The sequence below is a fragment of the Lynx canadensis genome, chromosome F1, assembly GCF_007474595.2.
Source record: "Lynx canadensis isolate LIC74 chromosome F1, mLynCan4.pri.v2, whole genome shotgun sequence".
Taxonomy (NCBI): Eukaryota; Metazoa; Chordata; class Mammalia; order Carnivora; family Felidae; genus Lynx; species Lynx canadensis.
The window spans coordinates 62135622-62390783 of NC_044319.2; the positions used below are offsets into that span (position 1 = coordinate 62135622).

Sequence of the window (255162 nt, forward strand, 5' to 3'; positions counted from 1 at the left end):
TCCAAGCCTTAGACAAGAGGAGGCTCTGCTGTGGGGCTGCTGAGGCCCTCGGTGGGGGCCACCCAGAAAACCCGGTGCTTACCTCCACAACCCTTTCTCCACGAACCTCCGGAGGACCCCATGCGGTGTCCAAAGGCTGATGGCCATTCAGAAGGTGGGACGCACAACAGCAAATCCCACCTTCCTCTGCTCAGGTGCCCTGATGCCCTAATGTGCCTCCCTTCCCCAGGATGGGTCAGGGTCCCCCCCTCAGCCCAAGTCAGCCTGATGTCCAAACTAGAAGACCAGAGCAGATGTCCTGAGAAGTCCTGAGAGCCCCAAGCCCCGGCCTCCCATGCCTGGTTGTGTCCCACCACAGCTAACTGGGCTTTTGTGAAGACCACCCCTTCCCCACCCTGTGTTCTCCTGCCTCCATGACCAGCACAGCCTGAGCTCTCTTTCTGGAATGTCGTCCTGCTCCACCCCACCTCTTTAACATACAGGAAGCAGAAGAGGGGGCAAGAACACCACCTCTGAGTGCCAGCTGTCCTGCGTTCAGAACGTAGCTGGGCCACCCTTGGTAGATGCCTCCCTGGTCTCTCTGTCCCTTACTTTCCTTTCCCGGAGCGTGAGGATGACGACTACCCAGTAGTTACTTCACATGGCTGCTTTGAGAATTAATCAAGCCAGGGCACCTGGCCGACTCAGTGGGTGGAGTGTGCGACTCGATCTCAGGGTTGTGAGTTCGAGTCCCACATTGGGTGTAGCGATTACTTAAAAAAATAAATCTTAAAAAAAAAACAGAATTAAATAAGCTAATACTTATAAAAGATTTTTTTAAGTTTATTTATTTTTGAGAGAGAGAGAGAGAGAGCACACACTAGCAGAGGAGTGGCAGAGAGAGAGAGAGAGAGAGAGAGAGCAGGCTCCACATTGTCAGTGCAGAGTGCAATGCAGGGCTCAATCTCAGGAACCGTGAGATCATGACCTGAGCTGAAATCAAGAGCCGGACGTTTAGCCAACAGAACCACCCAGGCGCCCCCTGGGAAAGGTTTAAAACAACACCTGCTCCATAGGAAACACAGGATGGCTGCTGGTCTTTTTCCAGGAACACCCTCCTGACTCTCCCCATCCTCTCTCACCGCTTTCCCCAACGATTCCTAAGTAGAGCGCTCACACTGTTTCTCCATTATTAGTTCGGATGCCTATCTGCTGCTCTAGGAGTTTCTCAAGGAAAGAGATGGGGACTTATTTGTATTCCCATCTCCAGGACGAAGTGATGGGCATCAGGCAGGGATTTGAAAGGACGTGTCTTGAGTTAAATTGGATGGGAAACTACTAGTAATGCCTTTCATTCAATGGGCGGAACCCACATGCAGGACGTGTTGCTAAAAGTTTATTTGTATTAATAAGTAGTTTCTTTCAATTCCATTTCTCAAGTTCTCAGAGCTCACAAGTTGGGCTTTAAGAAGCGTGACGACACATTGCTACTATAAACCAAAATTTGAGGACTTAAGGAAAAAGAACTGGAGAAGTAGAGTTAAAGACATGGGGCGCCCGGGTGGCTCAGTTGGTTAAGCAACTGACTTCAGCTCAGGTCATGATCTCCCAGTTTGTGAGTTCGAGTCCCGTGTCGGGCTCTGTGCTGACAGCTTGGAGACTGGAGCCTGCTTCAGATTCTGTGTCTCCCTCACTCTCTGCCCCTCCCCCACTCACACTTGGTCTCTGTCTCTGCCTCAAAAATAAACAATAAAAAAATTAAAAAAAAAAAAAAAAGACAGACACACAGTGACCTCTACGGAGAGAGATACAGCAGAACTGTCACCTTGGAGTCTTCAGCACAAATAAAGGAGATTCTCTGTGGCCAAATGAGCTCTCAGGAAAGCAGACTTAAGTCCAGAAAAGACAAATATATAATCAGACATATGTCTAAAAATATATAACAGAAAATTACATAGAAATAATTCAAAATAATAGAAAAATGGGGCGCCTGGGTGGCTCAGTTGGTTAAGCGTCCGACTTCAGCTCAGGTCGTGATCTTGTGGTCTATGAGTTTGAGTGTCACATCGGGCTCTGTGCTGGCTCAGAGCCTGGAACCTGCTTCGGATTCTGTGTCTCCCTCTCTTCCTGCCCCTCCCCTGCTCATGTTGTCTCTCTCTGTCCCCAAAATAAATAAAAACAAAAACAAAACAAATAATAGAAAAGTAAGTTCAGGGGATCCGCATAAAACAAACCAAAGTAGATGAATGGGAGGTTCTCTATGTTATACACACACACACACACACACACGTCCTTGTATATATTATATGCATGGCTATATATTATGTAATATACATTATATTAATTGTTGTAGTGCTACAGTAATATATATTATATAATCTTAATTATACCAATATGCTATGTACTAAATAGAAATAGAATGATATATTATACACACATAAAATAATAATATAAAACAAGGAGCCACAAAATGGAAGTAGCTCAGTCTGCACCCACTGAGGGTGGCCTGGGGCTGTGAGGACAGGTGTCAGAGAGGCAAACTTCTGGAGGGAACCGGGCAGGAGAAAAAGGCTTAGAGAACAAAGGAGATTCTTCTCTGAGGTGGAACAGGTGCTCAGCCAGTGTTCAGATGAACAGAAAAGAGCGAGCCGCCCCTTAGGAAGGGCGCTGTCTGGGTGGATGATGGGGACTGTGTGCATCCCTCTCCTGGGAGGACAAGCATCGGCCAGTTAGGAACTGGGGAAGAACTGATGACCAAAATAAGTGAAATGATAATAACAAAGTCCTCAGAGATGCAAAAGAACATAAACCTCTTGCCCAGGCAAAATTTTATAATGACAATCATCATTTTATGGTTTTTAAAAAGTCCTCTCTGCTATTTGATGAACTTAACTTCAAAATGGCTTAGGTGGTTCAGGATGAAGAGTTGATGTGGGTCTTTGGGCAGAGCCCTGCAGAAATAATTCTTGGACGCAGAAAAGTCTTAATTTCACTCACACCAGAGACGGAATCAACTCACGTGGCATAGTTTTACCATTTAAAAAAAGGTATTTTTGGGGCGCCTGGGTGGCTCAGTCGGTTGAGCATCCGACTTCAGCTCAGGTCATGAGCTCACCATTTTTGAGTTCGAGCCCCGCGTCAGGCTGTGTGCTGACAGCTCAGAGCCTGGAGCCTGCTTCAGATTCTGTGTCTCCCTCTCTCTCTTCGCCCTCCCTGCTCATACTCTGTCTCTGTCTCTCAAAAACGAGTAAACGTTAAAAAAAAAATTTTTAATAAATAATAAAAAAAGTATTTTTTAAATGTATTCCAAATTCTATCATGAAAAAAACATTGCCGCAGCATAAGTCCCATTAAAAGAATAATCCCCTTCCTGCCAAAAAAAAATGAAAACCCCATTTCACAAAACGGGATCTGGAGGACTGGAAGACCAGCAAACGTTCAATGTGAGGAAAAGGCCGAGGGAGGGTCCCCTTGTTGGTGGAAACCGGGCTCAGCCCCGCTCTCACCTCCACCCCCCTCCCGCCTGCATTTCCCGCTCCCAGTGCAGCGCAGAGGCCTGAACGCCAAGCAAGTGGTTTAGCAGCGCCATCCGGTGCCAGATTCACAAACCACAACAAGTTTTCACCTGAAAGGCTGTAACTGGAGGCCTCCTTCTGAAATTCGGCGCAGGCACAAACTTCTTGCCTGGGGTTATTTCTGGAGCCCAAGAAACCTAATTCCAGCACACTTTTAAGAGTTCTATACAGGAGAGGGGCCAAGATGGAGGAACAGCATGGAAGTTTTTTGTGTGTCTCCCGTCCGTGAAATGCAGCCAGACCGACACGAAACCATCCTACACACCTAGACAACTGATCGGAGGATGAACACAACAATCTGCACAACCTGAACCACAGCATTCAGCAGGTACGCGGCGCAGAGAGGTGAATTTGGGGAGCGAGAAGCTGCTGAGGATAGGGAACCGCTTTTGCGGGAGGAGAGAGGATGGAGACTGGGGGGGGGTGGAGAATATGGGAAAAGCACCCCTCCCCAAAAGCAGGTGGAGAGAAAGTGGAAAATTGCAAACGGCCGCAGGGACTAAACTGAAAAGGGAGAAAGGAGAGGGTTTCAATTCCATTAAGACTGTAAACAAGGGGAGCTCAAAGGCTGCAACTCCGCAGCTCCCTACCTGGCGGTGCTCTGGTGGGAAGGGCGAATCCCCAGGAACAGAGTGGAGGCCGGGAGGTTCTCGGGCCACAAGGGGAGAAGCGGTTCCACTGCCAGAGGGACATTTGGTGGAGACTGTCGAAGCCACCTGGTCCCGGCAGACCCCAGAAAACGGCCACATTCGCTGGTGCTGGAACAGGGTCGTTGGGGGTGGACCCTGGTGCCAGATGTGTTGTGATTTCCCATCATCCCTGAAACGCTGCTGCTGCACTAGCTCGTGAAGTTTTTCTGGGCCGGGCTGGCACCTCGGCACAGTCTCGGGCACCAGCAGCAGCAGGGTCCAGCGGGCGTCCCTGGGTGCAGCCGACATTCGGCCATTGCTCATTTGGCCATTGCTCGGGGAGACCCTCCCGCAGAGGGGCAGAGCGGGTCAAGGCCGCAGTCCTTCGGAAGTAAGGGGCCAGGGAAAACAGCCCCATCTGAGACAAAACTCGGGAGAGAGCTGCTGCCTGGGACCTGGTCACGGAGAGTGAAGAAGCGGGGAGTGGACGAGAGCTGAAGACGGAGGACGGGTGCGCAACTGCTGATCTGGGAGAACAGACCGGGTGACGCCATTTTTACCGCTCCCGCGCAGGCGCATACGCACCTATGAGCGCCGCAACACTCCGCCCCAGTAGGCTAGCAGCGCCATCTAGTGGAGACAGGAGCCATTACACTGAGCCCTGCCCAACTGGGTCAACCTCGCTCTTCAAGGACACAAATCTCACCGCCGGCTTAGTTTATGGACTATAAAGAGCTTCATGATCTGACTTCTAGGGGAAAACGAAGTAATTTCAGTCGTATTTCAGTCTGTTAGCAGGTCCATCTATTCAATTTTCTTTCTTTTTTTCTCTCTTTTACACTACTTTTTCTTGAATACAGAAAGAAAAAATTCATTTTTATTTTCAATTTTTATTAAAATATTTTTCATTAATTCTTTTTACCATATTTTTTACTTTTGTGTAAATTTTTTCAAACTCCATCCTACTTCCATCATTTTATTTTAGTCTACCTCACTGTACTCACCTTTTCAAATTTTCAAACGATTTCCTTTTTTTTCTTTTTTCTCTTTTTCATTTCTTTTCTTTTTCTTGAATGCAGAAAGAGAAAAACTTCATTTTTACTTTCAATTCCTATTAAAAATATTTTCTTTAATTTTTCTACTATATTTTTTGCTTTTGTATAAATTTTTTCAAATTCTATTTTACTTCCATCATTTTGTTAGTCTACTACAGTGTATTCACTTTTTCAAATTTTCAATTTCTTTTTTCTTTTTCCTCTTTTTTGTTTCTTTTCTTTTTCCTGAATACAGAAAGAGAAAAATTCATTTTTATTTTTAATTTTTATTAAAAATATTTTTCTTTAATTTTTTCTACTATATTCTTTACTTTTGTGTAAATTTTTTCAAATTCTATTTTACTCCCATCATCTCACTTTAGTCTACTTCAGTGTATTCATTTTTTCAAATTCTCAAACGATTTCCTTCCCCTCCTTTTGTCTAATCTGTCAAACCACTTTCAACACCCAGACCAAAACACACCTAGGATCTAGCATCATTTATTAGATTTTGTGTGTGTGTGTGTTTAATTTTTTAATTTTAATATTTTTTTAATTTTTTTTAATTTTAATATTTCTACCTCATTAATTCCTTTTCTACCTTCAAAATGACAAAATGAATGAATTCAGCCCAAAAGAAAGACCACAAAGAAACAACAGGGATTTAACCAACACAGATACAATCAAGATGTCTGAACCAGAATTTAGAATCACGATAATAAGAATACTAGCTGGATGGGGTGTCTGGGTGACTCAGTCGGTTGAGCGTCCAACTTCGGCTCAGGTCACAATCTCGCAGTCTGTGAGTTCAAGCCCTGCATCAGGCTCTGTGCTGACAGCTCACAGCCTGGAGCCTGCATCAGATTCTGTGTCTCCCTCTCTCTCTGCCCCTCCCCCACTCATGCTCGCTCGCTCTCTCTTTCTCTGTCAAAAATAAACATTAAAAAAAAAGAATACTAGCTGGAGTCGAAAATAGATGAGAATCCCTTTCTGCAGAGATACAATAAGTAAAAAATAGAATGAAATTAAAAATGCTATGACTGAGCTGCAATCACGGATGGATGCAGCAGTGGCAAGGATGGATGAGGCAGAACAGAGAATCAGTGATGTAGAGGACAAACTTATAGAGAATAGTGGAGCAGAAAAAAAGAGGGAGATTAAGGCAAAAGAGCACAATTTAAGAATTAGAGAAATCAGTGACTCATTAAAAAGGAACATCAGAATCATAGGGGTTCCAGAAGAGGAAGAGAGAGAAATAGGGGTAGAAGGGTTATGTGAGCAAAGCATAGCAGAAAACTTTCCTAACCTGGGGAAAGACACAGACATCAAAATCCAGGAAGCACAGAGGACCCCCATTAGATTCAACAAAAACCGACCATCAACAAGGCATGTCATAGTCAAATTCACAAAATACTCAGGCAAGGAGAGAATCATGAAAGCAGCAAGGGGGAAAAAAGTCCCTAACCTACAAGGGAAGACAGATCGGGTCTGCAGCAGACCTATCCACAGAAACTTGGCAGCCCAGAAAGGAGTGGCAGGATATATTCAGTGTGCTGAATCAGAAAAATATGCAGCCAAGAATTCTTTATCCAGCAAGGCTGTCATTCAAAATAGAAGGAGAGATAAAAAGTTTCCCAGACAAACAAAAATTAAAGGAGTTTGTGACCACTAAACCAGCCCTGCAAGAAATTTTAAGGGGACTCTCTGAGGGGAGAAAAGATGAAATATATATATATATATATATATATATATATATACCAAAAGCAACAACGATTAGAAAGGACCAGAAAACGCCACCAGAAACTCCAACTCTACAAGCATGATAATGGCAATAAATTCATCTTTCAGTACTCACTTTAAATGTCAGTGGACTCAATGCTCCAATCAAAAGACATAGGGGAACAGAATGGATGAGAGAACAAGCTCCATCGATATACTGTTTACAAGAGACCCACTTTAGTTGTAAACACAACTTCAGAGTGAAAATAAGAGGATGGAGAATCATCTGTCACGCTAATGGTCAACAAAAGAAAGCCGGAGTAGCCATACTTATATCAGACAATCTAGACTTTAAAATAAAGACTGTATCAAGAGATGCAGAAGGGCATTATATCATAATCAAAGGGTCTATCCACCAAGAAGACCTAACAATTGTAAACATTTATGTGCCAAATGTGGAACAGCCAAGTATATAAATCAATTAATCACAAACATAAAGAAACTCATCGATAGTAATACCATAATAGTAGGAGACTTCAACACCCTGCTCATAGCAATGGACAGATCATCTAATCAAAAAATCAACGAGGAAACAATGGCTTTGAATGACACACTGGACCAGATGGACTTAACAGATATATTCAGAACATTTCACCCTAAAGCAGCAGAATATACATTCTTCTCCAGTGCACTTGGAACGTTCTCCAGAATAGACCATATACTGGGACACAAATCAGCCCTAAGTAAATACAAAAAGATCGAGATCATACCGTGCATATTTTTAGATCACAACACTAGGAAACTCGAAATCAACCACAAGAAAAAAATTGGAAAAGTAACAAATACTTGGAGACTGAAGAACATCCTATTAAAGAATAAATGGGCTAACTAAGCAGTTAAAGAGGAAATTAAAAAGTATATGGAAGTCAATGAAAATGATAACACCACAACCCAAAACCTCTGGGACACAGCAAAGGCGGTCATAAGAGGAAAGAATATAGCAATCCAGGCCTTCCTAAAGAAGGAAGAAACATCTCAGATATACAACCTAACCTTGCGCCTTAAGGAACTGGAAAAAGAACAGCAAATAAAACCCAAAACCAGCAGAGGACAGGAAATAATAAAGATTAGAGCAGAAAGTAATGCTATCAAAACAAAACAAAACAAAACAGGAGAACAGATCAGTGAAATCAGAAGCTGGTTCTTTGAAAGCATTAACAAAATTGATAAACCACTAGCCAGTTTGATCAAAAAGAAAAAGCAAAGGACCCAAATAAATAAAATAAAAAATGGAAGAGAAGAGATCACAACCAACACAGCAGAAATAAAAACAATAATAGGAGAATATTATGAGCAATTATATGCCAATAAAATGGGCAATCTGGAAGAAATGGACAAACTCCTAGAAACATATACACTACCAAAACTGAAACAGGAAGAAATAGAAAATTTGAACAGACCCATAACCGGTAAGGAAATTGAATTAGTAATCAAAAATCTGCCAAAAAACAAGAGTCCAGGGCCAGATGGCTTTCCAGGGGAATTCTACCAAACATTTAAGGGAAGAGTTAACACCTATTCTCTTGAAGCTGTTCCAAAAAATAGAAATGGAAGGAAAACTTCCAAACTCTTTCCATAGAGCCAACATTACCCTGATTCCAAAACCAGACAGAGACCCCACTAAAAAGGAGAACTATAGACCAATTTCCCTGATGAACATGGATGCAAAAATCCTCAACAAGATATTAGCCAACTGGATCCAATAATACATTAAAAAAATATTCACAACGACCAAGTGGGATTTATACCTGGGATGCAGGGCTGGTTCAATATCTGCAAAACAATTAATGTGATTCATCACATCAATAAAAGAAAGGACAAGAACCATATGATCCTCTCAATAGATGCAGAGAAAGCATTGGACAAAATACAGCATCCTTTCTTGATAAAAACCCTCCAGAAAGTAGGGATAGAAGGAGCATACCTCGAGATCATAAAAGCCATATATGAACAACCCAAAGCTAATATCATCCTCAATGGGGAAAAATTGAGAGCTTTCCCCCTAAGGTCAGGAACAAGACAGGGATGTCCACTCTCGCCACTGTTAGTCAACACACTATTGGAAGTCTTAGCCTCTGCAATCAGACAACACAAAGAAATAAAAGGCATCCAAACCAGCCAGAAGGAGGTCACACTTTCACTCTTCGCAGATGACATGATACTCTATATGGAAAACCCAAAAGATTCCACCAAAAACCTGCTAGAATTGATTCATGCATTCAGCAAAGTTGCAGGATATAAAATCAATGCACAGAAATCAGTTGCATTCCTATACACCAACAATGAAGTGACAGAGAAATCAAGGAATCGATCCCATTTACAGTTGCACACACACACACACACACACACACACACAAACTGTAAAATACCCAGGAATAAATCTAACCAAAGAGGTGAAAAATCTATACACTGAAAACTATAGAAAGCTTATGAAAGAAATTGAAGAAGACACACAAAAAACAAACAAACAAACAAAAAAAACGGAAAAAGATTCCATGCCTCTGGATAGGAAGAACAAATATTGTTAAAATGTCGATACTACCCAAAGCAATCTACATATTCAATGCAATCCCTATCAAAGTAACACCAGCATTCTTCACAGAGCTATAACAAATAATCCTAAAATTTGTACGGAACCAGAAAAGACCCTGAATAGCCAAAGCGATCTTGAAAAAGAAAACCAAAGCAGGAGGCATCACAATCCCAGGCTTCAAGCTATACTACAAAGTTGTAATCATCAAGACAGTATGGTACTGGCACAAGAACAGACACTCAGATCAATGGAACAGAATAGAGAACCCAGAAATGGACCCACAGACGTATGGCCAACTCATCTTTGACAAAGCAGGAAAGAATATCCAGTGGAATAAAGACAGTCTCTTCAGCAAGTGGTGCTGGGAAAACTGGACAGCGACATGCAGAAGAATGAACCCGGACCACTTTCTTACACCAGACACAAAAGAAACTCAAAATGGATGAAAGACCTCAATGTAAGACAGGAAGCCATCAAAATCCTGGAGGAGAAAGCAGGCAAAAACCTCTTTGATCTTGGCCGCAGCAACTTCTTACTTAACACGTCTCCGGAGGCAAAAATGAATTACTGGGACCTCTTCAAAATAAAAAGCTTCTGCACAGCGAAGGAAACAATCAGCAAAACTAAAAGGCAACTGACAGAATGGGAGAAGATATTTGCAAATGACATATCAGATAAAGGGTTAGTATCCAATATCTATAAAGAACTTATCAAACACAACACCCAAAAACAATACAGTGAAGAAATGGGAAAAAGACATGAATAGACACTTCTCCAAAGAAGACATCCAGATGGCCAACCAACACATGAAAAAATGCTCCACATCACTCATCATCAGGGAAATACAAATCAAAACCACAAGGAGATACCACCTCACACCTGTCAGAATGGCTAACATTAACAACTCAGGCAACAACAGATGTTGGCGAGGATTCAGAGAAAGAGGATCTCTTTCGCATTGTTGGTGGGAATGCAAGCTGGTGCAGCCACTCTGGAAAACAGTATGGAGGTTCTTCAGAAAACTAAAAATAGAACTGCCCTATGACTCAGCAATTGCACTACTAGGCTTTTATACAAGGGATATAAGTGTGCTGTTTTGAAGGGGCACATGCACCCCAATGTTTATAGCAGCACTATCAACAATAGCCAAAGTATGGAAAGAGCCCAAATGATGTCCATCAATGGATTAATGGATAAAGAAAATGTGGTATATATATATATATATATATATATATATATATACACACACACACATACAATGGAGTATTACTGTGCAATCAAAAAGAATGAAATCTTGCCATTTGCAACTATGTGGATGGAACTGGAGGGTATTATGCTAAGTGAAATTAGTCAGAGAAAGACAAAAATCATATGACTTCACTCATATGAAGACTTTAAGAGACAAAACAGATGAACATAAGGGAAGGGAAACAAAAATAATATAAAAACAGGAAGGGGGACAAAACAGAAGAGACTCATAAATCTGGAGAACAAACTGAGGGTTATGGGAGGGGTTGTGGAAGGGGGGATGGGCTAAATGGGTAAGGGGCTCTAAGGAATCTACTCCTGAAATCATTGTTGCACTATATGCTAACTAATTTGGATGTAAATTTAAAACAAGTTTAAAAAAAAAAAAAAGAGTTCTATATAGGATGATTCACGCACTGTCTGAAGGCCAAGTAGGGACCAGATATATATCATCACCATCATCGTCACTGATCACTAAGTACTCCCTTGACCATGTGGGCACGTGCCCTAAAGATTCAGGTGTTTCCAAGTGGAAGCCCTCCCCTTTGCTGAGTGTGTTAATGCCCTTGAGTCTCTTCTACAAACCTCCCCACCTTTACACCCTACACCTGAGGGAATAACCAAGCCTCACCCCAAACCCTTCTTGTGTCTTGAAAATTCTGCCACCTCAGACATCAGTTCAATCTCCAAGACGTTCTTTTTGGTCCAAATTTTGCTGAATTTGGAATCAGGAAAGGATGTGCCTTGGTTTTAGGAATGGAAAAAGGAAGTAGAAAATGGATTAGGGCATGTGGGTGGGCAGGTGGGCCGGGGCACGGGGCAGGTGGGACAGAGCCTGGAGAGAAAAACAGGTGCTTCAGCTTCAAGGCACCCCTCCATCGTATTTCCCCCCTAATTCACCTAAAATGTTAACACACTTGGTGCCTCAGAACTTAATTTTCTCCCAATGATCATATAGATCAACCTATACATTCCTTGTAAAAACAAAAAATCCTTAGCTCTACTTGCAAAATAGTAACCCTGACCTCATTGTGTTAAAAGTAAATCTGACTTCTTCTTTTCTTGGTTTTAATTACAAATGCTCCCCACATTAACTCAGATGCTTCTGCTGATTCCAGAACAGATGGCCTTTTATTGAAGTCATTTCTCTCTGGTCATAATTTTCCCAAACATGTGACCTGTTTTTGTACAGACAATACCTTAAAAAGGGGAACAAACTCAATTTTGGAATCTCTTCATCTTTCTACCCACTAGTTCCCCTCAACCTGCTTTTCACTTCCTCGAAGCAAGAATTATTTTTACCTTCTCCACAGCTCTCCAACTACTGAGCACAGCGTAACTCTCAGTGCACGTGTGTGTTGAACTAACCCGCAAAGAATGACAGTTGATGTGGAGGAAACTTCTTGATAGTGGCAGTGACAGAATTTCAGAATGGGCGGCCATGGGCAGGAACAGAATCCCTGGCTCTGGGGCTCCTTAAGAAGGGAGTGGATGTGAGGGCAAGAAGCTCCAAATCTCAAGAAAGGACTCTAGCTTCTCAAACAGTAACCTCTTTGGATAAATAACTGAGCCTGTGAACCGCCATCCAGTGCAAAGATGGAGGAAATGAGGAGGGGATGGGAGTAGAGGGAGAGACGTACAGGGAAGAGCCTGAAAGGAATGTCCGTCTTCTGCATGTGAGGAGACACTGATACTCTTCCGTGGTCGTTTCCACTCTCCTCCGTGAGCTTCCAGTTCAATTGTTTGCATCCGCGAAGCCATTCCCAGGTTTCTCTTCTTAATGAAGGGGAAGTCGAATGGATCTCGGAAGCCAAGGATGTCTTTAATTTGTCCATTTTAGGGACGAGGTCAGATGGGATCATACAAAGAGGGACATCAGCCTCTCTGCACGGGTAGTTGAGTTCAAAGTTGAACTCGTCTTCCTAAAAGCAAGAAGGCAGGTCAGAATGCTCAGAGATGCCTGTGGGTCTCCAGGGAGAGTGGCCAGAACCGTCCTGTCTCGTGCTCTTGCCCCCCACTCTTGAAGATCTCCTCTGGGAAGGTTCCCCGGGTGCTGCTGGTTTGCAATCGCCTTACTTCCTTTCTCTCCAGCAGGTGGCGCAAGAAGATTCAAGATGCTTTGGAAAATCCTCAAGACCCCAATTCCTCTGAAGCTTAGTTTGGGGAGAAGAAGCCTCAACTCAGCTCCTAGACATAAGAAAAGAACGTGTGGAAAACATTGAACATGGAATAAGCATGTATTGGCTAAGTTAAAATAGTCCAAGACTGAAGAGGTAGGGATAATAAGAGGGGTAAGGAGGTCTGTGATGGCCTGGAGAGAGACTACACATTCATTAGACGTTCATTAAACCGCCCTCATTAGACACTTTTCCTCCTTAAACACTAGACAGAAGCATTTCAAAATGTTAATAGGTTGATGAGCCCACAGAACGTTTTCCACTATTTTACCGACAAAATTTTCCAAATTTTCTGCACAAAATAGATCTTCATTTCATACCTACCAAATATTAAATATTATTACAAAAATCTCTTTTATATCAATATTCAATATCTAAGTTATACTGGTTCTATTATCTCTGTTTGTAAGTAGTGAGTGACAAAATCTGACTTCTCTTGGATGATTGGGCATGTTGGAGATCATTGTGCTCGATGCTGTGGATATTATGTGTCCTGATGCCATATTGGTAAGACATACAGAACATGAACCCTTCTATCACCCACGCTATAGAGTTGTTTCCATGTCAAGCTTCCAGTTCTCCCAAGTTAAAGCATTTCTCTCATTCATCAAAGACGTATTCTAGAAAAGTTTTAAACAATGGGGTTACATGAGTACTAATCCAATGGTATGAGGAGAGACCAAGGTTGGGAAATCAGTTAGGAATCCGTTATCATGGTTTAGGAGTCAAAAGCATGATGGCAGTGAGTATTAAGGAAGAAATGGAAGCAAGAGGTATTCTAACGGATGGGTACAGAGGGTTTAGTAATGGATAAGCAGTTCAAGGGGAAAAGAGGAATCAGTAATGGGGACAAGGCCAAGCAGCTGGAAACATTCTAGTACTGGTGACAGAAATAAGTAAGTCAAATGGCGAAGATGGTGCATTAAGACGTGTCATGTTACTGGAAGTTTTGAAATAGACTGGGGCGCCTGGGTGGCTCAGTCGGTTAAGCGTCTGACTTCGGCTCAGGTTACGATCTCCTGGCTCAGGAGTTCGAGCCCCGCGTCGGACTCTGTGCTGACAGCTCAGAGCCTGGAGCCTGCTTAGGATTCTGTGTCTCCTCTCTCTGCCCCTCCCCTGCTTGCGCTCTGTCTCACTCTGTCTCTCAAAAATAAATAAATGTAAAAAAAAATTTTTAATAGATTAACAGGATATGTTGGGTCATTAAAATAGCGTAACACCTATTAGTGAATATAGTAAATGTTAATGTTACAGCAATTTTGGGGGGCGCCTTGGTGGCTCAGTCGGTTAAGCATCTGACTGGCTCAGGTCATGATCTCACGGCTCATGAGTTCAAGCCCTGCATCAGGCTCTGTGCTGACAGCTGGGAGGCTAGAGCCTGCTTTGGATTCTGTCGCCCTCTCTCTCTGCCCCTCCCTCGCTCACACTTTGTCTCTCTCTCCTTCAAAAATAAACATTAAACAAAAATTTTTTAATGACAGCAATGCCTTTATTTTAAAAAACATACAGGGCACCTGGATGGCTCAGTTGGTTAAGCGTCTGACTCTTGATTTCACCTCAGCTCATGATCTCACCATTCATGAGTTCGAGCCCTACATCAGGCTCTGCAGTGACAACACAGGTCCTGCTTGGGATTCTCTGTCTCTATCTCTCTGCCTCTCTATCTCTCTCTCAAAAATAAATAAATAAACATTTTAAAACTATACATATACAAATTATGTATTTGCAAAAACTCAAACTAAAAAATTAAGGGAACCCAAAAGAAAGGGTTCCATAGGATTTCCCTGGTCCCTATGAATGTGACCTTACTTCAAAATAGGGTCTCTGCAGACGTAATCAATTTAAAATGATGAGTTCATACAGAATCAGGTGGGCCCTAATTCATTGTGACCAGAGTCCTTTTAAGACAAGAAAAAACATCGGGGCACCGGGGTCGCTCAGTCAGTCAAGTGTCCGGCTTCAGCTCAGGTCGTGATCTCACACTCTGTGAGTTCAAGCCCCGGGTATAGGGCTCTGTGCTGACAGCTCAGAGCCTGGAGCCTGCTTCGGGTTCTGTGTCTCCCTCTCTCTCTGCCCCTGCCCTGCTCACGCTCTGTCTCTCTCTGTCTCAAAAATAAGTAGTCCTTTAAAAAATAATACAAAAAGACAAGAACAGACATAAAAACAGACACAGAAGGGAGACAGCCAGGAGAGGATGGAGGCGGAGAGCGGCAGCATAATGCCACAAGTCAAGTCCAGAGCTACCGGAAGCTGGGAGACTCCTCCTCCAGAAGCATAGGAGACAACACGTCCTGTCTACACCTTGATTTCAGACTTGTAGCCTCCAGAGCTACGAGGGAATACATTTCTGTTGTTTTAAACTGCCCACTTTGCTATGTCAGGACTGGAGACTAATACAGTCCCTCTTGAACGCTCAGCACGCGAGGAGAGGTAGCTGTTTAGTTTTGAAGGCGGGGTGGATATTACAGGATTATGTCACTATGGAGAGCCACACGCCATGTAAAGTTACGCGTGAAACAGATGGGGAGACTAGGAGCGTGTTGGTCCAATAACTCTGTGTCCTTTTTCCTTGATAAGGGTGGCTGCTGCCCTTATCACCGTGTGATGAAGGCTGAAGCCTCGTCACCAGAAACAAAGAGGTGTTTGGCCAGCCCACTCTCCTAGCACACCCCATCCCCACCAGAGAAACACGTCCTAGGCACCTCAGTGTACCCCTTCCTCCCTGGTGATGGCTGCTGGTGCTTGGAAGGCCAACAAGCTCACAGAATGTTCGAACATAACATGGGAAGACAAAAGACAAGAAGCTCATCTATAAATCGAGAATGAGCCAACTGTGGAGACAAAAGGGGAAAAGGAGTCAAGTTTCAATAATATGAGATAACCATGACAAGCACGGATGTGCCCCGTAGGCTACAGTCTTCCTCACTCGAAATGTTAGTAAGACATTTGGCATTCTCTTACAAAAAAAACACTCTCCCCTTTTCAGTGTGGTAAGAGAAGCCCCAACATCCTCTTGGTTATTAATTAACAGGAAAATTTGAAGGTTGAGTTGTGTAAGTTTCCAGGGGAGATTATTTAACTTGCTGAGTATTTTTTTCCTAAGGAAGTTTTAATTCAGCAAACACGCATTGAACACTTACCTGCTGAAGAGACCAAGAACTTTTTTCAAGTCTCTGCTCTCAAGGAGTATGCACACCAGTGGGAGAGACAAAGAAATAAATAGCTAGAGGATACTGACGTTTTAAAAAATTGCAGTGCAATAACGGTCCCTGTTGGGGGTTGTGATAATAATAACGATAGTGGTAATAATAATGTCGAATGTACTATATGTTTTACATACGTTAAGGGAGCAGAGAGAAAAGTGTGCCCAGCTCCCTCTGGGGTGATAAGGGTGCCCGTCTGTCCCATTGGCAAGCTCCTATTCCTCCAAAGAGCCAAGGGAGGGAGAAAAGGGCCAGCAAGAGACCCGGAGCCTTAGGAATTCATGTAGTCTTTGCAGAAATGCCAACAGCACAGGAGAGATGTGCGAGAGCGGGACACGAGGCCGGGGCCGTATCTTGAAAATCTGTGTGTGAGCCTCATTCCCTGACCCAGGTGTTTCCAGACTGGTGTCCATAAACACATGGGGGGATTTTGAACTTCTCTGTAAGAACGCATGCATGCATGTGATGGTGCCTTGTTTCAAATATCATCTAAAAAACATCATATTAACATATTCTGACCATCTGGATAAACCACCTTATAAGAGAGCACTGCCAGTGATTTTAGGCTTTGCATTTGCATTTAGAACAACGTTTGCCCCAAGCAGTGCTTATTTGATTGTAGCCTGTCACATACTAAGTGTGGTGAACATTCAGGAACTCTTAGCTGTCTGTGTCTGTGTACTAGTAGGATCTGGGGCAGAGACTACTGGTTGTCTCCTAATACAAGTTTCCCCTTTTTTCAAAGTCATGAAACCCCAAAGACTTAGGCAGGCACATAGCTGTCGAAAAAAAAAAAAAAAAAAAAAGACAAAAGCCACATTGCCCAGTCTTTTTTGAAGCTAGCTCAAGTTCAAGTCAACAAGTCAGGTATGAGCAGAAGTACCTTGTGACAGCTTCCAGGAAACTTTCTTTAAAAAAAAAAAAAAAGATGTCTTTATGTGTTTATTTATTTTGAGACAGAGAGCGCGAGCCACTGGGGGAGGGGCAAAGAGAGAAGGAGAGAGAGAATCCCAGGCAGGCTTTGCAGTGACAGCACAGAGCCTGACGTGGGGCTCAATCCCACGAACGAAGAGATCATGACCTGAGCCAAAATCAAGAGTCAGATGCTTTACTCACTGGTCCACCCAGGCACCCCAGGGAACCTTTCTTAACGGCAAGGTGATTTTCTCTATATGTTCATAAGGTGAAGTTTACCACTGTGTTGTTTAAATGCCCCATGTCCTTATTGATTCTTAACTGATTCTGTTAATTACTGATACAGGCGAATTAACCTTTTCCACTGTGATTCCGGGTGTCTGTTTTTTTCTTATACCTATTTCAATTTTCACCTTATAAGTATCAAGTTCATGTTCAGGGGAACAATATGAAAATATTTGGATCATCTCAGTAACCATCATTTAATAGAGAAATTTCACATGATTTCCTCATTTCCATTTGTAGATTTATAACCATTTTGGTGCCAGTAGTGTTCTGTAAAAAAAAAAAAACAAAAACAAAAACAAAACTCAGCCTTTTAATTAGAGCATTTAGTCATTTGTATACACAATTCCTGATATATGTTTGGACTTAAATTTCCACCTTATTTTATACATTCTTCTTTCCCCATCTTTCTCTCTCCCTTTTTAGACTGTTTTTTTCCACTGGCATTCTTATCCTGTACCAGTTTGTAAATCATACTCTCTTATTTAATCCTTTTAGTAGTTATCCCAGACATGGTAACATGAATCTTAGTTTACAGGTATGTAATGTTAATAAGTGTTTTTATTCTTCTCTTGGACGATGGAAGAAACTCAGGACATGTCACCACCCTCCTCCTTTGAAAGCCCCATACTTTACTACTGTGCATTACATATCTTATTTTCCAAATCTCAGGTTTATAGAGCCTGTATTCATTTAGATGTACCCACATATTCATACTCTGCCCTTCATTCCTTCCTGAATCTTGGCCCTACATCTAGGAACATTTCCTTCTGCCTCAAGTACATCCTTAAGAATCTTATTTAGTGCAGAACAAATTCTCTGTTTTGTTCGTCTGAAAATATCTTACTGTGTATAGAATTTTAGGCTGAGGGTGCCTGGGTGGCTCAGTCGTTAAGCATCCGACTTTGGCTCAGGTCATGATCTCACAGTTGGTGAGTTCGAGTCCCACATCGGGTGAGCACGATCCCCGCTTTGAGTAAAAACACGAGACCCAGGTGAGCCCCGCCTCTCTCTCTTTCTCTCTCTCTCTCTCTATCCCCAGCTCACTTGTGCCCTCTCTCTTAAAAAAAAAAAAAAAAAAGAACTTCAGGTTGATAATGTTCTCTCTCAGGATATTGAAGATATCCCATGGTTTTCTGATTTCCGTTATTGCTGTTTAAAACTCAGCTAAAAGTGTACCTATCACTCCTTTGAATATAGTAAGTCTTCCCCTCAATCTGGCTGCCTCAAAAAAAAAAAATTGTAACTACTTGTTATGGAAATTTTAAAACATGTTCATAATTAGAAAGACTCATCTAATAAACCCTTTCATGCCCACATCCCAGCTTCAATAATTATCAACATTTTTGCCACTTTTGTGTCAGCTCTTCCCACATATGCACACACTTAGGCACTAGTTTTAGGATTTTATTTTTACTGGTGTATTTTAGAACAGATACAAAATATTATCTCATGTCTTTTCATCTGTAAAGCCTTCAATATGCACCTCAAACTGATAAGGACTTTATTAACATAAGAGCCAAGCCATTATCACAACCAGTCAAATCAGCAAAACCCCTTAACTCTTCTAATACCCATTTTCTGTTCACATTTCCTGCTTGTCCCACAGGGGCTTTTCACAGCTGGTTGGTGGGAATCAGGATCTAAAGAAGTCCACATATCGCCTCGGTTGTTATTTCCCTTAAGATGATTTTGTTAGAAGAGGCCCTTTCTTGATTTTTTCTCCCCTTGCTATACGTTTGTCAGAAAAACAAAACAAAACAGATAATTCTTTAGAAAGACCCACATTCTAGAGATTTGGTTTTCTCTAATTGTTGGTTAATTTCTTCACATTGCTATGAATTGTCAGTCAGACCTAGAGGTTTGATTGGGTTTGAGTTCAGAATATTTGAGGCAAGTGAATTTTTTCAGCGTATTCATGATGAATAAAAGGTTTGCTTTTCCCTGTTTAGCGGCTCTAAGATTAAACAATGGTTTCAAAGTGTGTCAGCTGATGCCTCCATTATGAAGTCCCCCCTTGACCTTCCACCCAAGGTTTTAGAACCACTGAGGACTGTTGCCTAGATTTGTGACTTCAACAGAGACTTAAAAGCAATGGTTTTCTTACTGCTCCCGTTCCTTCTGAGCAAGTAGCTGCAAACCTTCTAGAAAACCTCTCCTCCATCTACTCTTTCAGTGTCCTAAAAATACAGTTTGTACAGGAAAGACAGCATAGATGCTGGATCCTTTCCCTCTTAATTTTCAGGACAGAAAATTAAGGTGCCTAAGCCACCTCCAAACACAGTTGGTCCGTAGAGCCTTTTCAGAAGGATTCTTGTGGCTTTCTTCTTCTTCTTCTTCTTCTTCTTCTTCTTCTTCTTCTTCTTCTTCTTCTTCTTCTTCTTCTTCTTTTTGGAAAAATCAGCTTTACTTGAATGTTCATCCAATAAAATTCACCTATGTTGAGTATACAGTTTGAGGAGTCCTGATGAATGAAATATTTATGCAAACACATCACAGTCAGGATTAGAACATCTCGGGACGCTGGCGGCTAAGCATCTGACTCTTGATTTTGACTCAGGTCATGGTCTCACGGTTCGTGGGATCGAGCCCCGTGTCAGGATCCATAGGGACAGCACAGAGGCTGCTTGGGATTCTCTTTCTCCCTCTCACTCTGCCCCTCCCCTGCTCTCTCTCTTTTTAAATCAATCAATCAATCAATCAATCAATATTTTTTAAAAGATTAGAACATCTCCAGGACCCCCCAAAAACTTTTCTCTTGTCCTTTCAAGTCAATCTGTGCTCCCCACCCTGGCTCCAAGCAGCTCTGTCTGCTTTCTATCACATGTCTACGTTTCCTAGAATGTTCTATAAGTGAAATCACCCAGATTTAGTCTTTTCTATGGGCATCTTTCTCTTAGCATAATGTTTTTGAGATTAATCTATGCTGTTTCATGTGTTGGTAGTTCTTTTTATATGAATATACCCCATTTTATTTATTAATCCACAGTTTTGTTGGACATTTTATCCTTGCATAAGTAGATCAATACTCTGCCAAAGACTCGAAGGGACCCCTCTGCAGATCTCTGGACCTCCTACCCCCTCCCGTGTATTTACGTCCTGTTTGGTACTCTGTTCTGTACCTTCACCCTCTGCAGCCTGCCCAAACCCCATTGTCCAGATGCTCAACTCAAAGGGACAGTTGGGCTCTGTCTTGGTTGCCCCTTCCTGCACCACAGCCTGAAAACTTCTTCTAGGCACTAATTTAGGGCAGGTACAGAGCTCACCTTGTTTGTATCTTATCTCAGGGGGATCACAAACATGCATTGTCTGTCCAATGTCTGAAAACAGTCACTTTATATATTTTGTTCAGTCTTCCAGGTTTTTAAGGGAGAAGGGCAATTCCCGTAGAATTCAATCCTTCATGGTGGAAGCAGAAGCCTCCTGAATCTTTTTGACAAGTTGAAATTCGTTATTTTTTCAATCAACTTTACTGAGGTATAATCTATATACTTTAAAATTCACAGTTGATGTCTCCAGGTTGTTGATTTTGACAAATGCATGCAACATATAATCACCTCTATCTCCCCCGGAAAGTTCCCTCATTCCTTTTTGCCATCAGTCTTCATCCACACCTCTCAACCTGGGCAACCACTTATCTACTCTCTGTCACTACAGAGTAATTGCATCTGTCCTGATATTTTAAATATATAGAATCATTTTGTCTTTTGTAACTAGCTTCCTTCACTAGTATCATGTCTGAAGATTTATTCACGTCATTGTATGTAACAATGTTTTGGCTTTTTTATTTCTGGGTACATGCTTTCATTCCTTTTGGTTAAATACCTAGGAGTAGAATTGCTGGGTCTTATGTAAGTATATGCTAAATTTTATGAGAAATTGCCAAACTCTTTTCCAAAATGGTTACACAATTTTACATTTCCAGCAGCAAGGCCTAAAAGTTTCAATTGCTCTGTATTATCACCAAGAATGGTTTTGCCGCTTTTTAAAACTTCAATTTAATCTAAATACTGTATAAGTGGTGAAGGTAGACATCTTTGCTTGGTCTGTGATCTTATGAGAAAGAATTCAATCTTTCACAATTAAGCACGATTGCTAGCTATCAGCTTTTCATAGCTATCCTTTATGAGACTGAATAAGTTCCCTCTCAGTCTTGGTTTGCTAACAGATTTTACCAAGAAGGAATTTTGGATTTTGTCATCCTTTTTCTTTATCGAGGGAGCTAATTATATACTTCTCTTTATTCGTCTGTTAATATGATGATTCACATTGATTTATTTTCCAATGTTAATCACCCTTCCATTCTTGGGATAACCACATTTGGTCATAATGAATTATCCTTTTTATATATTTGATATATTTGATAAGATAGACCTTTACATTTATGATCACGAAGAATGTTGGGGCACCTGGGTGGCTCAGTCAGTTAGGTGTCCAACTTCAGCTCAGGCCAGGATCTCACACTCCGTGAGTTCGAGCCCCACGTCAGGCTCTGTGCTGACAGCTTGGAGCCTGGAGCCTGCTTCGGATTCTGTGTCTCCCTCTCTCTCTGCCCCTCCCCTGCTCATGCTCTGTGCCTCTCTCTCTCTCAAAAAAGGAATAAACAATTTAAAAAAAAATTTTTAAAGAATGTTGTTCTATAGTATTCATTTTTCTTGTAATGTCTTTTTCTGGTTGTGGTATCCAGGTTAGGCTAACCTCATAAAAATAATGCCTCCTTTTCAATTTTCTGGGAGAGTTTCTGTAAAATTGGTATTAGTTGCTCCTCAAATGTTTGGTAGAATTGCCCAGTTTACTGTGCGGGAAGGTTTAAACTACAAATTCTGTTTGTTTCATCTGTATGAGGGTATTTAGTTGATCAATGTCTTTGAATGATCTTTGGCATTTTATGTCTTTCAAGGAATTTGTCTTTTTCATCTAGTTTGTCAGGTTGTTGGTGTAAACTTATTTATAATACCCTATTCGCTTTTTACTATCTATCGAGTCTGTAGTGATGTCCCCTCTGTTATTTCTGATATTGGTAAATGTTGTCTTCTCTCTTTCTTTATTAGTTTTTTTTTTTTTTAGCAGTTAGATTTTGTGTACTTTGGAGTCATTCTATTTGTGTTTCTTTTGCTTGGGATTCATTGAACTTCTTGAATTTGGTACTCCTCCCTGCTGATCCTAGCTGCCTTGCTTTACTGGACTTCTAGCTCTGTCTCCTCAACTCAGGGAATCCACTGCCTGTCTGCCCATTCCTATGATGTGGCCTGTAAACTCTTTCCAGCAGTAAGCTTGGCAATAAGAAAGATCCCTGGCTTGTTTCTGCTCTCTCAGGGACTGCCATCCTATCTGTCTGATGTCCAATGGAACAAAAAAATCATTTCATGAATTTTGTCTGATTTTTACATTGTTTCATATAGAAGAGTAAATCTAGTTCATGCTACTCCATCTTTGCTGGAAACCAGGAACTAACTTCTACTGAATATCTACTATGCACAAACACTTTTCATTTCTTCTTTCATTCAATTCTATTAGAAGTCCTATGATGGGGGCGCCTGGGTGGCGCAGTCGGTTAAGCGTCCGACTTCAGCCAGGTCACGATCTCGCGGTCCGTGAGTTCGAGCCCCGCGTCGGGCTCTGGGCTGATGGCTCAGAGCCTGGAGCCTGTTTCTGATTCTGTGTCTCCCTCTCTCTCTGCCCCTCCCCCGTTCATGCTCTGTCTCTCTCTGTCCCAAAAATAAATTAAAAACGTTGAAAAAAAAAATTAAAAAAAAAAAAAAAAAAAAAAAAAGAAGTCCTATGATGAACATACACTATTAATCCTTTTCACAGATGAGGAAACCAGGGAATACGACAAATTAATGAACAAAGTCATACATCGTATTAAATGACAGAACTAGGGGCAACTGGATGCCTTGGTAAGTTAAGCATCTGACTCTTAATTTCAGTTCAGGTCATGATCTCATGATTCGTGTGACTGAGCCCCGTGTCAGACTCTGAGCTGACAGCACAGAGCCTGCTTGGAATTCTCTCTCTCCTTCTCTCTTGGCACCTCCCCTGCTTGTGATTTCTCTCCCTCTCAAAATAAATCAATAAACTTAAATAAATAAATAACAGAATTCTTTGATCACAGATGTGTTTTACTACAAAAGGATGCTACCTCCACATAAAGCAGAGAGATAGAAAAGTGCATGAATGCAAATAAATAAATAAAATCCACTCTGTAAAATTTATTTTAATCATAACTATTTAAATGATCAGTTGAAACTGCCCCTTTTTCTAGTGGTGATAGCAAGATGTGATCTGGGAACGACAATTTTACATTTCCAATGACTATCTTTGTTGATTTTCCTTTCTTGCCCTTTAATGGTATCATGAGCAGATTCTCCACATTTCTGGCCACTTTGGCTATAAAAGGTCCAGTCCACTTTGAAGTTCCAATCTCATATGCAATCTAAACCCTTCCCTCACTAGACTCCAAGGGACTTGGAGAGAATTTACCAGTCTTCCTTCTCCAACCCCTGGGGTGGCACGAGGAACATGGTCTTGTTTTGTATACTTCCCCTCCCTGTCTTCTCAGTATCTGACCCCTCTGAGGTTGAGGGGTCAAAGGGGAACAGAAGAGGCAGAGCTCTTCCTGTATAACTGCTGCTTGGGTGGTGCTGAGGCACTACTAGTCTTTTTCTGACCTGTGAGGTTCCTATTTTCCTGCTGTGCTCTGCTCTTGAGATGTATTTTCATGAGGAAGCTCACCTTCAGTCAGCTCTCTCTGTCCCTGCTCCTTTGGCCCTGCGTGTGGTTCTATACCTGTTCTTGTGAAGTATTACCTTATTTAACCTAGAGTCTTCCATGGTTTCTGCCTCCTTCTATAACCCCTCTGCCCCTTCACGTGGAGCCAGGAAGCTGCCGAGGTCCTCTTTGGCACTCCCAAAGGACCAAGGGGAGCTAGGATGGGTTTGGCCACCATTCCCTTCCACACTCACCACACTAAGGCTCATTCCTGTCCTCCAGCCTTGGATTATCTCTCCGAGCCTCCCTTCTCAGCTCTCTCTCAAGATGACATGGAGTAACCAGCTTTTCTAAGAAATCCCTCACCATCATCAGCCCTGGCGGCAGCGAAGGGGAATATTTCTGAGGTTCTGTGGGTCCTCGAGTCCCTCTGGGGAGCGAGCTGCCAGTCTCTTCCCCTGTTGGCACTCTAAGCTCTAGGTTGGTATTCTTGGAACCCCCAGCGCCTTCATTTAAATTCTGGAGGTGAGAGAATTACCTCATGGGAAGGGATGGGAAGGGAATTACCTCCTGCTGAGAGAATAATGGCTTTCCCCTTTCCCTCCCCCGTCCCCACTAATCTCTTCATAATAGCTTGTTTGCTAGGTGATGACTGTGGGTAATAGGGCTGTTTTCGTTCCTCTCAGCAAGCTCTGGGGGGGTGGGGGGAAGGGGGGGATGGACAGGTCCTAGGACTGGCAGTCCTCTTTAGACTGACACAGGAGTGCCTCTTGTTTTCCAGCGAAGCCCCCCCTCCCCCCCGCAACAGTAAAAATCCCACTTAATATCCTGTTCTACAACCCGTAGTTCAACTGGCCTTCTGCCGCAGCTCTCCAAACTCTGCTGACAAAAGTCAACTTCGAGTTCAGTTTGCCTAATTCTGTGGTCACAGCTGAAAATCTCAAGAAGCTATGAAGTACACAAGACGGGTAGAAGCCCGAGAAAAGTCAGCAGGGTGTGCAAAACAATGCAGAAAGAAACAATTCGCGACTCTCGCCACAAAATGTGCCCAATCTGACCAAGGCAAAAGCCAAAACCAAAACCGGGTGCCTTCTCTGGGAGCGTGATTCCCAAGAGGCAGGAAGGAGTGTAGTGGGCGGGGGGGAGGGGGGGGTATGGCAAACCAGGAGGAAAAAGAGAGGGGGGGCGGGGAAGGAGAGAGACTGTGAGTACAGCAAGACACTCTCTGCTTTCATTCTTGGTTCCCATGGACACAACTCAGAAGGAGCGCTGTGGGCCCCGCTCTGGGAGGGCTGGAAGCTGGCAGGCTTCCTTAACTCACAGAGCTATTTAGAGCACTGGGATTGGTGCCCGTGTCCAGGGAGTTAGCATGCCTGTGTAGGGGAGGTGGCATGGGAGAGAGCTTAAAGCGTATTCACACATTCTGCCCCCCTCCCCCCCCCGCCCGGCCTCTCCCTCCTCGCTCCTCAACACCAAACTCCTAAATTTTCTGAAGGAAAACAAGTGCATCAATCCAGTCTCAGCCTGACGCCGCAAAAGAAACAAGCAGCATTCTCCCAGTGAGCAACCTGGCTTTGTAGGTAAGTGCCACTCACCTGTCCTTTGTTTAAAGTTCAGTCTACACTTAGACTATAAAGCGAGCTGTCTTAACGCGTCCTTCCTGGGCCCTGGCCTTATCCTCCCTTTCAACGCCAAGCTTTCTCCTGCATTATTACCACCAAAGCTCCATCGATAGCAATGCATTTATATCCTGGGCACATATTGTGCTCTTAGCACTGAATATGTATTGCAAAGGACTCCAAGTCCAGGAAGGTGTGTCCAGCCTGTGTGTGCGATAGAGTTCCCCAGAGGACGAAGCCAGCCTGGGCTTGGGGATCGGGGGACAAGAAGGGCAGAGACCACGGGGCTCTGAAAAGACGGGTGAGGGTGTCCCACCCAAGCTGTCTCACCAGTGCCGCCCAGACTGCTGGTCTGGGGTGCCTGCACCGTTTTGTGACCAGTGGGTCCCGACCCTTCCATATTCGAAATGTTGATTGTTCAGATTTGGTGTGGATCCTTGGATTCCACAGCCACAAGTCTGAAAGCCCCCTTGGGAGTAGGCACTGTGACTCAGTCACCACCACCCTCAGCACTTAGCATAGCACCTAGCACCTGGTAGGCTAACAGGCTGCATGGACCCATGCATGTGTGAATGAATGAACAGAAGGGGCCCCAGAATGTCTCCGCCTAAGTCCCAGATCCTCTCCAGACCCCCGAGCAGGCTTTTCGGGGAGGCTTCAAGGAATAGAAGGATCTCTTTTATTGGGTGCATCATGCCTTAGAGATGTAAAGTGTTTTCTATTTTTTTCCCAAAGAGTTATTCGTATGCTTGATCTTCACGGCAGTGTGACTGGGGCCCTGGGGGGCCCTATCATCTATCGCTATCTTATTGACAAGGACACTGAGCCTCAGAGCAATGATTTTGCCCTCAATCTGGGAATCCATTAGGATAGGGCAAAATTTCCCAATGGTGTGACTTCATCAAACGCTGAAACCTGATTGAAAGCCAGGGGTCTGGGTCCCCATCTTGCTCTATCGGGTGAATCGCGGGGCCTGGGAGAATCTTGTTTTACTGCCCCTAGATCGGGAAGAGGATGGAGAGGCACATGGTCGGGGGGCCTCTGTATAAGCACTTCGATTGGGAGAGGAAGAACGCCAGGCAGGCCGACGCCAGGCTCAGCCAAAGACTGCAGAGACTGGAGCGGGTCTGCCTCTACCACATGAAGTCGCTGACCCGCGAGCAGAGACAGCTCCAGAAGGAACTGCAGAGGCTGCGGGAAGGTGAGGCCTCCGGCTCTGGGGAAAGGCAGGGCGGCGAGCCATCGGGCTGAGGCCAGAGTGACACCGTCACCTCCTAGGAGGGCTCTCTCAGAGGCCTGAATCCCAAGGAAGCAAGACCCTGACCCGACCTGGATTTCAGGCTGCCCTCCCTTCCACAGCCCTCCTTCCTCATGTACACAGCTCGCCGGAGAGGCTCACACAACAAGCCTTTTTGAGCTAATACCTCTCAGGCTTCCAGTCACTTCTGTGTTTCAGATGAGCTCTGCCTCGCTTAAGTTCTTCATTTCCTTCTTTCTTATGTCTCCTTCTGCTGTCCTTTCACTACCTCTGGGTGGATTTGGTTTCACCTCTTTTTTTTTTTTTTTTTTTACACCTGGTCAACAACCATGGATTGAGCAACTGTTAATGCGCAAGCCGCCTTAGGAAAGGGAAGTGAAAACAGCCAAAAAAAGACCCCCGGGCTTAGCGACCACAGAGCAGTTATCCTCGAACTGATGGCCGCCCTCCGAGAGGGCTGAGGACAGAGCATTCCGCCATTTTCAACACTCTCCAATGTTGGAGACACGGAGGGCCTCCTTGCCTTCTGGGCAAAAGGAACTTCTCAACCACCCTTCTTGGGCTTTAACGTGTGTTCCCACTAGAGCCTGCAGATCTGGCTTCGATTAGAAAATTTCAAATAAGCCATCGTGGTGTATCGGTACTGTGTTTTCTTTGACTCCATAAGCCAAAGGGCAAATATTTCTGTCATTTTCCCAAAGAGGCCTCTTTACCTATAAGCTGTGTGCTCCCATTCTTGATAACATTGCTCTTCCAAAACACCCCCAGTCTCCACAGAATAACCCTTTCCAAATGTATACATCACTTAGAAGGCTATCTGGTTCCCAGAGACTATAGCGTTAAGTAGTGACAACAAAAATAATGTAACTAACTTCAAAAACTAGTTCCTAGTTCGTAGCTACTGGTCATCCCAGAACGAAGGACTACACAGTGGTGTCCAGAATCTCGGACTTTCCAAAGCTGTCTACACCATTCTGTAAAAATTGAGAAGGAGAACTCCCTTCTCAATGATCCCATTAAAACATGGTGGCTTGGGGCATCTGGGTGGCTCAGTCAGTTAAGCGTCTGACTCTTGATTTCGGCTCAGGTCACGATCTGACAGTTTGTGAGTTTGGGCCCCCCTTGGGCTCTGTGCTGACAGTACAGAGCCTGCTTGGGATTCTGTCTCCCTCTTTCTGCCCCTCCCCCTCTTGTTCTTTCTCTCTCTCTCAAAATAAATAAAAATAAACTTAAAAAAAAAACATGGTGGCTAAGAACATAGACTCTGGACCCAGACTGTCAGGGTTGAAACACTGACTCTGTCACTTACTAGCAGTGAGGCCTTGGGTGGCTTGCTGGACCTGTCGGTGCCTCAGTTTCCTCACACGTAAAATGGGAAAGACTTTCCCTACCTTGTGAAGTTATCTGAGGATTCAGCAAGCACTTGGAACAGCACCTAAACACCCAATCAGTGTCATATAAGTGTTTTCTCCTAGGCCTTAATCAATCAGTCAATAAAAGATGATTACAGGATTAAACCTTGCTACTGCTTTGTTGAAAATTGCCACCGTTGTGTAGTTTATAGAAACCGCATCCATCCTTGAAATAATTAGGTTGTGATATTACTTCAAAATTCAGCATGCATGGGGGAGGGGAAGGGAAAAAAAAGTTAGAGAGGGAGGGAGCCAAACCATAAGAGACTCTTAAAAAAAAACTGAGAATAAACTGAAGGTTGATGGGGGGTGGGAGGGAGGGGAAAGGGGGTGATGGGCATTGAGGAGGGCACCTGTGGGGATGAGCCCTGGGGGTTGTATGGAAACCAATTTGACAATAAATTTCATTAAAAAAAAAAATTCAGCACGGAAAGGATCCACCCCAGCTCGGCAAAACTACGGCCCTTCTCACTGAAGGCAGGTGCCGGAACTCAGAAGCTCTGAAAATGCTGCAGCATGTTCCAGAGGAAAACCAGGCATCGTGAATCAATGTAAACATGTTTAGGTCTACACAGCTAATATGTGGACACAGGAGTGAAGAGTCATGTCCAAACAGCTGGTCTGGGGATTATTTCTAACCCAGGTTGGGTCTGAAAGATGACTCAGAGCAAGTAGCTGAACTTCTCCGCTTTCCATTTCCCTGTCTTAAATGGTTACGACAAACTAGACTAAGAGCTCACACGCTGGCAAAGAATCTTCGAAGCCATCTGGCTGAATCCCACTTCCATTCTCAGAAAGGACACTGAAGCCATATACCTATTTTCAGGGAGGGGGCGCCGGTCATGCAAAAGGCCAGGCCCCGAGGTAGGCGGCTCTGCTGGCTGAGTAGAGAGTTTGCCCCAGCGGCAGGGGGTGTGGGGAAAATCTGGACCAGGAGGCAGAAAACTGATTCAGGGGCCTCCAACTCTACGTCCTTCAGAAAGTTATATCCTCTCTAACCCTCAGACTTTTAGACGGTAAAGTTAAGGGAAAGGGGAAGAAATAATATATATTAAGTCTCAGTATTTATCAGGCACTGTACTAGGCGGTGTTTTCCCATGATTCACTCACCAAAATTGTTACTGAGATTCAACTATATGCCAATTGATGGACTGTCTAAAGTGCATATTCCCAGCCCTCATCTGTAGAGATTTGGATCGGCAGGTTGGGAATCAGGCTCAAAAATCTACATTCGCAACTGAGGTGGTACTAAGGCAGATTATTCTGGGACAGGTATTTCGTGGACCGGACTTTACAAAGCACTGTGACAGCTACTCCCATAGATGAAGGAATGTAAACGTGAAAAAAACAAAACAAAACAAAAAACCATGGTCTGTGCCCCCTTCGATGCTCACATTTGATTTGGAAGGTAGCGGAGCTTGTGAAAAAATTATGATACAAGATACTAATTACTAAATTAGAGTTATTTGCATAGTAGGGCACGAGTGTAAGAAGATTCCTGTGTCTGTCAAAGGAACTGAGGTGAGATCTCCCCAAAGAGGCAGAGTGTAAGCAGAATCTTAGAGGAGGGGGAGAATGAAGGGGTGGGGGGGTGTGGTTTGTCATGAGCACATGTGGAGTGAGGCCGCTCCTGCGAGAAGGAAGAGCACGTACAAACGCGTGTGCATGCGTGCACAAGGCTTGCTACAAACAGCCCGGTACTGAGGAGGCTAAGGGGCGAGGAGATGAGGGAGGCGCTGTGTAGACGCAAAGCGGTGTAGACAGTGTCTCTGATCACGAAGAGGGTGATGGGTCTTCCAAAAGAGTTTAGATTTCACCCTATCGCGTCTGGGAGTGGGGAGATGACACATTCCCTCTGGCTGCAATGGTTAGGAGAATTCCAAAGCCCAGGCCTAAACTAGGGAATCGGCCAAGTGAGGAAAAGAAGTATTTTGTGATATCCAGAAAGTGGAATTGTCAGAGCTTTGTGATTAATTATGCGTCCAGGAGGAGCTAAAACCAGAGTCAAGAGTCTATTGCCTGGCACAGGGCAGGCATCCAAACAGCCTTGTGAGTTGGATAGCTGGATGCGTACAGGTGGCATGCCTCCACAGGAGAACCCTGGAGAAAGATCAAGTTTTGGAGAAAAGATACATTCATTTCTGAGCCTGTTGGCCCAACAGGGCTAAACTGCAGACGAATGGCCTGGGCGGGAGAAGTAGCTTAAAATCTCCTGGCTTATAGGAAACAGATGAAGTTCTTACATGGTTCAGACCTACACACATACAGGCAGGCACGCACACACTCAAGCAGGTGACGGAGGAAGAAGGGCTCACAAAAGACTGTCTCTTGTCTCGACTACCTTCCAAGGCAATGATCGGATGAAACAGTGTTAGGAGATGAATGTGAATTCTAGTCCCCTCATCTGGACGTGTTCCCTCTGCCCGGTGCCTGCTAACCCCAGTGCAGGTTCAGGGAACCCACTCCCATTAAAGCAAACCGGTGCAAGACTTTCAACCCCAACTGAGCGACTCATGAGGTGTCTTGAAAACTAACTGGGTCCTCCACAGCGACCATGACTACAAGGTGCTGAAACATTTACTCCAAGAGTGAAAAAACCCACTTAATCATAGCCAGCAGTTGCCGCTCGTGGTTTGGGCGAGAAGGAGGTCACATAATTGAGGTGAATGAAACAATAGGGCGCCATCTCTGGGTATCGCTCACACCTAGTTCTTTTGCCTTGAAAACACCAGGCTTGCCACATACAACATTCAAAAGCAAACCCTCCACGGGCCTCACAGCCGGTTTAAGCCTCTGATCTCAGTGTTTCTAAATCCCTATTAACATGTTGTAGGTCACGCCACACTGGGGAATAGCTGTAAGGTTTTCTGTCTTCATCCATCATGGCAGATCAGCCTTATGTGTTTGCGGTCAGAGGGTATTCACATGCTCCTTCTTTGCCCAGAGTCCAGCATCCTTTCCCTTCTTCTCTTACTAGATTAGTTTTTAGGGCTTCCATAAGAGAGAACCACTAACTGGGTGACTTATTTATTGTCACATGGTTCTGGAGGCTACAAGTCCAAGATCAAGGTGTCCGGAAGGTTGATTCCTTCTGAGGCTGTGTGGGAAGGACTTCTTCTAGGCCTCTCTCCTTACAGTATCGATGGCTGTCTTTCCCCTACATCTCTTCACACTGTGTTCCCTCTGTCTGTGTCTGTGTCCAAATTTCCCCTTTTTATAAGGCTACCAGTCCTATGGATTGGGGCTCCCCCTAATGACCTCATCTTAACTTGACTATCTCTGCAAAGGCCCTATTTCCAAATAAGATCACATTCTGAGGTGCTGTGGGGATTAGGACTTCAACATGTGACATTTGGGGAAGACACAATCAATCCATAACACTTATTCATTAACTCAAAGCAGATATTGTCAAGAAAAAGCTCTCCTCTGATCTGCGGAATGGAATTCAGAAGAGACCAGAAGACGTCCTTGTGTCCTCACCACCAAGAGGGAGGAAGCATGGAGGTTCACACACTAATAACGTTAGGTAAGAAAATGCTTGCTAAACTCATGGAGATGTCATTGAATCCCTCTTCCCAACTGACCTCCCAAAGTGATCCTCTCCCTGAGAAAATGCTGCCTTTTCTCCTTAAGCAACAAGACACTTCCCCATTCTGTGACCACCCCCTGCTCAGCCACTTCATTACCTCAGCCGATACCAACTGAAGGGGACCATGGTCTGACAACTGGAAAACTCAAAATATGGGCCTTCTTGTTGTTTCTCACAGACCTTTCTTCTTTTTACCTCCTTCCCCAGAGTGCTGGCCACCAACATGACCCAACATGACCCAATGTACAGAACTAAGTCCCGGATGCCTCTTTTCCATCACGCTGGCTTCAAAGACGCCACGAAAAGCAAAGAGCAGTCGCTATCTCAAAATTACAGAGCTTCTCACTTCACAGCCGAGAAGCCACAAGCCCAAGGAAAAGATTTTATGAGCCCACCAAAAGGCAAAGACTCCAACAAGGGCATCTCTATTCTGTGTCAACATCAAGACGTCTCCATCAACACCCTAGACCAAGGCCCTGGTTCCAGCCCAGTTTGTGAAAGTGGAACAACACACATGGATGAGACCAGACCAAAGGATGCCAGCCTAAAGCCAGACCCCAAGGCTGGGAAACAAAGTCCCTTGAATCCCATGGAATGTGCAAGAAACTTGAAAGGCGAGTCCATAACACCTACCTTCTTAGAGCTGTTTGCTAAGGTCAGAAATGCCCACTACCTCCGGCACAGGGTCCCCCCGGAGTCTGAGAGATTGCTTAGCATTGGGGAGATATTCGGGCACAAGGAATCCTTACAGCCCAGAACAGGACAGGAGTGTAAGAACAGGGTGAGCATCTAATTTCCTTCCTCTCTAACCACCTAGTGTAACCTCACAATAACTTGCTAAAAAGATGTATTCCTCAAGTAGTTGTGTATATACATACACGTATATAGGTACACACACACACACACACACACACACACACCCATATATACATATATGTCAATTTTATTTTAAACCCTCAGGTTTTTCTTTTTTTTCCTTTTACAGGGATATAATCTCTCACTGAATGAGCAATACAAGTATACAAAAAAGGAGGGGAGAGATGAATCTTCTGACAACACTTTAAGGGGTGCGCATATGTTGCGGATGTCATCAAAAATATGAATCTACATTGACGACTAGACTTTTTTCGAAAGGAAAAATATGAAGGGTCCTGCTTACGTTGGCCACCCTTTTCTTATAGGAAGTTCTTATGGTGCCACCTTCTGGCACAATGACATAGCTCTTCTCTTCGAGTTCACATCTAACATCCATGTGGGGAGAGGGACTCAGTTGGAAACCGTTACCATCATGCGGTCTATAATTAAAACCTGCTCTCTCCTGCCACAGCCCCAGGCTCATCGGGAAGTCCTTGCCTCACCTCTTTCCTTTCCACGTGGCTCCATTTTAGCTTTCTCATTCTCGTTTCCACCTGCTCATATCACACTTTCTGGATCCTAATAACAGAATAATACACAATTTACAACATTTCCTCTAACATCTGACGTTTCTCTCAAGAAGCGAAGCAACACAGGAAGGCGGGCCGGGGCGACAAAACCGATTCATGGATACTGAATGTATTCACACTGGCCCGTGACCAGGCTAGCAGGTACAGGGTCACATAGTTTACAGAACCCCTCTGCAAAGTGCCCCCAGCCCTTTCTTTTACGTCCTTCCTTCATTCTTCCTCCTTGTCTTCTGCTTAAACCCCATCTGTCTCCATTACAATCACCCTCCAAGGGTGAATTTCCAAAAATGATTTATCCTACTTCTACGTGAGCCTTTTCTCTGGCTCAGCCACCGGAGGACGGGCCATCACCAAGGCAGCTGGGAGGGTGGCCCCAGCCTGAGCCTCTGCTCCACACGCCATCAAATCCTCCACTCCAAGGACACTTCCGTCTTGTGAGCTCGAGAAATAAACATTCTGCTACATGCCTCCTCATAACTGTGCTTGTGTCTTCATAGACCTGACGGGCCCGGATCTGTCTGTGCTTCTAACGCCAGTATTTTGGACACGCTACTTTGAATGACATGTGATGCATTGCCACAAAATTGTGCATTTCCAGGGGCGCCTGGGTGGCTTGGTCGGTTAAGCGTCCCACTTCGGCTCAGGTCATGATCTCACGATTTGTGAGTTCCAGCCCCACGTCGGGCTCTGTGCTGATAGCTCAGAGCCTGGAGCCCACTTCGGATTCTGTGTCTCCCTCTCTCTCTCTGACCCTCCCCTGCTTGTACTCTGTCTCTCTCTCTCTCAAAAGCAAATAAAAAAACATTTTTTTAAAAAAAGAAGGAGGAGGAGGAAGAAAAGGAAAAGAGCAGTTGAAATCCCTGGGCTTCACAAGGCATATCAAGCCCCAGGATGGCTTGTACCCAGTCATCCTGAAGTCACTCATTCATACCCTGGTCTCAGCTGGGGATACACGTGCTCCCCAAAAGACATTCGGCAGTGTCCAGAGACAAGTCTAGTTGTCACAACCCAGGCAAGGGGTTTAAGAAACCCCAACCTATATACCGTTGCATTAAATCTTTGCAAAACCCTCTGAAGGGTAGGAAATCCGTGAGACGACTGCTTCTGTTTTACAGAAAAGAAAATCGAGCCTCATGATAAGCCAAGTGACTCTCTCCGTTCCAGAGTGTGACTGAGGCACAAAGGCCAGGATGCTGCTTTCCTGTCCTAACTTCTCTCTCAAAAAGGGGGTGGCGGGGGGGGGGTCGTGGCACAGTTGTCCAATGGCTTGTGTCCTCATTTTCACTTTGAAATACTTTCTCCCTATAAATAAAAATCTTAAACAATCAAATTAGAAAGAAATGGTGAAGAGGAAAACTGAGTACTTCAATTTTGAGGGAATATGACACTTTTTACTATATCCATTCATGTATTTAGAGATATATTGAGGAGAATGTCTTCTCCATTTAGCGCCCCCCCATGAGGAAAAGGGGGCTTTCACCTTGATACCTGAACCCATCCAATGGGCAGGGGATCCATGCTTCACCTGTAGGCAGAGGCACCTGGAAACCCTGAGGTGGTTGCTCAGCCTCTTACCCAGGGTCCCGAAGTTCTGGAGGCTGTTGAGAGGGACCCCAAAGGTTCCCACAACCCGCAGTGATTAGGTAAGTTGTTACCAGTAACTCTGGAACAGCAGCCCCCCTGAGGGTGAAAGCCCCAGAGGCAAGGCGAAGGGAGGAGAACTTGGAGGGCGTTGCCCCCACACCAAGAACCCCAGGACAGCAGAGGCTCAGTCCAACCAAACAGAAGTCAAGGGTCCCACATCACCAGCAACAGCCACCAGCATAGCAAGAACTGCTGAAAAACAAAGGAAAGCCAGGGCGCGTGGGTGGCTTAGTCGGTTGAGCGTCTGACTCTTGACTTCAGTTCAGGTCATGATCCCGGGGTCATTGGATCAAGCCCTGCCTCAGGCTCCACGCTGAGCGTGGAGCTTGCTTGAGATTCTCCCTCTCCCCCACTCATGAGCTCTCTCTCTCTCTAAAATACATTTTTTTAAAAAATTAAAAAACAAAGGGAAGCCAGGGATGTGTGAGCCAAGTCCTTCCCTCGCCCGACCCGACCCGACCCCAGCCCTGTGCAGGTGTTGGGACACTGAGGGCAGAAGGAGGGAGACAGGGGAGGTCCAACCTCACACTTGTGCTGAGCCCAAGCTGCACTGGGGTGGGGAAGAAAGACTTTAAACTGGACGAGGACCCAAAGTGATAATACCTAATGTGGTCGAAGAATGTCTACCAGAGATGAAACTTGTAAAACAGAAGTGACCGGAAGTTGTCGGATCAGACTGAGGTCGGATTAAGCCAAGCTGGTAGCAGTTACCGGGAGAAGACCCCCCACCCCACCCCATCCCATGGTTACACATCATCGAGCTGGGATTTCTCAGTCTACTTTACATGGAACAGCATCGTGCTGAGAAACATTCAACAAGGAACACACGTGCTTATTACACAACCTCATCTCAGATGGGGCTGGGGATGTGGCTCACCTGAGACTTAAAGGAGAAAATTTCCTTAATTAGATGTTGTATGAACTAGGCACCAGTCCTCCCATCTTCCTGCCAACGCTGCGAACATGCTCTGGGTCCCAATAGCTGCATCACTTAGAAACTGTGGATGAGATTTAATGTAATCAGTTCAATTACTTTGAATTGCTCAAGTTTAATTCCCTTCGAGTTGCACCACGAAGCTGGGCCAGGAAGAAACCTTCCCAGGAAAAGGAAAACACGTGCAACTATACATATAAAGACTCCAAACACACTTAACACACGTTGCTTGGAATCAAACCCAATGTTAGCATGGGGCTTCTCAACTCAAAACTATTTGTAATAAAATATTATTCCAAAAGTGTGTGACAAAGAGAAAATGTAGGCAAGCTATTGATAAAGATGTCTAATTCTGCAATTCACTGCTGGGAATCTTTTTTCATGTTTATTTAGTTTTGAGAGAGAGAGGAGGAGGAGGAGGAGGGGCAGAGAGCAAGGAGGACAGAGGATCCAAAGAGAGCTCTGTGCTGACAGCAGCGAGCCCGATGTGGGGCTCGAACTCACGAACCGTGAGATCATGACCTGAGCCAAAGTTGGAAACTCAACCGGATGGGCCACCCAGGCGCCCTACCACTCGGAAATTTTGAACACTCTTGCTGAGGACTATTTGTGCGTGTTGAGGCAAAAGAAATGAGACAACAGACAATATGTTCAAAAGCAAAGGATAAAAGCTAAGACTGCAGGAGGGGGTCTGACAGTGCGGGAGAAGCCACCGGAAGTGGGAAGTAGGCTCCTACATGGCCACCACTGGGGCCTCAGCCTATTCCCCACTTCGGGCTAAGCCCTAGCAAATAGGATGGTATGAGCAGAACAATGAGTGATTCCAACAGTTGTCTTAACATTATTACATAAAACGTTAGGTCGAATGTTGTAGAATATGTGCAAGCATTCATATTTGAAAGATAATTTCCCTAAAGACTTTTCCTTCATTTTCTTAGGGGGTACGCACTCACACAAACACTCACACACAACACTCTTCTAACCTGGCCGTGAAAGCCAGGTGCCCCATGGTCTCAGGGCACCTGGGCTGGTTCACTACAAATGCTCCCACTAACAACATGGCAGCTCTCAGCATGTGGGTGGGAGGTGGTGGTGTTTCAGGGGGCTTCATCCTCAGTTTCAGATATGAGATATGAACAGTCGACCTAATACGCGTTTCACATTCTAGCAAATTTGGTAAAAATTTTCAGCAGTGTCTTCATCCAGGTCCATCTGGAAGTGAAAGCAAAAATAGATATAATTTGGTCTTAAAATTAAAGGAAAACGAGACTAATAAAATTTGGAGTAAAATGGGTGGTATTTAACATGTATGGGAAGGGTGGAAAGCTATAAATTGGAAAGAGACCAGCGAGTTGGGCTCCTCTAGGAATTACTGGCAAACTGAAGACATGTGATCTCATGGTCCCAACCCTGTCCCTTACCAGGTCAGCTGGGACCCTCAGGAGCAGAAAAGCTGACAGATCTGAGCTTTGCTGCCCGTAATGCCCTTGTTTTGGGGCAGAAGCTAACTACTGGTGCCATGACCCAAGAAGAGACAAGCCCCTATATTAAAAACACAACAGGGACCTCAATTCTGAACTCAAGACTCATTCATAATTATCTGAGCAACTATAAGTATAAACTTTTTTCCTATTACAACTGATTCTCAACAGACATTCCTTCAGTATAGAAAATAAGCAGTAATCGTTGGGGTACCTGGGTGGCTCAGTTGGTTCCGTGTCTGACTTGATTTTGGCTCAGGTCATGATCTCACTCTTGGATCTCATGGTTTGTGAGTTTGAGCCCCATGTCGGGCTCTGGGCTGACAGGGAGGGACTTGCTTGGGATTCTCTCTCTCCCCCTCTCTCTGCCCCTCCCCCACTCATCCCCCCCTCCTCAAAACAAATAAATAAACATTAAAAAACAGAGAACAAGCAATAATTGTTCAGCCATATCTACTATACTTTTGCCCCAGAGGCAGCCCAGCAGAGGCTGTAAATGATCCACACTGAGGAAATAATTCACACTCTCTAAAATCCGACTTAGAGTCATCAGAACCCCTAGGGTGAAGGGTTCTACAGCTCACCCCCACGTTACTGTTTAAACCTAAATATCACTAAAAAAAAAAAAAAGAAAGAAAGAAAAGAAGCCTGTGTTTGATAAAATAGAAATAACCATCTTATTTATACTCATCTTGGAGTTTTTCATAGGATATTGGGGTTGGGAAAGGCTTTGGGCATGAAGCAGTTCAAGCTCAGTCCCAAGGCGTAAGATGACTTCTTCAAAACAAACAGAAAATGAAAATACTCGCCTTCAGTGACTCTCCCACCAATAACCTGGGTCTAGAGTTGTTCTAGAGTTTTGGCCTGGAGTCCGGTCTAGAGTCTAAAGAGTCTAGACTCCATGTACACCAATGACCTTCCCTCGTGAGGAAGATGGGAGGTCTGAGCACCTAACCTTGAGAACCAGGGGTTTAGTTATTAGACTGATACGATTCCCTAGAAGGCATTCCCAGAGATGTTGCTGAGTGCCAGAGGAAAAAAAAGGACGCTGGGCTAAAATAAGTTTGGGGGGACACGGGTTAAACAATAAAGACAAGAGTCTCTCTCCAAAGGGACCTAAGTCTCTAACGTGCTAACGTTATGATGAATGTCTGAGGGGAAATTGTGTTCCCCTAAATGATACAATCATGAAATTTTTTTGTGCATAAATCATCTTCGGGTGCTGTGTTAATTTGCTAGCCGCACTTTAGAAACATTGTCTTGGAATAAAAACTACATTAGGAGAGGTTTCTTTTTTCCTCAGGTCAGTCTAAGAGTCAACCAAGAGCTTACAAATTCCAGATGACGGTAGCACGAATGACACTTTTTGTAGAGACTATTTTCCTTTCAGGTGTCCCTGCTTGCGCGCGCGCACACACACACGCACACAAACATGACAATGGCCTCACTCAAAAAATGTCTTCGGGCAAAATGACAAAAATGGTAAGAAGGCGAGGCAATGTTTGTGGCTGTTTCGGCCACTTTATATAGGTTACGTGTGTTGGGCAGTAATCTTTGCTTCATTTCACAGGTGAGAAATCTGAATTCTGGATCCTGCATAGGCAGTAAATACAGAACCGGGATCAAGCCTCTTTCTGCCCACATTCCATAACCTTGCTTACTTCCACCCAAAAGCTCAACAGTAATAATCGCTAACTCCAAACACTGGGCTAAGGGCAACCAGCACAGGCGCTGGTCTCGCGGAGTTTGCCATTGAGGGGAATGAACAGACCCAAAGACAAATTCAGCTAAGATTGGCGTTGTAGTCACTATTGGGCTCTGTTCTCTAACATCTATTCTACCCCAAAGGATCAAACAAAACCAATCGTGGTGACTCTATTCTGTCTGCCAGGAACTCATTCAGGAAAGGGCATGTGACTCGATCCTTGCCAATCAGACATGAGGAGAAGTCAGCCAAGGGCTCTGGAACAGGTCTCCCCAGTCCCAAGAAAGCAACACGGAGAAGACAGTTGTGCTCGTCTTTTAGACGCTCTCGTACCTGCATGTGATTCCCTGAACGGCTGCAATCGTCCTGCTTGACACTGAGGAGGAAGCCCTGTCAGTGAGGAGTAGAAGGCAGAGCTGGACAAGTGGGTGGGAGGCAGATCATAAAAGGCTTTATGTGTTGGGTGACTATATAATTTACCACCCAACCCGGAGCACTTCTGAGAGTGAGCTCAGGGATGCTACTAATAAATATGCTGAGCTAACAGGCACAAAAGGGACAGATCTTCTTGCATCCGATGCCAAGGAGTGTGGGCTTTGCCTGGGTCTGGGCACTTCACAGCTTTTAAGGAAAGGAAGGCAGCTTAGTTACACCTTTCTGGCCACAGTGGGGAGAAGAGGTTCATGGAACAGGCCAAGAATTGGGATAAGGCTGGAGGCATGGTCCATAGTAGAGAGGTGGAAGGACTGACCGTGGGCATGTCGTCGAGATGAAAAGGATGAAAAGTGTTTAGAAGGAAAATAACCAGGAGAACCTGGAGGCTGAGTAGCTCTGAAGGAAGAAGATGGGATTCTGAGGATGGAATCCAGTTCCTGGCATGGACATCTACATGAAAGATGGTGTCACTTCCCAGGACTGGGGCCACATGAAGGCCACAGTCCTCACCTCACCCCAGGGAAGGCCTCGGTGACCAAACTCTGAAGACTGGGGTAGGCTGAGCTCCCCTGGACCCACTGAAGAGGCTTGTGTGTGAGATGGAATCTTGAGGGGATTCGTAGAAAGTAAATTAGGGGTGGGGGGAAATTGTTTGTTCTGACAAAGATTAAGAATGAGAGAAAAATGTGAGGGACAAGAATCAGTTAGTGGCTCATCTATCAGACTGTCAACAAGAAAAGACTGAGGGCAACATATCGTGACGTGTCTGAGGCCCAGGACACATCAAGGAGACAAACTCTCACTTCGTGCCTGGATTTTAGATCACATGCATGCTGTGACTCTGTTCAAATCATTCCCTTTCTCCCCCAGATCAATCTGTCTCTCCCTCATTTCCTCTCCTTGTTGTCTTATCAGTTTTACTACCACTAGGGGGCCCAACTTTTATTACGCATTCCAATGCCCGGCCGAGGCAATGTATGCAATGTGGTGTTACTGGCCGGGGGATAAAATGCCCACTGCCTTATTGCTTGGGAATTCATTAATTCATTCATTTAACAAATACCTCTACTGAACACCATTATGTGATAGGTCTGTCCTTTCATCACAGAGAACAGAAAACAAGGCATGATCAGTGCATGTCCGGCCAACTTCCAGGCTGTTTGTTCATGCCTGTAATCTAATCCAATAAGGACATCTGATAGGCTGGTGTTTGTCCAGAAAACACGCCGCTCTCTCTCCTCCCAATTTCCCTTCCAAATCGATGACCTTACGACGCACTCTACAAGAGCCACAGAGAAAAACATGAAGAGGCTAACTGAAGTTGGCCTTGAGTGTGGCCACGATCAAATAATACACAGTTTCTGTAGGCCAACGATGAGTTTTCTCTTTTCCTACTATAGCTCATCTTGCAAAAAGACCCTTCGGAGCCTAAGAAGACCTTCCCTCTTTCTGTATTCTGTCGTCAGTGCCTTCAAAACCACAGCGTCTAGGGGCGCCTGGGTGGCGCAGTCGGTTAAGCGTCCGACTTCAGCCAGGTCAGGATCTCGCGGTCCGTGAGTTCGAGCCCCGCGTCGGGCTCTGGGCTGATGGCTCAGAGCCTGGAGCCTGTTTCCGGTTCTGTGTCTCCCTCTCTCTCTGCCCCTCCCCCGTTCATGCTCTGTCTCTCTCTGTCCCAAAAATAAATAAACGTTGAAAAAAAAAATAAATTAAAAAAAAAAAAAAAAAAACCACAGCGTCTATCGCCAACTCTCATGGCTGGTGGTGCTCAAAGCGAGAGCGGCCTTAGGACGACTCAAAAATAGTTCACCTCTTAAGGGAAAACTCCTTTCAGTTAATGAGAGCTCTCCTATTTGGTCATTCATTCAACGTGTTTTCTATTGGCTACTCTCTATAAAGTCCCCGTCCCAGGTGTTGGGGACACAGAAAACACCCATAAATAACCCTCCCTCTTGGAGCTTTTACTCTGGCAGGGACATCAAACAGTAAGACAGTAATTATTCAATTAATGTTTTAATCACAATTATGATGAGCACTAGGAAGGAGTACAGGGGCTAAGAAAGCCTGGAACAGGGGACCTGACCTCATCCGGAGAGATAAGGAAGGCTTCCCGGAGGGAAAGGAGACGTCGCCAAGGGAAAAGGGGAGGTGAGTTTCTAGAAGGAAGATGAACCTGAGATAAGGGCCTTAGATGAGAAGAAGCATGGGGTTAGGGGATCCCGAAGGAAGAGCAGTGTGGCTGGCGCTTAGAGAGAAGAAGCAGAGAAAAGTCTGGAAAAGTTGTAGAGGAGGCAGTTTTCAGTTAAACAGTGTTCACGTAACTTACAGTTGACCCTCGAACCACACAGGTTTGAACCGCATAGGTCCACCTATAAGGGGATTTTCTGTGATAAATAAGGTACAGTACTGTACATGGATTTTCTCTTCCTTATGATTTTCTTAACGTTTCCTTTTCTCTAGCTTGCTTTATTGTAGGAAGACAGCATGTAATACATATAACATACCAAATGTGTGTTAATCTACTGTTTATTTTATGGGTAGGGCTTCCGGCCAACAGTAGGCTATTAGTGGTTAAGTTTTGGAGGGAGTCTAAAGTTAAATGTGGAATTTCAACTGCTTGAGGGGTCAATGCCCCAACCCCCACGTCATTGCTCAAGGGTCAACAGTACTTTGGGGGGATTCATACCACTGCTTCGAAGGCCTGCGATAATGGTGAGTGGACCAGGAGACTCAGACTTTTGCTGGAACGGGCACAACCAGAAAAGAAACAGGAATGTGTATGACTCATTCCTACCGAAGCCAAGGGAGGGAGTCTCTGGTGCTGCTCACCTAGTACCTGACAGTGAACAACCTTATAAGACCCTTATTCTTATATTTGTCATCTCTCTGGTGATTGCATGTACCTGGAAAAAAAGCCAGAGGAAGGAAGTAGGACCAACTGATGAGCAGTGTCCTCGCAAGTTACTTCAGGGAAAAAAAGTCCCATCACGGCTGTCTCCTGCCCTCGGGCTTATGGAATATAACTTAGCACAGCCTGTGTCAACACAAGACACAAATCCCTAATCTCCTGGGACTTGAAAATGGGCTGGGAAGACATGGATCTAAACAGACCCCTCAACCATAACTAATTCAACATGTGTTATAGACACCGCTTGGCATAGAATTATTATTCTGCTAGTTTTCCGAGTAAAAATGGAGACCAGTCACATCCAAAAGGCAGGTTAGACAGATAATAAAGGGCTAAGCCTTATGCCTACTAGAGCACCTCATCCTTTCCAAATTACCAGAGGACAGCAAACTACATCCCTAACACAAGCTCAAACGCCGATGTGAGTAGAGATATACATATGCACAAGCATGTACGTTTATACATATGGAAATAGGCACATAAATATTCATTGCCATATTTCATCTGACCCAGGATACCATATTTTATGACATGAACCATTATTTTCTAGTAAGAAAGAAAAAAAATGCTGCCAATTAAACTGACATCCTGTTGACTGGAAGACCCATCACAATTTCCAAGAAGTTAAAACGTGAAAATGTAAGTGTTAGAATTGAAGAAACGAGGTCTATCTGAGGGTGTATATTGGGTGCGTGGCACACACCTACTTTTTTTCATGTCTGTGAATCTGTCCACAACCAAACATCATGTTAGAACATAGTCTTGGGTGATTGTCTCCTGTTGCCCAAATCATAAGAGATCAGAAAAAGATCACATCGGCACATTTCGATTGTGCTGACATCCCTTTATTCCCGCTGAAGTCCCACCGGATGCATGAAGCCTTTCCCGACGGATGGCCCTTCCCATCACTGCTGGAAGACCTGCGTTCATGCTACGCGATCCCAAACTCGATATAGAAAGTCTGATTTTCACCTCTCACCATTTCTGTTTTCAATGGTGTTCCGGCATCAGGAATAAAGGTTCTTGCAAGTGTGTGTGTGTGTGTGTGTGTGTGTGTGTGTGTGTGTGTTGTGTGTACGAGGGGGAGGGATTACTGGGGACCACACTTTCTATCTATCCCAGGGAGTTTTAGCAAGTATATCCGTAAATACCCATGCTCTTAACTTGTTCTCCCCCCAGCGCTCTAAAATGCAAAGTGTGAACGCTCCCACTAGGTTGCTTATTAGCGTTACTGGCTCTTTTCAAAAAGAGAAAGCCTCATAAGAAAATCGATGCAAGATTTGTCACTCGGACGACAAATCTCCCCTTCGGTAAATCCTTTACTTGGTTTGAATCCAGCCACCAAGTATGTTTTTATTTATTTTTGAGACAGAGAGAGACAGAGCATGAGCAGGGGAGGGGCAGAGAGAGAGGGAGACAGAATCTGAAGCAGGCTCCGGGCTCCGAGCTGTCAGCCCAGAGCCCGACGTGGGGCTCGAACTCACGGACCGTGAGATGATGACCTGAGCCGAAGTCGGACGCTTAACCGACTGAGCCACCCGGGCGCCCCTCCAGCCACCAGCTATGAAGTATTAGTTAGGAGTAGGCACTACCGAGGTAGTGGCAGAGATGCAAAGAGAAGAGTGACACTGCTCTTGGACCCCCTCCCCGGGCCAGATGAGGGCTGGAGGCTGCTCACAGAGAGGCTGTGGGGGGCAGACACCCCAACGTGCAAGCATAATGCCCTGTGATACAAGACACATATGTCACAGTGCATGTGACCCAAGAAAGGTTTGGGCCATAATGGTAGCTGCTTCGGGGTGACGGTGTTGAAAAGGGTTCTGAGGCCCTAGAACTCACCCACCGATCTGTGCCACCGGAAGGCATGGCTGGGAAGGAATTCACAAGCAGCACAGCTGAGCAAAGAGTGACAGGTCACTCATTAACAACTTGCAACATTTTGGTCGTTGGGCCAGGGTCACGGAGAGGCAACACGGTTACTATGCTAGCATGTTTCTTGCCAGTTTGTTTGTAAGCATCCTCAAAAAGGAGAAACATTACGACAACAATAAATATACAGGAAGGACAGCAGTCTCCAGAGTGTATTCACAGGGCATTCTCGCCACAAGATGCTCTCAAAAAGGGGATCTGCGATCAAATGCATTTGGGGTGCACCACATCGTGGGGTGGGGGGAGGGACCGCCCTAACATGGGATTAGCATAACAAAGATCCTGGAGGTTTCGCGGTAAAGAATTCCCATGGAAATTTCCCTTTTTTTGTTACTGTCTACCTTCCCTCCTTCCTTCCTTCCTTCCTTCTTTCCTTCCTTCCTTCCTCCCTCCCTCCCTTCCTTCTTTCCTTCCTTCCTTCCTCCATTCCTTCCTTCCTTCCTTCTTTCCTTCCTTCCTTCTTTCCTTCCTTCCTTCCTCCCTCCCTCCCTTTTTCTTTCCTTCCTTCCTCCATTCCTCCCTTCCTTCCTTCCCTCCTTCCTTTCTTCCTTCCTTCTTTCCTTCCTCCTTCCTCCCTCCCTCCCTTCCTTCTTTCCTTCCTTCCTTCCTCCATCCCTTCCTCCCTCCCTCCCTCCCTCCCTTCCCTCCTTCCTTCCCTCCTTCCTTCTTCCCACCCTCTCCCTCTCCTCTCTCCTCTCCTTCCTTTCTTTCCGCCCTACTTGCTTTTATTACCAGCCAGCATTTTGCAGCAGAGTAACATTCCTACAGGACACGCCGGGGAAACAGTTTCTCCGTTGATGTTCCCCCATCCCCACATTTATATGTTCCCCCGAGCCAAGCAACCAACATGAGGGAAGCAGGCCGTTCTCCTAAGTGCTAAGTGCTCGCGATGGTAAATGCTAAGAGGCTCGCGCCGCGCCTGGAATGCTAGCTTGGAAAATCCTGCGTGGGCGGGACTAGACTGTCAGACAAAACCCTACTGGGCAGGACCCACTGGAATGGGTAGGAGAAAGGCAAAGTAAACTCTGAAAACTCTTAAAACTTTCAATTTACATAAATATCCGCTATCTTCATTTCCCAGACCTGAAATGCGTCTATGATCCACAGTGAATGCACTTTTATACGTAAAACATACTCCTTATTTGCCAACAGTATGATGGGCCCCAGCAGCAGCCGCATGAAAGGAAACAGGACTCCAAATGTGGACCCCTGCACCGCGGGAATAAAGGCCCTGAGGGCAGGGGGGCAGGCGCTGTGAGCATCTGGAGTCATCGGATACCCACTAAGTCATCAGTATCTGCAAGTTACCTCGGCCTTTCCGCTAAGATCAAGTGTAGGAAACGTTCTCTTAATTTTCTGTGAAACCAAACGTCGGGTTTGACCACCACGAACTGCGTGTCCACTCTGTGAAAGGAGGCTGCAATTTGAAAGAAAGGCTCTAATCCCCGGAATCTTCTAGTATGAAAACACTGGCAGCTATCCGGTGCCTTTACCTAGGAAATGGCTGCGGGATGGGCCGTGTCCCCAGAAGGGGGAACTTCTGGCCCCAGAGAAGCCTCAAAGTGAGACGCTTACCAAGGTCCCCTCACTCCAGAAAATTCTGCCCCTATAATGAACAGCATAGCATTTTGTGTGCATAGCCACTTACTGTATTTCATATAAAGGCTTGATCTTCAGTGATACCCACAGCCAAATTGCTCTACTGTTTTATCTAGTTTAATCGTGGGTGATTTATCTTCATTACTGATCATGTATCTTTGAAACTTATGTACTATTTGTCACCTTGGTTTCCATTCATTTTAAACCTAAATTTTGATCTATTTTTCATAAGCACGATAATAATCCTGTTACATAATTACAGACCATATGATTATACATAATTACGTGATATGATTATAACTATCATATATAACCTTACCGTAATTATTTTCAGTAACAAAGTATGCTAGTCTTCATCGTCTTAACCTTAATTCTTTTCCTTGAAGTGAGGAATAGAAAATGCTGACATTCGTGAGCTAGCCCGTGTTTGGCCTCCGCCCCGAATAAAAGAAGTCCGAGGCCTTTCTTCTTCCCTAGTCAGCGGGACAAAAGTCTGTGATCCCTTAAAGCACAACCCCTATTGAGTTCCTTGGGTTGTTTTGTTTTTTTTGTTTTTGGGGGTTTTTTTTGGCTTTCAGGCTATCACAATGTCCCCATCGGGGCAGAATTCATAAAGGAAATCTAGTTCCTTGTGTGGTTAAATGAGAAGCCCCTAATATCCTCTGGGGAAGGTCAGGTAAATAGCCTTGGACTCACCATCACGGCCCTTGGCAACTCATTATTTATTTTTTACTTATTTATTTTAATAAACACTAATATAGCAGTAGCTGCTGTATGCCAGATACTGTTCTAAGCATTTTATAAATACTGACCCAGAACTTCCCCCCAAAAGAGTAATGAGCCCCACCTCAAGGAGCGCTCAGAAGAGCTGAGAGAGCTATGTTGCCATCTTATTTTTAGAACATGCACTAAGTCCCTCGGCAAGGAAATCTCGGAACAAAAACTCAGAGTCCCCAACACATAAATCAATATTAGAAAAAGAACGAGAGCAGAAAGTCACAGCCTCGCGGGCCCCTCCCTCGTTATAATTTCATTGCACCCGCTGTTCTGACCCCTTCCAGAGCTTTCTGGGAGCAAAAGTTTACCTGATGAACCCAGGGGAAACACCAAGAAGCAGTAGTTGGTGCTGGAACAATGGTTCCTGAAGTGTGATCCAGGAAACTCGGGCAGAGGGCCCACGAGGTCAAAACTATTTCCACAGCAATACATTACTGCCTTTCCACTCTTTTCTCTCACAAGTATATATAGACCCAAAGTTTCCAAAAGCTCCATGACGTGTGGCTCCATGCATCGCCCAGAAGCTGCTGGACCTCCGGCCACCTCTGCCGGTCCGCCATGTGGGATGACGGGTGACTCACACATGACATGAAACAAAGGGAATGAGCGGACACACTGAGCTCACCCAGAGCTGGCCTGCCCCCAGGCCATGCAAATTCTCTTTCCTGTGCCCATAAGGCAGGCTCTGCCACCAGAGCGAAGGCTGAGGACATGCATCCGTGCAGGGTGATCTCAGTTCACAGAGAAAGGACTAGCAAAATCTACTTTGAGCCTCAGGCCCAGATTGCTGGAAATAAAGCCTATCCGGTAATCCCTGTGTGCACATGACTCAAATAGTGCCCACGTGGGAAGGGAAAGGGTAACAGTGGGTCATTTACTGACCTTAGGTAAGTAGAGTCTCCTCTGTACCTTAGTCACCCCCTCTGGAATATGGAGACATCCCAGGTGCCTCGCAGGCTTGTGAGCTAATACAGATAGTCTGGTACAGATACAGATAGCCGTTGCGTTATTACCATTCGTTAGATACATGAGAGGCCCCAGCGAGCTTCAGAGTATGCAAGAATGAGCTCCCTGTCAGTGGAAGGCCACGAACCCCCATTCACTGCTCTAGAATGTTCCCTCATGCCACCTAGCAACACTCGGGTTCTACCTCATCCTCCCGGCAATCTTGCTCAAGTGGCTGCAATGTACTTTGTGAAACGATGGTGGTTATCTGGTGGTCAGTCTCATCATCAGGAATTAAATGGTAATAAAGAGACTCTCTTGCTGCGATTTCCACATCACCGAAACAGGCCTCCCCTGCGGGCTGAAGCCACACTCAGAAAGTCAGCGGAGTCTATGGAAGAGCTGGAAGGTTCCTGGCCTATGCTGCGCTGCCTGTCCTCAAGACTGAAATGAGATTTCGAGGCACCGCAGGATGACGTCCAGATGAGCTGAGGTGGATGGTCAGAGTGAGAAAGGGCACACAAGAAACAAAACTTTTCTTTTAATGTTTATTTTTGAGAGAGAGAGACAGACAGACAGAGTGCAAGCAGGGGAAGGGCAGGGAGAGACGGGGACACAGATCTGAAGCAGGCTCCAGGCTGAGCTGTCAGCACAGAGCCCAATGCAGGACTCGAACTCACGAACCTGACCCGAAGGCAGATGCTTAACCTACTAAGCCATCCAGGCGCCCCCAGAACTGGACCTTGAAAACCAGCTCACTTTTGGACATGTTATGGTGATACTGTGATTAATAATAAGAAATCCACATTTGGTCTTCGTCCCCCATTCCTGGCACAGAGCTCCTAAAATCCTCAGAATTTCCTAAGTGAAGGGCAAAAAGAAACAACAGACGCCAGAATCCAAAGAGAGCTGTGGCTGTGGCTGTAGCTATAAGAGGGCACCTGCTGAGGCTGTGGCCTTCAGTAAAACATAGCCTCTTCCCAACTTTGGCCCAGCAGGGAGGGACCCAAGGAAGTAAATACTCCAATCCTCCTTTTCTCCCATCTTGCCATCTCACCTCCTCCTTCCAATGGCTAAAACCAACTGGAAGCCAGATGGCGGGGGGCTCTGGTAGATCGTTTATAATGACAGCAACTCTAGCCACACAGCAGCGTGGACCAAGGGGCCGGGTGGGTCTGGAGGTGTATACAAAGAACAAGGACGAAGAACTGCACCCCAGAGAACCCCAACATTTAGACGTCAAAGGGAAAAGGAACTTGCGAAGGAATCACTGGCAAGGTAGAAGGACCATCAGGAAAGCACCGAGTCCTGGAAGCTAAGTGAGAAAGGGTTTCGCCAAAGTAGAAGTGATCCACGGAGTCAAACGCTGCGGAAGGCTCCAGAAGATAGACTCCATGCCAAGAAGCAGTGAAGGTCATTGTTGAGGTGGTTAAGAGCTGTTTGGGTAGAGGGGTGAGAGTGAAAGTCTGAAGTGGATTTAAGAGAGGAAGGGAGGAGAGGCATTGGAGACAGACATTCAAGACAGGTCTTCTGAATGTTGCTACAAGAAGAGCAAAACACTGGAGTAGTAAGTTGCCTGGGTGAATGGAGTAAAGAGGTTTTGGTTTGACTGATTTTTGTAAAGAAGGAAAACGCTGACACATTGATTCATTCATTCTAAGTATTACTAATTGCCTATTCCAGCCTGAAAAAAATCCAATTTTTGTAGTATCCCGAGACTTTGAATCCTATTAAAACATCCATGCCCAGCAGCATTTCTCATCATAGAAATGTTCCTTTCATAATATGCAATACCCATTCCTCCCCCATTCGCCCTATTCCACCTCCCCTCGTGTTTTGCCACCACGATTTCGTACTTCAAGGACAAAACGAGGCAGAAAAGTGAAGACTTTCACTCCAAGGATACATCTAGACTATAGAAGTTACCTTGAAAAGAGGCCAGAGAAAAATGCTTTCCTGTCCAGCGGAGGATCAAGCGGGATTCCAGCATTTAGTTGCGCATAGTGTAATCTCCAAGTTGTAAACGGAGCACAAACGTGGTATTGTTAGCTGCAACTAGTAAGATTAGGCCCCTCCTCCCAAACAAGGGAAACGCACTATTCTTTTCCAAGGAAAAGAAGATAGAGGGCGTGGTGTCCAGTATCCCCAGGTTCAACTGTCTACCTTCTATGCAGATACATTTGCTCTATCTTGCGGAAGGGACCTCCCCTGAAGGGAAATTGCGTATAGCGTGCTGCCCTGAGAGATTTAATGTAGGAGTTAGAAGTACAGAATCTGGAAACTAGACTGGCCGGGGTGGAACCCTGACTCTATTGCTTCCTAGCTCTATACCTTGGGCAAGTTACCCTCTGCCTTGTGTGTAATACGTGAATAATGATGGTGCCTACCCCATAGCGTTAAAATCACCAGAAAAATACACATCGCATACTTAGAGCTGTACCCAGTACCTGGTTAATGTTATTTAATTGTTTAACATAGCTTTCTCCAAGACTCTGAGCTTATGGGCACCATTTAGGGGCCGCTGGGTAGAAGGCAGTGTTTCTTCCCGGAGGCTGGGGTGCCTGGAAGGCTGAGGATTCACTGGGTGTGGCCAAGGTGCTCTCAAGCACTAAAGAGCTGTTCTAGTTAATACAGAGTATAGGGAAATACAGTCAGTGCTGTGTAATTTTAATGAAACCCGTCAAATCTAGCACCAGCATAGACTGTAAGTGCCGGCTTCCAAAAGTAACAAAATGTATCGGTTAATGTCTAAAGCCTTGCCTCTTCGTGGGCCTGCGCTGGAAAGGCAAATGAGCCAAACATCCAGAAACAGAGTCAACAGGATGAGGCACTGGAGTTCTGGTGGTTTGATCCCGTCCACATACAAAAGGTAAATGATTCTTCCCTCCAATCGGTTAGTCGCCCGGCAAGAACTGACAGAAGCCAGCCAGTGCGCTCCACAAGCTCCCTCCCCCCAGTTCCTGTCCCACTTGATCATTAGATCTAAATAGAAGATAATCAGATCTTCTCTCCGCGGAGAGAAGGGTACACGGCACACAACTGGAAACCATCCCGGATCCCCGGGGTCAGGACCACCGGCTCCCGTTCTGAGCGGAGTCAGAGCTGGTCGTGCCCATCACGCCTGGATCACTGCTTGGATCTGCGTGGCGGCGGGACTCCGGTTGCTGCTGAATCTGGTTGATTCAACTGCACGTTCGCTGAGCCCTCTCCCCCCCACCCCCCGCGGGGCGCCATGGGGCGGGGGGGGGGGGGGGGGCGGCGAGCTCAGGGGATCGGGTCGCCACCGCCCCGGGTGGAGCCGGCAGGTGCCTCCGGTGGGGTCCGCGGGAGGGCGCTCACCCGCTCGCCCCTTGACCAAGACCACCCTCCTCCTCCGCGCGGCGGGCAGAAGAGCGAGCACCCAGCGGGGGGACCACTGATTCCCAGAGTTGATTTCCACCCGCGACGACCCCTGCGGCCCGGCTCACCGCGCAGCCCCGGGTCCCCGGCACGCTCGCCCTCCGTGCCCCGCGCCACTCCCGGCGGGAGGGCGACCCCTACTGGCCGAGACGCGCGGCGGGGCCCCTTGGGCCACCTGGCTCCCGGGCTGCACCTGTGCGTCCCCCCCCCACCCCCAGGCTCCAGCTGTTCCAGAGCTTCCCCCCCCCCACCCCGAGCTAACATTTTGAATCGTTGTTTCACTTGTTCTTTCGCTTCCTTTTGAATGTAAAAATCGAGCCTGTGTATCATTTTCGAGTTCACGTTCCAATCCCTCCATTGCCACGACACTCCTAATTTCAGTCGCCTTCCGGAAAACTCTCCATTTGTCTTTATTTCTTTGTTTCCAGGCGGAAGGGGCAAGTAATCTGGGTTTTGGTAAGGAATTATATGTACTATGACAGGATATGTCATTTCATGATGTAGAAGAGGTGATCCCCTTCTACCGCCTGTGGTTAAAACTGAACGTCTATAAAATATTTCAATTTCTTCCCGTCACTTTTTCTCTGCTACTCAGGGCCGTCTTCCCAAATATCCACCCTCAGAGAGGTGGCAAGGGCCGTGTTGGATACCTGGGGACAGAGAAATCTGAACCAACCATTTAATATCCTCGAGATTTTTTTTTCTTTTTGAGTAATACATGTTGGCAATTAAAGATAAAATATATAAACTACAAAGTCAGTGCAAGAGAAACGCAGAGAAAAGCCTGTCTAGTTCATCTTCCCAGAAAAACCAGTCACTGTCACAAAATCCTGGTTTCTTTCTGTCCTTCGAGATTCTGTGTGTGTGTGTGCATGTGTGTGTGTGTGCACGTGTAACACAAATGGAAGCAAAATATACACACTTCACAGCATCTCTTTATTCACTTAATAACATCAACCCATATATACCTCCTTACAGTCTTTTTACTTAAGGATTTTTAATAATTTTATTACTTTAAATATTTTCATTACATTTTTATGGCTATGACATCGTTCTTTACCAAGTACCCTCGTGGCTAGATAAAGATGTTTAAGTTGTTTCTCCTCTTTTGCTGTTACAGGACCAAAAAAAAATATGCTGCAATGAATGTTCTTGTCTAAAATCCTTGTCTGCAATTCCGAAGCCCGAACAGCTTTAAAAAATGCAAGTCTCTTCAAATTTTTGGCACACTCATTTGGCAGCTAAACTATAGCTTGAACCAATGTAAGGCTATTTATACTCTTTATACTACTTAATGTGAATTCATATATCTTTTTGCTGACATGTTACTGGGTTTCATTACAGGTTGTTATCCCAACTCCCACTGGAGTTGTTGCAAAAAAAATACTGTGTTGTATGCACAGACTTATCTTTCTAAAATGCAGGCAATTTTCAGTTCTAACGCACATTCAGCACTAACAGTTTTAGGGCGGTGATGGTAGCCCTGTATAGATATCTTGGTACATACTTATGAGTTTGTATCTTCAGGATACATTTGCAGAAGTCGACTTGCTAATGATATGTGCATCTGAAATTTTGACAGACTGTCACATTGTTCTTCAAAGGAGCAAACGATTTACATCACAAACAGGATTAAATAAAAATGCCTGTTCTTTCACCCCCATACAAAACCTTTCCGATATTTGCTAATGTGATCAGTGAAAAGATAGTAACTTGCATAGTTTTGAGTCCATTTTATTATGGGTGAGATTAAGCATCTTTAGAATTCACCCTGATTTTATGTACATTCTTTAAGCATTAGGTTAATTACACCATTGACTCTCAACATGTGTGCCAAATATTTTTTTTTCCCAGTTTGTGTTTTCGTTTGGTTTTATGATAACTTATTGTACAGATGTTATTTATTTTGTAATTGTATTTACTCATCACTGCTCCAACTGGAATTTAATTTGATGTAAGGAATTGTTTGCATGCCATAACAAATTGTCACAAAGTTAGCAGTTTAAAAAATGTATTGTCTCTCGATTGTGTAGACCAGAAGTCCAGCACGGCTGATATTAGAATCAGCACAGCCTGGGGGCACCTGGGTGGCTCAGTCGGTTAGGCAACCGACTTCAGCTCAGGTTATGATCTTGCAGTTCGTGAGTTCGAGCCCTGCATCGGGCTCTGTGCTGACAGCTCAAAGCCTGGAGCCTGCTTCAGATTCTGTGTCTCCCTCTCTCTCTCTCACAAATAAATGAATATTTTTTAAAAATTTAAAAAAAAAACCAGCACAGCCTGATTCAGAGTCTCACTGGGCTAAAATCAAGGTATTGGCCAGGCAGGATTCTAGCTCCTTGCACAGGAGGTCTGAAGTCCCTCTTTTCCTGGTGTTCGTCAGGTAGGGGACCAACCTCAGCTTCTACAGGACACCTATCCTCTCCGGTCACATGGCCCTTCTACAATACGATGGTTTGCTTCTTGAGCAGCCACAGACTCCCATCTACTCTAGCTTCGGTCTGACTTGAGCTCTATTTCTCTCCTGCTTATAAAGGCCCGTGTGTTTACACTGGGCCCACTTCAAAATTCTGGGATCATCTCCCTATCTGAAGGTCAACTGTGCCCAAAGACAACACAACCATGAGAGTCACTCCGGGCAAAGATCATGGGGCACATTTTGAATTCTGCCTACCACAAGCAATGCAGAACTCCAAAACAACGCCAACTTCTTTCGATTGTTAGGCAGTTGTCCCCAGATTATCTTGAAGAAACCACCGACACCAATTTGTTTGGTTGTTCGAAATTCGGAGGTCTGGACAATTCAGGAATTCGATGATCTGAGTGGAACTCAGCCCATACCTTTCGGCCACCTCAACTCCTCTAGGAGCAAGAGATCAGTATTTGTCAATTCTAAAACTCCCGGAAGTCAGAACAGTCCCATTCTGGGGCCAGCCCCGCAGACTCCAGACGAAAGGTCCAGGGCTCAGTGGTGCCACGTGAGGGAAGAAAGAGTGGAAACTCAGGTGTGTGGCTGTTCCATGAAGAGCTCACCCCTGTAGAGATGAGGGAAGGGTCTGGATCTTGTAGGTTCAGTGCTCATTAGACTCTGGGAGTGACAGCCAGAGAAAATTGAGCCCCGGGGGCTTCAAGGCATTGGAGCACTGCTGGCAGCCCCCCCCCTCCACCCCCTGCCATCTACCCCCCACCCCGCACCCTGCGGGAAAGACCTAGTTGCTTGTATTTCCAGAGACTTGGCTTCAACTTCAACTTGGCCTCCACTGAAAAAGTGACCTTCAAGCGGCTGCAGACTTTGAACGGCTGAGCAGTTAAAAATGACAGAGAAGCCAGGACAGCATTTGGGAGGATCGCAATGTCATTTACTCAAGCTGTTAAATTGTTGTATTTTGTGAAGGATAGTTGTCATCACATCGTCCTTCTGTCCACGTCTCCATGTGTGCTTCTAAGAACTCCAGTGCTCTAGTCTTGACTTTTGTTTTGTTGTTGTGGATAGTTTGGTTTCTGGACACTCGGCAGGACAGCCTGGTCGTGATAACCCTATTCCTGTACAGTCTTTGATCCAGTCCCTTACTAACAATCTGCCAGCTCTCTCCCTGGCTGGCTATTTGCTATTTTCCTCATCCATTTCTACTCTGAACTTTAAAATCCAGCTCTGATGCCCTCCTTGTGCCGGAATTGTCGTAGATGACCAAGAATGAAATGACTTGCCCTTAACTCGTTATAACAGATTTCTCTGTAAATCCCTCTGGAATGAGCTTGCCTCCAGTTGTAAGCAGGGAAAAAATAAGTACTGTCTTGAAATCAAATACTCCCTCCTTTCTTTTCCTTCCCTCCTATTCCTCGTAGCTATTCTTTTCAAATCCCCACGCGTCCAGCCAGGCTCAGAACTAAAGCATGTGATGGGATTTTTTTGTATTGTTTTTTATTTATTGCGTTTTTTAAAATATCTTATAATCTTACTCATAGGCCACAAATAAAAAACCATTTTCCCTTTCTAAAAGTCTCAGAAATGAGAAAATACATGCTTGTGAATATGCTTTTCAATTACAGAATGTAAATGTTGGTTACAAATGGAGATCATTTTGTAATCAAAGACATAGAGAATATAGCATCAGTCCACTTGTTAAATAGAATGGGATAGAGTTACTTCCTAGCCTAAGGAAGAAAGAAATCTGTGTATAGCCTATATCTAAAGTTGTACCTATGACACCTATCCACAGGTAAACTCATTTATGAATCATTAACAACAACAACAACAACAACAACAAATGTGGTTCTTAAACATCAAGAGTCTCTGGGACTTTTCTTTCCCACTACAAACCCTCTATAAAACTCCCCAGAATTCCTGTCCTTGAAGCAGGAGTCAAACTGGATAGCAAGGAATAACCCCCAGGGAGACTGAGATGGGCCCTCTCTAATCCAGTATTCTACCGTCCATCATCAACAGACCCTTGTCTGTATTTCATAGCGATAAAAAACATGATTTATCAGATAATGGAAAGAACTCAGATTTTCAGGTGCCAGATAAGAAACATGCATTTTGGGGGGTAGGGGAGGTGGGGTGGAGTTTCATTAGTAGGAATAGAGCTCACTCTGCACTCAAGTTGTTCTTACTACTTTTTAATTCTTTTCCACAAGAAGGAATCATATCGCACAAAGTGATTTTGAAGGTGGCAGTAACAGCAGAAAGAACCTCCATAAATTCTGGCTTGGTACTCCCAACACCATTCCACAGTAAGAGAGTGAAACCAAGGAGCGCCTGGGTGGCTCAGGCAGTTAAACGTCCGATTCTTGGTTTCGGCTCAGGTCCTGATCTCACGCCTGGTGGGATCGAGCCCCGTGTCAGGCTCCTTGCTGACAGCATGAAGCCCGCTTGGGATTCTCTCTCCCTCTCTCTGCCACTCCCCCACTCACGCTCTTTCACGCTCTCTCAAAATAAATAAAAAACATTTAAAAAATCTTTAAAGAAAAAAAGAGTGTGAAATTGTCATATAGTTCGTTTCTTTTTTAATAAGGCTACAATAAAACAGTTGATTAAGGCTATACCACAGAAATAGCAAGGAGCAGGATATTTTTATCCAAATAAATGTTTGTTTAATCAATTGTTTATATATTTACTTATGTGACAGGTACTTATCAAGAGCCCACTATGTGCCAGGCACTGATTTAGTGTTGGGGATACAACAAGGAACAAGAACAAAAAGTCCCCCAACCCTGCTGGAGCTTATACTTTGATAGGGTTAAAAGGCAACAAACAAGACAAGTAAAATACATATGATAGGTAGTAATGAGTGGTAAAGAAGAAAAAAGGGGAAGGTGAGAAAACTTGGCAGGCGTGATGAGATTTCAGACGAGGAGATCAGAAAGGAGTCCACTGAGAATCTGGGCAGAAAACAAAATGAGAAGCAAAACCCATGAACTAAGCACCCTAATTACCTCCCTCCCCCGCACAACCCCAAGGAAACAACTGCAGGAGAGGAGCACACACAATACACAACCTTGAACTATGTACATGTGCACACAATCTAGCTTAGGAAATATATAGACACCGATGCAAAACCCGTGCTGTGCTCGCTTTCAAAAGTAACCAGTATCCTTAACTTGACATAACGTTCGCTTTCTACATATGAACGTGTTCCTAAACTACGAGTGGAACCAAACTGTATACATCCTTCCGAAGTTTGTCTTTATTCAATATTACATATTTGTAGATGTATCCCTATTGACACAAATATCTGCAGGTCATTAGCTTTAAAGTGCTCTGCAGAATTTTATCGTCTAACTACTCTCTTGCTCATAGTCATGTAACTTTCTGACGAGCAGGAATGCAAGTGGCTTTTGAAAAAAATTAATTCGTACCCCTCTTTGGTTGATCCTTTTGATTTCTACATCGTCTGCAAAGATGTGGCTACTTTGTTTCTTGCCTTCTGATCCTTACACATTATTTCTTTGTCTTATTTTATACTCTGGCTCAAACTTCCAGTGCCGTGTTGAAAAGAAATGGGCAGAGTAGACATATGTACTTTGTGCCTGTCTTTTAAAAAAGTGCTCTCCATTATTTCATTGAATGTGGCATTATGGGTACTTGCCGTGTCCGGATATGAAAGTTCCTTTCTTATTACTGATCTCTTCAGATGTTTTTATTATGCGTGTTGACATATTAAATCTATTTCTGCATCTACCAAGAGGAGCATATTACTTTTCCTCCTTATTCTTTTAACATCATAAATTATTAACCCTTCTGGTGCTCAGCTATCCTGTATTTTCGTGTAAAGACAACTTGGTCACATTTAGTTTTGTTTATTAATATATTGCTGTATTCAGTCACAACATCTTTGTAACCATGTTAAATGAATTCAGCCTACGATTTTCCTTCAAAGTATTGCACTTGTCTGGGTTTAGTAAAGGTGTTCTGCTGGCTTCATAAAATGGTCTTGGAAACAAGAGTTAAAGTGAACCACAATCTCTTTCTTCTGAACGGTATCTTGAATATCTGTAATCGACTCTTGCAGCTCGCCAATCTCTACCTAGCCTTCTTTCCTCCTGAAACTAGCCAGTTTTATTATTGGTTGATAAAGTCGGTGTTTAAGGCTTTATCTACACGCTTGCAAATGTCTTCACTCATTATTCCTTGGTGTATCTCACTTTTGCCTTGTGGGATTCAATTTTCTGCCTCAAATACACCTTTTAGGAATCTTTTCCAAAAACGGGATGTTAGAGGTAAAGGCTTTCGTGAAGGGTTAGAGATCAACTTGCAACTTTTGTCTTCAAATTTTATTTCAGCCTCACTCCTGAGTTACAGTTCAGATGGGTCTAATGTCACTCAGTGCTTACTATTTTCCGGTCTTCCCGAACATAACCCTGGAAGAAATCTGCTGTCAGTCTCATGAACTCTCATTGGTAATCTCTTTTCTCTGATGGGCAAGCCAGCTTCTCGTGGTCTCTCCGGTTTACTGTGTCTAAGTTTGTTTGGGTTTGAGACTTGTCATTTCCCCCCAGTCTCCTGTGATCACGGCTGCCATCAATTCTGACGAATGCTCAGCTCTTCTCTCTTCAAATATTGCCTTTTTCCCATTTCTCAATTCCTTCCGTTGGGAACACCTATTAAATGCATTTGGGAATCCCCATTCTATCGCCCACATGCTCACTTTACATCCTCAAAACCCAACAGGGCCTGGGGCAGAGCCAGCGCCCCAAACATACCTGCACCATGAATGAACTACTCATATTGAACCCGTCGTGGAAATCGGAATAAATGCACCAGTCCACAGAAATCTGATCAGCCATTTAGAAGAGGAAGCTCAGGCATCTCCTGGAGCCCAACTTCCCAGTAGTTGAATCTTCTTCAATCTAGTAGCCACGTTCAGATACAGAGACAGTGAAATCTGAGACGATTTAATGACAAGAACCAATTGTTGAGGTATGCCACTTGGGGTATGTACTTGGTGGGGGCCAGGGGAGCTGTGATTTGTTCTCTATTTCAAAGAAACCTGATAAAATGGCTCAGAAAATATGCAGAGCCCCAACCCACTGACGCATCATAAATGGCAGGATACCAGGATTTAGTTCATGTTTCAAGTGTCCTCTGGGGCACTTCCTGTGGAACAGAAATAAATAATAGTTTGTGCTGACTGTGCATCTACTAGGATACAGTCTCACAATCCTTCGAGGTCGCACTGGTAGCAATATTAAATATTTTGTAGTTAAATCCAGGTATAAATTGAAGAGATTTGCCCTAAGTCATTAAGGTAGCTAATGACTGAACCCAAATTTGATCCAGTGTCCACCCAGCCCCAGAATCCACACTCTTCCCCTCCAACCAATTCTCAGTCAGATGGGACACGGACAGTCATCACCATTTGAACCAGCATGTTGCGGCCTGTTCATCTCTGAAAAAAACTGTATGGTCGGGGCGCCCGGGTGGCTCAGTCGGCTGAGCATCCGACTCTTGATTCTGGCTCAGGTCATGACCTCACAGTTTGTGAGTTCGAGCCCCACGTGGAGGCTGCCTGGGATTCTCTCTCCCCTCTCCCCTTCTCCTCCGCTCACACTCTTTCTCCGTCTCTCTCTCAAAATAAACATTAAAAAAAAAATACTGTCACCATTCTCAAAAAATGCTCTTTATTCATTCCCATGTGTTATTGCATTTAATGTCCCTCCACACCCGTGACCACAGGAAGCAGGACGCTAACTACTCCACTTCCCTGATGTGGAGCCCAAGATCCACAATAAAGTGCTTCCTGCAAACTTGCAGTGTGAGTGGCTGCGAGAGTTCAACCCAGCCTGCCCTCCACTCTCCAACCCCAAAGACACCGGGGGGTGGGCAGAACCATTCGGTCCTTCTCTTCACGCACAGAATGTTTAACATCATCAACAGCATCTCTAGCAACAAAATTAGAGAAACCATAACCAAAATCCGTACTGAGAATGTATAGAAATGACATTTCTAGAACCTGTTTTGCTTTTATTAAGTCATTCAAACTTTTGCTCGCTTTATTACAATCCAGGTAGGGTGCTGGTTGTATTTGGGGCAAAAACACCTAGGCGTCTCATAGCATTTTGTCTTCACATCACGCAAACTTGAGTCCTAACCACTTCCAGCTGCTGCTGACACCAGCAGATAGCTCACCGGCAATTATTCAATTGGAAAATTTGAAACAACGTGAGTAAATCACGTTTTGCTGCAAGTGTGCCAACATTAAAATATAATCACGAACACAGGTTGGTCAGTAATGAACCAATTTGCAAATGGTGCTAAGGGTCGGGCGCGGTATTGACACAGGCCACCTCAACATCAGTAAAAGACACTTTCAAAAGAAGACAGGATTCAAGTGGTGCAAACACAAAGACACTTCTGTTCCTGCGATGAACTACATGGGTATCTGTATTAGGACTGTTAGGATTCTAATGATGTCAGGAGTTTTAGAAGCAGCATGTGGAGGAAGAAATCGGGTACAAGACCTAAGAAAACTGTTCACAAGAAAAGGGACAGAGCTCAGATTACCGCTCAGAGGGCGACCGGTACTTTCTCCTGCTCGAGCAGGCCAAGTGGAAGACCAGCGAGTGCCTGTGTCACGGCTCCTCGGGTCACCTCATCCCACGCCGTGGGCCTTGGGCTCCAGTTGGCAGAACCAATGAGCACATACTTGGTTGGGTGACCCTCGCACAATTTTGCTGTGACACCATCCTGGAGACTATGTAACTGAGATTTTACTTACCCATCTTTTTCTCATGTCTACACACACACGTGCGCACACACGCGCGCGCACACACACACACACACACACACACACAGTCTTAGAATCCTGAAAGGAAGGAAAAGAGACCCTTCTAGTTCATGGTCTCCCAAAAGTGCACATCATCCAACTCAACAGAAGTCCAGAATGTGCAGAAGGCACACAGTGTTTCAGAGGGGATAATGGTCAGCTCTGATGATTTCTTTTTTGAATGGTGGCCCTAACGTGCTTTTCCAGTTCCAGTAAGTTTTGGTAAAATTTTTCAGCGGTGTCTTCATCTAGGTCCATCTAGAAAAGAAGCGAAGACAGCGATGACCAGAGAGGAAAAATGAAACAAATGGGCTCTGTGTAAAAGGAAGGCCTTCAACATACATTAGAGAACCGGAAACAAGAGAACAGGGCCGGGAGGACAGGGCCAGGGTTTCCGACTCTGAGATCCTGAGGACGTGTTAAGACCAAACTCCAACACTCACCAAACCTACCGACGCTGCCCTTGCCCAGCAAGACTGAAAGGTCTGGTTTTTCTCTCCCCGCTAACCCCTGTGTATCCAGTAACAGAAGACATCAACCGACTGTCATATAAGGACAAAACAGAAAGATCAAAAGATTTTTTTCGAACTCAAACCGCCATCTTCCTAATGTCCACCTTCTTTCATACGGAGCCTGAGTTTCAGCTGCGTGCACTGCCCTCCAGATAAAAGCCCACATGTCCAGGCTCCATTGAAGACGCCGGGTGCCACGCATTCACGCTTTGGCCAGCAAGGTCTGAGTGGAAGCATGTCGTACTGCCCAGGAGTCTCCTTTACAGGCATGGGCATCCCTTCCTTTCTCCCTGCTTCTGTACTGCTCTCTTGAGCCATAAGAATGAGCGTCACACCTTATGGACGGTAGAGGGGTGACGGAAGGACCCTGGGGACCTGACAATTTGGGGGGTGCCATACCGGCCCAACACTACCTCTCTCCAAAACTGCTTTTACGCGCAAGAAATCTAAACTTTCATCTTGTTTAACCTGCTGTTATTTCACACTCTTCTGTTTTAAGTGATACACTGTATGTAAAAGCCAGCTTTCACCCCCTATAAAATAAAGTGGGGTCTCTTTTCAGGTCAACACCGAGCCTAAACTTCGGAAAAAAAATAGTCTCTTTCTTCCCAGAGCTGAGAGGCTGAAAATCAAAGAAAACTTAACATTCTGGAAATAACATTTACATTCATTTTAAACCCTGTCAAGCATTTTTCAATATTGGAACTGTTAGAGGTGTTCGAGATCTCCTTCAACCCCACCTCTGAACAGAGGAGAAAGCTGACTTCTCTGAATTAATCAACATTTAAAACACTTTCTTCAATGCATTTCAATGAAATGCCAGTAAAATATTTTGGTGTATGGAATTAAACATTTTCTCCCCGTTCATAAACAAGGCATTCCCTCTAAGGGCCTTTTTATTATTTTTTTTTTTATTTTTTTTTCGACGTTTATTTATTTTTGGGACAGAGAGAGACAGAGCATGAATGGGGGAGGGGCAGAGAGAGAGGGAGACACAGAATCGGAAACAGGCTCCAGGCTCCGAGCCATCAGCCCAGAGCCCGACGCGGGGCTCGAACCCACGGACCGCGAGATCGTGACCTGGCTGAAGTCGGACGCCCAACCGACTGCGCCACCCAGGCGCCCCTAAGGGCCTTTTTAAAAGGAAGCTTATTGGAGCGCCTGGGTGGCTCAGTCGGTTAAGCATCCAACTTCGGCTCAGGTCATGATCTCGTGGCTCGTGGGTTCGAGCCCCGTGTGGGGCACTGAAGCTGACAACTCGGAGCCTGGAGCCTGCTTTGGACTCTGTGTCTCCCTCTCTCTCTCTGCTCCTCCCCTGCTCATGTTCTGCCTCTCAAAACTGAACAAATGTTAAAGAAAACAAAAATTTGTAAACAAGGAAGCTTACTAACTTACAATAGAATTCCCAAGGATTTCTTCTTCAGGATACTATGAAGTGTTACATAAAATTTGAAGGGAAAAACAAGTCATAGAGTCAGGAAACAGAAACAGCAGGATGAGACATCACACACACACACACACGAACTGCAGCAACTTCTCAGAGCCTGTCCTGGGCCAGTGTGCATCGTGGAGGCCTCAGAAAAGGGGGAATAAAATACGAGGCATTTCTCAAACTTGGCTGACAAACTGCTTTTTGCAAATCTTCTCAAGGAACCAGAATCCCACAGGGCATATTTTGGAAAACGCTGGAGGTTCAGAGGTTCATTGTTAGTAAACAGACACCATGGGAAGCGAGAGCACAGTCCCCTCAGGCCTCACGTTCCTCACACAGACAAGACCACCGCCGATTAAGCGACGTCGCTGGGGTAACTGGTCTGCCTCCGTCTCATTTTATTTTATGCCAATGCCTCCCACGTAAATGAGGCAGTGCAAAATGGGAGGCTGAAATAAACCTTGCTAACAGGGACAAAAATACAACAAAAATAGTTCTGTAAGTTCAGAAGAAATTTCCCTATTTTCTTATATGTCACTCCATGTGTGACTTCTTTCTGGAAGAATACGGAGTCTAAAAAACAGCACTCTGGGTTTTTTTCCCACAGTTCATCCCCTGCCTCCTGAAAATACCAATGCACAGAAGCCAGTAACTGTCGCGAGCAGAACTGAACACCCAAAGGGAAGTTAACTTCACTCAGACGCTTCATGTTTCACCCAAGTGCAGCACATCTATTGAGCACCTATCACATGCGAGGCAACATGCTCGAAAAGGGGGTATAATCCTCCTGCTCACAGAGCTTACAGTTGGCCAGAGAAGTCCGGCGTTGAATGAATCCTACACAGAAGAGGTATGAGATGTCAAGAGAGCCTACGACGGAGGCACCGGACCTGGTCTACCGGGTCACACAGGGCTGAGGCACAAGCCGAGGTCTCAAGCGTAAGCAGAAATTGTCCGTCAGTTGAAAGAAGAGGTAGACATTCAGGCAGAGGACATGCAAAGGCCCGGAGGCAGGAGGCAGGAGGGAGCAGATGGAAAGGAAAACAGGCCAGTGAGATGCCAGTGACCAGAACGGGAAACGAGGGAAGGGAAGCCGGGACGCCATGAGGGCCAGTTCAGCAGCCGAGCCACATGTAAACACATTTACCTTCTGGGTCATTACGTAATTGCTTCCAAAGCCAGTGGTGGCGCTCAGGTATTTGGTCAGGGGATTGAGAGACTCGGGCTTTTGGTGGAAAAGCCATACCTAGGAAGGAAGAGGGTGTCCATGATTCTTTTCTTCTTCTGCCCGACATGAGTGAGGCTGGTGGGGATTGATAATCAGCACTTTACCAAGCTCCAAACAAACTCTAAACCTTCTCTTGAATATCATCAGCTAACTGTAACGTCTTCATGAACCACTACTGTACCCTGAAGGAAGTAGGGCAATCTGCTTAATGGTCCTCTTTGAAAATTTATTTAAAGCAAAAACCCCTTGTGTTTTAGCCATCTCTCCCCTTAATCCCAAATTGAAGTTCACAGCATGGAGACGGGCTTTTTCAGAGTTGATACTCAGCTCATGCCACGGTAAGTACACGATACATCGTTACGTTATTTCACGTTCTTAATAGGCCTGAACGTGAACACCATTCAGGAGATGTACTGGTAAAAAGTAAGTCTCCCTACCTTCACAATTTTCCAGCCACCTAGCTCTCCCCTCTGGAAGCAAGCTAGTATCTTACATACTCCTCCAAAGAAAAGGTATTTGCTTAAAAGCTTGTATATTCTTTTCTCTTACTCAAATGGAAGCCAAATGTATACTATTCGATACTTTGCCATTTTCATTTGAACAATAGGCCCTTTGAGATATTTTCAACTCGGTAAATAGAGAGCTGTTTCATTCTTTTTTAAAGAAACAGTGTTCTATCTCATGGATGGAAATCGACACAATCAATCAAGGATGTAATGTACACAATCAATTTCCAAAGGATGGACATACACGCGGTCTCCAGCCTCTGCTAGTACAAACTACACTGCAGCGAATGATCTAAGTCTGAGAACATCTGTAAGATAAATACCAATGATGGAATTTCTGGGTCAAGGGGACGTGCGTGTGTTATTTTGAATGATCTTGCCCAACAGTCCTTGATCCAGGCTACGTCAGTCAACCCTCCCCCTGGCTAGATGGGAGAACGCTCTCTCTCTACGCCCGACAGGACAGTGTGGTACCAAACTTTCTAATCTTTGCTGATCAGAGTTGAGAAACCATCTCACTACAGCCTTAAGGGGGCTGCCTCCTAGTATGAGTAAGGTCGAGCACCTTTCCGTGTGATTAAGACAGTTTAAGAACTCTCTGTTCACACCCTTGGCCCACTGTTCCAATAGGTTGTTGTTTCTCTGGACTGTTGAAGCTCCTTAACCAGGAAGAAACTTAACCTGTTACTGCGATATGAGTGCCAGGTACCTTTTCTTGGGCATCGTGGTTAGTCTTTGGAGTAGACTTACAGTGAGGATTTGGGTCACACAAAATTTGATTACTTTTATTTAATCAAAATGTTCAGTCTGTTCCTGGGAGTAAGGACGCCCCCACACTCTTAGACGATTTAGAAACGTCCCCATATTTCCTTCTAGTCATTATATATTTTAACTCCGTCGTGTGTAAATCTTTGAATTTATCTAGAGTTTTATTTGGGTGTGAGGTATGAAGATCCTATTCTATTTTTTGGCACAATTTCCAGAATAACCCCTCTCTCCCACTAATTTGGAAGGCCATCGTTGTCATATACTAGATGCCTGTGTGCTGGGGGCCCGTCCTGAATTTCCTATTCTACTCCACTGACCTGTCCATGCACCTGCCAGAACTATACCGTTTCCATTAGGACAGTTTTCTTTGAAATCGTTAACGCTGAAACACACAAAACCCTTTATAGTAAAGCTTCCTCTCGTCCGTGCCTGGAATTCCTGTTCTGCAGATAATGATAAAAGCAAAGGAAAACATGTGCCCCGGCGTTCGCAGCCAGAAACCGGAGACGTGGGATCTGAAGAGAATCCGTAGAATTCCAGAGTCCACGCCCTCAACCACTGTGCTTTCGGCCACTCCGGCTTAGCCCACGTAAGGAGGTGAATCTCACCTGAGATCCTTCCTGCACGTGCGCTGTACCCAAATCCCCATCCATCCACATCCACCAGCATCTACAACCATCACTAAATGGCAGTCAGGGGGATACTGACTCATCCATCGACATTTTAGGAAAAAACAGCAGGGTCACAACAGATTTCTTTAAACTGCGACGTGGGTCACGCTGTCCTATCCAGAGCCAACTTATCCCTCAGAGCCCAGACCAAGGAAGCAAAGCCTGCTTCAACCAGCCCGGCTCCCACTGATTCCCCGGTGATTAGTCTGAGGCTTACCACCCGATGACACAATGTCTTATTTTCTCGCCTATTTTTATTTTCGACATTCTCTTTTTTTCCAAATACGACTCTAAGCGCCTTAGTACCTGGAGGTTTTGTCTTCTAAGTGTTCCTCGCACCGCCGACGCTCAGTATATACTTGACCGCCACACCTGATTTTCAGTATCTGGGATGTCAATGAGTAATCACATTGTCTCTAATGCTTTGGCAAATATATTAAGGACTCATTAGAAGTGGCTTAAAAGCACTTGCTTCTACAATCAATTTATGTCCCTATAATAAATGCGTTCATTTCTGCAACGTTTACCAAAACAAGAGTGGCAACCAATTTCTTTCATGTTTTCCTTGGTTAATTTCAACTCAGCCAAGATTTAAGAGGCTGCTAAGTACAAGCACTACAGTGACAGAGGACAGATAAGCTTCATCTCGTGTGACAATTCGGATCCGTTAGCAGAGGGCATCCTTGGGCCCTGGGTTGACAAACCCTCAGAGACAGCACTTGCGTAGTTAATCATGTCTGCCACACGGGATCCACTTGTCAAGTGTGATTTAAGGAAATGCACTGGTTTTCTAACAAAGCAACAAATCGATTCTCTAATATTTAAACAGAGGAAAGAGAATCTTCGTATAAGGAAACGGGAGTTGGACTGTGTCGCCTGTACTCTTGGCCTGCAAGATGACCTTCTCCATGGAACCGAGGGCCCGGAGACCATCCTGCTCTGCCTGCCCCTGTAGTATTCCGCTGGTCTGCTCTCTAGCTGTTGGCGGACTTTGCTTCCACAGACGTGCTGTCCCTACAACCATGGTATCCAGGGCTACGGTGGATACTAAACTTAAACTTCACTCCTAATACTCTGCACTCGGCCTTATGGTCCCCCTTAGTCCAAAACAGGACGTTGATGATTTACATAGCCTATCGTTTCTGTTGAGATTGTTTCCACTATCAGTGAGCTGCAATTTATATCCGCTCTGGGGCACCTGAGTGGCTCAGTCGGTTGAACATCCGACTTTGGCTCAGGCCGCGATCTCACGGTGCATGAGTTCGAGCCCCACATCGGGCTCTCTGCCATCAGCACAGAACCTGCTTCGGATCCTCTGTCCCTCCTCTCTCTGCTCCTCCCCCGCTCGCACTCCTTCTCTCTTAAAAATAAGTAAACATTTAAAACATGTACGTAAATACATTTATATCTGCTTAGCGACCGTACAAGCTACTGCAACTCTAGCGACCTACCAGGGCTTCTGTTCCATTGTACGGTGTCAGAGTGAAAGCATTTGCAAAAAAGCGAAGCTGAGGAAAAGAAAACGACAGTCATTTTGTGGTGGTTTAGAAGAGTCACCAAAGCATTATTCATTCACATACTGAAGAAAGGTTAACTTGCATTTCGTATCACTGAACACTTAAGTATCACAAGTCTAGAAGAGAAATATCACATAATCGCCATCACTCTGAGCCAGCCACTTTTAACACGGAGGCGTATTTCCTTCTCATCTTTTCCCCTTGCCTGCCACAACAGAGGGACGTTTTCTGCCAGAGCTCTGCGAGAGAGAAACCTTTCCCGTAAGCAAGCATTTTCTAACATGTGCTGTGGAAGCTCTGGTCCTGCCACATGCCCAAAGCACAAAACAAAAACAAGTGAGCAAAAACATGGTTCCGTGGTCACACAATGCACAGCCATTCCCTTCTTGTGGGAACTTTCAATGCATTGACGGCTCAGAGAAATCCACTTTAATGTCACCTAACACAGATTTTCCCAAATTATGGCATCCCAGAACTCTTGGGAGCTACGATGCATGATCAAAGGCTCATTCCCTTAAAGAGAAGGGGCCACTCAGATGGCTGGTGCTGCGGGAGACGTAGAGGTTCCTTACTAAGGCACCTCCGACGAAATGAAACCCTGCCACCTTCTGGTTCAACTGCTTAGATCATTTCCCAACCCTTAAACACACCTTTTGGGTCCCAAGTCGAAGAGAAAGTAGGAGCAGAAGTATCTGTCACTCACCAGCCATATGATTGGCATCAGCAGTGTCCACACAAAGGGAGGGAGAATTCCACACGTCATATTGGTCACCATGGTACCCGGGCACACCACACTGGAATACAGACCCTGGGAGCAGAGACAGGAGCAGTTGTAAGACTCAAATTCCGTGCATACCAACGCAGCCCATCTACATGCTCCTGAATACAGGAGAGACGCCAATGAGCCAGGAAGCCAGGGCGCGGAGGGTTTGTGCTAGGAGCTGCCCTCGAAGGTGGGCAAGCCATTTCGGCGTAAGAATCACGTGCGGAGAGCTCGCTACGGAGAGGCACTCAGGATGCAAAAACTAGTTAAGACAGGGTCTCTGCTCTCAAGAAACTCCCAGTACAAAGAACAGCCACGCTGGAGGCTGGAAGAGAAAAGCAGGATCTGGTTACCCGAGTCTGCGACGTGTTGGCGTAATCGAAGGCCAGTTTATTGATCGTAGTTAAGTCCTGAAGATGAAGAAGACATTTCCAGTACGGTGTCTGCCTTCAAGAAGTTTCTGATCTACACGTCACAGACAGCCAAACCTAAAAGCCTGGGTCTGTCCCCCGCAGGCACATAAGAAGCACACCTCTAGCTCGAGGGGGGAGCTCGTGCCGTGAGAGGGGCATGGAGGGTTGCGTGTGGCGCCACAAAGACACCCCTCACGCAGCCAGCCCTCCATCAGCTCCCTAGCCCGGCACCTGTCATTTTAGAAAGATCTCCCCTAGGAAGAGAGCCCAGCTACCAGAAAGGCCCTGTGCGGACTTTACTAATCCCTGGAGCACTGGAATTCGTCTTGCTAGTTTATTCAGGTCAATTTTTACTACATTTTACCTCATGTAGCTGCTGACCATTTTAACTCCTACTTTTCTCGCTTGTAATTTTATGTTTTAAAAGGAAATAGGACACATCAGTGTACCACCAACTGGTCAGTGGACAGAAAGCGCCCTGGGTAACAGAAGCTAGAGTTTTGCTTTCTTTATTCAGAGCTGCAGAGGTCTGATGGCACCTGACACAGACAATCCAATGCCCAGGGATCTGGTTGTCCACCAAAGGTCTCCTGAAAACAGTTAAGAGCCTGGACTCATCAGCGACCCCAAATTCTTCCCAGGAAAGTAACATAGCTCCCCCCGCAGATAGCTGAGGAGGATTTCTTATTCTGGTAGCTAGCTAGGAAGTCAGGGCCTACTCAGTCCTAAGCGAAGAAACCTGTGAACTGAAACCCAAGGTCCCTGAGACACGTGATGTTCTAACGTTGAGTAACAAAAGAAACAAACAAGGAGGCAGCCTCGTCCAAGAACACGGTCCCCCCACACATCACAGGGAATCAGCTGTGAGGACCTGAGTGGTTCGCAGACGCGTGTGACGGGTCATTAATGAACGATTAAACTCTACCAGGTAGCCTGCACGGACCCGCCAGCATTTCCAGTGCTACAAGTAGCCTTTAAAAGGATGGAGTTCCCCCCGGGGCGCCTGGGTGGCTCCGCCGGTCAAGCGTCCGACTTCGGCTCAGGTCATGATCCCGCGGTTCGTGGGTTCGAGCCCCGCGTCAGGCTCTGTGCTGACGGCTCGGAGCCTGGAGCCTGCTTCCGATTCTGTGTCTCCCCTCTCTCTGCCCCTCCCCCACTTATGCTCTCTCTCTGTCTCTCAAAAATAAATAAATGTATATATATAAAAAAAAAAGGAAAACCAATCATACAGATGTTACAAGGCAGCAGCATTAGCCAAAACTCCCTTTCTTGTAAAAGATGAAATCCCAAAGCTTACTAGACAATTAAAACATACGCAAAATCCCAGAGCCTTTTATGAAAAGAGCAGCTAATCCACTCTGACCTTGCCCCCAAAAGGGAGCTGCCAGAAACAAGCAGTTGTGACAACTTTTTAAACATCTCAAGGAACCTCAGAAGGGGGCTAACAACTAGACCAACACACGAACTCAAGAAATAATAATAACAATAATAATCCTGATGATGATGGCCACACAAACACGTACAGCACAGGCGCGCACACATAGACCACACGCCTTCTGTACACCCGGGGCACCTCCACACGTGCACACACCACCTACACGATCACATTCACATCTGCACACACCTGCAAACCCGACAGGTGCGTGTGGGCAGGCACACCCTCGTGTGCACACACGTGCAGACGCGCGCACGCACAAGTGCATTCCGAGACCACGGCTGCGACTGCATCACACCCGGCCCCTCTTCAACCCTCCTAACGAATCTGTGAAGCAGGCACTGTTTTTCAGATGAGGAAACTGAGGCACGGGGAGATGAGATAATTTGTCCAAGGATTCCAATCCAGTTCTAGGGGAATGTTCTCAGCTTCAACTCTTCACTGAGAGGCACGGTTCTAGGACCCGGACCACAGAAGAGAGAGCTCCACCTGACAAGGTGTCCATTCCAGAATAAACCAGGTCTAGACTATCACAGAAGGCCCAGACTATGGGGGCGCCTGGGTGGCTCAGTCGGTTAACTGGCTGACTCTTGATTTTGACTCAGGTCACGATCTCAGAGTTCACGAGTTCGAGCCCTGCATCAGGCTCTGCGCTGACGGTGCAGAGCCTGCTTCGGATCCTGTCTCCCTCTCTCTGCCTCTCTCCTGCGTGTGCTCTCTCTCAGAAATAAATAAATTAAAAAAAAAAGTCTTAGACTATTTCTGACGTATCATCAGAGAAGGTCCGGCAAGGGCAGACAGCTCCTTGGTTATCTTTTTCTCTCTCCTTTCTCTGCAACCCTAAGCCTGGCCCAGTGCCCTACACGCGGTAGGTCTTTTGTAAATATTAGTGGAATTAAATTTCCCCACAGTCCCACACTCAAACAGCAGAGTCAAAGCAAACAAAGGAAAATGCCATGGGAAAGACTGGAGATTTTCAGTTAAGATTTTAGACCCGAACAAGAGAGACATTCAGAGCAGCAGTGAGTTCCAGACCACAGAGGCCACAAGGAGCCAGCGAGACTGACAAGGGTTGCCTTCTGCAAAGACACACCCCCTAAACCCAGCGTCCTCATAAAGACAGAGCTCTGGAGCGTCACCCAAGCCCACTGTGCAGAAGGCTTTGTCACCCCTGGCTGTCCTGTAGCACCTGATATGGCAGACACTGGGACACAGCATGGTTTAGTGGGAAAATTCCAACCTACAGTCACACGGCCCTGGGCTCAACTCTGAGCTCTACCATTAGTAACGAGTTGTGCGTGACGGCTGGCGGCAATCACCTAACCCTCATCTGAAGATGGGGATACTCAGACCTACTGTCTGCACTGTCCCTGGGACAGGAAAGGCATTGAATGACACACACAGGTAAAGATACAGCACCTGAAACGCAGCAGGTGCTTCATAGTAGGTACTCGCATCATTCGTGGGTCCCGTTCTGCTGCAGAAGCCAGAGCTGCTGAGGAGCTACGGGACGGCGAATGAATGCCCGTGTACCCCAGGCCAGGAGCTAATCATCTCTGCCCTAAAACTCTGACACACACCACCTGTCACTCCTCTTCATGTCTTCTCTTGTCTTCACGGCAATCCTGCTCAAGAAACAGTACCGCATCTTCTAACAGAAAGCCAAGGTGACCAGAAAATCAACTGTAGTTCAGAAATCGTCACCCTGCCATTTCTGCGTCACGGAGACAGGACTCACCCGCGAGTTGAAGTTCCTGTTCACAGCCACGCTGAGCAGGTCAACCGCGTACTTGGAGGAGCTGTAGGGCTCCTGGCCTCTGCTGTGTTGGATGTCCTCGAGGCAGAAATTCGATTTCCTCGCATTGCGAGACGATGTCCAGATAAGCTGGGAAGGACTGTCACTGTGACAGAGGAGAGGTGCCAGTTCCTGAATCTGAAGGAGATTTAAAAAAGAACAAAAAAGGAACAAAAAATGGATCAAAATCTACCGGAGGCGTACAGGGTAACAACCGGGAAACTACTATAAATGTATGCTGCGACTGAACAGGTAGGTCGTTGCCGGGGCGGCTCTTACAGACACGCGAGAGAGGAGGCCAGAATGATCCATGTGGAAATGAGTTCGAGACATCAGATGAACTGATGTTTAGCTTCATAAAGATACAGATGGTTACATATAAAAATATTTATAACATATACTATAACATCACTATAACATATACTAACATATACATGGGTTACTATGCACGGATTCTCTCCCTGCTCCGTCAGCCTAGAAGCTACTGATGCATCAATAGCAACGAGCCCTCGAGTCTTGGTTTCTAATACCAGTGTCCAGCAAGAGGAACCAGATCTCCTTAGAGAAAAGGCGGATTCTAGGACTGGGGCAGGAAATGTACTGATGAGCCCACAGCATCGTGTAGTGCCAGAACGGGCATGCTCAAAACACAAACGGGAAACCATGACAATGAGGCTATGTCAAAGACATGCAGGATCCAACAGAGAGCACCCCCAATGGCCCAAAGGGACACAACTTGAGCAAATCATTTTTTTTGCACAAAATACGGTATTTACAACTCAAAGTAGGAAATGAGTATCCACAAGCCCACGTGAATATAATAAATGATTTTTTTTAGCTTTTTTGAGATCAAATCGACCAAGAAATGACTGAATAAAGAATTAAATGGGGGGGGAGGGTGCGCCTGGATTGCTCAGTTGGTTAAGCATCCAACTTCAGCTCAGGTCATGATCTCATGATTCATGAATTCAAGCCTCGCATCAGGCTCTATGCTGACAGCTCAGAGCCTGGAGCCTGCTTCAAATTCTGTGCCTCCCTCTCTCTCTCTGCCCCGACCCTACTCACTCTCTCTCAAAACTAAATAAATGTTAAAAAAAAAAAAAATTAAAAAAAAAAAAAAAGAATTAAACGGGGAATGGACAAATCTTTCTTGCAGAAAGCTTCCAGATAATTTAGGTAGCTAATCGACCCTTCAGGGGGTCAAACACAACCTCTTAAGTGTGAGCTACACACACTAACTCTCTTCCAAAGAGTACAGTATGGAAAAGGAGAGAAAAACCAGAGAGGAACTTGACAATGAGAAACCTGACCGACACTACCTTGTAGTGTAGTGTAGTGTAACTAGTAGTTCGACACTACTCGAACATCTGATGTTCGAAGAGAACATCAATGCTGATAAGCCACGTTGACAGTTCCACACCCTTGATATTATGTGACGAGAATGGTACTTCACCTCTGTGGTCCTCCTCCCACACATGACTCAAGTCTAACCACGAGAAAAACTTCAGACAAATCCCAGCTGAGGGCTGCCTACAAAATACCTCAGCAGTGATCCTCAAAACTGTCAAGGTCATCAAAACCAAGGGCAGTCTGAACAACTGTCACAACCAAGGGGAACCTAAGGGGACAGCTACTAAATGTACTGTGGTATCCAAGATGGGATCTTAGAAAATTGAAGAAATCTGAATGAAGTTTGGACTGCCGCTAATAACAAGGTTGGTTCTCAGATTGCAACAAATGTACTACATCAAGGAAAGGTGTTAAATGAGACAGAAAACTGGGGGTCCAGGAACTCTCTGTATTATATTTGCAGTAATTCTGTAAATCAAACTATTGGAAAACAAACAAAAAACTTACTAAAGAAAAACCTAGAAAAGCTTCTAGATGCGCTCCATCCACATTTGTGATGAACAAATAAATCAAATGCAAGCAAGAAAACTCAAAAACACGATATTAAATCAAGTTAACTAGTACCACTCTGTACTTGGAACTTCACGGAAATTACCTCTATACTTTGTAACGATCCTAAAAGTTTGGTCATGTTGCATATGGATCAAACTTGGGATGGACCCATTTATAAAATGCACTGACACCTGGAACCTAGAATCCAAGTTTGCATTCCATAGAAAGTGGTAAGATTCTTAAACCTATTTGAAGAGAGTGGGAAGCATTCTAAGCCTCCTGATTATTTTATTAGACAAATCAATTCCCAAACTCTAGCTGCCTTGCCCACCTGTCAAAGGATCCACAGGCTGGGTCGTGTCACCAGGACACCTACGCTAACTCTGCCCATGGCCACCACTCTCCTCTGCCATTCCCCTCACCCAGATGACCCCAATGCTTGATCTTCTGAACAACCTAATTTTTAAACACTAGATTCATCAAAAAACTCAGAGTCGTAATAGCAATAATTATCTTCTATCATTATCGATTAATTTAATAATTCAAGAAGAGGGCAAAGAACGAGTATTATAAAAAGATACAGGAAATACTAGATAACTGATCTGTGGAAAGGTATAAAAACAAAGACCAGACAAGAATCCAATCCCGTTCTGACTTTACGGTTTAACGAACTTTTGCCATTGAAAAAGTAACACCACATCGCATTAAATAAACAGCACTAAAGGTTATAGACTGAAACATGAAAGTCCCCCTCCTTGCTGATACCCTGGTACCCGAGTTCATCAAGGTGACCAGTGCTCCCAGCTTCCTCTGTATCATTCTAGAAATATTATACACATTTATCTACACTCTGTGAGGATACATCTTCTCCTGTGTGTTTACATACACGAGACTACACTATACACATTATGCCTCGCTAGTCCTTCTTTATGATAAAATGCGAGAAGCCGTCCCACAGAAGTGCAAAATATTTATCACATGTCTTTGAACGGGTCCATACTGTTCCAGAGTTTGGCTACACCTTCATTTATTGCAAATACAGGCTGGTGCTGAAAGAGGTCCAATTTCAAGGGAAATTAGGCTTAAGGTGGAGACAGGTGGCGGCGAATAAAAAGGCATCAGAAATACAGGTTCTGCGCTGGCCAACCCAGCATCAGAAGGAGTCCCTCCAACACCAAGGAATTACAGGCAACCAGCAACGTGGTCTGGCATTACTTCACGCAGACAGTAAAGCTGTCCGATGGGGTCAAGCCTGAGGCAAGAGCCCTGAACAAGCCAGGCAAACTGCACATCTCCTGCTTAACTCCACGCGCGTGCCTGGAACCGTAACACAGTACAGACACCCAAGAATCCACAATCACGATAATAAAAGATCGGGTACGAATTCCCATTTAACAACGGCCTGCCCACCACCCCATCCTATCTGATGCCAAGCCCAGTGTCAAAGAACATTCAGAACAGGACTGGTATACTTTCTCACAGTTCTGCGCACGCGTGTACGCACGCACACACACACACACACACACACACACGCCGTGTGCCTCTTTCGCACTTTTCTCTCCACTCTCTAGAGCCAATGTCAAAAGAAAAAATTAATGTATCAATACACTGCTTTAGGGAAGCAATGTTTTCAGAGAGTACAGCGATCATCCTATTTAAGTACTCAACGACTTAATGCTAGCCAGGAATTTGTGAGCTGAACAAAGAGCCCTGGGCTGCAGCCATGTGAGTCTTCAAGGTTGCAACACTAATGTGAGCCGAATGAGCCTCAAGTCTTTTTACCAGGATGAAGTGGCCAAAGACATTGGTCTCAAACACCTCCTGGAGCCCGTCGGCAGTGATTTGATCTTCCTGGGTCAGCAATCCTTCAGCTGTGGAGAACATATGAATCACTTTTCTGAAACAGGAGAAGACAATTGTATGACTTTTAAAAGTTTCTTTAACTGAAGATCCTGAAAAACGCTCCCTGGTGCCCCTCCCCTGCCCCAAAACTACATTTTCCTTGATCCTATAACATCAGGAATAAAAACACGTGGGGTGCCCGGGTGGCTCCGCTGGTTAAGCAGCCGACTCGATCTCGGCCCCAGTCATGAAGTTTGTGAGTTCGAGCCCCGTGTCGGGCTCTGTGCTGACAGCTCAGAGCCTGAAGCCTGTTTCAGACTCTGTGTCTCCCTCTCTCTGACCCTCCCCCGTTCATGCTCTGTCTCTCTCTGTCTCAAAAATAAATAAACATTAAAAAAAAATTTAAAAAAAAATGCTTCCTTTCTCCCAATTCAGAGACATATTTACATACCTCTAACTCCTACCACCAACAGGAACCTGACACAAAAAACCTGCTGCTAAAAGTCTCTTCACCTTTTCCCACACTGGGGTGCAGGTGAACCTCTGTGGGGAAATAACAGCCATGCCGAGGGGAAAATGTCTCACCCCAGCACAAACTGATGTTTAACTGCGAAAGTTACACAGGTTAGTTTTCTACGGGGAATTCCTGAAGCACCCAACACAGTGCTTTGCCACGAGATCAATTTATTAGGTCAAGACCAGCATATATGTGTGTGTGTGTGTGTGTGTGTGTGTGTGTGTGTGTGTGATGGAAGAGAAGTAAAATAAAAGTAGCAACGTAGTAAGGAGCATGCAAAAAGAGTATGAATATCTATTTATAAGTACACGAGGTCACAAAATAAGGTATATTTCTTACTACAGGTCACGGTCAAACACTTCTGGAGCCACTGTGCTACTCCGTATGGAGAATCTCCCAGGGGCACCTTTAGCTGGGCGCGCTCCCCAGCTCACCGGGCAAAGCACCTGCCACAGAGCTGGGAGATACTTCCAAGGCAGGTCTCGTGGACACTGGAGTCTCGCGGACAATGCTGCCTGATTCTGAAATGTTCTTGCTGCTAATCACACCCAGTCAGACTAGAAATGCACCTTCTGAAACATCCAGCCATTTGGAATGTCCTGGAGACCTAGAACACCCTGAGATCCAGGGCTTCCAACCTCTCCCACAAAAGACGGATGCTTTTCTTTCATGATGCGGCTGCAACACTTCCTGTCTCGACTCTTGGCCACCGCCCCTCAGCCCCCTAACTTAACCTGCCGAGGGCAAAACCAGGCAAAAAAAGGAACGGGTTCCTTCCACTGGGTTCATCTAGAAATTGAACATTACCTTGAAAAGAGGCCAGAGAAAAGCGCTTTGATATTCAGCTGTGGGTTGGGCATGATCCCAGCGTTCAGATAGACATAGTCTAATCTCTGAAACCTGCAAGGAAAACACCACGATAAGACGGTTCATTATCCCGAGAGCAACTGGAATAAAGAAAGCCTATGAGGGACAGAAAACACTTTCTGAACCAAAAAAAGCGGCCACAGCCAGTTGAAGGGAATGTACAACACATCACACATTACACCCACTTCTTAACGGTTTCTCTTTAGCCACAAGAAATATCTGAGTATTCTTTTTTTTTTTTTTTTTTTTGACAGTGGCTGCAAACAGAATTTGGGGAGCTAGGCTGGGTTTTGAAGTTACATCTCAGATCAACACTCCTCCCACCTCTGTCCTCCCAATTAGGATCTGCACACGGCCACCCTCGGTCTACTAAACCAACTCTCCTTCTGGTCTTAGAAACATTTTGCCTTTTTTTTTTTTTTTTTTAAAGAGTCACAGGGGCGCCTGGGTGGCTCAGTCGGTTAAGCGGCTGACTTCAGCTCAGGTCATGATCTCATGGTCCATGGGTTCGAGCCCCGCGTAGGGCTCTGTGCTGACAGCTCGGAGCCTGGAGCCCGCTTCGGATTCTGTGTCTCTCTCTGCCCCTCCCCCGTTCATGCTCTGTCTCTCTCTGTCTCAAAAATAAATAAACATTAAAAAAAAAAATTAAAAAAAAAAGAGTCACATCTTCCCTGTTGATAGGTAAAATTTATATCATATTGATAATCGCCCAATCTGATCCATTAATGCTGGAACCTGAATGCCAAGATACCTACTGAAGCAAAAGATGCATGTGGAAACCTGTCACTGTTCGTGGCCGGCTCCTCTGTATCACAAGATGAGGGGAGCTCATAAGAATACAACGAGATTACGGAAGCTGAATGGGGGGAAGGCACATGTCATGGAATGCGTCATGGAGAGAACAGTGAAATGTGGACCAGAGGGAGCACTTTCATATTGAAACCCCATGTAAGACTTAATGTAGCGTACTCCTCGAGCTAGGGGCAAGCCTGCCCTCGTGACACTCACAGACACCATGAATATTCAGAATATCCCCTAGACTTCTGCGCATTACACGGTCTCCGTGCCCTCTTGTGTGCAGCCCAAGACAACACGGGCCGTAGCTACTAAAGCTGGGACCTTAAAATACATCCACGCTTACCAATTCAGATCCCACACAAACATTTCTTGATCAGTCTACAAGTAATGAACAGCCAAATGACTCTAATTACTAAATTTACTGTTTAAAATACTGACGTGGAAGGGGTGCCTGGGTGGCTCAGTCGGTTGAGCATCCGACTTCGGCTCAGGTCAGGATCTCACGGTTCGTGAGTTCGAGCCCCGCGTCGGGCTCTGTGCGGACAGCCCGGAGCCTGCTTCGGGTTCTGTGTCTCCCTCTCTCTCTCTCTGGCCTCCCCTGTTCACCCTCTGTCTGTCTCTCTCCCTCTCTCTCTCAAAAATAAAAAAGTTATAAAAGTTTTTAAACATGCTGACGTGGATACTACTGGACCATCCACATAAGCACCGGTCATGTGGGCCCATCTATTGTTGGATGTTCCGTTACCTAATTTGCAAACTTCCATCTAAGAACATGAACACATCTTGCTAGGAATGGAAAGGAAATGTTTAGCAAAGGGTGGAAATTGCACCAGAATGCCAGATTCAGGTCTGGCTTCAGTAAAATGGCATACTTACCACTCTCAAAGATTAAGTGACGGAACATTAAGTGCTCTAGTCTGGATAAAATGGAACTACAATTTCTTACTGGTTTTCCTCTGCACGTAGCTTACAGAAGAGAGTCGTGCGGCCAGAAAACCCAGGTGTCAGGAATGGTGCTGAATTAGCCAACGGAAGGGACCTTCCCAAGCTCTCTTTGGCTCGAATTTACCTCGGGTCTACCATCGTGGACAACCATTTGGGGCCATTAAGTGCAGGAGATCCTTTTTTTTAAGGTTATTTATTTATTTTGAGAGAGAGACAGACAGATATGAGCAGGGTCGGGGCAGAGACAGGATCCCAAGTGGGCTCCACACTGTCAGCGCAGAGCCCAGTGTGGGGCTCGAACTCATGAACCATGAGATCATGACCTGAGCTGAAGTCGGACACTCAACTGACTGAGCTACCTGGGCACCCCAGGAGATTCTTGACATAGTAATGGATATGTCTGGACACGAGCACACATCCCCAAATTTGTGACTCTTACTACAACTATCATTTCCTAACTTTGGGAGACACCACTCAGCTCAGCAAGAGCTGTTCTGCTGATGAAATAAATACATCAAAGCTGCACAAAATGCTGACGGCAGACACATATTACCTTCGTGCTCCCTTCCACCTTACTGCCCTGTGGCCTCAAATCCCTGTGAAACCGCTACAACTCAAACTAAATGCTAAGTCACTAAGCTTGTGATAACTAAACATCTTGAAACTTTGAAGGCAACTGAGGAAAGTCAATACTATGAACGTTACAACTTAAAATCTCGAAAGTCAACTGTACTAGCACGGGCTACTCTTAACTGAGGACAAAGGCTCTTCTCTGCTAAGTGAGGAAACACCACGAAATCTCTACAAAACAGAAAAGACACGCTGGCTGAGAAGGTTTGGGGAAAACAATGCCTGAAACCTGATTTGAGCTCGAAACGTCTGTCCTGACGCTAGGGTTTTTAAATACCTTTATTGTGCGGTTTCACAGACTTGGAAAGTCAAAGTTATGGAAGAGCAGGGGATAGGAAATGTAGATATTGTCAGTTTTTTAGAAGGATGATGTGGCAGAAAATTCCAGGAGCTCAGGACTAGTGAGAAGTGAGATTTCCCAACAGGGTGAGGCTGCACCCAGAAGAGCCGGGTGAAGAAGGCCGGCTTCCACCTTCACCCTGTCCCTTGTGTCTTTGGAACAGGGACAGGCAAATGGCCAGCAATTCCCACACGCAAAACACGAAGTTGCATTCTTCAGTAGATGCCTTTACCAAGAAGGCCTTCCTCGTGTTTACTGGACATCATTTTACTGTCTGCGGAAACAAAGCGGCTTAAGGACCTCGAGGACAGGGGCACCTGGGTGCCTCAGCCCATTGAGCGTCTGGCTTCGGCTCAGGTCATGATCTCACACTTCGTGGGTTTGAGCCCCGCGTCGGGCTCTGTGCTGACAGCTCAGAGCCTGGATTCTGTGTGCCCCTCCCCCGCTACTGCTCTGTCTCTCTTTGTCCCTCAAAAATGAATAAATGTTTAAAAAAAAAGTTAAAAAGCAAAGGACCTCAAGGACAAAAATGTTTGAAAATTAAGTATTCCACATATCTCCGGGGCTCAGTACGGACCAGTGCAAGGCTCCTGACCTTTTTGGATCATAAATTCTTCCTAGAATTTAAAATTTACAAAAAAATCAAACAACAAAAAAAAAGCATGCCTTCTTTCCCCAGAAAACAAATGCACTGTGCACCCGTATGCAATTTTGTGCACACTTTCTAGGGAGTTATACGTCCAAGGACCCTATTCCTTCATACACGAAATATTTCTCAGATACCTGTTATACGCCAATTACTGTGTCGATGTGAACAAATCTTTATGGACCTGTGGGGGAAAAAATCTCCGAAGAAATAGGATGTAGACGTGGGCTCTAAGACCAACCCAACCGACAGGAAGTCCAACCACCTTCTCAGCCACATTCCTCTTATCTCTGCGTCTCAGGCTCTTCACCTGGTAAATGTCAACACCTGTCCAACCTACTTCATGCAGGTGTGACACAGAGGAAAGATACAAAAACTGCATTCAGAAAGGAATCACCTTGCTGCCCACGCAACTGACCACACATCAAGGCGTCCTCATAAATTCATCCCCGTGAGATAATCACGGTTACGATTGAGCACGAAGGTGCGATGAGTCGCTCCATACGGATCTCCCCAGCACGACTACGGCTTGCGCCGCGCCTGTTTCTTTGTAGGTTTCCCTACCCTTTCATATTCTGTTCGCCGCTGTGTGACGCAATCAGGTGAGAGAAAACCCATCAGCGAGAGGCGTACCTTTGCTTGAGCTCCCGGGAAGCCCGGAACACCGACTGCAGGTCGCTGACATCCACCTGCACGATGCTGACCTCGGCAAGGGGGTGAGAGGCCAGCAGAGCCGCGCGGACCGCTTCCGCTTTGCTCCTGTTCCTGCAGGCCAGACACAGGTGCAGCTCGTGGTCCTCCTCCAGCAGCCGCTTGCAGAGGGCGAGGCCAACGCCGCTGGGGGTCAGTTCGGACACGGAACACGCGTTAATTCAGGCGGTGCCACAGAGGCCTTTCCCCCCGGTTCAGAGAGCCGACCTTGTCAACGCGAGCTCCGATGAAGGGCCCGGGCGGGGAGAAAAGACTCAAAAACTATGAAAAGAAAGGAACCCCCTACCCCAACTGAACACTCAGTCCCTCTCTCAGGACGCTGTCCCGTTTGTTTCTCTCATTCTGCAAACGCTGTCACCCACAAATAACTGCACTGCAAATGAGAGCTGTCTTTCAATGCAGCGATTAACCTGCGAGCAGGGTTCCTTCTGTACTTGTTACGACACTCATGAACGTGATTCAGAGTATCGCCAGCAAGAGCTGAAAAGAGCATCATATGAGCTGTTTCCCGTGTGCATGTTTGACTTTGCTGTCTAGGTTGCTCAAGGGCAAGGGCTCCACGCCCCGTTGGTATGGTGGCCACTATCAGGGGCAAGAGCAGCTCCCGATAAGGACTGGATGGATCTTTCACTACCGCCGCAGGAGGCAGGTTCCTCTCAACTACTACGAGATCGAATAACCACTAGGAGAGAAAAAACTCAACGTGATTAAGTAGAAGGTAGGAAGAGGAAATATAAGATGGGCACCAGGAAAGAGGACAAGTCAAGGATAGATAAACTCCTTAGAAAAGGCATTTGAAACTGCATAGTAGGTGGGAACAGTACTCAGACCAGCCTGGCTGGGGGCGGCCGGAGCCTGGGCTTTGCCAACAGAGCATCAGGTGTATTTACACTTGTTCCTCCTCACTTGAGAATAGCAGGTCTTTACGATAATTATCCAATTGCATCCATCACAACGTATGCAAAAGAAGCAAACATACAAAATCAACTCGGGTCACTTCAAGGACAGCTTGGGAAGCCCCGAATCCGTTGTTCAGGGCACTGAGGAGAGGACACGCTAAACCAGGCCACTCACAGACACCTGCCACGCTGGCTTAGCTAATAGGGATGCGGCTAGGTAACCCGGAGTGGACGGATTTTAGATGACATTGGACATATCCCCCGCCTTCATCCCTCCCCACTGCAACGGGCAGGAGAATGGCTGGGGCTGGGGGGGTGTCGCCTCCACACATTCTTCACATTAGTGCAAAGAGAAAACAGAGGGGGCGGAGTCCACGCGGGCAACCCCGGAATAACTAGAAACGGGTGGTGACGGTGCTGTGCGCGCCTCCCGGGACTTCGCAGAAGACGGTTAGTTTTGTAACAGTGTGTGCAGGCGTCCAGCTCTGTGCTGGATGGAATGACACACCCCACCCCGACCCCGTCCTCCTGCTCACGGGTGTCGACACATATCCGGGGTGCAGCGTCCTGCACAAACAGGACACCGGGACTACAAGACGGACCAGGTGCAGGAGGCGGGGGTCGGCGTGGAGAGCGCCCCTGTCCCGGACACCAACAGGACCCCCGCGATGCCCCCAGGCTGCTTTTCCGCCGTCACGTTCAATTCCGGCACCGGCTACCGAGCCCCCTGCGCGGCCGGACGCCGGGACGTCGCGCGCCGGGGACCCGGCAACAGCGGGGCAGGTGCTCGCGCGAGGTCCCACCGCGCAAGGCCGGGGACGCGCGCTCCCGGGGGCGGTCGCCGGCGGTGGCCCGCCCCGTACTTCCGGCTCCCTGAGACCCCTGACCCGCCGCTGCCGCCGCCGCGACCGCCGAGGACGCCTCACCTGCTCGCCCCGGTGACCAACACCGCTTTCCGCATGGTCTCCCACCCCGCCGCCCTGCCGCGGAGCCGGCACCCGCCACTGCCTCGCAAGCAGTGGAAACCAGAAGCCCTCCTCGGCCACGCCCACGCCGCTGCTGTCCAATCAGGACCCAACGGTGCTCCCCTCGCGTCATCGGCTCTTCTCCAATCGCGGCCGGCGGTGCGCTCTAGGCGCCGGGCCCCGGGTGGGGTGAGGTAGGCCGAGGGGCGGAGCCGCACCCGAGCCAATCCGGACGCTCGTCGTCCTCCGTAGCTCAGGTGTCCCGCGGGACCCACCAGGCTCCTCCTGCACCTGCCCTTTGCTGGGTCGGGCTTTCCCCCAGCAGAGCACTGGGGCGCGGGAGGCGTGGCACGCACGGGATCTGTACCCTGGTGCCCCCGCCTGGCCTCTATTGCAGGAAGGCCTCAGGATGTTTGCACCAGAACTCCTTGTTTTAGAGAAAAGATTTGGGTCTAGGAGTTAAAGTTTGGGTATTGTCATCTACTTCGTTTTCTACTCCTTTTGGGATGTGTAGATCCAGGCACTGTGCCACTTTACAGACAAGCTTCTGGTCCCAGACCTGCCGTTCCTCTAAAAAAAAAATCCTCTTTGGAAAAATGAAGATTGATTTCCTTAAAAATTTTTTATACAATCATGGATGAGTTGCCAGTTTTCAAAATTTGGAACATCTATGAACCTGAGAACCTAAGGACTTCATAGGACATTATCAGTGGTGTACTATAAACTCCTACTTCAGTGCTTCTCAAACTGTGATAAACAACCCCTTTTGTTTTTCCCAGCCATCCCAGATGGGTAAAATAGGAGAGCAATGAGTTATGAGAAAAATGAAATAAAAAGCAAAGGATGCAAAATTCAAGCCCGGATTTTTTTATTAGATTTAACACATAAAAGAGTCTTCTGCCCAAGTGCTATAAAAGTTTCTAATGCTTAATCCAGGTTTCTATATTTATCGTGCATTGGTAACAAGGTGACCGTCACTGGTCCGGGTTCACGCTAAGAAACTCCCCACATCATGTATCTAACTCTAGGGAACACGCTTTAATCTACTTCATGGCCTCTGTAACAGTTTCAATTATTTATACACAGCAATGATCCCTGAGCAATATGAGACTGATATAATCTATACTGTCTTTTGAAATCATAGAGGTCTTGATTAATTTGATATTGTAACAGCACTCCAACCGGTTGTAAGAGTTAAGTCGCTTCAAGTGTATGTGCCTCTGGCCTTAGGGAGTAAAGAACCAAACTTTCCCAGAAGATAAGACCGGACTACATCCGAAAACGGGTGCCACGGAGGCCAGCACGTCTGTGCAGGGTCATGTTGACACATAACTAACTGCCTGGACGCCTGCTTCTCCTGCACACGGCCCCCCTCCCTTCTCCCATGCCTTCTCCTTTAAAACGCTCTAGCTTCACCTGGATGGGGAGATGGTCTTTGAGAAGTTAGTCTACGATCTTCCCAGGTCGCTGGCTTCCTTGAATAAAGCATCCTTTGTTTCCCACCATCACTTGTTTCTCGAGTGTTGATTTCGAGTGGGGAGCAGCTGAACCCGAGTTCAGAACTGGTTCTCTGTCCACTGATAATATCAGCTAGTTTAGAAATCCCTTATCTTATACCAATAAAATTATATTAAAAATAAATCCTATTATTTAAATATTGGATTCCTAAATAATCACAGTTTTTTTCAATTTTTTAGAGGGGGGGGAAGAAGAGGGGCAGAGAGAGAGAGAGAGAAAGTGATTGAGAGAATCCCAAGCAGGCTCCATGCTCAGTGCAGAGCCCAACTCGGTCCTTGACCCCATGACCCTATGATCCTGACCTAAGCCAAAATCAAGAGTTGGTTGCTTAACTGACTGGGCTGCCCAGGGCCCCAAAACTTCATTAGTGTTCTCTGGATGGAACTCAGCTCCTACCCTTACCCCATATTTCAACCATTCTAAAGAAACCACACTTTAACAATATTTTCTGGGAGTCCTAAGACTAAAGTTAACCCCAATCTTTACAGTCTAGACCCAAAGTCTCCTTTTAAAGTGTCCTAGGGCTCAGAAGTGACATGTAAAGGGAATACAACTCCATGTTTGTCCTGTGGCAAACTCATTCCTACGAGGGCAGGTGTGGGGGGGGGGGGCGCAGATTCTGGAGAGTCAGCATCACCACAATCTGGGGATGACAAGAGTACAGGACTATGAGTTAAGTGAAGTCAGGAAAAGCAGAGTGAGACGGGCAGTCTCGTACTAGCGTGATGTCCGTCCCATCCAAGGGGGGAAACCTTGGTCTCTGCTTCCTTCTTTCATTTGAAGTTGGGGCTTTCAAAGTTCTTTAACATTCACGGGATGGGCTGAACCACTAGAGGGGCCAGAGAGACTAAGAGAACGGAAATCTGTTGACAACACATGTCATTGAATTTTGTATTTTAAAAAAATATTTTATCACGTGTAGGACACAGCTCAGTAAAAGTTATAATATATAGTTTACTGATAGGTGAGTTAGTATGACTTTCATCTTCCCAAACTAGTCATTTTGAGTTTGTATTGTTTGTGAGCTGTTTTCCTGGAAACCAGAAGAACCTGGTACACAATGACTGATCCCGTTTACCCCTGGCAAACCTTGGCCCCTTGATCAGAATAGTAAATTGACTATTTACTGCCTTATAAAATAAATTTTGCTCTACCCTGAATCCTGAAACCGATCTTTGGTTTCTTCTATGGTACCTGAAACAGTCCTCATGTAGACAAAGATCAGTAAAGTTACCTTTAGCACCCATGACAGAGCTCTATTCTGGGTCCTCAGAAACCTCTCCAGAACTAACTTGTCTCTGGTTTGCAAACAGGGTCAGAAAAAAACAAAACAAAACAAACAAACAAACAAAACAGCTACCGTGGGGCCATGTAGCATTTCTTGTGGGTGTTTTTTATCTGTCTTCTCTTCCAATCACTGTACATCCAGCCTGGACCAAACCTGCTTTAAGAGTGGGATCTGACCCATTTCCTCAGGTAGCAAGAGGTAATATGTCTCTTATCCGTAAGGAGTTATTGTTCGGTGTGAGTCAAGGACCGGAAGATGAGTGTGTATACTTCTTTTTCAAATACGAAATGAATATAAAATTGTAAGTGGTGACAAATCAGTTTGTAGTGCTCAATACTAAGCAAAATAGAGTCCCCGAAGTTGTTAGTTAAAACGTAAAAGAGCAGGGGCGCCTGCGTGGCTCAGTCGGTTGAGCGTCCGGCTTCGGCTCAGGTCATGATCTCACGGTCTGTGAGTTCGGGCCCCGTGTCGGGCTCTGTGCTGACAGCTCAGAGCCTGGAGCCTGCTTCGGATTCTGTGTCTCCCTCTCTCTCTCTCTGCCCCTCCCCCACTCATGCTCTGTCTCTCTCTGTCTCAGAAATAAACATTAAAAAAATTTTTTTAAATAAATGAAACATAAAAGAGCAGACTTAATATGTGTCCTCAGAATAAATTACATACTCAGATACATGCACAGCATATACCTATGCTGTATCACTCACACCCACCTTTAAAGCTTGGCGACAGGTGTTGACCATGGAATTGGACCTCTTTGAACATCTCTGTTCTGCCTGTTACTTTTTTTTCTCCTTTGCCTCCAACCCACTCCCACCACACAGATATTTGCATCCCCGGGCCTTTGGTACTGAAATCACACTAGATACTTTGGGGGTCTGAGTGTGCGTTCGTGAATTATTGTCCTCTGAGAATTTTTATCCGTTCTCTACCATGGCCATCGCTGAAAAAACATAATTCTTCAGAAAATTCAAAGTATAAATTTATTCTTCAGAGACCAAGAAACATGTTGTGGGGGTGGCTTGGGGCGGGGGGAGGGGAGGTTCATCTTAATGTGTCGTATGAAGACTTGGTCTGTATTCTGTTTGTTCATAGTTTTTGTCACTTTTTGTATGTGTGGTCTGTCTCGAGCCAGACGATCTTTGGATTTGGGAGGGATTTCTATGTATCAGGCAAGACAACTTTGTAATAACAATAAAGCATCCTCAATTAATTCCGGACTGGCCTCTCGGGAGCTGGACTAATGGGACGACACAAAACTCCAGGTCTCTAGTACGTTTGGATGTGCCAGAGACCCAGACGCTTTCCTTCCCGTACACAGTCAACGAATAGGAGACAGGCTTGTGCAAGAGACCCTCTACCGACCCCGCGCACCCCGCGCACACCCTTGGCTCTGCCCCCTTGCCCCCTCACTACTCCAGAAAGACTGTAAGGAGTGAAGATCGCAAAGCCAGGAGCCGGCGCTATTTGCACAGAAGAAGGATCCGTCAGTAGCATATTTCTTTAATCATTGTTATTTACAATTTATCATCTGACAGACTTACAGAGAATAAATAAAGAAAATATACAATTGGTATCTTGTTTCCTTTTCTAATACAGAGAACTTTTACCTATTCTGTTTCGGAATGACTAGGATAGTTTTAAGCAGAAATCAATCAGTTTGCTCTTTGCCCCTTGACAAGACACATCATCCTCCAAAGCCCGCAAAATGAGGCTCAGATATTCCCTCCTCGTAGGAAGAGTGAGCCATGTAGATTCAGAAACTCAACCCTTAGGAAGTTACCAGACAACAGGGTAGAAAAAATAGGATATCATGAGTAGTAAAGGGCATAAAATGAATAGGCTAGATTACAAACTCTTGGTGTGTTTGCAGGAATCCTCCCCAATTTCAACTATTTCTAAGCCTCTTTGCAAGAAAACAGGTTTTCACTCAAAGTAATTGCCTTATCACATTATGCTTTCCCAGTAAGTCTTTGTGCAAAGTCTCCCCTTATATGCAATTGTGAATGTGGGTAAGCACAGGCCTGCTTGGGACTTTGACCTTTCTCCTTTACAAGTTCTCGACCAGGTGTCTGCAGGAGAAACCAAAGAGCTTCAAATGGGCTGGGTTTGGGGCTCTTGCTGGGGTGCATTGCAGAGAACTGCCTTGAACTGCTGTCTAAACACCTCAAAGAATGAGGTATTTCCATAGATCAATGTCATCGTTAGAAAATACACAAACTGAGAATGAACTTCACCAGGTACAAGTCTGCGCACTCTTTTTTCTCTCTTCGTTTGAAAATAAACCCTCTACGATACAGCAAAGCAATTCTCCCTAAATTCACCCCAGTTACGCTGAATGACAAGTTTCGGTTTCTATCTTTTATTCATTCAAAAAACAACACTCAGCAAATATTTGCTGAGTGCTCACTACATGCTTGGAACTTTACAGGACACAGGCTAAGCAGTGTGAACACGGTTACCACCTTGTGACCCTTAAATAGGGCACGTTTAAAGATGCCATCACAAAACTCACAGCTGCAATCCGCAAACCCAGAGTTTCAACTGCCCCCAAAGTTGCTTCTGTGTTTACATTTGATTTGGTCCAATGTACCTGCCATTCCGTTTAAGAATTGGTATTTAGGCAAATCAAATGTCTGTACTACTCCGAAAATTGTGTTCATCACACGTTAGGGGACCCTATGCCACCGTACTCTGTTCCTTCCACAAGCCAGCCCTGGTGCCATCAACTAAGTGCCACCTAGCTCTTGACCAAAAGACCCGCTTACCCTAAGTCCCCTGCTTGCCACCATTACAAATCTTACCACTTGTAGGAACTGCAGGAACCATCTAGAACGTCCTACAACTGATTCTCTAGCCTGCAAACTACGTGCGGGTCTCACTGTCTTTTGTGTTTCCAAATCCTTCTGAGTTGTTTTTGGGTTGTTCCAGAGGCTAAACAGCAAAACTAGTCCGAAAATGTGGAAGTGGTCTAGGCAGGATTTTCTCATTGACAAAGGAACACATTAATTTGTTGTATTCTCTCTAGAATTTTGTAGGATTGTAGTGTGTTTCCTGCCGCATCCCACGCGGGGCCAGGTTACAAATCAGAAAGGGATAAAGTATCCAGAAACTAAATAAATACATGTAAAAAAAACTGGTGACATCTGAGTGAGGTCTGCAGTTTAATGAATAGAATTACAAATGTCAATTTTCTGGTTTTGAGAATAGACTACGGTCACATGTGATGTTATCAATGGGGAAAGCCTGGTGTTAGGGTAAGGCCGCTCTACTATTTTTATAACTTCTTGTGAGTCTTAAAGTATTTCAAAATAACAAGTTTTTAAATAAAAGATACACCAAGTAAATAATTACCCACCACTTGTCTGCCATCAAGCAATGCAGCTAATCGTGCCAGAGAACTAAAAATGCCAGAAATCCAATCACCATTGACCATTCTGGTCTCTTTCCGTATTGATTCAGCATTCCAAGGCATTTACCAAGTGGAAAAGGCGTTCATCTGTTTCTATAAAAATGTTAACTTTCAACTCAAGAAGGACTTCCCAGCATAGATCAGAATCTGCAATCAATATTCCAGAAATTTTTAGGGACCTACCGTATACACTGCCAGAGGTCAGAGATCTTACTGAAAAGGCCAAGACGGCAGGTACATAAATTCCAGTTAGGATCAAAGACTTATTAACCATATGTTGGAAGTGACCTGGGCCCTGGCTGTAATTTTCTTCATTTTCTTCTCAGTTTTGGGCAAAACAAGATGCTGTTCTGCTTTGGAATATTTCCTTGGAATATCTTCATCTCTCCCTCTTGCAGACACTCCCCCTCTTCTGTTCCCCTTTACTCAAAACATATGGCTCAGCCCCACATCATGGCTTCCTCGTGGGAAGTCTGGATGGGACTAGAGAAAGACTTGCTTCCAACGTGGCGTATACCTCTCTGCATAGATATCAAGTGAGATTTGGTCTTGTCTAACTTCGGCCTATTATTTCAGTGTTTCCCTGTGGCTTTTCCGGGCACAGCAGTGATGGGCATTATTTTAAATGGATTTGATCAACAGAAGCAAGGGAAGGGAAACAACGCCCCGTGAACTGCCATAAATCATTTCCAAAGCAGCACTTGGGAAACACAGTCCAGTTCAAGCAAAGGAACGATCTCTTCCCACCACCGTTATCCCCAGCGCCTGCAGGGCCCAGAATACACTTCGACGGGGCACCCCCTCACCCGCCCCGTCTGAAATTAGATCATTCCCTGATGGTTGCTTATGTGTTTTTATAAGGACCTTCCCTTTCCAAAAACTCTGAAAAGCTCCCTTCCTTTTCATACACCGCACCTGACTTTTCATTTTTTAATAAATACTTTTATCATCTCTGTCATCCAGAATTTCTTTCCCTACACATATTTACCTTTTATCTCCAATAACACTTACATTTTCTGCCCTCTCTCGGATCTCTCTTCCGAGATTTGCTTTCATGCTTCGGCATGGATTCTCACCTGCCCCACCTGTTTCTGCCTTGCCGCCCTGACTCGCCCAGGGTCCTTCCCCTGCACTCTCCCTTACCTTTTTTTGTGTAGCCTTCTTTCTAGTCCCCACCCGCCTCCCCACTCAGGCACATGCACATTCATTTATCCTTTTTCTTTGTTTGTTACTCCCTTTCCATATGATGCTCTTCCTCATACTGTCTTGTGTACTTGTACGTGATCTTTCCACGGCATCAAGACCACACTTTCCCCTCTGTGCCTCCTTCCGTTCCAGATCCCTTCTGATAACACAGGCGTCTGGACAGCACATCCAGATTTGGACCTAGTTAGCAGCACATTCACCAGCAAAAGTACAACGTGAAATCTGACGATCCCCAAACACAATCTGGATATGAAGTAGTTCATATCTATCACGAAGGGGATGACTCACTACGAAGGTTAACAAGGCCTCCGTGGTTCGCTGTCCCCTTTCCTATCTCCTTTTCTCAAAGCTCCCAGCTACGTTCTTCTCATCGAAGTTTGAGCTACTTTGAAATTCTACGTACTAAGCCTTCTTCACCATGTCCTGCTATTGGGTTTCTTTGGTCCGTGCAGCGAGGCTCTGTGGGCATGGCCGGGCTAGCAGCTAGAGCAGGGTCTCTAAGGTAGGAGTCTCAGTGCCAGAAAGCTTCCTCCTCCTTCGTCCTCCGTTCCTCCTGAACGGGCTTGGGAGCCACGTGAAACCAATTACTCTGTGGCTCAAGGCCAGGAAAATCCAGACACGTTCAGTTTATCTCCAATATGATTTTCTTTTTATACGGGGGATCATGGAATGCGTGCGGTGGTTTGAGGCAGAAGTGTGAAAAGAAAGAAGTGGAGAGATTAGGCAAAGACGGGGAGATGATGTTATTCTCTCTGGCCACATAAGAAGCCGCGGGCGCGGGCTGCATGTGGGTCTACCAGAGGCAGGTGCAAAACGGAGGATAGGCCGTAGGCCTGGATTTCACCTGCAGCGAGGTGATTAAATTTCTGTGTCAATGTGCCCAGATGAAACAGGGTTTCTGGGTGGCTCTGTGAGGGTGTTTCCAGAGGACTTCAGCATCTGAATTGGTGCACTGAGTGAAAAGGACTGCCCTCTCTGGTGTGGGCCGCTCGGGAAAAGATGCAAAAGACAGAGGAGGGGAGTCTGCTCTCTCTGCCTGACTGCTGAACTTGAACGTCAGTCTTCTGTCCTCCGTTTTCCCGGAACTGGGCCCCCCACCCACTTCCCTGGGTTTGCAGCTGCAGGGGAGAGCTTGTGAGACTTTTGAGCCTCCTAATCACATGGGCCAAATCCTTATAATAAATTTATATGTGTGTGTGTGTGTGTGTGTGTGTGTGTGTGTATACATATATATCCTATTGGTTCTGTTTCTCTAGAGACCTCTCGAATACATGAAGTTAACACTGGTCTTGAAAGCAGTGTGACAGGTCCTGGGACGTAGGAGAATGAGTCTGGCCCTGCACATGTCAGATGAGATAATGTCTATGGAAATGCCTGATGAACTTGAAAGTGCTGTACAAGTGGCCGCTGTTACTATGACTATGACAGTGCGTTCCCTGCATCATTGCTTTTGCTGACTGCGATCGGCAGAGCAGGACAACCACATGACCAGATGACAGAATCTTCGTCAACTCTAGATGCAATTATCCAGCCAGCACGGAACCTATCAGAACTGGGCGAGGTTTCAAGGCCGTCTAACCCCATCCCCTCATTTTACGGCTAGGGAAAGTAAAGTCCAGAAAGGTGAAGTGATTCCAGAAAGTGTGAAGAATAACACACTTGGCTTGAGGCAGAAGTAGGATCAGAGCTCCAAGCCAACGCTCTCCTGACCCCCACGCCAATGATCTCGGCAGACTTAGCCCTGGCAGAGACTGGAGCCCAGAGTCGAAGGGCAGCTATGGGAGAAGGTGTCTGCTCGGGTCACAAGACTGTCTGGGGGACTTGGGCACTTGGCTTCTGCGGTAGCCTGGAGAGATGTTAAAGGCTGAACCAGGGAGGACAGTCAAGTCCCTGAGCGACTGTGCACAGGGGGCCGGGTGAGAGCTAGGGAAGCAGACCCAAGATCTCAAGTCTATTTCTTACACTTGGGAAGCGTATTCTGTAACCTTTTCCTGTTGCTCCCTCGGAGGGAATGGAGGGGCCCCTTTTCCTGCTTCCCATTAAGTCTGAGGCCTCGTGGAGGAGAGAGCTCATCATCTGTTCCGAGGGGACTCTTACTAGATAGTGTATCAGTTTCCATGGCTTCTGAACCCAGAACCCCAGGATTTCTTTCCTGCTGGCCGCACCATCCGCCGGGGTAAGAGCCTCCACACGAAGCAGGAGCAGTGAGGGACTTCTCTCTCACGCTCACCCTGTGCCTCTCTGCAATCAAGGACTCGGAGGGTCAACCATCTCATACAACCATTTACCTCGGGTTTCAAAGCCTCTCTCTTTCTTGCCTGGCTCCTCAGCCTGCATCTGAAACTCTTCGGCCACAAAGGACTCCCCCCGACCTCTGGAGGTGACCCGTTCACCCTCGTGTGTTCTGTTGGTTATGCTCGCTCTAATAAGGAGTGGAAAGCTATCTCTTTGCGACTTTCCCTCGTTGGCCCTAGGTCAACATTTTGGAAACACTCAGAACAGACCTACTCCCTACTCCACAGGGCCTTCAGGTATTTGTGCCAGAGAAATTCACACACACACCCCAGCCCACGGGTCCCCTAGGGGATGCTCCTAATAAAAGAGCTGAAAGACTTGGAAAAGACGAACCAAAGGACCCACGGTCCAGATATCAGAACACCAGTCTCTACTGATTCAACACCAGGCTCTCACTGAAACACACGCCTGAAAATATCTGAGCAAGTGGGGGACCCTCAGCAGAAATCACAAGGGAATAGCCCACGTGTTACCTGCCCTCCATAGACTTCTTTTCCTATGTCCGTTCTCTGTTCAGGAACCCTTCCACACTCAAGGTACTTTTTTGGCAAATGACGATTCCCCTTCCCACGGCCTTGCCGTACGCTCTCTCCCACACACACTCTCTGTATTTCCTATGCATCTAGACCTCCCCCTTGACCCCGCCCACAAAATGAACAAAACACCCATTCTGAGAACCTGGGGTTTTTCAAGCATGTATCATCCACTTTGACAGGAGAAGGAAAGGCAGAGGGTAGGACGTGTCCAGAGGCCACATTAGGAAACTCAGAAATCTCTGATCAGTTACCAAATACCAACCATCTCATCGGATTCTCCACGCTTACCGAGGGTCTTCCCTAAGCTTAATCCCACGTTTCCTAAGATATCAGTATTCTTCAAGTTTTTTCTTTCTGAAGATACATTTTGAAAGGTGACATGGAAAAATATTGTAGCATTTGCACATTTATAAACATAGCATATTTAACCTTTATAAATTATCTAAATTGTCTAGCTTGCTATCCAACACTTTGGTATATTACGTAAGATTTCTTTACTAGATTTTATCTTTCCTAGGATTTTTTTTTTCTTTTTGAGTTCTTTAATGTAAAAAAAAAAAAAAAAAAAGAGTATATATGGGTCAGGGGTAGAGAGTGGGGGAGTGGAGTGAAGGCAGGCCAGGGACAGAGACAGAGAAGTGAATAAGCCTCCGTCCCCCGGGCCCATTCAACGTCCGGATGGAGTGGCTTAGGCGTGGGTGAGTGGTAGGTCTTGTGAGAAGGACCTGGGCCATCGGAATGTCGCCAGGCAGTGATAGCGTCACTCGTCCCCTTGCTGAAGGAGCAGAAGGTGGATCTCCTGGAACGAAGGACGATGCTTGGTGTCTCTTCTCCAGCAACTGAGCATCAGCTTGTACACAGAGTCAGGGCAGATGGCAGGCTGGGGGAGGTAGGTCTTTGAAAACAAAGGTGAACAGAAAACAAGGATGTTAAGAAGCGGGGGGGGGGGGGGGGGGGAAGGGAAGGAAGTGTGGTTGCATTATAGTTTTGTCTGCCTCCCTCCCTGCTTGAACTTGAAAACTAAAACAGGTGTGGTGTCTGTTCTTCCCGCTCACATCTCGGCCCCCGTCCCTTCACTTGTCTTGCCTAGTTGTTTGCAGCAGCGTTTCCTGATGAACCATTCTGAGGTCCCCACTGTCATGCAAAAGACGAAACTCTAGCCAAAAAGAGGTCTCAGACTGAAAAGCAAGTTGTTAGAACACCAAGTCCTCCATTTACGGCCCAAGTGTTGAGGTTTATCTTGGCCGAGCCCATCACGGCAGGGGCAGAAAGTGAATTAGGTGGTCTCAGCTCCTCTACCAGAACAGGACCCCAGCCGGATGCAGACACCGGAATGCTGGAAATATCCATGTTGCTCCTCCCATAATGTTCTCTGGGACCCCCTGCCCCGGATTGGGCCACGCAGAGGAGTCTGCTGACCTCAGAGTCTACCTTGCAGCTGACAGTATTGAGAAACTGCTGTCCCTACACTCTAATGTCAGACTTAAAATTTGAATACGGACATTTTAGGAATAAAATTTAAAGTAATGAAATTTTGTAGACTACAATAAAGTTTAACTTTGACAAGTTATGTTTAGTGATTAAGGTGCTACATGTAATACATTTTTATCGAAAATTACAACTTTTGCTTATAGGGGAGAAGTTCACTGAGCATATAATGGTAATATCTGATTTTGACCTCAGCTTCATTCAATAACTTAACTTTGCTATTTGACCCCTTGGTAGTGGGTGAAAATACATTTGGCTCACTACTAGTAGTGAAGATGAACTGGGGGACCCTTTTAAGCTGAGTATTTAAAAATAAATAAGAAGCCTGTTTCCGATTCTGTGTCTCCCTCTCTCTCTGCCCCTCCCCCGTTCATGCTCTGTCTCTCTCTGTCCCAAAAATAAATAAACGTTGAAAAAAAAAAAATTAAAAAAAAAAAAAAGGGGCGCCTGGGTGGCACAGTCGGTTAAGCGTCCGACTTCAGCCAGGTCACGATCTCGCGGTCCGTGAGTTCGAGCCCCGCGTCGGGCTCTGTGCTGACGGCTCAGAGCCTGGAGCCTGTTTCCGATTCTGTGTCTCCCTCTCTCTCTGCCCCTCCCCCGTTCATGCTCTGTCTCTCTCTGTCCCAAAAATAAATAAACGTTGAAAAAAAAATTTTTTTTTAAATAAATAAGAAAAATAAAATCCTGGGCATTGTTAGAAATTAAAACTAGCATAGGTCAACCTCCTGTCATGATGTATCAGTCCAGTAGAAAAATCACTTTTTTCCTTGGTCCGCTCACTTGGCCTTGGTCCACTGCACACGGGGGTGAATTTGCCCTTTGTCATGGTATGAACGCAATTATTTTACAACCAAGACAGGTCGTTTGGATCCCCTGCTCCCAAAAGATCTACAGAGCAGCAAGATAAAGTGAAATCCCAGGCCCTCTTCCTCTTGCTTTCAACCTGCACATTGTCTTATCTCTTCTTATCTTTTGCTTATCTTTCTTGTCTTTTGCTTACTTCGATGTATTTAAGGATTTAAGTTCTTCTTTTCTTTTCTTTTCTTCCCCCACCCCCCCAATGCGGGGCTCGAACTCACGAACCGTGAGACCGTGACCTGGGCTGAAGTCGGACCCTTAACCAACCGAGTCACCCGGGCGCCCCTACGTTTTCATTTTCTGCAGGCCTTCTCCCTCTCGCCAGCTGGCTTCAACTGCCACCCTCCAGGGTGCAGTGGCCAGGCCTCTTTGGGGAGGCTCAGTGCTCCAGCCACATCAGCAAGCTCCAAATCCGACAGGTCACGGGGTCTTTACAAACCGAGTCACTAAAGAAATGTTAGAGTATCCTGCCTGGGAATTGGGACCCTCGTCAGAGTGGGACCCCGCTGTTCCCCGAGTTCTGGACACATCTGCTCATCTCCCGGCACAACAGTCCAGGAACGTTGCTAAATATTTAGTCCAAACCAAGTTTTTAGGTACTGCCAATGAATCCCTTATTCATTTTTTAAACTTATATTTTTGTTCTTAGTGTTTCAACCAGGAAGATGAACCATACGGTCCACAGCAAGAAATAGGGCAAACGTGAGAGAGCGGATTTGATTTCCTGCCGTCTTCGAGTCGCGGAGGCACCTGGCCGAACGGATCCCTGCCATGTGCATCAGGCAGAGTGTATGGCTGGCAGGGGTGGTGGGGGGCGGACCTCAGTCTTTCACGTTCTTTGGATAATGAGTGACCAAAGACTGCCATCCACGTAGCCCATCTCCCGGCTCCGGCTATCCTGCTAGGTCAGGACTTTCTTCTTCTCACCTTGTGGAGCACCCAGGTGCACACCCTCCCACCCCCAGCAGTTCTCACCTGCCTCCCTTGGTCCCGGAAGAACTCTCCAGTATTCTCAATGACCTGCTCATCAGACAGCTGGGAATAGGGCTGCTCCTGGCAAAAGGTGAACGTCTCCCACAGAGTCACCCCAAAGGCCCACACGTCACTCGCTGTCGTGAATTTGCCCTGTTCACGTAAGGAAGAGAAGAGGAAACCAGGATAGCCGGTGCATGATATGCGCGGGTGAGATCTGCATGACCTGGTCACCCCCTTCCACTCCCCAGGGCAAGGAAGACTGGGACTGCCAAGATGTGCATGGAGAATCTAAAATGGCAAAATGGGGCGCCTGGGTGGCTCAGTCAGTTGAGCGGCCGACTCTTGGTTTCAGGTCAGGTCACAGTTCGCGACATGGAGCCCCGTGATGGGCTCTGCACTGATAGCGTGGAGCCTGCCTGGGATTCTCTCTCTCCCTCTCTCTCTGCCCCTCCCCCACTCGTGCACTTGCACACACTCTCTCTCTCTCAAAATAAACAAATAAACGTAAAACAACAACAACAAAATGAAGTTGCTTGGGCCTCAAGCTGCAGATCATTGTCTTGTCCCCCGCGGCCTCAGCTTAGACCTGCTTCTCTTGGGGATGAGATCCCAGGGCTGAAAGAGGTGCAGCCGTAAGCTACCTGACTCTCCCACCAAGTGTCAGAAGCTCAAACTTCAGGCTGTAGGGTAGCCTTGGGAAAGCGCCCATGGGAATGGCAAAATTAGAATGGAAAGTCAATCGTCTTTATGTTAGAGACAGAGAAATCTAGTTTAGGTGCCCGAAGTCCCTGGGAGAATGCAGGACCCTTGCTTCCCAGGTCAGTGAGAGTCCCAGTCTTGAAGGGTACACTAACACGTGACAGCAATGGGATTCAGATGTAATCAGCATGCATTAAATACGTGCACATTTTCTATTCAATAAGTACAACCCTCAAGTAGATGAGGTTATTTACCCTTATTTATTTGGGTCAGAAAAGTGAGACAAGAGACGTTTACTAAAAATCTCCTAGATAGCAAGACCATTAGTCATGGGAAAACTGAGATTTGGAACAGGACCCTCTGAATCCCAGACTAATAATCTTTTACAACACTCTATAATACCTTCAAAGAGAGCACTGCTCAATAATCACATCAGAAATGGGAAAAATGTGTGCGTCACATGTAGATGGTCAAGATCCTTGTAAGGACTTATGTAATCTGGTGTATACACGGCAGCATTCATAATAGTGGGAATCAGAAAAACACTGACATCTCAAATTACAGAGATATCATTAAATTATCGGCTATACACACACCATAGGGTATGATGCAGCCATTAAAATCACATTTTTGTAAATGTTTTATTTATTTTTGAGAGAGAGAGAGGCAAAGAGAGAAGGAGACAGAATGTGAAGGAGGCTCCGAGCTATCAGCACAGAGCCTGACCCAGGGCTCGAACTCGTGAACCGTGAGATCATGACCCGAGCCGAAGTTGGATGCTTAACCAGCTGAGCCACCCAGGCGCCCCTAAAATCACATTTTTGAAGAACGTTTAATGACATAGGAAATGCTAACATTGTAGAGTTATATGTGCATCGGATCGTCCCAATTATGGAATGTAATTATCTGTACACAGGAGTTCCCCTTATCTGTAGTTGCACTTTCCACGATTTCAGCTGCCCACGGTCAACCGCGATCCAGAAGCCAAGAACGCTCTGCCCACGCTACGTGGTAGCCTAACGCCACTTCACGACACCTACGCGATTCACCTACTTCATCTCCTCATGTAGGCATTGTATCATCCTACATCATCGCAAGAGGAAGGGGGAGCACAGTACGATATTTTGGAGACAGAGAGAGAGAGAGAGAGACCATGTTTGCGTAACTTTGATGACAGTATCTTGTTATAAACAGAATCTTGTTATACAATATAATATAACAATACTATTATTGTTTTTACCCTGTTACTGTGCCAAATTTATACATTAGGCTTTATTATAGGTATGTACGTGTGGGGGGAAAACATAGTATATATAGTATATATAGTGGTTTCAGGCATTCACTGGAGGGTCTTGGAACATCTCCCCTGCAAATAAAGGGAGGCTACTGTGTATATATATACATATACATATACATATACACGTATATATACACACACATACACACACACATCTATATATACACAGAAATGTGTGTACAGAAAACAACCCTCAAAGGAAATATGCCAAACTACTAATAATGGATATCTTGGTGAGAGAAAGGAAACAGCTATATATATTTTTTCATTTCAAATTTAATTAATGAATCCTTTAAGAATATGAAAGAGGAATAAACAGATTAACTATAAACAAGGAAAGCTAGATTGCTCCCAGGCTTTTCTCAGTGATATTAATTTAGCCAATTAAGACGAAATTACCTGTGTGTCGCATGGCAGGAAGTAAACGTTTAAAGTCTAAAAATTCCACAAATCAGCTAAGTGGTATAAAACCAACAATAAAATATCTCAAACATACACGGTCAGAAAATACACCTCCAAAAGAGACATTTGAAAAACTATTCACTCATGGTCCAGAATACCAAGCGTTGAATAAAAATTATAAAGTGGAGGCACCTGGCTGGCTCAGTCGTTTGGGCATCCGACTCCTGGTCTGACTCAGGTCACGATCTTGCGGTTCGTGAGTTCAAGCCCTGACACGGGCTCTGTGCTCATAGTGTGGAGCCTGCTTGGGATTCTCTCTCTCTCTCTCTCTCTCTCTCTCTCTCTCTCTCTGCCCCTCCCCTGCTCATGTTCTCTCTTTTTCTCTTCCTCTCAAAATAAATAAACTTAAAAGTGGGTCCCTATGCGCCATATGCACCTGCCTCCGTGTCAGTCGCTAAGGTAGGGCTTGCAGACGTGAGGGACTCACCAGTAAGATGCTCTCCCAAGACATCCAGCGGATAGGGAGGACTGCCCGGCCCTGGATCCGGTAGTAGTCACCGCTGTACAGGTTTCTGCTCATCCCAAAGTCGGCTATCTTGATGGTATAGTTCTTACCCACCAAGCAGTTTCGTGTGGCCAGGTCTCGGTGGACAAAATTAAGAGAGGAAAGGTACTTCATACCAGAGGCTATCTGGGTAGCCATAAACTTCAGGTTGGCATAACTGAGGGAATAAAAAGGAAGAGAGAAAGTAGCCTGTGGAAAGAGGGAGCCGTGAAAGGCATGCGTTCCCTGGGTGCTTCCTACGAACTGGAGTTTCGACCTCAGCATCCCTTCTCTGCTCTCCGTGAATCTCCTTGCTTTCCCCCCGCAGGACAGTTGCTCCATTATTCCCTGCATACTAACCTCCCTGCCATCCCAGAACACCAAGGTACTTTCAAGTTCACCGCTCCGCTTCTTCAGAGCCCAGGTTTGTCTCAGGAACACACGGGAGGGACAGACGAGCTGGCTTGCTTACCTGACAGTGGGTGCGTTGCTGGAGGCAGAACTGGGGGGCTCGTGGCGGGAAAGAAACTGATTGAGATCTCCATTCTCCATGTACTCAGTGATCATGCACAGAGGGTCCTCGGTGATGCACACAGCTAAGAGGCGGATGATGTTTGGGTCCTTGAGCCGGGACATGATCTTTATCTCCTTAAGAAAATCGTTCCTTTGGAGGACACAGACACGGGTAAACCCAGAGGTTGCCAGGGTTAGAAACAGGAAGGGGAAGAAGACACGGCAAAGCCTGGTCCCGCCCATTATTCCAAGTCTTGTCTCCCTTTGGATAACCTTCGAGAGGACAGAGAAGTTGGCACCCGGGAACTGTCTCATTCTATTCACCCTGGAATCAGATGCACCCTCTTCAACTGAAATCTTTTGGAGAACACGAACCACGATCTGCTCACATTTGAATCCCTAGAACCTGACAGAAGGCCCACCACGTAGAAAATGATTACCATTTGCTGAATCGAATACACGCTGCTAACAACGAGTCTGCGAAATGAAACTTTTCACTGGTAATCGTATCTTAAGTGCCCTGGGGATTTACCTTTTTAATTTTTTTTTTTTTTCAACGTTTTTATTTATTTTTGGGACAGAGAGAGACAGAGCACGAACGGGGGAGGGGCAGAGAGAGAGGGAGACACAGCATCGGAAACAGGCTCCAGGCTCCGAGCCGTCAGCCCAGAGCCCGACGCGGGGCTCGAACTCCCGGACCGCGAGATCGTGACCTGGCTGAAGTCGGACGCTTAACCGACTGCGCCACCCAGGCGCCCCGGGATTTACCTTTTTAAAAAGCCAGGGAGTCACTCTATGAATAAAGCAAAGAAATCTTTTATACAGTGAATAGTTATCCTCTGGTTTATCTGATCATGCTTTTATTTTTCCCCCCTCATACTGGCTTTTCCTGATACAGGGCACACCAGCAGTCAGTCACAACACACACTGAGTAGCCCGTTCAAAACGGAGCTGTTGAAAGCTCAGGGTGGTAACGTGAGGTCATTTCAAAAACAGCACTCGTGTGGCCAAGACCGTTAACTAATTGAGTACTCGGTGACAACCACCCTTGAGTCACAAAGTGGGCTGTCACCTTCCCAGTAACAATAGCTGCGTTCGTGAGACCACTGGCCCACGTTCTGGCAACTATCGGAGCAGAGGAGTCATCTCCAGTGAGTTTTCTAGGAACCTGGACTGGCAGGCATATCGTGTTAATATGACACCCTTGAAATCGACGTAGTGATGTGAAACCTGCCCTCTTGGATTCCCCCTCCATGCCAAACCAGGGGTTCCCACGGCTTTGGGGGGCGGGGCAGAGTCCACATCACCCATCACTGCTAAAGTGCAGTGGGTACGGGAGGAGAAACACCAAGCCTCGCCAGCCAAAACAATGGGCAAAGGCTTTGTCACATCCCACGCTTTCTTCCTCTTGCCGCTCTCTCCAATCATGTGCTAAGGCCAATATAAAGAATATTCCATCTCTCTAAGGGAGGCAGAGGATGTCATCAGTGCATACTGATGTCCTTAAGATTGAAATTCTCAGGGGCGCCCGGGTGGCTCAGTCAGTTGAGCATCTGACTTCGGCTCAGGTCATGATCTCACGGCTCGCGAATTCAAGCCGCGTGTGGGGTTCTGGGCTGACAGCTCAGAGCCTGGAGCCTGCTTCGGACTCTGTGTCTCCCTCTCTCTCTGTCCCTCCCCTGCTTGCTCTCTCTCTCTGTCTCTCTCAAGAATAAACATTAAAAAAAAAAAAAGATTGAAATTCTCACAGTTGAAATTCCAGTTCTGTTCCCTCACCTTTCTTCATTCCACATCCTGTCCATTGCAACACTTTTAGTGAAACTCTACCACCACTTGTGGAATTGACAATAATTTGGGGAATAGGAATAGTAAGTTTTCTCTCACTGTGAGTATCAGTGAGACTAATCGAGTCAACACAAATGGGAAAATACATACGTCACCCAGATGTGCAGACTTCTCTGAGACACAGACAACCAGCTTTCAACCAGCACGCCTCCCTGGGTGAGGATTAACTCACCATTACTGTAATGGAAAGGCTGTCAGACAACGGAGTATGGCTGGAAACTGCAATTTATGTGGCAAAGGATCCAAGAGACTATTAGCCAGTTTGGGAAACAGCTAAAAGGACTGTGGATCCTTTTGCTTTGAGGTCCATGGATACTTTTCCAAGTAGAGGTAGCTTCTCATTTGGGGGGTTGCTGGACACAGAAGAGAAGAAGCATAAAAGAGAAAAAAAAGGGATGAGAAAGTAAGTAGAGATGCGAAAAAAGGAGAACGGAAGAGACTCAGCAAGAGAGATGTGTGTGAACGTGGAAGTCTGCCAAGACGTGGTAATGACATTCAGGAGTATGTCTGTGCATAACCATGGCAGGAGCAAATATTCAGGCTGTTGTGTGTGTTGGGAAGTACAGCTCTGTGCAGAAGGAGTTAGGAGGTAAATAGGTAGCTAATTCGATGGATGGTGGGCATTTGCGTCTGCCGGGGATGGAGGGGAGAGGAGACGAGGGCGACAGCCCATCAGAAAAATAAAGCGTAACAGTGAAAGGTGAGGCAGCTCACAGACCTTCCCATCTCAAAAGAAAAAATTGCTCAAAGGTTTCCGGGGGTGTTCCTGATCCCGAAGGTGAAATACATAAAGGAGAATTCAAAATGCAGACCACAGACCTGGCGTTCTTGTTGGCATCTGCTCGGAGCATTTTCACGGCCACCAGGACAGGCTGGTTGGCACTGACATCTAGGGCAAAATCTTTGTCTTTGAACTTTTCCATCCCCTCCACTTCACAGAGATGAACCTAGACAAAAGTCACCTACTTTCAGCATCATCGTTTCTCCTGAAGATGCCTCAGTGCTCTTGCTGGGCATTTCCTGGAGACAAGCTAACTCTTAACAACTCCAGTAAAAATCATCAAGAGACTGTTAAGATACGTGTGACACACCTTTAATTCAAATGGTTGACACACACAACGGTAAAGTACCCAGCTGATATGATACGTTACTGCTTTGTGAAAGAAACATACATTGACTGGAACATTAAATATGTCAACGAATCTACAACATGGTATTTTATTACAGCACAGTCCATTATAAAATGTCACTTGGCATAAATGCTCCAACTTTGACTCAAGGGAGTTTAGTTAGCAGATCATACAAAACACATGGCAATCTCCTCTCTAAGTCATCCTTTGGTATGGCATCAGCAAGGTAAGTAACCCCGATGTATTATCAACAGTGTAACGAGCCTGTGTTTTCAACCCAGGGGACAGAATGAGTACCTACAACATCACAAACAGATGCCATGGACCCTTCTACCCCCACCAACACCAAACCTACCCAAGGGTAGAGCGCCACCCATACTGAAAACCAATAACACATTCTTATATTTCATTTAGAGTTCAGATGGCACTGTTGAAGTGCCTATTGCCACTTAAATCATGGCTTGGAATTTCAGAAGGTTCATGTGACCGATGGAAGAATGCAAAGTCACTATTACGTGCATCACTCGGAGGGCAATTGGGAAGAGTGCTCCTCCTTATCTCAGTTGGCAGTTCATTCCCTGGTGGCTGATTCTGGGACTAAAGTCAGGGGCGAGGTTGTTTTTGACCACTTTACACATAACTCCCATTGAAAGGAAGAAAACAAAGTGCCTATCAAGCAGCAAGATGTTCTTGGACAGTTTATAAAAGATGATCACATCTTATGGGTCCCCACCCTCTGTAACCTATCGTAAAAGTTGCTGAAAATATTGAATGTTTTTCAGGATATCTGAAGTCCAGTGACTTACTGGCTTAAAGAACAAACTGAGGGTTGATGGGGGGGTGGGAGGGTGGGTGATGGGTACTGAGGAGGGCACCTATTGGGGTGAGCACTGGGTGTTGTATGGAAACCAATTTGAGAATAAATATCATATTTAAAAGATAAAATAAAATAAAATAAAATAAAATAAAATAAAATAAAATAAAATAAAATAAAATAAAATAAAAAACATTAAAAAAAAACCTCCTACACAGAAATCAGAAGACCCAGGGTCTCTGTTATTTCGCAGAGATGAGGTTGACCCAATACCAGCCTTCTGGAAGACAAGGTGAGGAGAGATAAGTGAAGGAGACATTCTAGTATGAATCCACTTTGGAAAGGGGTCTTATGCTCTACTGGACAGTTTTGAGATACCAAGAACTGGAGACCCCAATGGAAGACTCAACTCACCTCCCCGAACTGGCCTTCTCCTAGCTTCTCCTTGAACGTTAGGAGTTTCCTGGGGAACTCTTCCACAGCCACGTCTTTTCCTGAAAGCAAGTCCATGGTAACAGCAGGCACTGAATAGGTGTTGCCTCCGGTTACCCCCTGCAGGTTCACAATGTCAGCCTCCGCGTAGTGGGGCGCCCCCTCGGGCCCGCTGGGCTGGGCCGGCTTTGCAACACCACTGCAGCCTGGGAAGACATGGGCGATGAGTCTTACTCCAAGGGGCATCTTGACAGGAAGACTGGGAGGCGCCCCCAAGATCACCCACCATACCCCATGCCATTGTCATTTGGAGAATGGCTCCTCTAGAGACTCTTTCTTAGGGCCTTTGGAATGTAGACCATCATTTTCTCTCTTATTCTTTTCAAACTGCATGATCACCAACAACCTCCTTGGCTAATCTTATGGGATTGTTGTGAAGCTATAGGCCACTTCATGCACTGTATGGGCAGGAGTATTAAAGTTTGAAGATTTAATCATGTTTCTTTAATTTTAAGACACCATCATTGATTTAATAACCTATATTAGGGATTTAAAAAACTTTCTGATTATATGATCTAGTTTAAGATATATCCTTCCTTAAAAAATAAGCATTACAGGACACCTGGGTGGCTCAGTGGGTTGAGCGTCCGACTCTTGATTTTGGTTCAGACAGTGATCTCATGGTTCATGAGATCGAGCCTGTTAGGCTCCACACTGCTTGGAATGCTCTCTCTTTCCCTCTCTCTCCGCCTCTCCTTCTCAATCACTAGCTCATTCTCTCTCTCTCTCCCAAAATAAATAAACTTTAAAAAATTAAAAATAAACATTAAAACATGAGGGGGGAGATGTTTTAAGACTTTGGAAAATACATAAATTACTTTAGTTCAACCTAGGAAATAAATTAGTTTATATCCCTTATTCTTGCTATCTCTGTAAAATTGCCTGAGTTCAATGTGCTCCTTCAATGTTTGCTGTCTGCGGAATGATAAATACATGCTAGTTTCCTTCCTTCCTTTGAAAAGAGCCCTTGAAAAGCCTATGCACCCCAGTTAGTCCTGTCTACTTCTCTATCCAGCTCTTCCTGCCCCCCCCCCCCAGTTCTTCTACTAACTTGGATCACTCTTCAGTTGCTGACCTTATGGAGAAGCTACTTTGAGCCCCAGCGATGACCCCAGAATCCCTTCTGATGTCACTCTGAAACACGTTAAAAAAAAAACCTGGATGTGAATCAATTGGCACAGTTTTACCAAAGCAATGCTTTTACTGAAGAAAGGCAAGAAATATTTGCTGTCATAAAAATTTTTTGTATTATTCTAATAAACTTTCACCAAAGATAAATCAACAAAAATTAGATAAACTCTATTATCTAGATGGCCAAAAAAATTGGGAATTCTAGGATGTCTTTAGCTTCATGTATTTGTTTTCTCCAGGGGAAGTGCTAGCCTTGAATTTACCACGAATGATGTTTAGTAGTGGGTGAGTACCCTATCTGGGCTTCCTCATCTTCTTCCTATGGAAAATGAGGAGATCAGACTAGTTGGACTGCTTTGAGTCTTCTGGTGTTAACACTTAGGGGACACCTTTCCTCTTCTGACCTGGGGGTCCCTTCAAACACTGGCTATGTGCAGTAGTGAAGGACAGGGGCTCAGATTAGGGTAGGAGAAGCAGCAGATCAATCTAGAAAAAGGGTGTGAACTTCTCAGGAGAATGTGGACTTCTCTCGATCAAACCAAGATTTGGTTGAGTAGGAGCAAAGCATCACACCTTCATTATCCCTGTCAAGACGTCTCCCTCATTCTCTGCCACTGGGTCATCCTCACCTGACTCTTCCTCCCCCGGTGCAAATTCTGGGAGTTTTCGTATCAGCCTCGATGGCTCCTGGTAGTCAGGGCGAAGGGGAAAGATGCGATCATAAGTGGAATTGGACTCCTGCTCACTTGGCGATGAGGAGCGGTTGTTGTTGAACATGCTGGACTCACTGGGCAGGGACAGGCTGACTGTCATTTCATCATCCAGCATCCTCCTGGAAGCCTGAAGGAGAAGGATGGGGAAGGCAAGTTGGCACAAGGGGGATCATCACTTCCTCCTCTCCTCAAACCCAGCTCTTTCACTCAGCTGAGATACCTCTCTGTTACTCTTAAACTCTGGAAGCACCACAGGTGACAGGATAAGGCACAGTCTGGTTCCACAAATGCCTGTGTCATAGAAATTTAGAATAATCCTTCATTGTGTCAAGGCAGAATCTGACATCCGAACTTCCATGCTGCCAACATTCATTAGCTTTCACTGAAGCACTTAGAAGGGTTATTTACATGACACTAGAAGAACCCCTCAGTAGCCAATCAAAGATCTTCTCAATCTTGCAGAGTTTTTGATGTTCTATTAAATAATAGATTTTTGCAGACTTATCCTTCAACTGGTTTGATTTTGCGTAGACATACACTAAAATGCTCATTCAGTCAACAAACGTGCTGCAACATGATGGGTTTGCAGTCCACCTGATCACTCTGACCCTGTAGGTTAGGATAATATGTCCTCAATCCTTCATTTTTACTAACCAAAAATAAAATGGCTACAGAATGGGAAAGAAAAGCCCTGAGGATACTGAGGTGAATTACACCTGGTAAAGAAAGAGGAAGATGAAAATAACAAATTGTTTTGGCCTCCTATTCAATGTGACCTACCTGCTCCTTCCAAAGGAAAATGCCAGAATCTGAATTATGTGACTATTTGGATTTGAACATGTAAAATGTTCCATTCCGCTCCAACAAACACACTTTGGTTGCTCAGGAGAAACTTAGATGTCTGCTTCATCCCCTAGACTGAAAAGTCCTTTGTTGCAGTAACGTCCTCGATACTGCATGGGATCTAGCACATAGTAGGTACTCAGTAAATATGGGTTAACTCTCTCAAAGAAAAAAATGACACCACCAAAAGTATCCTACAAGTAATGCTTAGTCTAAAGCTATTTTGAGTAATGTTTCTTGGAATATATGTGCATGCTTAAGGGTTTTACACACACACACACACACACACACACACACACACACACACACACACAAATTCTGTCCCCAGGAAGAAATCTTGGGTCATTCAAGAGCATCCAGAGTTATCTTACTAGGATATACAGGGTTAGATAGGATTTCTTGGAGGACCAAGTTAAATATTCCAGGGCAAAATTTTTCTTCTCGCTTTTACTTAAAGAGTCTCCAATCCGACAGTCATCTTCCAACCCATGAACATATTCCAATTAGACTCAGAAGAAAGACCCAGAGAAGTCCGGTAAATTCTGGTTCCAATAAAGAAAGAAATAGCTCATAGAGTATAGAACACAGACTCCCTCTTCCCAAAGAAAATGCGGTCATAACAAATTACTCAAGGACATACAGTAGCTTCCAGCTGTCCCATGAATCTCTAGTCCACCTGCTTCTACTACCACCAGTACTCTTTGCTGCCCCTCATCCTGAATCTAGACACCCAGTAGGTTCCAGCATTCTAGAAGAAAGAAGGTTTTAACATTGCCCTATCATGCCTCACAGCTCAGAACTTCTACAACATCTCATGGTCCACATCCCTTTGAACTCATTGATCAAGTGAAGACGTCCACGGCCAAATGTAGACATATGTAATCATCAGCAGACCCCAAGAGCATCAGATGCTTAGCAGGAGTGTCCAGAAAGCTGCTATCTGGCCTTAGGAAACCAAAGAAAGTCATAGATATTCCATCTTTGGTGGAATGTACATATTTTGGAAGAAAAACATCAACAAATTTCAAGATGGGAATGAGCATAGAAAATAGGATACCAGTTGTATGACCTTGAGCACGTCACATTTTCTCAAGAGAAAAACAGTTCAATATAACTACTCTGCCCAGCTCACTGGAAGTATTCATTGAGGGTCAAGTAAAATAATGCATGTGAAAAAAGTCCTTGCAGACTGTCAAGTATTAGACAAATGTATAAAAAATTACTCAGATAATTTAGACTGGACAAAACAAATCTGAGGAGGGACTCAGAAAGATGCGTCATCATAACTTCCAAGTACACAAAGAAGTAGAAATAAGATTACAAGAAACTTGGCTTGGATATTAATGAGGCTGAATGTTTTTCTGCACATACACACACACACATGCACGCACGCACACACACACACAAATGTAAACTGTAACGGAAGAGAAGGAATAGCATTATCAGAAGTTTCAGCTAGGTTTTTTTAATTCAAAAATTAAAAATATATATACAGATTCCTGTACCCTCCCCTGCCAAACCCAGTGAATCAAAACCTTCAAGGGAGATGCTTGAGTTGAGATTCAATGTATTAGGAAGAGTTTTCTGAGTTTTCTAGGGAGGTTCCAAACTCTCCATTCCAAATATGAGAAAACGGACTTAGCTTGTTCTTTTCTGACTCCTTTCAATAACAAGCTTCGCCACTCCCAGGCTTCTTAGTAGCCCCAGTTAATGCTCTAAGCATTTATAGGTTCTTACAGTTTGCCATTTTCTCCTAGGGAAACAGTGGCTTAGGCAAGGGTGGGGTAGGTCCCTATCCCATGGCTGTTCTGCATTTCCTCACCTTCTCCAGCATCTTCTGCCAGAACTGCCTCCAGAGGATGATGACAATGATAGCCAGGAGGATGAAGATAATGGCCACCAAGCAGCCGATCAGGATCCGAGTGTTGCTGTCATCGACTTTAAGCATTGGATCTGGGATCAGGAAAAGAAAGATGGAGAACACCATCATCTTATGGGGCAAGGCAAGGCATGAAGGACTGGACCAGAGACAGGGAGGTAGAAACTCTTCCTTCAGGATAATTCTGCAAGATGCCACCTCAACGCTTCTGCTTCGTTTTGGTCTTGCTACTCACGTAGTACTTCGCTTCTACACTGTACAGGCCTCCTCCTTGGGACAGTAGCCTTCTCCTCCTCACCTATCAGACTGGATAATGGAGAGGTTTTGCATTCATCCTCAAATTTTGTTCCTTTATTACCATTGCCTGGATCTACTGGCCCCCAATCATACCTTGTGAAAAACAGGTGAAGAGCAAGTTTCACCCTTCTCATTCTGTGAAGCACGCCGAGGTAGCTGAGAGTTCTCTTTGGAGACACTCAATCACCTGTATTTCCCAGATTGCTACTCATATGACCGGTGACCATCTGAGGTGCTGGACACGCTTTTGCATGTATCTCCAATTAGAGAGACTAGCATTTTGTTTCATGACTTCCATCCATTCACTGAGATCCCCACTATGGGTCTTACTCAGAAATGTCCCTTCCTGTGTTTCTGTTCCAAGCAACCTGAACTTTCACGAAGCAACTGGAGCAACTCCAGACTCTCCTTTAGCTGAAGAGTCACATGGAACAGCAGTGAGAAGAGTCAGTTGGGGGTCCTTTACTTTGGAGGTGGACTGGCCTACCTTCCCAGAGCTACTCTTCATCCAAAGCCACATGGTATAAAGCCTCCTATGCAGACAGTTAGGCCCTTGCGAATCTCCGCCCATCTCCATCCTCTGAAGACACCCTCAGTTGACCTTTTGTAACTAGAGATCACACATACCATAGGTTGTGGGCGCCACAGGTGAGGTAGGCAGGGCTCCAGAGTTGTTGTACATGGCCGCATCTGTTACAAAAGAAGGGTGAGTCAGAACAGGGGAGAAGACAGTGAAGTAGTGATTTTTCTGGAGGTAGATTGTGACCTAGCACATGGTGAAATCCATTTAGTGGGTTGCCACCGGGCTTTCTCAAAAATGAAATCATATAATATTCTAAATTTAAAAATCACCACTCATCTATATAGTAAGGACAACTCTTGTTTTGTGAAATGTTTGTTGCAGTGATACTGGCTGCCATGGTACAAAAAAGTTTAAGGAACAGTGGTTCAGAGGGCTGTGACCACACATTATCATAAAGCACGCACAGGAATTCAGACCCAAATTCAGCAAAATGTGGACAGAATACGGTGGGTGAGTGGGCATGGGGTAGACAGTGGGCATGGGGTAGACAGAGGCTTTTTCCTTCAAGGAAACTGTTTGCAATTGATTAAACATATTGAATTTATAAAAATGCAACGAGTGCATAATGATACCAAAAAAAACAACTATGAAAAACAAAACTCATTAGACATTATTAGAAGTTGCTAGGGCATCAACTCTGAAAAGAGAAAAAATTAATCGTGTATCCTGTCCTTCCAATGTAAGCTGTATTTCAGGGTAAGCAAGTTCATGAGGAACAATTCTACTAATCTGAAGAAATTCAGCTAATAAATGCCGAAGGAATGCAAGAATTAGAATCCCTAATGAAATAAATAATTCAAGCAGTGGTCATCAGTTCATGGAGACAACCTGAGCCCAGAAATTAATCTTAGCACCACTAAAGGTGAGAGAATCTAATATTACATCCCCATGATGTGGTTGAACGTAAAGGACACAACCCTATCTATGACAAATTCTTGACAAAAAGAAATATCGAACTTGAATCAAATTAGCCTGTGGATATCACCTCCAGTCTATTGGAATGACAAAAGATAGAAGCTCTGGAAAATGACATCAAAGAAAGCAATCAGTCAAACCAGAATGGATGTTTTTAAAAGGACTGTTTTATATTAAAAGAGACACTTAGGAACATAATAAAGAAAATCTTCCAAGAGGACCTTATTTGGATCCTAATTCAATCAAGCCAGCTGTAGTTGCAGACAACATTAGACGTATCTATGATTGTCTATTAGATAATACTAACAAATTAGATTATATTAGATAACATTAAGGAATTACATACTAAGAAATGCTGTTAGATGTTATAATGCTCTAAGCTTACAAGGCATCATGTTTACAAAGACAATGTTATTTTCTTTGACGTATTCTCAAATGTTTAGTAATGAAATCAAATAACGTCTCAGATTTGCTTAAAATATGACAGCAAAAGGGAGAGACAGATAAAACAAGCATGGAAAAACATCAGTGGTTAGTATGGCTGAGTGACTGACCAGTGGGGTTCACTGTTCTCTTTACTTCTGTGTATATTTAGAAATTCTTACTTAAATGTTTTAAGAGTGTGCTTCCCCTTAGCTGGCTTGATTGATATAGCTTTAACACATTGGACTCTCACGTTTTAATGCTTTATTTTACATGCCTCTTAGACAATATGGGAGAGCCCAGTAAATATTCTAGTCACACAGAAGATTCTTCTGTCCGTCGACGAGGAGCCGCCGTGCAACCTTCTTTCTCAGAGACCCGCCACCCTCCTCCTTCACCACCCGACCCCCATGTCCACAGGAGACCCCCCCCCCCCCCGCCAGCTCCCAACCTGATTGGAAGGTGATCTCACTGAACATCATCCAGGTGTCAGCAAAATGGTACTGGCACTTGATGGCGCTGGCCATGCGGTGGTGGAGGGGCACCGTGACAAAGCGAGCGCTGGGGTTGACGTCGTCCAGGACAAGGGGGAAGGACACGGCGTTAGGTTCCCACTCATTGGCTTCAGAGCGGAAGTAGCACTGCACCTCCTTGAAAATCTTCACACCTTTAGCAAACATGTTGTTGCAGTGCACCTGACAGGGAAAGAGGCCCGTGAGTGACAGGCTGGCTCCAATAAGTGGCATGGGGACAACCTAACCCAATAAAATCCTAGCCCCGCCGGTTTCTCTGAGCACTGCCCTTGGTGGATAGTTGGTGCTCTGCTGTCTTTTGGATCTGCCCCTCCAGGAACTTCAGAGCGTGTGGCATATCGGTCTGTTCCTCCAAAACCACGGTGGCTCCCCAGTCACCTCTCTGCACCTGTGTGCCCCTGACCACCTCATTTCCTGTTGCCTCATCTGCTAAATGAGGGCTGGACCAGCCTTCCCTTGGGTCCTTCCTTGCCCTTAACACCCCCAAGTCTCTAATCCTCTCCAGCCCACTTGTCGTCCACCCAGAATCAAGCTATTCTGAACTGAGGTAAGGGGAGCCCGCCCTCCTCCTTCCTCCCAGGTACATGCTAAAGCCAGTCCACTCCTTCTAACAGGTAGTTGAGAAAGCAGAAATAAGACGCAGTGCGAAACAATTTCAGCTTTCTCTTTAGAAATCTCATGTCAAGTGCCACGTATTTATTAGCAGTTTTCAGCCAGGGACACAAGACTTAATTATCTATTGTAATTAAATTCAGTTTAGGTAAAGCCATTCCGATAAGGGCATGGAACTTCCTCACAGATATTTTCTGAGACGAGAAAAGAAGGCCTTTTGGGAAGCAGCTTGTATCCTCTTGCCCTGCTGTCGTGACTCTTTCACTGGGATATTTGTATGGCTTTCAAAAGGTCATAAACAAAGATCCCACAACAGTTCCTCTGGAACACCTTGCTGTGTCTAACATCCCTTAAAAATGGGATATGCATACTTGTAACTAGGTCAGGTCTCTTGCGACACTTCAGTGACATTTCCTCTGGCTCAGTCACACGTGGAAAATGGAGCCCTTCTGGTCACTGTCCCCTTAATTAAAAGACCTTATAGGTCAGGGGCGCCTGGGTGACTCAGTCAGTTAAGCGTCCAACTTCGGCTCAGGTCATGATCTCACGGCTTGAGTTCGAGCCCCACATCGGGCTCTGTGCTGACAGCTCAGAGCCTGGAGCCTGCTTCTGATTCTGTCTCCCTCTCTCTCTCCCCCTCCCCTGCTCGCACTCTGTCTCTGTCTCTCTCTCTCAAAATTAAATAAACATTACAAAAATAATAAAAAAATACAAGGCTTCATAGGTTGGAAAAGTATCATTGCCATTCTGGGAATATATTTGCTGCTTGCATTTTCATGTCTTGCTCAGGCCCCGAATTGCAACCCTTCAACTTCCTTTGACACCCTCCTCTGCATTCTGGATGGCAAATACAGGACTGCCGTTCAGAGTTTATTTTCAGCTGAAGCAGCAGCAGCAATGATTACAGAAATTGTATGATCAAAGAAATGAGCAGAGATGCTCTGAAAGAATAGAATAGAATCACCTACTTGGACTTTTTATGTCCCAGTGAGCTAGGGCTCAGCTAGGTTTGACCTGCCAGTGGCCAGTCAACAACAGAACGGAGTCTAGAACCCTAAATGCCTCGTCCAGTGCTCTTGCCAATAGCATGTCACACAGCAATGGAACAAGGTGCCCCAACTTTTCCATTTGGACTTTCCCGTAAATGTTATAACGATGAAAACATCTGTTAGTACCTTCCTTGGGATGCATTAACCATTCCAGTTTATGCAGCACAAGTCAATGGAGCAAAACTAAGAAAAAAAATACCAACTACAGCTTGAATAGATTTTTCAGATCTTTTTTTTTTTTTTTTTTTTTTTTTTTTTTAAATCTGCAGAGTGTTAGGGGCACCTGGGTGGCTCAGTCGGTTAAGCGTCCGGCTTTGGCTCAGGTCCTGATCTCACAGTTGGTGGGTTCGAGCCCCATGTCGGGCCCTGTGCTGACAGCTTGGAGCCTGGAGCCTGCTTCGGATTCTGCATCTCTCTCTCCCTCTGCCTCTCTCTCTCTCAAAAATGAATAAACATTGAAATCTGCAAAGTGTTGGGTAAGAAGCCTGCAGGGGAGATCATGATATATCCCACAGATGTTTGGGGAATTCTCCTAGAATGCCAATAAATAGTATAGAATTTCATTCCCCTATGGACTTACATATTTGTTTAATAAACACAAGACATTTTAAAAGTATATCAATATATGTCAATGGTATATCTTGACTACACTTCAGGGGTGGGGAAAATGAGCAGTAATTTGCCGAGCAAGCAGTAACTACTCTCTAGATGTTAGTGACCTGAAAGTCATCGTTTACATTTGATTTGTCTCAGAAAAATTAAAATATGCTAGAGACCTGTTTGGCCTAGACAGGACTGACCCTGAGTCAGCTCCTTAGAAGTTCCTGGCACCTGCTTACTGCAGAATACGCTTCTGAGTAATTTTGATGTGTGATAAATTAGTTACACAGGAGCTACGGGGGGCTCAGGAAGATCAAAGTCTATCGACTGAATATTATAACTTCATGGAGAGTTTAAAATACATTTTATTAATTGTGAGACAAAAAAACTATCCCAATGGTACATTTTTGTGAATTGATACGCATGTTCATAGGTGCATGTGGATATATCATTATTCAACAATATAAATAAATTTTCCCTTGAGGTATATCTTTGTTACTGTGCATATGCACACCCCCCTCTCCCAGAAGAACCTGTGAAGAATAATGCGTTACACACAGTTGCACACGGTTATGTTTTATAACCGCCAAGGAGCCGTCCTTCGACAACATCCAGGCAGATGGGTGAATGTTGCTCCTTCTGTTCTCATCTTAAATGTTTGTTCATTTAACTAATGGCTAGTAATCCAGTTAGGAGATATTATCACATTAACATGTGAGAGTAAACATAATAGAGTAATATAATGGTAATATAATAGAGAGGAATATAATATTATAATTATATAATAGAATAGTAATAGAATAGTATTAGAATAGACAGTACATAATAGAGTAATATAATAGTAATATAAGGAATCCATTTTATTTTTATTTCTTTTTTATATAAATTCTATATCTTTTTGACTCCGAGTTTGTGCCAAGAATAACACATTTTGATTTACTAGGGGCCCTTAATGATGACACAGATTTCCTTCTTCTGGGTCCCCATGTCGTCCTACATACCTCCTTTTGCAAATAAATAGTGCCTTCTCCCACTGAACTGCAAACCATCCCAAGGCCAGGACCACTTCTTATTCATCCGCTTACCCCCAGAACTTAGCACAGAGCTACGTATACTTCAAATACTGTTGCTACATTAAGAACAAAGAAGAATGAATGAATTTAGGAAACAAATATTGAAATAGAGGCAGAGTTACCAATTTGTTGGCCATTAATATTCTGTACCCAGCTATTAATAGGGGGAAATAACAGATAAACAGAATCCATGTGTGAGGTCAAATTCACTTGCCCACTCTCTTTCTTGGGCCTCATACTGGAATTCCTCTAAGGCTCCTTCACAGACCAGTAAGAGTTATATGTGAACCACAAAAATTTCAGGGGTCTCTCTTACATTTAACAAAAGGATTTTCTACTGCTAAGCCCCAGTTTTACTCAAGCTTAGAGTTCAGGTCAAAGGAGCTTGAAATCTAGTAAGACAACCAGACAGATGTGTTGTTGCCACAGACAAGGAAACAAAGAACTCTGGAGACAGAAGAGAAAGGAGGCTTCTAGAATGATTTCTCAGGGTTGCATGAGTAGAGGAAACAGAGTAGGGGTAGAAAATGATTCCAAAGACAAAGTACAAAATACTCAATTCTCCCATTGAGAATCAGAGCTGCAATGAGCCAGCTTTACTGATAAAAGTATGTCTTGTCCCTGGAGAGCCCTAGGCAGAGCCATAAAATGATTTTCATGGACTCTGGTTACTTTTGCTTTTGTGGGCCCTCCCTCCATTAAAAAAATCAAAATCTTATTTTAAAACCGTGTTGTTAAGTAGATGAAAATAATTTTTGACCCTACAAGTTCTTTTTTTACCCCTGATGTTAAAAGAAGTTAAAACATTTCCACAGGGCTTCAAAGTATTGTGGGCTCTAGACACTGGACCCACCGTGCCTAATGGTACCTAGACGCTGATGCTGGAACAACGACACAAAACATTGAGAAACAGCGACCTAGTCTAAGCCCCCTTTTCACAAACGAAGCAGGAAGCCCACAGAGATGAAGTGACTCGTGAAGCGCATGTAGCTAGTTGGTAGCAGAACACCCATTTGAATCCAGTTCTGCTGGCAACACCCAGGGATCTTTCTAGCATGCCTTTTCTCACTGCCATTATTTTGGCTTCCACCACACCTAACTCCACTGACCTTCATGGTGGTGAAATTCCTGATGCGGTCAAATTCAAACATGATCTCGATGTAACCACTGGGGGCACTCTCGTTCCTCCAGCCCACGTAGTCATAGCCTGGCCACACGTGGTATTCATGGGTCTGAGTGAAGTCGTCTAGGCCCGACACCCCATCTGTCAGCTGGCCCAACCCTTCGGTCATGCTGCTTAGGCCAGAGGAAGAGAAGGGAGAAGGGAGAAATGAGCCTGGAATTAATTACACATTCGTGGAAGAGCCTTTACCCAGCTTCTTCACCCCGGGGTTTTGTAAGAGTTGATTATCTTGAAGGTTCAAGGATTGTGAAAAACCCAGTATATTTTATAGTATTGACTCATTTATCCTGCATCAATGGAGAACAAAGAATTTCATATCAATGAATTTTACAAAATACTTAATGCTTACTCCTTCATTAGGAAAGCTTTGAAACAGTATTTTATCATTTTCTAAGAAAAGCTTTCTATAATCTGTTGTATCCTTACCTATTCTTGCATACTTTTTTTTCTATAAGTTTTTCTATAATAACTCAACATTATCAAATGCATTTGATTAATCCATTAACAAGTAAATGAGGGAATGGATGGATCAATGCATAGAACGAACACTACAGTAGACGGTAGCATTTGACCATCACTAAACAGTCCCAGAGCTTGTTGGAAATTTTTCTGACTCTCCTTTGACCGTATGTTGTCATTTTTCAGTGAATCAATTCCAGATAAGCCAGTCATGCTCTCTTCTACCCCACATCCAACAACCCAATTTGAGTCCAACTAAAGGCGGGGGGGAAAGGTGATCAATCCCAAATTTAAATACTAATTTATATGTAATTTTAATTAAATTGGTAGAATACTAGACTCATGGAATAAAAGGCATTATTTACATGAGGGTCTCAGGCATTGGATTTAGTCTTGTTTTCTAGCTTGGCAGTCTTTCCACTTCTGATTGTAAGGCTTTGCTTGATTGGTATATGGGATGATTGTGTATTTATGTCAGATTGACTATTTCAGGAACACAGAGACCTTCTTCCTTCTTTATGAAAGACAGAGCAAGGAACTTCTGGAACTTCTCTCTCTTCAAGCTCTGCCTTTCAAGATTTAAACGATGAATCAGGAGTCTCCCAAGTGAAGAAACTGGGATACTCACCCTCAAGCGATAATGCATGCACCCCTTGAGGTTATATAAAAGTTGTGAATTTACAAAAAAATAATTGAGTGATTATGCCAGCCTTACAGATACGCTTTGTTTGTTCATTGAAAAATGTTTGGCAAATTATAAAATTTGACTGGCCTTATCCACAGTGACCAGAGCTTGGGTGTCCCTTCCAAGGATTTGCCATCTTTTTCTTCTCTCTACAGATCAGAAGGCTGGGAGAACATAAGTTTACTTGCAATAAATATATTTCCCATTGTCCCCAGAATAATAAATCCCCATGAAACTCTTATGAAAAGCAACACAAATTAAAAATTAATTTCTCGCAGTCAAAATTAAATCAAATGGGGATGGGATAAGCAGAGAAACTTTCCCTGCCATATCCTTTAGAATTGTTAGAATTCCTATAACAAGCATATACTACTTCTGTAATTTTTTTAGTTTTTAAAAAAGGAACTTTTGCTCCTAAAACTATCTATTCTTGAGACTCTGAATTAGATGACTTTAATACCTCACCACTCAGGCACACTCCAAAGAGATACCTCACTACCTGAGTTATCAAGTGGAGGCAGTCTGTATCCAAATCTTATTCTTGATCTTTCCTTCTGTTACCAGTTACCTGTCTTATCTATTTGAATGTCTTGCCAGTCCCTTAAATTTGTGTCCCGAACTAACCCCATCATTGCCCTTTTTCTAAACTAAATCCATTTGCATTTCTGCCCATTCTACTTTTCCTTCACGCTCAGTGAAGGTGCCTGGTGTACCGGAAGCACCAAGATATACCTGTTGAATGAATAAATGCCACCCCCACTGTTTGATCTACTTCTCTTCACCCTACTGTCTCGCCCCTACACCCAATCAGATTGCAAACGGTCCCCACATGGATGGCTGCTCCTCTTCTGTTCCCACAGTCACCATTACAGCCCTGGGCCCACACACTTTTTACCTGATAGTGTTTGCAATGAGAAAATGTCCCTCATCACCTCCTCCTTCCCGTCACATCTAACCTTTGTGACCTGCTTGATTAATCTGTCTAAAGCACCGTGCCAATCGTGTCCTTCCCCAAGTTTAAAAATCTTCAGTGATGTGTTCTATCAATGATTATGCTGATGAAGAGAAAGTCAACGCCTCCTCCCCCTCCTCCTGAACCTGACGTTCAAGTTCCTGCAAAATCTGATGTAATCTGCCTTATAGTGCTTCTCATCTACTATTTTGCTACAGAAATACGGCTGGTGGTTCACTAAACTATTGATCTTTACCAGGCATTCCCCTAAACTTTACAGGGTCGTCCTTTTGTCCCCATGCTATTGACTCTGCCTAAAATGCCACTTCAAGATTGTTTACCTGTGAAAGCTCCACCCATCCTTTGGAGCCTGCTTCAGATTTCATCTTATTCCATCATGTCTTTGCTGGTTTCCCAATCAGATACAAACTTATATGTATTTAGCACTTTACCTTTACAGAATGCTTTTCTTATACATTTTTATCACTTAAGCAAACAGAACTAACTTTTATTATGTGAATCCAGGTGTTTTCACTCCCAGTGCTGTGCTTTCTCCTACCTTGGCTTGCTCTTTCCCTTGATCCCCAGAGCACTCCTATGATCTCTTACTCCAGGGCTTATATCACAGCAATTTATATCCTGGCTTAGTCCCCATTCCTAACGGTGAGCTTCTTAAAGGTAGGATCAAGGACTTCCTTATGTTTGAATACCTACCAAGTCTGGCCAAATTCCTTGCAGGTAGTAACGGAGGATCAGCAAAGATTTATTGAACTAAACTGAATTCAACTGATCTCTGATTTCCTCTATGCCTCAAGCATATGCCAGTTGGGGTGTGGCTGAGTGAAATGATGCCCAGACAATTTAAGCGGATCTCTGATTTCCTCTATGCCTCAAGCATATGCCAGTTGGGGTGTGGCTGAGTGAAATGATGCCCAGACAATTTAAGCGAATGGGGAAGAACGGTTACTAAGCACATGGAAAGGATGTAGCTGGAAATCGAATACTGGATGAGTCAGGTCTTCACTCAGGGGATGGCAGCTGGTGGGGCAGGAATTTATTCTTCACACCTAAGACAATGGAAGTGCTATAATCCCTCACTCCCCTTCCTGAGATTAATCTCTCCCTCTCTCAACCACTAGAAACTTCCATCATCTGGTCTGGACCTAACCTCTCTCCCAGGCTCAATCTTTGCAGGCAGAGACCAAACTAAGAGAGAGAAAAGTGTGGAAGTGGACTAGAAGAAAAATGGCAAGGCTCAGAGTGAAGTGAGATAGGGAGGAAAAGCTCTCATCCAACCCTAAATTCCCACTGTGTCTGATCATACTCTTCCACCATGGCCCTTCCTAGGTCCACTTCAGGACTACCCATTGGTCCCTCCTGCTGTTCCCGGATCAAGCTTCTGCTGCAGTCAGGCCACTCTTGTCCTCAGCCCTGCTTTCTTTCCTCCGCTCCCTGCTACCTGCCTCCCCTGCCCTAATTATCATCTCATCACGGAAACTCTCCTTGTTTACTGTAAGCCTTACGGGTGTCCTTTTCATAATTTCTAAAGCATTTCTATTTATGGGGTTCATTCTTCCCGAACTTCTTGACCTGTCCAATTTATTATACTTATAACTTCAATTCTTCTGGCCCTTTGTCTCCATAAGTAGGTCATTATTTGTGTCAGACCACGTGTCCTGTTTTAAGAGTCAAAAAAATATGGCTACCGTACCTAGAGCCATACTACAATTTTAGCTCTTGTTTTGTGTAATTTATTGTTTCTCTTGTCTTCCCAAAACAGGCATATGTTCCTTGCAGATAAAGACTCCATGTTTTACTTCATCTAAATTATCTCACAATGCCTAGTACAGGGCCTAAAAAAAAAACACTAGTTGGTTGACCAGTTGATTGATTATTGATCCCAAGCCATAATAAAATATTATCTTTTCTAGTGGCCACTTTCCCATTCTGATGACCAAAGTTTCCCAGGATTTACCTGTATCCAACGGCTCCATCATAGACGGAATCATTCAGATAAATGATAGAGCCTCCAGGGAGTACAAATTGCTGTCCAGCTGGAGCATTATAAGACACCAAGCCATCTGTCAAAGGAAACACAGATGTGTCAGTGCCTTTGGGAAGGAAGTGTACCTATGGCTCAGACCAACTACCCCAGGGAGATCCATGTGACTTCAAAGGTACGCTTGTTCAGTGTATCCACATAGGACTCAATCTGGGTACACAGGGAGCACTGCTGAGGAGCACTCCTCACTAGCAGTCAGTGAAGTGACTCAGAATGCATTATTCCAGGAATGGAATGAAGCCTTGGGTGGAGGAACAATGTCCTTTCTTGACTCTAACCTACAGGGAATCACTTCACCCCAGAGATTACTAATCCCATACCTTTCTGACTTAATTGCCTTTATGTTCCAGGAGTTGGAGGTTTTAATAAGGTCCATATGCTCTGTCTCTAGAGACCTACCTAGCCAGACACAGCCATAAAGCTCCACTCGCATGCACACATTCATGGAGTGGTCAGTGACTGGAATGAAGCGGACAAATCTGGCCACAATGGGTGGCTCTAAGTCCTTTAGGAAAATGTCATAGGGGTTACTGTTCCCATCCAGCACCTGAGGAGACAGAAGAGAAATAGTGGGGAGATGCTGTGAGGTTATGCTGAGTCTTCTTCATAGCCTCTTTCATGGACCCTCTCTTTTTAATTGAAGGAGCAGAATGTATCCACTCAGCTTTCCCAGCAGCCTTGATATTCCTCCCGGTGCCCCCTCCCCACCCTCCCTCCTCCTCAGTCACACATTTACAAGGGCATGCCAGGTCTGTGGATGCACATACCTACAAGACAGCCTGTGTACTTCCTCTTCTAGCCTAAGTCAAAATATGGTCCTGGACATCTCAGGGTCTGGATGTCTCTTCTTCCTACCTGTTTTCCATGCCGGTTCCGCCAAGAGATCCAGCGAGTGCCATCCCGACTGTAATTGATCTTGTACATGGGGGCAAACTCAATGCCATGGCCCCCAGCATGGCGCCCTTGGGTCCCCACCAGAGTGATAAAGTGCAGGGTGTGCAAGTCAATCTGTAGGAATTCCTTCAGGTCATCAGGTTCCACTGGAATCTCAGGGCACCAGGCTCCATCCCCTTCTTCTGAGTCCAGCCTTTTGACACAAGGGGTGGGAGACAGAGAGGAACCATGGAACTAGAGTTGTTTACCAATCCAGAGCAAGCAGCTGCTCTGTCCTGAGGGGAGAAAATGTATCCAACCCAAGACTCAGTCTAAAAAGTTGGGACCCCAGTCTAAAAAGACTCTTTGGGTCTCCCCTCAAGCCTGACAGTCTTCTGTCCCTGGGGCACCATGAAACCCAGATAGACCGTCACCACCAGGGCTAGAGTCCTTCAGATCAGATGTAGCCTTTATTTCTCACCCTGATTTAAAGACCACAAGGGAAATGAAACTTTCTGCCCTCTACTCCCCCATGAGTCATTTTACCTCCCCGTTCCACTTTCAGTCCCAGCATAACAAGGGTGGCCACCCCTTGCTTGGATATCAAGTTATAGGAAGGAGGAGGGAAGGATCATAAGATCTCCAGTGTGGGTTATGTAATGCAGTGGAATTTTAACCAACAGGATGGGCATGGCAGCCCAGCAAAACGCCATGGAAACCCATGATGAGAGTGAGGGGTAGGAGCATGTCAGGAGAGTAGTAAATAATCTGGTTTCATTTTATTACCTCCAAGCTAAGCTACCAGTGAGCAAGATTGTGAAATCAGTGGAAGGTTTCTTTTGGGAACGTCTTACCACTTTCCCTCTTCCCTGGAATGTTCCTTTTCTCACAGATGTCAACCTACTCATTGCCGTTCTCTTCCAACCCCACCAACCATCACTCTCGTCTTTCACATACTCAGAAATTATGGAGAAGGTTTACTAAGGTTGCTTTTCTCGTGGGTGATTCCATTTGAACAGAAATCAACACTTTAGACCAAAAAAATCAGATCCCAGGAGAAGGATTAGACCCTCACCAGCAGAGTAGCTTTTGACAAGGGAGTTCGTTGCCTTGGAGGATCCCTGGTACTAGGCCACTAGGAACCCACCAAACTCTTTGTGGGTGAGGATGGCCCTTCAATGAGAGAAGGGAAGACTTTTCTGGAGTCCTCAGTGTCTGCTCAAAGCCTTGATGCTTTGCACCGTGAATAATGTTTCACAGACACCCACTGACAAGAGGATGGGGTGTCCTCGCTTCCAGTGTCCTACCCCATCTGCACCTTCCCCAGTCCACTACGGTAGTCAGCTTCCTGTAATTTCTCACACTGAGAAGGTGAAGTAAAGCAAACCCACTGCATATCCATGAACCCATCTGCTGTGGGCAGGGTGGCTCAAGGCCCTGTGATTGGGAAGGGGTGGCCAGACCAGCACATGCTGCCAAACCCTGAATTTTCTCCCCAAAAACATACAGGACAGGCCTCCCCCATGCCTACCAGCTCCCACCCTTCTTCCCCAGCCCCTTGAGCCAGAAAGTGCATCCAGCCCATGGCTTGGGCTTTCTTGGGGCATCTGTCCTCACCTTCCGTATTTGGCAGCTGTGGATTCTGACCACTGACTGGAAGCTGTGATGTCCTCATCTGGAATGTGGCCTCCTGACATACCCAGAGGGTAGCGGCATATGGCTGGACCAAGAGACACCGAAGGGAAAAAGAGAGGAAATACTTTTCTTTTTATTTCCATGGATGACCCACCCCCTTCTAGGAAGAATGTGATTGACTATTGGACAGGAAAACAGAGGCTTACATCTTCCTAAGGCTTTCTGTGACCCCAGTTTGATCACCTTGACTCTCTCAGCCTTTCTCCCTGGGCCTGCCTCCAAACTTAGTAGTGTTCAATCCCCCAAGCATGGACCTTCAGCCACATCTATCTTTCAGTCCCAGACCCAAGTAATGTAATGTGATGCAATGTGCTGATTTATTCTTTTATTTGGTAATAAGCCCACGGCCCATCCCCATTACCTTATCAGCAGATGTGTACTACTAACCAGTTTCCCAAAGGTGCTGAGTCATCCTCACGGCCACCAGGTACCACCTGATCCAAAGCATTCGTTTTTCTAGGTAGCTGATTGCACAAAACTACAGGGCAAAGCCAACTGTCCTATGAAAGTACTGGACACACAGCTTTGGCCCCCATCAGCACCATGTTTTCGCCTCTGGCTATAAACAATGGCCTCTGGGGAAGGACTTCCACCTCCAGCCAAGATAGAGTAACAAGGACCAGATTGACTCTCCTGGGTGAAACAACCAAAGAATGGACAAAGTATTCAAAACATTGAGTTTCAAACAATGAATACCGGATAACAAAGGCCAACAATCCCTGAGAGGGGACAAAGAAGATGAGTCCTACAGTGGCACCAGCTTACTGCCGTGGCAGAGTCCACAGTGAGTGAGAACAAGGCAGAGTTTGGAGGGCTCCCAATCAAGGAGACAAGGATAAGAGTCTGGAGAGGTCGGGGGAATCTAGGGTTGCCAGAGAAATACAGGATTCCTAGCTAAACTTAAATTTCAGATAAACAATGAAGAATTTTTTAGTATAAATAGGTACAACGATGGCAGGCATATAAAGAAGCAGAGAAACAGAACCTATAATGAGAAAAACAATCAGTCAATGGAATTGATTCAGAATATAGAAGAGGGGCGCCTGGGTGGCTCAGGTGGCTGAGCGTCCAACTCGTCTCAGGTCATGATCTCACAGTTCGTGAGTTCCAGCCCTACATGGCCTTCTCTGCTGTCAGTGCAGAGCCCGCTTCGGATCCACTGTCCCCCTCTTTTTCTGCCTTTCCTCCTCTTGTGCTGTCTCTCTCTCTCTCTCTCTCAAAAACAAAAACATTAAAAAAAAGAATTTAAAAAGAACATTAAACCAATTATAATTATATTGTTATAAGGTCAGCCACTGTGGAAAACACTATGGAGTTTCCTCAAAAACATTTTTAAAAAGAATTACCAGGGGCGCCTGGGTGGCACAGTCGGTTGAGCGTCCGACTTCAGCCAGGTCACGATCTCGCAGTCCATGAGTTCGAGCCCCATGTCAGGCTCTGGGCTGATGGCTCAGAGCCTGGAGCCTGTTTCCGATTCTGTGTCTCCCTCTCTCTCTGCCCCTCCCCCGTTCATGCTCTGTCTCTCTCTGTCCCAAAAATAAATAAAAACGTTGAAAAAAAAATTAAAAAAAAAAAAAAAGAATTACCATGTGATCCAGTAATTCCACTATTGGGTATTTACTCAAAGAATACAAAAACAGTAATTTGAAGAGATTACTAAGTTTTTTAAAATTTTTTTAATGTTTATTTATTTTTGAGAGAGAGAGAGAGAGAGAGAAAGCAGAGGAGGGGCAGAGAGAGAGGGAGACCCAGAATCCGAAGTGGGCTCCAGGCTCTAAGCTGTCATCAGAGCCCAATGCAGGGCTCAAACTCACGAACTGTGAGATCATGACCTGAGCCAAAGTCAGACGCTTAACCGACTGAGCCACCCAGGCATCCCTGTACCCCATGTTAATTGCAGCATTAATTATAATAGACAAGATATGGAAGCAATCCAAATATCCATCCATAAGACTTAATCGATAGGATCAAGGATATGTGGTATATATTGGAATATAATGGAATATTAGTCATAAAAAAGAATGAAATCTTGCCATTTACAACAATGTGGATGGACCTAGAGGGTATAATGCTAAGTGGAATAAGTCAGTCAGAGAAAGGCAAATATCATACGATTTCACTCATAAAATGCATTTAAGAAACAAAACAAATGAACAAATAAATCAAAACAAGAGATGACAAACCAAAAATCCAGTCACTTAAATACAGAGAACTGGTGGTTGCCAGAGGGGAGGTAGGTGAGGAGGATGTGGGAAATAGACAAAGGGGAACAAAAGTACACTTATCTTGATGAGCACTGAGAAATGTTGAATTGTTGAATCATTATATTGTACACCTGAAACTAATATAACACTGTGTGATAATTATACTTTAATTAAAAAAATAATAAATATATATAAGGAGAGCTAAGTGAGATAGGGAAGGATATAAATAAAATTTCTAGAGATGAAACTTGACTATATGAGAAAATACATTGAATAAGATTAAAGGAAGATTATACATTAAAGAAAAGATTGGTGAACTTAAAGACAGCAATAGAAATGATCCAAAATGACACAATGGCAGAAATTAATCAAATCACTCAAATAATCAATCAGACAAAAAGATAGAACCTAAGTTAAGTTGTGAAACAATTGCAAATATCCTATTATACATGTAAATGGATTCCTTAAAGAAGAACAGAGAGGAATCAAAAAATTATTTGAATAAAACATGGTGGAAATTCTTTTCGAATTTGATGAAATTATAAACCCGAGAGGCTCAGTGACTTGAACCATAAGAAACATGAAGGGAACTATACTACAGTACATCATAATTTAACTGCTTAAAACAGGTGATAAGGAGAAAAGTTTTTAAGCAGCCACAGAAAAGGATACATTATGAACAGAGGACCAAAGATAAAAATGATTACGAATGTCCCTTTGGAAATGGTAATTACATAGTAAATATAGAAGATGAGTTTTCATGTTATTTACATGTCTTTAAATGGTGATTGACTATTTAGATCAAGACGATTTTTCATGTTATTTAAATCTCTTTAAATGGTAATTGACTATTTATATAAAAACAGTAACAATATACCGTGGGGTTTATAATATGTACAAAACTAAAATGCATGAAAACAATAGCATGAGGGCTGAAAAGGGAAAAACGGAAGGCATCCTGTTCGAAGGTTTTTTAAATGTTTATTTTTGAGAAAGAGAGAGAGTGCACAAGCAGGGGAGGGGCAGAGAGAGAGAGAGACACAGAATCTGAAGCAGGCTCCAGGTTCGAAGCTGTCAGCACAGAACCCAACACAGGGCCGGAACTCACGAACCGCAAGATCGTGACCTGAGCCAAAATCGGACACTTAACCGACTGAGCCACCCAGACATCCCTCTTGTCAGATTTTTATACTGTATGTGAAGTGATATACTATCACTTACAAGATAGACTTTATTTAATTAAAGATGTACATGACAAACCCTAAAGCAAGCACTAAAATAATATTTTCAAAAAGGTTCATGGCTAATAAATCAACAAAAGATAAAACTGAGTCATAAAAAGTTCAATTCACTGAAAGGAAAGCAGAAAACCACAGGTAAGTTTACACATAAAAGGATGCGAAAAGATATACCAGGAAAATGTAATTAAAAAAAAAAAAAAGCTGGAGTGGTTATATTAATACCAGACACAACAGATTTTAAGACAAGAAATAGCGATGGTATTTCACAATGATAAAGGGGTTAGCTCATCAAGAACACATGACAGTCCTAAATGTTTATTCACGTAACAGAGCTTTACAAAACAAAACAAAACAAAACAAAACAAAACAAAACAAGGCTGCAGGGAAAAATGAACAAAACCACATGTCGTTGCAGATTTCAATACTTACGTCTCAATAATTGGTAAAACAATTAGACAAAAAAACAGTAAGTATACGGAAGATGTGAACATTATCCACTGGTTTTGCCTAGCTTGACATTTATAGAATTCTACTGAAAAACATAGAGTATTCATTCTTTTGAAGTGCACCTGTGATATGTACAAAGATAGACCATATTCTGAATCATAAAACAAGTCCCAATAAATTTCAAATATTCAAGTCATACAAAGTATGTTCTCTGTCAAAATGCAATTACTAGTTAGAAAAAATACATAATAGAAAGATATCTGGAAAATCCCCAAATATTTTCAAACTAGCATAACACTTTCCTAAATATGCCATGGGTCAAAGAAAAAAGGAAAATTAGAAGAAATTAGAAAACAAATTAGAAAGTACTAGAAAAGTATTAGTATTAGAAAGTATTCTGTACTGCAAGATAATGAAAATATAACAAAATTTGTGGATACCACTTGACAAGTATTTATGGAGAAAATCACCACAGTAAAATCCTCCATTAGAAAAGAGCAAAGATCTCTAAATAATAACTTCAGTCTTCACCTTAAGAAACTAGAAAAAGTAGGGGCGCCTGGGTGGCGCAGTCGGTTAAGCGTCCGACTTCAGCCAGGTCACGATCTCGCGGTCCGTGAGTTCGAGCCCCGTGTCAGGCTCTGGGCTGATGGCTCAGAGCCTGGAGCCTGTTTCCGATTCTGTGTCTCCCTCTCTCTCTGCCCCTCCCCCGTTCATGCTCTGTCTCTCTCTGTCCCAAAAATAAATAAAAACGTGGAAAAAAAAAAAAAGAAACTAGAAAAAGTAGAGCAAATAAAATACAAAGTAATTACAAGAAAGGAAATAATAGATTATTAGTGGAAATCAGTGAAATAGAAAACAGAAAAACAATAGAGAAACTCTAAAAAACCAAAAGCTGGTTCTTTGACAAGACTTAAAAAAAAAAAAAAGGCAAAAAGAATCTCTAGCCTGATTGGGAGAGAAAAAAGAAAACACTACAAACATCAGGAATGAAGGAAGTTTCCTTGTTACAGAAATGAAAGATATTAAATGCATAATAAGAGAATCTTATAAACAATGTTATGCCAATAATTTCAACAACTTAGATAAAATAATCAAATTTTTGAAAGATACAAACCACTAAAGCTCATTTATAAAGAGATAGATAAAAACCTGAGTATCATTTATGTTCTAAAAAATTTAAATATATAGTCAACAACCTTCCTACAAAGAAAACCCCAGGACAAGATGGCTTTACTGTTGAATTCTGCCAAATGTTTCAGAAAGAAAAATTACCAAGCACTCACAAACTCTTCCAGAATATTAAAGAAAAACCAAACAGGAAGCTTATAAGAAAACTATAGACCAATAACTCTCATGAACATAGATACGAAAACTCTAAACACAATTTTAGTAAACTGAATCAAAGAATATATAAAAAGAATAATACACCATGATCAAGTAGGATTTATTCTAGGAATGCAAGGTTGGTTTGACATTCAGAAATCATTCAATGTAATTCACCACAGATTTAGAAAGTGAAACTGTATTGTCACTTCAAAAGACACAGAAAAAGCATTTGCTGAAATCAAACATCATTTCCTGATAACAATTCTCAGCAAACTAGAAGTAGAAAGGAATTTTCTCAGTATAAACAATTGTAACCGAATATTATGAAAACCTAAATGCCAACAAATTGGACAACTTAGGGGAAATGGATAAATTCCTAGAAACATAAACTACCAAAACTGAATCAGGAAGAAATAGAAAATTTGAAGAGACCAATCACCAGCAATGAAATTGACTCAGTAATCAAAAAGCTCCCAAAAAACACAAGTCCAGGACCAGACAGCTTCACTGGCAAATTCTACCAAACATTTAAAGAAGAGTTAATACCTATTCTTCTCAAACTATTCCAAAAAATACAAGAGGAAGGAATCATCCTGATACCAAAACCAGATCGAGACACCACAAAACAAAAGAAGTACAGGCCAATATCTCTCATGAATATAGATGCAAAAATCCTCAACAAAATATTAGCAAACTGAATCCAACAATATATTTAAAAAATCATGCATCACAATCAAATGGAATTTATTCCCAGGATGCAAGCATAGTTTAATATTTGCAAAACAATCAACATGCTATGTCACATCAACAAGAGAAAGGATAAACACCATATGATCATTTCAATAGATGCAGAAAAAGCATTTGACAACGCGCAACATGCATGATGTCATCTGATACTTCCAGGAACAGTACGATGAAGCAAAACCAGACTCAGCCACTTTGGCAAGAATCATGGCCATATACACCACCGAAACACTTCCATGTTCCTGTCCCCTGCATTTTCCAAGTCAAATTTAAATCAAGAGATCGTGGGATCTAGTATCATTTTGCCTATTCTTGTCAAATGTATAACTTCTGTATCTGGGGTGACAGGTTCTACAAATAATCATTATGTTTGAATCTCGAGTGTAATTCTGGGCTGTTCAGGAATGAAGCATCAAGTTCTCAAATTCTAAACCCTCTGGAATGTGAAATTGAAGGGAGGAGTAAGGATGAGGAAATACTGATACAGAATGCCAATGGGGCCCAAATTACCAGTGAGTGAGGTCAATGAACATTTCAGAAATCACTCACAGGGTGCGCCCTCTCTTGTGCTCCACCCCTTTATGCAGTGGAGGCCATGCCCTGCCTCAAGGCCTCCTCCGGCCCCCTCCCAGATGCTTGTCCTGCATGTTTTTGGGTGTGCTAAACGTTTTCGCACTGCTGCTTAGTGTCCCTCAGTACCAGTGACTCAATGGGCCAGGAGAAGCTTCTGGACACCTTTATCTCACAGGCTACACGCCCCAGTCCAGGTTACCAGAACACTTGCCTTGGCATTTGTGACCCAAGCCAGCTACTAATAAAGTAACTTTGCTTTCCCATTGTTACTGCTCTCTGCGTGTATATATCCCTCAACGATCTTCTGGGGAGGGGACCTGGCCAGCCAAGGTAGACGTTCCTTGCACCTTTGGCTATCATTCATGTCATGGTGCCCCCAGTTGCTATCTTGACTCCTAAAATACAGTTCATTCTTCACAGTTTTCAAAGTGCTGTCCCATTGTTTTCATCTTGTTTACCCTACGATAACCCTGTGTGGTAGGCGGGGCATGTATTATTATTCTCAAATTACACATGAGAAAACCAGTTAGAGCCCCATGGCTATGAAGGGGTCCTAATCCAAAGTTAGTCCAATGTACCAGACTGCCACTCTCTGCTCTAACCAAAGGAATGGCAAGATGTAAGCTGTTTCTCCCAACACGCCAGGCTGTAGGCAGAAGCATTGCAGATTTGTAAGAGAGTTGGCCTCTGGCACCTTCTTTCCCTTCAGAAAACAAAGCTTCATTCATGGACCCAGTCCTATCTCCATTCCCAGTGTGGTAATCAACTTATTGTTCTCTAAATCCATAGGGTTTTTAAGCTCCTATTTTTATTAATTCATTCATTCAATGATTTTTTTTTTGAGCCCCGTGGGAATATAGGCATAAACAGAACAAAGTACCCTTTGCCAGAGTTTACATTCTAGTATGGGGAAAAAGACAAGAGGCAAATAAATATATAAGATGAGAAAAAGTGGCAAGGGTTGTGAAGAAAAGAACACAGGGAAAGGAAATAGCTGCTCTTTCATGTCAAGAGATAAGGAAGGTCTCTCGGATAAGGTGTCTCTGAGCAGAGATCTGAGTGAAGGAAGACAGCCAGGTGACTCTTGGAGGATGGAATGTTTCATGGAAAGGGAACAGAAGTCAAGAAAAGAGCCTTCTTAGTGGCTTCGGGTACAGCAAGGAGGTTCGTACACCTGAAGTGGAAAGACTAGCTTAAGTTAGTATCTAGCACTGTCCCTTTGCAATGGAATGAACTTGGTTGCAACTAAAGCAAGTGTTTTTTAAAGAAGGAATAGTACCGGGGCGCCTGGGTGGCGCAGTCGGTTAAGCGTCCGACTTCAGCCAGGTCACGATCTCGCGGTCCGGGAGTTCGAGCCCCGCGTCAGGCTCTGGGCTGATGGCTCAGAGCCTGGAGCCTGTTTCCGATTCTGTGTCTCCCTCTCTCTCTGCCCCTCCCCCGTTCATGCTCTGTCTCTCTCTGTCCCAAAAATAAATAAACGTTGAAAAAAAAAAAAAAAGAAGGAATAGTACCAATTTCGGTAAATTTCTCCTTACTCCGACGTCCAACATTTTTAGTATCTGTTTTATAGCCTTCGGTACATAGTGCTTTGTCATATAATTGTCTGTGTGTGAGTCTCATCTCTCCTACAGATGGCAAACTTTTGGGGGATAAAAGGGCGTAGGCGGGGAGATTAGATCTTATTCAATTTTATTTCTCAGGGCACGTCTGGGGAGACAACAGGTGCTCAAAAATATTGACTGAAAACAGAGGTAGACATAGATTAGGAGTTAGAATAAAGTGGAGTTAAATATGTCACCCTGCAAACCTTACCCCCAGTCTGTTCCATTTCAACCAACTCCACTCTTCCAATTACTTGAGCCAAAAATCTTGAGGCCACCCTTGACTCCTTTCGTATTCCATATCCAGCCCAACAGCCGATGAGGAAATCCCATTAGCCACCTTAAAGAATTCCCATAACCCACCTCCTTTCCACATATGCCACTACCATTCTAGGTCGATCCTGGAATAAAACAATAATCTCCTAACCAGACGTCCTTTTGTCCACCTTGTCCCATTTATCTATGAAAATGTAAGTCAGACCACGTAACTCTTTTGCCCAGCACCCTCCAGGGAGTTCCCACCTCACTCATGATAACATTGAAAACGCATGCGTGGTCTCCAGGGTCCTGCAGAGCTGATCCCGGGCTATCCTGGACCTCACGTCCCGCGCACTCCCCCCTCCAGTCACGCTGGCCTCCTGGTTGCTCCCCAAGCACACTAAGTATGCTTCTTCTTCAGACATTTAACTACTTAATTCAATAATGGCAGTAATCTGCACTGGGTTGGGGAAAGAGAAGTGGAAGACTGTATCTCCCATTATTTTCCACGCGCTAACATATCTGAAATCTGAACGCGTTTCACAAGCAAATGGTGAGTCATAGCTTAACTGGCTGGAGTTTTTTCTTAGAGTGACACAGTAGAATCAGTAGAATCAGTACAGTAGAATCAGCAGGCTCTTCAATTTCATGATATACTGTAATAATGGTAACCACTTATAAACAGCACTTATCAAATGTCAGACGATATGGTATTTTTGTCACTCATTACTTCCGGTTTCTCACGAATACCCCATCTACAGGTAAGACGTTAAATAACTGCCTAAGGCCATTCGTGGAGTAAATACTAACTCACTTTAGATTCGGACTCTAAAGATGGCTCTCTCTAAGCTACACAACCTCTGAAGGGAAAAAAAAGATATTTCAAATCCACTCCAGGATCTGAGCAAAGTTCACATCCTTTCTGGGTCTCAGCTTTCTCCTGTGGAAATCAGGGGAGCTGGATTAGATGTTTTCTAAGGCAGTGATTCCCAAAAGCCAGTCCATGGACCGACTGCTTTAGAATTGCTTGGGAAGGGTGTAGAATATAGGTTTGTGAGCCCTGTCTTAAGAGATTTTTCTTCGGTAGGTCTGAAACTGTGCCCAGGAACCTACATTTTTTTTTTTTTTAATTTCCCAGGTGATTCTGCTATGCAGCCACACTTGGAAACCATGCTTCCAGGTCCCTTCCAGCCTGGACACATGATCATTCTCTGGGGCCATTCCAAAGTCCAGGGACATCCACATTCACAGTCCCACTGGGCTTGCATTCCTGGCTATCATGAATCTCTAGTCACTGGGCCATGAGTGTAACGAGAACTTCTGTTTCTCGGAACATCTAAAGTAAACCAGAAATGGGGAAAGAGGGTCGCATGGGGTGAGTCATGATATTGTTGCAAATAACTTCCCCACCAAGGCACTGCTTGTCCTGGGAACAGCAACCAGGGAGTTTTAACACAGCTGCCTTAGCTGCAGCTGCCTGTATGAAGCATGTTGATATTTCCTGGGCTCTATTTTGTGTTCCAATTATGTCTATATAGGTACTTTCCATATTTAACAAAGAAAGGGAGAGAAAAACCGAGAGACAGAGAGAGAGAGAGAGAGAGATCCCACCTAGGATACTCTATTTGGTGTCCAAGGAGGGCCAGTTGCCTGGCTGAGGCTCTTTGCTCCCCTTCATTACTGGGCTAAGGTTTTGATCCTCAAAGTGGTCTCCCAGGACCGGCAGCCCCCAACACTATCTGAGAACTTGTTAGAAACGGAAGTTCTCTGACAAGTCATTTGCCAATACCTTCCCCAATTCCATTGTGGGGGAGGGGTGAAATGGGTGATGGGCATTAAGGAGGGCACTTTTGGGGATGAGCACTGGGTGTCATACGTAAGAGATGAGTCACTGGGTTCTACTCCTGAAGCCAAGACTACACTGCCTGTTAACTAACTTGAATTTTAAAAAAAAATTGGGGGGCGCCTGGGTGGCTCAGTCAGTTAAGCATCTGACTTCAGCTCTGGTCACATTTTGTGGGTTCGAGCCCCGCGTGGGCTCTGCGCTGACAGCTCGGAGCCTGGAGCCTCCTTCCGATTCTGTGTCTCCCTCGCTCTCTGCCCCTCCCCCACTCGTGTTCTGTCTCTCTCTCTCAAAAATACATAAACATTGAAAAAATTGCTTTGATAAATAAATAATAAAATAAATTTTTAAAGAAAGAAAAGAAATGCAAATTCTCAGTCCCCACCCTAGACCTACTGAATCACTCTGAAGGCGGAGCCCAGCCAACCAGGTTTTCACCAGCCCCCTAGGTGACTCTGCTGCTGCTCAGGTTTGATAACTGGAAGAACCGGGGGATGAAATGAGGCTGCAGTTTGTCCACATAAAAAAAGAAAACTCTAAATGTGTCAGTGCGCCCCTCCTACTCATCCCCTCCAGTGCTTCCCTCGCACAGAAGGGTGTAAGCCAACCACGTGTGGACAGCTGTGGCAACACCATGTCGAGAACTGGAAGGCCTCCCTGAGCCACGGCACACGTGGCCCTGAACCTGGACCAGTACAGGACTCTGGGACAGGAAGAGTTCTGGAATGACACGTGACACGTTCATTTCTGCTTTAGGAGCAGTGGAGGAGTGGGAAGTAAACCTGTCCTTCGGGAGTCAGCTGCTCTATTAGCAAAGCCTACCGCTCGTATGGATGGGGTTTCGGAGTAGTAGGGGTCCAGAGCTGATGGCCAAGAAAGAATTCTTGAGATGTCTTTGGTGCAAAAAGGTGACTTTATTAAAGCACAGGGACAGGACCCGTGGGCAGGAAGTGCTGCACTGGGCTTGTAAAGAGTGACTGCTTATGTACTATGGAGTTGGGGGAGGGAAAGGCCAAAGGGAAGCCTCCAGAAGGACTTTCATCTGCTAAAGAGGACTCATAGGATGCCACAGTCTTGCTAGGGTCAAGCTAAGGTTGTTTTCCCTCTAGGAAGCCATTGACATTAAGACAGTAGGGGGTTCCTGGAGAAATGTTATACTTTGTATTTGCCTCAGGTATTTGTCAATGGGCTGCAGGTCACACGGAAATTTAATTTTACCTGCCATTTTCTTCTTGCCTTTGTCCCCACATCACTATGGAGGGTGATGTTGGGGCTCCAGGAAACTGAGTCTACAGGTTTCTGGAGATCAGGCTATTGATAAAATTGCCTTTTTCTTATAATTTACTAAGACATTTGTAACCTGAAGGAGACTCATGTCCCGCATGACTGTGATCTCTATCACAGTTAACCATTTGTTTTCTTTCCTTTCCTTTGTTCTTGGGTGGCCAGGAGAGCCTCTGAGGAACGTTGCACAGATCCCACTTGGGTGGGGGAGGGGCATGTGCTGGCTTGTGCTTTGCCCTCATCTTGCCTTATGGTCCCTCATCACTACGTCCCGCAAATTTCTTGAGTCCAGCTGTCTCTCTCCTTCTCCACTCCTCCCATGCAGGACCCAGCCTCTGCCACCTCACATCTGGATGACTATAATGCCTTCTAGCTCTTCCTCCGGTTCCTCTGCCAGTCCTTCTCCACACAGCAGCCCAAGCGAGCTTCCTAGAATCTTATTCTGACATGAATCTTCTAACAGTTGTCCAGTCTTCCTGGGATAGTGTGGCCCATGATGCCTGTGGGATCGGGCCCAGCCTACCTCTCCGGCCTCACCTTGGGCTTTCTGCACATCTCTGCTGGCTCTCATCCTGACTTCGTAAGTGCACAAAGTACCTTCCAGCCTCGGGGTCTCCCTGCATGTCATGTTCCGTGTACCTGGAATGTTCTTCCCCTCCCCTCCCTTACCTGCTGACTCCTGCTCATCCTCCAGCTCTTAGAGAATTCCTCAGAGCCTTTGGGGAAATTAGGAATTTCTGTTATATGCTCTTACAGTGCGCTGCTTTCCTTCTTAGCACTTTTCACACTTGTAAAACAAATAATTGTTTCAATACAAATAATTGTTTCATTTTGGTCTCTCCACTAACTATTCAGGGTCATATGGCCAGAGATCTTGTCTATCTTTCTCTCCGTTGTTTGCCTCATTTCTAGTAGGGTGTCTGGGTATTAACTGAGTGTTCGATAAATATCTGTTGAAAAGGTGATAAAAGAAGAGTTTTCTGTTGTTCCTAATTAGGAGGCTTAAAAACAAAGACCTGGGAAGTCAGGAAAGGGTAGCCCTGACTAATGATGCTTAACCAGGCAGCAGACATATAAGACTTCTTTGTAATTCTGGGGCATTACATATCTATTGCAACCCATCTTTTTGTTCATGTATTTATTTAACAAATATATTTACTTAATATTAATGTTAATTTATTTAATGCTTATGAATTTATCTAACAAATCAGTTCCTGCTGTGAAGATACAGTGGTGAATAGGACAGATAAAATGACTTAGCCCACGGATCCTACCTTCTGGTAGAGGAGAAAGACAAGAGGCAATAGATTTTCGATTCTCAAATAGGCAATCAAATTGTCTGACAATAGCTATTATGAATTGTTACTATTTCAGATAGTATGACAAAACTACGGAAAACTCTAAAATATGATAGGGGGATAAAAGAGATGGGTGGGGGGTTCTTTTAGGTAACAACCTTCACCAGAGATTTTCTAGTTCACTCATGCTTGTTTACCTCCTTAGTGAAACTGTAAGCAATTTTGAGAATAGTAATCATGTCAGATTCTTCCTTTTCCCGCTGGGCAGCTGCCAACACATGGTACCCATTAGATGCTCAATACACATTTGGCAAATAAGTAAGCAAAAGCGTAGAAGGCAGGTGGATGGATGGATGAACCCAAGGCTGGATGAAGGGAGAGTTCACCATGTGTTGAACTCTTGAGGGCAGGTTCTGTAATTGATTCATTTCTCTAGGATTGTTTCATTTCTCAGCAATCACCAAAGGACACCAAGTTTCAGGGATGTTCTTTGAAGGGCTTTGTGGGCATTTGCATGAGAGGAAGAGAAGCTTTAGCATGAATTGTAGTCAATGGACACTGGATAAAGGTCCAAGAAGCTGCACTAAGGAGGGGTCCCCAAGCTTTGGTGAGGGAAACAGCTCGGAGTCTCACTCTATGCCTTGATGAAGATCTCCAGCTCAATGCCAGAGCAAGGCTCTGAGCCAGAGATATTACAAAGCTTCTTGAGACAATTGGAGTGGATCTTGAGGTCTAGATGTTGGAACCAAAGATAATAAGGATGGGGATAGGGAATTCAGAGATAAGAGCCAGAAAAGCAGCCAGTAGGCGAAGTTTCTTGGTGAATCAATATTCCCAGGGGCCTCAGAGAAAGGGCAGAGGAAAAAAGACAAGCTGATCTTGGATGGCCTTCCTCATCCTAGTGGGTCTTTGGAACCAGGATAAGCCTTGGCCCAGGGCAACCAACGTGGCACTTTTCAGCGGTACCAGTGCGGTTTTCCTAGTGAATATGCCTATTTTTGGTAAACTCCTGTGGAAGGGACCCCAGCCAATAGCAAAGACTCAGAGTGCCAAATCCTAAATGTCAGGCCCCTGTGCTTTTCCCCAAGCCCACTTCATTTTTTTTTTTTATCAGATCCCATCCATCCATCTCTGAACTCCACATTATGAAAGATCAGGAAGCATGGAAAGGCGGAGGACAGCAAGGGACAGCGAGGGACCCAGAGACCCAGCAGCAAAGAAGGGCGTCCTGATTTTGCTTGCTGAGTTGTTCTTGGTGGTTCTTGACACTTCCACTACCCACCAATCTCCTGGACAGAGAAGCCAATTCACTTTCCAGTTTCCCAGAGTGGAAAACTACCAGTGCCGGCCACCGCATGCCCAGGCAGAGCTCGATCTGTCCTGAGCTCTGGTAGGGCCTGGCAGGCAGGCAGAGGAGAAGCAGACAGCTGCCACCAGGCTCCAGCTTCCCAAGAATTATTTTCATACTATGCTGCCAAGGTTGAGAGCCTGAAAGGGCAGCTTGTTCCGTGATGTTTACCATCTCCCTGCTAGTTCCAGACCACAAGCTTACCCATCAATGAGTGTCCTATATGCAGCTTCCAGGAAAACACACGCATGGCACACGTGAGTCCTGAAGCATGGAGAGCTGACACCTGGGCCTCTCTGGGTACAAGGAAGACCAGAATGACCAGGAGGGGGGACACTGGGGTCAACCAGGGGACCCAAGACGGTCTCTGGTCTAAAAGAACATCTGCAATCATAAACTTTAGAGCCAAGAAGGGGCTTCAGAAAACCAACCCCTCCAATGGCTCCATATCAAATATCAGTTAGAACCTCTGAGCCCCCAAAAGGTGAAATGACTTAGTCAAGGACGCACAGCTGACGAGGACTGAAATTCCTGCACAGGACTGAGACTCACGTCTCCTGATCCCTGGTTCCTCTTTCTTCAACCCCAGGCTACCATGATCAAGTTCTTCCAATTCCAGAAAGGACAAGGTGGTCCCATTACAGAAGCTGTCACTTGGGTCCCTGTTCCCCCAAGCTCCACATTGGCTGCTACTCCAGACTGGTTCATTATTCAGGTAAATATCTATACAGCGGGATGCTACTAGAGGCCAACGAAGATTATTTGGGTTCCTCTAGGCACATAGGGTGATTCTGCCAACACCCCTTTTGCCCAAGTTGAGATCCCCCTTGGGATTAGCCCTTTAGAATTGCAGCCTTCCTGGAAGCCCAAAATACTTTCCAGAAACAATTATTGCAGAGCTCTGGAAGAGGAGTCCCCAGGCTGTACTGGATTCCAGGGTATCAAAGTGAGGGTCAGTCAAGATACATTCTTCTTCCTGGCTGCCAAAGTCAGTGAAGGTTTCATAGTAGAATAGTATGTCCTTCCTTCCAATAAGAAGGTGAGTTGAAGGGATGCCTGGGTGATTCAGTCGGTTAAACATCCGACTTCAGCTCAGGTCATGATCTCACGGCTTGTGAGTTTGAGCCCCACGTCGGGCTCTGTGCTGACAGCTTGGATGGAACCTGGAGCCTGCTTTGGATTCTGTGTCTCCCTCTCTCTCTACCCTCCCCCACTTGCATGCTCTCTCTCTCTCTCTCTCTCTCTCCCTTTCAAAAATAAATAATAAACATTTTTTTTTAATTAAAAAAAAAATGAAAGTGAGTTGAAGAGACAGCAGGTCAGGAACTGAGAAGAAAACTGGGGCCATGGTCTGGAAGCTTAAAACTGGATTCTGCCACTTCCAAATCATGGGACTTCAAGACAAGTTAGTAAACCTCTCTGAACCTGAATTTCCTCATCTTTAACAGTATTGCCAAGAGGGCTGTTGTGGAGATTTAGCATAATGAATACAAAGAATTTAGCATGCTTCATGAAATATAATAGGGCTCCAGATATGACACTCAGAAGGAGGAAGAGAGAGGATTATTTGTTTTAAATGTTACATTCACTCTTTCTAAAGCAATTTGGAGGTTTTATAGTCTTGGGAAGGTTACTTAACTTTCAGCCTCTCAGCTTAATGGTAATAATAGTATTTGTTTATAAGAATGCTATCAGGAAGCATGAGTTAATATATATCAAGTACTTAGTGATGTTTAAAGCAGAATAATGCTTGGGGCGCCTGGGTGGCTCAGTCGGTTAAGTGTCCGACTTCGGCTCAGGTCCTGATTTTACAGTTTGTGAGTTCGAGCCCCACATCGGGCTCTGTGCTGATGGCTCAGAGCCTGGAGCCTGCTTCAGATTCTGTTGTCTCCTTCTCTCTCTGCCCCTCCCCCAACTTGTGCTCTGTCTCTCAAAAAGAAATAAATGTAAAAAAAAAAATTTAAAGCAGAATAATGCTTAAAACCGGATAGATGTTATTTATAGATGTTATTTATATTTTAACTATTTTTACTCTGACTCATTCTAAAACAGAGATTGGAATTGGCTTCCCAAATGGTATAAAATAATTAATAAATGAATAAACGTATGTATGTTCAGGGGAAAGAGAATAGGGAAAAAAAGGATAAGCTAAAGAGCTAAGGCTAATATCCAAAAGATACTACATGTGGGTCTATATACCTTTGCTGGTGATGGGCCTCACATTTGGCTCTGAGCTTCCCACTAGCCAATTCAAAAAGCAAGACACCATCAGTTAACATAATCTGGCAATAAGGTAAAAGTTAACTTTCTATTTCTGTTTCCAGGTGGGATGGAGTAGCTTACAGTAACCAGTGCTCCCCCCTGCATTTGAAAGATGCAGATAAAACTTATAAATCATCTATTTGAAAGCATCTGACTGCTCTGAGGTTTAAAAAAAAAAGTTAAAAATGGGCAAAACATCCAAATAGAAGTTTTTTTCTCCGAACAGATCGTTAGAACAGGGGACTAGAACTTCAAAGAAGGGAGAATCTGAGAGGGGATATACCTCCTGCAGCCCCTTTCAGCCGTTCCTCAGTTTGGAGCAGGGGCACGGGGCTGGCTCTGGGCTTTGCGCAGGTAGAGAAGCTTCGCTATGGGGCAAAACCCCAGAGCTTCTGAAGGAGACGGGTGATCGCTGTAGCCAACAGCATCTTTCTCACTCTGCACATTTGCCAAATGCATAGTTATCAATCACAGCTGAGTGAGTTTCTCAGTAAGAAAGCTACTACAGAGTCCTCAATATTGGTCTAACCTACTAAAAGCAAATAAATTGGGGCGCCTGGGTGGCGCAGTCGGTTAAGCGTCCGACTTCAGCCAGGTCACGATCTCGCGGTGCGTGAGTTCAAGCCCCGCGTCAGGCTCTGGGCTGATGGCTCAGAGCCTGGAGCCTGTTTCCGATTCTGTGTCTCCCTCTCTCTCTGCCCCTCCCCCGTTCATGCTCTGTCTCTCTCTGTCCCAAAAATAAATAAGCGTTGAAAAAAAAATTTAAAAAAATAAATAAATAAATAAAAGCAAATAAATTAAAATTATAGCTTTCCAAAGGTGGACTTACCCACCCCCTCCCCTCTTCTCCCCATAGCTGGGGCTCCTCCTGTGCCAGGATGAATCATTTCTTGTTAGCTATGCTTGTATATATAGAGAAAATACACTTCATGGTTGGGCTTTTTTTTGAGAGAGACAGAGCACAAGCAGGGGAGGGGCAGAGAGAGAGAGAGGGAGACACAGAATCGGAAGCAGGCTCCAGGTTCTGAGCTGTCAGCACAGAGCCCGACGTGGGACTCGAACCCACGGACTGCGAGATCGTGACCTGAGCCGAAGTCGGACATGCAACCCACTGAGCCACCCAGGCACCCCCAAAGGGTTGATATTCTTATGAACTCCTTCTCAGCTTCCTAACATCTTTGTGAGACCAAACCTCAAATGGCATAATTTAGATGCTTTTTTTGAAGAAAAATACAGAGAAGCCTGGGAGGCCCTTGACTCCCTTCCTTCTTGTCTTCTCCTTATTCCTCAGGCACTTATCGATTGTCTATATAAGACAGGTACTATCATAGGTATTGGCCATGAATACACAAGAGATCATTGCCACACGAAATAAGACAAAGACCAAAGTCATAAATGTCTGTGCACCAGGGGGGAAAAGTTGCATATTTTTTAACAACTCGTCACCTCTTACTTAAGCCCCCCCCAAAACCTCACTGTTTTGAATGTCTTAACTTTTACTTTACTTCACTGTGTTTGTGTCCAAACCACGAAAAATTCTGGGAGGCCTATCTTGCCACATCCATGCTCTTCAGAGGCCTGCTGGCTAGGACCAAAAGCTAAGCCAACAATCACACTGTTCTCCTCAGAAAAATACACTGCCATGGATAAGCTCGCCTGGGCACAGGGCCCTGCGTCCCCTTGGAGTTAGGATGGCCAGAGTTCAGGGTTGTTAGAAGCCCCCACTTCCCAAAGGTAACTTGAGTCTCTCTTGGAGACCACAAGGGACCATAATGGTCACTAATGAACTCTTTTTCTCTTTCCTCCCCCACTGTCTACTACATAGAAACCATTGTTTTATGGTATTTGGTTTATTTTATTTTTCTCTTCTTCCAAAAGGAACAAATCACAACCCTCAATATTTGCATATCACTTTCAAAAGCCCACTGACTTCTGTTATCTCATTTGGTCCCCCTATCGTAGCCACGTGAGGTGCAGAGGGCAGAGTTCATTTTCCCCCGTTGTGTCAGTGAGCAAAGTGAGATACGGAGCTTTACCTAAAGTCACAAAGCTAGATAGTGACAGAGGTGGAACCAGGCTCGAGGTCTCTTGATTTCCATCACCCGGTCTCTTCACCAAACCACATTGGCATCACACGGTATGTCTGCACTCACTCTCCACGCTATAATGAGACCTCAGGGTCAAGAAGAACCACCGATTCAGGGAACAATCCGGACAGAGGACCCAGGAAGGCTTACTGCCTGTCTAATTTCTTGGAACATCTTCATCTCAGATTTGCTGAAATATGATAGCAAAAGGACATCCTGCATCCTGGTTATGGGATGTAAAATCAATACGCAAAAAAAACGGTTGCATTTCTATACGCTGATAATGAAGTATCAGAAAGAGAAATTTTAAAAAAAATCCCATTTTATAATTGCATAAAAATAATAAAATACCCAGGAATACATTTAACCGAGGAGGTGAAAGACCTGCATATTGAAAAGCACAAAACATTAATACAAGAAACCAAAGAAGATACAAATAAATAGAAACCTATTCCATGCTGATGGATGAAAGAATCAATATTGTTAAAATGTCCATATTATCCAAAGAATCTACAGAGCCAAAGCAAGCCCAATCAAAATTCCAATGGTGTTTTTCTAATAATACTAAACAAATGATAGAGATAGAACGAATAATCCTAACATTGGTATGGAACCACAAAAAATTCTGAATAGCCAAACCAATCTTGAGAAAGAAGAACAAAGCTGGAGGCATCATGTCCCCCAATTACTAGATATATGACAAAGCTATAGTAATTAAAACAGTATGGTATTGGCATACAAAATAGAGACCCTAGATATAAATCTACACGTACATGGTCAGTTAATTTATGACAAAGGAGCCAAGAACACACAATGGGAAAAGGACTATCTCTTCAATAAATGGTGCTGGGAAAATGGGACAGCCACATGCAAAAGAATGAAACCTGACCACTACCTTATACCATGCACAAAAATTAATTCAAAATCAATTAAAGACATGAATGGGAGACCTGAAACCATAGAACTCCTAGAAGAAAACATAGGCAGTAAGGCTCCTGACATGGGTTTTGGCAACGATTTTTTGAATCTGACACCATAACCAAAAGCAACAAAAGAAAAACATAGAGAAGCGGGAATACATCATACTAAAAAGCTTGTGCACAGCAAAGGAAACCACCAACAAATAAAAAGGCAACCCGCTGAACGGGAGAAAATATTTGCAAATCATGTATCTGATAAGGGACTAATATCCAAAATATACACAGAACTCCTACAACTCAATAGCACAAAACCAAATGGTCCAATTAAAAAACAGGCAGAAGATGCAAACAGGCATTTTCCAAAGCAGACATACAGGTGATCGGCAGGTACATGAAAAAAAAAGGTTCAGCATCACTCATCATCAGGGCAAGGCACATCACAACGATGAGATATCGCCTCAAACCTCTTAAAATGGCTACTGTCAAAAAGGCAAGAGATAATAAGTGTCGGCGAGGCTGTGGACAAAAAGAAATCCTTCTGCACTTAGGGAAGACAGTGTGGAGTCTCTACAAGACATTAGAAGTAGAACTGCCATGTGACCCAGCGGTCCCTCTTTTGGGTGTTCATCTGAAGAAAATGAAACACTAACTCAAAAAGATATGTGCACACACACCCACCCTGTTCACTGCAGCATTATTTACAATAGGCAAGATACAGAAACAACCGAAGTGTCCACCAGTGGATGGATGGATAAGGAAATTGTGGTATATGTATACAGTGGAATATCGGTCATGAGAAAAAAGGAAATCCTGCCATTTGTGACAACGAATAAAACCTGAGGGCATTACACTAACTGAAATAAGTCAGACAGAGGTCTCTCTTATATGTGGGATCTAAAAATATATATATAAGGGACGCTTGGGTGATTCAGTCGGTTAAGTGTCTGACTTTGGCTCAGGTCATGACCTCATGGCTCAAACGGGCTGTGTGCTGACACCTCGGAGCCTGGAACCTGCTTCAGATTCTGTGTCTCCCTCTCTCTCTGCCCCTCCCCCATTCACGCTCTCTCTCTCTCTCAAAAATGAATAAAAACATTAAATTTTTTTTTATTTTTTTTTAATTTTTTTTTAATTTTTTAACGTTTTTTATTTATTTTTGAGACAGAGAGAGACAGAGCATGAACGGGGGAGGGGCAGAGAGAGAGGGAGACACAGAATTGGAAGCAGGCTCCAGGCTCTGAGCCATCAGCCCAGAGCCTGACGCGGGGCTCGAACTCACGGACCGCGAGATCGTGACCTGAGCCGAAGTCGGCTGCCCAACCGACTGAGCCACCCAGGCGCCCCTAAATTTTTTTTTTGAAAAAAGCTCACAGATACAGAGAACAGACCGGTGGTTACCTGAGGCAGGGGGCAGAGGGTGGAAAAAACGGGTGAAGGCGATTTAAATTTATTAAAAAGTAAAATAAGGAATCTAACTGTGGGGAGGGGGGAGGCAGTGGAAAGAACTCGCAACCTGGGAGGAAGGACATGGCATCCTATTTTGTTATCACCGGGTGAGGACAAAGCCTTTGATCGGAAAGTACCTGTCACATACTGGGGATCCCAAAGTTAGGTGGCTCCTGTTTCTGGTACGACCCTAACCTCACTGTTGCCCTCATGACCCCTCAGTGACAACCATCCCCACACTCTTACTTTCCTATTTGTGCCTCTGAGCCTTTTCTTAGCTCAAATGCTCTCCTTTCCTCTTTCCACCTAGCCTGGCAAATTCCTCCATGTCTGGCCCACATTCATACCTTCAATATTTCAACCACTCAGACCCTGGGGAGCTGACCTGGTTGGGTAGTACATGAGCATCCTGTGCATCTGACAATCCAGGAGCACAGAGGTCAAGAGCATGCTTGCTGGTCAAGAGCGCCTCTTAGCTCCGTCACTTAGCTAGCTCTGCAACCTTGAGTGAGTTACCTAAGGTTTCTGGGCCTCAGTTTCTCCTGTGAAGCTGGAAAGACAATACTACCTACTTCATAAGATTACTGCAAAGATTAAATTTGCTGACGCCCACTTCGAATGGCACCAGGAATATATTAAGTGCTGGTTGAGTGTTAGTTGGTATTCCCCTTTGAACTCTGCATTCTCTTTTTCCCTATTTGGCACAACAGAGGGTGTTTAAGGGGCAGATGAGCTTCGGTTGTCCCCAGAGAAAGATCCTTTTACCGGCAGGAAGGATACCAAAGGCCACCCTCAGGCTAGACTCGACAAACAAACATATAAGCAAGAAAGAGCCAATCTGGGCAGCATCAGGCATTGCTTGCTTAAGAGCAATTCAAGCAGGGAGGTCCCTTCGCAGCCTTTTTATCTCCCTCTGAGGGCCCTGCTCAGTCTGAATAAAGCAAACAAGCAATCTCTCTCTGTCTCTGTCTCTGTCTCTCTCTCTCTCTCTCTCTCACACACACACACACACACACACACACACACACACACACGCACAGAGAGAGAGCCCTAGCATCTCGGGTCTGGTTTCAGAAATCTGAAACCAGTGCCACATTCTCATTAGATGAAGCCCCACAAACCTTCTCACACATCTCTGGGGACATGAAGGATGAAAGCCCAGGATTTTCCAATTTGGAAATGTGTGTAAGTAAAGTTACATGTACCAGCTTTGGCGGTAGACAAGGGGGTGAGGAGAAGGGGAGAACGCTGTGCAGAAGGGAACCAGGGTATCTCTGGAGCTTTGGTATCTTTGCGAGGCTGAGTCAGTTCCAAAGGGCTTCTAGACCCTTGCTTGCTGGGCATGCTGATGAGACCAAGTTTCCCAGAGCGAGCTCTGCATGATCCTCTGAGTCTTTTCTATTCCTTCGCCTCAGGCCATCCCTCAAACCCCAATTACCTCTCACCCCCTTAAAGGCACACTGGCGGTCACAGAAAAGTAGCCATCAGGCTGCCCAGCTATTACATGATTATTGGAGAAAGGTCATTTCCTCACCGGCTCCCTGAGGGGCTGAGTGGTTTTGGTGGAATGACCTTGGAGCTGGGAGACGGGAGTCATGGGCTCCTGTTTTACCATTCGCTAGATGTGTGCTCGTGGACAAACCTCTCACTCCCTTTGACATCACTTCCTTTACCTGTAAAATGGGGAAGAGGGACTTGGATATCGTTAAGGTTCATTGCAACTCAAATAGCCTAGGACACTAGTTGCCTAGGTCCAAAGAACTCACTGGGATGTAGGATTGATGCTGGAAACAACAAAACCACAGTGATGAACCTAAAACTACAGGAGTCTATAGGAGAAGAAATTCCTCCTCTCAGAATCCCAACCCTTTAATGTCTTTGTCCCTCCCCCAAAAGTAGGAACATTCTAGACACCAAAGGAGGACTCCCCCACCCCAGGGTTCTGAATTGCTAGTAAGCTTCCTGCCTCCTATGAAGGGAAAATGCGGAACGGAAACAGGAAGCCCCAACACTGCCCTGCCCTGGCTCTGTCCTGTGCATCCTGAATGCCTGGGTTGCCTGTTAGGGAAAAGAGCTGTTTCTCCCTCTTCCAAGTAAAAGCACTTCTCACAGGCCAAGTCAGAGGGTGGGGCCAACTGCCTTTGTGCTCCTCACAGACAGCAACTCTCTGGTTGGTTGGCTGAGTCTTCAGGACCTCAGACCCCTGGGCTTGGTGTCCAGGATAATCAGGTCACTTCTACTCGTCCTCCTCCCTCGAAATCCCTAAGATTCTGGGCCCTGACTGACCACTGAAGGAGAAGCCTGGAGGCGTCTAACCTGGCCAGGTGATCAAACCACTATTAATAACCCAGACTATTCTTATACTTCGTTGTGGCATCTAGAGATGTCCCTTTGTCCTGGAGGTACTCTCAGGCTCTCCTGTTAAGTCCAGTCGCCCCGCCCAAGGATCTACAAGAGGATGAAAAGGCTGCCCCTTTGGGTCTCTCACTCAGCACCCTCCACCAGGCGGCCCCCCATGTTCCTCCCCATCCTTTCTGGCCATTGCATACATGCTATTTCTTCTTCCTGAAAGGCTTCTTCTTAGACCCACCTCCAGAGGAAAAAAATTGCCCAACAAAAAGCTTCTTGTACTACGAAACTCCTACAGATTAGGCTGGGGCAGGCTTTGTGTACCCAACATGTCACTAGGGGGCATTTTAGGGTACGTGTGTGTGTGTGTGTGTGTGTGTGTGTGTATACACACTGATATATATATATATATCAGCTATCTTCTTTGTGCTTAACCTCAAAGGCGAGGTTCTTCCAAAGTTCAGATTTTAGAACCCCAAGCCTGAGAAGTGCCAGGGAGCTGGGGACAAGTGGATTTTCTTACAAAGAACAGCCATGCAAGATCAGGGACCCTGCTTCCAAGTCCAAAGCCCATCCATATCTTCCAGTATAGGTGGTAAAGCTCCCACACCATAAAATCACAGTAAGTTTGTGACAGAAAGGCTCTCACAGATCACCTAATCCAACATCACCTTACTACAGGTGAAAGGATTAAGGAAATACAAAGAGAAATACAATGGCAGGCGTAATGTCACATAACTAATTAAAGACCAAGCCAGGATCATAACCAGGTTTTTCCTCAGAATCACTTTCTAAGTGAGTTAAATACCATTTTCTTGTCTTTCTTTTTTCTTTTATTTGAGGGAGAGCATGAGCAGGGGAGGGGCAGAGGGAAAGGGAGAGAGAGAATGTTAAGCAGTCTCCACACCCAGCATGGAGCCCAATGCAGGCTCGATCCCATGACCCTGGGCTCATGACCTGAGGCAAAATCAAGAGTCAGATATTCAACCGATTAAGCCACCTGGGCACCCCAATGAGTTAAATACTATTTTCTAAGTAAACTGCAAATCATTTGGCAGAATATTCTAACAATGTCCACATCATTTGTTGATTTGTAGAAATGTTTTTCACAAATTGTTGGTATGATCGTTTGATGGAGACTAGCTAACTGATCTACTGAGCCATGATTGTGACAGAGGAAACTGCCTCAACTTCTTCCAATGACCTTCCATTGAATCGACAGTCATCCGGTCCCTGTCCCTGGTGCACGGTTACAATGGGAAGCTGGCGAGGCATGCTGTCCACACTTCAGAACTGTGTACATACTCCTGCGTGTCAGTATCTCCTGGGTGGACCCGTAGAGCCTACACTGCAGCCCCCAGTGACAACGCCACCTTGAAGCCTGCCATTACTGGAAATGCCACTATTACTACCTGTCTCACTACCTGTTTGGCTGCCGCTGTCAAAGCTCTGGTGCTTGAGAGCAGGGAGCCAACGGCCTCCCTGCCATCATGTCATGACCTACTACCTATATCACACTAGTACTACCCGGGAGCCTCCATGGTGTGACACCAGCAGCCATGATGAAATCTCCACAACGGGCTTAAACTAATGAGCTGGTTGTAGACTTTATATTAATTAAATTTAATGTTTAGCCCAGTTGCTATTTGCCAGCCAATATTTTATATCAAATACTCTATTAAAATATGTGTCGATATTTTAAGATCTGTTTACAACCCAGTTCTCCCGACTTACATCCAAGATGGCATCTATTTATACCATGGGACCAACCTGTGGGGAAAACCTACCTGGCCAAGAATTTTCGTCTTTCAGTAGAAACCAATAAGGACTTCTGAAAAGTCATCCATAAATCAACATGCGTTTATTATGTATCTACTCTACATTCATCAGTGTGCAGGCCCTAGGATTCCACAAACCCCAAGATTTGTGCCTCAATCCTTTAACACTGATTACCGTTTCTCCTTGCTGGTCTCTAGCTTAACTTGGTAAAACAGAAGAAATGGTAGAGAGAAGGATTAGTTCTTCAACATACCTCAAATATTCTATGTTCTATAAAGATCTTTGCAAGTCAAGACATTTCTTCCTTTCTCCCTGGGAGAAAGAGGCAACAGAAGGGGCACTTGGGTGGCTCAGTTGGTTAAGTCTCTGACTTTTGATTTCGGCTTAGGTCATGATCTCACAGTTCACGAGTCCAAACCCTGCGTAGGGCTCTGCGCTGATGGTGTGGAGCATGCTTGGGATTTCTCTCTCTCTCTCTCTCTCTCTCTCTCTCTCTCTCTCCCTTTCTCTCTGGTTCTCTCTCTCTCTCTCCCAAAATAAATAAAAAAACTTAAAAAAAAAAGAGCCAACAGAAATGATTGGCACCAGGAATATGGGGAAAATGTTTTAATGATAACTGCTTTCTGTCTTCACACAGCTCATTTCCTGCCACAGGGCTATAACAATACTCTCGAACACAGAACACTAGCTCTGTTGGTTCATTCATCAAAATGTCCTCATATCATCCTAGTCTCTGTGAATGTGCCTGGAACAAAAACATGCTACCATTCTGTGCACACATAGTGACTCTTCCTTGGAGACCGAATCAGGGAGATGACCATTTGCTTGTTCAATGTAGCAGGAAGCAACCACACTTCAACGGGGTGGGAGGAATACAGAGGAGAGAAATGAAGGAATGGTGTTCAAGTTCAGATCTGAGGTGAACCAACTAAACTTATTACAAGAAAGTAATAAGGCACTGGGTTTATTAAAACAAGAAATCCTTGATTTTAAGGTGTTTTGATTATATTTCCTTTTCAGGTATAAAGAATATCCCACAGAGACAGAATTCTAGTTAGGAGAAGAGGGTGAGGATTTTCACAATGTACCCTCATGCTATATGAAGAGGACAAAAGAAAAATGTCCTCAAAAATCCATATACAACTCGGAGCAACAGAACTTTCATACATTACCGTGGGATGGGCAAATTGGTAAAATCTCTTTGGAAAACTCTGGTAATGTGTAGAAAAACATACTGTATGTAACATATAACTCAGTAACTCCACTTCCAGGTATATGCCCCCAAAAAGCTGAATACACACTTCTACCAAAAGACCTTTACAAGAATGATTATAGCAGGTTTATTCATGATGGGCCCAAACTGGAAACGATCCAAATTCCCATCCACAGTAGACTGGACAAATAAAATATTCAAACAAAGTAATATCACACAACAATGAAAACAAACAGTTGCCAACTGCATGCAGAAGGGTGGATGAATATCATGAACAAAATATTGAATGAAAGAAGCCAGATGCGAAATAGTATTTATGCATCATCTGCTTCCATTTATATAAAGTATAAAAACAGGCAAAATTAATCTACATTGTTATAAAGCAGGATAATGATTACCCTTGGAGTGAGGGTGAGAAGAAGTGACTGAAAAGAAGCATGAGGTGAGCTTCTGAAATCTGGTAAACCTCTGTTTCTTAATCTGGATGCTGCTTAGATGGATGTATTCAGTTTGTAAAATTCATCACATTGAGCACTTATACTAAGTATAAGGATATATGTATACTTTCCTATATTTATATTTGTGTCAACATGGAAAAAAAATGACTCCAATCCTTTACCCTTCCCTGTATTCAGGCCATTCCCATGTGATTTTTTTATGCCATCCCACTCTGACTCAGGGCTTGGCCATGTGACTTCCTTTGGCCAATGAGATCTCAGCGAATGTGACTAAAGCATTGGCTTGGAAAATGCTGCACATTTCTGCTTCTGCTATTGCTCCTGTGGAATTTCCATTAAAACATATCCATGCTAGTCTGCTAGAGGAGAGGACAGCCAAGTTGCCCAGTCGTCAGAGCCAAGGCCGTCCTAGATGAACCAATAACCAGCTGACTCCCAGATAGGTGCATGAAACCAGAGATCAGAAGAATACTTCAACCAAGCCCAGACTGGATCACCAACTTTATGTAAGTTGTTAAGAGGCATTACTCTGGTAATAGACAAGTGATAAAATTGTGTACTTCAATTTAAAGTTAAAATATACATGCAGTTTTCCCCAATGTTTATATCAGCACTATCGACAATAGCCAAAGTATGGAAACATGCCAAATGTCCATTGACGGATCAATGGATAAAGAAGGTGTGGCTTATAGATACAATGGAGTATTACTCGGCAATCAACAAGAATGAAATCTTGCCATTTGCAACCACAAGGATGGAACCGGAGGGCATTATGCTAAGTGAAATTAGTCAGAGAAAGATAAATATCATATGACTTCACTCATATGAGGAATTTAAGATACAAAACAGATGAACAGAAGGGAAGGGAAGCAAAGATAATATAAAAACAGGGAGGGGACAAAACAGAAGAGACTCTTAAATATGGAGAATAAACAGAGGGTTGCTGGAGGGGGTGTGGGAGGGGGGCTGGGCTAAATGGGTAAGGGGCATTAAGGAATCTACTCCTGAAATCACTGTTGTACTATGTGCTAACTAACTTGGATGTAAATATAAAAATTAAGTAATTAATTAACAAAAAATAAAAATAAAATAAAATATATAGAGAGAGACACACATACAATTGTTTTAAAAAGTTGGGGAGAACTAAAAGATTTCTCTGGACACATCTATATTTGAGTATGGCCACACCTGATAGGAAAGAAAGACTGCCTGAGATCCCATAAGACCAGGGTCCCAGAAGCACAACATGACATCCAAGTAAAACATAGGCCTAAACCAGCCAAAAATAACTGGAAACCTGTGGAAGTTCTCCAAGTCATCTAAAAATTCTTTCCTGTTTCCAAGAAGATGCAGAAGTAAACAGATGCTTCCTCCACCTCCCATTTTTTAAAATTCCCATTTACTCCACTCTAGTTTATATCAAGAGCCCTTTCACAACAGCCAAGATGTTATATAGACAGAGGATATTAGTTTCTGTTTCTGCTTTAGACAAGTTTCATCATGAAAGGGAAGGAAGGAAGGAAGGAAGGAAGGAAGGAAGGAAGAGGAAGGAGGAAGGAGGAAAGAAGAGGGAGAAGAAGGGAGGGAGGAGGGAGTTTCTTTCTTCCTTCCTTTCTCTTTCTTTCTTTCTTTCTTCCTTCCTTTCCTTCCTCCCTGCTCCTTCCTTCCTTCTTCCTTTCCTTTCCTCTTCCCCTTTCCCCTTTGTACTCCTGGCAGGGCGTTTGCCAAGATGAACATTGATGGACTTGAGTGTTCGGCTGGTCTTCTAGCATGTGGCTGAGCAATGGCCGTGTTACCTGGATTAACCTGAGCTTTTGCAGAACTCAAGATGGACAGCAGCAGGAGTAGCATCAAGGGTATTCTGGGAATCGAAGTCATCTCAGAAGATGGTGTCGGAACTGGAGCCTGCAGCCCACCAAAATGCAAGCAAACGAGAAAGAGAAGGAGAGGAGAGGAGTGAGACAGATACTATCAAAATGAATGAATACAATTTGCACTATTATGTTTGGGTTCTTACAGCCTTTATTTCTATATTTAGGACTTCAAGTCACAGACTTGGAGAGTCTTGTGGGACATTCAATAATCACATAATGTAAGAATTTCCAAACTCAGATCATGAAATTACAATTACCAAAAGTATAGGCAAGTAACAAAGTTTTACTAAGATTAATACTTACCCACATTGTGAACGGCGATAATCTAAAACTTACATTTATGAAGTCCTCACAATTTTGATATTGATGCCAATATTAAACCAAGAAAATATATATATATATGGGGAATATTTACAGATACATACATATATACAGGTTAGTATACACACATGCATCTCTTTGCTGTATCAGCTGAGAGGGCCTAAAAGCCAAACACCACAATAGCAACAAGTATGCCTAGTGCCCAGATCTTGGTTTTTAATACCATTCTCCAATAAAAGGAATCAGAGTTCCTTGGAGAAGTGGCTGATCCCAGGCCTGGGGCAGAATATATACAATATGAGCCTGGAGAATCTTTTAGTGGCAGAAATCAAGAAAGTATACATCCCCCCCAAGTGATGGGGATATATCAACGGGACACAGGAACCAACTGAAAGAGTTCTCAGTGGTCAAAGCTGGAAGAATTTGAGCAACAGAATAAATAAAGTAGTATTGGACTACAACCCAAGGAATAAAATAAATATCTACAAGTCCATGTTGATATAAATAAATGACTGAATAAGCAAAAGGGGGAGAACAGAAAATCTTTCCATTCAAAAGAATTCTAAATAATTTATGTAGATACTCTGCTTTTAAGGAGGTGGCACATAATCCCTCCCCTTAGGGTGAACTGCACACAGTGACCTTCTCCCAAACAGTCCAGTATGGAAATGGAGGAAGTAGTTTTTCAGTGGAGGAACTTGACAAATGCTACCTCAAGCCAGGTGATGGAGGTTAACATCACCTTTGATAAGTCATACTGTTAATATATGCCCTGGATATGATATGATGAGAATGGCACAGGATAGCCTCTGTGGTCTTCCTCCTAAAAACGCATTACCTCAGACTAATCATGAGAAAAACATCAGTTCAGTCCCATTTTAGGGACATTCTACAAAATTCCTATTGAATAACCCTCTAAGCTATCAAGATCACAAAAGACAAGAAAGTCTAAGAAACTGTCACAGCCAAGGGAGCCTAAGGAGGCATGACAACTAACTGTAAAGTGGCATCCCGGATGATGATCCTGGAATAGATAAAGGACATAGGGGAAAACTGAGGAAATCTGAATGAAGTATAGACTTTAGTTCATTATAATGTATCAACACTGGTTCATTAACTATGACAAAGCTACTGTACTAATGTAGGATGTTAATAATAGGGGAAACTGGGTATTGGGTAAACAGGAATTCTATGTACTATCTTTGCATTGACTCTGCAAGTATGAAACTGTTCTAGAATAAAAATTGTACTAAAAAGTTTCTGCCAGGTAACACTAATCATCAACCAAACCAACAATGGACCCATTGTTATAAATGATATGCAATACATAATTACAAAGGAAGACAAAATCCCACTAAGCTGGGGTGATTACAGAAGGCTTCATGGAGAAATCTGACCTGATCAGGCTCTTGAATGATGAGTAGGATTTTAATGGGCTATAATGGGAATGGAGTAAATAAAGGGGGAACATAGCCAAGACACCTGTTGAGGAAGCAGAAACTTTCTATGATGTTTTCTAGGTGATAGAACTCTCACCTGCCCTCCTCAATAAACAAGTAGGAAAAGAAAGGAAGGAAGGAAGGAAGGAAGGAAGGAAGGAAGGAAGGAAGGAAGAGGGAAGGAAAGGCAGATATTCAAATGCTTGAAGAGGATGAAGCCAAAACGAATCAAGGACAAAAGACTAAAGTGGCCTTCTGGTGGGGGTCAGGGGTGGGTGATCCACAGACCACAAAATGGTGATAAGCGTGGTTTCATGGAATTGATTTGGATGGGGTAAAATATGTGTCTCAGTGTGCATAGTCACTGCCAGCAGCAGAAACATTGTGTTTTCATAAAGGAGTCCTCAAACTAATATGCCCAGAGAAAGGAAGACATGGGCAGATCTTGGAGACATTGGTCATAGCTATAATCTAGCACTAGCCATGACCATGGTCCAGGATGTCCTTCCACAAAGACCCAAGCTTCTTGTGCACAACCACTCAGCCTTGTCAGCACTGCCTTGACTAACCACTCTCTCCTTTGGTAGAAGAGTCCCACAATTCTCTCTTGGGACACCTTTCTCATGAGTTGTTGGCCATAACCTCTCCCCTCTATAACCTTCCCCAGCAGTTCCCTCTACAAGGAATGTCTTATACCTCATTCCCTTAACCAAAACACACGCTGATTTTGCCTCTATTAGATCCTCCATGGCATAGTTATAAAAAAAATCCATTTAGTCATTACCTTCAAAATGGCTCATTCTTGTATCTCCAAAAGAATACTTTCCATTTTGTACAAAGCATGCACTCAAAAATGGTTTTCAACTGAACTCCGCAGCACTTACTAGATGCTCAAAACTATCTGACTGACTTTCCTTTTGGAAACTGTTACTTGAGGGTTTCAGGCTGTGAATCTCCAAAACAAGTGATTATTTCTACTTTGCTGGCTTCAAATTAGGGTGTCAGCAGCTAACGAACACAGAAGAACCATTAACAAACTCAGAGGTATGGTAACTACAGCGTGTATATCTAACGTGAGCCAAAGACGCTCTCATGTAATATTCACAGTAACCCAATGAGGTTGTTTTTCATCAACAAGGTAACTGAGCGGGAAGAGAGTAAAACTGATCTGATTACACAGTTGACAGGTGCTCACGTGAACCCAGAGTTTGTATCACTCCAACATCCACATGGGTTTTGTTGTTACTGTTTGTTTTGTCTTTGTTTGTCATTATACTGCACTCCCCTTTGATCTGGCCTCGCCTACAAGACCCAAGCTATTCTCCTGCTTCTGCCTCATGGCCTCTGCCGGGATACTTCAGGCTCTCTTTGTCCAGATCAACCCTCTGTTCAACGGTCACTTCCTCTGTGGAAACCTCTCTGGCCCTCTTGTTACATGCTCTGAAAGCTTTTCATTATTTGTCTACATAGAAGTGATCCCAGTTTCTGATCATATATTCATTGCTGTAGGGTCTTCCCCATCCCCTCCATAAACTCGATGTTTATTTTACTCGCCATTGCGTTCTGAACACCCACCAGAGTGCTGGGTAAATATTTGCAGAGGAAATTAATGATTGCCTTGAGCCATATATTCAGTGATTACATCTGGTCACACTCAATTCCACACCCTAAACGGAAATGTACCCAAGGCTTATTATAAGCCTACATCACCCTATTCTGCACCTTTGAATGAGTTTCTCCGAGGGTTCCGGATTTAAGCAATGTGACATGTGAACAGAACCCACAAAGATACAGAGAAGAACTTCAAGGAGGTAGAAAGGCCCTTTCCTATCCATTTCTTTGGTTGATAGTACAAATTCCCCTGACAACTTATTCAATCTTTGAAAATAAAGCTCAAAATGCAAATATCCCTGGCCAAGCAGTATTCTTTCATTCATTTTTTTCAGTAACTATTCTCTGTGTGTCTACTAGGTGCGGTTCCACGTGCTGTAAAAGGCAGCTTGGAGCTGTCATCATGGAGCTTGTAATGCACAAGCAGACAAGTAAATAAATAAGAAATCCAAAGAGATGTATGTGTCATGAAGAAAATAAAATGGGGTGATGCCACAGAGAGTGAATGCGGGCTATTTCAGGCAAGGTGGTCAGGAAAGGCCTCTCTGAGTATGGGATTGGCACAGAAACATATAAGGAGAACAATGAAGAGAAGAGGCAACCCAAAAAAGACTCATATGAATGGGAACTTACTATTTTATAAAAGGGGCACTTAAAATCAATGAAACAGGGGTGCCTGGGTGGCTCAGTCAGTTAAGTGTCCAACTTTGACTCAGGTCATGAACCCACAGTCTGTGAGTTTGAGTGCCACGTCCAGCTCTATGCCAACAGCTCAGAGCCTGGAGCCTGCTGCAGATTCTGTGTCTCCCTCTCTCTCTGCCCCTTCCCTGCTCATGCTATGTCTCTCTCTGTCTCTCAAAAATAAATGTTAAAAAAATTTTTTTTTTAATAAAATAAAATCAGTGAAACAGTTCATTTGTTTTCAAAAACAAATAAAAGTATATCCACAGCCTACACATGAAAAAAGAGAATTCCCAAAATGCAAAAAGAGAACTATCAAAGTATTTCAAGAAAATATAAGAGCATTTGCTAGGAGCTAAAGGTAAGGAAGGACTGCACAAGTGAGATGTAGAAAACAAAATCCAAAAATGATAAAATTTTCCATCAAAATTTTAAATGTCTTTGACACCAAAAGCATCAACAGATAAACAATAGGCTAAGATAAATTTTGGAGTTTTATAACAACATAGTTTCTGGTATAAATATAGATCTATAGATCATTTTTTGAAAACCACTATAAAAGTGGGCCAAGCAGGGCCACATAGGTGGCTCAGTCAGTTAAGCATCAGACTTCGGCTCAGGTCATGATCTCCCAGTTGGTGAGTTTGAACCCCACGTCGGGCTTGCTACTATCAACACAGAGTCCACTTCTGATCCTCTGTCCCTCTCGCTCTCTGCCCCACCCCCCGCAGAAGTCAATAAACATTAAAAAATAAATAAAATAAAAAATTGTTTTAAAAAATGCATATGCCTTATGATCCTTATATTTCCCTTATTATTAGTTACCCTAGAGAAAGACCTAGGTATCTGCCTAACGAGGTACGCACAAAGAAGTGCTTTGCAATATTTCCTCAAATTTTATTTTATTGGGGTAAGAACACTTCACAAAAGATCTACTCTCTTAACAAATTTTTAAGTATTCAATCCATTATTGTTGACTGTGGGTACAATGTTGGGCATCGAATTTCTAGAACTTATTCATCTTGCTCAACCTTAACTTTATTTCCCCCTCCCCTCATCCCCTGGCAACCACCATTGCACTCTTTCATTAGATAAATGTGACTATTTTAGGTACCTAATATAGTGGAATTAGGCAGTATTTGTCCTTCTGTGACTGGTTTATTTCGCTTAACATAATGTCCTCAAGGTTCCTCGATGTTGACTATTACAGAATGTCCTTCTTTTCAAAGGATGAATAATATTCCACTGTGTACATATACCACATTTTTCTATTCATTCACATATGTATGGATAGATATCTAGATTGTTTACACATCTAGTGCTGCAATGAACATGGGAGAGCTAATTCCTCTTCAAGACCCTGATTTCAATTCTTTGGAGAAAATACCTAGAAGTGGATTATATGGTAGTCCTATTTTTAATTTTTTACTGAACCCCCATGCTATTTTCCGTAGAGGTTGTGGCTAACTTATCTTCGAGAAGGATGCCAAGAATACACAGAGGGGAAAGGATAGTCTCTTCAACAAATGGCATTGGGAAAACCGGACACCCATATGTCAAAGAATGGAATTGGACCATTATCTTACACCACACACAAAGATCAACTCAAAAAGGATTAAAGACTTGAATGTAAGACCTGAAACTTTAAGACTCCTCAAAGAAAACATATAGGAAAAGCTTCAGGACATTGGTCTTGGCAATGATTTCACAGATATGACAAATGCGCAGGGAACAACAACAGAAACAAACGAGCAGGATCACACCAAACTAAAAAGCTTCTGCACGGTAAAGGAAGCCATCAACAGAGTGAAAAGGCAACCTATACAATGGGAGAAAATATTTGTCAGCCATACATCTGATAAAGGATTCACATTCAAAATATATAAGAAACTACTACAACTCAATAACAAAAAACCAATAACCTGATTTTAAAATGGGTTAAGGACTTGAATAGACATTTCTCCAAAGAAGACATACAAATGGTCAACAGATATATGGGGTGCGGGGGGGGGGGATGCTTAACATCACTAATCATCAGGGGAATGCAAATCAAAACCACAATGAGGTATCGCTTCACACCTGTCAGGTGGCTATTATCAAAAAACAAAAACAAAAACAAGGACAAGTGTTGGCAAGGATGTGAAGACACTGTTGGCGCTATATATTTTTTTAATTAACAAAGACTTGGGGAAATTTCTATGAATAGGAGAATGCTATAGATGATGGTATATTCCTACTGTGAAATACTATGCAAGACTTTAAAAGTCTGAGCTGGATAGGCGTCCATGACTACTTTTGGATGAACAAACAGGTTGTAAGATTTATGTAAAGCATGCTATGTATCTTTGTGGATACGTGCACACACACACACACACACACACACACACACACATGCATACACGTATGTATAAACAAAAGATTGAGAAGGGTAAATACCGTGCTAATAACAAGCTTCACTCTAGGGCTCGCTCTGGTGCTCAGATAAGAGGGTGAGTGGGGACAGAGCAAGGGGCTTCAGGAGACAAGGCTGGTAACAGTAGTTCCCTCAGAGATTGGACTGCTTGGCAGAGGAGACCAGGAATGGTGATCAAAAGGACACTCTAGACTTGTTTGTTGTGTTGATTCTTAACAAGGAAAATATGTTCCTTGTTACTGCCTTTTACATTGGTTTTTCCGACAAAAACCAATTTCCTGGGGGCAGTCTATCAGAAGCTGGAGGATGCTTTCCAACCAACCGTGCATAACCCAGAGGTTAGAGGTACATGGAGAACTTGTCTTGTACCTGAAGAATCACTTGTGGGATTGAGACATACTATCGGTTGGTACATCTTATACATGAATAAAGTAGGCAAACAACAACAACAACAGTAGCAGTTGAGAATTGCCGCTTAGACATTATTTTGTTGTTTTAGAACACTTGTACTTCAGTGGATGCTTATGGATGCATTACTAGTGGGCCTTACAACAATTCTAAGGAGAAAATTACCACTGTCCTTTACGAAGAAGGAAAGTAAGGACCTAAGTCACTTTACCCACAACCTACGTAGACCTACATGCTCCGAGTTGGCACATTGACCCATCTGTCATGCCGGACCCTGAGTCATTTAAGGTCAAAATATGTAAGTCATTTAAGGTCAAAGACCTTGTTTATCTCTATATCAAAATCAGGTTCACTCTGACTTGCCTGGGTCACAAAACTAGAAAGAGTTAAGAATCAATTCCAGTTGCTCTGACTCTAAGACCAGTGTTTCTTCACTCACAACCCAATATTTTTCCAAGGAATATCAATGGACAGGTAACCCAGAGAGAATGTGTCCCTTGTAATAAAAAACCCACACTTCCCTCTTCTCAGTGAAGATCCCCTCCCCAGGCCAAGCTGGATGAACACTCCAAACTGACTGCAACGAGAGCTGTGGCTCAGGACTTCCCGGGCCTGCTAGGAGACGGGTAGCTGTCCATCTCAGGACCACCCACATCAGGATCTGGACAGGCTGTGGGTCAAAGCCATCAGGAAAACCAGCAAGTAAATGGAGGGCAGATGGGAGTGCGGCAGCCACAACTAGAAATAAGTAAGAATTAAAAAAAAAAAAAAACAAGAATCTAGAAGGTCAAATGTCTTACAAATTATCTGGGTAATTGAGCAAACTGAGGCTTCCTAAAGCCTCTTTCTGAAACGTAGTCCAGGCCACACCATGGTGGCAAAGCAAGTCACACTCGCTGCCTGACACCATCCCATCCTGCGGACGGTTCACACGCCGAGGGCTCACTCCTGGTCAGCCCCAAGTCTCCTGTGGCTCTAGGTCATAACACCTGAGGACGACCACACTCCCCTTCTCCAACTGCCTTGAATATCAGACTGTTTCCCTAGTAACGGGCTCTATTCTAGTGCCCAAATAGGATGGTAGGTGAGGGTGGGGTGTGGAAATGATTTGGGGGCTGCTGAGTAAGAAAGGGTGGGAGCAAGTTCAACTCTCTCCCTCCACACTGGTGGTACAACAGCCTTTCAGGGCTCCAGAGCACGAGCCCTACACTGTGTCTCTTTTTTTACTACAGAAATGAAAACACATGATAGGTAGGTAGGTAGGTAGGTAGGTAGATAGATAGATGATTGATAGGTAGATAGATATATAGGTGGATGATAGATAGATAATAGATGATAGATAGATAGATAGATAGATAGATAGATAGATAGATAATAGATAGATGATAGATAGATGATAGATGATAGACATCAAAATTTAGATGACACATATTTAGATATAAACTGAAACACTTTTAGAAATGTAGCTATAATAGTTCACTGAATTTATTTGGGGGAAAAAGTACCATCATTTCCTGTGATGATATGGAAAGTACGCAGAGCAAGCATCTGTTGGGACCTCTTGCTCTAACTAGTTGGACGCTTCGAGTGCCTCTGACGAGACCATCGCTCACAGAGAGTAGAGCTCTCTTTGTCCCCCAAGTCTGAATATGAGCACAAACCATCTTTTTCTCTGACGCAGAACTAGAGGTACACCCCACTTTAAGAAATGCCTGTAGTTGCCAAACTCACACATTGTGAAATGTTCATCCACATTACAGAAGAATTCTTTGCACCACCCCAAAGCGCCAGGTACCTTTGAATAACAAGTTTCCATGTGGCACGATTAAAATAACATTCAGCACACAGGAATGTTCCATCTACTTAACTGGACTCATAAATCACTGAGCAGGGGTCCACATCACAAACTAGTTCTTCACTTTATACAATGATCCAGTGCCCGGGTCCTTCGAGTAGCAAATCCCTCCGGGACATTCAAACTATGATTCGATATACTTGAATCCAGGTCATAATCAAGTGTTCAGGGATACGGCCTGAGCACAGAGCAAGAAGGGTCATTCTCCCCAGACAGTCCGTCCTCCCAGATCCCAAAGCTGGAGACAATCTGAGGTGACCGCCCCTCTGGCGAAAAATAAAAAGTCACAGATTTCCGGCAGACATCTTCACACTGAGTCCGTGACAGGGTCCAACAAAGAAGTGCCTGCCTTCCTGGAAAGTTATCTACAGCCTCCAGCCTTGGCCCCTCTACCTAAAGACAGGCCTTCCCTTCCGGAAAGGGTGGGTGTCTGACAAGGCAGAGACAGGAATGGGAAGTGAGATAAAAGCACTCGGTCGAGTGGGAGCAGACACACAAGGCGTGGTGTGGGCCCGGCTGTGCTCGGTTCTTGCACCTGTGTGTGTTGAAGACCAGGGCCTGGCGGGGAGACGAAAACCCACTTGCTTTAGGGCCGTCCATTTTCACTCGGGGGCCCCTCAGGGCCCTGGGTCCTCCCTGCTGACTCATTTTCATTTCAGATTCAACAAATGGAAACAGCAATCTTCGCACTGTTTAATACTCAGCAAACAAAGATGCAGAAATGAGCTTGGTTTTGGCAAGAGATGGACCCCCAAACACACGCGTGCAAGCACACACGCGCGCGCGCACACACACACACACACACACCCTGGCCAACCTGGCGTTATCTGGCTCCCCAAGACTTGCTAGAGTCTTTCTCACTCCCACCCTTTCCTCTGGGAGTCCCCACCTCGTGCTTCTCCAAATGCATCCCCGCAGTGCTAAGCCAAAGGCCCCCCAGTGGCCCGATCCGTGTTTACACACGGGACATGCTCCAGACGACCCGAGGTAACCCTCACGGCTCGCAGGCCACGCTCCTGCCTTTGTTAGAAGAGCGCTGTGCTCCCTTCCAGCTCACTCCTTGGGTCGTAAAACAGAGACAACTTGAGTCTGTCGTAGAGTAGAGGTGGAGGGGGAAAGGCCAGGTGGCCATCTCATCCTTTCTCCCCACCTCCCCCTACCCCCCTCCCCCTCACACCTGGGGAGAGGAGAGCTCCCAGGGATGGAGTGGGGCACAGGACACTGACGTGTGCCATCACTTGATGTCACTTTCTATATCATTAGCACGAGGGATGTCAGATCGAATGCCTTCACGCCATCAGCAGGAGGAAGGAGAGTAAATACAGAGTGAAGGCAGGGCATTTTCCAAACACAGAAAGACCCATGAGAGCCTCTAAAACCCCGTACCCCTGGGCCTGCTGAGTCCTTGGGCAGCTGGCCCAGCCTCTCTGAGCTCCAGCAATCCCTGGCTCTTCATTTAGATCACGGGTACCCCCGGCTTCCATGGTCCTGCACTTGAACATCTTTCCCACCCAGCCTCCAATTCCTTCCCCAGCCCACCCTCTGTCCCAGGCTCCTCACGGCCCCAGCTCACGTGCCGGGGAGCAGAGGGCGGCCTGTACGCGTTCCTGGGCACAGGAAAGTCGGCAGGAGGGACTCGGGTCACAGGGGGTTGGAAGTTATGAAAGAAAGGCACTAGTCCTCAAAATTACGCATGCACAACAGTGGAAGCTTAGGGGACCGGAGAGCTCACCCGTCTCAAACTCTCTGGTTAAAGGTGAGGAAAGTAAGGTAGCCTGAACAGCCAAGCAGCCTCGTCACAGGCAAACGCTGGTCAGAGGCTGTGCCCGGGGCCGTGGCCCTCCACACTGGCTCTGTTCTGTCACACAGCCTCTCCTGGCCCTACGTCCTGTTTTTCCTTCCTAAAACTCTGAGCACACACACCTTCCTCGGGCCCGGTCTGTCCCGGATAACTGGTCTCCTTAAACCAGAGTGAAGTTACTGGGAAAATCTCTGCAGTGGCTTTGCCACCGTCTCCCAGTGAGGGCTGGTAGCTTATCTCCCATCTCTTGAACGGGCTCGGGTGAGTGTCTTGCCTCCAACTAAGTGAATGCAGGAAAAATGATAGTTATGGAGCTTCAGAGCTTGGTCCACAAAGGGGATACGCCGCCACTTGGCTCCCTCTCTCTTAGAGCCCTTGCCCTGGGAAGCCCAGGCCACACGGAGAAGCCACAACCTTCTGGTATCCAGGCTGCCCGTCCTAGCTGAGGTCCCAGCAGACAGCAGGGTCAGCTCGCGGAGTGAGCGAGGAGGGCTGGCAGGTGACCCAAGCCCCGGCTACCGTCTGCTGCAAACACAGGAGAGACCCGGAGCCAGAACAGCCCGGCTGAGCCTCGTCCCCTCGGGGGCACGAGCGACAATAACGATACCGAGGTGGTCCGTCTGAGCTGTGAGGTGACTACGCAGTAAGAAGTGACTAGAACAACCTCCCTGAGTAAGGCCTCGCCTCCCACAAACGTTAAGTACTGGTTTGGGAACGTGGCCTGGTTTTTACTTGCTACCCATCTTTCCATTGCCTCCCATGCCTACAGTGAAGAGTTGGGCCACATAGTAAAGGGGTCACGTGGGGAATAACGGTAAACAAGAGATACATCCCTCTCCTTAATCCCAGAAGTCATGTTCAAGAGGTTAAAACCCTGGAGGGCTCAACGGTGAATCTGGGAGCAGCACCTGAGTCAGTGGGTCACCCCTTCCTGTGGCCCCTGGGCCCCTGAGAACACCCAGCTCTGCCTCCAAACTCCCTGGTGGCTCCTTCTGAGTCACCTTGTCAAGGCCACTCTTGCTGAGTCTACATCCTGTCTCCTCCTCCACCGGCTGTGTGGACCTGGCCCCACACCTGAGCCCTGGCACCCGTTTCCTCAGCTGCAAGATGAGGGTAAGCATGGCACCCACAGAGGGACGTGTGGATGGAATGAGTTATCGCCAAGAAGTGCGTAGAACAGGGCCCGGCTCCAAAATGTTCATGGTCATCTGTATTTCTGTCTTACTCTTGCTGTGCCTATGCATCGTCTCCTCAATAAATCTGCAAGTTAGAGGCAAGAAGCATGCCTCCCTCATCCACACCTGTATTTGGGGATCAAGCAGCACCTGTGCAGCAGGTGCTCAGAGGATGCTGTAGGTTGACTGACGGGCCATCTCAATGGTAACAAAATAAAATAGGCAAGAACAACAACATGAAGTCCTTGCTTTTTTTTTTTATCAAATTTTTCTAAATGTTTATTTATTATTGAGAGACAGAGAGACAGAGCATGAGTTGGGGAGGGGCAGAGAGAGAGAGGGAGACACAGAATCAGAAGCAGACTCCAGGCTCTGAGCTGCCAGCACAGAGACCGACGCGGGGCTTGAACTCACAAACTGTGAGATGGTGACCTGAGCCAAAGTCGACGCTCAACCGACTGAGCCACCCAGGCACCCCTATTCTATTCTATTTTAAAGTACGCTCTACACCCACCAAGGGGCTTGAACTCACAAGCCCAAGATCAAGAATCATGTGCTCTACTGATGGAGCCAGCCAGGCACCCCAGGTCAGACCCTTTTAACAGACAGATACTAATTAATCTGTGGGCTGAAGGGCACTTTTCTAGATTAGGGAAGTGTGAGATGTGGGTAGAGGTGGAAAATGATGTCATTGTTATAACTCAACAAGATGGTACCTATAAAGGGCTTACAGCAGGGTGCCTGGGAGACAGTCGGCACTTATTAGCATTTCGGTATTATTTAGTGGTGGTTTTATGAATGGGATGGTGCATAAGAAGAACACAAGGTCAACAGTCAAGGTGACAGTGTCCAGTGGGCATCTGGTGTGAGCCCGGCACAGGCTGGGTCACCTGGAGACGATACAACAGAAAGCATCGGTCTTGGTTCTTGGCGGGAGATGCACAGGACTGGCACATACAGACATTTGGAAAAACAAACAAGACAGCGGCTGAGCAAGTTCCCATCTTGCTCTGACTCCGGGGCTGGCAGGGCAAAGTGGAACATTGGGTGTCACACAACTGCGGGTCCAGGGACATACGGACACCAAGGCTCACGGGCCCCGCCGCCTTGGACGAACACGGCCCAAGAGTTTCTGCCCAAATCGCAGAGCTCGAAAGCCTCATTCGGCAGCTGGGTTTGAACCAAGTGTCTGAGATTCCTTTCCGGGTCCCTACCCCTTCCTTCAAGCAAGTCACTTCCTCAGTACCTGCAGCTTCCGCCATCCCGGCCAAAACAGTAATGGCCTCCGTCAAGAGAAATCAGCTTCTCACACTTTCCATTTCACACTTCCTTCACATTGCTGACTGGACCTTCCCTTCTCTATTACTTTCACTGGCAGCCTCTGAAGCAAGTGGTGCAGAAAATGCAAGTTTATTTAAGGGTATGAGACATCTGCAGAGTCCATCTGCCTTCAGGAAGTTCCCCCATTGAGTCACCAGAGCCTGGCGCTCACCCCTGATGTCTGAAGAGTACCCTCCCCAGTCCGCCAGGCCCACTCACCGCCCCCAACTTCCCAGCCCAGCTCAAAGATACCACATCACCAGGGCCAAGTGTGGAACCAAGGACCTGCCCCATCCTGGCCTTGGAGATGCTTCAATCTCAGTCTCAGAACACTCTGATTTAGAGCAACTGACCCCACCCCTCCGGCAGAAGGCTCACACCCACCAGCTTCTTCCAACAGGAGCTCATGGCTTTGAGTTGCCCCCCCTTCACCAAGTAGATCCCTACTTTCTTTCAAACTGGTTCTGAGCTTCCGACCCACCCCATCCCACTTTGGGCTCAGATGACTGGTTTCGGGACATAAGTAGATATGCATATAACATTTGTTAGCTGTAATATTTCTATATTTCTATCTGTGAATATATATCTATCTATATTTCTCTCCGGCGAGGCTGTGAGCTCCTGGAGGGATGGACCTTGTCAAGGTCTTCTCCAAATTCCCAGTGCAGAGCAGAGTCTGGAGATACGTAGTGAAGGTGCTGGGGTGGTTGAATGGGTGACCTGAGGGGTCTGCAGTGTCCAGGAATGTCCAGGAGTCCCAGTTCACCTGTTACCAGCTGAGAAGACGGAGCACCAGGCTTCTTCTCTTTGGCACTTCTTCTGAGCCTAAAGGAGTCTCCTCCTTCGACTCCATTGCATTGATACTCCTTAACTTAGCAGATGACAGGAAGGAGCTTCTACACTCCCTACCTGTGCTTGCATATGGTGTGAAAATCTTATCTCCTCAATAAGACTATGAGCTCCTGAAGGGCAGGAATGTTTTGCACCTCAGGGCTTATGACAGTATGATAAGCATTTATGGAACACATATGAGATGCCGGAGAGTATGCTAAGTTTTACCTGAATCTTCTTACGTGGTCCTCAGAACACCTCTCTGAGGCTATCACTATTATATCCTCGTTGTAGAAACAAAAAGACTGAGAAGAGACAATTTGCCCAAGATCACACAGGTAGCAAGAGTGATGGCAATCCATCGATGGTCACTTATGGGACGGTTACGATGGTTCCAAAGCTGTGCCACGCCACATCTTCCACAGCCACCCCTACTATCAGGCCAATGGGACACTCTCATCTGGCACAAAAGGTATGGTCGACTCCATTCTTGCAAGATTTCGGTCATACCGCCAGCATGTGACTCCGACTTTGGGAGGGAATTCCCACCTGACTCCAACATGGCATCTGCTGTCTCCCACTGACTGACCTGAGCCTCTCAGACGCCTGATCCCAGAGCTGGGTTTGGTGTCACGGCATCAGGACAGCTCAGTGTTCACACTTGCCCATTCTGCTCACACCCAAACTCACACACACGGTCGATTCGGGGCAGTAGAAAGTTCTCGTCAGCGGTAGCCGTTTCTATGGCTCTTGAACCTCAGACAATTTGGAAGGCCTGCTTCGTTAAGAAATGGAACATAAACTTACTTACAGATACAGAAGTTAGGCTCAGGGCCTCAAAGGATCTTGAACAAGTAAGGAGGGCAGAGGCAGAAGCTTCACCACCTGACCGCAAATCCGCCTCGGGATCTGAGTTCTAGTCCCTCCTCTGCTTCTCACCACCGTCACCTGAGTGGCAATCCCTTTCCCTGATCGGGCTCAGCCTCCCCCTTGTTCAAGTGAGGGGCTGGGAAGGGTAAGAATGGAGTGTGGCTCCAATGCCCTCCTCAGCCCTGACGCGCTGACTTCCATCAGGCCCGGGGCCAAACACGTCCCCAGGCTCACCACAACCGAACAGAACTGCCCACTGATCCAGGCACATACTGTATTACAGTAATGAGAGCTTTGGTGGCTTTAAATATCACGAAACAAAAACAACGGGCAGCCTGCGTCCATCATCATTCGGGTCCAGACCACAGAGGAGAGCGCCGCCAGACCAAGGCCAGAGCAGAGATGGCGACAGAAGCCCACGTCGTCCCTTTCAGGAATCCATTGGCTCGTATCTGGAATGAAAATCACCGACGGCAGGGGCCGTGAAGAGCCAGTCAGGGAGTGAGCCCGCGAGGTCACTCTGGGACAGAGAGGCCCTAGCCATAGCGAGATTGGAGACCTGGGTCCTGGATCCCCCAGAGACGAGTTGGTGCCAAGCCTGAGGCCGCAGGAACCGCCGCCTCTCACCTCTGGGAGAGGCAGAGAAGTCCAGCCAAAGGTCTCCACAGAAATGAGGCGAGCCTCCCCCTGGTCCTGGGAGGCGCCCGCAGAGCAGGACGCAAGCATTCACCAGCCAGGAAGGAGCGGGTGCACAGCGTGGGGAGGCCTGGAGCCCGACGCTCCGTCCCTCGGGAGCCCCCCAAAGCCACAGGGCCAATCTACAGGGGATCCAGGTCGAGAGGCAAGAGCCATGCTGTTCAGCTCACCACAGAAGGGTCCCCAGGAAACTCATATTTTGTAAAACGACCTGCGTCTGTGCAGAGGCCTTATCACGCAGTATGTGGTGTTGGTCAGACCCGATCAGGACGAAGGGCGGGTACACCGAGCGGTCCTCCACCAGCCGGTGGACAGGGCCACGTGCGCCCTCATCCCGCAAACCTGGCCCCTCCGCCCCCTGCCTCTCTCTGGCTGTCTGGCCCCCCACCACTCCAAGGCAGTCCCTAGTGACGAGGGAAAGTGGCCGGCGTTTACGTCGGGACAGACAGGGGTTGGGGGCAGACGGCTGCTCTTTCTGCACCATGCCAGTCCAGGCCCTGCCCCCCTCACACACGGTGCCCCCCCCAGAAAAGGAAGTTGAGAGGCGATTTGCCAAAAATGTGTGTTTGACAGTAAACACCCATGGGCTGCTCTTTCCCGAGCTTTAGGTTCTTTGCAGGATAAGTCTCTTCAACAGTCATGGCGGTCAGATATTTTAAAAGGGTCTCCGAAGCCAAATGAAGGACTGAACTTCTGTGGCCAGGATCCCGGCCAGAAGTTACTGCAGGAATGTGCATCACCTATCTCGTGGGGATCCCTGCATGCTTGCAGAGGATAGGACTAGGCCACAGGAAGTTAGAGAGTCTTCAGAAAAGGCTGGGGTTGGATGGGGGGGGGGGGGTGGGGAGGAAGCTACTGCGAAATCCATTGAAGACGAAAACCAGGACCTGGGTTGTCTGGTTCCTACCACATGGACTGGCCTGCACTTGAATTTAGGCTCCATGAAGGCAGAGACCTCTCCCTGTTGACCGTTGCTGAATCCCCAACACCAAACACAGCACCCGCCATGGAGCAGGTGCTCAGGACATATTTGTTGGCTGACGTACAGTAGGTGTTCACTAAACCTTCGTTCCCTTTCCATCACTCCCAGTGTCTTCCAGGAGCTTAAGTGGACTGTGGGTTGGCGGCCCTTTTGCCACCTGTGGCTGGTACTGAATGGACAAGACTGTTCTAGGGCACCCGTTTCTCATTTTCCATCTGGCCTCCCTCCCCCCTCACGCTCGCCACCTTCCACCGAGAACAACGACACAATAGCAAGCTCTCCATCGTCTTCCCTTCTCTGAACTCCTCACTGATGTTGATTATCTTCTGCCTTGATCTGCAAGTTAATTTTTTTCATATGATTCAGTCTTGTCTCTATTTTTATCCCATTTATATAGGGTCAACTATATTTATTTCATTATAAACTCACGGAGATCAGGGACTGACATATATGGCCTTCATAGGCACCCTGGCACCCAGCACAAAGCTTTAGATGTTTCCAAACTCCACAGTCTCCCAAGCCTTGACTTCCCTGGTTATACCGTATTCCCCATCACTCATTCCACTCCTTTTCCCTTAGATGCATTCCCCAATTTTTGTTTATTTATTTTATTTATTTATTTTGAGAGAGAGAGAGAGAGAGAATAAGCAGGGGAGGGCCAGAGAGAGGGGGGAGAGAGAGAGAGAGAGAGAGAGAGAGAGAGAGAATCCCAAGCAGGCTCCTCAGTGACGGCACAGAGCCCGATGAGGGGCTCAAACTCATGAACCATGAGATCATGACCTAAGCCAAAACCAAGAGTTGGACGCTTAACCGACGGAGCCACCCAGGTGCCCTGCATTCCCAACTTTTAAAAGGAAAAAAGGCTCTAAACATTCTCTAACCTACATTTGACAACTTTATCAAATACCAGACAATGCGCTAGGTGGGAAAGAGGAAAAGCTGTATACAGGCATACCTTACAGATACTGAGAGTTCCGTTCCAGACCACCACAAAAAAGCTAATATCGTAATCAATGAATCAAATGAATTTGTTGGTTTCCCAGTGCATATAAAAGCTATATTTACGCTACACTGTAGTCTAGTAAGTGTACAATAGCATTGTGTCTTTAAAAAGCACATACCTGGGGCACCTGCGTGGCTCAGTCGGTTAAGCGTCCAACTCTTGGTTTCAGCTCGGGTCAGGATCTCACGGTTTCGTGAATTCAAGCTCCACGTTGGGCTCTGTGCTGACAGTGCAGCACCTACTTGGGATTCTCTCTCTCCCTCTCTCTCTGGCCCACTCGAGCTGTCTCTGTCTCTCTCAAAATAAACTCAGGGGCAGCTGGGTGGCTCAGTTGGTTAAGTGTCCGACTTCAGCTCAGGTCATGATGTCTTGGTTTACAAGTTTGAGCCCCACGTTGGGCTCTGTGCTGACAGCTCAGAGCCTGGAGCCTGCTTTCGATTCTGTGTCTCCCTCTCTCTCTGAATGCCACCTCCCCCCACCCCGCTCACTCTCTGTCTCTGTCTCAAAAATAAATAAACATTAAAAAAAAGGTTTTAAATGAATAAACTTAAAAACATTTTTAAAAAGTACATACCTCAATTAAAATTAATTTATTCCTAAAAAATGCTAACCATCACCTGAGCTCTCAGTGAGTCATAACCACTGATCACAGACCAACATGACAAATATAACGATGGAAAAGTCTGGAATAATGCAAGAACTACCAAAATGTGGCACAGAGACACAAAGTGAGCAAAACCTATTGGAAGAATGGTGCCAACACTTGTCCCACGCGGGGGTGCCACAGACCTTCAATCTGTAAAAAACGCACCTGCGAAGTATAATAAAGCAAAGCACAACAAAACAAGGTATGCCTGTGTGGACACACACGCACACACGCACACACAATGTAAATCAGAGATGCCACAGTTTAAGTCTGTTCTCTACAAAAGCCAATAGAGTTAGCCAGCTGAGTGGTTCAGTGGAAATGGCGCCTGGCCCGCTGCTCAACTAATGGTGTAACCTTGGACGAGCCCCATACTCTCCCTGAGATTCTGTCTCTTAATCTGAAAAACAAAGGACATGCCAAGGACACGTCCTCTCTCATGTTCCGTGCCTTGTGGACAAGGAGCAGGACCAAAGTTCATGCGATTACAATCTGTAGTAGAGAAGACAAGAGCTGCAGCTCTGAGAGGAGGATGAGAGTCATGAGGTTGAAATAGTTAGGAGACAAAATCTAAACTGTGTGCAGAAGCAGCTACTTCTGAAACTCAGTTAGAGTCAACATACGGTGGCTGTCAGTTTCGGGTGTGCAACCTAATGACTCAACCCTTCTGCACCCTACTCAGTGCTCACCACGACAAGTGTCATCTCCACCTGCCAGCAGACAACATCATTACCTTATTGACTCTATTCCCTGTGCTGTACTTATCATCCCTGTGACTTATTTATTTTATAACTAGAAGTTTGCGGCTCCTCATCTTCTTCACCTATTACGCCTGTCCCCCCACCCACCTCCCCTCCGGCAACCACCAGTCTGTTCCATGTTTGAGAGTCTGGCTCTTCACTGGGTGTTGTATGGAAACCAATCTGACAATAAATTTCATATTAAAAAAAAAAAGAGTCTGGCTTTTTTGTTCGTCTCTTTTTCGCCTTGTTCATTTGTTTCGTTTCTTAAATTCCACCCATGAGTGAATTCATATAGTTATTTATATTTCTCTGACTTACTTCACTTAGCACAATTCTCTCCAGTGCCATCCTTATTGTTGCAGATGGCAAGATTTCATTCTTTTATGGCTGAGAATATCCCATTACATATATATGCCACGTTTTCTTTATCCATTCATCTATCAATGGTCACGGGATGCTTCCATATCTTGGCTATGTTTACAATGGCCAATTTATTTACAATAAAGCTGCAATAAACACAGGGGAGTATATATCTTTTTGAATTCATGTTTTTGTCTTCTCCGAGTAAATATCCAGGAGTAGAATTACTGGGTTATATGGTATTACTATTTTTAATTTTTTGAGGAACCTCCCTACCGTTTTCCACAGTGGCTGTGCACCAATCTGCATTCCCACCAACAGTGCACAAGGGTTCCTTTTTTCCCGCATCCTCACCAACACTTGTTATTTCTTGTCTTTTTGATTCTAGCCATTCTGAAGGGTATAAGGTGATAGCTCACTGTGGTTTTGATTTGCATTTCCCTGATGATTAACAACATTGATCTTTTCATGTGTCCGTTGGCCATCTGGATGTCTTCTTTGGAAAAATGCCTATTCAGGCACTCTGCCCATTTTTTTAATCGTATTATTTGTTTTTGTTGTTGTTGTTTTTTGGGTTTTTTTTTTTTTTTTTTTTTTTTTTGGTGTGGAGTTGTATAAGTTCTTTACGTATTTTGGATACTAACCCCTCATTGGATATATCATTTGCAAATATATTCTCCCATTCGGTAGCTTGCCTTTTTGTTTTATTGATGGTTTCCTTTGCTATGCAAAAGCTTTTTATTTTGGTGTAGTCCCAATAGTTTATTTTTGCTTCTGTTTCCCTTGCCTGAGGAGACATATCTAAAAAAAAAAATGCTTCTATGGCTAGAAGCAGCCACTTTTAAGCCCACATCAACAAACTCCATACCCAGAGACTTCAGGACCGACAGACATTCAGTGAATATTCTATACGCAAAGTCACACTTGTGAATCCAGTTGGGTAGCCAACTTCTATGCAAAACAAGAGCGAATGTAAGACTTTATATTGTTTTTGGTGTTTTTGAAATCATCGGTTCCATGGGCTGTTAATACAATCTGGTTTTATAGCTGGTGGAGAGAGAAAAGGACCTAACAGAGTATCTCTCTTTGTTCCTGCTGATGGGAGAGGTGAACATTTTTCAAAGGAAAATGGAAGAAACAATGCAACAAGGAAGCAGGGAAGAGTGCCAGTATTTACATAGAAGCAAAAGTAAGGAATGTGATTCGGTACTTTGTGCACAATAACGTCTGTGGTGAGGATGCTGGGAAGAAAATAAGAAAAGAGGAGAAAGAGAAGAACTCCAGATTGTACAGCTGGAACCATAAGAAGAATGAGACTTTCCTCAGGGAGGGTGTATTGGACCCTGTGATAAGGGCGTAGAATCTCCAGAGTCCACAGGTTCACATGGGAAGAGGGAAGTTGTTTCTCTATAAAGAAAACAAGAAGATTCGCTGGAGGACCTTGGAATGTTTTACCAGGCCAAAAAATCAATCAATAAATCAATAAGAAAGATTCCACTAGGAGTTGTTGGTCTTCAAAAATGTGATGCACTTTCCGAACATACAACAGAGCTTCAGAGTCATAACTAAGGAAATTGCAGAGAGGCAGATCTCAACCCAAAACAAGGGGGGAATGTCCTAAAAATTAGAGTCATCCAAAATGTGGGTGTGTTTCTTTGTGGATATATGAGGTCCCCATTCCTGGAAGCGTTCAAGGGGAGGCTGACTAATCATCTTATTTAGAAGACCAGGGAAGAGTCCTTCTCTGTGCAAGAGACTTGGCTAGCTAACTTCTAAAATCCCTTCCAGTATTAATAATCCATGTGTCTGTTCGTCACAGCCAAACACAGGGTAAACTGACACCAGTCCAATACAGAGGACAGGGAGGCATATATGAGCTGAAAGATTCTTTTTTGTGCCGATGCAGATTTGAAGCTTCACACAATGATGACTTATGGCCCAAAAGCCATATGATTTGTAGATATAGGGACACTCACATGCTCACACCATGTACACGAGCAGACACAACTGCTCATTAGGCACATGCCATCTGGCCCAGATTCTGTGGCAAAGGTGACTTATCGGGACATTGCTCTACTACAGCTAAATTACTTAAAGTAACTTTGAGCTTCAGTTAGAAGTGAGATCTGGAGAGTAGTATTGATCACTTTTCCAAGAAAATGTGGTCAACGTATTTAATGCCACCTAATAGTTGTAAAGAATGATTAGATCTACTGCGGTCAGTCATAAAATCCCAGTTAGTCAAGGGTTTGAATCTATAAACAGACACTGGTAAATTACCTCTGTTTTTCAGTTCCTCCTCTCGTGTCCTGATCTCCCCAGACCCTAAATTATTTATCAGCGTCTTAAATACCACTGAAATATAAGCTAGCACTGTTCAGTATTTCTCTTATTTCGTTTCACTACCACAACACACGTGGAAGACAGAATATGGGAAAGACAGCACTGGTTTGGACCACAAAGCATAGGGTTTCCTTTTCTGTCTCAGTAGCTCTAAGCAGTTCGGGGGCCTGGACTCTGCCGGGTCCCCATAGTTCCCTGCAGGTGATTAATGACTGAGCCACACCTCATACCTGCAGCTCCCCAGAACCATCTCCTCTAACGGCTTGTCATGGCCTCAAATCCCAAAATTAGAGTCCCAGGGCTTCCAAATTTTTGCTTTGAATGCACATTTTAACAAACATACATATTTAATGTCCATTTAATAGAAGAATGACCCAACCCCAGCATACCAATCCTCTTATGCAAACACTTCCTCTGGGTAGAAGTCTGCATGTACACCAGGGTCCCAAGGCTGAAACACGTGACAAAAATTCTGAAAGTTCAACACCAGCCAGGTAATTTGGAGTCCCAGGGTCTCAGGCTGCCCAGGGACAAAACACTCCCCTGGGTACGAATCTCCAATATGGCGCTCAAATGAGTTGCAGGAGATCTTGGGCTCAGCTCCCTGAAAAGGAACACAGCAGACAAAAGTATCCAGGTCATGGCCGCGGGCTCCACGAGAGCCCAAGAGGCACAGCCTTCACGAGGCCCCAAGCCTGAGGGTCCCAAACCTGATCCAGGGCTGATAAGAAGGGGCACATTCACTCAAAGTGGCAGAATATGGTCTTGCCAGGGGGGGAAGCCAGGGCAATGCTGCTGAACATCAGGTGAGCTAAGGCTGAAAACAGGAATACGAATCATCAGGTTAGAGTCCTACAATTCTGGAAACAAAAAATGTGCTGAGAGAGTCTCAGGGAAAAGTCAGGGTCACCGCGAATGTGCTGGACGCCCGAAGCTCTCTCATGAGTAACAACATTGATTCGAAAACGCGTACGCTTACAGTCAGGGCGCGCGTGGGCTCTCACCTCCCCAACTAATTTAGCCACGTGTCTCTCGAGACAAGAGGGTAGATGAGAATAGAAGTTAATTAGGAAGAAGAGATCTTTCTGAGCATTATGTGAACGGTTTGTTTGCAAATCCAAAGATCCTGGCATTTATGCCTCAGAATGTTCCCAGGGAGCCTCGGCTTTTATTCTTATTTCCGGGGTGTCATAAGCTAAAACCGGGTTTTCATTGGATAAAATTGATGGCATTTGTAGAAATAAGGAGTGCGAAAAAAAATAAAACAGAAAAAAAAAAGAAAGGAGTGCGTCTTACAGAAAGGAAATGAAAACAAACTTAAACTGAATACATTGAGAGAGCCCACATTTTGCTTTTATTTTCGCATGCTTTGAACGAAACAAACAAGAAACAGAGGATGGCACGAGAGTGTCCAGCCACCTGCAGGGCGGCTCGTGGGGACCAGATCACAGGACCACATCAAGCCGCAAACCATCGCTAACAGTGTTGCATGCCCTTCAAAACCAAAGCTTCTAAAAGGGAGCAGGCCCCAAATAGGGCAACTACCACAGTCAGGTTTTCACAAGAATCTGGATGTGCAGTGCAGGACAGAGCAAATGAGTGATATTGGGAAAGCAGAAGTGTCCAGAACAAATGCAGAATGGGAACAACAGAATATAAAAGGAGGAGCGGGAGGAACGAGCACAGATCTTACGAAGGCAACCGTTAAATCATTAATGGCCCAGCTAGGCCAGCACTTAGAATTCTAATGCCAGCAAGACACGTTTCAATTCAATTCAGCACACACTTTCTGAGGCAGGCTTGAGAAATCCTCATGCCTAAAGGCAGTTCCCCAAATCTCCTTGCTCCCTCGCCCTGTCCACAGGCATCACGGTGCAGTGACATAAGTTAACAGTCCAGGCCTGCCCTCTACGGCAGGTCCGGAGTAAATAAGGACCTGAAGAGCCCCCAGAGGCCATCCTCACAGCACAGAAAACCCCAAAAGGATTACAGATTGAAAACTCCTCACCCTGTTCACCAAACAGAGCAATTTCAGGCCTGGGTAAGCCTGCTAATCTCTCCTCCTTTTCCTCTGGAAACCCCCAGGACAGCCTTTAAAAACAAAGCACATTCAGGGGGCCTGGGTGGCTGAGTCGTTAAGCTTCTAGCTTCAGCTCAGGTCATGATCTCACAGTTTGTGAGTTTGAGCCCAGCATATGGTGAGCTCGAGCCCCATTTCTTTCTCTCTCTCTCTCTCTCTCTCTCTCCCTCTCTCAAAAAAAAAAAAAAGGGAAGAAAAGAAAAGAAAGAAAAAGAAAAAAAAGAAAAGAAAAGAAAGAAAAAGAAAGAGAAAAGAAGCACATTCTTTTTTAAAATTTTTTTTTTCAACGTTTTTTATTTATTTTTGGGACAGAGAGAGACAGAGCATGAACGGGGGAGGGGCAGAGAGAGAGAGGGAGACACAGAATCGGAAACAGGCTCCAGGCTCTGAGCCATCAGCCCAGAGCCTGACGCGGGGCTCTAACTCACGGACCGCGAGATCGTGACCTGGCTGATGTCGGACGCTTAACCGACTGCGCCACCCAGGCGCCCCAAGAAGCACATTCTTAAGAGACCTTGAATTGTATGAGAACCCTCTAAAGCTAGCAAAGGGACAAGTAGGGAAGAAACTCTAAACGACTCCTCAGAGTTTCCTTACGGCTCAAAAGGGAGCTGAGTGGGTCAGGGCGCCTGTGACCTTCCCAGGCATCAGCTTCAGCAGGTGGGAATGTTCCTGACCTCGACCTTCTCCCAGCCCTGAAGGAGCCGTGCCCACACAGCAGGAGGCAGGAGAGAGGCAGCCCTAATCATGGGACTGGATCTCAACCCCGCTCAAGAGGTACCATCCCTCCCTATTTCCTGAAAAATAATCTCCATGGCACATCCAGAGAGTAAATAAAGGACAAGAAAGGGTGAATGAAACATATTCTCTGGGGCGCCTGGGTGGCTCAGTCAGTTAAGTGTTTGACTCTTAATGTTGGCTCAGATGAGTTCGAGCCCCATGTCAGGCTCTGTGCTAAGAGGGCGGAGCCTGCTTGGGATTCTCTCTCTCCCCCACTCTCTGATCCTCCCCTGATCTCACTCTCTCAAAATACATAAATAAACTTAAAAAACCAAACCATATTCTCTGTACCAGACAGGCCTAAAGGGGCAGCAGGATTAGGCATCTTGCATGAGTCTCAGACTGTGGCTGTCCTGATGCTTTGAACAAGCACGCCCACAAGCATGCCCACGGCAAGGGGCTGATGCCCTCTGGTAAGCAGAGCGTCTACCTGGACAGCTTCTGAGACACGGATCCCTGGCCTGCTGTGCGTGAACACGGCGCCCCACAGAGCTTGCAACTTTATCTGCTCTCCCTGTCTCTCAACTATCCCACCCACCTTCCCAGTTTCCCCCCACGGTCAGCTGCCCCAGTGTTCAGTGTCGCTCAGCACAGCGTTCTAAGACAGTTCGCATGTGCAAGGATGAGAAGATAACATTGCAAATATGAGGCACCAAGAAATTAGTAGGTTCTATTCCAGAAGATACATTGCAAATATGAGGCACCAAGAAATTAGCAAGTTCTATATTCTCTATCACCGTCAGAGAGGGTTTACTTAATTGGCAGCTCTGTTATCAGTAAGTATAGATTCCTGGGGTTAGTAATGGATGACCCTGGTCCGATCAATGCTACAACCGCCGAAACCCGAGCGGGCTGCACAGCTCAGCAGGGAGCTCCAGAATGGGTGTCTTTATTTATTTTTTTTTTTAATTTTTGTTTTAATGTCTTATTTATTTTTGACAGAGAGAGAGAGACAGAGCATGAGCTGGGGAGGGGCAGAGAGAGAGGGAGACACAGAATCCGAAGCAGGCTCCAGGCGCTGAGCCGTCAGCCCAGAGCCCAACGCGGGGCTCGAACCCACGGACCACGAGATCACGACCAGAGCCGAAGTCGGACGCTCAGCCAACTGAGCCACCCAGGCGCCCCAGAATGGGTGTCTTTAAATCTCAACACTGACCGTCACACTAGCTGTGTGATTTTAAGCGCGTTACATAGCACTCACGCCTCAGTGTCCCCATCTAAAAGACGGGTGCCAACAGCAGTCCTGCCCAAAAGGATCATCACGAGGAATAAATGAGGTAACACTTAGAACAGGCCTTAGCCTCAAGTCTTCGCTATGATTATCACAACCGGGGGTGTTGAAAGAACTGGAGTTTGTCTCATTTCGTAGTAAATATATTTGACTCCCCCTGGTACCCGGCTTGGGCTCATACATATTAAATAACCATGACACGACAACAAGTTGGCAGTGAAAACAAACATACCAGGAACAAACAGCCCCACCTCTTTTGTTCTAAAAAGAAGCGGTCCAGGTTCACGTGCAAAATTGTTGGATTCCACCTCTCCCTGGAATGTGTCTCTCCGAGTATGTCCTAATGCTCTAAATTATAGACTTCGGGGGGAAGAGGAATACTTCAGCTCCCAGCAAATGACTGCTTGAGATTCTGCAGTTTCTACTTCTCCTTGCCAGGGGGTTCTTAGGACCTGGATTCTACGACCTACCCAGGAGGCTACTTTGGCTCTGGTTGTTTGAGCTGCTCTGTGGGCTCCTGGGGGGCAGTCCTTGGTTCTTCTTAAAAACTATGTTGAGGGGCTCCTGGGAGGCTCAGTCGGTTAAGCGTCCAACTCTGACTCAGGTCATGATCTCACGGGTCGTGAGTTCGAGCCCCAAGTCGGGCTCTGCGCTGACAGTTCGGAGGCTGGAGCCTCCTTCGGATTCTGTCTCCCTCTCTCTCTGCCCCTCCCCTGCTCACCCTCTGTGTCTCTCTCCTTCAAAAATAAATAAACATTAAAAGCAAAACGATCTTGAATTCCATCTCTAGCAAGAGGCACACGCTCTAACCAATAATCCTGTTCCGTGAATTCCATGAAGTCAACGAAAAATGAACGGACAAAGTCGCTCCTAGAGGGGTCCTTACTTCTCCAGTGCGCTCTCCCCCTAAGATGACAACCAGACTCCGGACGCATGTGTCTCCCCTCCCCCCAGGGGTGCCAGGAGGCTCTGCAAAAGCAGGAGCAGATGCCCACGGAGCGGGCGCTGGTTCACTTGGAAACCTCAGCCGGGAAGTGGAGATTCTGGCCCGCTAAGTACAGGGACTCGAGATCCAGAGTTTGGGAAGGGAATTCTGGAACCTCAGACAAGTGGGGACTTTCCGTCAGAGGAGACTAGCGACGGGTAGAGGGCATGGCCGGGAAGAAGGCTGTGGGGCGCATGGCCCAGCTCTGATTTCAGAAGTAAGAGCAGGGCAAGCGGCAAGGGTGTGGGTGGGGAGCAGAGAGGAAAGGGGCCTCTCTTAATAAGGCAGTGGTTTGGGTCCCAACCAGGAGGGTGTCACTGTCCGTTTTATTTGGGGCTAGGGATTGGTGAGGTCCTCGTCCAGCAGTCGCCCCCACCAAATGTGCATCCAATCGGTGTCGTTTGGCAAACCCTGCCTCAGCTTTGGCCGAGGATCAGTGATTAAAGCCGGAGGCTCAGGCTGAAACAGGCAGGGGCCTGGAGCTCTTGAAACACGACACCGACACCGAGAGAGGGAAGCTGAAGGAAAAGAATCACAGCCAAACAAACCCGCCCTTGGCCAGAGCTGAGCCCAGGGGGCCAGAGAGGGAAGGAGCGCCAGCCTATTCTCTCCCTCACCCCCTCCAGGATCACAATTTCCCCAGAGGAGGGACCCTTTTTGTTCAAGGACTACATTTATCCACCCCGCCTACAATTTAAAGATCTTCTTGGGGTGCCTGGGTGGCTCAGTCGGTTAAAGCACCCGACTTCGGTTCAGGTCATGATCTCACAGTTCGTGGGTTTGAGCCCCGCGTCAGGCTCTGTAGGGACAGCTCGGAGCCTGGAGCCTGCTTCTGATTCTGTGTCTCCCTCTCTCTCTCTGCCCCTTCCCTGCTCATGCTCTGTCTCTGTCTCAAAAATAAATAAAACATTAAAAAATAAAAAAATAAATAAATAAAATAAAGCTCTTTTATGAACCCTTGCTTAGTGAAGCTTATTTTGTGGTTACTGGATGAAAAAGGATGTTAAGAGTCTTCTGTAGGTCAGATGCCCACATTTGCATGGAATTTGCTATCCCGGCTCTCCTATCCTTTAACCAGTACTGGAACATAATGGGTAGATGATGCCATGGATAATCCACAGTAATAGATACCCTAAGGTAAGATGCATTTAGCTCCAAAATTAGTCAGTTGGTTTATTGTCCAATATGGGAGGCAGTGCAGCCTTGATTAGAAAGAGGGAATGATAAAGGAAATTGAAGAAGACACAAAGAAACGGAAAGACATCCCATGTTGATGGACTGGAAGAACGAATATTGCTAAAATGTCTATTCTACCCAAAGCGATCTACACATTGAGTGTAATCCCTATCAAGATACCAACAGCATTTTTCACAGAACCAGAACAAAAAAATTCTAAAATTTGTATGGCACCACAAAGGACCCTGAGTAGCCAAAGCAATCTTGAAAAAGCAAAGCAAAGCTGGAGGTACCATGATCCTGACTTTAAATCATATTACAAAGCTCCAGCGATCAAAATAGTCTGGTACTGGCACAAAGACAGACACATCAATCAATAGAACAGAATAGAAAATCCAGAAATAAAACCACAATTAATCTTTGACAAAGCAGGAAGGAGTATCCAGTTGGGGGGAAAAGACAGTTTTCTTCAACAAATGGCTTCGGGAAAACTGGTCAGCTACACTCAAAAGAATGAAACTGGACCACTTTCTCACATCATACACACACATAAATTCAAAATGGACTAAAGACCTAAATATGAGACAGGAAACCATTAAAAGGCTTGAAGAGAGCACAGGCAATAAGGTCTCTGACGTGGGCCCTCGTGACATTTTTCTAGATAGGTCCCCCAAGGCAAGAGGAAAAAGCCAAAAATAAACTATTGGGACAACATCAAAATAAAAAGCTTCTGCACAGCAAAGGAAACAATTAACAAAACTAAAAGGCAGCCTACAGAATGGGAGATGATATTTGCAAATGACGTATCCAATAAAGGATTACTATCTAAAATATAGAAAGAACTTCTACAACTCAACACCAAAAAACAAACAGCCCAATTAAAAAATGGGCAGAAGACATGAACAGACCTTTCTCCAAAGAAGACATCCAGATGCCCAACAGACACCTGAAAAAAAATACTCAACATCACTCATCGTCTGGGAAATGCAAGTCAAAACTACAATGAAATATACCTCATACCATGTAGAGAAAGGGAAAATTTCGTGCATTCTTAGTGGCAATGCAAACCGGTGCAGCCACTCTGGAAAACAGTGTGGAGTTTCCTCAAAAAGTTAAAAATCGAACTACCCTATGATCTAGTAGTCATGCTACAGGGCATTTACACAAAAAATACAAAAACACTAACTCAGAGGGATATATGCACCCCTATGTCTACAGCAGCATTATTGACGGTAGCCAAAATATGGGAGCAGCCCATTCATCGGTAGATGGACGAATAAAGAAGATGCGGTATATACATACAATGGAATATTATTCAGCTATAAAAAGAATTAAAATTGCCATTTGCAGCAACATGGATGGATCTAGAGAGTATAATGCTAACTAAAAGTCAGAGAAAGACAAATACCATATGATTTCACTCATATGTGGAATTTAAGAAACAAACAAACAAAATGAGTGAAGGAAAAGAAGAGAGAGAGAGAGAGAGAGAGAGAGAGAGAGAGAGAGAGAGCGATAAGCCAAGAAACAGACTCTTAACTATGGAGAACAAACTGATGGTTACCAGAGAGGAAGGGGTGGGGGGGAGTAGGTGAAACAGGTGATGGGGATGAAGGAGTGCACTTGTCATGATGAGCACTGGGTGATGCATGGAACTGTTGAATCACTATATTGTACACCTGAAACTAATATAACATGCATGTGAACTATGCTGGAATTAATAAGATAAGTGAAATGAAATGAAATGAAATGAAATGAAATAATGAAATGAAATGAAAAAGGGAATGGGCTCAGAGCTCAATACTACCACAGATCTGCTGTGTGACCTAGGGCAAATCACTGAACCTGTCTGGGCTTTACTTCCTCATCTGCAAAACGGGGATATAATGGTTTTGATCCCATATGACTATTAAAATTAAATAGGATTGTCTATTTAAAGCAGTTACAGCGCCTGCCACCCAGCAAGGGCTCGATAGACAGGAGCTCTAGGTATACCTGATGCTCAAACATTTATAATTTTTCAAATCATCCTGTTGAAACCGTTTTTAAAAGTCTCCCCTTGAGAGACTTTGGCACAGTGCCCCATGCCCATTTTGAGTCCCTGCTCCAATCTCTTCTGATCCTCGTGCCAAGCAGGGATCAGTAACCTCCCGTCTCACCGGGGTACAAACCATGGGCACAGGAAGGGTTACTAGATCTTTCTTCCCGTGTCTCCCACTCTGTCATCATGTTAAAAGCTTTCATTTCCATATGAAGGAGCCATGATAAATTGGAAAGAACATCCACCTAGCATGCCCCAAACCTGACAAAACGAATGAAGTTTAACTCTGATTTCTTTTTTCTAGAAATTTAAGTTTCAACTCTAGAAATAAGTCACAATAATGATATCGCTCTGCTGCCTGAGCAAAACATTTGGATCTCTACATTTGGACGTTTTCACAGATCCCAGGTTCTCTGAATGGATGTTTTACGTAGGACTGAGTGAAATAAGGTAACATTAAAATTTGTTGGATAATATTTATGTGTTGGAGAAATTATGGAACACAAAACGACCAGGCATAAGAATTTAAACCCAGCAGGCCTAGCTTTTTGTGAACCGATGAATATTGTTTTGAGCGTAAAACAGTTCCATTGGGTACCCATAAAAACATTACTAGACTCTTGTCATATCAGAGGGATCTAAGTCAACATGCATTCATTCGTTTAATATTTTTTGTGCAATTTCTAAACGTCAGGAACTGTGGTAAGCACAGAGGCACAAACCACAGTTCCTTCCCACCTGAGTCTTTGAGTTTGGTGGGGAGCTCAGAAAAATCAACGGCCATCACAGAATGGCCTAAGACAGTGACGATGGGGAGACACCCCTGGGAGTGACACCTGACCGGGGCTAAAGGGCAGGAAAACCTTCCCAGAATCAACTACATCTAAGTTGAGACTTCTGGGATGTGCAAAGCCTAGAATGAGCAGGTGGGGAGAAGAAGGTTTGCTACGAGTAGGGGCACCCTCGTGGAGAAAGGCCCAGACACCAGAGGGCTCAGAGGGAAGCTGAGGAATGTTGTCACTTTGGCGTGACCTGAGCATGGGACGTAAGGCACAAGCAGGAAGAAATGAGACCAGAGAGGACAGCAGAAGTCTTGTGGGGCATTTAATCTGAGCATAAAGGGGGCCCCTGTCAGAGGACAAAAAAGTTTTAAAAAAGGGAAACTGTTTCCCAAAGAGACAACGATAGGTGGAGAAAAAGTAGAAAGAGCATGGAGGTATCTAGGTATGGATCCAATGGATTGGCGATCTGGTTTGAATATGAGGGGGAAGGAGAGAGAGACAAGCCAAGAATGAGGCCTAAGTTTCTGGCGTGGGAAGCTGGGGAATCCCACCACAGGACCTTTGCATGTACCGTTCTCTCTGCATGCAATGCTCTTTCCCCGCATACCTGTTGGGTTCACTCTGTCACCTCATTCAGGTCCCTGCTCAAATGCTGCCTTATCAGAGAGACTTCTTCAACCACTCGATATAAAATGACACCTAATCAGTGCCCAAATCTTCACCCCAGCTCATGACTCCCTATCCTCCTACCCTCCATATTCGTTCATAGCACTCATCACCATCTCACATTTTATAGATTTGCCTTCCTCTCCCCACGGGAATGGGGGTTCCATGAGAGCCGCAAGTTTTTCCATTTTGTTTCCTGTTTTATCCTCAGTATCTAACAGAGTTCCTGGCATACAGTCACTCTCAATATATTTTGTCTGAAGATTAAATTCATAAAAATAGAAAACGCTAAAAGAGAAAACACAAGAGTGGTCCAGAAAAACACACGCTGACCTCTATTTCTAACACTTTCATTCAGAAGCCCCTCTGTTTTTCGGTTAATGAAAATGTAAGATGAACGGGGAGGTAGACAACAAATCATACACGGATAGCTCAGGGAATTATAACAAAACAAACACACTCCTCACCACTCAGGGCAAGAAAGAAAATACCATCAGAGGCTTCCAATGTGACCCTCCCACCCACCGCCCACCTTGCTCCTCCCCAGAGGTACCCTGGAAGCTGACTTCTAATCCCATAAATAGTTTTGCCTGGTTTTGAACCTTATATAAATGGAATATTTCCATCTGTATTCTTTAGTGCCTGGCCCTTTTCATTCAATATTACATTTATGAGCGTCGTCTCTGTTATTATGGGGAGCAACACTTCATTGTTTTTTGGGGACTGTATAGGATTCCACCCCATGAGTGGAATCACAACTTATTTTCTACTATTGATGAACATCTGGGTATTTCTTTTTTATTTCTTTTTATTTTTTTAACATTTTTTTAAATTTATTTTTGAGAGAGAGAGAGAGACAGACAGAAAGAGCACGAGCAGGGGGGTGCGGGGCAGAGAGAGAGGGAGACAGAATCCGAAGCAGGCTCCAGGTTCCAAGCTGTCGGCACAGAGCCCGACGTGGGGCTCAAACCCACAAACCACAAGACCATGACCTGGGACGAAGTTGCACGCTGAACGGACGGAGCCACCCAGGCACCCCTGAGTATTTCTAATTTGGAGCCATTATTACTGATGCTGCTATGATCATTCCAGGACACGCCTGCAGGTGAACCACATATGTGCTTTTGGGCTATGTTTCTAGGAGAGTAATTACTGAGTCACAGTAATATGCTCAATTTTAGTAAATACCGCCAAAAAACGTTTTCGCAACGATTGTAGCAATTTCGACCCTCGCCTGCAACGTGTGTTACTTTCCATTGTTCCAAATCAGCAGTAGGGTGGTGGTGCAAGTCTGTTTAGTTTTGGCCATTGGGGTGGGTAGGCAGGGGTGTCTCACCTCCCGGGGACTGACTAGCACAGATAAGCATCTTTTCATCCATGCCACCTGGACACCTGCTCTGGTGAGTTCCTGCACAAGTCTCCCCTCCCCACTTCCGTCTTTCTCTTTCTGCCCGATGAGCTCTCTCTCTCTCTCTGTGTTCTCAGCGCAAGCCCTTGGGTGCTCATAAAAACTGCAACTAAGTTTTCTGACTCTGATGTCTGCCTTTCACCTTCTAACAGTGACCTTGGATGAACATCCATTCCTCACTTTGACGGGCCCCACTTGGTCCACCTTTTATCCCTTCTGGCTTGTGCTTTCTGTGATCCGGAAGAGCTGGTGAAGGGGGCACGAGGAAGTAGGAAGACGGGGACCCAGGGCTTTCCAAACTCGGAGACTGGTGTGAACCGAGGCAAGGTTGCGTTCCCAAGACGGGGCTGGACCGGCTGGAGGTAAAGTTTGTGCGGGTCAACGCAGGAGAAAAGGTTAGCCCGCTAGAGGTGACCCGAGGACGTGAGGGACCTCCCGGTAGACCAAGGCACTTCCCCCTTGACCTGAAGACATAGGAGGTGCCCCCAAGGTCCCCAGCTCACCGTGTGGATGTGCCCACCACAAAACTGAATCACTCCCCCCCCCCATGATGCCTTCCTGCCTTGTCTACACTCCACCTGTGCTCTTGTCCAGCCGCACTGTATTTTATCCACGTTGGAGTCGAAACTGACAACTTTTTGAAAACAGTGGCAGTAGACCACGGGACGAGCTTGCCTAGCCTGATGAGAGCTGTTTAAAGTTCGAGAATTCCGCAAGCCCGTTTGACACCATGTCGGTAGTTGGAAATCGACCGCGGTGAGAATATGGAAATCAGCAAACCTGTCACCCTCTCCCACAGAGCCTGTTGTCAAACGGTTGGCCAGCACAGCATGAGACGCCGGGCTCCTTCATGTCTAATGACAGCACCGAGCCTAGTGCCTGCACTGATGTCATTGAATTAAGTTGCATTTTTCCTGCCCCCCCCCCCTCCCCGGGCGGCTCAGTTAGTTAAGCGGCCGACTTCGGCTCAGGTCATGATCTCCAGTTTTGTGAGTTCGAGCCCCGCATCAGGCTCTGTGCTGACAGCTCGGAGCCGGGAGCCTGCTTTGGATTCTGGGCCTCCTTTTCTCTCTGCCCCTCCCCGGTTCATGCTCTGTCTTTCTCTCTCTCAAAAATAAGTCAACATTTAAAAAACATTTAAATTGCATTTTCCCCCACCTACCATTCCTTCTGGAACACCAGGAAGCAGATTCTTCCCGTTGTAACTGACACCATGCTAACTGAAACTAGCCAAACACAGGAAGGCAAGTACCGCATGATTCCGCTTATAGGAGAAATCTCAAATAGTCAAATTCATAAAGTCAAAGGCTGGGATGATTTCCAGGGGGCTGGTGGGGGAAGAGGGAAAATGGGGAGTTACTGTCAATATGCATAAAGTTTCAGCTAACATGAACACACTCCAGAGATCTGCTTCCAACATTGCACCTACAGTCAACAACAACGTAGCCTACACTCAAAATGTGTTCAAGAGGATAGTTCTCGTGTTACTGTTACGTGCTCTTATCAAAATAAAAAAATTGAAGGGGGGAGTTGCACCTGGGTGGCTCAGTCAGTTGAGTGTCCTACTTCAGCTCAGATCACAGTCTCAGTTTGCGAGCTCGAGCCCAGCATGGGGCTTGCGGCTGTCAGCACAGAGCCCGCTTTGGATTCCCTGTTCCTCTCTCTCTCAAAAATAAATAAAACATTTAAAAAAAATTTTTTTTAATACAATTAAAAAATGTTTAAAGAATCCTGTCCTCTACTCCTCCGACCAACCAGCACGTGGTGCTCATTTACTCAGCGAGGTGCCACCATCCCCAGAGACCTTCCGCATCCAGGAAGCAACAAAACGACCCGGGGGCGAGAGCAGGGTCAAGGGCAAGGAGGTCTGTTTGAGAAGCCCAAGCCTCAGGGGGCATCGATGAGACAGTTGGTATTCCTAAGAGCTCTGGGAAGCCTGGTTTCCCAGGCAAATCCCAATAAAAACAGCCCAGATGCTTCCCAGAGCCCAAAGCTCATGCAACTCACAGGGTCCCTAAATGAGGAGGGAACCCTGGGCCCCTATGTCAGCCACAAGGACATGTCCCTTGTTGTTCCCTCCATAAACAGGATGAGGGAACATCAGTTGGTGAACGAATTCATGACTCACAACAGTGCCTGGTGGGGGTAAGGGGTTTTCAGTAAAAGGAATGAGCAAAGTTTTATTTGCCACACACACCCAGGAGCCACAAATTAGCAAAAGAATGAATACAAATTAAAAAGACAAAACCCAGGCATTTCAAAGCAATTAAAAAGAGACCAACTGTAGGTCCCTTTGTTGTTGGATTGGAAACACCATCCCTAGGATTGTCAACGGAAGGACAGCCCAGGGATGGGGGGGGGGGCGGGGACAATGCATCAGACTCACCCTCGGGGTATGGAGGAGGGCCAGTGTAATTCAAACAAAAATTACTCAATTTTATAATTGATTTAACTTATTTTTAGTCATTGTAATTCACTCGGAAATTTCAAAGAACACTAGGGAAGGAGGAACCGTTTTTACAGTTATAAAAAAAGGCATGTGTTTTCAAAGGGAAGAGCAACGTTTTTAACATGTTTTAATTCTCATCTTTTACAAACAAGAAAACGAAAATTCAACTGTAAGGCCTACCCCAGCACGGACCAGGTCTGTCTTACTCACCGGGACGTGCCCAGTGCCAACAATGCCCGGCACACGGTAGGTATGCAACGAGTAGTTGTTGAATGAATGAACGAGAACCAGAGAAAAGACGTGACTTGGCCGGCATTATGCCCATTGACATTTTGGCAGAGCCGGTGTGAGTGACCTAACCCCAAACCCAGTGATCTTTCTACCCTGGAGTGGTGGTTAATTAAGAACATGGGGCTCTGGAGCCAGGCTGCCCGGATTCCTGAGCCAGGCCTACAGCTTACTAACGGTGTGACTATAAGCAGGTTATATAACATCCTCGAAACTCAATTTCCCCTTCCATAAAATGGGGATAATCATGGTCCACTTCCCAAGGGCAATTATGAGCATCAGGTGAGGAAATATACGTAAATTATTTAGAAAATGCCCAACTCACAGGATGTGTTCGGCATACAAGGCCATTATTCTTATACCACAGATAAGATGGGACTAAATGATCTTCGTTCCTAATGGTTCAGCGTTGTCTTCTGTGCTCTTGGTAAGTGAGCCCTTTGAAGAATTAGCTTGAGACAAAACTTGAAGTATTACTTGTAAATGACACTTCACATTTTTTCCGGAAGTCCATCAACTTAAAGTAAACCCCCAAACTAGCAAAAACCTAAGTCAATGAGACAGTCTTGGAGGGAAGGTCCTACGTTATTCATCACTTTAACCCCTAGAAAGCCTAGCCTAGGAGAGGTGGGATGGCCTTGGCAGTCAAGAGCACGGATGAGGGTCCTTAGTTGCAGAAGTTTCTATTCTACTTCCTCCACTTGTTTACCGGATGACCTGGGGCAAGTGATTTACTCTCTGTGCTGACGTTTCTTCCATTTACAATGAGTTTAACAACCGCACCTCCCGACAGGGTTGTTTGTGGTGAGGGCTCTTCAGGCACTTGGACCGGCCATTGCCACGCGCAGTGGGCACGCATGTGGATTCATGTGCAAAGTCATGAATTCAGCTACATGACAGTGCATGATTATCTTTCCATTCACTGTCCTTGCAGCGGTTAACCACACTGCAACTGGCCCCAGAGCCACGGTCCCAGCCCACGGGGCAGCCCTGACGCCAGCCTGAAAAGATGCACAGAACAGCACACGAAGCCAGCACCGATGACTAGAACAAAGTCCAGTCTGTCGGACTGAATTTAAAAACCGGGGTCATGCAATAAAAGTGGGGGGGGGTGCAATTTTCTGGCAGCACATTGTGAGCGGACCCCAGGGTTTGGGTCTCCATCATCAGTGGACAGACACAAAGCCACCAGGGTATCAGTCCACGGACAAGAGTCTGAGGAGAGCCAGCATCACCAAGCTGGTTCTCGGCCAGCACCAGCCGAATTTCAAGTGCTGGGTGCCAGGGATAGTCTTAGCTTACCTTCTACCCCTTTGTCCTTCCCTGGACCTTCTCCAGCCGGGGTTCTGGAAGCCCCAGCATCTCAGGTCAAACCAGGACAGCTCTTGGATGATCGTCTCTACTGACGCCCCCCCCCCCGCCCCCCCGGACACCCCTCCTCCGTGAGTCAGGGCAGAGTCTTTCTTACAGACAGATTCATAACACACGCACAGCTCAGAACACACTGGTAGATTTTATAGAGACACCGCAGGGTTGTAGTTATGAGTCTAGATTCTAGAGCCAGGAGCTGCCTGAGTTCAAATCTTGACCGAAGCACTCATTTACCGTGGGTGAGACACTTAACCTGTCTGTGCCTCGGTTGCCTTATCAGTAAAAATATAACAACTGTACCTACTGCACACGGCTTTGGAGGGAACATGTGTGAAACAGTTAGGAAGTATCTGATAAATTGTAGGTGCCACACACAGCTGGCTAGTATAGCATACCCCTCACACTAGGGTGGAAAGGTATCGGTGTAAAGGAGACAAAAGAAGACGCGAAGAAGTCTCGGGCTGAACAGGACAAAAGACTGTGCCCACTCGTGTGTGCTGGTGTTTGGACTGGAGAAATATGTTGGTCTCCTGGTTTCTCTCTTGACCCCTGCTCAAGTAATCCCCTTGGTAAAAGTCACTTAGAATGAGTCCAAAGCAAAGGCTCTTTCAAGTGCCCCCATCGCTCTACTTGCATAACATTGAACTTGCCCCACCAATCTCATTCAAATTTTCCAAAACAATCACCTTTGCACTGAGTCAGCCTGGAAAGTTTTAGTAGTTATGGTTGCCGGTTCAAAAACTGTGAGGAAAACACCAGAGGCTCCCCTACATCATGCTTTGCTTCTCTGATCGCACCAAAATATGAAAGGGTACCCGCAAAAACGACCCACCCTACTACCTCATTAGTGCTTGGCATGTGTACCCCCAAATACGCATCGTTCGCGATGGGATGAGGTGTGTAACTGCAATTTAGCCAGAATCGATGAGGTCGAGGTCTTAGAATTCAACCTCTCCCCATCCCCACCATGGCCCAGGCAGCATCACCTCTTCAGTGCATGAGGCACTTGCTCCATCACCACCAGAAATCTGGGTCACGAGAGAACACGGGTCAGAGTATCATCATAGTATCACACTCAGTTAAAACCAGAACTGGGACAAGAACACCCAGGGCAACTGGCTGCTAGGATCAGAGCTCTTTTCCTGGGGTAGCTGCGAAAACATCTCTGATTATGTCCTTTCAACGGTACACAGAACTAACAACATGAAATAAAATGAATAAAGCAAAATTTAAGGAAAAATGCAAAACAAAGCAACACTGCTCTTCGACCATGATCACTCTCAGAAATCATAAGTGGGCTCTCACATTGTGAGGGAAAGTCTACATCATCAGCACCAAACTTATAGAGGCAGGGGAAAGGATAGCGAGCAGTGGTGCCATTTTATGGCCATGGTGGCCGCACTTGTTCTTAGGCTCACGACAAGTGTGCTAGGTGCACGGGAAAGAGCAAACCCTTGTCAGTATTCCTGGTCTAGGTAATGACCGGCCTCTGCTTCCTGCCACCATATTCAGGGCAGTTGGAGGGACATCAGAGAGGTGCAACTCTGTCTCATAGGAACCCACAAGACCAAGACCACCTTACCAGTCATGAAATGAAGACAATGGCAGGCAGAGGAGAGGCCAGAAGAGCCCAGAGCGTGGCAGCCTCACTGCCTTCCTCGTGCTCTGGATTTTCCCACTTTCCACCCTGTCAGGATCCTTCCTGGGCCCTTAAGCAGAACCTTCCCCTTACGTGGATAACATTAACAAGAGAAAACGAAGCTTAACACCATCAGCTTTGCTACACTCTTCGCAACACAGGAGGCTGCAATCAACAGAAGTCAACAAATGTTGCAGCATCAATAAGAACGATGTATGTTTACTGAGGACCTATACAAAGCTGTGTGGCAAACAAGACAGAGGACACAGTCTCTCCTCTTTAGTAGTTGTCTAGCACTGTCTGGTGATGAATTGAGGGTCCAGGATATAGATCCTATACCATATGGATAGGAAGCCCAGCTTTGCCACTAATAGCCACGTGACCGGAGGCAAATTGCAGCCTCTCTCTGCCTCAGTTTCCTTATCTGCAAAATAGGAATAATAACAAAGCCTTCTTCATAGGATGCTTCAAGGGTTAAATGGGTCAAAGGGTTAAAAAGAGTGGCTAAGAATTCCACAGTATTTATTTTGGTAAGACAGTCTCTTCACCTGTGGAGCATGCTGTCTCTTCAGATATAAGACCTGGAAAGGACTTCAGCGAGCATACAGTTCCACCTCCTCAGTGTAACTATGAAGCTGTGGGACACCAGTGGACTTGTCTGAAAACACACATTTTGTTAAAGGAGCCTTGGCATTAGACCCAGGCCCCTCACCCAGATCTGCAAACTGACTCCCAGTCTAATATGCTAGTTTATAAATAATTCTGCTGACCCTCCACATAACATATTTGCATTTTAGTGACTCAAATAAAGAAATGGAAAATGGTAGGAGTATTGTGGTAACCACACCATGATAAGATACATAGAGAAACGACTTTAAGGCAGTGGGCCCCCAATTATCCCATTGCATTTGTACATTATATGAAAGGCCACAACTATTTCTGCTTCACTCTATTCTAATATATAGTTTGAGAAGGAAAAGTTCTGTGACCCAGTTCAAGGTTAGGTGTTATCAACATCATATATGCTTAAAAATGTTTTGCTTGGTTTTAACCATGAATATTTATGGTAATAATCACATAAGGTGGCATTAGTCTGTGTGTGTGTGTGTGTGCATGTGTGTGTGCATGCATGTGTGTATCTGTGTGTCTGTATTCCATGTATATGGCTTGCAAAGCTCCCGGTACCCACACCCCATGAATTTACATAAAATCCTCTTCAGGTGGTTGGTTGTTGGTTGGTTGAATCATTTCAAGATTGTTCTGCCCACACAAGCAGAATCGGTCTACTGGGAAACATATCATCTCTCTCTGAACCTCTCTTAAACAACTATAAAATCTCTTATTCACAGACATTCTCAAGAGCTCACATAACCAAGTCTGGAACTTTGGGACTTAGAGAACCCTAAACACAGCTCCTCAAAAATGAGTCCTATTCCTTGTGCTTCTTAAGAAGTCCAAATGAAGAACTGATGGTGTTAGATGGGAAGAAAGAAACCACATTAACAACACATTACACTAATGTTCTTGGCATTTGGCTTCAGGTGCACAGAGTAGAGTTCTCATGGTGTGGAGGTGTATTATTGACAACAATCAAGGTAGCAAATCTTTCAGCTTGTAGAGTTCTTTATACAAAAAATAGAAAGGTATTTTGTCACCCCTGGTCAAACAGAAGGCTATAAGGAAGACACGGCAGGTTGTCCCCATTAAATAGAACAGGAAACTGAAACAGAAAAAGTTAAGTGATGTAGACCCAGAGAATCAAAGACTTATAACTGGAAGAAGTCATTCATTCAAGGGCATGCAGCAAGTGAATACTAGTCCTGCGACCTAAACCTGGGTCTCCTGAATCTGAGTCTAGAGCTTTTTCGCAAAATAAAGCCACACAGAGGCATTTTCTCTATTGTGTTCTTTTGATCTATGTGCCTACTCTTCTGCCAGTACCACGGATTACTGTGGTGATCTGTCAGTACAATCTTGATTACTATAGCTATATAAGTCTTCAAATAGGATAGACTGATTCCTCCCACTTTATTCTTTTTTTTTTCAAAATTATTCTAGTTATTATAGTTCCTTGCCCTTTTCATCTAAATTTTAAGATAACCTAGTTTATATTCATTTTAAAAACTGCTAAAATTCTGGGCATCTGGGTGGCTCTATCAGTTGAGCATCCAACTTTGGCTCAGGTGTTGATCTCATGGTTGGTGAGTTTGAGACCCATATCTGGCTCTGTGCTGACAGCTAGCTCAGAGCCTGGAGCCTGCTTCAGATTCTGTGTCCTTGTCTCTCTCTCTGACCCTCCCCTGCTCGTGCTCTCTCTCTCTCTTTCAATAATAAATAAACATTAAAAATTTTTTAAAAATTGTTAAAATTCTGATAGAAGTTGTGTTAAACCTGTATATCAGTTTGGGGAGAATTGGCATCTTTGCTACATCGAATTTTCTAATCCATGAACATAGTATGTCTCTCCATTTATTTAGTTCTTTTGATTCTTTCCTTGTGCTTTACAAATTTCAGCATATAAGTTCTTTTATATATAGTGTTTATTTTGAGAGAGAGAGAGAGACAGAGAAACAGAGCATGAGCAGGGGAGGGACAGAGAGAGACAGAGACACAGAATCAGAAGCAGGCTCCAAGCTCTGAGCTACCAGAGAATGAGCCCCGATGCAGGGCTCTAACCCATGAAGTGGGAGATCATGACCTGAGCCAAAGTCAGACACTTAACCAACTGAGACACCTAGGTGTCCTCAGCATACAAGTTCTGTGCAAGTTTTATTAGATTTACACTTCAGTGTTTTTGAGTGATTATAAATGGCTTCGTCTTGGGGAAAAAGCAGTTGGTCTTTCACAATTGAGTGTGCTATTAACTGTAGACTTTTTCTAAATGCTCGTTATCAAGTTGAGGTAACTCACTTCTATTGCTAACTTGCTTAGAGTGCTTATCATGAGTGGGTTTTGGATTTTGTAAGTGCTATTTCCATATCAATTAATATGATCCTATGATTTTCCATACTGAACCATCTTTACATACCTGGAATAAATCCCACTTGGTCATAGTATACAATTCTTTTTTACATTATTGTATTCTATTCGCTAATTTTTTGTTAAGGATTTTCACATCTATTAATACAGCCATTCCTGTTCTCTTTGGGTTAATATTTGCATAATATAACTTTTTTTCATCCTTTTTCTTTCAACATGGCTTTATCATTACATTTGAAGTGCGTTTCTGGCAAATAGCACATAGTTGAGCCATGTTTTTAGAGCACTCTGCTATCTTTGTTATGTTATAGATTCAAAACAGTTAAAACGTCAGCAATTACATGTGTTTCAATCTAATATATTAGTTTGTTTAATCCTTAACATGATAATAGCCCTACGCTTCACCAGCCTGGGCTAGTCAGCAAACAGGCCACCTAGTTCTGGTCCCTGGAGTTGTTTGTCACAGGCTGTACATATTCTAACAAGTCCACCTGCTCAGGGAGCCTTCCCCGCTAGGGAAAGAAGGAAAGTTCCAGGTCACTGGCTAGACCTTTGGTCTGATAGTTCTTGCAACCATGCATGCCACTCATAACTGACTGCTGCTGGGTTGGGGCAGACAGAGGGAAATATGCTCTCCTTATGATCCCCAAGGGTCTGAGCAGCAGGGGCCAAAATCACTGGCAGACCAAGTGCCTGGGGGAGAGTCCCTAGCCAATTAAAAAAGGAGAAGCATACTTCAGCCTGAGCCAACAAAGCAGCAGTGTCCAGCTCAAGTGAGGTCCACCAAGATAAACATTGACCCTCCCCACCCTCCACCCTCACTGTGGATAAGACACAGGGCAGAACCTTGGGTCTGGTCCAAAGCAGACACACAGACACATCAGGGGCCTCATGAGGTTATAGCTCAAGGCTATTCTGAACATGGCAAGAGTCCCCTGAATGTTCCAAAGAGGACCCAAAATTAAATTTCCTCCCTTAAAAATGAAGCAGCTAATCAGATGACTCAGGGCAGAGAAGCAGAGTTCCGCACACAAGTCATGGCTCCCTTCATCTGTGAACATCCCTGGGCTGGAAACGTTCACTCTCCTACCACCCCCACCATCCATGCAGGGTCTCCTGGGATCTAGGCAGGTTTGGATGGTTTGATTAATAAAAACAGAAGGATATAATGGTCTGCTAAGTACCCCTGTCACCATGGAGAGAAGAGGACCTGGGGAGCCAGCATAAAGAAAAACAACAAAGATTCTCAATCAACCCACAACTGTAAATTGGCATAAGTCAATCAACCAAACTGCAGCTGAAGACCATATAGATGAGATATTTTCTCACATGAGGCCCTGGAAACCTTTCGCCTTCATCGAGGCTGGGCACAGTACACATTCAACAATATATGCGACCTCTGTGTGGCAGTAATCTATTTTATAAAGGCTAGAAAACAGATCCAGAAAGGTTAAGACACTTTCTCAAGGGCATCCAACAAATGGGGAAGCAGAGCTCAGGCTTAAATTCTGGTTTCAATCCAGACCTTTTGGCTCCAGAGCATACTTTCTCCATTCTACCACACTCCATCGCAGAAGCGGATGCCAACCCTCAATGTAAGGATGCAGTGCTCTCCAGACTGACTTCCCTGAGAAAAGTCAGCAAGTCCCTGACTGAACCAAGAACAGGACTTGGGTTTCCTTAGAAATGTTTAGCTCTGTAGTTTCAATTTTATAAGACTTGGCGTTTATAGAAAAAAGACTGGAATGCGTTCAAGCTGATAGGATGTTGGGTAAAGTTCTCTCCCCCAGAAAGGAAACTTTCTCCAAGATTTGGTTGTCTTATTTTTACACTTTTTTTTCAAAGGAGTCCGGTTTTCCTGATGTCAGTCTAATTATGTCTGAGGCCAATGAACTGAGGCCTTCAGAAAGAAAGAAAGAAAGAAAGAAAGAAAGAAAGAAAGAAAGAAAGAAAGAAAGAAAGAGAAAGAGAGAAAGAAGCTAGGAAGTGTTGCTCTTGTTAAGAACGTGCCTCAGCATTGCAGGAAGCATCATGACAACATTTTACCCAAGTCTTTGATTTAAAAATAAGATGTCCATCGACGTCTTTGAGAATTTTTGCATTTCTCATTCCATGTCAAATTGCCCCAAGGCCTCTCCTTTACCCATGGGTCTCCCAGTCTCTCAGACTCCACTGAGCTCCCCTCACCGAAACCAAGCTGGAGGCCAGCGGCTGGGCAGTTTCTTCACTTCACTGGGGTTTTTGAACACAACCTACCTCGTTATCTGAGAGACTCTAATAGAAATTGGAAGTGTACAAGTGGTTGTCGGGAGATGGATTTACAGGGAGACGTGAGGTACACCTGGAGGGTGGCCAGCTTTGTGAGAAATGCGTCCTGGGCAGCAGACCGGACGCTCTTTTCTCATGCCTCAGTCACTCACTCTGTGACCCGGGGCCTACATTTCCTCATCTACAAAAGAGATGTTTGGATTAGACAACCTCTAAGGTTCCTCCCACCCTAACTTTCTGCAGGCGTAGGTTCCTAATGCTAAATCCCAGAGGATTTATTTGACAAAGGTTGACACACCAGGTAGGACAGACCTTTAGCAACCAAGTATTAACAATAGCTTTTTAATGAGGGTTTACTATGTGTCATGTACTATTTTTAGTGTTCTATATCTATTGCTTCATTGAACGCTGACAGCGACCCTGTGAGGTCAGGAATTACGATCATCGCTAATTTACGTATGAGTAAATTAAGGCTCAAACAAGTTACTTAACCTACCCAAGGTCACACAACTAGTAGGTAGGAGAGTTGATTCTTGAACTCACTCACAGTTTGGATTCAGAGCCATGTTCTTTAGTGCTATCCTCTGTGGACAGATCTGTGCAGAACTCAGTGTCTCCCCACAAGAGTGACCTTTACTGACTTCAGGTTTCACCAAATTCATGCCCTGCTTTCCCTACAAGTTGCCCAAAACTCTGTGACCTGGGGCTTACAAAAGAGGTGTCTGAGGATTTCCCGTCGATAGAAATTTTTTAAAAACAAACAACAACAACCACAAAACCTTTGCCAAAGCCCCGGCACATCAATAATATGAAATGAGAGAGATGACAAACAGCGTATCTAGAGATCTGAGCCCAAAGCTGAGAGAATAAAAATAATATCCAGGAAGTGACTTCAGAAGTAGGATACCTTCCAGGAGCCCTGAAATCACTGACTTCCCCCAAATTCATACCCCCGTGTTGGCTTCTGCCTGGTTCCCACAGCAGAAGGCTGCCTGGGAGGTGCCCTTCAGCCCCAAGACGCTAAATGGAAAGTCTGTGTGGATGAGTCATCCAAGCTGGAGAGTGTAGAAAAGTCAGGAAGGAAGGAATTGGCTAGAAGACTTCCCTCGGATGCCCCCACCTGTCTCTGCTGTAAGCCCCTCTGTGCTTCCTCCGCCTCCCTGGGTTACCCTTGACAATGAGAAACCCACCTGGAAAAGAGCTGAGGAGACTGAAAAGATGAACCGCGATTTATCCATGAATGGAGACTTGCAAAGAGTAACTAGCCAATGAGAACCCATCGACAAATAGAATTTTAATAGAATACCAACCATACATGCGAGGCAATCTGGAGATAGAAACGCCTCACCCTTTTGTCTAAATCCACCAAAGCAACCAACACAGAGTTGGAAACAGGAAGCCCACAATAAGTTTGAAGTCTTCAACCCAGTAACAGTAGAATTGGGAAGTGGCTCCCCAGGGGGTAGAAAACATCCTGTCCAGATCCTTGGGGAAGAAAAGAAAAAGGCAAACATTTGAGGGAAAGGGAATCTCTAGCCTCATCCCGCCGCCATGAGCTTGGATCTCAACTGAACGATTATCATTCTTCCTGCACTCCTGGGAACCAGCCCACAACATCCAGAGCTGGCGCTAACCCAGACTGGCCATGTCTCTGGGATAATATTGTTTTGGGTTCCCTTTCTGTGATTGGCCAAACCTCCTTTTGAGCACAGAGGAAACACTGTTGCCCTTTGACCAAATTAAACCTTTTTATTCCTTACAGGAAAAGGAGCAACTTTTCCCATTGTGCGGTGAAGAGAGAGCTGGGGATAGGGCACCACAGGGGAACAGCAGGATGGAGAGCACAGGAATTAAGGCCACAGGCTTTGGTTCGGCTGTACCTATTTTCCAACTGTGATCTGGCAAGTTACTTCACCTTAGAGAGCCTACCTGTGTCATCTGTAGAAGGCACTTGATAATATTCACCTCCTAGGATTTTTGAACCTCAGGGGACTTTAAAAAACGCCGTACATGAGAGAGGTCTGGAGGGCTCAGTCGGTTAAGCATCCGACTCTTGATTTCGGCTCAGGTCATGATCTCACGGTGGTGGGATCGAGCTCCGCATCAGGCTCTGCACTGAGTGGAACCTGCTTGATTCTCTCTCCCCCGCCTACCCTCTCTCTCTCTCTCTCTCCCTCTCTGCTCCTTCCCCTCCCCCACCCCACCCCCTCTCAAAATAAATAAGTATTTTTTTTAAAAAAACACTGCACATAATGTACCTGGCACTGTAATTAGCACGTAGTAGGTTCTTAAAAATTGGTAACCATTATTACTGTTGTTTCCTAAGTCCAGGAGGCAATAATGAGATTTTCTAAGTAACCAGCCAATTTTGGCTAAATAAGTTACAAAACAGCTGCTTTTCCTTTAGTTTGTTAACAAACATTAGCTGAGAACCTACTACGTGCCCGAAAAGGCTTTGGGGACAGAAAGAGAAATGACACACTTTTCCGTCCTTAGGGATTGCACAGGCTAGCAAGGGGAAAGTATTACATAAACCCTTAAGAACAGTGGTGTGACAAGTGTTATAGAGCAAAGGGCTGTGTGAGCATGAGGAGGGAGCAGTTAATTAACTTGGCTGGAAGCGGCTTAGCGTGAGTCAGGACGGAATCACTGGTCTGAGCTGTTCTGCCCATTTCTGCATGTGACTTGGAGCATGTGATCGGAAGTAAGGCACAAGGATAACTTCATGAGCCTTCAGGCCAAATAAACGAGTCTTAGTAGAAAGCATTCCTCACCGCTCACTCGCATTTACGCATGTTTGTGCACATGCACACACACACGCTCCACTGCACTAACATATAGGGCATTCCAGCGCACGCGCACACACTCCAAATCACTTGCACACACACACACATTCCAACTTACTCCCCCAAACATACACATACACATACACTCCCCCAAACATACACATATGTATTCCAACTCAAGTGCGCGCGCACACACACACACACACGCACACACACACACACAACTTTCTCCAACACATGCATTCAACTTAATTGTGCTTACACGTTCCAATCAGCGCCCAGGTGGTGGCGTTTCACCTGCCTGTCTCTCCCTCTGCACTGCTTAGAGAAATCCCCCGGGGCTACCTCTCCATGCCATCGCGGTCCCCAGCAAGGCACACAAGGCCCTCCATGATCTTGCCCCTCTCTCGAAGTCTCAAGCCCACCCCCCAGGCCATTGTGACCCACTCATTTATTTACTAAACATTAACTGAGTGCCTACGATGTGAAAGTCTTTGGGCCAGTCATATTCTCCTTGTACCTCCTGCTTCAGCAGGCCAAAGCGTGGCTCCCTGAAAGCCCCAGCCTTTCTCTAGCCTCCAGGCCTTTGCTCACGGGTTCGTTCTGCCGGGTAAACACCCCACCAACGTGGCATGACCACCAGCCTTCCCTTCCCACCATCATCGCCCCACAGAACTGACCGCACGCCTCTGCGATCCCATCCAACCTGTGGCAAGAGCGGCACAGCAAAGGCGTCCCTTTCTTCCAGTCGTTGTCTACCTGCCCCCGTCCGCTAGCCCCTGATCTCTGTACTACACACTTCTTCATGTGCGGCGTCCAGCACGGTCCCTGGACCACGAGGAGCTCTCGGGAAGGGTTTGCAGAGTGAAGCAGTGTTTCTGCTCAGTTCCCAATTGTGAAAATGGTTTGTACCATTTATCCCTCCCCATTAAAGTGCTTCTAGAAAGGACAACTCTACATGGGTCTCTGACATTGATACTCACTTTATTAACAATAATTACAAGGATGCCTGGGTGGCTCAGTCGGTTAAGCATCCGACTCTTGGTTTTGGCCCAGGTCATGATCTCACGGTTCGTGGAATCAGGCCCCGTGTCAGGCTCTGCACTGTTTGGGATCCTCTCTCTCAGTTTCTCTCTGCTCCTCCCCAGCTCACGCTCACGCTCACGCTCTCTCTCTCTCTCTCTCTCAAAAATAAATAAATAAACTTAAAAAAAAAAACCCAAAAGAACAATAATTACAATGCCATTAGCAGATGACAGATAAGTTTTGTATGGTGTTCTGCACCACTCACATTCAGACTCCTGACTGAACTGTGTGTTCACAGCAAAAGGGAAGAAGCCTAACGTCATAAGCCTGGAGACCAAGTAGATGAGTCTTAGTAGAAAGCATTTTTGACAGAGACAGAAAGTAGAACGACAGTAGCCAGGGGCTGGGCAGGAGAGGAAAAGGGGGGCTCCTGCCTAACGGGTGGAGAGTTTCGGTCTTACAAGACAAAAGCGCCGTGAGGAGCGAGGGCGGTAATGGTGGCATGTCACGAATACAGTTGCCCCTTGAGCATGAGTTTGAACTGCATGGGTCCACTTCTGTATGGACTTTTCCCCCATGAACACAGTACAATACTGCCAATGCATTTTCTCTTCCTTATGATTTTCTTAATGACATTTCCCTTTCTCTCGCTTATTTGGTTGTAGCCATACAGTATGCAATACATGTAACAAACAAAATCTGCGAATCAACTCTTCATGTCCTCACTAAGGCTTCCAGTCGACAGTGGGCTATTAGTAGTTAAGACGGGGGGGGCATCAAAAGTTATGCACAGATCTTTGACCGTTCAGGGGGTCAATGTCTCACAACCCTGTGCTATTCAAGGGTCCGCTGTGTATTTAATGTAACGAAACTGTGTTCTTAAAAATGGTTAACACGGTATTCTTATGTTACATGTATTTTACCGTGATGAAAAAATATTGGAGGAAAAAGGGGAGATTTGTTGGTGAGACAGTACATACAGCGAAGGGGTGGTCCACTCGCATCAAAAGATAAATGTCACACTTTGCCCTGTTCACTGATCACCTGTGAAAGAGGGTTAATCCTGCTCTGAGTTATTAACTCCTAGCAGGGCACAGTCCCTGTTGCTGGTTCGTTCATTCTTCGGCGTCTGTCACTGAGTATCTAACGTGTTCCCGGTTCTGTGTTACGTGCTGGATACCCTATCAGCGACTTAAGGGTCTACGTTATTGGGGTATGTTGAATCCTGTGACAGAAACGACCAGCCCACAGTGACTGAGAATGCGAAGGGTCTCTGCAGGTGGGGACACCCTCCCTGAGATGACTCCGAGACCTGAAGAATGAGAAGGAGCCACCAGGAGAAAGGTCTGGTGAAGCTGGGTACTCCATGCAAATAAAATAGCCTGCAAGAAAGGCCTCAGCAGAAAAGGGTTTTGGCCTGTTCAGAACAAAAAGAACCCCGAGTGGCTGGGTTGGAGACGAGCAGAGTGGGTGGAGAGCCCCGTGCCACAGAGAGCTTTACAGCCACGCCTCACAGTGACGTGCTGTGATCTGAATTGTCCCCTCTCCCTGCCAAATGCCTACCTTGGAGCCGTAACCTCTGCTGTGACTGTATAGGGAGACAGGGCCTATAGGGAGGTAATTAAGGTTAAATAAGGTCATAAGGGTGGGGGTGGATCCTATAAGATCCCATAGGATTAACATTCTTGGAAGAAGAGAAACCAGAGAGGTCACAGGCTCTCGCTCTGTGCCCTGTGGGGACCCGGCAAGAAGGTGGCCAGCGGTCTACAGCCAGGAAGGTGGCTCTCACCAGAAGCTGAACCTTTCCCAATCTTAATCTTGGACCTGCTAGCCTCCAGAGCTATGAGGAAGTAAGTTTCAGTTGGGTAAGCCATGCAGTCTATGGCATTGTGTTACGGCAGCTGGTGAAGAGGTTTGAGTTTTATGCAAAGGAAATCAATGAGAAAGCTTAAACAAGGGAGTGACATCAACTAATATGTATATTTTTTAGGCCACTGTGTTTGCTGGCACTGGGAGGAAAGGTGGGGACAGACAAGCACTGGAGGTGGAAACAAACAGCTACCATGGTCATGGTCACGAGGCAGGCCGTGATGGCAGCCAGAACCAGGGCAACGGCGGGAGCCCGGCAGACCTGCTTTGCTCTGGAGCGCAAAACACGGCTTGCTAGCGGCTCATGGGTGGAAAAAGGAACGATCAAGGATGCCTGAGAGTTCTGGCCTGACTGGCTAAGTGCATGTGTCACCACTGATTGAGTTTGGGAAGAAAAGAGCAAAGAGTTTAGAGGAAAAGCCAATTCGGTTTGGGACACACGAAGCTTCAAGTGCCTATGAGTCATCCGAGAGGAAATATCAAGAGCTCTGATTGTTATCTGTGTCCGGAACTAAGAGGAAAGGCTGGGGCTGGAGACAGGAAGTTGAGGGACAGAAGCATATAGACAGCACATGAAGTCGGAGACTGGCACAATCACTCAGTGTATTTGAGTAATGGAGACGAGAAAGGGGCCAGAACCCCGAGTGAGGCTCTTTCTACTCTACCACATTGCCTCTTTTTGCCTAGATTTATCAATGGGGGCAAGTAGGTAAGTACGTAGAATAAATAGAATAAAATGGGCATAGCATAAGCCACTGGTTAAAACTCGGGAGTTAGTCTTTTTTTTTTTTTAAGAGTGCTATAGATGGAGGAAAAATGGAGACCCGACTTGTGACAATACTTACAAAATGAATTCTAGTTTAATTAAGGTTTGTGGTGGTATCCTTTTAAAAGTAAAGCAACTTCTCTCCCTCTCTCTCTCTCTCTCTCTGATAATGATAGAGATAGATAGATAGATAGATAGATGATAGGTGATAGATAGATAGACTGATAGATAATAGGTGATAGATGATAGACACATAAATACACAGATAAATATGATAAATAGATAATCTGCTGCCCATACATAAATAAAAATACAAATTTCATGAAACTAAAATGCCTCATATTTTCATCTTGAATAAGTCACGAGAGAAACAGAAAGCCAGAGCTGCCCTAACATGAGTTCTTTCCTCTCCCATGATTCAGTAAGCATTGGTGTCACCTTTAAATTTTCTAGTCAAGAAAAATGGTCTCTATATCAGTCAAAAGGGTTCTTCACTGTTCTGGACCCGGCATGATGCCTCCAACACGAAGCTGCTATGTGGAATCGGGCCCCGTGGGGGTCTATGGGGGCACAGGCAGGATAATGCCTCCATATCCCTCCTGAACCAGGGACCACTGGCTCCCAAAAGGTGCCCTCTGCGAGGCTCCTTCCACGCACGAGCCTTTTAATGATGTATTAATGTTCTTTAAAAGGCAGGGTAGGGGAAAGAATCTGGAAGGACATTTGAGTTGATTATAATATCTACAAAATTAACGTCTTTATATCTAATTACAGAACTAAAATGGACAATTAGAGCCCATAATTAAAGGACGCACATAATGATGAATTACAGTGTGCAATGAGTCGGGAAAACTCCTAATTATACTCTGGGAACCTGAAGTCCCCGGCACTAGCTCGCATTGCTATTTTCATCACAGGAAAGTACCTCCATGAGCTCATCTCAGAAGTTTTCCGTGTCTCTGAGCGGGTCTGTTTCGTAGGGACAGAGAGTCCCTGAGAACTTGCTCCTGAGAAACTTTTCCTGAGACCAGTCAGCACCGTCCACTCTTATCAGAAAGATGGGAACACTGGCAAATAGGCGAATCTCATCATTAGTGTGATGAAAAGCCAGCCTCTGGATAGTTTTGAAAAATGACTCTTATACTGTCACACGATGGGTAGGGATTTGCCCAAGTAAGTCTTTTTCATTTAGAAGCACCATCAGAACAGTGAGTCCATTAATTAAAAAACAAAGAAGAGAGTATATGTGAATCTATATGTATATGTGTGTGTGTATATAGTCTACTGCATGTGCACAGGGGTGTATATATATAGTCTTCAGCGGGATGTGAAGAAAGACAAATACATCATATATCCATGTAGGTCCAGCCACTAGTGTGTGGACTAGGTTGCAAACAACGATTCTGGCACATGACACACAATGAGAGTTAGAAAAACGCTGAAGTCCAGGCATGAGAGAGAAAACGTGGAGGAACGTGGGGCCAGAGGATCTACCTGGATGGAATGCTCCCAGGACATCAGGCACTTTTACCAGCACTGCCCGTGCAGACTGACCCGTTTAAGCAGATCACAACTGTATGAGATGGGCATGACTCTTTTGCAGGGGACACAGCGCAGCACAGGGTGGGCAATCGCTTGCCCAAGCTCACCCGGCTGGTTTAAGTGGCAGGGTCGGGCTTAGAAGCCCAGGGTCTGGCCGCCCCGCAGTGATCCACTGAAGGCTTCCCAGTAAGAGTGACCCCGCCAGGTCTGTCAGGAACATGAGCTCTGGTAGCTCTGGAAAGGACGGACTAACACGGAGGGAAACCTGCCATATGGAGGTTGTCGGGGAAAAGTGGCCCAGACGGGGTGACAAATAAAGAGAGAAGCGACTTGAGGGAACAGAAAGGGTGGGGCTAATGACCGGCAGGCGTGATAGGGAGGGTAGGTCAAAGATGACGAAGTTTTTGACCCAAATGGAAAAAAATAATAATAAAGAAAAAAGAATCATGACCAACTTATCAGAGACAGGAAAGGGAAGGAAGAATATAATGGAAACGTTAAGTTCTTGCACAGATGCTGTGCCTTTGAAATGTCTACTAGAGGTTTCCACCAGGGGTTTTCCACCAGGCAGCTGGAGATTCAAGACAACAGCTTGGGCAAAGGTCAGGCTGGAGAGACTCGCTGGACAGAGGTCTCTGAGGAGGGGAGGCCCAGGCCGGCAGAGACCCAGGCCGCCCAACACAGCCGAGGGAGGGGACTCACAGGACAGGAAAAGAGGGTCAGAAGAAGGGCGTGACTCCAGGCAGGAAAGGCATTAATAATCAATCATCTCCTTCCAGAGGCTCCCCACCCCTAAGCCACACTAACCCCCGATGTCCGCATGCATAACCCACACCCTTGGGAAACGATAACCTTCAGGAAATAGTAACGCTATGACCATTCTTCCATCTACAGAATGCGTAAGCTGCGGAGAGGAGAGGTGCAGCACCGGGACCACAAGGGCCTTGCCATAGCGCTGCATGGTGACAGCGGGCGGCCGCACTCGCGGTGGGCACGGCCGAGCGTGTAGAGGTCTCCAGTCACTGTGCTGTGCACCAGAACCTGATGGAATGTTGTGTGCCGACTACTCTTCAATGAAAGCCACAAATAAAGACGTGATCGTTACTACTCATTGGAATTGCTCAACAGGAAGCTCGGGAGGGGACGAGGGGTAGGGACCGTCTTGCTCACCCCCCAATCCTAAAAGCCTACTGCTTAGCCTGGCACTGTCCGTATCAGGACATGTTGACCATGGACCTCACTGGTGAGAAGTTAGCAGCAGGGGCTCATTCCCAGTCCAGTGCTGTTTCTACCACCCCCCCCCAGACCGCCGCCTGTGGTCTCTCGGGGCGGCCCCCATGTCACAGAGCATGTGTGTGTGCTGACAGCGTGCAGAGGCCAGACCACACCCCTAATTTACTGTGAACCTCCTGGCCCACGAATAAAAGATCCAGTCCAGAATTTCAACCACCATAACAAGCAGAGAATGTTTACTGGGGCCAACGCAAAAAGCATCCTCCTACCCTCTGGCCCCACAGAACTTGCACCAGAGTCAAATCTCCGAAATTAATGTTCCGGCTCCTCAGCTAACATAACCGCTCGCTTCTGGCAAATCAGAGAGGAGCCACTTATCCTTCCAGATCGTGTGAGCCTTTGGGTATCCGACCCGACACAGGCAGCTCATGGTCAGAGGCAGCAGCAGAGCCGAATTCAGTCAATATCGTCGGAAGTATTCAGGCTGATATTAGCTACGTGGTCGATGCCCGAGAGAAAACTAGAGGGCAACGGTTTCTTTAATCATGGGGGCCATAGTCTTGGGTCTGTCAACTACTAGGCTCTAGTCCCCAGCTATTCAAACACTAATCTAGGGGTTAGCGTGAACGTGTTTTTGTAGATGTGGCTAAAGTGCATCATCTGATGACGTTATATAAGAGATCATCCTAGATAATCTGGATGGAACCGATTTGATCCGTTGAAAGGCCACAAAAGCAGAGCTGAGCCTTCCCTGCAGAAGAAGTTCCACTGGGGACAGCAGCTTCAGCCCAGCACAAAGATCCCCAGCCTGCCCTCCCTGGTGGCCTGCCCTGCGGGTTGGGCACGGGCCGAGGCAGCCCCCACGGTCACCTACGCCAAGTCCTTGCAATAACCTCCCGGTAGTATATCTCCTACCGGTTCTGCTTCTCTGGTTGAACACTGAATGATGCCATCCGGGGTAGCCCTTGAAAAGATGCATCCAGTCAGTAAATATTCGTTGAGTGTCAGCCGGATGCCATGCCCTGTTCTAGATGGCAGAGATGCGAGAGAGTAGAGCAAAGACAGGTAGAGGGGCTGCTGTGGGCGCCTTGTGACGTACGAGTGCCAGAATGCCTGCTGCGCCGGGTGCTCCCCCTGTAGCAGTATGAACCCCCAGTTTTAGGTACACAGAGATATAGAGACACACACAGGGAAGAAGGCTATGTGACCACAGAGGCAGGGGTTGGAGTGACTGCGGGAGCCCTGGAAGTAGAAGAGGCAAGGAAGGACGCTTCCGTAGAGCCTCCAGAGGGACCCCGACCCTGCGGACACCTTGATTTTGGACTCCTAGCCTCCAGGACGGTGAGACAATAGATTTCTATTGTCTTAAGCCACCCAGTTTATGGCAATTTGTTAAGGCAGCTCTAGGCAACTAACAAAAATAGTCAAATTCATTCATTCTTTTTCCTCAGCAGTATTCGTCCCATAAATCGGAGACTAAGGTCTGATGTGTCTAATGTCCACATGCTTACCCAGGGTTTCCGTGTGTCAGAGAATTAGTGTGGAGGCCCCCTGCTGCTCAGCGCCCACTCCCAGGGGCTTTCCAACTCAACTTTGTTCACAAACAGGCCACCAGCCCATGGGTTAGTTTGCCAAATTGACTATTTTAATACTGTATTAAAATTGTACTCATCTTGGTCACCGGATCTTCCTTTTTTTTTTAATTTTTAAAACTTCTTTTTTTAATGTTTATTTATTTTTGAGAGAGATACACACAGAGTGCCAGCAGGAGAGGGACAGAGAGAGAGGGAGACACAGAATCCGAAGCAGGCTCCAGGCTCCGAGCTGTCAGCACAGAGCTGATGCGGGGCTCAAACTCACAACCCGTGAGATCATGACCCGAGCCGAAGTCGGATGCTCAACCAACTAAGCCACCCAGGCGCCCCGGTCACAGGGTCTTCTCTACAGTTGTCCTTTACATTTGTCACCAGAGGGAAGGGCCTCACTGTCTCAGCCCAGGCCCTGCCCTGTTCCCTACAGACTTTTCAAGTTCTTTGCATCAGTTTGCATTTTTCCAGGTTGAATTGTTCTCCTTCCGGCCAGCCTCTCTCCAATTCTATGAAATAATTTTTGGTCTCCAGTAACTGCCTATCAATGCAGCTGTTTTTATACCTTTTTAAAAATATTTTAATAAAAGCTGATATTTCCTGCAGATAATTGAGGAAGATGTCCATTAATGCCAATCTTAACGAGGTGCCCACAGGCCCCTTTTAGACACTGCCCTGGGGTAGGGCGGGGGGTCAGTGTCATTGTTGGGGTGTCCTTTGTAACTCTCGGGCCACATGTAGCACCTAAGCCAGCCTCAGCACTGGGATATCATCTTGAGAACATTGCAAAAGCGGTGGTAGCTAGAGGGTCGTCTGGGCGGCTCAGTCGGTTGAGTGTCTGACTTCGGCCCCGGTCATGATCTCACGGTTCATGGGTTCGAGCCCCGCGTTGGCCTCTGTGCTGACAGCTCAGAGCCTGGAGCCTGCTTCGGATTCTGTGTCTCCCTCTCTCTCTGTTCCTCCCCTACTTGCGCTCTGTTTCTCTCCCTCTCAAAAATAAATAAACATTAACAAAATTTTAATATATATTAAAAATTGTTTTAAGTAACTGACTTAGAGATGATAGACGATAGGTAGGTGGGGAGATAGATAGATAATTGATAGACAAATAGATGTGACTAGCTCCATTTGGAAATGTGGGTATGTGTGCATATAGGTAAGCCTGTGCAACTTTGGAAAAATATCAGGAAGAATAAGCATAAAACCTTGAATGTTAAGGAAGGCAGTTATCTCTGGGGAATTAAGAGAAACGGCTGGAAAGGGAAACTTTACTTCTCATTTTATATCATTCTTAAATGCTGAGATTATTGAGTTATGTTTATTTGATGATTTTCAGGTTCCTTCAATTTTACAAATGTTTAAGGGGAAAAAAGTGTTACATAAATGCCTACTCTTCAACTGCAACCCTATGCCAGATGATTTTACATACACGTTCCCGAAGGTACACATTTTCAATCACCAGCCACTTCACACACACACACACACACACACACACACACACACACACGCATGCACACTTTTTCAACAGCTGGGAAACTCAGCTGTGGGAACTCATCCCACAGTGATGAAGAGGCGTGCTCAAGGTTACATAATGAGTAAGTCAGAGCAAGGGCCCGTGGTCCACCCTGGCTATCACCCTGAGCTCTCCACAGTTCACACCGCCCCCAGGGCCATCAGAGTATGTCTGTCCTTTGTGTGTTCATTCATCCAGTCCACTAATACGAAGGCCTCCCCTTGGTTTAGCACCATACTTGGTTCTAGAAAGAGCTACAAAGATGAACAAGGCACGTTTTCTGCCCTTAAGCAGCTCACAGTCTCTTGTGCTGTTAATATGAAACAGAAGGAAACAGAATGCTCCGTGGGCAGAGACAGAATAAACAGCCGGGGACTGCCCAGCTGCCCTGGCTGTTCTTGTGAGGTTGAGTCAGAAGATGACTCTGATCCCCTTCTTCTTGAGTGGCCTTTGGGCTGGAACATGGCAACGATGCCCTCAACGTTCTGGTACATCTCAGCTCAACCAACCTCTTCGTTTTGTCCCATGTGGATGTATGGGTAGTAGAGAGAGAGGAGGGGAGGTAGGTGTTTGTAGAAATCTGAAGGGAGAGAAGGGCTCTGGTCATGGTAGGAGCTACCCATGAGCTGAAGGTCAAACCAGTGGTTGGCAGAAGGGCGGGCTGTGAAGTTCACATTTATGTGCTGGCTAAAAAAGAAAAAAAAATTCCTCTGACTCAAAATAAACAGACTTGCTGTGGGGCCCACGTGTGATTTTTCTTAGGATTTTAGGGAATATTGTAAATGATCTATATGCCCCTCTCCCCCAAAGTATGTGGGGATCACAAGCTTGGCTCTATTTGGACCATAAACAAAGGATCTAGAGAAGTATGCATTTCATCCCAGAAGCTCACTTAATTTGTTTTTTACCCTGTGGAGTTGAATTTTTATGCAGATGGGAGTATCTGTTATATCCTTGACCCGAGCCATGGTTTTGAGAAGACATAGTACGTATGAGGGGCCAAAGGGCCAATACACATGTTGTTCATCGGAACCCCAAGGGACACGTCACGAAGGAAAAGGGACAAGAGCTAGGAAGTGCAGGATTTGACAGGTGGAGAGGGGAGGGACACTTAAGGGCAGCAGTTACAACGTGGGGCAAGGAACAGACAGCTGTCCCCTCCTGGGACACTGAGGTAACACGGCTCACCCGGCTTTGAAGCTGCAAGGAAGCTTGGCAACCATCCACTACCTCCCTCATGTCACAGGTGCGCCATGTGAGAATCAGAGTGGTGAGATGGGCTGGCCAGGACCACACAGCACGACCAATCCCCTGGCCTGCTTGGCCGTGTTTTGTACTCGCTCTGTGAACATGCTGTTCCCTGAACAAGCAGAGGTTCAGAAATGGGAAGGTGGGGACACATACAAGAAATAGCAAGTCTGACAGGGGATTTGATCTGAGGAGAAAATACACATAGAAAATACACACAAACTGGAAAAGGCGAGTTGGGATTTGCTTCTGGAAGATGTCGAATAGGAGACCAAGGGGTTTGGATCTTTTTTCCATGTAGACGACAGAGACCTACTACGTGTGTCAGAGCAGAGCTCAGGTAGCAAACTTTCTGTTTTCTGTCCCCAGGCACACATGAGGACATCCGATTGGGAGCGAGGAAAGACCTTCAGAGTCCCAGGGAAGGAAAGAGCCCACCTTGATTTTTCATATTTTCTCTCTGAAAACTACAATTACTCCTTCATAATATCATTCCCCTTCAAAAAAACTTACATAGCTTCTTTTCTTTCTTTTCTAATAGAGAAGCCATGCATGCTTATTTATGAACTTTCAATCTTATGAAGAACCAAAATGGCTGCTATGAGCTCCTCAGCTAATAAAAAATCAAACTCAGTTAATATTTTGACACATTTTCCTCAGAGTTTTTGTTCTGTGGATTTTACATCATTATTTAATGCCTTTATGTAACTTTGAAACTTCTAATTTCACTTAATATAAAACCATAAATTCTGAAATTATCTAAAGTTCTCAAAACGAGGGGCATCTGGGTGACTCAGTCAAACGTCCGACTTCGGCTCAGGTCATGATCTCACCGCTCGTGAGTTCGATCCCCACATCAGGCTCTGTGCTAACAGCTCCAAGCCTGGAGCCTGCTTCAGATTCTGTGTCTCCCTCTCTCTCTGCCCCTCTTCTGCTCATGTGCTCTCTCTCTCTCTCAAAAATAAACATTAAAATTTTCTTTTTAATTCTCAAAACCATCATTTTAAAGGCTTATAACCTGTATATTTAACCAACCCTCAGTGCTGGGCCTTTAGATCATTTCTTTTTCCTACCTAATGCTACCTACCTTGTTGTGTGTAACTTTTGTCCCCTTCAGAGTATTTCCTTAGAATACATTCATAAATGGGAAATTCCTACATCAAATAGTATAGACGGTTTTTAAGGTCATTCACACACCTCATCGAATTGATTTACGATGCTGGGGGCATTACAATATGTATAAATAACATGTAACTCTAAAAACCAGAGTTTTTATTGAATGAAAGTAGTTTCTTTGTTTTAATGACTTTTCTTTAATTTCGAAAATATTTCATATCTTAGGGTGCCTGGGTGGCTCAGTCAGTCAAGCATCCATCTCTTTTTTGTGTTACTTTTTTCATGTTTATTTATTTATTTTTGAGAGAGAGAGAGAGAGTGAGCAGAGAAGGGCAGAGAGAGAGGGAGACAGAATCCCAAGCAGGCTCCGAGCTGTCAGCACAGCGCCCAATGCAGGGCTCGAACCCATGAACCATGAGATCATGACCTGAGGTAAAACCAAGAATCGGATGCTTAACTGACTGAGCCACCCAGGTGCCCTTTAAGCATCCAACTCTTGATCTCGGCTCAGGTCATGATCTCACAGCTTGTGACTTGAAGCCCCATGCTGGGCTCTGTGCTGCTTGGAATTCTCTCTCCCTCTCTCTGCCCCTACCCCACTTGTGCTGTCTCTCTCTCTCTCTCTCAAAATAAATAAACTGGAAAAAATTTTTTTGATTTCATATTTGAGAAAAAAATTCTCCATAAAATTAGACTGGGGGTGGGGGGTGGGGAGAGAAATACAGCTTCTATGAAATTCAAGGTCTACTCACCCTGGACCACTTTTGCTTTCCCCTGTCTTCTGACCAGTGCTCTGCCCCTCCCTTTCCTCACTACCCACCCCACCCCATCCTCTCCCAGCCTCTCCGATTCCAGGATGTTGTCTCTTCTGTGCTTATTAAGGGGGATTCCATCTTGTATTTCCTAGTAAAGGGCCCGAGTCCGCACACACAGGCTTCTGCACCCTCTCCCAGGGCTCTGGAGAGTAGGTTGCAACGAAAAGATTGATGGTGCTTTCCTGATCTTCATGGCCTGTGTGTTTCTCTCATCCATTCCCTCTGGATGCAGTCGCTGGCTCTCATTCCAAAGCCACACATGGCTGGTCCTTGCTCCTCCCAGAGCAAGGAGATTTGCTAGGGCTGATGCTATGGAGCCAGCCAAGTCACCAGTCTCTTGCATAGTCAGAACCCCCCTCTTCTCTTTTCCTCCTGGTACAGCTCTGCTCAGACTCCTTCACTGCCCACCTGCCCTTTTGCTGGCCTCCTAACAAGCTTCCCCACCTCTGCCTCCTTCCCTTACAATCTTTCTTGTACACTGCAGCAAAATCGAGTCTTCCTGGGGCAAAATTTATATCGTCTTATAGCTCTGCTCAAGCATCTGCAGCAGATCTCTATTACATGGGAAGCCCCATATCTTAGAGTGGACCAGTAAATATGTACCAGGTCCTTTTTAATGGGTACACATTAAGTGCCACAGAGGCTATACCATGAGCTCTGGGTCTAGTTTGGGGAACTAACCCAGACATGTGAAAAGTCACAAGGCTCCAGCCCCCACCTCCTTCCAGCTCTCCAGCCCTGTGTGTGTGACAGGCAGATCTCACACTCGACATGTTTCAAACTGAATTTACTCTCTTCTCCCCAAATCTATGTTTTTTACATAATGGTTCCACTCTCCAGGCTCTCAAGACAAGATAGATGCACGTCACGAACATGGGGAGATTTGACGGGTGGAAGATTTTGGTCTTGTACTGTCCATCAAAATCCAACTGTCTAATTACTCACTTTCTTGGTTGTACTTAAGAACATAAAGGGACACAGAAACAAATAAGACATGCCCCCACTGCTGTGAGCGTATAATGTTCTGGGGGAGACACAGAGCTGCTTGTCCATTGTCAACTCATCCACCCAAGCTGTGCCTCACGAGCCTGGGTCTCCAGATCCAACCTCCCCCCAACCCCCTCAACCATTCACTTCAGGAAAAGTGGACTAGGACGTCTACAGGTATTTTCATGATTCTCCAGTACTTGTCATCTACCAAATCCCAAGTGATCCAGATAGCAGAATCACCATAATATCCAGGTGTATCGGGAGCTAAGGGTAAAAACTATTAACAGAGATCCCTGCCATGGATGACTTTAAAATGTGGGGAGAGAGGCTGACACCTGAACAGATGATTTCCCGATCGTACTGTACGCGGCCAGACTATGGGGCTACGACAAACACAAAGAGAAGGGATCTTCCAGCCCGACTGAAGATTCAGGGAGATGTGGGGAAAGTGGGGTGAGGAAGGAGGAAACCTGCCAACTGGAACGGGAGTGGGGAGTGGGGGGCTTACAGTGGAGAAACCAGAATTTGCACCCAGGTTTGTCTGACTCTCCAGTTCATGCTTTTCCCACCATCCTGTTACATGGTAGGCTTTCAATGGATATCCACCCACTGGATGAAAGAAGAAATAACAATACAGGAGGCACCAATTCACTCCTACAACCTCTCAGAATAGTTTGGAGGTAAAATAAAGTCTGGAATTGAGAGGGGACTCCTCACTCTTGTCTACACCTCCTCAAAAAAACCCTGCTAGTGTCCCGGGCTATGCAGACAATGGGAGAAGAAACAAAGGAAGCCTAGAGCTCCAAGGGCTACAGCAAAGAAGCCCATAGAATCCCACGCTAAATCACGCTGGCCCCGGAAAACCCCTGGACAAGGAAAAGGGATCCTAATTCTCCTACACCCATCTCCTCTGAAATTTGGTTCTGGAAGGAAAGCCAGGGGATCAGAGCTGCGCGCCCACATCCTCGAGCGATTACATGGGGCTGCCTTCTCTCCGCCCACAACCCCCCTGCTCCACTGTGTTTGCAGAGCAGATGCCTCGGGCCAGCAGCCCCCCTTTCTGTACTTCCTGCTCCTTGGCCCCAGACTCTGCCTTCCGTCTCTGTATGCTTGGCATACACGCAGCAAGCCTGGAGCTGGAGTGTGCCATCATTTCACAATTCACAAACCCCAAATAAGAGACAGGTGGTGGGATTCTCCCAGGGAATGGAAAGAAGGACTCCAAGCCCACACTGTCTGAGTCTGGCTGCCCAGGGAACAGCCCAGAGGTGGGCTGGGCTGAGGCTACTGTTTCAGGAGATTCTACCCAACCCTTTCCAGGCTGTTTGATTCCTTGGTCCCGGACATTTCTCCTCAGGATTTCCTCTTGGATCCTCCCAGTTCTTGGGGAAAGTCAAAACTCACTTTGAACAGTTCATGGAATCGGTTTGTGGAAGAAGGAGTCAGCTCAATAAAATTACAATCATTTCTTTAGAGGAGGTTGTTATAAAATGGGCCTTGGAAAGTCACAGACTCCTTGGTACTGATATCTGGATCGATTTGGGGCTCAAGACACTTCATTGCCCACTAGGGAATTGTTTCATGATTTAGCTCCTCCATGATAGATTAAGACGGGCTTGCAAATTTTGCCACTGGGGCAAAAGACTACAACTATTCCCTTTACTTCAAGGAAATATTTTGGGTTCATCTCATCAGCCACTACTGGCAAACTTTTTTAAAATTTTCTGTGAAGGCCCAGATAGTAAGTATTTTAGGCTTTGTGGGCCATAAGGTCTCTGTCATAACTATTCACCTTGTCCTATGTAGCACAAAAGAAGCCATCGGCACTAGGCAAATAAATGAGCAGAGCTGTGTGCTAATAAAACTTTATTTACAAAAACAGGCAGCAGGCTGGATTTTGACCACAGGCCATCGTGTGCCAAACCCTGACAAAAACCCTGTGTTCTGTGCAGGAGTATCAGTTTGAGGAGCAAATGATGTTCACTGACACCCTTAGGAAGGAAGTTGCTGCTTTGGTATGAGAAAACTTTGAGGTCTACTTGTCTACTATTACCTAAGGAACCTAAAATAATATCAGAAGCTGCATGTTAACACAATCCTCAGGTGCTTTGTACACATTACATCTGGGGACCTGTGTGTCTCAAACACCAATCAAATTACGGGGTGTCCAGGGGGCTCAGTCAGCTGAGCATCCGACTCTTGATTTCGGCTCAGGTCACAATCCCAGGATCATGGGACTGAGCCCCTCATTGGGCTCTGCACTGAGCATGGAGCCTGCTTAAGATTCTCTCTCTCTCTCTCTCTCTCTCTCCCTCCCTCCCTCCCTCCCTCTGCCCCTCTCCCCCACTTACATGCTCTATATGTATATCCCCCCAAAAAAAACTAAAAACAAAAAAAATTACAGACTCTGATGTCTAAGGCATGCAACTCTGTCTTCAACAAGCTCCTAGCTGAAACCGATGCTATCAGTGAATGAGGCTTCGATTAGCAAAGATCTGCTCTGGACCATCCTCTATAAAACCCAGTTCCAGGGTGAAACATGGGAGCAGATGGGTTTCAGCTGCCCACCACCACCAACCCTGTTTCTCAACGCCCAACAGATAATGCATGTGGAATACTACGCTAGATGTTACACAAAAGCAAAACCACCTGACAAAAAGACTCAGACCTTGGCTAAGAGGTTCTCGCAGTCTTTTTTTTTGGTGGCGGAGGGGTGGGGGAGGAGGAGCTCATACACATAAAGAAATTAATCAGTGTAAGAGGTCACATGAATGTCTAAGACAATAAGACAGCAGTGAAAAATCCTGACAAAGGCTATGAACGTCTAGGAGGGATACCCCAACCCCTCTCATCCATCACAAGGGGAGGAACCCGAAGCTCCATGCCCCAGGAAGCAAGAATTTTGAATAGGTTCAAGCTCAGAAAGAAATTCAGGAAATGTTGCCAGCCAGGAACACTTAACATCATTCCTGCAGCCCACAATCTCAGGCTAAAATAATTAATATAATATGAGAAATTATAAGGCAATGAAAATGGAAACAATGGAAATAAGATTCTTGCTAGCAGCCCTAGATGTACCCTGAGGGCGATGCAGTCTGTGGCTGACCCTCAAATCTCTTATAAGCCGTGAAGATCAAAGCAAAGCCAAGAGACTGACACCTTAGAACGTGCTGCCTCCACGTGTTTCACGCATATATATTCTTAGGCGTCTGAATATTTCCCCCCTAAATCTGGCTCAGAACTGCACCCCCACTCAGCAAGAGGGGCATCTGAAACTGGCATCCTCAAAAGCAAAGTCACTCCTAGGGCACGTCCCACGCAGATGCTGAATCCCTAAGATGGCGTCCAGATGTCACAGACCAGCCAGCAGTCAGAGCTCTCCCCAGTCTGGCAGCCACCCTCCTTTCCAGCTCTCTCTTCCACCACCCCTCGGTCCTAACCCTCTGCTCCCCACAGATTGCCATCTGCCCCCTCCCCTCCATTCCCACGTCCAGTGCCATCTTCGTCCACTGCTCACTCCTCGTCCTCACTGCTGAGGTCAGCCCCACCGCTAGTGACCAACCCATACCTCGCCCTCTGCATACTGCACCGCTGCCTGGCACCCCCATGCTTGGCCCCAGCCCCACCCCTTCCACAGTCGGGGACCCCCCCAGCCACAAGTGCCATCCCCTACCATCACCACTCACCACCCTCTGGGCACCTCCTTGAGCACGGTTCTTTTTTTTGTTCCTTCCCTTTCTTGTTGGCCATGAGCACTTGGGCTGGAATGATCCCCCACTCCTATCTGTATGCTTTCAAATCACTTGCGGAGTCCCTCACACATCACAGGTGCCCCGTAACAGCTACTATTTTTGTAAGTAAAGCCGTTACCCAAAGTCTTTGGGTCCCACGCTGCTCTCCAGCCCCACGGTTCCTTGTACATCACCACCGTCCATTCGCAGTTCATGCTTTTCAGAACATTGTTGAGCCCATTTCATCTAGAAACGTCTAAGCCAGCTGCGCACCTGGCCTCCCTTCCCCTGGGCAGGCATGTCCCTCAGTTTCTAACCAGTCTCTTCTCTCCTCGCCTCGTGGCACACCCACAATAGCTGTGGCTCTCTGATTAGTTAGACACTGATCCTGATCTTGTCCTTCCTGTAATGATCCTGGCACAGCCAAACTCCAAAATCTCAGACGCCTAGGTTTATGTAGCAGTGTGGTCACGGCGCCTCATTTATCTCAACCGTAATGTGCTCTGTAACAAGCAGATGCCTCCCAGGTTTGTCCCGGTCACCGCTCCGAATGCCACCCGTCCCCACGCCACCCCCACGTGCAACCCCCCAGGCTGTGCGGTCGCCATGCCCTGGAAAACATGTCCTCCGGGACACCTGAAACCAGAACCTCCCACCCAAGACACTCATGAGAAACAGACCAGCCCTCGGCCACTTGTAATGGGAGAAAGACAGCTTCTAAGTCACGAGGGAGAATCAAGCTCCGGTTGGAAATACAAACTTTTCCTTTAAAGGAGAAGCTAACGTTGGCAGTACTACTCTTTTGAGCTGCTCTCCAACAAAGCTGGAAGAGCCATTTTGGGAGAGAGAGGGAAAGGAAGACAGTGTGAGTGACAAATGGAGAGAAGGAGACAAAAAGAGAAAAGTGAGAGGAGGGAGGCACGGAGGGGGGAGGAGGTGGGGGGGGCAGAGTGAAGGAATGAAGACCCAAAGGGGAAGGAGCAGAGGGGAAGGGCAGAGGAGGGGACGAAGAGGGAGGAAAAGGCAGAGAAGACAGGCTGTGCTATGCTGGCTCACAAACACGGGCGACCAGTTCTGTGGTGAGTTTGATGGTGTCCCCTGGGAGCTCTAACATCCACGAGGGGACAGGGTCTCCATGGGCTTGTATAACACTGGGCTGGGCTAGGTGGACCCCAGGGCCCCCTGGGGCCCAAAACAAACAACCAAACAGAACTGGAGGAGTTGATCTCCAAAGGCTATTGTTAACCTCAGTATTTGCGACTGATGCCAGATCTTGACTGTACGTTGGGATCAGCCCCATGTTCCAGAGCATCTATTAATAACACTGCCTTTCTCTCACAAGTGTTCCATTTAGATGTTACATTACTTGGTCCTCCTATTAATAGGAGACACAGGAAACTGAGACTGAAGTCTCTGGACAGAATGAAATACTTAATGTCGTCATTCTCAGAAAAGGAGGAAGCCGACGTTGGTCACCGGAAAAGACCAGAAGGATTCTGTCTTGGGGGAGCAGGACTTGAAATAGTTCTCAGTGTAACATGATAGTGGAGGTGGGGGGAGGCAGCCGGACGGGGCTTCACAAGACAAGGCTGTAGGTTGCACACGCCGTGGATACTGAAATAGTAATTTCTGGAAACAGTCACTTAAGATCGGGTGGCAGGGGAAGAAAAGTCCACAGTGATAGCTTCTGAAAGGTAAAGCGGAATGATCCACAGATGAATCATGTTTGAGGAATCTCATGTAATAGAGAAAATCTGCAATAACTTCTGGTTAGTGGTTAAATGTAGCTATGAATTATTCATTCTCAACTGCACATCATGAAGGCTCCAGTGAAGACCTTTTAGCTCTTCCAGTATCAAGAGTCTACTTGAAGTCTATTGGAAGGGAGGGAGGGAGGGAGAAAGGGAGGGAGGGAGGGAGGGAGGGAGGGAGGGAGGAAGGAAGGAAGGAAGGAAGGAAGGAAGGAAGGAAGGAAGGAAGGAAGGAAATACATTAGTTTCAAGGCGATCTGTGGGAAGAAACGGACCCAAGATATTTTCTCACCACAAGGAGGTGAAGGAGAAATGGGGAAGAGGTTTAGTCCTTACATAATAAATGGCAAGGAGTGTATAATCCAATGAGCATCCTGACAGTGAGAAGAAATCTCCTGGAAAATGTGAGAAAACACCACTTGTTCCTCCTGCCCTCATCCTTCACTCCCGAGGACTCACGGGTCCATATTATTTACTCAGCCATCCATTCATTCAGCGAGTTCTACAGAAGCCATATGGATGGAAGTCAGTAGGTTCTCCCCAAGCATCTTCTGTGAGCCAGACCCCATGCTGGAGGCCAGAGATGCCAGCGTGAAGGAAACATGGCTTGTGCCTTTGGTGAGCTCCAGGCGGAAAAGGTCTCAGACTCATGGAATTACTAGAATTTTAGATTCATTGATGGGATCTGAGTCCGCTAAAGGATGAACTGAGAAGTCCCATGGAGACCAAGATTCACCCAGAGCAGACACCTTGAGGTGGGTGAATGCTTCCTAGTTTGCTCGTGGATGCTCTGAGATGTCCCACACATCTCCTTCTGCCTTGCGTCCCAGGGCTAAGGGTTGCATTTATCTATAGTAAGTACTCCAGGCCAGCTTTTCTCATACATTTAGCTCCTCCAAAGCTTATTATAGGACTCTGACTCAATGACCCCAATTTTAGTAGCTCTCTGAATTATTATTTTTCTCTAAGCCACCTCAAATTATTGCTGGAAGAAGGCAACTTACAAAAAAATAAATAAATGAATGTAATCGGAGTGTTGGGAGAGACCCCGAGATTCTAGTGGGTCCTGTCAGGACAGGGAAGACCAAGATACCCTGGGCCACTCAGAGTTGGGGAAGACACCCCAGGATCAGCCGCGAGCCTGGCACGAGCCACATCTGGATCAGTGAAGTCTGAGGAGTGAGATGACATTCAACATCAGCTTTCCTATACAATCCAACACACGGTCTCCACTGACACCAGCTCTCGGCACAGAACCCGCGTGCTCCACATTCCCTGTGACACCAGCCAGGTAAGTGAGGGGCTCCAGGGAGGCCACACTGGCAGCAGGTGGTTTCCCCTCCTACCCTCGCCCCCGGCCTCATGGGGTGACAGCTTCAGCGACTGGCCTTACTTACATCCATGGGTGCAGAACATTCTCTGAGGAATGGGGTCCTCGACGACAGCTGGCTTCTGTGTGTCTTCAGTTGTCACAACGTCTTTGCTTCAAGCCACAGGACTTGGAACTTTCTAGAGCACTGAACCCCAGACCACTTGTAGATATCCCTTTAATGGGGGGGGGGGAGAGCAATGTTGCATTACAAACTTTTTATTTATTTATTTATTTATTTATTTTTAATCTTTATTTTTGAGAGAGAGAGAGAGAGACAGCGTGTGAGCAGGGGAAGAGCAGAGAGAGAGGGAGACACAGAATCCGAAGCAGGTTCCAGGCTCTGAGCTGTCAGCACAGAGCCCAACCTGGGGCTCGAACTCACGAACCGTGAAATCATGACCCGAGCCGAAGGTGGACACTCAACCGACTGAGCCACCCAGGAGCCCCAGCGTTACAAACTTTTGCATCACTCGCACTTTCTTTCCAGTTTGACACCTCCCAAGTACCCCAGGCACTGAAGGGATCTCAAAGAGAGTCTGCTTAGGAGGGCTACACCTATTGATATCTATCAATCTAGAAACTTGAACAGAATGTTACATTTACTATTTATTTAAGATAATAATTACTCAATTTTATTATTAATGTTTAAGTTCTTAAAAATTATTGTTAAATTATTATGATTATGTGTTAACATAATTTTTTAAATAACAATAGCTATTTTCAAAAAAAATTCTTAGTGAGAACAGTGGCATTAGTTTACATTAAAAAAAAACTCTCATTGAGGGGCACCTGGAGGGCTCAGTCAGTTGAGCGTCCAACTCTTGATTTCGGCTCAGGTCATGATCACAGGGTTATGAGATTGAGTCCTGTGTCGGGCTCCACGCTGGGCGTGGAACCTGCCTGGGATTCTCTCTCTCTCCCTCTCTGTCTCTGTCTCTGTCTCTGTCTCTCTCTCCCCCTCTCTCTGCCCTCTCCCCACTCTCAAAATAAATAAAATCTCTTCAATATCTGGCTTAATTGAAGACAGATTCTCATATCCACTTCTGAATTCAATTTGTTGCAGTATCACATATCATGCATCCTCTCGAAAATTCCACCATATAATCGTGGGAGGAGAGCGAAACAAAGCCAAACATCCTAGGATTATTGTGGAAATAGTTTTGCTCTCACAGATCCCCTGGGAGTGTCTCCAGAGCTACCAGGGCTGTCCAGATAGCTTACAATCAAAGTAGGTCTCACTTCCCCCTCAGACTATCGCCCCCATTCTTCAACGCTGCTAGTTATCAGTTACCTGAGCAGTCTTCTAGAACTATCGACACATAAATGTAAATATATGGATGTACAGTTTTTGCTAATGTTTTTTTAAATTAAGTATGAGCACACTCTACCTCTCACCTAGGGTTTTCTGTTCCACATGTTGGGGTGCTTGCATTCTAGCATGTGTCATTACGTCATTTCCGTCTTTTCTGCCGGTCTCTTTCCTCCATTAGATGGTAAAACAATGTGTAACTCTGTGTGGTGTCACAGCGTCCAGGTGGGTTGCTGAACCGCTACTCTAAGTTGCCACTGTCTCCAGCAAAGGACACGGAACTAAATGGGAATAAAGTGGCCACGCGGCAAAAACAGACATCACCTATATTAGTCCAGCTCTCTTCTGCCTTCTAGTTCCCTAAGAAGGCAGGTAACTGAAGTATTCAACATTTGAGAAAAGATCCAAATTTTCACTGTATTACTGGGGCTTACCAAGTATTATACTTGGGGTTTATTCACTGGGGCAAAAAACTTGTACTGAGCTACCCAGGGGATTCTCTCTCTCTCTCTCTCTCTCTCTCTCTGTGCCCCTCACTTTCGCTCTCTCTCTCTCTCAAAATAAGATAAATAAAAATATATATTTTTTAAAGCTGGAAACAGGTAAACACGCTGAGCAGACGGAAACTTGGGTCTGCCATTCAAGGGAGTTTGGTGCAACAGATACCTATTGAAACATCAAATACATAAAAGAAGTAAGAGAAGTCTGAGGCGGCTGAAATGATGTGGAAATTTAAAAAATGATCTGGGAATAAGGAAAAGAAAGACAATGAAGACAAAGCCTTGGGGCCTGTCTGCCTTGAGTGGCTGGAGGAAGAACATCTCCAGGTAAGTCCCGGGACTTCAAAACTTCACTCAAAAATAGTTCCTCATCACACAACACCCGCAGCCCTTAATCTCACCCAACTCCTTTATCTCGCAGAGGAAGAAAACCCAAGCCCAGAGGGCTGATTTATCGAAGGCCTCACAACTGCTTAGTAGCAAAACTGAAACGAGATGGTTAAGTGATCGCTGGGGATTAGCACTGACTTAGCCGCTTAACCTTGCAGGTGCACTGTATGATATGTTCACAGGAGCCTGAGAACAAACCAGAAACTTCATTGATCTCTGTCTGCTACATCAGTCCAGCGCTGTAACTGTGCCCGACCACACAATCAGCTCAGGGTTCAAACCATATCTTACTCATCTCGTTGTCACCGCCCCTCGGCCCCGAGGTCCCCCACCACTGTCTCTGCCACCCAGCTTATTACAGGGTAGAAAAATCACAGCTGATGTTCTTTTTCTGAATGTGCACACGATTATAGATTCCTACGGTTGAAAGAACTTACGAGTACGTCTACTATTAGTGTGACCTCTGTGGCAACAGACCCAGGGAAGTTCAGTGACCAGATAAGCCGTTAGTAGGAGAATCAGACCAAAATTCCTGTCTCCTGTTTCTTTCCATTTCACTGCCAACCTTTAGTGCAGGAGTCTTATTCTAAAGACAAACTCCCTAGTCTCCAATTTCTCCAAATGAAGCCCTCTCCCCTTAAGACACTTCTTTATTTTTTTTTTAATTTTTTAATGTTTATTCATTATTGAGAGACAGAGACACAGAGCATGAGCAGGGGAGGGACGGTGGGGGGGACACAGAATCGGAAGCAGGCTCGAGGCTCTGAGCCGTCAGCACAGAGCCCGACGCGGGGCTCGAACCCACAAACCGCGAGATCATGACCTGAGCCGAAGTCAGACGCTTGACCGACTGAGCCACCCAGGCGCCCCTAAGACACTTCTTTAAAAATGAGCTCCATGGTCCCGAAAGTTTGTGGAGTGCTATAAGCTACCCCTCTCTTGAACAGCTGAGATGCTTATGACCATACTAAAGACCTTGGCGACTCCTGCAACAAAGAAACCTGGGTCACTCTCTAAGAATATGTCTCAAACTTACTTGACCACGGAACGCAGGCTCTTGCCCTGCTCCTGCTGTTATCCATTCAAAACCCCGCAGGTTTCCAGGGATCACACTTTGGGAGATGCCACCTTTGTCTAATTAGCAAGATTTCCTTTGTCCATCCCAAGCAGATGTGTCAAGACCGACAGGTCCTCAGTGTGGGAACCAGGTGGGGAAGCAACGAGAGCCAGAGAAGGAGAGAGAAACGACAAACAGTCCCAGTCTGAGAACCATTTGCTCTGCCAGCCACAAAGGCTGAAACAGCTATTTGGGAAATTTGGGGTCCTGGCCACAAGCGTCGGACACTGATCTCCAACCAAGACTTCTTGTGGGAAAATGGGCTCTTTGGGTGCTCACGGCCACACGTCGCTAGCACCGGGCGTCACTGGGCTTTGGGCACCATTACCAGCCATGCTCTCTCCTCGTGTCCTTCCAGGGACTTCCACAGCTGCTCAGGCTTCTCCTGGCTCACTTCACCACTTTGGCCCAAACCCAACCACATCTGGAACACTGACCACAGCCTTCTAATAAGTCTCCTGACCCAACCCCCTCTCCCCTGCCATTTACCTTACCCCCTACAGGGACACTCATTTTCTGAAAACAATCCTTCACCTGCTTCAAGACACAAAAGAACATTCTGAACTCCACAGCATCCAAAGCTCCCCGTAACGTAAGAAAGCACAGCTATGCAACGTCCTTTCTCGGTGCTTCCCCGTGCAACTTCCACCACGCCGGGCTCACGTCCTCTGTGTCAACTGAGCCGGCCGGCCATAAGCAGACTGACTGCCAAGTCTCCACCTTTGCTGCTCTTTGCCTCTTGCCCATCCAATCCTGTCCGGGCTCATGCAGCTCCCAGCTCCAGACCCTGGCTGTACAAACCCTTCCGCGACTTCTCGCGCTTGTAGACACTGGCCACCTAGCCCCACGTGCATTTGCACAGCTTTACTGTTTCCTGAATTTTCTGCTGGGTAATAAACTCAGGAAGAAAAAAAAAAAGACTATGCCTTATGACATTCAAGGCACTTAGGAAGCATTCAAAAAAAACCCTCTTGCTGAATAAAGGAATTAATCTACATTTGACCTCAGAACTGTAAGTTAAGCAGAAAACTTCACGTCTATAACATGCTAGGGAAACTAACCTTATTCTGGCCCTCAAAGGCATTTAAGCTTTTCTAATTCGATTGATCTTGGTTTTCTTCAACCGGAAGAAGACGGATTGTGTCCCATTCCGGAGGACCCGGCAGGTTTTTGTTCTTTTTCTTCAAGACTTAGTTGTGCTTTCTGCTACCTTCTCGCAGGCTTCTTGCCACGGACAGCCCCCAGAGGAGAGTCTAGACTGAGTATATTACATGATATTTAAGCACGTATCTCTAAATTTTCCAAAGGTCTGGCCAAAAGAGTGTTCTTCTCAAGAACGTATTTTCTGTCGACAATTGTTTCTTCGTTCATTCTTTGAATTATTCAACACACGTTTAGCAAGCAAGTCCTTGAGATGCAGAGGTGGTTAGAAGCCATGAGGCACCCACAGTCGAAAACACTTTTGCTCAAAATGCATCAAAGGTATACACCTGCAACAAAATCACCTGAGGGAAGTGATTTAAAAAAAAAAAATACAGGTTTCCCTGGACACTACAGAAAATTTCTTTAAAAAAAATTTTTTTAAGTTTATTCATTTTTGAGAGACAGAGAGAGAGCATGAGCAGGGGAGGGGCAGAGGGAGAGGGAGACACAGAATCCGAAGCAGGCTCCAGGCTCCGAGCTGTCGGCACAGAGCCCGACGCGGGGCTCGAACTCATGGACCGCGAGATCGTGACCTGAGCCGAAGTCAGACGCTTAACCAACTGAGCCACCCAGGTGCCCCAAAAATGTCTTATTCACTAAGTCTGTGGTGGAGCCTGGAATCTGCATTTTTAAAAAATCTCTCCAGGTGATTCTGACAGATACTCAAGTTTGAGACCTACTGGCCACTGGAAAAGACAGGCTTAGAAAGAGCTCATTATAAACATTGGTGCCTGCTTACGATGCGAGGGGAGTTCATGGTATGTAACTGAGATGCACAGAGAGGAACAGAGTAGTGGTACAAAGTTAGGTGTGCTGATGAGAAAGACCTACATGCAAATTCTGACTCTGCCACCGACCTGCTGTGTGATTCACGCCGTGTGTCCTTCTATATAAAATAGGAAAAATACCCACCTCACACAGCTATCATTAGGTTTCAGTGAGATCATATTTATAAAAAGGGCTTCACATAAATCTTAGGACACAATAAACATCACTGAATTCATCACGACCGTTTAATTATATTTTCTCTATTTTTCTCTAAAGTTTATTTATTTAATTTGAGGAAGAGAGAGAAAAAGCAGGGGAGGGGAGGAGAGAGAGAGAGAGAGAGAGAGAGAGAGAGAGAGAGAGAGAGAGAGAATCCCAAGCAGGCCCCGTGCTGTCAGCGCAGAGCCCAATGTGGGGCTCAAACTCACCAACTGTGAGATCATGACCTGAGCTGAAGTCAAGAGTCAGAGGAGCTCAACCGACTGAGCTACCCAGGCGCCCCCTGGTCATTTAATTATTAAAATATTTAAAAGAGAGCACTCTCCCTCTCTCTTCCTCCCAAAAATAAATAAATAAACATTTAAAAGAGAGAGGGCGGATGAGAAAGTCTTTCCTGAGAAAACTGGAGTCTGAACTTAGTTTTAAAGCAGTGTCTCCCAAGTGCAAGTGTTTTCTTGCAGCCCACAAGATTTGGAGAATTTTTAAAATTTTGTACCTACAATTCTATCATTTGAAACTCTTCATACAGTACTCGTGGGGACCCGATACTGCCATGCACTTTCATTGGCTGCCTTTTCGTTTGTGTCCCTGACTGCACGGATGCCAGATGGGAGCCAGATCAAGTCAAGAGCCAATCACAAATGGGACACAGTGGGAGAGCCGAGTCACGGAACGGCTTGGCCTGTTCGGTCCGCTGGCCACAGACGTCAGCGCCACGTTCGTGCTGCGAGCAGATGTGTGGAGTGGACTCTGACGCCCCACATCCCGACACCTACCGGTTCCTAAGCAGAAACCTGAGGCAGAAATACACAAAGCGGGATGGTTCCGTCTCTAACTCTGGTAGTAACTGCACGACATACTCATCTGGAGCTATTTCGATGCCGCCGCAACGCTAAACTTGATCTTCAAGTGAATAGACAAGTTAGCAAATTATCAAATGATACCTCATTAAAACTGACATTTGACCATTTCCTACTCGCCAAGTTTGGTGAAGTATGAGATTCGATTTTCCTGGACTTATAAACCTTTGAGGCTATTATTAACACTTTGTTTAACACACTTATACCAATGGGCATTTTCTGCGTGCATATTAATTACATTTAAATAACAGACCCAGATTAGGGGCGCCTGCGTGGCTCAGTTGGTGACTTTTGGTTTTGGCTCAGGTCATGATCTCACAGTTTTGTGAGTTCGAGCCTCCAATTGGGGGGCTCTGTCCTGACAGTGTGGGGCCTGCTTGGGATTCTCTCTTTCCCTCTTTCTCTGCCCCTCCCCAACTCGTGGGGTCTCTGTCTCTCTCAAAAATAAATAAACTTTAAAAAGTTAAATAGGAGTGCCTGGGTGGCTCAGTCAGTTAAGCGTCCACCTTCGGCTCAGGTCATGATCTCATGGTTTGTGAGTTGGAGCCCCACATTGAGCTCTGTGCTGACAGCTCAGAGCCTAGGACCTGCTTCGGATTCTGTGCCTCCCTCTCTCTCTCTGCCCCTCCCCTGCTCACACTGTGCTTCTCTCTCTCTCTCTCAAAAATATATAAACATTTAAAAAACATTTTTTTTAATCAAATAAATAAATAAATAAATAACCCAGATTAAACATAGAGCAGGCCCTGAGGCCACCTGGTTCCGCTCTATCTTTACCCACCCCCCCACACTAGTGGTTAGTTTCAACCAACCACATCATTTGACACAGTAAAATAATGTTTTTAATTTATTTTGTTGAGTTTATAGTTATGTGTGATTTCATTTCTAAATCTGGTTCGGCTTTACGGTTGCAAAAGAACGATAAGCGTAAGAAGCATAAACCTAGTTTTACGTTTGTACATATTTTAATGATGTCCATATAATCAATTACCCTGAGAGGCTGCAAAAAAATTTTTTTCCTATAAACTATGTCTATACATTGTTCAGGTTTGAGGAACATTGAATTGGATAATCCCAAGGGAAGACGTTTAGCGAGCTGAGTCTATCCATCGGCACCTGTCTCCCATGAAAAGCTTTTCCACTCCCCCTTTTTCACCAAGGGTAAGCCGCGGAGAATCCGTTCCTTCCGAAATCCATGACCAAAGCCACCCCCGCAGCATGTCTGTTCCGCACAGCCTCCTGTGCCATTTCGTTAACTTTCCAAAGCACCCTACATCAGCATCAGCAAAAGTACTATTCTGGGGGGGTGGCGGGAGCAGCCGAGGTGGGGGGCGCTAGAGAATATCTTCTTCGAATGTGGAACACCATTTACCTTATACTTGAAGCCATATCGCTGGCCCTAAGAACTGTGGCTAGTGGTGTGGCCGGGAATTGCTGAGATGTGATCAGAAGAAATGACGTGGGTCTAGACGGCACTGTGCCTTGTCACCACACTCACCTAACCCCTCATTTAATAAGGAGAATGTGTTTTAACACCTCGTGACCCATGGGGTGGATGCGTACCACTTCCCTAATGCATATCGCTGGATCACACAGTAGAAACTATAATAACCTCATCATAGGGATGGATTTGAATGTATTTCTGAATAGCATCACAGTACTTCTCCAACAGCCCCGAGGAACTGTGGCTGAATAAATTTGGGAACGAGTCGGCAATGACAATTATGATTTATGCTCCTACCAAGCACTGGAGCGAGACCTTTAGAGGCTCTGAGCACTGGAAGTATTGTAGCACCCTCCCCCTCTCACCCCACCAAGTACTTAGTTATAAAAAAGAAAAAACACCACTATAATATAGCAGTAAGTATAAGAACATTCAGTAAAGTTTCTTTTTTTTTTCACTTGTGATTTTTTCAGTACTTCCTTGGAAAACCAAGTATCAGCCTATTTCCAAAAGAAACTGGAAATGCCCCTGCTCGTGCCTTAATCACCTTTGTGCAAAGCAACATCGTAAGTGTATCTAGACTTTTCACACGCACCATCTCACTTGAGACCAGGACTCGTGTGTTCCATACAGTCTGGAGATAACAAATATGGGGCCATTTGTAATGTGTCGAACTCTTTTTTTTTTTCTATTTACCTGCCCAAGAACTTCACCAGACTTTTCCTTGCCCTGCCCAACTCAAATGAGGATTTATATCTTAAACACTGAAATCCCTTTCAGGATTCGTACTCCTTGGGAGGTTAGGCCTGGAAATGAGACCTTCGGCCTGTTTCAGCATGCCTTCTGTCTCCCAGACTATTCTGCCCAAGGCCTGAAGCTCCGGGTGATAGGATCACCAGCGAGTGCAAAGTCTTTGCATCTCATTCATAGGATAACATTAGACTTTCGGAGTGTCTTTGATTGAATATGTTTCATAAATGCTGGCAACTATGTGATCAATTGGAAAATTAAAGTAGGGAGACCCGGGATCCTAGAACTGGAATTTCCTCCAACTAAGCATACAGCACAGCAGAGCGCCCCCCACATTTTTCTGGAGGATGTGGGGTACCTGTGGAACCAGGAGAGGGGCCAAAGTTAGCACCATTGCTCATAAAAATGAGGAAGGCAAGTAAATATTGCAAAGTCATGAAGAGATAATAGTAAGACCATCAGTCACCTCCTATCCTGCAAAAACAAAGTTTGCCATCAAAAACACAGCAAAAGGATTAGAAAGTCACTTTTCACAGTCCTTTGGGGGATCCACGTAAGTCTAGAATTTACATTCTAACTTGACAGCCCTTTGGCAAGGAATGACTGAACGAAAGGTTTAAAAGTTTTTTCACCTCCAAACATGATATTAAACAACAGTTAATTCGCTTTTTACATGACACTTAATGTTCAAATGAGAGGGGTTTTTTTTTTATGATTCTTCTTACATGAGAGGGGTCTCAGAGAAGAGTGAACACTCAATGTCGGAGAGGAGGGTGAAAGGTAAGGACTTCTTGTCTCAGAGGTTTGAGCAAAGCCATGAGAGAAGAAGCATGATCAGGAGAAAGACACCAGCTCTGCCCATCGTCAAACCAAGTTTGGGGTTATATCCTGATATCCGGATTGACTAGCCATCGGTCTCTGGGAATAACTATTCTCTACTTTCTGCTTTTTAAAAATTAGCCCTGCGTGTGTTTACATACCCAAAGTCCACCAAGTGTTCACGTGTGAGTTTACTCCTCTTCATTTGTATTCATGAAGACATTAGTTCCTTTCTTCAATGTTCACAGCTCATGAGAAGCAGGAACTGAGGCCAGTACTCCTCAGAGCAAGCCCAGTGCTTACACCATTTCTCGGTCACCTGCCTCTCTGGACATCCTGATCTCACAGAATAACCAAGCAAGAGAAATTTATAGAACTCCCTTACGTCCTCAAAGACGATAGTATATGAGGCTTCAATGACAGCCCTCTGAGAATGTTCTCAGCAACAAACAACACTGTGCTAGGCATATAATAAGACCTTAATAGAATATATATTGACAGGTCAGCAAACACTAATGGGTTAGGCTACACAGTGAGTTATAGAGATCACCTAAGACATGTTCCTTGCTAGACGAGGTGATTATGACCCAAAACACCAGGGATTCCAAGAAGTAAGACCTGAGGTGGCCAGAGGATCTGAAACTCAGGCTGGCCTTTAGAGACGGTGGCATTTAGCTAACATAAGAGGACAGACGAAGATATTCAGAGTACATGGGATGGGGTGAAAACTTCAGTGGACACTGTAGCGATTGAAGACTTAGCCATAAAAGTGAAAATGGTGTGAGTGCTGACATGGACCATGACTAACATTAATTGGACTAGAAGATATAGAAAATTTATACTGCCCTGTATAGATGAGAAAACTGAAATGCAGACAGGTTTAAAAAAGACTTGCACAAAATTGAACCGCTAACAGGTGGCAAAATTAAAATTAAAAACTCAACACCCCAAATATGAATAATCCAATTAAAAAATGGACAGAAGACATAAATAGACATTTCTCCAAAGAAGACATCCAGATGGCCAACAGACACATGAAAAGATGCTCCACATCACTCATCATCAGGAAAATACAAGTCAAAACCACAATGAGATACCACCTCACACCTGTCAGAATGGCTAAAGTCACCAACACAAGAAACAACAGGTTTTGACAAGGATGTGGAGAAAGGGGAACCCTCTGGCACTATTGGTGGGAGTGCAATCTGGTACAGCCGCTTTGAAGAACAATATGGAGGTTCCTCAAAAAGATGAAAAGGGGTGCCTGGGTGGCTCAGTCAGTTGAGCATCTGACTTCAGCTCAGGCCATGATTTCATGGTTCGTGAGTTCGAGCCCCGCATCAGGCTCCGTACTGACAGTGTAGAGCCTGGAGCCTGCTTCAGATTCTGTGTCTCCCTCTCTCTCTGCCCCTCCCCTGCTCACACTCTGTCTCTCTCTTTCTCTCTCTCTCTCTCTGTCTCAAAAATAAACATTTTTTAAAGTTAAAAAATAGAACTGCCCTATGATCCAGCAATTGCACTTCTAAGTATTTACCCAAAGAATACAAAAATGCTGATTCAAAGGGATACATGCACCCCAATGTTGATAGCAGCAATAGCCAGACTATGGAAACAGCCCAAGTCTCCATCAATTGACTAATGGATAAAGAAGATGTGGTATATATATTCAGTGGAATATTACTCAGCTATAAAAAATGAAATCTTGCCCTTTGCAACAACATGGATGGAACTAGAACGTATTATGCTAAGTGAAATAAGCCAGTCAGAGAAAGACAAATACCACATGATTTCACCCCTATGTAGAATTTCAGAAACAACACAAATGAGCCAAGGGAAAAGAAGATAGAGAAAGAGAGAGAGAAACAAACCCAGAAACAGACTCAACTATCAAAAACAAACTGATGGTTACCAGAAAGGAGGTAGGTGGGGGGTAGGTGAAATAGGTGATGGGGATGAAGGAGGACACTTGTCGTGATGAGCACTGGGTGATGTATAGAAGTGTTCAATCACTATACTGCCACCCGAAACAGGTATTACACTGTATGTTAACTAACTGGACTTTAAATAAAAATGTAAAAATAAGAAGCTTACTCTTTTAACCTGGCCTATTCCACTCTTTCTACCATACTATGATTTTAAGTGAGAATATTTATATGTTGCATTAATTAAAACAAATGACCGGGCGCCTAGGTGGCTCAGTCGGTTGAGCATCCCACTTCAGCTCAGGTCATGATCTCACAGTCCGTGAGTTCGAGCCCCGCGTGGGGCTCTGTGCTGACAGCTCGGAGCCTGGATCCTGCTTCAGATTCTGTGTCTCCCTCTCTCTGACCTCACTCCCCCGTTCATGCTATGTGTCTCTCTGTCTCAAAAATAAATAAACATTAAAAAAAATTTTTTTTAAACAAATGACCAGAAAAACAAACAAAAACCATATGACTGTTATTTAAGGTGATAGCTATTACAATTTGAATGATGTGGCAAACAGATTTCCCAAATACCTGATATTAACCCATTAGTCTTTATCAATAGTTTCAACCATTGATAGCAAGGGTTTTGCCTCCATTATCTTTATTAAATAAGATATTATTGAAGTTATGATGCAATAGCAATAGTTATCTGAAAAATACAATTAATAGCTTTTAAATAGAAATGTTCATCATTATAACTATAAAAAAAGGTCTGTCTTCAAATAAGAAAGTAGCCAGGAGGAAATCAGAGTGCTGGGAATTTGGGATTTGGGACTTTAGAACAGTTTTCAGTTCACGGAAAAACTGAGCAGAAGAAACTGGAGTGTTCTCCTGTATCAACCACCCTGGGCCCCCAACACACACCAAACCTCCGCCGCGTCAACATCCTAGAGCACAGTGGTACATCTCTTACAATCAGCGTGCTTACACTGATGTATCACTCTCACCCAAAGTCCAGCGTTCACATTAGGGTTCGCTCTTGGGGTGGTACATTCGGATGAAGTTATAATGACATGTGTTTACCATTTGGTATCGTGCAGAATAGTTTCAGTGCCTTAAAAATCCTGTGCTCGGCGTATTCATCTCTCCCTTCCCACTAACGCCCAGCAAACACCAATCTTGCTGCTGTCTCCAGACTTCTGCTCCTTTCCAGAATGTCAGAGTTGCAGACTGCAACCTTTTCAGATCAGCCGTCTTTCACTTAGTAATAGGCATTCAGTCATCTCAGGGCCTGATAGCTAACGTCTTTTTTTTTTTATTTAAAAAAATTTTTTTTCAACGTTTATTTTTGGGACAGAGAGAGACAGAGCATGAACGGGGGAGGGGCAGAGAGAGAGGGAGACACAGAATCGGAAACAGGCTCCAGGCTCCGAGCCATCAGCCCAGAGCCCGACGCGGGGCTCGAACTCAGGGACCGCGAGATCGTGACCTGGCTGAAGTCGGACGCTTAACCGACTGCGCCACCCAGGCGCCCCTGATAGCTAACGTCTTTTTACCGCAGCATAATATTCCATTGGGTGTGCCACAGTTTATCTGTTCACGTTATGCATTTGGCAATTACAAACAAAGCTGCTATAAACATCGCCAATACCTGAGGCAAGCTTCTGGATGGACATATGTTTTCAATTCATTTGGGCATTAAGGAGCATGAGTTTTTAATCATAGGGTAAGTGCATGTTTAGTTTTATAAAAAACAAAAAAACAAAAAAAAAACACCTATCAAACTATCTTCCAAACTGGCGGCACCATTTTGCATTCCCACCAGCAGCAAGTGAAAGTTCTTGTGGCTCCACCCACACCAGCATTTGGTGATGTAGGTGTTCTGGATTTTGGCCATTCTAACCGGTATGCAGTGGTAAAGCACTGCCATTTTCATGTGAGGTCTTCTAATGACGTATCATGTTGAACATCTTTTCATCTGCTTACTTGCTATGTATGTTCTTCCTTGGGGGGAAGTCTGTTCAGGTCTTTGGCCCACTTTTTAATCAGACTGTTCCTTTTCTTATCATTGAATTTTAAGAGGTCTTGGCACATTTTGGATAACCATCCTCTATCAACTGAGTTTTTGCCCATAGTTTCTGCCTGTCTGTGGCTTGTATCCTCATTGTCTTGACATTGCCTTTCAAAGAGCAGGGGGTTCTCATTTTGATGAAGCCTAGCTTATCGATTCTTTGAAGAATCAGGTCTTTAATAGGTGATGGGGATTAAGGAGTGAATTTGTTGTGAGGACCACCAGGTGATGTATACAATTGTTGAATCACTATATTGCACACCTGAAACTAATATAACACTGCATGTTAACTACCTTGAATTAAATTAAAAAATTAAATAAAAAAAAAAAAAGAAAGTATCATATCCCTAGTGTTGTGTCTAACAAGTCATTGCTATACCTGAGGTCACCTGAGGACACCTAGACTTTCTTCTAGATTATTGTTCTGAAGGCTCTGTGTCTTGATTTATTTGTTTTCTTTTTGTACAAGGATGTCCAGTTGTCCCAGCACCATTTATTGAAAAGACTGTCTTTTCTCCATTGTATCACGTTTGCTGCTTTGTCAAAGATCTGTTGACTGTATTAGTCTGGGCTCTCTATCCGGTCCCATTGGCCTATTTGTCTACACCTGCACCAACACCACACTGTCTGTGACTTTGGAGTAAGCCTTTGTTCTTCTTCTTCAATATTGGATTGGCTGTTCAGTGTCTCCCGCCTCTCCATATAAACTTTGGAATCATTTTGTCAGTATCTGAAAAATAACTTACTGGGATTTTTATTACGATTAGGATTTCGTTTTGATTTCCTGTGATATCATCTTATCATTATTATCTCCATTTTAAAACTCTACATAATGTAAACATTCTAAAAATTGGAACTACCTCTGTCCCAGGAACAATTAACGACTCTTGAGTGAATTTGTCCCTTGCTGCTCTCTTCTTCGGATCAGCTTGTTCCCCAGGTCTCAAGAGGCCACGTCCTCAAGGCCAAGTGCCAGCAGCCTTGGACCCTTCACCACTCCTCTTAAGCTTTGCGTGCCCCTGGGAAGTTACAGTCTTGCGAGATGCCCTGGCTACATAGCCCCCGTGAGGGTTAAGGTGGTGCCCTTTTACCCAGCCTAAGTCCTTTTGCTCCTGGTGAGCAAAGGAATGGGCGTGTATTGGGGTAGGGGCACTTTAAACCTGCTACAATCACACACATACACACACTTCTCTGGCCTTACTGTGGGGATGTGGAAGTTTGCTTTTTAATGTTTGGTATTCAGACACATAATGGTGGCCAGAATTATGACAATAATGTGAAGACCATGGCACCAAAGACAATGGTGACCAGAAGGTGAGGAATACAATCCCAGTAAAGAAGCTGGGATGGTCACTGATTGCTTTACGCCTTATTTGCCTATACCAATGTGTCCTTTACTGAGATCCAATACTATTTTCTCTACTTTTGAAACGTTATCTAGTCCCTGTCATATGTGTCAGCTGTTTCCCAAGTTCTTAAGGACAGTGATTATGTCTTCTACTTCTGGATCTTTCGTTCTCGTTTTTCATATATTCGACAGATATTCACTGAACGTCTGCTATGTCCAGGCACTGTACTAAACCTTAACCCTGAATCAGGCAGGCACCAAGTGCACAAGAAAAAATTTTTAATGAACAACAGCCTCCAAATTGTAGATATGCAACATTATAAACAATTTGAGGGGCGTCAATATGATTTATTCATTTCTACCCCCATAATAACTGGTGTGGAACATACAACGGATGTTTAATAAATACGTAGTGAGTAACTGATTAAAAAAAGAAATGTAGGGCACCTGCGTGGCTCAGTCAGTTGAGCGTCTGACTTCGGCTCAGGTCATGATCTTGCAGTCCATGAGTTCGAGCCTTGCATCGGGCTCTGTGCTGATGGCTCAGCTTCGGATTCTGTGTCTCCCTCTCTCTCTGCCCCTCCCCCACTTGTGCTCTGTCTCTCTCTCTGTCTCTCTCTCTCTCTCTCTCTCTCTGTGAAAAATAAATAAACTTAAAAATTTTTTAAAAAGAAAAAGGAAATGTAATAAGGCACCTGGATGACTCAGTCAGTTAAGTATCTGACTTTGGCTCAGGTCATGATCTCACAGTTTGTGAGTTTGAGTCCTGCATCAGGTGTGAGCCCTGCCTCTCTCTCTCTCTCTCCCTCTCTCTCTCTGCCCCTCACTCACTTGAACCCTCTTGCTCAAAAAAAAAGAAAAAAGAAAAAAGAAAAAAAAGAAACGTAATAATAATACAGGATGTTAATAGGGAAACTGTGTACAAAAGGAAAGCGAGTGTGTGGGAACTCTGGGCTTTCTTCTCAGTTTTCTGTGAGCCCTGCCTCTCTCTCTCTCTCTCCCTCTCTCTCTCTGCCCCTCACTCACTTGAACCCTCTCTCTCAAAAAAAAAAAAAAAAGAAATGTAATAATAATACAGGATGTTAATAGGGAAACTGTGTACAAAAGGAAAGCGAGTGTGTGGGAACTCTGGGCTTTCTTCTCAGTTTTCCGTGAAGCTAAAGCTGCTCTAGAACATAAGGTCTATTAATTTAAAAAAAAATAAATTATGAAGAATAAAATATTAAACTTTGGATCTTATTTTTTCATATAACATCCGGCTCTGCTGACAATCACTGTGCAAGGACACTATTTTTGAATTACGGTTCAAATTTAAAAAGCAAAGTCTGGGGGCACCTGGCTGGCTCAGTCAGCTGAGTGTCCGACTTCAACTCAGATCATGATCTCACGGTTCCTGAGTTCGAGCCCCACATCAGGCTCGCCGCTGTCACACAGAACCTGCTTCAGATCCTGTCCCTCCTCCCTCTACCCCTCGCCCACTTATGCTCTCTCTCTCTCTCTCTCTCCCCGTCTCTCTCAAAAATAAATATACATTAAAAAATTAAAAAGTAAAATCTTATTAACCCAATCCTGGTTACCAATTTTCCAAACTGAACTTTGTCTGTCCCCAGAATGTAAAGTAGTGATTGTCTAAAGTAATGAATGAATGGTCCAGGCAGTTAAGCGTCCAACGTTGGCTCAGGTCATGATCTTGCAGTTTGTGGGTTCGAGTCCCATGTCGGGCTCTGTGCTGCCAGTTCTGAGCCTGGAGCCTGCTTTGGATTCTGTGTCTCCCTCTTTCTCTGCCCCTCCCCTGCTCACATTCTGTCTCTCTTTCTCTCTCTCTCTCTCTCTCTTAAAAATAAATAAACATTAAAAAATAATAAAGTAATGAGTGATCATAAACATCCATCATCTTGTTGGTCTTTTTTTTTTAATTTTTTTAATGTTTACTTATTTTTGAGAGAGAGAGAGAGAGAGAGAGAGCACAAGTAGGGGAGGAGCAGAGAGAGAGGGAGACACAGAATCTGAAGCAGGCTCCAGGCTCCGAACTGTCAGCACAGAGCCTGACCTGGGGCTCAAACCCACGAACCGCGAGATCACACCTGAGCCGAAGCCAGATGCTCAACCGACGGAGCCATCCAGGCATTCCTAGTCTTCTTGATCACTAACACCTAGAGAAGCACCTGACAGAGAGCGAGCACACAATAATTATTGGCTAAGAAATAAATAAATGAATTCAGAAAAAACAAAGTTATGACAGAGCTTTCCAGAATGCTATAATATTCATAACGGATTAAAAATTTTGATTTTTTTATAAACCAGCACTATTGGTGTAAAGACATGAAATCAGGGAGAAACTACTTCTCTTGGACATGAGAGTTCCCCAAGCCTTTAATTGTTTGATTTTTCTGAACTCCTACGGTGTTCAAAATTTTAAAAGAAAGAAATGAAAAAAAAAAAACTAGATTATTCATCCCTCTTTTTAATCCATCTCCCAGCTCAATGCATTTGTGGCTGCCTAAGCCCATAAGACCCTAAAGACAATCTTGTGTATGGTGAATTGTGCTGGATTGGCTCCCTGTGAAACGTGTCCGAAAGGGCACACAACCTACCTACCAACTTCATAGGCACGGCATGAGGACACTGAGGCCCAACGAGAATAAGAGACTTGTCTGAGGTTAAAAATCTTGAAAATGATGCGCTGGGACCAACACCTTACCACGCGTTCTTTTCCCTCACTGCCTTTTGCACACGAGGCTCTATGCTTCACACACCCTCCCCTCTGGCCCCCACACCATGGAGCAGGTGGCATTAACCTCTGAGCAGTAGGTCATTTCCTCCAACACTTCTTTGGTATCTCTCTAGGCACAAAACACAATCCCTCCCCCGAGGGAGCCACTGCAGACCATGCCCAGGGTCCCAGAGAATCCCAGCTGAACCCAGGGGCTTCGGATTGAGTCTAAGCCCTTTGCCTTTTCAGCGCATCTCCAGGCCTCAGTGATACTTGCGCTGGGCCAGACCCGACCTTTCTCAGTGCCGGGAGGCCAAGGTGAGATTCCAGCTAAAACGTATATACCCTACCAAATGCTGGGATTCGCCATTGCTTGGAGAATCACAGCAACTTGGAAACGTCAAAGAGTTCCACGTTAAACAGAAAGGAAAGCAAAAATGAGAAAGGAAATCAAAATAAGAAGAGAATTATTTTCAACCAAGTCATGTCTGAATAACACTGGCTCTATCATAACAAATTCAAATGTATGCAAGTGAGATGAAAAGAGACAGAGAAAGTTTAGGGAGACCATCCCTTTAGCCATTAGGTGATGGGTGTTCTGGTGAATGTTCCTGGAGAGACGACTGGACATCTTAATTCCTTTATTAAGCTATGGTTACTTAAAAATTTTAAACAGAGTGTCTTACACTAACAGGCAGTGAATAAATGCTTGCTGAATGGGATAAAACCAAATAAAATGGAACCCAGAACAACCAGAGATAAACAGATGGAAACTCCAGACAAGTGTAGCACGATGGGGAAGGGAGGTAGGGACTTGGGAGTGAGGAGGAGGACAGAAAAACAGGTGAATGCGAACAAGGCAAGTCCAGTTTGCCCCCCCGTCCTCCAGCTTGGAGGCTTTGGTGGGACCAGTCTGATATTGCAGGACTTATACAAAAGCACAAAACTTGAATTTCTCTTTTATTAACTCAGGTCTCCCTCTCCTGAATGCATTTTACGTTCAGTTACAACAGCAGTAGTAATTGTCACTCATACTTCTCATCATAATGAGGCTGTCTTTTCGTTGTAATGGACCCTAAGTCTTTCCATTGTGGTGCGATTAGCCTGCCCAATGTACAACCTCTATGATCCCTTCTTCCCTACCTGCCCCAAATTGCCAATCCTTTTTCTCCTGGTGTTGTGCAGACCCCAAGCCAAGTAATCCACTCTTGTGATCAGTTCCCTATGAAAAGATGGTAGTAGGCACAAGTATGTCTCAGGTAATAAGGGAAAGGTTGGGTAAAGGTGCATGCGGTGGGGGAAGGAGGAGGTGAGGGGAGGACATGACACGATAACTGTCTTTTCAAATCCCAAAGGACCATTTTCCAACAAATCACATCCATGATCTAATCTAGTCAAAGGGTTCAAATGAAAGGAATCAACCCAAGATATTAATCCCCAGGGTGCATACATGGTAGGCTTTTAGACCATAAGGAATCAATGGTTCCCTCAGAAAACTGAGAGGGACACCATTTACTGGGCATTTATTTATTCAAAACATCTGCCATGTGTGAGGGTTTTTGCTGGCCCCCCTGCATATCTAATGGCACCCATTTCTCATAACAAACCTATGAGATGAGAAAAAGGAGATTCGAAGAGGTTAGGTATCTTATCCAAGGTCACATGGTTAATAAGTGGGGGCTAAGCCAGAATTTAAGCCCATGTCCTTTCCTCTGCGAGAGCACTTTGGGTGGTATTCTCGGCAGAGGTGGCCTTGGGCAGGTGAATGTTGTTGCACTAAGAACCGGGCCGCGGGAAAACAGCTGGGCTGATGTTTTGTGCTTCAACAAGGGGACCAAGCAGCAACGCTGAACTAATAATAAAAACCATCCGCATCGACATCATCTATGAACTACACGAGCAACATCACGCTGAGTGCTCAGGGGTGGCATTTGTGATGCGTGTTAGTTGGGGATTATAGTCCTGATTTCGCAGGGTGGGAAACCAGGACTTAGGGGGGTTGAGCAGGTCGCCCCGGGTCCCAGAGCAGGTGAGCGCAGGCTGGGATTGGAACCCATGTCTGGCCAACTTCACACTGGAAGAGTCTGCGGCCTGCACAAGCTCCCACTTAAGGGGAAAAGGGAGGTCATGCCCATCACGAGGAGGTCTGCACAAAGTTCAGAGAAGCCAACTAGAGGAGGGAGGTATGCCAACCAGAGAAGAGAGGCACTAAGAGTGAAATTCTTTACAGGACAACAGGAGAGGGGGAGGTAGCCTGGGCTGGTTTCTCTCCCCTGCCCGCCCTTCATCCATGCTAAGGAGAAGCTGAGGCAACAGACATGGACATTTACCGGCAAAGGTTCACAATAAAATCACTTGGGGAACACTTCAAAGTACTGGTTCCCAACCCCCACTGCAGATACTCTGATGTAATTGGTCTGGAGGTCCTTAAGTTCCACTGAGGTTTCTAATTTACTGGGGAACAGCCCTCACGGTGGATGGTTGCTGAATTCAGAGACGCTCAGATGCCTGGGGATATTGGGCACATTTTTGGACTGAGTCGTCATTGCTGGGAGAGAGTCGATTCATATGGTGCACGGCTTCCAACAGGGGAAGGGGCATAAAGAACCCAGTGTGTCTGCACTGCAGATGGTCACCATTTATGTGAGGTGGCACAGGACTTCAGCATGTCTGTGGAGGTCCGTCTTTAGACGGAGGTGAGCTATCTGGATGCCAGTGAGACATGTGTTTGGGTTGCATGTTTGAGATGTGGGCGATGTAAAGTGCCTGAAGGTGGATCATATAAAGGGGAGATTGGGAAGCATGTCTGAGAGTTATTAACACTAATTTAGAGTGACGTGATATTAACAAAAGGGGGTGGTCACTCTAATTTTTTAGCATGTCTATTAAAAATGCAATCACAGGGGCGCCTGGGTGGCGCAGTCGGTTAAGCGTCCGACTTCAGCCAGGTCACGATCTCGCGGTCCGTGAGTTCGAGCCCCGCGTCAGGCTCTGGGCTGACGGCTCAGAGCCTGGAGCCTGCTTCCGATTCTGTGTCTCCCTCTCTCTCTGCCCCTCCCCCGTTCATGCTCTGTCTCTCTCTGTCCCAAAAATAAATAAACGTTGAAAAAAAAAAAATTAAAAAAAAAATAAAATAAAATAAAAAAAATTAAAAAAAAAAAATGCAATCAGAGGGAAAAGTCTGAACTACATCCCTTATGTGTGATAGGTCATTCATCCAACTTAAAGTCTGGGGAGTGACTCGATCAGAAGAGTAGAAGACAGGGGTGCCTGGGTGGCTCAATGACGATTAAGCATCTGACTTTGGCTCAGGTCATGATCTCATGGTTCATGAGTTCGAGCCCCACATTGGGCTCTGTGCTGACAGCTCAGAGCCTGGAGCCTGCTTCAGATTCGGTGTCTCCCTGCCTCTCCCCCACTCACACTCTCTCTGTCTCTCAAAAAATAAATAAATGTTAAAAAAAATTAAAAAAAAAAAAAAGAAGAGAAGAAGACAGTGACTTAACAGTCTAGAAGAGAGTGGCGGGTGATGAGGCTCCTTTGGGTGATGCTTCCACTCTGTGCTCAGACACTGTCTAGGAAAAACACTGTTTCCTCTCCTCACGCACTCCCAATATCTCTGACACCAGCTCTGTGGATTTTCCACAACCAGAAATTCTGACACTAAGTGCCTGAAGTTGGAGCAGACCCGACAGGTTGAGGGCTCAGTCCCACAAGACTATCCTCCTCCACTGCAGACATCAATTGCAAATAGTAGGTCTGCAAGTTCCAGCTGATGTGGCTACAAATCGGAGGCCCCCACGACCCCCTCCTCAGATTTGAGCTGCTCATCGAACAGCTCACAGGACTCAGGGAAACACATTCACCAGTTTGTTACATAAAGAAGGATATGTCAACAGATACAGAAGAACAGCCAGGAGGAGAGATACATAGGGGTGGTCTGGGAGGGTCCCGAGGACAGGAGCCTCTGTCCCTGTGGGATTGGGGTGTGCCTCCCTCCCGGTTCGTGGCAGTGTTCACCCTCCTGGAAGCTCCCCAAACCACATACTTTGGGGGTTCTCATGGAAGCTTCGTCAGATAGGCATGATGGGTCACTAAGTCACTCTCCAGCCTCTCTCCCCTTCCTGGAGGAGAGCAGGTGGGGCTGAAAATTCCAGGCTTCTAATCATGGCTCAGTCTTTCTGGTGACCAGTCCCCATCCAGGAGCCCACCAAGAGTCACCTCATTAGAACAAAAGGACATTCCCATCACGCAGGAAATTCTGAGGATTTTAGGAGCTCTGCATCAGGAACCAGAGTCAGAGACCAAGGACTAGAACAAAAATGCCCCAGTGCTCTTATCACTTAGGAAACTATGAGGACTTCAGGGGCTCTGTGCCAAGAACCAGGGGCAGAGACCAATACGTATATTTTCTGTTATGCCACAGACACAGATACCGTTGGAAGTTTCAATCTGAGGCTTCTTGGTAAAAGATTCTGAAAATGCCTTCCCCACTTCCTTTACCTTTGGTGTTTATAAAGCAAACAGACCTTAACCAGAAGCAGAGGCAGGGGCCTCCCCACGGCCCCGCTGGCCCTCCAGCCCCACCCCCGGGAGCAGCTGTAGTCCTGCTGACTCCAGGCACAGAAGGGGGAACATGAGGTAAGAGACAGGGTGAGATGCGCCTGTGCCAATGAGAAAAAATCTTGGGCCGAGGATCTATCCTCAGCTAGATACGAAGTTCCTCCAAAGCTGATCTCCTCTGAGGAGAAACCAATGAACTGATCCTGACTACACCCCTCGTGTTCAGAGGCAGTGCGGACAGAAGCAGGGGATGCTTGAACAGCATGGTGTCCTTCCGCCCCCACTGCCTTCTTTGGGTGAGGAGTCATGGCCAGGCCGGGCCGCCAGAGGGGAGTTCCAGCTAGAAAACCTGGAGGGATTGCTTCCACCCAGAAGAGATGGACGCTAAGGACTGAGGCCTTCCTCGCAGAGTTACACGGCCACATACAGCCACCCTCCTGCTGGCCCCAGCACTGGCTGCCACAACAGCACAGGGACTGCCTCACAGTGGGTTCCAGTGTTGATGACGATTATCATTAGAAGAACGGATATGGTCAAGCCCTTCATAGCCTTCCGAACACACGCGTGTCCAATAGCTCTGCAAACAACGATGCCGAAAAGTATGGCTGTTATTCCCATGGAGTAAGTACAGACGCCAAGGAAAAAGGAGAGCCAGAACCTGAACTTGGTTCTTCTGACTCTAAATCCCAGGCTCCTTGCATAACAAGGGTAAGTATTTACCAAGCGCACAGAAATTAGCCCACAAAGATGCCCACTGGCAGCCCCCTTCCCGTGTCCAGATAAATATTCATCCACGTGCACAGAAATGGCCTCAGGAGAGGATCCGTACTGTCCCCGCAGCCTGGCACTTTCACTCGCAGTCACAGAAGGAAATGGAGACTTCACCTCCAAAAGTAACTAACTCTATGTGTGGAGGGGTAAGGGGTGCACTACAGCCTAGGGACTTGGATTTTAGTTCCTATCCCAAGAAAACAGTTTGGGGTCACCCAGTGAGGAGACAGATGGCAGCTGGACTGACTGTGGTTCACTTCCTAATGCATACAAACATCCAGTCATCACAACCTCAATTAAAAGAAAATAAAATGTTGGGGCACCTGAGTGGCTCAGTCGGTTAAGCCTCCGACTCTTGATTTCAGGCTCAGGTCATGATCTTGCAGTTCGTGGGCTCGAGCCCCATGTCGGGCTCTATCCTGGTGGTGCGGAACCTGCTTGGGATTCTCTCTCTCTTTCTCTCTCTCTCTGCCCCGCCCTTACTTGCGCACTCTTTTTCATAAAATGAACTTAAAAACATAAAAAAACAAAATGCAAATGATTTTTTTAAAAAAGCACAGGTTTTAGAGTCAGACCTACATGACTTTCAAACTTATTTGCTGCATTTCTTTGAGCAACTCCTTCCACTTTGCTAAGCCCTCATAGCCTTACCTATAAAATAGGAACCATGTCGTACAGAACTGTGAAAACCCATCAAATATTGCATAGAAAGCTCTGAACATGGAGTGTGGTGCACAGTCAACCCTCAGCGTTAGCTTCTTTATTTTCCACGCACACACACACCAAATAGAGTTGACCCTCGAAAAACACGGATTCGAACCGCACAGATCTGCTTACGCAGACTTTTTTCAGTAAATACAGTACAGTACTGCTCATGTATTTTCTCTTCCTTATGGTTGTCTCAATAAGAGTTTCTTTCCTCTCGCTTGCTTTATTGCATGAAGACTGTATATAATATATACACATATACGTACGTATAACATACACAGTATGTGCTGATCGACTGTTACGGGTAAGGCTTCTGGCCAACAGTAGGCTATTCGTAGTTAAGTTTTGGGGGGAGCCCAAAGTTATACGTGAGTTTTCAATGCGCGGGGGGGGGGGGGGGTCAATGCCCCGACCCTTGTTGTTCAAGGGGCAACCATACAAGCACAGACAGCACGAGCGGATGAACCACCGTTAGCATCCTCCCATCTGGTAACTAGGGTCCTTGTGGGGACTTGTTCATTAAAGTGCCTCCATCATCTCAGCCATGAAATGAAGAAGAAAGCAGAGGTAGGTGGCGGGAGGAGCCAGAGATCGGCAGCAAAGAAAGCCCCGACTTAATTTTCAGCCCCGCCGCTGGAGCCCCACCACCACAAGCCCTACGTCCCTGAACATGTCAGTTCCTTGCTACCCTTTCCGACATCCGTGAGATGAGGGGCCGGGTGGATCTCCAAGGCTCTTTCCAGAGCTCCGACTCCGTGCTCCTCAAGGGAAAGGGTGCAGAAAACGGTAGGCAAGATGGTGCTCCCCCCCCCCCCACCTCCACTGGCTTGAACGGTGCGAGCTCCCGCCTCAAACTGCTGGCAGGAGAGTTTCAGCCACTTGGAAAAATTCTCTTTCTCCCCGGATGGGACTCTGGAACCTCGGCCAGGACACAGAGGTCCCAGCTGCAAACAGTCCCAAGTCATTTGATAACAAAGGGAAAGGCACCCCAGGCCAGCCAGGTGGGGTGAAAAGTGTCCTCTGCGCGCAGGCCCCCCTCCTGGCCACCCCAAACTTCGCCCTGAAGACGCCCCTGTGCCCAAGTGGCCCTTCTCACGATGAAGTCAACAGCGCTGCTGAGAAAACGAAAGTACAAAAAGCTGCCGTCTCCAAGGCTCGGGACTCTCAAGTCCACCACGAAATGCCTAAAACCTGGCTCCCCTGCTCCGCTTTCTCCCTGCCCGAACCAGCTCTGCGATCGGCCTGTCTTGCCTGCCAACAATTTCAATTCTGCTAATGCTGTTTATTGTACCCTGCAGCTCTATGGATTCCTTCCTTTTGCTCCTGTCCTCTTTGGTTTAGTGTTCCTTATTCTTCCCTCCGTAAATATAAATCCAGGAACCCCACCACCACCAAAATGTGAGATCGTGGATTTCTCCAGTCTGCGGTGCTCTATTCCTCTCCCTTCCCCGCCTGGCTTGAAACCCCCTCCTGCCTCCTTTTTACAACTTTTCCTGAGACATCAGAAGTACACTCTGAGCTTTCGTTTTTAGAAAAGGGAAAAAAGGAAAGAAAAACAAAAAGACATAACTTACGTTTGTCCAGGAGGAGCACACAGATTTGGAAAGAAGAAAACAGAGTTATAATCCACCACGTTCCCCCAGCCCCCCCCAAAAACGAATCTGTTGTGAAACTCTTCTTTTTCCACTTTGCCGGCGAAGGAGCCCGGTGGCAGGCATACGTCCACAGGCTGATGCAAGATGCTTTGAGAGAAACCTCACATTCTGAGGATTCCTGGGAGAGCGCCAGGGATCCCAGCATCCAATATATTGCACATTTGGTTTCAATTAGGAAGGGGGTTGGGGAGGGAAAAAGGAAAGTCACCAATCAGAGCTGTTTTCTGTTTAGAGACTATGTCTTTTGACCCAAGGGACCGCGGGCAAAGCTATAATTTACAGCAAAACCCATTCATAGAAGAAAAAATATGTATAACCATAGGACAGAATTAAAGACACAGCTCCCTTCCGCCATGTCCCCACCGCATGCGTCCCCAAGCCCTCCCCCACCACCTAAGACTTGGTCCCCACCCTGTGTCCCCCCCCCCCACCTCATTTTTCTTACTTGGGCTGAAGTTATAAGCACAACTTAAGTTTTGGATTCTCTTCCAGTTGAAGTTTCCAGGACAGTTGGGTCACACACATGGAGTTGATCTTTGGTGTTTTATCCATGAAAGCCCAGAGCTGAGCCCTCCCCCAAAAATATTTTATTTAAGCCCTCCCCCGATTCCCTCTCCCACCAAAAAAACTGGACAGTTCATAGTTCTAGGATTCCTATTTTTTTCCACTCAATTCCCAGTTGGTTGTTGCTTCTGTGGGTCTATTGCTGTCCTGGATTCATGCTGCTAAATGAAAACACAAGCGTTTTTTTGTGTGTTTTTTTTTTTTTTCTTTTTCCTCTTTTCTTTCCCTCCTATCCATGGCTGTGGCCAGAGACCATGTGAAAGGGGAGTGTAGGGGACACGGAAAAAGACCTTCCTCATTTCCCTGATACTTTTCTCCCATCCATCAAGGCCCCTGTCCTTAACCCTTCAGAGTGTGGATCATTCCTGACCAAGCACAGGCTTGGGCTGTCCCAGGGGTCCTGATTCTCCATGAGTACAGGGAAGGCAAGGCAAGCTGAGACTCTAGGTCAGGAGATCCGGGGAGGACAGTAGGTGGCAACAGAGAGGTTATGAACACCTAACCCAGCCTTGAGAGATGGCCTCCTCCTAAAGAGACCCCCTTCCTCTGGGCCTGTGCCATCACTGTCTCTTCTCTGCTTGCATTTTGACAGCCAACAGAGGATCGCACAGCCCCCAAGACGAGCAAGAAGAGACACAGGGCACACAGGAGAAGGACAGGAGAAGGGGACCATGGAAGGACATTCCCGTAGTAAGTCTGGAGCAGGAGATACTTCATAAGAGGACCAGGCGCCAAGGAGACCTCCAGCTGGAATGGCCGTGAAGAGCCATGCTGTCGGTGTTATATCCCCACAAGGCCCTTAAGCTCAGTCAGAAAGTGGCCTTTGGTGTCTATGCCTCATATAGAAGAGGACACAGAGAAGTTGGAGGCAGCTCAGAGGGCAGCCACAGAGAGGACCAAAGGTAGAAAACGAGACTAAGAAAAAACTAGAACCAGGGTTATTTTACAAAGAGAAGAGGTAAAACTCGTAAGAAAGCTCTTCAGTGAGAAAATCTGAAGTCAGGTCTGAGGCTGACTGAGGCCAGGACACTTGGCTTAAGGCGGTAAATGTATATTGAGCACTTGGAGGCCCTTGGCTGGGTGCTTGCCTGAGACAACTCCAGACATCTGGTCCTGGGAAGGGTCCTAGAATCGTCCCCAAATATTGCGGTCTAGAGTAGTTTACCTATTTGGCACCACCCAGAGGATAATAATTTCACAGATTTGGTGAGACTACAGGTCACATGTGGACAGCAGCGTAATAATTCCGTAAATCTAGAACCTAATAAAGAAGAGACACCTACAGGTATGTGTCTTCAATCACCAGTATTTAAGGTGGTTCTACTCCATAGGCTGCGTCAAAAGTAAGGAGGAGCTCTAAGAAAAATACCTTGTCTCTCACTCAAGTTAGTCTCAGCCAAATTTGGAGTCTGACCTTGAACTCTTAAGAAGATGCTACCAAAAAAAAAAAAAAAGGGCAAGGAAAAGCCAAGGTGATGTTTTACCAAAATATGTGAGTGGGCATTTAAAGAATCAAGAGGAATGATCAGATTGGAGCCCCCGTTTTGGAAGACCATCCAGGTTGGGGGAGTGGGATATGTTTTCTCATGCTTGACAATAGCCATTGTTACAGGAAGCCACGGCTGGAAGGAAAGAAAAAGCAAGTGCCACTTCAAAGCTGAGAGGAGTCATTCATGGAATACACAGAAAAAACTTCTTGGAGACTCTCAGAGCTGTTTGATAGAGTTTTGAGTAAGGCTGGAATTCCTACAATTGTGGGAACAGATGTGGAAAAATACCATTTTGTTACTCTTGTGTGAATAGATTTTGCCCCCTGGTTTGGCTTGGGAAACATGAGTCATTGCAATCAGAATGATTTATGTTGCATGGGAGGTAATACATCCTAATTATGAGGACTGTTTTACACTAAAAATGAGTTACTGACAAGAGTATAGAATTCCCCTACCTGGACTTTACTAAAAATAGGAAAGATCTGGAATGGACAAGATGCGGTATTCATTAGAAGTAAGGAGATGTTCAAGATGACTTTTCAAAATCTTTTCTAGTCTGCAAGCCAAGGTTCAAGTAAATACAAGTGTTAAAAATGGAAATAACTATGGTATTTCTGTCTCCAAATGGCCAGGGATTAGACACCTTTGTGATGCTTCAGGAAATAAAATACAAGATAGAAGTAAGGAGTGTAACTTGAACACACAAACACACACACACACACACACACACACACACATCTTAAAAGACTCTATGAGTATTCACAGAAACCAAACCCAGTTGGTACATTTAAGCTTCACAAGGAATTAAAAGTACAAATTAGCCACTAGTAACCTAGTTCCTAGTTAACTGTCTTCTCTCCTCACTTCTGTTCTCTCTCTCTCCTCTCTCTCTTTCTCCCTCCTGTGTATCCCTAACACATCTTTTAACCTATTTTTCAGCAGATCAGACTTTTCTGCTGCTTTTCACATGCTATTGAAGATGGTTAGCCTAAAAAGATGCCTTAGCTCTCTCTCACTTTAAATGAACAGGAGAGAGTGACTAGTTTTGTTGATGCCCCAGTTCTAGAACCCTGAGAGGAGGAATTTGATTGGTCGGGTGTGTTTCATGTTCTCATCCTCTATCTCTAAACTGGAGACCAATGGGCCGTGTAATATGAATACAGCTCCATCCCACTCACAAGTGGGTCACTTCTTAGAAAAAGGGTGCCATACACTAGAAGACAGGTCACATTATCCGCTGCATCAATAATTAACAACTTCTGATGATCCCTGGATTTTATAGAAATTATACCTCACCGGCCAAAACCAGAGAACACAGTACACGGTGCAGTCATATCGTGCACGTATTTAAATACCAATTTTAGAACCTAACCCTTAAAATAAGATGCCTAGTTATTGGTTAATCTGTCCACAACAGACAAATCCATTGACATATATTAAGGCATAAAAGCTAAATTTTTAAAAAAATTTTTTTAACGTTTATTTATTTTTGAGACAGAGAGAGGCAGAGCATGAACAGGGGAGGGGCAAAGAGAGAGGGAGACACAGAATCCGAAACAGGCTCCAGGCTCTGCGCGGTCAGCACAGAGCCCGACGCGGGGCTCGAACTCACAGACAGTGAGATCATGACCTGAGCCGAAGTCGGCCGCCCAACCGACTGAGCCACCCAGGCACCCCAAAAGCTAAATTTTTTTAATCAATATAGAGGAAATCTTGTAGGCAATAGAAATACTTAGGTTTTCTTCACAGCAGAATGGTCTGAATGTCCAGATAGCTCTATAGAGACTTTCCTTTGGTTTTTTCTTGATTTTAGCTCATCATTCAGGAATCTTAGTGCGCTTAAGAATTATCATATGAAGGGGCACCTGGGTGGCTCAGTAAGTTAAACATCCGACTTCAGCTCAGGTCACGATCTCACAGTCCGCGAGTTCGAGCCCCGCCTCAGGCTCTGTGCTGACAGCTCAGAGCCTGGAGCCTGCTTCAGATTCTGTGTCTCCCTCTCTCTCTGCCCCTCCTCTGCTCACACTCTGACTCTCTCGCTCTCAAAAATAAACATTAAAAAAGGTAAAAAAAAAAAAAAAAAAGGGGGGGTGCACTTCGGTGTCTCAGTCAGTTAAGCGTCCAACTTTGGCTCAGGTCATGATCTCACAGTCCATGAGTTCGAGCCCCACGTCAGGCTCTGTGCTGACAGCTCAGAGCCCGGAGCCTGCTTCAGATTCTGTGTCTTCCTCTCTCTCTGCCCTTCCCCTGCTCATGCTCTGTCTCTGTCTCAAAAATAAATAAAAACATTAAAAAGAAAAAAAAAGAATTATCGTACGAAGCTGTGTCCACAGAAGCATGAGTACTATCTTTGTGAGTGATTTAAAGGTCTTTTAAAGATCATCTTGACCCTAAGAAATGTTTCCCTTTATAGGCTGGGTCCTAACCCCAAAGGCTACTAGATGCTGTTCTTCTGTGACAGACATTCCTAAAAGGTGATCCAAGTTCAAACTCCTAGTGGGAGAGCCACCCTGGATAAGTTACTAACTTTCCTATCTATAACATGGGGGATGATACCATCTCACAACTCATAGACTTGGGAGAAGATGAAAACAGGAGAGAATAATTCATTGTGTTTTTACTACATGCCAAGCACACTTCTAAGAACATTATACTTATTTCTCACGAGAACTTTATGGGGTGGGGCTATGACTTCCCCAGTGTCCATACTAAGAAACTGATGTACAAAAAAGTTAGTGTTCCCAAAGTCATAGCTGATGGTGCTAGAATACATGTGCATATGGTATGTGCTTTGCTGACAATCAAGCTTGTGTGTTCATGTGAAGAGGAAAGATGTTCAGAGGGTGGGAAAGAGTCAATCCTCAGGTTTTCAGGGATGGAAGTCTTATTATCCATATGGAGAATCATCTACGTCATTTTCCTTCCCATCCTTTTCCCCCCCTGAAACCCCTCTTTGTGTCACTGTTTCTTAGTACATCCACTAGAGAAAGAATGAGAAATTTTTAAAAAAAATTTTTTAACATTTATTTATTTTTGAGAGACAGAGAGAAACAGAGCATGAATGGGGAGGGGGGGAGAAAAAGAGAGAGAATCCGAAGCAGGCTCCAGGCTCTGAGCTGTCAGCACAGAGCCCAACGTGGGGCTCGAACTCATGAACTCATGTGGGCTTGAACCCACAAACTGTGAGATCATAACCTGAGCCAAAGTCAGATGCTTAACCGACTGAACCACCCAGGCGCCCAAGAAATGAGAAATTTTTTAAAAATGAAAATCATTCTGGAGGCACCTGGGTAGCCCGGTGGGTTAAGCCTCCGACTCTTGATTTCCGCTCAGGTCATGACCTCACGATTCGAGGGATCAAGCCCTGCACTGGGCTCCGTGCTGACAGCGTGGAGCCTGCTTAGGATTCATTCTCTCTCAAAGTAAATAAACTTTAAAGAACATTAGAATCCCTCTGCCTGTGACTCTTGCGTGGATGGGGCGAAAAGTCAGGCGAAGAGGAAGTCGAGGTTAATGGCCAAAATGAGGCTCTTACTCGCCTGTGTTTTTAGCAATGCCGTGTGTGCTGGTTCGCGGTTCGCGGAGTGCTTTCACAGACATGACTTCATCGGATCCTCACACAACACCAGTACGCGCTCAGTGTGGATATTAATATCCTCGTTTTACAAATAAGGAAACCGAAGCCCAGGGAAGGAGCAATGGACTGCAGGGTGTTTGCTGGTGGACGTGTGTGGATTGTCACTGCTCTTTCTGCCCATTTAACACTAGCACCAAACCCTCTCAGAGCCTCTAAGACTCCATCTACACCCGCTTCTAGCGAACCAGGTTATCTGGTTTCCCTGCCTGCTTTCCTGTTCTTCCATGTCCTTCTAAACCGTGGAGAGAGAACAACACATCCTCACCTCGGCAGAAATTCTGAGATCAGGGTTGGGGTGGGGGGGGGGGGTGCAAAACCAGACACAGCAACTCAGAAGCGCTGCTCGGCTCCCCGTCCCCCGACGAGAGGGAGGGCTACGAAAAGAGCTTTTAAAACAACGACTTTCACATCCTCCTCCCAGGAACACAACCCTTCTCCAGGCTCAAGGCTGGAAACCTAAACCGTCCGGGTCAGATAAGAAAGCAGCCTACTTTCCAGTGTCCCCAGGGAACAGGATCTCTCGACAGCCTGAGTGTTGATCAACACCGGTGTCGAAAGTCCTGCTTTCCATCTGTCCTGAACCTCCCCTGCCCCCACTGATGAGGGAGCCCCCCCTGGCAGGCGCTCGCAGCGACTTAAACTGCCCCCACCAGCTCCTCAGGCACACCTGCACGCATTTCGGAGCAGAGTGGACTCAGAGAAGCCGTGTTTTGTTCTACGCTGGGGGCCCAGTTTGGGGCAATCACCTTCTACATGATGATAACCCTCTTCATGAAATCTGATGGCCCTCAGCTGTCTCGCTTCCGGGCTGGGGCCTTTCCCGGCGTCTGGGAGAGAAACAACATGATCCCCACCGACTGCGCTGTTAGGGATCCAAGAAGCTTGGGACATCAAGGGACGTTTAGTTCATTGGAGTCTTGCTTTTGAGGGATTCATCCTTCCTTCCTCATGTGCCTCGACGGCATCGAGAAGTCTGAGAGGTTCATATCTGTGAGCTCCTGTTGGGAAGGAGCCTATCATTATTAAATATATTTTATCCTCTAAAACATCTCCCTTTAGAGACTCTGTTTGCTTCGTGTCCTATCATTCAGCTCTCAAAGCATAACTCCATCCCATCGCCCTGAGTTACACCATAAACACCACCTCTCTGTTTCTAATACACAACATATTTCAAAGCAGAAAGGAATTTATAGCGCCAATGTTATTTTTCCATGTACAATTCCAGTTTGGAATGTCCAGCAGGGCTCGAATTGCCTTTCAAGATAAAGACCAGATCCTGATTCTATGTAATCCTTGCGTGCTTCTGGGAAGGCTCAGATGTTCGTCTTATGGATGGAATATGCGTTCTCCAGGGCCCATCATGCCCCCGAGAGGAACCATTTACACCAAGCCAGGCTCCGACAGAATTCTGCAGTGGCCTTTTGCCAACGTTCTCACAACCAGAGAGGCAAGTTTCAGTCCTGGGACCCGTGCAACACAGAGCAAGGGCAAGTCCTTCTACCCTGACCTCGGGTGCACAGTATGCTGGAAGGAGCCTTGGAGGTCAACCAGCCTAGTCCCCTGGTTTCATAGCTGAGTCTCAGCACAGTAAAGTGACTTGTCCAAGGTCACACAATACAGGAAAGAAAAGCACAGCAAAACAAAACAAAACAAAACAAAACAAAACAAAACAATCTCTCTTAAGTCCCCATCCATTAGTCTTCCCAAAACATCATGCAATTGCACAAAATACTTTTTATTTCAAACATTTAAGAGATCTGAGCCAACAAAATAAACAGGAAAAAAATAGGTAAAGCATCCCTAGGCCAATGCAGGGTTCCAGGAGTGGCCGGATGGGAATGGAGTCTACAGGAGATCACCCCGTGGGATGGATGTCAGCAGTCTCTGAGAACACAGATCAAGTCCTGAGGGCTCTCGTTCTTTGCTTAGCCTGTGGGGAGCCCATTTCTTCAACAGAATGAAGATTAGAGGTAGAATTTTTTTTTTTTTTCACAAGAATGCTGGAATATGCTTCAGAGACATCTGGCAGAAGAGAATGGAGACATGGGTTCTGAGTCTGCATCCTTCCCACCCCCTACTGTGGACGATCCCTGGATCCTCCCCTGCAGAGTCAGTCTTCCTCCCTTCCCCCACCTTGTTAGAACCACTCCCAGCCTGAAGTGAGAAGATCCGGCTCATCTGTCTGGGATTAAAGACTTAACATCTGGCCATGGCCCCGATTCCAAGTTTTATCAACGTTCCTGAGGCCCAGGATAGTAAATACTTATAGGTCTGCTCAATCCACTGTGACCTCAGTGCTGGCCCTCCCTTATAGGGGCGTGCTACCAGACTCCGTGCTCATATTACGGAACCTCCACTTCCACGGCCATAATTGCAAATCCAATCTGGACTAGTTTCACGGAAGGAGGAGATATTGACTTTACAACCGTAAGCGGTCATTTCTCTGCATAGCATGGACTGTCAAAGCAAAGACAGCTGGTGTGCAGGAAGAAAAGAATGAAGCCAACGTGCAGAAAATGCAAAAACAAGTCAGAATCCTAACAGGTTTCTAGTTTCCAGGCCCAAGGTCTTCCCAAGGTCAGTGTGCTCTTCCTATTGTTGGATCCCATAAGACACTCCGTAGCTATCAGATGCATTCTCGTGTGTTCTTTAAATTATGTCAGGTGGGCTTCTGTAACTTGACATCATACCCCTTTCAGATTTCTGTAGAGGCACCTCTTCTGGCAAATTAACTACAAGGTAGGTGTCCTTATTCCAGTTACAACAGACAAGGAAACCAGCTCAGAGACTCACACAGGCATGCCCAGTACCTGTCGCTCTCTGTTGACCAACTAATTTGCCTGGGTTCCTGAGCATTACCTTTCTCTCAAGTTCTGTCCTCTGAGGTCTACTCTTATATCCATCTAGGATCAAGTCAGGAAAACAGACCCCACACTAGGGATTTCAACAAAAAAGATTTAATAAAAGGAATTGATCACAGAGGTGATGGAGGGCTGACTAATCAGAAGAAATAACTGCAAAAAGACTACCACCTGAAGGCTAGGGGATAAAACAAAAGGATCCTGTGACTGTAATTTGCAGAGAGCCAACTGCAACATCCCAGAGAAGAGTGCAGAAGAATGGATTAGGGCTAAGAGACAACAGGCAAATTGCCATGCCTATTTCTACGCACTCGTCGGAGACACTCTCTCCACTCACGACCAGCCTCTTTACATTGCCACCCATGTGTGTCCTTCTTCCTTAAATGCCAGCCTTGGCTGGGCCATCGAAACTTTCTTTCAATCGCCGTATCTGGTGCAGTGGACCAGGTCCCAGTTCAATGGTTCAGTGGTTCACCATTACTCTCCACAAGGTGTTTTTAGTCCTGTAATTGTCTTTCCTTGTGGTAAATCAGAGTATTGCTGACCTCATAAAATGAATTTGGAAGTGTTCTCTCCTATTCTATTTTTTGGAAGAGTTTGAGAAGGGTTGGCATTAATTCTTTAAATATTTAGTAGAATTCACCAGTGAAGCTATCTGGCCCCAGGCTTTTTTCTTTGTTGGGAGGTTTTGATTACTGATTCCATCTCCATACTTGTCATTGATCTGTTCAAACTTTTTTTAAAATTTTTTATGTTTATTTATTATTAACAGACAGACACAGAGTGTGAGCAGGGGAGGGTTAGAGAGAGAGGGGAGACACAGAATCTGAAGCAGGCTCCAGACTCTGAGCTGCCAGCACAGAGCCCGACGCGAGGCTTGAACCCACGAACTGTGAGATCATGACCTGAGCCGAAGTCAGTCGCCCAACCGACTGAGCCACCCAGGAGCCCCTCAAACCTTCTATATCTTCATGATTCAGTCTTGGTAGGTTGTATATTTCTGAGAATATATCCATTTCTTCTAGGTTGTCCAATTTGTTGGCAATATAATTGTTCACAGTAGTCTCTTATTTCTGTCTTTGCATTTCTTTAGTATCAGTTGGAATGTCTCAAATTTTATTTGAGTCTTTTCTTAGTCTAGCTAAAGGTTTATCAATTTTGTTTATCTTCTCAAAAAAACCAACTATTAGTTTCATTCAAATTTTTAATTGTTCTCCTATTCATGATTTCACTTATCTCTGCTCTGATTTTTATGATCTCACCCCTCCTACTAACTTTGGGCTTAGTTTATTCTTTTTTTTTTCCCCCCCTAGGACTTTGAAGTGTAAAGTTTAGCTGTTTATTTGAGACCTTTCTTTTTTCTTAATGGAGGCATTTATTGCTATAAATCCCCCTCTTAGAACTGCTTTTGCTGCATCCCATAAATGTTGGTATATTTCCATTTTTGTTCTTCTTGGGGTATTTTTTATTTTCTTCTTGATTTCTTTTTTGAACCATTCATTGTTCAAGAATATGTTGTTTAATTTCCACACGTTTGTGAATTTTCCAATTTTCCTCCTGTTATTGATTTCTCATTTCATATACTTCAGTCAGAGAAGATACTTAATACAACTTTAATCTTCTTAAATTTGTTAAGACTTGTTTTGTAGCCTAACATATCTATTCTGGACAACTGATCTGTGTGAGTTTAAGAAAAATGTATATTCTGCTGTTGTTAGACAAAATGTCCTATATATGCCTGATAGGTCCGTTTGGTCTATGGTGTTGTTCAAGTCTGCTGTTTCCATATTGATTTTCTGTCCATATTGATAATGATCTATCCATTATTGAAAGTGACAGTTTTTTTACTTAAAGTCTATTTTGTATAATAAAACTATAGTCACCCAGGCTCTTTTTTGGTTACTATTTGCATAAAATACCTTTTATGTCCTTTCTATGTGGTAAGTTGTTTTTCTCTGGCTGCTTTCAAAATTCTCTTTGTCTTTGACTTTTGCCAATTTAGTTTTAAAATATCTCAATGAAGACTTCTTCATGTGCACTCTATCTGGGGTTCTTTGGGCATCAGGAACCTGAATGTCCATTTCCCTCTGCAAATCTGGGAAGCTTTTCTTTCTTTCTTTCTTTCTTTCTTTCTTTCTTTCTTTCTTTCTTCTTTCTTTCTTTCTTTCTTTCTTTCTTTCTTTCTATTGAAGAATGGTTGACATACAATGTTGCATTAGTTTCAGGTGTACAATATAGTGATTCAACATGTCTTTACATTATGTTATGCTCACCACAAATGTAGCTACCATCTGTCACCATATAATGCTATGACAATAACATTGGCTATGTTCCCTGTGCTGTACCTTTCATACCTGTGACCTATTCATTTCATAACTGGGAGCCTGTACCTCCTACACCTTTCACCCATTTTGACCACTCCCTCAATCTCTCCCCTCTGGCAACCATAGTGTGCTCTCTGTTTTTATGGGTCTGCTTCCACTTTTTTTGTTTGTTTTGTTTTTTTAATTCCACATATAAGCGAAATCATATAGCATTTGTCTTTCTCTAACTTATTTCACTTAGCATAATAACCTCTAGGTCCATCCATGTTGTCACAAATTACATGATCTCATTCTTTGTTTTTTTAAGGCTGAATAATATTCCGTCATATATATACCACATCTTCTTTATCCATTCGTCTATCAGTGGACACTTGGATTCCTTCCATATCTTGACTATTCTAAATAATTATGTGATAAACATAGGGGTGCATATATCTTTTCCAATTAGTGTTTTTGTTTTCTCTGGGTAAATAGCTAGTAGTGGAATTACTACATCATGTGGTATTGCTATTTTTAATTTTTCGAGGAACCTCCATTCTGTTTTCCACAGTGGCTGCACCAATTTATATTTCCACCGACAGTGCATCAGAGTTCCTTTGACCTCTACATCCTTGCCAACACTTGTTATTTCTTTGACATTATTTCTTTAAATAAGCTTTCTGTCCCTTTCTCATTCTCTGCTCCTTCTGGGATTCCCATAATGCATAGATTAGTTCTTTTGCTGCTGTCCCACAACTCATGTAGACTTTCTTCTCTTTCCTATTCTTTTTGTTCCTCTAATTGGATAATTTCAAATAACTTGCCTTCCAGTTTGCTGATTCTTTCTTCTGCATGATTAAGTCTGCTGTTGAAACTCTCTATTGAAGTCGTTGCATTCTTCAGCTCCAGAATTTGTTTGGTTCTCTTTTATGATTTCCATTTCTTTGTTAAACTTTTCATTTTGCCCATGTATTGATCTACTGATTTCATGTAGTTGTCTGTATTCTCTTGTTGCTCACTGAGCTTCTTTATTATGAATTCTTTGGTAGCCATTTATGGCTATTTCTTTAAGGTTGCTTACTGGAGCTTTATTAGTCTCCAGTATCATGTGTGACTAATTCTTTCTTTTTCTTTTTCTTTTTCTTTTTCTTTTTCTCTTTTTCTTTTTCTTTTTCTTTTTTTTTCTTTCTTTTTCTTTTCTGAGAGAGAGACCAGGCAGGGGAGGGGCAGAGAGAGAGGGAGAGAGAGAGAATCCCAAGTAGGGTCCACACTGT

General features: G+C 45.2%; 3 protein-coding genes across 10 annotated transcripts; 1 reads left to right on the plus strand and 2 right to left on the minus strand.

Annotated features, from left to right (window-relative positions):
- Positions 1–25385: 25385 nt before the first annotated feature.
- On the plus strand, positions 25386–33268 carry CCDC190 (coiled-coil domain containing 190). Of its 2 annotated transcripts, XM_030303154.1 has the most exons (5): positions 25386–25648; positions 26690–26888; positions 31760–31883; positions 32154–32727; positions 32932–33268. In XM_030303154.1, the coding sequence occupies exons 2-5, from the start codon at positions 26702–26704 to the stop codon at positions 33046–33048; spliced, it is 1002 nt and encodes a 333-aa protein (XP_030159014.1). In that variant the 5' UTR covers positions 25386–25648; positions 26690–26701; the 3' UTR covers positions 33049–33268. The 2 variants fall into 2 exon arrangements, with proteins under 2 accessions (XP_030159014.1, XP_030159016.1); XM_030303156.2 differs by having other exon boundaries at positions 25389–25648; positions 31757–31883; positions 32154–32998.
- Positions 33269–59245: 25977 nt separating this feature from the next.
- On the minus strand, positions 59246–93282 carry HSD17B7 (hydroxysteroid 17-beta dehydrogenase 7). 6 transcript variants are annotated; one of them, XR_004343082.1, is made up of 9 exons: positions 82471–82805; positions 80568–80771; positions 76516–76608; positions 75132–75220; positions 71391–71585; positions 67745–67849; positions 66976–67032; positions 63499–63597; positions 59246–60665 (listed from the first exon to the last, which is right to left on the minus strand). XR_004343082.1 is itself a non-coding variant. In XM_030302281.1 (9 exons), the coding sequence occupies exons 1-9, from the start codon at positions 92704–92706 to the stop codon at positions 60564–60566; spliced, it is 981 nt and encodes a 326-aa protein (XP_030158141.1). In that variant the 5' UTR covers positions 92707–93282; the 3' UTR covers positions 59246–60563. The 6 variants fall into 6 exon arrangements, 5 of the variants coding, with proteins under 5 accessions (XP_030158141.1, XP_030158140.1, XP_030158143.1 ...); XM_030302281.1 differs by lacking the exon at positions 82471–82805 and adding an exon at positions 92696–93282 and having other exon boundaries at positions 75132–75246; XM_030302280.2 differs by having other exon boundaries at positions 75132–75246; positions 82471–82591.
- DDR2 (discoidin domain receptor tyrosine kinase 2) lies at positions 86797–243143 on the minus strand. 2 transcript variants are annotated; one of them, XM_030302278.2, is made up of 18 exons: positions 242953–243143; positions 217944–218091; positions 150856–150964; positions 122298–122400; positions 120663–120894; positions 120207–120354; positions 119721–119826; positions 115576–115759; positions 111051–111294; positions 109306–109368; positions 108325–108455; positions 105576–105786; positions 103738–103961; positions 102199–102326; positions 99494–99685; positions 98965–99199; positions 96080–96229; positions 86797–93653 (listed from the first exon to the last, which is right to left on the minus strand). In XM_030302278.2, exons 2-18 carry the CDS (start codon positions 217947–217949, stop codon positions 93519–93521), a joined length of 2601 nt encoding a protein of 866 aa, XP_030158138.1. In that variant the 5' UTR covers positions 217950–218091; positions 242953–243143; the 3' UTR covers positions 86797–93518. The 2 variants fall into 2 exon arrangements, with proteins under 2 accessions (XP_030158138.1, XP_030158137.1); XM_030302277.1 differs by having other exon boundaries at positions 115576–115762; positions 242953–243127.
- Positions 243144–255162: the final 12019 nt, after the last annotated feature.

Excerpts from the sequence above, each read along its gene's own strand:
- CCDC190 (XM_030303154.1), top strand. The coding sequence starts at position 26,702 with ATGGAGAGGCACATGGTCGGGGGGCCTCTGTATAAGCACTTCGATTGG. Across the intron at positions 26,889-31,759 it reads ACTGCAGAGGCTGCGGGAAG|ATATTGTCAAGAAAAAGCTC; the intron begins GTGAGGCCTCCG and ends AACTCAAAGCAG. Across the intron at positions 31,884-32,153 it reads TCACACACTAATAACGTTAG|AGTGCTGGCCACCAACATGA; the intron begins GTAAGAAAATGC and ends CTCCTTCCCCAG.
- DDR2 (XM_030302277.1), bottom strand. Across the intron at positions 120,895-122,297 it reads ACAGCTGCCAAATACGGAAG|GCTGGACTCAGAAGAAGGGG; the intron begins GTGAGGACAGAT and ends TTGTGTCAAAAG. Across the intron at positions 119,827-120,206 it reads TTATGGCTGTGTCTGGCTAG|ATGGCTTGGTGTCTTATAAT; the intron begins GTAGGTCTCTAG and ends TTCCTTTGACAG.
- HSD17B7 (XM_030302280.2), bottom strand. The coding sequence starts at position 82,505 with ATGCGGAAAGCGGTGTTGGTCACCGGGGCGAGCAG. Across the intron at positions 67,850-71,390 it reads ACAGGAACTTCAACTCGCGG|GGTCTGTATTCCAGTGTGGT; the intron begins GTGAGTCCTGTC and ends CTCTGCTCCCAG. Across the intron at positions 60,666-63,498 it reads ATTACGTAATGACCCAGAAG|ATGGACCTAGATGAAGACAC; the intron begins GTAAATGTGTTT and ends CTTCTTTTCTAG.